This window comes from Spermophilus citellus (assembly GCF_964194105.1).
Source record: "Spermophilus citellus genome assembly, chromosome: 2".
Classification (NCBI taxonomy): Eukaryota; Metazoa; Chordata; class Mammalia; order Rodentia; family Sciuridae; genus Spermophilus; species Spermophilus citellus.
In genome coordinates this window covers 53,947,293-54,181,646 of record NC_138183.1, presented here as the reverse complement: position 1 = coordinate 54,181,646, position 234,354 = coordinate 53,947,293, and the positions used below count along the sequence as shown (strand labels likewise).

Here is a 234,354-nt window from a genome sequence, read left to right as displayed (position 1 = left end):
TCAATCTGCCTACCCTTGTCTGAGAGGGAAGCCTAACACAGTGGTTAGCATGAACAATGATTTCCTAAATCTCTGTAGTTAGCCAAATGAGAAATGGAGCTGAGATTAGAATATTATTGCAGGGAGGGAGATGGGATATGCTTCACTAAGAACTAGTTGATTACAAACAACAGAAAGGAATATTGCCTGACTGAAGCAAAGGGGATTTATAAGAAGGATATCAGGAACTCTAAAAGTTGACAGAGCATTGGAGACTCAAGGCTACTGAGAGAATAGCAACCATAACTATTGAACAATTTGCTCAGATGGAGAGAAGCCCAGCCAGTTTCATTCTGGACTGCTTTATTGATTTTTTAAAAAATAACCTTTACTTTTTATTTACTTGTTTTTTTAAATTTAGTGCTGAGGCTCGAACCCAGTGCCTTACCCAGCTAGGCAAGCGCTCTACCAATTAGCTACAACCCCAGCCCCGGGTTAGCTTTTAAAAGTTCATTAGGCTTTTCAAATTGCAATTGGTCTATGACAAGTGGGTATCTCTTATCTGCTAAGAGTTAAAAAAGTAAAGATAATACCATGTACTGGAAGAGGTAAGAATCTAACTATATACAAATTCTACAATACACATTAGACTGAGAACAGAGCACATGTGCACAAAAGTGCAATTTGGGGGCTCCAAAAGTGAAGACTAATGGGGAAAGATTTCAAAGCAAAGGTACTGGCGGTGGGTATTAGAGATGACAGGATTTTGCTAGGGAAGTTGGAAGCATTTCAAACTGGGATGTAAGTAATGAGCATAGCCCAGATGTAAAAGGCTGTGAGTCACTCATTTAGCTAAATCCCCTCCTCTTCCTCTGTGACTGGGTTAATAGGGTTTAGCTAAATGAAAAGAAAGCTTTTGAAGAAAGAGGCCCCTGTGCTTTAGAGGAAGGTGGCCTATGTTGGAAACAAAGAAAGGAGAGATCACTAGGAGAAAGACCTACATATGCTACCTCAAAAAGAAAAAAATAATATACCACTCCCTATGTATGTGTTGGAGGGGGGTGATTGGTGATAAACCTGGAAGAAGAGAAACTAAGGTGTTCTTTCCTTTGGCTTCTCACCTCTAGTAAAGGGCTTATTATTATTATCCCTGCCCATGCTGGATAGGAGTCAGTGCACCTGGTAGCATCCAAAGGCACAAAAAGTTAAGTGCCACTCACATCCAGAATAACTTTGGTTCCTGCACAATTCAAATTTAAATACAGGATAATCTGATGAAGATTTCTGAACATCAGATTCAATGTGGTAGGAGGACAACATTGGTGACACTGATGTATTGTGCATCCCCTATCCATTGCTTCATTCAAATCTATATTTATTAACACTGACTAGAGACTCTGTCCTGAGGTGAGACTAGAGGCTAGAGTATAAAAAAGGAAGGATGAATAAGTCACCTTCTTGTACTGCCTTTCTTTTCTCATCTGGAAGATAGCTTGGGATGTAATACCTTTGCTTCGCTGCTTCCTATGCTTGTGAAGCCTATACACAAGTCTGGAGCAGTTTGCCCTGTACCAGTCAGATGGGTGGGCCTGATGGGCAGAAAAACTAATGCTTTTCTTCTACCTCCTTGGAACTAGGAGTCATCTGAAAGGCACCAGAGATACAGCAGCTCTGTGCAAACTAGTGGTCTGGTATTTGCCAGGAGATTTGGCATAATGCAAGGAGAAATAGTGCATGAATGATGTGATGGAATTATAGCTGACCATAAATTTACTTCCCATTATTGAGATGGTGCTTTGTAGGGGTTTCATTTAATTGGGACTTTCTTTAGCAGATCTAGGTTTATTTACCCTTTTACACTGATTTTATCACAGGAGATTATAGGGCAATATGTTGAATCACAACAAATTTTGTCAAAGTTCTTCCTTATTGACCTTTGATTTCCCTTTCCCTGCAGTATGCTTCTGGATTTCTCTGAAGTCTCTGTTGCAGACTGTTTGTAACCAAAGAGGGCACCTGTATTTGGAATTTTTTAGTGCCTGCTGCATTTGTTCCTCTGTATTCCAGTCACAATAAATGTCCATAGAAAGGGTTTTCTGAATTATTGGCCTGGAAACTCCCTGTTGTGGCTCAAAGTCCAGTCTTGCTCTACCATCCCCCAACACCTCCTACTATGATGCCTGCTAGTAAGAAAAGCCCAAAAAATCTCTTCAAAGGTAATATCTGAAAGATTTTTTTTTTGGTATAAATTGCAGCTTCAATAAATACTGAATTTAGGTGAGATCTAGGAGATACCCAGCAGAATTAACAGTGGTTACAAAAGGATTCAAAGCTCTTTAAGTAGTTCTTTCTCCTAAGGTAGTTCCTTTGAAGTTTAGCAGCATAAGCCTTCTAAGTTGATGAATGAAGAACCAGGGAAAGGGAAAGACCAGCTTTTGTTTAATTTAGGTTTAATCAGGTATTAAAAGTTCTGAGGAGACTCTTCAGGTCTCTATTTCACACCTTTCATACTCAGAAATAAGAGCGCACAATCCCATGCTCTCCACTTTGTAGATTAATTGTTCTAACTCTTGGCAACTTCAATCAAGGCCCATTCTTATATGAAAATGCTCTGCTGTTCAGAGCTGAGACTATGTGGTAAAATCTAACTATAAAATCTTTCTTCTTTTGTATAAGTAATAGGAAAACATTTTGGAAATTGGAAAATTGGAGAAAAATCTCATTTCTATCAACCCCAGCCCCAGTGGATTAAAATTACTCAGGTTTATTTCTCATTCATGTTAATGTCCATTTAATGTTAACTTGGAACTTTGCCCTCATTTGTCCTCACTCTGAATCCTGATTGACAAACTACAACCATCTAAAATGTTGTTGCAGAGGGGAAAGAGGGCTTTGTGTATCTTATACTGATGGTTAAATTCTCTGCCAAGAGCAATAGTCTTTTTCTTTCCTTACCCACTAACCAGAATTTGTCATAGTGCCTCACTTAAGGGGTTTGGAAAGTGCACTGAAAGGTGTATGCACATAAGAACTAACACTGCTGGCCTACCTTTCTGCTTTTCTCTGCAAACTGGGCACATTAGCTCTGCGTTAATATCCACCACTCTCTGTTTGACTTTGCCTTTATGTGTTTTGTCTCTCACTAGCAAGGACTATAATTGAAGAATAGAATCCCTTTGCACCAGGTGTTCATCCTGAGTCCAAGTAGCAATGGTTAGAAGGGTGGGGTTGGTGGGTGAAAGAGGGAAAGGTATTTCTAGGAATCCCATTCTGCTATGCTTCTTTACTCATCCTTGGCAATTACTCTCATTTTGGCTTCTGTCACTCTGGCTTCTCTTCCTATCACTTTGGTCCCCACGTGGAGACAATGTTCAAGTTCTTCTCATAAGCTCTTAAGTACTAGAAAAAGTAGAGGAAATAGATAATTTCCAGAGCGTGGAAGGTATCTGATGAGGCTCTGCTCCCTTCACCTAATTCCATCAGTTTCCCTTAGTCCAGCCATGTATACTTAATTCCATATTTAGTATTTGACAATTTAGTATGATTTTTTTGAGATTTTTTTTACATTAAAGATTATTTCAAATTGGAAACCCTAAATCCATTACCATAATTGCATCAAGGCCAAGTTCACACTTTGGGCCTTTTCATTTCTGTAAACAGAAGATTAAATGCTATTATTGTAATAACGCCTCAATTCTATTTGCCCGTTCAGCTTTAAGTGTTTTTCTTCTTAAGTCGTTAACTTGTATCAGACCAGATAAAAAAAAGCGTTGGTGGTTTTCCCTAAGGTAATATAGGTTTAAGAGATATTGAAACCAGGGCAGATAAGTGTTTTCTGCGACAAACCAACCAGGGGCAAGGCATAAAAGGAGCAATGACTTATTCATTACTCCAGATAGACCGCCTCTCCTCCTTTTCAGGCTGCTGAAAGGCCGGGCTCAAAGGGCAGGCAGGCTGTCTGCAGGCAGCGCCGCTGCGGCTACCTGGAACCCCAGCAAGTCACCAGAGTCCTGCTAGTGCCTGGACTGCGGAGCTGCAGCAGCCGGTCGGCAGTTCGCCCGGGGCACTAAGGAACACCCCAGTTCCCTGGGGGAGTACGCCCTCAGCCGCCAGACCACCGAGTAGGTGCCAAGGAATCAGTAGTCCGCAGCGGCCATCAGCGCCCAGGTACCGTGTGCCGCAACACCTGCCTGGCCAGCCCCGCGCCTGGGGCGGGGCTTCCCGCGTCCCCTTTAAGAGGCCGCATCACCCGCCCCTGACGTCAGGGTGTCTCTCCGCACGAGCCCGCGTCCCGCTCCGCTCCGCGCCCCCTCGCCCACAGCCCCGGCGGCTGCACGACGAGCGGCGGCCTGGCGACGGTGCCGCCCCGCTGGGTCCACCGGTCCCGCTCCATCGCCGTCTCGTTTCCGCACCCGCAGCTGCCCCGCCGGCGCGACCTCTTGCACCATGTCGGTGGCCGGGCTTAAGAAGCAATTCCACAAAGCCACTCAGGTAAGGCGCATGACAGGTGCGTCGAGGAGCGGTCCCTGACTGAGCCGCGAGGGGCGCTTGGGAGCTTGGGGACCCCAGCCCAGTGCTGAGTCCGCGTTGGCCGCGCCCCGAATCTCCCGCCTTTCTCGCGGCGGCTGCGGGACGGTTGATGCGGGAAGCCGACCCCCCCACCCACTGACCCCGCCTCGGTGCGGCGCTGTAGGCGCCCGCGGGTCCTTGGCGTCCCGCCTAGTCTTCCTGCACGCCGCCCCCGCACCGCCACTCGCCCGTGCTGCAGGGAGGGAACTGCAGCTGCACCGGAGCGGCGCTCAGGTGCCCCGGCGCCGCGGCGGGGATTATGTAAAGTCGCTCCTTCCCCAGTGACCTTGCGGTGTCTGTGCGCCCGACTGCCCTGCGATGTGCTGGCACGAGTGGTTGTCCGCACCAGGAGTGGCTACGGAGGTGCCCGCGGGATGCGCTCTTCTGAATACCTCCCCCGCCCGCCTCCTCAGGCTCCAGGGGAATGGAGGATGGGGGCTTTCTTCAGTGAAGCATTCATTAACTTTTCCGTGGAGAACTCCCTCATAAAACTTCTTTGAGGCCTTGACTTGACCAACACTGTACGTGTCTTGTAACATTTCCCATGAATTTTGCTGTCATGGCATAACCTAATTGCTGAAACTTAAAATCAAATATTTTGAAGTATTTTTAGTGAGCCTTTTACATCACAGGTATGTCCATTTTCCCTTAATAAGTTTCCATCATAGTTTAACTTATTTAATTCAAACTCTAGTAATTTAAATCATATTGGGCCCAGGTGAAGAATCTCACAGAAGGAAAAATAAGTGAATACTTACATGATGTGACCTATTTTTTTTTTTTAAATAATGTATAGGATTACCCTTTAAAAAAAATTTCTTCTGAAACAGAGTCAAGTTTAAGGAATCTTTAAGGACTTTTTTGATTTACCTGTAAATTTTTTCCATGCTTTAAAGGCGTTTTCATAGTAAATTAATAGTAAATTTCTCAGGAGTAGTGACATTTTTCCCAGGCTGCCATAATAGCAGTGTATGTAGGAACTACCTACAGAAAAGGTGAGGATTGTGTTTTGTAGAGCATTTGTCAAGTTAGGATGACAGATGCAACATGAAATTCATCTGGTGTGTGTGTGTGTGTGTGTGTTTACATGCAAGGTGTCATCTCTATTATCACTGCCTTTATAAATATAATTGCCTTTATAAAATTAGCTTTGTCAGTTTTAGGAAGTCAGGAAAATTCTTATTTTTGCTTTTCTAAGGAAGCTTTCTGTGACCTCTCTGCCAGAAATGTTTGTAAGCTTAAGTGCATTGATAATTTAGATAGGAAGGCATCTAAGCTTTATATTTTAACTTCCTTCAGATTTACAGGACTGGCATATGTGCTGCTCCTGTTATCCTTTCAGCAAGACTTCTTTGATGTTACTAACGTTTTATGAATTTCAGGTACTTATCACCTCTCTCAGTCAGACCTCAACAAGGCTTCATTTTTTTTTTTTTTTTTTTTGCTAAAAGGCAATTAGAAATCCTGGCTTTGGAGTGGATAAGGCTAAGATTTGGTATCCCAACTCTGTTGCCTCTGATCTTGAATGAGTTAACTTCTGAATCTGTCCTTCCTAAAATGAAGATAATAGTCATTGCTCAGGGTTGATATGAGTATAAATGAATTTGTAGAACATACACACACACAGTCACACACACACAGACAGAAAGTGCCTAATAAACAATAGCTGTTAACCTTGAGGATAATTTCTTTAGTATAAAATACTGTCCCTTATACCAGTAATGAGACATGAGGAAATTATTGAAGCTATAACTTTTAGCTTTATTACCTTACAAAATAATGACATAAGTCCTCATTTCAGCCAAATCGTGAGGTCGTGTGTCACGCTAAAATTTGGGATAAAAAAGTTGGATTACAGTATGTATGAACTTTTACATGGTTGGAGGAGGTCTGCTTGTGGTAAGATTAGCATTTTATCATACTGAATCCAAATGAGGAACTACTGCATTATTTTCTTTTGCTGAAAAGTCTTTTATTTCAAAATTGAAGCAACATAGTCTCTTGTTCATAGCTTAATGTAGAACTGTAGAAAACTTAAGGCAGAGATTACTCTTTTCATACATGTATGTGTATTTTGGAGGGTATGTAAAGGGAGTGTTAATGTCTGTATGTGACAAAGATATTAGGGAAACAGTCGTGTCTTATTTTTGTAAGACATTTTTCCCATATAGGTTCATGAACCTGATCTTATCTACCAAGGAAGCTTTAGACCTAGAATTATTTTGAGAACTGGCATGCTGAATTATGTAACCTGTGTGTATAAATAGAAGGCAAACATTTTTAATTTTTACAGAACTGAGATTTTTGCTTATGCTAATGAGGGTAGTATTTGTATTAATAAAGCAGTGTACTTTTAGTGTTTGAAATATTAATTTGGAATTTTTTTACTAAAATGTGTCATAACTATGGTCTTGTATTAGAACTGATTATTTCTGTCTTGTTGTCAATAGTCATTTTAATACCTTTGCCATTTGGAGATGAAAAAATGCTTTTGCAATAAACTATTTCTGCATGAGGATATACTAAAATAGCAAAAAATCACCATCTTTTAATATGCCTTATTAAGTTCTCATAAATATATAATTAATTAAACTAACTTTTAAAGCTATATAATAGAGCAAATCAGCATCTGTTAGTCTGTTCATTCATTTTGAGATTTTGTTTTATCAAGAGTAATGTCAGGTTTTTTCTGTGTGTTTTAAACCTGTAGCAGTTTAGGGGGAAAATAACCTCAGTTAACTTGCTGCTTTTACAAAACCTGTACTTTTTCCCCCTTATTTTTTAACTTCATTATACCATGTATTTTATGTGTATGTATCTGTGCATGTATCTTACTTTATAGTAACATAGGAAATTCTGTTATAGAGTAAAAAAGTATTTGTTCATTGTATTAGTTTGCTAGAGTACCACACACTGAGTGGCTTAAATAATAGAAATGTACCACCTCATACTTCTTGACTGAGGGATGCTAGATGTCTGAGATCAAGGTGTGGGTAAGGCCACACTCCCTATGAAAGCACTAGGCAGGATCTGCTGCAGGCCTATTTTATAACTTCTAGAGCTATATTTAAGGCAGTCTTTGGCCTTCTCTATATTGTAGATACATCACCTTGATCTTGCCTTCATGTACATATGGCATTCTCTCTATATCTATGTCTTACTTTACATATTTTATAAGAACAATCATATTGGATTGGGGGCCCACTGTCCTCCATATAACTCATCTTAACTTCAGTAATTATATCCACAGTGTCCTTACTTCTAAATAAGGTCACTTTCTGAGGTGCTGGGTTAAGACTTTAACATATACATGTTTTGAGAGACATAATTCAATTCATTACATTTTTTGCACTAATGGGTTCATTGCAGAATCTACATGTTGCATTTGATTCAACATTTAGAAGGATGAGTCAGTCTATAAATATTACATAACTTTACTATGTTGAATGCAGTATACTTTATTTTTAAAAATTAGTTTGGTAGGAATATTGCTATGGTTTGCATTTGTCCCCATCCCAAATTTTTATTTTGAACCTTTATTGCTAATGAGGTAGTATTAAGAGGTGGGGGCTTTAGGAGGTGATTCATTACTGAGGGCTCTGCCCTCATGAGTGGAACTAGTTGAAGGGAGTGCCCCATCCCATTTTGCCATGTGAGGGTATAGCAACAAGGTGCCATCTTTGAAACAGGGTGAGTCTTCACTAGACATGAAGTCAGCTGGTGCCTAGATCTTGGACTTTTCAGACTCCAAAACTGTGGGAAATAAATTTCTATTATCTTTAAATTATCCATCCTAAGGTATTTAGTTATAGTAGTCTGAACTAAGGCAGAAATATACCTATTGTCTTAGTACATTTTCTGTTGTTATAACAGAATACCTGAGACTAGGATGTTAATGAAGAGGTTTATTTTGGCTCATGATTCTGGAGGCTAGGAAATCCAAGATTGGGCGGTCACTTATGCTGAGGGCCATTCAGCTTAGAATGGCATGTGTGTGGTGTGTGTAAGAGGCATAGTACAAGAAGTGGTCTTGCTTTTTAACAGTTCACAGTCTCGAAACTATCCTGTCTCTGGAGAGTGAAAACTCCTGTGAGGAAGATATTAATCCAAGTGGTTTTGGGGCTCCAAAACCACTAGGCTCTACTTCCAACACTGCTGTCTTGAAAAAAATAAGCTTTCAACAAGTGAACTTTGAGGGGACGCCCTGAAACCATAGCACCTATTGTAGGCTGTATCTCTTGACTTTTTAAAATGATAAAACTCATTTGGATAGGTTGTATATTATGATACAGTTTGTTATGCGTTTATTATCAGACTCAGATTCTACACCTGGGAAACTTTAATTACATTTATGTTTTTTGCCTTTGTGTTTTAACTAATTTCTTCATGCTTTCATTACTTTTAAAATGCTGTATTTTTTCTAGATTCTCTGCTCAGGAGAATATTATATAAATCTATTCATGCATTTGTTGGTTATTAAAGAATTTAATGAAATATATAATTAATTAGTTGTGATTGAATCAAGTTCTCAATTCCTTAACTGTTTGTTCTAAGCACTAAAATATCCTGTGCCTTTAAAATCTTAAAGTGTGGCTTCTTGCTGGACAGATCTTAAGCCTGTTTCCTTTGCCAGGTCTGACAGTAGGCTTCAGGGCCCTATATATTTTCTGAAATTATATGCCACATTTTATCTATGCATTTTTCTGAGGGAGAGGGTCTGTAGTGTATCACCAGGTTCTTAAAGGAATTTCTAATCACTGCTGTCCTTTATCAAGTAAAAATGTAGTGCAAGCAATTGATGATGTAGTCTAGAGGGAATAGAGTGCTTCTTACAACAACTGTCACTCCAGCCATTCTGTTACTAAGCTCGAGAATGTCTCATCAAAATGCAGCCTTCCCTGAACTATATTTAGGGGCAATCAAATATTTAAAAACCTCTCCAGAGGTGTAAGGATTGAATGAGAATGCTTGTGAGAGTATCGTGTGTGTACAACAAGAATAGATTGAACCATGTTAAAAAAAAAGTTGTTAATATGCTAGCTCACTAATACACTTGGCAGTGGACTGGGGGTGTGTGAAAGTAAGCGAGTGACAGAAAATAATTTCCCTCGAAACTGAGATTCTTCTTGACTGAAGGTTTGGTGGTTGTTATATTTTTGCAAACTTCCCCCTTGCTGCTCCAGTGATTCTTTAAAGTTTTAAATTGTTTTGATGAATTTTGGTTTTAATCTAGTTGGAACATTTTAAGACATCTTCCAATTTAGTTAGAGGTGTCATTGAAAATGGCAAGATGTGGTTGGGGGAAAATGGTGACGGTTTTGAAGACAAATGTCATGGAGGGAGGGAGGGACTTAATATTCAGGGGAAGGGACCTGAATCTTACAGAGCACATTCTATTCTTTTAAACCTCTTGTATGGCATATAGAGTCCCATATAGAGAATCCTAGAGGTAGCCTGAGGAAGTAGACTGAGATGGATAATGAAAATTGGGCAAGGAAGTGGTGTTAAAGGACTGATTAAAGGGAATGCAAGTAGGCAAGATACTGGGTGGGTAAGAAATCTGAATTTCCTAGAGCTTCCCCTTTTTAAGTTTTTTCTTCTATTTTTTTTTGAATCCTTCGCATCCTTGTTCTTTGCTCTTTTATAAGGTGGTCAGTCAGGTATGTCCACTGGAGGGTATATAGGACAGGCTCAGGAAAACAAAGGTCCTTATACTCTCAGGTCCTAGAAAGACAGAATCACTGTATCCTGGAAAGGGGGAAGCACAAGGTGAGCAGCAGGGGAGCAGGTTATCTAAGCAATGGGGAGCTAAGAGTGAAGGAAGACTCCTGGGCAAATGTCTTTAATGGGGATCATGGTGGCATAGACAAGAAAAGGCAGGAGGGAATTTCTTTTTTTTCCACAAAGCATTGACTAAAAGGCACTCTGCCACTGATCTGCATCCCCCAGCGCCCCCCCCCCCCCGCCTTTTTTTTTTTTTTTTTTTTTTTTGGTCTGGAGACAGGGCTCTGCTAAATTGCTGAGGCTGGCTTTGAACTTGCGATCCTCCTAAGTCACTGGAATTACAGGTGTGTGTCTCTGTACTCAGCACAGGAGGGAATTTCTTTGGTATGTTTGTTATGAGGTCCGGGAGGGTGGGAGGGAAACTAGTGGAAGGGGTCAACTTTATCACATTTGTGCACCTGGTCACCTGGATAGGTGCTTACAGCTTATTATATGTTTGGGGATGTTGAGGTAGCAGAAGAAAAAAAATAAAAGTTTTAAAAGTCCATAGCACAGACCTTGTCAATGTTTTGTTTGTTTGTTTAGTTTTTCTATGTTTCCCTAATGATTTTGAGAGCTAAATACCTCAGGGGATTTATGTGGTCTTTATGATAAAGCCTAAGAAAAGAGCTATATTGCTGTTTAAAAATGTCATAGTGGTGAGACCCAGTCAAATCATCTTGCAGACTATCAATAAATTCTTAGTTAGGATACTAAATCATTAGATGATGTCCAGTGGTTCAGGAAACAACATTTTACATTTAGTATACCTTCTAAATTCCAAACATGGTGTAGTTTTTCTGCCCCATCTCAGATTGCATGTGGCCTACATGAGTGTGGAGATGCAGCCTGTGATACTTCAGGAGAACCCATAGCTTTTAGCAGGTTTGCTTAATGTTCTGAGACCTCTGAAAGATTTTGAGGCAATATGTTCAGACCTCTTTTGAATTGTGATATATGAAAGAAATAGAGATATCTTTTTTTTTTTTTTATAATTTATATTGAACTTTCCCTTGCTGGCAGCTTTCCCATAGATCCTAGCTGGAGCAGTTTTAGGTGGCTAAGAAGTATCTCAGTATCAGGTATAATGCTTATTAGTGCTTGTAGCAAGTAGTCTGTTTATAATTTAAAGTGAAATGTACAAGAAATGTCCACAGTGAACATCACAGTGAAAGACAAGAATGGGAATCATAGGCAGTTATGTCCCTTAGAGTGCTGCCACTCTGTTCCATACACATTGTGAAGTCCCCAACCCCTAATGCAGATGAAGTTCCTTGATTTGATCCTCACTCTGCAATCCGGGTAGAACTCTTGTTCTTATATTTGGCCAAATCTAATGAAAGTGACAGATTGTGGGCTCTTTTGGATCTACATAACATTTGCATTCAACTTTTTATTTATTTAAGAATTGGTTTACAGTTAAGGCTTCTGACTACTTAAAGTTTAAGGCTGACGTGGGCAATACAATTCTCTCAAAAAGGCTTATGAACTGTTTTCTTCTTGTCAGTACTATTAACCAATTATCACAGTGGAAATTGTTTTTTGGATCTAGTTTTCAACCAATAGACTTGGCTGTGTTAATGTAAACTTTGTACAACTTAGTTGTAGTTAGTGAAACTTCTTGGTTTAAACAAAAAGTCTTAATGGAACTTTGTTGCTCAAAGAAAGCCCTTTTCATTCTTAATTATTATTATTTGTGTCCAGGATCTAAGATGAATCTGGATGGGTTCTGCTGCCTTTAATACTTAGTTTTCAGAGTTGCTGAATGGAAAGAATATGCTGGGAAAGCATGGGAGATTTTCATGGATCAGGTCTGGAAGCATGTATAGGCAGAATGCTAAGACCCTCAATGACTCTCGTTTTTTTTACAGGCCCTGCCTTTTGAGTGTGGGTGCAACCTTCATTATGAAAAGATGTCATTCCTGAGATTGTTATTTTACAAGGAAAAAGAGAGATTATATAGTTGTATGAGTTATTTAAAAGCAGGGGATTTTCTCTGGCTGATAGCAGAGGAGGAAGTAAGAGAGGGTGAAAGAATGACTGGTCATGCTGTGGTTGCCTTACAGAAGGAGGGGACTGTAGGAGCAGAGAGCTGCTCTTGGATAAAGGGAAGTAGCTTTCAAAAGACTGGATTCTGCCAACAACCTGAATGGAAAAGGATGCTTCCCTAGTGCCTCTAGACAGCAGCCCACTCCAGCCAACACCATGATTTTGGTGCTATGAAAACCTTAACATAGAGCCTTGTTGAGCTGGCCCAAACTTCTGATTTGTAGAACTGTGAGCTAATAAATGAGTATTGTTTTAAGCTGATAATTATGTGATAATTTGTTATGCAGCAGCAAAAAATAGTCACTTCTGTTTATGTTTCATTGGTTGGGACTTGTAACATGGCCACTGTCTGTCTTTCATAAGTACAAAGGAATAAGGTGGAAGAAGTTCAGCAGTGTGCTCAGAACAATAGAAGTGGGTTTTGGTGTACACGTGTACATACATATGCAACATGAACATGTACACATATGAACCTTAAGTCCATTTTGCTGGATCAACTTTTTGTATAAGGTTCAGTGTTCCATTTATATTTTTAAATACATTTTATATACCTTATAGGTTTTTTAAAAAAAAATATGTAGATGCTTGTGTTTGGTGAAACACAAGTATATTCTGTGTTCCCTGATCAGTTTAAATTTTTTTTTTTTGTAATTGTAAATGGACGGAAAGCCTTTATTTTATTTGTTTTTTTTTTAATGTGGTGCTGAGGATGGAACCCAGTGCCTCATGCATGCTAGGCAAGCACTGTACTGCTGAGCTACAGCCTCAGCCCCCCTGATCAGTTTTAAACAGTGGCACTACTGAGTTCTTTTTGAGAAGCCCCTTAGCTTGGTGGACTGGCAGACAATGACAACCTCATTACCTTGGAATGGAGATACTGAGGAAACGCAAAGAGGTTTTTTGAATTATTAGTCTTCAACAGTACACAAGGAATTTTTACCAGGGAGGGTAGAGTGGTTGTTCACTGTACCTCTGGTTTTGTGCTTGAGGAAGGCTGATGCCAACAAAGACACATGAAATACCCTTGTTCCAGTCTTCCAGAAGGCTGCATGGCAGTTTGAAGTTGCTCATGACATTGTTGTTGAGGATTACAAATCTGTGCAGCACACATGAACAGTGCAAGTTGTGTAATCAGAAAGGGTGACTGCAGTATTGAGCTCTGTAGCCTGTGGGTGTTATTGCCATGCTCTTTGACATGATTTGCGGCCCAATAGCTCTGAACAGTTTTCTGGGTGCAAATGGTGGAGATAATTCTGAAAGAATGAGTTCTGGCACCTTCAGATGTCACTGTTGAACAACTCAGCCAGGAAGAGAATAGTCAAGCATGGTCTGTGTAATAAATAACCTTAAGATGAAGTATCCTGTAGGAATTGATTACAGAGTGGGTACCCTTGTCATTCTCTGCATATACTACTCACTGAGGTGACCTTGGTATGCCACTTCTCTTGAGTACATGCCCTGTGCATTGGCTCGATGGCCATATTTATACCACTTTTAACTGCTTAAGTGGCTGCATCTGGGCAAGAGAGTCCTACAAGGTCAAGCCCTTTGCTGTGGCCATCCCCCATCCTTGTACACCAGCTGAAGGAAGTTTTTTTGGTAGATGTTCATCATCAATAGTGTCATCAAGATTTTACTCATGAAAGTTAATATCCTTTTATCCAGAGATCCAGTTCTCTTCCCTACACTCAGCCGCACACTGGGTTGTCTCCAGGTTCACTTTTTAATTAAGTTTAACAAGTATAAAATGGTTTTCCATTAAGCTCTTTTCCATTCATGTCATCCAATATGCTCTATCTTTAGGCCCTTTGAAGGTCACAAATCTAAAATATTTTATATGGTCATTCTATTCACATTAAACCCAGTCCAAATTTTCCATAGAGATATGGTGCTTATTGTCCATTTCATCTCCAAAATTCTTTTTTAAAAGAAATTTGTAGCTCTTTCACTTCGCTCCCGGCAGAGAAGCTGAATGTGTAATCAGCAGTGGATTGTAAGTACCTGAGGCAAAGAAAGCTCAGTGCGCCCCGCCTTTTTTTTTTTTTTTGAATATTTACTATACAGGGAGAGTTAGTGGATTGGGATTGTTGGCGGGGCTGTGGTTTCGGGGCCGAAAATCCACTCCGCGGGAGCCGCCATTTGCTTTCTGCTTGCTGTCTTGATGGCTCTGTCTACATTGTACAGCAGCCGCATCTAGAGGCTGGAACTGGGCTGCGTGCCGAGCCCTGTCCTCCGAAGGCTGGACCATGGCCTCAAGTGCGTCGGTCGCCTGTTCCCTGCTGCACCTTGGGGCAGAGCCTGCTCTGGAGTCGTTCGGCATCCCCCTGCAAGGGGACCCATGCTCCGGAGGAGGGGACCGGAGAGCCGCTGCAGTAGCCGCTTGGGCCCCAGGAGCCGGGCACCAGGCCGAGGAGCGGCGGAGGCCACGGCGGTGCTGCTAAGTTTGCGGACAAGCGCGGCGCCCGTGAGCGCGGCCCAGAGGTGGAGGCGACGGCAGCAGGGTTTCATTTCTAGAAAACTGGAGTGGAAACAGAAGCAGCAGTTTGTATAATCCCAAGATCTTGCTTATGCCAGGAAGCTGTAAGGGTAACATGAATATCATTGAGGAGGTCTAACATGACGGCAGGCACGGAGAGATCAAGTCTCTGACCTCTTCAACTGTGCGGGCATAGGGAGCTGTAAATTATCTAAAGGCTGTCTGCTCAGGATCACTAGGCAATGCTGAGCTGATGTGGATCTGGGGCGTACACTTTGGGCCCCTCAGAAAACACACACTGAGCACGGATCAGCTACATTCAAGCTCCGGTTCACCTGCTTCTCGTGATTCAGCACTAACGATCCCGCTGAAATAACTGGTCGGCCCTTCTGAACTTAGAGGTAAAAGCCAACTGAGCCTTCATAGGCAGTGGCCACAGGACTGAAACGGGGATTGGGAGAGATAGTCAGGACCCACCCGTTGCATTGGTCACCCGGCATAGGGAACGAACGGTCACCATTTGCATGGGATACCACCTTGGAAGAGAACTGACGTCATGGGCGGAGGAGAGAACTGCATTGAAACCAGCGAGACAGGTGTGTAATCCCCTAGTCATCTCTCTCCACACAGCGGGGGAAACCTTAAGGACCCCTACCAGCTCTCCTGTGAGCGCGATAGCCAGACCGAGGGAATCAGGAGTGGTGCGGGACTCGCGGCGCGAAACTCCCGGCTACCGCTCCCACCAGTGCTGACAGCTGAGGTCTCTTGCACCAGCTACCGGGGGCGTGGCTACCGGAGGGTAAGCAAATTCTCTGGGGGTTCTCAGCCGCAAGCTCTACAAATTTAGGGTCTGAGGGAGGCAAATAGGGAGAGGGAGCCCAGGTGTTCATGAAAACAGGGCTCCCAGGAACAGCAGACCTGGTGTGTAGCCAGTATTGTGGTGAACGTCACAGGCGAGCATGGCCTGGATTGAGGAACCACAAAAGAAGGCCCTAGGCACTCAGGATTGGAGACCGCCCAGCCTGGGAGGAAGAGCTGCTGCACAGCGATCGGTTTCCACCTATTGGGAGGAGAAGCTTGACCCAGTGGGCACAGCTCCACCTACTGGAAGAGAAGTTAATCGAACTCTTGGACTACATTTACTATTATTATTATTATCATTTTTTTCTCTTTTTCTTTTTTTTCCTATTTCTTTCATTTTCAATTTTTGTTGTTGTTGTTCTTTAATTTTTTTTAATGTTTTTAATTTTTTTGTTTTAAATTTTTTTTATTATTATTTTTTTATTTTCATTTTAATTTTTTTATTATCATTATTATTTTTGTAAAAAAATTTTATACTTTTCTTTCTTTATTTTCTAATTTTTGTTTGTTCGTTTGTTTTTGTTTCTTTTGTCTTTTCATTTCTTTTCAATTTTCTTATTCCCCCTTCCTTGAATTCTACCTGCCTACTCTCAATTCTCTTTAGTGACTTCTTCCCTGTCCTTCTAATATCCTTCCTCCCAAGCATCAAATAAATTTATTAGAGTAAACAGTAACTCAGCACTCAAACAGAACAAGAAGTAACATGACCAGCATAAAAAAGCAAGGAAGAAAAGGACTACAAACAATGAAGGACAGCCTAAATATTCAGGAGGACCTAGAGTCAACAGAAAAATGGTCACATAAAGAACTCAAGGAATACCTTAGACAGATGGAATGGAACCTTAAAGAGGATACGAGACAGCAAATCCAAACAGTGATAGAACACATTGAAAATGAATTACATAAACAGATAAAAGAAGAAGTTAAGCATCTTTATCAGGAGATAGAGATTATAAAAAAAAAATCAAACAATAATTCTAGAAATGAAGGAAACGATAAACCAAATTAAAAACTCAATCGAGAGTATCACTAACAGAATGGAACAAGTAGAAACCAGAACGTCAGATAATGAAGACAAAATATATCATATTGAAAAGAGCCTCGCCAACTCAGAAAGGCTGGTTAAAAATCACGAGAAAAACATCCAAGAGATATGGGATAACATAAAAAAGCCAAATCTACGAGTCATCGGGATAGAGGAAGGTACAGAGATTCAAACCAGGGGAATGAGTAACCTGCTGAATGAAATAATTACAGAAAACTTTCCAGAAATAAAAAAGGAAACAGATATACAAATTGAAGATGCATACAGGACACCGAGCACACAAAATCACAGTAGACCAACGCCAAGACACATTGTTATGAAGATATCCAATATACAGAACAAAGAGAAAATATTAAAAGCTACAAGAGAAAGGAGGCAGATCACATTCAGGGGTAAACCAATAAGGTTAACAATGGATTTTTCATCAGAGATGCTTAAAGCGAGAAGATCCTGGAACAATGTATTTCAAACACTGAAAGACAATGGATGCCAACCAAGAATTCTGTATCCAGCAAAATTAAGCTTCAGGTACGACAACAAAATAAAAATCTTTCATGATAAACAAAAGCGAAAAGAATTTGCAGCCAGAAAACCAGCATTGCAAAGCATTTTGAGCAAAACATTACACGAGGAAGAAATGAAAAACAATAACCAAAACCATCAGTGGGAAGTGCCTCTATAAAGTCAGGGGGCGGGGGGGAAGCTAACCTTGGAGAAACAAACTAAAAGAAGAAAAATAATCAAACATGGCTGGAAGTACAAACCATACATCAATAGTAACTCTAAACGTTAATGGCTTAAACTCTCCAATAAAGCGACATAGGCTGGTAACATGGGTTAAAAAAACAAATCCAACAATATGCTGCCTCCAGGAGACACATCTGATTGGAAAAGACATACACAGGCTGAAGGTGAAAGGATGGGAAAAAATATACCACGCACACGGTCCTCATAAGCAAGCAGGGGTGGCCATCCTCACATCGAATAAAATCGACTTCAAGACTAAATTAATCAAAAGGGATAAGGAAGGACATTATATACTGTTAAAAGGAACCATTCACCAACAAGACATAACAATTATCAATACTTATGCACCAAATAATGGTGCTGCGACGTTCATAAAAGAAATTCTCAAGTTCAAGAATCAAATAGACCACAACACAATAATTATGGGTGACTTCAACACACCTCTCTCACCATTGGACAGATCTTCCAAACAAAAGTTGAATAAAGAAACTATAGAACTCAATATCACAATCAACAACCTAGACTTAACTGACATATATAGAATATATCAACCAACATCAAGTGGCTATACTTTTTTCTCAGCAGCACATGGATCCTTCTCAAAAATAGACCATATATTATGCCATAGGGCATCCCTCAGTAAATATACAGGGGTGGAGATAATACCTTGCATTTTATCTGATCATAATGGAATGAAACTGGAAATCAATGATAAAAGAAGGAAGGAAAAAATCCTACATCACATGGAAAATGAACAATATGTTACTGAATGATCAATGGGTTACAGAAGACATAAAGGAAGAAATCAAAAAATTCTTAGAGATAAATGAAAATACAGTCACAACATATCGGAATCTATGGGACACAATGAAAGCAGTTTTAAGAGGGAAATTCATCGCCTGGAGGTCATTCCTCAAAAAAAGGAAAAACCAACAAATAAATGAGCTCACACTTCATCTCAAAGCCCTAGAAAAGAAAGAGCAAAACAACAGCAAATGTAGCAGAAGGCAAGAAATAATTAAAATCAGAGCAGAAATCAACGAAATTGAAACAAAAGAAACTATTGAAAAAATTAACAAAACAAAAAGTTGGTTCTTTGAAAAAATAAATAAGATCGACAGACCCCTAGCCATGCTAACAAAGAGAAGAAGAGAGAGAACTCAAATTACTAACATACGGGATGAAAAAGGCAATATCACAACAGATGCTACAGAAATACAGAAGACGATTAGAAATTATTTTGAAAACCTATATTCCAATAAAATAGAAGATAGTGAAGACATTGATAAATTCCTTAAGTCATATGATTTGCCCAGACCGAGTCAGGAGGATACTCACAACTTAAACAGACCAATATCAATAGATGAAATAGAAGAAGCAATTAAAAGTCTTCCAACCAAGAAAAGCCCAGGACCGGACGGGTATACAGCAGAGTTTTACAAAACCTTTAAAGTAGAATTAATACCAATACTTTTCAAGTTATTTCAGGAAATAGAAAAAGAGGGAGCTCTGCCAAATTCATTCTATGAGGCCAACATCACCCTGATCCCGAAACCAGACAAAGACACCTCAAAGAAAGAAAACTACAGACCAATATCTCTGATGAACCTAGATGCAAAAATCCCCAATAAAATTCTGGTGAATTGGATACAAAGGCACATCTAAAAAATTGTACACCATGATCAAGTAGGATTCATCCCTGGGATGCAAGGATGGTTCAATATACGGAAATCAATAAATGTCATTCACCACATCAATAGACTTAAAGATAACCATATGATCATCTCAATAGATGCAGAAAAAGCATTCGACAAAGTACAGCATTTCTTTATGTTCAAAACATTAGAAAAACTAGGGATAACAGGAACTTACCTCGACATTGTAAAAGCTATCTATGCCAAGCCTCAGGCTAGCATCATTCTCAATGGAGAAAAATTGAAGGCATTCCCCCTAAAATCTGGAACAAGACAGGGATGCCCTCTATCACCACTTCTATTTAATATAGTTCTCGAAACACTGGCCAGAGCAATTAGACAGACAAAAGAAATTAAAGGCATAAAAATAGGAAAAGAAGAACTTAAATTATCACTATTTGCAAACAATATGATTCTATACCTAGAAGACCCAAAAGGGTCTACAAAAAAACTACTAGAACTAATAAATGAATTCAGCAAAGTGGCAGGATATAAAATCAACACGCATAAATCAAAGGCATTTCTGTATATCAGCGACAAAACTTCTGAAATGGAAATGAGGAAAAACGCTCCATTCACAATATCCTCAAAAAAAAAAATACTTGGGAATCAACCTAACAAAAGAGGTGAAAGATTTATACAACGAAAACTACAAAACCCTAAAAAGAGAAGTAGAAGAAGATCTTAGAAGATGGAAAAATATACCCTGTTCATGGATAGGCAGAACTAACATCATCAAAATGGCGATATTACCAAAAGTTCTCTATAGGTTTAATGCAATGCCAATCAAAATCCCAACGGCATTTCTTGTAGAAATAGATAAAGCAATCATGAAATTCATATGGAAAAAATAAAAGACCCAGAATAGCAAAAGCAATTGTAAGCAGGAAGCGTGAATCGGGTGGTATAGCGATACCAGATTTCAAACTATATTACAGAGCAATAGTGACAAAGACAGCATGGCACTGGTACCAAAACAGGCGGGTGGACCAATGGTACAGAATAGAGGACACAGAGACTAATCCACAAAGCTACAGCTATCTTACATTTGATAAAGGAGCTAAAAGCATGCAATGGAGGAAGGGTAGCATCTTCAACAAATGGTGCTGGGAAAACTGGAAATCCATATGCAACAAAATGAAACTGAATCCCCTTCTCTCGCCATGCACAAAAGTTAACTCAAAGTGGATCAAGGAGCTTGATATCAAATCAGAGACTCTGCATCTGATAGAAGAAAAAGTTGGCTCCGATCTACATATTGTGGGGTCGGGCTCCAAATTCCTTAATAGGACACCCATAGCACAAGAGTTAATAACAAGAATTAACAAATGGGACTTACTTAAACTGAAAAGTTTTTTCTCAGCAAGAGAAACAATAAGAGAGGTAAATAGGGAGCCTACATCCTGGGAACAAATTTTTACTCCTCACACTTCAGATAGAGCCCTAATATCCAGAGTATACAAAGAACTCAAAAAATTAAACAATAAGAAAACAAATAACCCAATCAACAAATGGGCCAAGGACCTGAACAGACAATTCTCAGAGGAGGACATACAATCAATCAATAAGTACATGAAAAAATGCTCACCATCTCTAGCAGTCAGAGAAATGCAAATCAAAACCACCCTAAGATACCATCTCACTCCAGTAAGATTGGCAGCCATTATGAGGTCAAACAACAAGTGCTGGTGAGGATGTGGGGAAAAGGGTACTCTTGCACATTGCTGGTGGGGTTGCAAACTGGTGCGGCCAATTTGGAAAGCAGTATGGAGATTCCTGGGAAAGCTGGGAATGGAACCACCATTCGACCCAGCTATTGCCCTTCTTGGACTATTCCCTGAAGACCTTAAAAGAGCGTACTACAGGGATACTGCCACATGGATGTTCATAGCAGCACAATTCACAATTGCTAGACTGTGGAACCAACCCAGATGCCCTTCAATAGATGAATGGATAAAAAATGTGGCATTTATACACCATGGAATATTATGCAGCACTAAAAAATGACAAAATCATGGAATTTGCAGGGAAATGGATGGCACTAGAGCAGATTATGCTTAGTGAAGCTAGCCAATCCCTAAAAAACAAATACCAAATGTCTTCTTTGATATAATGAGAACAACTAAGAACAGAGCAGGGAGGAAGAGCAGGAAGAAAAGATTAACATTAATCAGAGACATGAGATGGGAGGGAAAGGGAGAGAAGAGCGAAATTGCTTGGAAATGAAGGGAGACCCTCATTGTTACACAAAATTTCACATAAGAGGTTGTGAGGGGAACGGGAAAATAAACAAAGAGAGAAATGAATTACAGTAGATGGGGTAGAGAGAGAAGATGGGAGGGGAGGGGAGGGGGGATAGTAGGGGATAGGAAAGGTAGCAGAATACAACAGTCATTCTCTTGTTCTTAAATGGGAGTCTTCTGGGTATTGTAATGTCTAGCTTCTTTTCAAAAGACCTATTGGCATTGCCTATCAGCAAAGAAGAGTGAAGTGAAGACACTTTTAAAAAGTAGATAGATATTCCCAGTGATCCCTTTTGAAGGTGAATGTAGAGTATTCTTAGTAGCCTCTGTGGGCTTCTATTTAGAAAATTCAAAGTTTAGGGAGCTATGAATAGAAAAATACTACCCTTTCTCTGCACCTCAAACAAAATGGAAAATCACTCCTATGAAACACAGCCACTTTCAGCTTCCATCCAGAGAGGACACATCTGGCAACATCACCCAGAACACTGAGGTTGCTGCTTGCTGGGCAAAATTGTGCCTTTATGGATGGTTTGGCTTTTTTCAGGGCCTTAATGGCTTCAATGACAAGTACTTTGAACTCCAAGACAAATAATCCATGAAGTTGTTTCTGGAGTAAAGCTTATTTTTCCAGTTTCTGGAGAATCTCTTGAAATTTCTGGAGCCAATATTCACTTGTAAGTCAAGAAAGAGTTGGAGACTCTATTTTGAGAATTTTGTTTTTCTGAATAGTAATTTGCTGGAAGCTTATATTAAAAGGATGCTTTATTTTCTACAAAATTTAAGGTTTTGACCCTTTTAAAGTATTGGAAAATAATCCAGTGTTTAACATAATCACCAGGTAAGAGTGATTTCTGAATTGAGGTAGAGGTGGCATAATAGAACATTGTTGCCTACAGACTCTGCATTGTGTGCTTCTTAGATGGCTCCTATGACAAAGGGAGGGTTGTGTGGGATGCTTCTCTTTTTATTGGCATTGCTGGTGGGAGGTGAGGTGTTAGTTAGATTTGTGAGTTTCTTTTAACAGGTTATTTAAGTATGCTTTTATGAGCTACTTTATAAATTGTTTTGATTTTAAAACTCTCCTTAGGAAAGGTGGAGTTGTAAATGTATTGTTGTTTTACTCTCCTCTTGCTCTTAAGAAGACTGTTGTAATCATAAAGTCCATCTTGATTTGTGGCAAGCATACTGACTGGGAAAACATATGATTGTGTTTCTGTGGATTAAACTCCTTCATCTTTTTTGCATTATAATTTTAAATATGTTTCACCTTTTTCTCATGCATCATTTGGCAGGGGCTCAGACCCCAGCCCATAGTCTCTGCTAGTAGCTTAAAATCATGTCAGCTGATGCAGTGACATCCCAACTGAGCAGTACATCATCATACTCGGTTCCTGCCATTTGGGAGGCTGGGGAGGGGCACAGACACTACACAAACAAACCCCCAGCTCCTCGGCTTCAAGCAATGCTCTCCAAAGAGTCTTCTATAATAGATAGAGTATGGAGAAGATATATGAACAGAGGCCAAATAGGTTTGTGAAATACCAGAGTAGATAAAGTTGAGTACATTTCTATACTTCAGGATTTTCAGAAGCCCAAACATAAAATGTTCAGAATTCTTGAAACAGGATATAATTATGTATAGTTTCCCAAATGAAATTGTTTGGTAAATCCTTTTTAGACTGACTCTCCTTCTCTTTTTTCCTCTTCTTTTTCATTCATTTTCCCTTCCTAATTCATCCTTTTAAAAAACTTTCATAATAGATTTATTATAGATCACCTATACATCAAATGAATAGTGATTCTCCCTGAAAAGTTTCTAAAGCTTGGTTTTTATATTCGTTTCTTTAAGTGGGAGCATTACCTTTATTTTGAAACAGTTTTAGGGTCTTTTTTGTTTTTGTTTTTTTTTTTGTTGTTTTTGGTGCAGAGGTTAAACCCAAGACCTTGCATGCTAAGTATGCATTCTGCTATCCCTAGTCCCACTGTTAGGGTCTTCTGAGCAATCTGTCCTGCCAAAAAGAAGTTCCTTATTTAATATGTCAAATAATGAGGCCATTGTGATTTCACTCTCCCCAGTGGCTGCTATGATATATGCTTCTCTGACATTCATCTCACATAGGAAACTCATATTAACCATTCCCTCTTTATTGATGAATGTGGAGCAACACCATATTATCTTATGGGGCGTATATGGTTAATTATTGCCATAGTACCTATCTAGGGAGAAGCCTTGTTAATATTAAATCATCCCTATGGGAAAAGAGAAGCTGAGGAAGTTGGCTGAAGTTCCTGCAGAAGTGATAGAATTGTGAGAGTCTGGAAAGATCTTATACATTCTTCTTGGGCCCAAAGATTACCAGCAGTGCCTGATGTTCCTATGGCAGCTGTGAGGAACAGGAAGGGAAAGAAGTGCTTTGCAGGAGGGTAGTGGAGTGCTTGATGGTGTCCCCCAGTGCTACATGTGGCAAGGAATTTAGGTTGTGTTTCCCTGCCAGACAAACCAATCACAAACAGAAATTTGTGTCCTCATATTAGAATTTAGTATGTAGTAGTATCCTTTAGCCCTTAACTGCTGGGTTGGTTCAGGTTCACTTTGCCATGGTTTGTGATTGCATGTTAATTTTGTGGCCATTAGATTAAATGTCTATTTCCTGAAGGCAGGGATCAAGTCTGTACCTACTTTTGGGTCTGATGACTAAGAATAAGTGACACATACATAGTGCCGACCATTTAGCTTGATCCTTGTAATAACCTATTTACCAATGAGGAAGGCAGAGAAGTTAAGAGCCTCATTCAAAGTACCATAGCAGTTTGTTACTGTGTTAACAGAGGCAGAATTTGACACTGGCAGTGGATGCTGGGATAGGCTTTAAGTGAATCATTTAATCATTAACTCAGTCAATGTAACAAAATTGAAAGTCCAGTAGTGTATTTGTGGCGATTTGGTATATGATAAAGGCAACATTTCAGATCAGTGGAGGAAAGAATGGATTATTCAGTAAATGGTGTGTGGACAGTTAGCTGTCTGTTGGGAAATAAAACTGGATCTTTTATCATACCTTTTACCAAAACATATTTTATGGGTTGTAAAAATATGAAAATAAAAGGTTATAAGGTAGTCAAAGGAAAATATGGGTTCTCTTGAGCTGTAGAAATACTTTCTGAACTTGACTTCAGGTATAGGGACTCTAGAATATAGGTGAACGATCTTTGATACTTAAAAATGAAGAACTGCTGGCCAGCCAGAACATCCTAAAGGTGCTGGAAATGACTAATGGAACTTAGGGCTTTGCCACATAGAACTGAAAAATAATACATAAAAAATCCCATGTGTTCTATGTCCTGCAGGTCCTTCCTCTCTGGGTGGGCCATGTGTGTAGATTCCGTTTAAGTCACCTCTAGGCTTTCATCACAAGTAGAATACCTAGATGTGTGTGCACAGACATTCCAAATATGTTGCTGTGTTAATAATGCAGCGTTATCTGTTAACACGTTGGCATTCTGTGAGGCAATTAAAGTGATGTATCTATATCCCTGTAAAAACCTTTGCTAGATAAATTTGGGTCAGGGGACAGATTTTAGCAAGGCATTTGTAAAGTGAACCTGGATGTAATATTGTGAGTGTGGCCTGTATCTGTTCATGAGCATAAGTGACACTGTGTATCTTTATTTTTTTCCTCATAGGAACAGTTATCTTGCTTATGAAGTACAAAAATTAAGATGTTTTATTGTCCTTTCATGTTTACATTTCTTATTTTTATTTTTTTGCAGTGCATGGATTTTGAACCCAGGGACTTGCTCATGTTGGCAAAGCACTTTACACTGAGCTAAACCCCCAGCACCAGTATTTACATTCTCATAAAACTTATTTTTGCTCCTAAAAGTGCTGTTCTCACTTTTGGACTTCTTAGTCACTGCATTAGAAGTGTTTGAAATATTCAGGACACTGAGCAGCAGTTTCAACACAAAGAAGGAAGCAAGGTGCAGGAGCATGTTCATTAAAATTGCATGAATGCTGGAGTTTATTCCATGGCACAAAGTCTTCCTCGATGAACTAGATCAATGTTTAATAGAAACACAGCCTTTTCAGCATCTCTGTTCTTAAACCCTTTTGTTTTTAATTAAATGTCCTATGCTCTTCAGCCTTAAAAGAGAAACAAAGACAAAGGAGGAGGGGAAAAAAAAAAGAAACCTGAAAGCATCAATGATAGTATAATGTTGAAGGAAGAATTTCACATCACCCACCTCCACACATACCTCCCTTCAATATTAAGCTGCACAGCTGGCTCAGGTTGCCATCTTTTCTCATCAGCTCTTCAGAGAACAGTTTAATAAAGTACTAATTATGGAGCAGCCCTACACGCACTGTAGACAGGGTGATCTAGCTGCATAATTGTGCTAAGGATATATGTACTGGATGTGATTTCTATTCTGTTTTGAGGTATTTGTTTGTTCTGTATTACTAGGGGAATACTGATTTCTGAACTACAAAGAGCATTTTAATATTCAACACATTATCTGGTTCTATGAATATTTAGCACTATTTTGGATTTTGTGGAGAATGGACTTTAAGACTAGTTTCATGGTAATCCCCAATGTGGGGACTCATTTGGGATTTAAAACAACCTCTTGGCCTAGTATTCTAGATGAGGAGATTTTTGGAAGGCTGAAGAGAAGGAAGAAAGGGATAAAGTTTATGTAGATGTGAAATGTCAAGTGAGTTTGGAGTTTACGGTTTGGTGATTGTAGCAAGAATTGGAACTTTAGTAGGTAGTGGAGCTCTATAAATTTTGAGGTTATTTTCCCTATATTATTAACTCTGTGACAATTACTGCGATCCACCCACTTAGTCCAGGTGGCCTCAGCGTTTCTAACCCTTGTGCACTTGTGCTGCCCAAGTTTTTCCTTGGGACGCCTCCTGTTCTCTCATGTCTCCTTATTGCACAGCTCGGGTCTTGTTGGGGCTGGGTGAGCATGTCAGGCACAGGTTCATCTCTCTGGGCTTGTTGGAGCTCACATTGTCTTATGTAAGTAATGTTTTATTTTTTAATCAGGAGAGGTCTGTTGCCAAAAGGACATACAGCAAAATGGAGAAAGGTGGAAAAAATAAACATGGGGCTCAATGTTCAGAGATATTTTTAGACTTACAAGCAGCTTGCTGCTTTCCATGAAATAGCTGAGTATAATTAATGACTCACATTTCCCATTTTGGTGTTTTTCCTCTAAAGGGTGAAATACTGGTTTCAGCTGCGTGTGTGTATTTGTGTGTGTTTCTCCAGGTTCACAGGAGTGTGTTTGTTTTGTTCAGTGGCCATGTGGATGGCATTCCCTTTGTCTTTGTAAAATGTCGTCTTTAGTCATTATGGAAATCAAATAATCTTCCCAAGTACGCTTCAGAAAAGGTGAAGTTACATGTTAAAACAAACTATGACAGTAACTTAATTTCCGTATTTTCCGGGGATGAAGGAGGAAATCAGTGAGTGGTTAAATGAGATTGTAAATTTTCAGTCCCATGGAATGCTTAAGTGGAGCCAGAAGTAATTTTTAGGTCATTTTGAGTTGCTACACTTTATCAGGCTACTGATTAGATCCCCTCTGGGAACTTGGAATGTGGCCATTAGAGAATCTCAGTGGTGGGAAATCTTCATCTGCCTTCCTCTGTAGTGGATTCGATTCTATCAAATCATGAGAAGTAATTATATTCCTAGTGGTTATAAAAGAGAAATGATCAAATTTGGGAGAAATCTTACAAATCATTCACATCTGTAACCACTGTTCTTAAGGGCATTACAGAAGTCTGGCATAAGGTAATAAACAACTTTTCCTCCCCAAAGTGCTTTTCCTACCACTTGAAAACCACATGGGCACTCTTTATAAAACGTCTAGAGAATGATCAATTCTATTTATTGGATAGATAGATTTAAAATAGGAACAGTGTCAGTCAGACATTCCTCTTGTTTGTTTCCCTTTGAACTCAAGGCAGAATCCTATTGGGTCCCCAGTTCCTCACAGAAGTGATCTTAATTCATGGGACCGTACCCCAGCTGGGGCATTTGGGCTCCCATCCCTCATGCTTTTCATATTTTGTTTGCAATATCTTTGATTTTTAGCTCAGTGTGAGATCTAACAAGCCAGCCCTGTCCTCTGTCCCTTCTGACTGAGGTCTGTCTTGTTTACAGGCTGCTTGGGAACATACAGGCTATTAGAGGTGGTCCTGTACCTGATGGGCCTGCCTCTCCAACGATTCTGCATCATATGCAGGGTTATTTTTTACTTTAGCTTGTTTACCTCAAAATCCCAGTCAGTGGAGCACAATTTTAATTGCTATTGTCTAAAATTTTGTTTTACTTAGAAAATCGATATTAGATCGTAGCTAAAGTCAGTACCTTTTAATGGCTGTGTGATCATGAAACATAGACAGAACTTTTTCTTACTCGGTACATTTTAGCCAGAACATTTTTGTAAGATGTTTGCTTCTTATTTTGCAAGTGTTTTATAGCACATTCTAAATACAGAGTCTGCCAGACACCTTACCTTCTCCAATAGTCTCCTGGACATGGTCATAGTAAATCATGCCTTCCAGGTGAGACTGATCCCTACAGTGAGGAGCGGCCAGGTTCCCTCTAGGCCTAGCAGGGAAAAAAATCTTCTGAATTATTGATTTGCAAGAGAAGGGCTAAAGTAAATGTTAACAAGATAGTTGGTTGTCACTTTTTCTCTTTATTGTTCTGTTTTTGAGGATAATGGGGTGGAAAAAAAGGTAGGGAACACCTGTACCAAAATGGAAAAGTTTCTTTGTAAAAATAACAAAACATTTAAAAAAAAGTTTCAGCTAACGACAGGATGGTTAAAAGAAGTACTATTAAGAAAAAGCCACCTTAAATCCCCTGCAAAGTGCATCCAGATCTTCCTCTGTATAGTACTTTTTAAAGAGAGAGTTTTTTTGGGGGTGGGGGGTAATGTGTTTTTATTGTATTCTTTAGTTATAAAGAGCTCAACTTAGAGGAGCCTGGCCCCACTAAGGGAGCAATGCTGTGTGTGCCTGTGTGGCATGCTATGTTACTCTGAGCATGTGCCATCAAGTCTCCAGGCCTCTGCTCAGGGAGGCCAGCTTAAGTCAGGAATGGCAGGTTTTGATTTGTTTATAATAAATCTCTACTTACGTTTTTTTAAAAAAGAAAACCCTTTAAACATGAATTGAATTTATTTTGTCTCATTCATTACCCAGAGACATTTGACACCTGTGTTCTGAGCAACATTATTGTCAAGAATCGAAAGGTAGAAGCAGCTTTCAGTGTCCACAGATGAATGGATAGACTGTGGTGTACACACACAGTGGAATATTATTCAGCCTTAAAAAGCGGGGAGATCTTTTCACATGCTACAGCATGGATGATCTGTGAAGAGATTATGCTCAGTTAAACAAACCCATCCTAAAAACACAAATACAGTGTGATTCCACTCATGAGGTACCCATTTATAAAGATAGGAAGCAGAACAGTGGCTGTAAGAAGAGCATGAGGGCACTTTGCTGTTTAATGGGTACAGAGTTCCAGCTGGAGAAGCTAAAAGTTTTAGAGATGGGTGTTGGTGATGCTTGCATAAAACATGAGTGTACTTTTTGCCAATGACCTGTATACACTTGCAGATTTTATGCTATGTATATTTTACTACAGTTTTAAAGACATACAAAAGTAGACCAATCTCAGAGTGAGTCTGATTTTTTAAAAAAAATTTAATGTATTTAAAATATTTTGGGCTGGGGTTGAAGTCTGGTGGCAGGGCGCTAGCCTAGCACATGTGAGACACTGGGTTTGATCCTCAGCACCACATAAAAATAAATGAATAAAATAAGGGGATTGTGTCCATGTACAACTAAAAAATATATCTAAAAGTGTTTTTAAAATTGGCAATTTTTATTCTGGGTAAAATATACACAATGTAGAATTTACCATTTTATCATTTATAAGTGTGATTTGGCATTTATATTTCTGGATCTTTTTCATCATCTGAGACTAACTCTGTACCCATTAAACATGAACTCCCTTCTCTTCTACTCCCTAGCCTTTGTTAGCTTCTTTTCTATTTTGGCTGCCTCATAGAAGTGGAATTGTACAGTATTTGTTCTTTCATGTCTGGCTTACTTCACCTAGCATTTTTTAAAGGTTTATATGTACCATAGCATGGATCAGAATCTCATTCCTTTTTATGACTGAATATATTCTGTTGTATGGATGTATACCACATTTTATCTATTTACCTTTGATTGGATATGTGGATGATCTCTACCTTTTGACAATTAGGAATAATGTTATTAGGAACAATAATGTACAAATATCTGTTTAGACCTTTGCTTTTGATTGTTTTGGGAATGAAGTTGCTTGATTGCATGGTAATTCTTTTTTCATTTTATTATTATATGTATTAAAACATTGAGGATATAAATTAGTGGACTTCACTGAAGCACTCCATACATGCATATATCATGCTTTAATCATGCATTTCCTCCCTTCTCCTACTCTTTGTTGTTGTATCCCCTACCCCTTTTCCCCATGATGCCCTTCCCTAGACTCTAGTAGTCTGTTACTTTCAGGTCATCTTTGTTAATTTTTTTTTTCAATTTCCACATGAGACAAAACATGTGATACTTGTCTTTTCTTTGTCTGGCTTATTTTACTTAACACCATGTCTTCCCCTTTCATTCATTTTCCTTCTAATGGCAGGATTTCATTCTTCTTTATGTCTGAATAATACTCCAATGTATATAGATACCATATTTTCTTTATTCATCTGTTGAGGGGCACCTGGGCTGATTCTGCATCTTGGCTATTGTGAATAGTGCTGCAGTAAACATAGACATGCTGTTATCTCTTTTGTGCTGGTTTGATTTCCTTTGGATATATACCAAGGAGTGGGATAGCTGGATCATATGGTAGTTCTATTTTTAGCGTTTTTGAAGACCCTTCATTCTGTTCTCCATAGTAGCTGTACTCATTTATATTCCTTTCAACAGTGTAGAAGGGTTCCTTTGTTCTCCACAACCTCTCCATCGTTTGTCATTTTTTGGTTTTGTTTTTAATAACTATTATAACTAGGGTGAGATGGGAGCTCAGTGTAGTTTTTGATTTTCATTTTTCGGATGGCTAAAGATTTTGAGCATTTTTTTCCTATTTGGTGGCCACTTGTACTTCCTCTTGTGTAAAGTATCTATTCAGATCATAAAACCATTTATTGACTGGATGATTTGTTTTCGTTGTGAAGTTTTGTGTGTTCTTTATATATTCTTGATATTAATCTTTTGTCAGATGAAGAGCTGGTAGAGATTTTCTCTCATCTTATAGGTTGTCCTGTTGGTTGTTCCATTTTCTGTGTAAAGGTTTTCTTTTTTTTTTTTTTTTTTTTTTAATGCCTTCAGCCTGTAGCTCTTTCCCCTTGTTTATTCTGATTGTGGACACAGTTGGTCCTTTAATGGTGTTCCCGAGATCATATATGTTCTGTTCCTTCTTTTTTTTCTTTATTGTAGTCTGAATGTGCTATTTGATCAGACTTGTTTTCAAACTCTTAATATTATTTCTTCTTCTTTTTTTTTTAATTATTTTATTGTTGGTTGTTCAAAACATTACATAGTTCTTAATATACCATATTTCACAGATTGATTCAAGTGGGTTATGAACTCCCATTTTTACCCCGTATACAGATTGCTGTGTCACATCAGTTACATTTCCATTGATTTACAAATTGCTTTTCTAGTGACTGATGTATTCTGCTGTCTATCCCATTCTCCACTGTCCCCTCACCCCTCCCCTCCCCTCCCCTCCCCTACTCTCTCTCCATCCCCTCTACTATAAATCGTTTCTTCCACTTATATAATTTTTCTCCTACTCCTCCTTTCCTCTTATATGTAATTGTGTATAACCCTGAGGCTCACCTTCCAGTTCCATGCAATTTCCCTTAACTCTCACTTTCCCTCCCGCCTATCATCCCTGTTTAATGTTATTCTTCTTCTCCAGCTCTTCGTCTCTACCCTGTCCTTGGTTACTCCCCTTATATCAAAGAAGACATTTGACATTTGTTTTTTAAGGATTGGCTAGCTTCACTTAGCATAATCTGCTCTAATGCCATCCATTTCCCTCCAAATTCTATGATTTTGTCATTTCTTATTGCAGAGTAATACTCCATTGTGTATAAATGCCACATTTTTTTAATCCATTCATCTATTGAAGGGCTTCTAGGTTGGTTCCACAATCTTGCTATCGTGAATTGTGCTGCTATGAACATCGATATAGCAGTGTCCCTGTAGCATGCTCTTGTTAGGTCTTTAGGGAATAGACCGAGGAGGGGAATAGCTGGGTCAAATGGTGGTTCCATTCCCAACTTTCCAAGAAATCTCCATACTGCTTTCCAAATTGGCTGCACCATTTTGCAGTCCCACCAACAATGAACAAGTGTACCCATTTCCCTGCATCCTCGCCAGCACTTGTTGTTGTTGGATTTCTTAATGGCTGCCAATCTTACTGGAGTGAGATGGTATCTTAGGGTGGTTTTGATTTGCATTTCTCTGACTGCTAGAGATGGTGAGCATTTTTTCATGTACTTGTTGATTGATTGTATGTCCTCCTCTGAGAAGTGTCTGTTCAGGTCCTTGGCCCATTTGTTGATTGGGTTATTTGTTATCTTATTATCTAATTTTTTGAGTTCTTTGTATACTCTGGATATTAGGGCTCTATCTGAAGTGTGTGGGGTAAAGATTTGTTCCCAGGATGTAGGCTCCCTGTTTATCTCTCTTATTGTTTCTTTTGTTGAGAGAAAACTTCTTAGTTTGAGTAAGTCCCATTTGTTGATTCTGGTTGTTAACTCTTGCGCTATGGGTGTCCTATTGAGGAATTTGGGGCCTGACCCCACAGTATGTAGATCATAGCCGACTTTTTCTTCTATCAGACGCCGTGTCTCTGATTTAATATCGAGCTCCTTGATCCATTTTGAGTTAACTTTTGTGCATGGCGAGAGAAAGGGATTCAGTTTCATTTTGATGCAAATGGATTTCCAGTTTTCCCAGCACCATTTGTTGAAGATGCTATCCTTCCTCCATTGCATGCTTTTAGCCCCTTTATCAAATATAAGATAGTTGTAGTTTTGCGGATTGGTTACTGTGTCTTCTATTCTGTACCATTGGTCCACTCGCCTGTTTTGGTACCAGTACCATGCTGTTTTTGTTACTATTGCTCTGTAGTATAGTTTGAAGTCTGGTATCGCTATACCGCCTGATTCACACTTCCTGCTTAGCATTGTTTTTGCTATTCTGGGTCTTTTATTATTCCATATGAATTTCCTGATTGTTTTATCTATTTCTACAAGAAATGCTGTTGGGATTTTGATTGGGATAGCATTGAACTTATAGAGAACTTTTGGTAATATCGCCATTTTGATGATGTTAGTTCTGCCTATCCATGAGCAGGGTATATTTTTCCATCTTCTGAGGTCTTCTTCTATGTCTCTTTTTAGGGTTCTGTAGTTTTCATTGTATAGGTCTTTCACCTCTTTTGTTAGATTGATTCCCAGGTATTTTATTTTTTGGGGGGATATTGTGAATGGAGTAGTTGTCCTCATTTCTGTTTCAGAGGATTTGTCGCTGATATACAGGAATGCCTTTGATTTATGCGTGTTGATTTTATATCCCGCCACTTTGCTGAATTCATTTATTAACTCTAATAGTTTCTTTGTAGACCCTTTTGGGTCTGTTAGGTATAGAATCATATCGTCTGCAAATAGTGATAATTTAAGTTCTTCTTTTCCTATTTTTATGCCTTTAATTTCTTTCGTCTGTCTAATTGCTCTGGCCAGTGTTTCGAGGACTATGTTGAACAGAAGTGGTGAGAGAGGGCATCCCTGTCTTGTACCAGATCTTAGAGGGAATGCCTTCAATTTTTCTCCATTCAGGATGATGCTGGCCTGTGGCTTATCATAGATTGCTTTAACAATGTTGAGGAATGATCCTGTTATCCCTAATTTTTCTAGAGTTTTGAACATAAAGGGATGCTGTACTTTGTCGAATGCCTTTTCTGCATCTATCGAGATGATCATATGGTTCTTATTTTTAAGTCTATTGATGTGGTGAATAACATTTATTGATTTCCGTATATTGAACCAGCCTTGCATCCCAGGGATGAATCCTACTTGATCATGGTGTATAATTTTTTTGATATGTTTTTGAATCCGATTCACCAGAATTTTATTGAGGATTTTTGCATCTAGGTTCATTAGAGATATTGGTCTGTAGTTTTCTTTCTTTGAAGTGTCTTTGTCTGGTTTAGGAATCAGGGTGATGTTGGCCTCGTAGAATGTATTTGGAAGTTCTCCCTCTTTTTCTATTTCCTGAAATAACTTGAAAAGTATTGGTGTTAGTTCCTCTTTAAAGGTTTTGTAAAATTCTGCTGTATACCCATCCGGTCCTGGGCTTTTCTTAGTTGGTAGTCTTTTGATGGTTTCTTCTATTTCCTCTATTGTTATTGGTCTGTTTAGGTTGTCTATATCTTCCTGACTCAATCTGGGCAGATCATATGACTTAAGAAATTTATCGATGCCTTCACTATCTTCTATTTTATTGGAGTATAAGGATTCAAAGTAATTTCTGATTATCTTCTGTATTTCTGAAGTGTCTGTTGTGATATTGCCTTTTTCATCCCGTATGCTAGTAATTTGGGTTCTCTCTCTTCTTCTCTTCGTTAGCATGGCTAAGGGTCTGTCAATTTTATTTATTTTTTCAAAGAACCAACTTTTGGTTTTGTCAATTTTTTCAATTGTTTCTTTTGTTTCAATTTCATTAATTTCAGCTCTGATTTTAATTATTTCTTGCCTTCTACTTCTTTTGCTGTTATTTTGCTCTTCTTTTTCTAGGATTTTGAGATGAAGTATGAGATCATTTATTTGTTGGTTTTTTCTTTTTTTAAGGAATGAACTACAAGCAATGAATTTTCCTCTTAAAACTGCTTTCAATGTGTCCCATAGATTCCGATATGTTGTGTCAGTGTTTTCATTTATCTCTAAGAATTTTTTAATTTCCTCCTTGATGTCTTCTATGACCCATTGGTCATTCAGTAACCTATTGTTCATTCTCCACGTGGTGCATGATTTTTCCTTCCTTCTTTTATCGTTGATTTTCAGTTTCATTCCATTATGATCAGATAGGATGCATGGTATTATTTCTACTCCTTTATATTGTCTAAGAGTTGCCCTGTGACATAATATATGATCTATTTTTGTGAAGGATCCATGTGCTGCTGAGAAAAATGTGTAACTACTTGATGTTGGGTGGTATATTCTATATATGTCAATTAAGTCTAGGTTGTTAATTGTGTTGTTGAGTTCTATAGTTTCCTTATTTAACTTTTGTTTGGAAGATCTGTCCAGTGGTGAGAGAGGTGTGTTGAAGTCTCCCATGATTATTGTATGGTGGTCTATTAGACTCTTGTACTTGAGAAGAGTTTGCTTGATGAACGTAGGTGCACCATTGTTTGGGGCATATATATTTATGATTGTTATGTCTTGTTGGTGTATGGTTCCCTTGAGCAGTATGCAGTGTCCCTCTTTATCCTTTTTGATTAATTTTGGCTTGAAATCTATTTTGTTTGATATGAGTATGGACACTCCTGCTTGTTTCCGCAGTCCATATGAGTGGAATGATTTTTCCCAGCCTTTCACCTTCAGTCTATGTATATCTTTTCCTATCAAATGCGTCTCCTGTAGGCAACATATTGTTGGATCTTGTTTTGTGATCCATTCGACTAGCCTGTGTCTCTTAATTGGTGAGTTTAAGCCATTAACATTTAGGGTTATTATTGAGATTAGGTTTGTTCCTCCAGTCATATTTGTTTATTTATGTTACTAAACCTGATTAGTTTTCCTCTTTGGTTACTTTCCCCCCTTTACTGTCCTATCTCCCACTGATGGTTTTCAATGTTATTTTCAGTTTCCTCTTCCTGTATTGTTTTGCCAAGGATTTTTTGAAGAGATGGTTTTCTAGCTGCGAATTCTTTTAACTTTTGTTTATCGTGAAAGGTTTTAATTTCATCTTCCATCCTGAAGCTTAATTTCGCCGGATACACGATTCTTGGTTGGAGCCCATTTTCTTTCAGTGTTTGAAATATGTTATTCCAGGATCTTCTAGCTTTCAGAGTCTGTGTTGAGAGATCAGCTGTTATCCTGATTGGTTTGCCCCTAAATGTAATCTGCTTTCTTTCTCTTGTAGCTTTTAAAATTCTCTCCTTATTCTGTATGTTGGGCATCTTCATTATAATGTGTCTAGGTGTGGATCTCTTATGATTTTGCACTTTAGGCGTCCTGTAGGCTTCTAGGATATGGGATTCTGTTTCATTCTTCAAGTCTGGGAAGTTTTCTCGTATTATTTCATTGAATAGATTGTTCATTCCTCTGGTTTGGAGCTCTGTGCCCTCCTGTATCCCAATGACTCTTAAGTTTGGCCTTTTAATGTTATCCCATATCTCTTGGATGTTCTGCTCATGGTTTCTTAGCAGTCTTGCTGAACTGTCTATGTTCTTCTCAAGTTGAAATACTTTGTCTTCATTGTCTGATGTTCTATCTTCTAAGTGATCTATTCTGCTGGTAGTATTGTCAATTGAGGTTTTAAGTTGGTTTATTGCTTCCTGCATTTCTAGGATTTCTATTTGTTTGTTCTTTATTACTTCTAGCTCCCTGTGAAATTGATCTTTTACTTCCTGGATTTGTTTCTGTAGTTCCTTGTCAATGTGATCTTTCATTGTCTGATTTTGCTGTCTCATGTCTTCCTTGAGAGTCCAGATCATCTGAAGCATGCATATCCTGAACTCTTTATCTGACATTCCATCTGTTGCAGCTATTACCTCTTCTAGGGTTGAGTTGACCTGCATTGCTTGTGGTCCTTTCTTTCCTTGTCTTTTCATGTTGCTTTCGTTTCTTTCTGCTTGGTGAAACTGTTGTGTTTTTGAAATTTTTCCTCCTGTTTATTTTTGTTGCTCTTGTATATTTGGGATATCTCTCTTGTAGGGCGGGTAGTGGCTGTGATCCTCCTCTAATCACGGTGATCTATATACTACGCTGGTTGGTCGTAGGTCTGCCCGCCCTGCGGGCACGGGTGGCTGCTTTACTCTGCCCCCACTCCAATTGCGGTGACGTTCCTACCACGTCCTCGGATCGTTGGTCCTGATCCGGACGTGGGCAGCAGCTCTTCTCCACCCCTACTCCAATTGATGTGACGTGTCTACCACGCTGGTCAGCCTCTAAGCCTGTTCCGCCGGTGGGTCTCAGATCTGCCCACCCTGCGGGCCTGGGCTGCAGTTCTGCTCAACCCCCACTCCCAGTGGGGGTACCTAACTGCCTCTCCAACGGGTCTCTGGGCTCCTTCTGGATGCTGGCGGCGGCTCTGTTCAACCCCCACTCCAACCAGTGTGACGTGACTGCCTCGATGCTACTCGTCCACTACACTGGCCGGCTGCCGAGCCTGTCCTGCCAGTGGGACGCAGGACTGCCTACCTTGCAGGGTCAGACGGCAGCTCTTCACGGCCTCTACTCCAAGTGGGTTGACTTGGCTACCCTGCCGTCGGGTCGCTGGTCCTGTTCCAGGCGTGGGCGGCTACTCTCCTCGGCCCCAGCTGCAGTTGGGGTGTCGCGATACCACACCGGCGGGACCCTTAGCCTGCTCTGGGCACAGGAGGCAGCTCCACTCTGCCCTCCAGGCCCCCGCAGTACCCAGCAGGACCCGGACCAAGAAGCAGTCCCTGTAGGATCCCCAACCCTGAGCCAGAGCCGCTTCGGGAGCCAGGAACCGGTCTCTCCGATCCCCGCCACTTTCTGCTAGGAGCAGGCTCCTCAGGGCTACCGCCGCGGGTTCCCCAATCCCAGGCCAAAGCCGCCCCGGGAGCCCAAGCCTGGCCGCACCAGACTCTCCCTGCTAGGTGCCCAAGCCTGGCCGCACCAAACTCTCCCTGCTCGGTGTACGCTCCCCTTGGAGCAGAGTCTAAGACGCACTTCCCGCGGGCTCTCCAGCTCCGGGTCAAAACTGTTCCAGGAGACAGAGACCCGCTGCCTCTCGTCGCAAGTTTCACTTGTGGCTGGCCTCAGCTCGCGGTCCCCACAGGCTCCGCGGCCCTGGGCTCAAGCAGCCACGAGGGCCAGAACCCAGCCTCTCCGATCCCTGCCACACTCTGCTCGGAGCAGGGTCGACAGAGGTACCCCAGCCTCAGGCCCAGGCGGCCCCCGCCCGGGCCTGGCAGCTCCAACCTCTCCCAGCTCAGTGTACGCTCAGACAGGGGCAGGGTCAAAGACACAGTCGCCGCGGGTTCTGTAGCCCCGGGCCAAGAAGGATCTCCCGCCCTGGGCCAAAGCAACCCGGGGAACTAGAATCTGGCCGCTCAAAGCCCGGCGCCCGCCTTGCCAGGGGTGAGGCCTGAAGAGTATTCTCCTCAGAGTTTCCAATCCCGAGCCTGAGCGATCTGTCTGCGCGACGCAGGCAAATACCAGCCTGGAATCACCTGTTCTGTAGTTGAATGAGCTGAGATCAGTAGAAAACAGGGATGATTGCGTCAGCTCTCCATGATGGCGGCTGCATTTCTCCTGCGTGTTCCGACCGGTGTTGGGAAACGAACTGGACCGATTCTCTCCTGTATTTCAAAGCTGGAATTCAGCACTCAGCGCGGCTAGTGTGCCACTGGCAGGAGCCTGCAGAATCCGCTTCGCTGTAATCCCTCTCTGGTAACTCGCGGCTAATTAACTCGGGCGCGTCCCAGACTCCATCCACGGGGCGGTCCGCCCACCAAGTACTGCTTCGCTCCGTGTGGAGAAATCGCCTGCTACCAAGCCCCTGCAGCCGAATCCCGCGCGCTGGAATTCTGACCTCTAGATTCTGGAGCACTTCAATTTCACTGGGGATTCCCACCAAGGTAGCCTTCAGCCATTTCACCTCGTGTTTCTCCCACACAGTGGCGCAGCGTACTGGTCTGCTGTACTCCCTTGGCCGCCATCTTCTCTTATTTCTTCTTCTAGATCCATTCTGTTGGTGAGGCTTTCAACTGAGTGAGTTTTCTTTTTAATTCTGACTCATTGATTTTATTTTTAATTTCCAAGATTTCTGTTTGATTCTTTTTCAAAGGCTCTATCTTCTTATTGAATTACTCACTCATATCCTGCATTGCCTTCCTTAATTAAGCTCCTTTTTTTTTATTCTCTGGAATTTCATTGAGCCTTCTAGAAATCATTTTCTGTCATTTTATCCACTTTGATATCTTTGGAATCCATAAATTGATGAACTTTAGGAGGTGACATTTTTACCTAGCTTTTTCATATTTCTTGTGTTTCTATGTTGAGACTTGTCCATCTTTTGCTTTTTGGTAGCCTTCATAGTATGTGGCTTTCTTCTGCCAGTGTGACTTGGAGTATTGATTTCTTGTGTAATGTAGAGTTTATTTCCTGCTGGACTCCTTGGTTTAATCTCCCTGTAGCTTCTTTGGTTCTAATTTGTTCTAATTAGAGATTGGGATTGGAGTTCCTTATTGGGATTGGAGTGCCCCACTGTCTCTGTAAATCTGGAAAGAATGGGGACACTTTGGTACTTCAGGATGATGTGTAGGAAACAGTATGTAGGGTGTGCCTTCTGTGGTTACTCCTACCATTTCCACAGGCACTGTTGATAGTAGCTTCTGATGCTGGTTGCTCCAGTCATTTTGAAGGGCCTGAAGCTTTTGTCTTCTGATTGGAGACAGGTGGAAATCTAGGTACTTTGTGGGGAGGGACAGGGACTAGAGTCATAACTTCCCCTCTGTAGGACTCCCATTTAGACCCACCAGCCTTGCTGCTCTGACTTGATGCAGCTGTCATCACTGTAGAGGGCCTGTGTAGATGTGGTGTCATTACCATTATGTTCTTCCTCTCTGCTGCTGCTGAGGGCTTATCTTCCCAGAAGCAGAGCCTCAGAATTCCTCAGTCTGTGCCACCTTGGGACTAGTTGACAGCTGAGAGCCTGTGTTTCCCCTTTAAGGGTGGCAAATATGCAAGCCTGGAAGAATCCCCAGAATGTCTCTGAGGGTGATTGGGAGCCCTTGAACTAGAGTTCTGTACTGGAGCATCAGTTGCAGGAGGCAAATGATTTGTAGTCTCAATCCCTGCACCTTCAGACCCGGCCTCCAAATGAAACCACATGTGACTGGTGTCACTTCACATCACAGAAGACCCGGCCTCCAAATGAAACCACATGTGACTGGTGTCACTTCACATCACAGAAGGCAGGATCATTAAACTACTGATGTGCCTTCCACTCCAATCCATTGCAGCTTATGCTTCCTGCAGTCTAAACCCCTCAGTGAGTTTGTGTAAGAGATACACCCAAGACTCACCTGTCTCATGTGGCTGCCTTCTAAGTAGCTGTACAGCAGGATTTCCATAGGGACCCTGAGACATCATTTGGCCAGGTTTTCTGATCCTCAGAGCAGTGTAGTCCCTAACAATAGGACACTTTCCAAGATGGCACGTGGTTGTATCCTGCTCCGTGTTTGCTCAGAGGTGCACTAGATTTCTTCTCTAAGGCCAGTTTGTTGTCTAGATTCCAGATCACTTATTTGTTTAGGATATTTGTCTTTGGGGTACACCCTTCTGTGACTTCTTCTTTTTTATCCTCTTGGAAGGGATAGTCCTGACTGAGGTGCTAGGAGCTGGGGTATTTTGCTTCTCTTGCTTTGTTATTCTCTCTAGTCTCTGGAATCCACCAGGTTTCCTTCTGTGTGTCATCTGTTTTCAGTGTTATGCTACCCATAGCCACTCATGTTTAGGAGCAGTTACTCACCTGTTGCTTTGTTTCTATCCTATGAAGGAAAAAAAATAGTGCTGGGGGTGTCAGCCATCTTGAATTTCCCCTCATTTTTTACTTTTTTTAAAGCTTCTCATTACAGTGGGATGAGGCTTTCTTGGTCCTGTGCATGATGAAAAGTTATTGTTTGGAAGGGATCAACTGCTCCAGTGCCTTCATTTTATAGATGAGAAACTTGGATCTCAGAAGTGAGGTGATTTATGCCCTCATTGGTGTGAGCAGTGCCCACACTGGGCTTACCCAGTTTTCTGTAGAAAACACTGTGTGATATGCAGTGTATAGTGCAGGTGCAGGAAGAATTCTTCCTGGGCTCCACTGTGGATCCACTACTTGCTTGTCAAGTTAACCACAGGTTAACTTCTTTAACCTGCTTCTCCATCTGTAAAATGAGAATATCACTATCCTGTGGGGTTGTTAGGAAGGTGAATTGAACTTATCCATATCTGACACCTTCCATAGTATTTTCTCATACAATAAATAAAGAAAGAATGTTATTTTTATTATTATATTATTGTTGCTTTTCCTGGTATGTGCTGCAAACAGGACGTGGGGACAAATCTTGGAATTTTGAGGCTCAGTGGCAATCTCTTGTTAGCTCCCTATTCTGAACTACATGTTCCACTTATCCCTATGAACCAGCTGTGGCACAAGAGTCAGTGAATGCCTGTCTTACTGTGGTGGTTGTGAAGGAAGAGAGTGAAACATCCAGCATAGGGGTCAGTTTTAGAGGGTAAGGGGAAGTTGCTGTAGGGAGGAGACTAGGCATCTACAAAGGTACAGTGTTCTTGATCAGTGCCAAGAACAGAAATGAGGGACTCTGGTCTCTAGCTGCATGTGTGGGGATGTTCTGCATCTGAGGAAAAGGTCAGCTGTCTTCTCTAGGTCAGTTGTCCCCAGAAGCCAGTCAGGGGTCTGGAGGTAGAGCTTGGCTTAGTTTGAGGTAGAGACAGAAGTATCAGTATTATTTTACAAGGACTCTTTTTTTTCTTTTTCTGACTCCAGATGGTAAACCTCCCTTAGCTGCTGAATCACTATCTTGTTGGCTCTTTCCTAGTTGCTCTTACCAGCTTCTGGAAGAAGACTTCTTCCTGTTGACATTTCCAGGAAGGCCGTGTGTGCTCAGGAAAATTCATCTAGCAAATGTGCTGAGCAATGTGCTGAATGGGGTAGCAGGCTGGAGATAAGAGCGGGGTGAAATGATCCTGGCCTGGAGGGGCTCAGCATCCTTCAGTATGCAGTCTTGTACCTGAGAGCTAGAAAGAACTAGGCAGAGGTGTCAGCCTAGGCAGCTCCTCAGTGAGCAGTCATACTGTTTGTTATTTAAATGTGTGTGCTTGTGTTGCATGTAATGCACATGTTCATATATAAATGAAAAGTATGATACACTGCATATCATACATATGATACACTGGAATTAGTTCCATCAAAGTCAGTACATTTTTATCTGCTTTATCTATGCTTGATCACACACTTTTATTAATGACTTCTTATTTTATATATGTAGTGAAATTCAGTCCAACTCAACCATGACTACTCATTAGCTTCACTTGGGTGAGTCTTTTTCAAACAAAACAAAACAAAACAAAACAAAACAAAACAAACCCCACTAGATCCCACTCCTCCCCAGACCAAGTAACTTAGAAATTTCTCAACTGATGTCAACATGCAGCCTGAGCCTAAATCTATTGCCTGTCCTTTGCTTGAGTAGCATCTGCTTTCTGTTGTGATTGGTGTCAACTCTGCCAATCTTTGTTCCTGTATCAGTTTGGTGTCTTCTCCATCCTGAAAGGTTTGAACTAGGAAATAAAAAGCTAAAGCAATTTTAAAAGCTTTTATCAGATTTAATTGGTGTTCTCTGGTGAAGTGAAAGCTTGATATCCTCCCCAGATCTGAGCTGCCTAACATTTTCTGTTTGACATTTTCCCCAGCTCCTATATGGGAGTGAAGGAGGAATTTAGTGTCAGGCATTTCCCACTCATGTCCTAGAATGCAGGAAACCACCACAACAGATGAATAAAATTAAATAAAATTAAATAAAATTTCCAAATTCAAGCTGTATTTTGAATAGCTCTTTTTTTTTTTGTCAAGGCAGGCCCTTGTCTAGTGGTGAAATGATGATTTAGAAGCAGAGGGTCAGCCGTTGAGAAGGGGCCTCCTGTGATTTCCTATGAGTTTAGGTGAAAGATGGAAACACCCCACAAATAATGATTCAAAGAGCATGTTCTCCAGTGGGAGCCCCTTTTCTCCTTGCAGGGGCTGCTGGAGAGAAAGGCTGTGTGTCCACGCAAGGAGTACTTTATGATGGTTCCTAAAATGATGGCATAGTAACAGTTAAATCACAGTAAGGTTTTTCTAAAGTATTATTTTTTACAGGCTCACTGTTTTATTGTGCATGTAGATATTTACATCACATGCTCATAGAACAATAATTGTAGTTTTGACTTGTTTCTTCAAATTTTGAGCAGCTATAACTTCCAGCAGGCTCCAAGAGCTTGTCTTCTGTGTTTGTTTCATCTATGGCAGAATTGCCTAGGTTGAAACTAAATGAAAATAATCTGTGATGACAACCTGATCAAACTCATGAACCAAATGCATTTCATTTCATGATTTATTGAAGATTTTCATCCCAAATACTGGTGCCCATGCTGGAATATGAGGATATGAAATGTTCATTATCTTGGAGAAGTTCAGGATTTTTCTTTCCTTTTATCTCTTCTGTTGAAATTAAAATGGAATCTTTATTTTTGGGAGGCCAGTTTGTATTTGCATGTAAACAACTGAGAAAGTTAAGTATTTGGGAATAAAATCTTTTTTTTTTTTGAATTTGGAATTTGTAGGCTGTCCCCTTTAGGGTCAAATGTTATTGTAAAGGCCTATTTTTTTTTTTTTAGTTGTAGGTGAAAATAATACCTTTATTTTTTATGTGGTGCTGAGGGTCAAACCCAGTGCCTCACACTTGCAAAGCAAGTGTTCTACCACTGAGCTACAACCACAGCCCTGCAGAGACCTATTAATGGAAATTCTGATGAATAAAATTAACAGATTTGATTCTTTCTCACCCAGATAAGTTGGAAGCAACAAGTATTTTGATTTTGACTCAAGTGAAGTGACAATTTGTTGATTCATGAAGTACAGTGATATTTTAAGCTGCTTTGACATTCTCTAAGCAGAGTGTTGTTAGGAACAGAGCCCTGAAATTTGAGAGAATTGCAAATGCTTTTGATTTTTTTTAACTATCTCCCCTTACATTATTGTTTCAAGAAAGCCAATGAAATTATTCTTCAAGGCTCAAAGCAAGGAGTTGTCAATGGGATTTGAGGTTGAAATTAGATGGAGAAAAACATGATTTTTAGTAACAAATGGAAATATGACTTAATCAATCCTTTTTAGTTTTGGTGAATGTGGACATAAAATTCCACGTAGATGGCTGCATGGCTCTTTAGGTAAGTATGTTTTTGAGGAAATGGAGGAGATATAATAGCTTGCTGAAGATCACAGTTTGTAAGAGGGAGTATTAGAGCTCGAACCTAGGTAGTCAGGGTTGTTCAATGCAAGCATCAGATAAGCAAAGGCTGAAATTTTCCTGGGATGTCTCCAAAGAGAGTTGGGACTGAAGAGGAGGAAAGAACAAAGATGCTCAGCCTGTTCAAGAAGATCATCAAAGGCTGTTTGGTTTATTGTCTGTGTACCCATAAAACTCTGGCAAGTGCAGAGGCTGTAAATCAGATGCCTGTGTAAGCTGAGCAGGTAGAGAGAAGTCTGCCAGACAAGATGGGCTGTGGAGAGCTGGGGACCTTGATGGGTGACCTCTGCCAGCTGGAGCCAGTGGGAAGAGGAGCCCAGGGTGGATGATGTTTAGTAAAGGCCTGAAAATACCTGTGTGTCCTAAATGGATCTTCAGGTCTTATCAGGTCTGTGAATACCTAATGGGCAACCTCTGAACATATCCTTGATATGAGTTTGGGGAGAATTATTGAGAATTATTGGGCCCTGAAAAAATATTGTAAATCACATTACAGAGCCACTGTGGAGCAGAGGCTGCCTCAGAGAAGGGCCTAAGGTCATCTCTGATGAGGCACATTGATGAGCAGGGTGGGGTTGGATGTTCTTGGAAGCCCCAGCAAGATGCACCATACCTATGTTCTCATGGAATCATTTTTGTGGCTTGTGAGAGCTCCAGACATATGATTGGCCACTGTCAAAGGCACTTTCTAAGGCAGATGAATTGCTGAAGTATTGATTGGCTACATTAGGGCAGAGTCCTTGATACCACCAACTTGTGTTTCCCTAACTTGGTCAGTCTATTAAATATCACCTGTATATAATTTTAACTCTGTGGGCCTGAGTTTGAATTGAGGACCAGCCTTATTCTAGCTGTGCAATTGTGGGCAAGTTGTACCTTGTCCTAATTTGTCTTCCTCAGGGTATTGCAAGGATTAAACACCAAAATGAATGCAGGTTAAGAGTCTGGTATATAACAAATGACAGCTTCCTTTCTTTTCCTCATTTTAATTGATTGCTTAATTGTAAGGAAGTGATAACAAATGAGCTTTGTGGAGATCAGTGCTGTGTGTAAGCATAGGGCTCAGATTCCTTTCATGTATTTAATGAACAATATTAAATAAGCACCTGCTCTAGGGCATTAGGGTATTGAAGACCTGTTTCTGTTCTCAAAGAATTTATGGGTTAGTGCCAGAATCATGAAAAAGCCGATATCTAAATGTTAACTTGGTTTAGGTGGTTAATACTTGTGGAATGAATGACTATTTAATGTAGGTGAGTGCTTACTGTAATAGGAAATTCATATTTTAAACAGGGTGTAAATAGCACAGTAATTGAATGATGTTTAGATTATTTTGTTGTTGTGTGGAACAAAAATTTTCAAAGGAAAGCCTAAGAAGTGTAAATTTTCTAAGTTTTTTTTTCTTAAAGCTTAAGTTATCTTCTATAAGTTAATTTTTGCTGACTCACAGGCAGAATAAAAATAGGAGAGTGCCCCCTCAAAGTGAGATTTTCCCTTTTGTTGTAAGAATACCTTTTTTAATATTTATTTTTTAGTTGTATTTGGACACAATACCTTTATTCTATTTATTTATTTTTATGTGGTACTGAGGTTCGAATCCAGGGCCTCACACTTACTAAGTGAGTGCTCCACCACTGAGCCACAACCCCAGCCCTGTAGGGATACTTTTTAATGAATATATTATACTTATTTTATTTTTATGTTGTAGACTCTCTATACTAACTCTAATACAGTTAAAAAATTATTGCCTGAATAAAGAGAAGAAAGATGTCAAAGCTAGTGTGTTAACAAGGCTCTCATTACTTTCTAGTGAAGGTTCTTTTTTGAATTTGGAATTAAAATTGTATTTTCTCTGTTTCTGTAAGATTTATTTGACAAATTTAAATTCCTGAAAGATGTAAAAAATCTCTTTAATTTTTGATGTTCATATAATAACCTTGAAAATTAGGAAAATATAAGTATTTCATTTCATAAAAATTAACAGTTCTTTTGCTGTAAGAAAATGTTTTCATCAGCTTTTTCATCACTTTGACCATAAGACCTGACAATAATGGTGTAGAGGAAGAAAAGCTTATTTGGGATCATGGTTTCAGAGGTCTCAGTTCATAGGTAGTCTGACCATGAACAAAATGTAAACCTCAAAGGTACGCCCCCAGTGACCTACCTCTTCAGCCACTCTCCACCTGCCTACAGTTACCACCCAGGTAATCCGTAGCAGTGCATTAATCAGTTGATTGGTTACAACTCTCACAATCCAATCATTCCACCTCCAAACAATTCCTTTGTTGTCTCACACTTGAGCTTTTGGGGGATACCTCATATCTAAACCATAATAGGAAATATATAGGTAGAGTAATGCTATCTGATTTTAAGACTGTCCTGTAACATTTAAATGCATCATTCTTTTTTTAAACAAGTCTCTTAAATCTTGTTTATGAAAGTAATGTCCCTTTTCATGGGATAAACATGGGTACACAATAGACACATAGTACATTTTGGTTTATTTTTTCATCTTTTTGATGAGATTGTTCATGGAAAATAAAATTTATTCTATATTCTGCAGGGAAACAAGTATTCTGTTCTCTTCAGAGCACTACAATTTAATAGAAAGTGAAGCTCATGTAGAGCTTTATTGGCTTCAGTTCCTTCTGGCTATAGCATAATTCTCAACCTGAGTTATATTGTCATTGTGGTAGTGTGTTTAATCTGAGTGTGAATCAAGCATGTACATGTCTGAGACTCCATGGCTGGTAACAGGAGCTCCTCATTATTAACTTTATGATCTCACAGTGACTTTGACTCAGATTTCAGTGGATCCCTGAGACATGCACTAAGCTTTTATTGCTTTTCAGAAGGTGCTGGTTATCTTTGGCCACTGAAATTCTCCTCCTCTGCAAACTGGGCTTATCCTCACTAAACCCCATGGGGAAGGCCCATTGCTGTGATCTCCATCTTCAGTGCCACAAAAGTAGGCATTAGGAATTGCCCTGCAGAATTTGCCCACTGCTTTGTCTTTTGTGTCTGGCAAGGAATGTCTTGAAAACATGCCTTTGTCAATGCTCTTCTCTTACTACAAAGCAACATACTGCTTTGTGGTTCTTTAAGCTCTTTTGCATCTTTTCTCACAAAGGAAACAACTCTATAAATAGTCAGTAGCTAACAGTATTAGATTGGGTTGTACATCTGAGGACATTCTCAGAGGGAGCAGGTGCCTGGTGGAAAGTCTCTCAGCAGCTGAGCAGGCATAGAACGTATCTGGAACCTGTCTGGGTGTGGAAAGTCTGGCTTCCCAGAGTAGCATTACCTCTTTCCAGGTCTGTGCTTTGGAAAACAGGGAGGAAAAAATCCTTCCCAGGAGTGTCCTAGGTGAGGCTTATGGGTAGTAGCTCTGCTCAGTACTTAGCACTTAGGATTTGTTACAATCCTGATATGTGGTACAACCTTTGGGTGTGGGATGACCCATAGCTAGGAATGTAGACTGTCAGGCTCCACCTCAGACATCAAGAATCATTATCTGCTCTTCAACAAAATGCACAGGTGAGTCTTACATACAGTAAAATTTTCAAAGCACAGTTCTAGAATTATAGAGAACAAGCAATCCTAGAGAATGAGGTAAATAAGTATTCTGTTCTCTTGAGGAGAGAAAGGGAAGCCGGTGTGTGTACACGAGAATGACTAAGAAAATGTATTTTGTTTGTGTGTATATTTGTAAGTAGGCAAGTATGTTCTTATTTTTCTGAAATTTTATTGAGACATAATTCACACACCATATAATTCACACTTAGTTTGCTTTTAAATAGTACCCTATTTCCTGGCTTTAAATGTATTCACGGACTTGTACAACCATGACCACAGTCAGTTTTAGAATTGTTCAGTTACATGCAAAGAAACTCCATACATATTAGCAGCCATATGTCATTCCCCCCGCAACCCTCCCCACTTCTAGAAGCTCTTGACCATCATGGATGTACTTCTGCTTCTGTGAATTGGCAATTAAATGTCTATTCTGGACATTTCTTTTATGAATGAGATCACACTGTATGTGGTCTTTTCTGTCAGAATTTTTCACTTAGCATAACATCTTCAAGGTCCATACTTGTTTTAGTCAATTTTTTCTCTGCTGCAACCAAAAGACCTGACAAAAACAATTTTAGAGGAGGAATAGTTTTATTTGGAGGCTCATGGTTTAAAGGAATCAGTCCATAGACAGCCTGAGGTGAGGCAGAACATCACGGTGGAAGAATGTGGCAGAGCAAGGTGAATGGGAACATGCTACCAGGAAGCAGAGAGAGAGGTTCTCTCATGAACAAAATATAAACTCTGGGCATGCCCCTATGGACCCACCCCCTCCAACCACACCCTGCCTGTCTACAGTTACCACCCAGGAGGTTAACACATTGATTAGTTAAGGCTATGCTAACCCAGTAATTTCACCTCCAAACTTTCTCTCATTTCTCACACATGAGCTTTTGGGGGCACCTAATATTTAAACCATAACAGTTCTGTAGCATGTATCAGTGCTTTGTTTCTTTTCCCTGCAGGCATTTTACTTGCCTTATGCTTATTTTGAGCAGGAATAAAGAAAATTTTGTCCTTTTTCTTAGCTTCGATGAAATTGAGGCTGTCTTTCATTGTATGGTAATATTAAATGAGAGAAGTTGCTATTCTAATGCCACATGCTTTAGGCTCTTGAGAGCTGTGTCCCAGTGAAGGAGTAATGGCAATATTAAATGCATTTAATTGAAGAAATAAAACATTGCTATTTTCCATTTTCTTTGCATGAAAAGTTTCAGCAACTTCATTTTAACCACTTTTTGCATAAAAACAGTGGTGTGCCATCCAAGCTCTGGCTGACAACTATGTCTGCCTTTACCAAATATCCAGCTTATGTTGCTGAAAATTTAAATGAAAAAATATTCTGTTTAGATAAATAACAACAATGGTTATATTTTTGGCAACAAACCACAAATCCCTCCCCCAGCAGTCTGTTCCCTGCAGTTCTGAATATTTGTTAATTTAATTTGTTAGTGCTGCCCCAGAGAAAGGCAGCTTCCTTTGCTTTGCTGAGCTCTCAGATTTTTATTTGTCAAATAAAGAACAAATTAGTTTTCTTCTAGATATGTAAGTCCTTTTTAAAACAAAACAAAACAAACAAACAACAACAAAAAAACAAATCTGACCTGCTGAATACCTTACTGATTAGAGAAAATCTTGGCTTGTTTCTTGGGGTTCCCAATGGTCACTTTGTAATGCATGTAATGTGAGATGAGCAGGAAAAAAGTGGTCAGTTAGCAGATGTTTTCCTGTGCACAGAAGTGTTTTTTTTTTTTTTTTTTTTTTTTTTTTTTTTTTTTTTTTAGCATTTCATTGCTTTGATGGCGTTGACATGGTCATTCGGAAATTCTTATTTTGGTTTTTGCAACATGAAAAGCTTTCCTTTTCCCTTTTCCCTCCTTGCCAACTAAGCTCATCTTAATGGTACTAAATTGCTGGCGCCTTATTTGGCAGGCTGCCTGGTAAATCAAATGAATGACGACAATACTGGAGATCTGTGTGGTCACTTTCTAAAGGGTTTTGTGCTTCTTTTACACTCTTGTCTCCTTCTCCCTCTTTGGTGGGCAGACTTGGTTATTTGACTCTTTTTTGAGAAAGCTCTGGGCAAAATGCCATTTATCTATCTTTTCAACCTTAGGGGACATGCTTTCTTAACAGATTTCTTTGGGTTGTAAGGTTCTTTCTGTGACCTGATTACTATATTTTTAGGTGCTGCAAAGTGCTGATCATTTGTAGCAAATCTCATGCTTTTCTCAGAGTCCTGACAAAGTTGCTGTTGTGTGTGTGTGTGTATGTGTGTGAGAGAGAGAGGGGGGGGGGAGGGAGAGAGGAGAAATGCATGGTTTCTGAAAAGAGAAAATAATTAAAATTCTTGCCCCTTTTAGATTTGGAAATTTGACTGGGCTAGTAAGATCTCTCTGTTGGAGGAAATGGGAAAGATTGGATTGAGCCCTTATGTCAGGGAAATTGACTTGGCAGGATTTCAGAGAGCAGGAGAGGCTGGCCCACTAAAGATCTGTGTCAGAATCTTTAGTGGTTCTGGAATTGGGACAGGATAGCTGTTTTCCATAATAAGGCAAACTCTGGGGGAAAAGGGCAGGCAGCCAGCATGCAGTGAGAATCTCCAATGTATCAGAGAGTATTACATTAGCACCATGCACATTTTTGCATAGAGTAGCAACCTTACAGATTGTGTTTGTTGTTGTTATTACCACCACTGCTTTGTAAATGGAGAAGCTGAGGTTCAAGGAGATTAGGGAAGTTTCCTAAAATTTAGCGGGAAAGTAGGCTGTGGAATTTGCTGTCCCCAAAGTTGATATTGTTTCGTATGAAGTGAAGTTGTTCTTTGCTGTTTTTGCTCATATGGGGCAGTTGTTACAACAGGAATGTGGCTGGTGGAAACACAAAAAGACATGGGCAAAATTACAAGGTCTCTTAACACACTAAACTTTTCCTAATAAAGGTGATTCCACAATAGCATTTTCCAACATCCACGGATGCACAGAGGTGTCCAGTACCACCTATCAGTATGAGCACCCCATCAAGTCCATCTGAGGATGTCCTAACCTCCCTCCTCTATGTCCCTCTGTCCTTGGCCCTCCCTACTACTATAGACACTAGTTGTGTGCCACCTGCTTTCAGCTGCTAAGGGACCACCAGTGAACTACTACTGAGTGGTTATTGAGGGGTTTGGAAAATCAAAGGTCTACCTCCTGGCGAGGATCTCCAGAAGCCTAGGCTATGAACCTGCGTAGGTGTGTTTTCCATGAAGTGTTTACTAGGACCTTTTAGCAATTCACAAATAAAACCAAATGATGGACCATGTGTATTTTCTACAAATAATTTGATCCTTTAAAAATATATAATATTTTAATCTATCAGTTTTCCCTTATTTTTAATTTTCCCCTATTAATTCATGTTTATTGTAAAAAAATTAAAAGTTAAATAAGTGCTGGGGTTGTGGCTCAGTGGCAGAGCACTTGCCTTGCACATATGAGTCACTGGGTTTGATCCTCAGTACCACATAAATAAAATAAAGATTGTGTCCATGTATAACTAAAAAGAAAATTTAGAAAAAGTTGAAAAAATTTTAATGCTAACCATTATAACTAACTTAGTCATAATGGCAGTATAATTATTTAAATCAGTTGATAATTTGTTCTAGTAACTTAAAAAATAGTTTTGTATCATTGATTTATTGTATGAAAAGTTGTAGATCTATATATAAGAAATTTAATATTAGTGCTCAGTAGTAGGTATTTATGAGAATAATCCAGAGAGTTATTTATGGGAATCATGATTCTGAGGAAGCTGGCCTTCTGCTTTCTCCAGGTCTCCCTGCTTAGGAGGCTCTCAGTAATGGAGAGTTGCCCATTGTTATGTTTAGCCTACATCAACCTTATGTGTTATGGAAAATATTATTGAAGCTATTTTGTGTATACTGGATCACACATTGGATAAACTCTTAGATTTCAGGGAAAAGGATAAACTAGGAAGCTTGTAGATTTTTATTAAAACAAACACAAAAAGGGACAGGGGTAGGGGGAATAGCTCAATGGAAGAGCATGTACTTAGCATGTGCCAAGCCCTGGATTCAGTTCTTAGTGTCAAAACAACACCAGCAACAAAATAAACAGAACAAGAGCTACCAAGGTAGCAAAGACTATGATGTGATGCACAGTGAGTCAGGGACCATCTATCATAAAAGTGGCAGCTGCATTTTGTTACATTGAGGACAAACACAGCATATGGGTAGAACTTCCAACTCCAGCTCATTGGTTGTAGCAGCACTTTAAAACATTGGAACCAACAAGGAGAAATTTGCCAGAACTAATTCTATATGCACTGAACTGATGAAATAAACTGTTGTATTTTTTTATGGAGGTGTTTTGTTTTATTTTTATGAAATGATACAAGAGGGAGAAGGGAGATGTCTGCACGTAATAGAACAAATTAATAATGAGATTGTCTTTATGAAATCACAAAGAAGAATAAGTAGTTACAGCTTTATCAAAAATTATTTTCTCCTTTATTCTTAAAAAACAAGAAGGTATCAGTGTACAGAATCATCATTGATATAGTAAAGTTCTTTGATATTTTTACTAATATAGCCTGTAGAGTATTACATTCTAATGTTTTTGATTTTTATTTTCCAGAGATTGGTAAAATTAGTTTATATACTTATTTTAAACTTAATTTCCAAATATATAATACAGTTAGGCTAGTGTAAAAGGTTAAATGGTGATGTCTGTTCTGCTCCTTCCCCTACCTTGTCTTCTTCCCTGGAGGTAACCAGTGTTACTGTCACATGTTTCCAAAGTCTTTGAAAAATGCTCCCCCTCCTCTCCTTTCTTACACCAGCAGTGATGATCGAATATGATATTCCATGTCCGCCTGTTTTTTTTTTCACGTCATGCACTGTATAGACCCTTCTGTTTCAGCGCTCGAAAAACTTCCTCAACGTTTCATGGTTGGATAATGGTCTTGTGAATTAATATGTCATGATTTACTTAACAAATATACTACTGGTAGATGTTTTATTTAATATGTTTCCATTTTAATCTTTTGACTAATGCTATAGTATATAAAACTATACACATAGTAGATTTGTTTAGAAAGAAGTGGAAACCAATAGCTTCAAAGAGGGTTCCAGAGTTGCCCCTGGAGTTTTCGTCTCTGTTCCCCAGATTAATGCTCCTTTCCTCATCAGGAAAATAGACATTGTTGGAGTAGAAGGAAGATGGGATTTCATGGCTAAATAAATTGGTGAAATGCAGTGTTCTTGATTTATCTCTCGGGCTGTCATAAAATAATTAGAATATTAAAGACTTAAAGTATTAACGTGGTGTACTGGGGCTACACTACACCAACACACCAATATGCTGTCAGATTTGACTTGTCAGACCTGCTTGGGCATCACATTTTCAAGGTGCCTCACTGGCATGACAGTTCTGGGAAGAGCTGACCTTTGTGATTCTTCCTTTCTCCTGGAAACTAGCTAAACCTTTGATTTTTCAGCTGACAAATGTCCGGCCTTTGGAGGCATGTTCCTGTTGTCTGCAGCCTATTCACTCACTCTAGTGTGAGAAATGGCCTATTAGGAAGGCTGCATATCACAACCATGTTCTGCAAGCATGAGAGAATGTGGGATCTGATATTTTGGGTAGACCCTGGTGGGAGCTAAAATAGCAACTTGTAAAAAGAATGTTGTGATAATTTGGGGCAAAATTAAAAAAGTCATTTTGGTGGTTTGGAGACTAGCATGGAGAAGAGGAGAGGGGTGAGACTTCCTGAAGTAAACAGTATTCCAGGAGAAATTTGCAGTTTGTGGTTCTCTTGTGGAATCTGGAGCAGAAAGTGGTTGTTTGTTTGTTTACTTACTGTTTTGCAATAGGGCCCTGATTCTCAGTAGGGATGATTTTGGCAATGTCTACAGACACTTTTGGTTATCATGACTGCAAAGGTGCTATTGACATCTGATAGGCAGAGAACAAGGGTAGTTCTAAGCAGTCTTTCAGTGTACAGAACAGAACACCCCTATAAAGCTTTATTCAGCCTAAGGCATCAGCTATAGCCCCAGTACATCCTGCTCTAATAGGATATTACTAGAGGTGAGGACTAGGAAATGGTCATCTTTTCTCCATGCATTCAAGGTGGCAGAAATAGGTCATGTGCTGCAGACATTATGTAGAATTGATAGGATAGATTCATGACTCCTAATTCATAGTTGAATTTATAAATTCAAATTTATAAAGCTCTGAGTAGGTAAAGTTTCTACATACAGGAATCTTTGTTGATAGGTAGGTATTTATAGTCTTGATTTACCGGATTTTGTGTAAATGTTTATATGTTTGATTTTAGGGTGTTAGCCTAGACCTAGTGAGGGATTTTATATAGCATGGTCAATACACTGTTATCATTGTTGAAAAATCTGAAAAATTCTGGCGGTTTTCGTGTTTTGTGGTACTCAGGAATCAAAAACAGGGCCTCACTCATGTTCTTTTTTTGTGTTCCAGAGGTTTCAGAGAAGTGATTATGGATTTATATATTGATTTTCATTCTTGCTTCATTGGGTTTCTATTAAGATATTCAGAACTTTTATTAATATGTATTAGTTTTTTAAGCTCCCAAAACAATTTAGGAATTGTTTTGGGAATCTAACACAGAAAGGTAATAATATTGTCAACACCTGTGCAGTGTATTTGTGTGCCAGACACTGTGCTTGGTATTTTACAGGTGTTAACTGACCTTTAAACTTCTGTTATACTTACAAGTTCGCAAATTGTGGAAGAGCAATTTGCCCAAAATCTGAGATCGATTAAATGGCAACTAAGGTTTGAACTCTGGCATAGAGAAGAAAACCATCTGGATCTGAGTGGCTAGAGAGAGCTGCCTTTGTTCTTGAGTGTATTTCCTTATAGTTTTCATTTTTTTGAACCTCCTTCATGTTGGAAGAGTATTTCCCTTATTATGTTACATATTTTTCCAAAATCTCACTGTTAAATTGCTGCTTAAAAAATTACAAGAATAGTTGAATGAACCAGAATTTATTTCATTCATCTATTGGCATTTAGATTATTTCCAAATTTTTTCATAATAGAACATTGGCATGAACACATTTATATATAAATATTTGTCCTCTGATTGTTCATTTTTATTTTTTTTCAGTGCTGGGGATAGAACCTAGGGCTATGTATATATTAGTAAGCTCTCTACCCCTGAGCTATACCCCCAACTCTAGGGAGTATTTTTAAAGGGAATCAGAGTATATAACTTTTTATTGACTCTTCATATACACTACAAAATGTATTGGTTATTTTCCCACTAGCAAGCATGGGATGTTAAAAAATTTCGATTTTTGAGTCTGTGATGTAGTCTCTTGATGTTTTCTGGGAAATTAAACAGATGGCTGGACATTTTTTTAATTGGTCAGGAAACTAAGAGTTAAACATTATAAAAAAAAATTAGGGTAAGAGTACCCAAATTGAGTAGTCGGAACAATCTATTTATTTATTTACTTATTTATTTACTTATTTATTTATTTACTTATTTATTTATTTACTTATTTATTTATTTTTATGTGGTGCTTAGGATCAAACCCAGGGTTTTTCACACACTAGGTGAGCACTCTACTGATGAGCCACAACCCCAGCCCATGGAACAATTTATTTTTTAAAAGTTTAAATTAAGAAAATAAATTTTAGAGCCATTTTCTGTACATCTTAATCCATGAAGTTAAATTGAGGCTTCATTTCACATTTTAAAGAGCTAGCAGATATACAGCATTAGAGGTTACTTTTGCCAGAATCTTATTGGCATGTGATTAGTGCATGCCTAAAATAGCCATTCAGTGAATATTTATGAAGTATCTTTTATTTACCACACACTATATTGTTTATTGCAGATCTAATAAGGAATAAATTTATAAAAACAATAATTGGAAATGTTTGTATGGTTCTTAAGTGCCAGGCACTGTTTTAACTTTATATATGTTGCTCATTTAACCACCCACAGCCCTGTGGGTGGACACATTATTGTCTCCAGGTAACTGATGAGATTGAAGCACTGAGAAGCTAAGTGATATGCTCATGGACATCTAACCACTAAGTGGCAGAGCCAGGTTCTAAGTCAATTCCTGATTCCACACGGAATGTTGCCAAGAAGTTTTAGAAATACAATCAGATAAAAAAAAAGCGGGGGGATTAAGATCATTGCTCTTTAACTTTAGACAAGTATTGATGCCTGAAGGATGTTTAAAGTGACTTGAGATTAAATCTACCTAAAACTGGCCAATAGCTAGGAGGGCACTGGACCTATCAGGTGTGTATACTTTCTCTGATTCTGTGATAAATCATAGAGGATTAAAGCTATTATGTGCGTGATTCAGGACAAAAAACAAATTTTACTTTATTCCTTTATTTGGGGCATAGGTAGGATGAGTTTTGAACTGGAATTATGCCAGTAATTGCCCCAGTTTTCTACTTTATTTTCTACTCTGCTCTGCTCTCCAACCTCTATAATGTTTACACTTTGGTTTTCCATAGCCCTTGTCTCTCTAGAGCCATGGAATGTGGCATCTTTCAATTTTTCGAAAACGTAAATTTTGGTCAAACTAGGACGAGGCTATTTCTCTATTTGTCATTTTGGCATTTTCTGCAACCTTTTAATGAATATGCATTATGAATTGATTTGAAAGTTTATTATTTAGGGATTATTTATTAGCCTGGTTACTCGCCAGAGTGACACATTTAAAAAAAAAGTTTGTCCACCCATCTGCTTCTTCCCATAATGCCCCCAAACAGTCATCAACTGGCTGAATTAGAATATGCAAATAAGCCATCTGCAGTGTCCAAAAGGGAGGATTGCTTCCAGTTCTTAGGCAGAAATTTGCCAGGGCTGGGTTGTAATTTCAGTAGCATTCCTAAAAAGGGATGCTCCCTTTAGAAGTTTGAAATGCTCCCTGGTAACTGGGACACTGGAATTGGGTGCCTAGGTCACTTGTGAGTAAAAACCTCCTGTTTTCAGATCCAGCCCCACCTGTGAGCTATCTAAGTTCCATCAGAGGTGTCCTCAACTTTATTCTTTTTATCCTCTACAAGACAAAAAGGTGATACCAGGTGTTTCAGTCAGCTTTTCTTGATGCTGTGGCTAAAGGACCCAACCAGAACAACTATAGAGGAGGAGAGGTTTATTTGAGGCTCACAGTTTCAGACTTAGTCTATAGTAAAGCTGGCTTCATTTCTCAGGGATTGAGGTGAGGCTGAACATCATTGGCGGGAGAGTATGGCAGGGAGAAGATCACATCATGGTCATCAGGAAGCAGAGAGAGACAGAGACAGACATAGACACACACACCACTCACCAGATACAAATATATACCCAAAGCTATGCCCCAATTTCTACCTCCTCCATCCAGACCCTACCACTTTAGCTATCACTCAGTTAATCACTATCAGGGGATTAAATCATTAATTGGGTTAAGACTCTTACAAGCCAGTCATTTCTCCTCTGAACCTTCTTGCACTGTCTGACAGGTGAGCTTATGGGGGACATTTCATATCCAGACCATAATACCAGGTAAAAAGTTGTCAAAGAATATTAATTGGGATTGGGCAATTAATATTAATTGGGATTATTGTTTTCTGATGCAATCCTGGACCTGTCCTATTCCCTGAGACAGTGAACTAGCAGGGAGTCCCAATATTCTGAATTTTGAAATGAGGGAGGTGAGAGGCAGCCTTGATAAGTGAAGAATAATGGATCCCCGAGTCTCACCTGCTGGGCACTCATTTAGCTGGGTATTTGCTTGTGACATGATAACGAAGACTTGAAAACTATGACATTCGTGGCTTTGGTTTCTTAGAATCTAAGAACTTTACTTACTACAATATAGCAGAGTGAAATTATACTTGTTCTTTTTCAATTCTTCCCTTTATTTTGAGTAATTTAAAAAATAATCCGTCCTTTCATTCTAGCTTGCTACTGTTCCAGGTGTGAAATACAGCATTTGTTTTCTGGCCCTTCCATCTGAGTGGGCCTATCAGTCATAGGGGTGAGGAATGAGAGGGTTCTTTGGTGGGGTTTCTTTGTTAGGTCCCCAGATTTGAAAGCTGTGTCTTGTCAGTGAGACCGTGGATCTGAGCAAGATTCTAGGATCCTGCATAGACAAGAGACCCACTAATTTTAGGAAATGTATTGAAGAGAATTTACCTCTAGAAGTCGGAGAGAATGTAGGAAATTCAGAGGAGAATGATGTGCTGGAAGGTAAGCCATGGAGATATTTCAAGAAAATGTAATCAGAATATGAGAGAACAATGTATTTTTGTTTGTTTTTACTTTTCATTTAGAAATAATTTCAAAGGTACACAAAAGGAGTACAAAGAATATCTATGCATTCTTTCCTCAGACTTACCTGTTGTTGTGTTTAACCTCTTTGCTTTATTATTTCCTACAGACACACATGTATAGATATGCACACACACAGTATTTTGGGAATTGTTTTGAGGATATATTAATATATCATAGCTCTTTACCTCCATATTATTAAGTATTTATTTCCTAAGAATTGAGATATCCTCTTATAGAACCACAGCACTATTTCAACTCCAGTAAATTACATTGATATAATTTTTAAATATAAATCAATTCTCACATTCATATGATAACTTGACCAGTTGACCCAGTGATGTCTTTTATTACACTTTCTCCATAAGTACAGACTATGGCAGGTGGTTTTATATCATTGATGAGTTTCTTTTAAACTGAATCAGTTGCACAGCCTCACTTTACTTTTTATGACATTGATAATTTTTAAGAATTCATTCTTCCCATTAAGACCTACAGTGGTCTTCCATTGGGGTTGTTTGATATTTCCTCATGATTGATATAGGTTATGTATTCTCAGTTGGAATATTGTAGAGCTGACATTGTGTCCTTCTCAGGGTCTCACATCTGCAGGTAAGGAAGCCTGATTGATGGGGATGCCTTTGATCATGCCATCAGAATGCTGTTCAGTGTCTCTACCATTTAATTGTTATTATTTTTTCTTCACTTGCAAGTCTATGGGAGATGCTTTAAAATAATGCAGATAACCCTGCTTCTCATCAAAATAAGTACAAGGTTTAACATCTATTGATGATTTTTACTAGGTCCAGTATTTGCTGTGATGGGTACAATCAGGGTTTTCTATCTCAGTACACCTTCCATGTGCACAGCTGCCCTCAGTGTTCTGTAAGCAAGAGAGTCCTTCATTCATATTTTTTTGGTTATTAATGGCATGGACTCATGAACTCCCATCTCCTGTTGGTTTGCGATTCATTGCTGTACTCATTTGTGCCATGTAGCCTGTTCTCATGCCCACCCCCAGATAACTTGTTAGTTTTTTGAGAACTCTCTGGTATAGCAAGATGTTCAGGCTCATCTTGTATATACTTTCCCCTGGCCCTGGAATCAGCCCTTTCTTTGAGGAGCCTAGATTCCTTTTAGTGGAGAAAAGGTGAGGACTGGAAACTTTTGTATTTGAAGGGATTCTCCCTGCTCTATGAAGTAAGAGACCAGACTTGAGAAACCCTCCATTTTTTGGTTGGTGTTTAATCAAATAGAAACCTTGATGTAATGAGGAAGAGCAATTTTGATTTGCAGTTGTTCAATTAAGCATATATATTCAGAGGATGCCTGAGATGAAGATTGCTTTTGTATTTAATGTCTTTGTAAGCCATGGTTAGTGGTGGTCCGACAGGTTGTGTTCCCTCCCCTCTAGTCATCCTCCTTGGGAAGGGCCTGGCATGCACTTTAATAAACATGCATGTTCTGGTGCTCTCTTGGGTTTTCACTTGTGTTGTCACCCAGTTCTTTAGCTCCACTTTAACACTGTTCCCCATGTGTGAATGGGGGAGAGGAGGAGGTTCTGGCTCTTAGCAGGAACAGCCTGCCAGGGCACTTCAGTCTGCAAGCGGTTGAAGCAGGACTGCATCCTAGCTCTTGTGTCTCTCAGCTCAGTACTCCTTCACCATGGTCTTGGGCACTTGAAGACTGAGGAGTGCAAGCGAGCTTCTAGAAGCAGCTTAGGTTCAGAAATTGGGAGTAGGAGGTGGGGTAGACGTCTTTATTCTAAATCAGGTTCCTATGTGGAACTTCACTTATTAAGGGTACACTTTTTTAAAGTGAGAGATGAGGTCACTCTGTATCCTCATGAGGAACCTGCCCCAGGAAGTCTGTCCTAAGCTGTAGGGTCACCCCAAGGGAGTAAAGGAAAATCCGCGTAGTGGCATCAGCTTAACTGCCTACAGTCAGTGGAGCAGGGCAGAAAGCTGTTCTCTTCTCCTTTGTTTTAGATTTCCTCATTGGATCTCCTTCACCTGAGCTAATGGACCATCTTGTGGGGGTGGAAAGGTGTCATCTTGGCTCTCTGGTTATGGTTCACAGAGGGGGCTCTGCCACAGCACACAGCAGATGGAGCCTGCGGGAGCCTGTGTTTGTGTGCTCGGCAGGTGCAGGTCTGGGATGGTTTCTGACTTCTACTTGGCACCTGTTCTTCTTTGCCTCCGTATGTCAAGGGAATCTCAGTCCATGTTAGGATTTTCAGATTGCTCTGGCCTGAGCCCATGTTTGGGAATGGACAGTGCTGTAGAGGGTGAGCTTTGTGAGGGGCAGTTGGGGAGATAGCTTGAGGTTATAGAAACTCGAGGGTGCCCCTTGCAGAAGCCCCTCTGAACTTCACACAGGCCTTAGTGAGTCATGTTCTCCTCTCTCATATTTTCTGCTTCATGTTTGTGTTTGCTGTTTTATTAAGGGCTTCATGCTCATGCATTTTTCAAATTGTAGTATTATTTTTTTTTCCATTTGTTTCTTAAAAGTAAAATAATGTCCAGCTAGTGCAGTTACTTTAAGGCATGTACAACTAACCTCTACTAATAACACAAAAGCAATTACCTAAGAATTCTTTGTGGTCCCTGGATATCCTGGAATTAAACACAAAATATTATATTCTGCATGAATGTGTTTTTATGAGGAAAGGCTTCCACAGCCTTCTGCAAATTCTTGTTGACAGGCATTTGACAACCTTTCAACTGCAGCATGGCCGCCAGTACGTCTTCTTCACCTTTCTTTGAACGACTGGCTTTGCCTTCCACATTTCTCCCTCATGGGTTTCTGAGCCCTTTAATTTGTGGAAGAGTCAAGGGAAAGGAGGACTTGAAAAAATGACCTTTTATTACTTTAGAATTCTGGGGCTGCCCTCCCTCTCCAGCCTGCTTCCCTGGGCCAGGATGATCTGCTTTAACTTCCACTGTGTGTCAGATCCTGGATTATGTGCTGTATGTACCTTCTCCTCATCTAATTCTCAGGACTTCCCTGCAGTGTAGGTATTAAAAGTTAAATAACATGTTCAAGCTATTAAATAGAAGAATAGGAACTACCAATATAATCAGCCAGATTCCAAAACCAGCCTGTATTCTTGCAGTGCACTCAAGGAAGAAAAGGATCATCTGTCATGTTTCTTAGCACTCACCACAGAGACATCCTTCTGTCTTGCTCATGCTACAGAGCTTCACATCACCCATAGCATAGGTAGTGACCCTGGCTGCTCTCAGCTCACCTTCCTGTGAGAGGCAGACAATCAGTTTGCACTTTGGGGAAAAATGGTGTAGTTCAGAAGGTCCTTGATCCACAACAGTGTTGCGGGTCATTCCTGTCCCTGATCAGAGCTCTTCTGGGCTGAGATTCTGAAACTCTGGCCTTCTCACCTAAAGTGATCTCAGTTGGGGAAAGAAAAGTAATAAGGGAAGTTTTAGCAAGCAGATTCTGTTATCTGACTTTAAAAGTTCGAAATAATACTGTCATCATAATTACAAGGGGTTTTAGATTTCACACTGCCATGAAAATTTTTATTTTTATTTGAGAGTATAATTTGCATGTAATGCTATGAGTATCAACAATTAAAAAACTGGAGTGCCTGTGCTCTGATGAGAAGGTATTTATTATTCTACCATGTCCCTTCATCCCTCTGTGATAATGTGCAAACAAAGGGTAAAACCTAGGTAAACCTTCTGAGATGGATGTTCCAGAGGCATTAGCAGGAAAGATACCTAGGGTCCAGGGTGGCTGTGTGGCTCTTTATACACAAACTGCAAGGATTGTTGATTTTTACAGCTCTGGTGACTCAGTAATGTCATAGTGATATGGGTGATTTGGCTTTAGACTCCCCTGCTGTATTTTGACCTCTTCACATCTCAACATTTCTTTCTTGTTCTGTTGTACAGGGTGGTTTTGAAGAGGAATGTATAAGAAACTTAAAAGAGTTCTGAGTTGATTTTGGTCAAAAGAGTGATGTTCCTTTGAGTTGGTATTTTGCACTATAAAGCACAAATCACTGAACATTAGAGATGTGACTGTGTGTACACAGCAAACTTACCCTCTCCTCAGACTCAGTTTCTTCTTTTGAGCATGATTCTGTCATTCAAACCAATATATTTATTTAAAGTGGAGCCAAAATAGATCAAGTATTTAACATTGTTACTAGCACATGGACATTTTACAAATATGTAACTCTTCTAACCCCTTCACCTCCTGAAATGCTCCCCCAAACTGAATAGAATTTTTTGATAGAAACAGAGTAGCCTCATTGTTTTTCAAATGAGGTTCCAAACTTAAATGCAGCTCTAGTTCTGGAGACAACCCAGTGTGTATATCCACATTTATCTATTGATGTAAATATGTGTAACTCTGGGTCCCACCTAATGCAATGCAGCATGCTTTGGTGACTTAAGACATTTTTTAAAAAATATTTTTTAGTTGTCAGTGGACCTTTATTTATTTATATGCGGTGCTGAGAATTGAACCCAGTGCCTCACACATGCTAGGCAAGTGCTCTACCACTGAGCCACCACCCAGCCCCTTAAGACATTTTGACTGATGTGAAGGTCTTAAGGTGAGACATGACACAGTAACAACATATATCTGTAGCTGGAAGCTTTAGTAGCTTGGAAGTTTGTTTTTGTTTTTTGTTTTTGCTATAAGGGGTAGCTCTCCTCTCTCCCTTCCCTACCGGTTTCCTTCTCCCACCTTCTTTTTTTCCTCCCCTTCTCTCTCTCTCTCTCTCTCTCTCTCTCCCCCCCTCCCCCCCCCCTTTGGGTGGTATTGGGGATTGAACCCCAGGGTGCTTTACCAACAGAGCTATATACCCAACCCCCCACCCCTCAAATTGCAATTTTTTTTTTTTTTTTGGTTACCAGGAATTGAGCCCAGGGATATTTAACCACTGAGATACATCCCCAGCCTTTTTATTTTATTTTTAGTTTTGATAAACCTTTATTTTATTTATTTAGTTTTATGTGGTGCTGAGGCTCAAACCTAGGGTCTCACACATGCTAGGCAAGTGCTCTACTGCTGAGCCACAACCCCAGCCCATCTCCAGCCTTTTTATTGTTTATTTTGAGACAGTCTGGCTAAATTGCTGAAGGCCCTGCTAAGTTGCTGAAGCTGGCTTTGAACTTGTGATCCTCCTGTCTCAGCCTTCCAAATTACTGGGATTACAGGTGCGAACCACCATGCCCAGCTCTATCCCCAATTGAGAAGTCTTTCATTCACAAATTTCTAATATTACCTTTCATTTCATAATACTTTTCCTTTTTGAGACACAATTTTGCTAAAGTTCTTAGGACCTTGCTAAATTGCCAAGATTGGACTCAAACTCACAGTACTCTTGCCTTAGCCTCCTGAGTTGCTGGGATTATAGGCATGTGCCACTATACCCAGCTTTCCTTTCCCGCTCAGCTTTAATTTTAAGCTAAAAGTTCTGGTTAGAATTGTCCAGCTCAACAGAGAATTGTATAATGGGCTCTAACTATTGAAGGGTGAAATCCTGCCAGCTGCCTTTTTATAGATCTTCAGAGTGAAGCAGGCTTTGTATAGGTTGCCAGCTAAGAATCGATCTCAGATCCAATTCCATAAGAGAAGCTTTAATATTTTTAGAAGAAACATTCACCCTAGCACAACATATGGTGGTGTGTAATACCAGCTGTTTGTAAAAATCCATGTTTTAATTATTTCTAGAAAATTAAATTGCCCTTTTTCCCCTGATGCTTTCTGTCCATCAAACTGTATGAAGCTGCTTCAAAGTTCTGAATGTGGCCTTTGTTGAGGACTCAGAGATGAATTGGGACATTGACCTTTAGATGTGATGATTGAATGGAGACCTGGGTTGTAGCTCCGGTTCTGCCTTTTATGACAGGTGTGATCTAGGTCTAGTCATAAGGCTTTTCTGGGCCTCATGTTGTGCGGTTAGTAAGCCAAGGGGTCGTATGATATCTATAATCCCATTGTTTTAATTGCAGTGAAGTGTTGTTATAGCTTTGTTATAGAAATGAAATACATGTTTGAAATCTTTTTCCTGAAGTTGTGCTGTCATCTCTGTTAGAGCCATGCCACTTAGTGGTTCTGAAGGATAGTTTGGGTACAGTGATACTTACAGATCCAAAATACTCGTTTTTGGCAGTCTAACACTACATCCTGCCCTGTTTAGTAGGTCCTATTATTTTATATCCAAAGAGCCTTTTTGGTTCACCTTAAGCCTATTTCTTTCCTGTCTGTCTGTGTTTCATTTTCACCGATCGTCTTCTGAAAGATCTACCTTCTGTATTTGCTTGTGTCCAGGTGTCTTAGTCCCCTGAAGTCCTATAATTTTGTTCTGACTACTGATTTAGACTTTTAGGTGCTTCCTTGAATATTTCTTTCTGTAGAGATTCTCCCTTTGTTAGTCTGCTGTTTAAGATGTGGTCCCAGGCAACCTGCTGTGGAGTCACCTGGATGTGCTGAAGAGAAGAGTGGATTTCAAGTTCTTATCCTGTTCTACTGGAGCCAAGTCTCTTGGGGGCAGGCATAAAAATCCTCATTTTTGACAGCCTTCCCAAATGACTTTCAAATTTAAACTGGCCTCAGCATCCTTGTCTTTGGGAATTGGGATTATGCCTTTGATCATGTTTGCTGGATCTAACACATAATTGAAGTTAAGTGTATTTTTTTTTTTGGTAATAAATGAATTAGTGCATTACTGGGTGGATTTGTGGTAATTAATTGGAAAGCTGTAAAATATATTTACCAGCCTTTTTTAAAATGAAGCCTCTGAAATATTTAATGAATGAATAATGCTGATAACAAGATGGTGGAAGTCTTTCATTCACAATTTTCTAATATTACCTTTCATTTCATAATACTTTTCCAAAACAGTATGTCCCTGTAAGACTATCATTATTATTGTTCTTGCTGCTGCTGCTGCTGTTCTTTATTTTGTGGTCTGGGGCTTCATCCCAGGACCTTGTGCATACTTGGCAAGCAATCTCCCAGCCCTGTGTTAGACTATTGATGAGTATGTATTGGACACTTCAGAAAGTAGCACGGGTTGTAAGACCTTGAGTTCACACACATTTGTCCTTGTGAGAAGCTCTCAGGAGAGCACCTCACAGGGTTTCAGTGTCAGAAGGACCACAAAGTGGACTGGAAGAGAAGGGCAGACCGGTGGGTAAAAAGAAAAAGACACATGCTTTGACTCCTTGCCTTTTCTTGTTAAGACCTTTGTTATAGTTACATTATTGTAGTGGGGCTAGAAACTAGTAAAGGTCAAAGATGCACTGATTAAAGACATTAATGCTTATTAACATTCTCTGGAGCTGAAATATTCTTTAGTTTATTGTATTTGGTACCAAGACCTTCCAAATTCCATTTGCAGATTGGGAGTGTGAAGTCCCATCTATGCCTGCTGCTTTGTGGGCATGGTGGGGCTGGACAAGTGATGAGTTTTTGGTCACAGCTTTTTCTTCTGTAGACTATAGAGGATTAGGACACTTTTAGAAACACTTGGGCACTTAGCATATAGATCCAATCAGAATGATGAGAAGGAAAGATAAGTACCAGCTAATTTAATACATGATCCTTGATTGCATTAGATAGTGTCCAGAGCCTGCCTGTGTATGTTTATTGTTTGAGACTCAGTTTTGATTTATGGCATAGAGGTGGTGTTTCTGTGGAGGGACTGAGAAGAAGAATTGAACTAATCTTTGTCCTTCACCTTTATTCTTCTGGTAATAAAACAAGCCCAAGAATGTGAAACATGCAAACTTAATAGGTAATGATGTACACATAGCAGATTATTCACTGTTCTCACATTTATTTTTAAGTAATTCATTTTTTGGCACAGCACAGAAATCAACACTGGCAGTTGTCATGGAACTGGTGAAACTACAGGTAGCCCAACCTTCAGATACAAATAATGTTTCTAAAATTCAAGTTCCAGCTATGCCCAGCACCATTCTATAGCAAGTCAAACAGCCGAATCTGTCTTCAATAAATATTAAAAGGGGGAAGGAATAGAGACAGGAAAATAAATTTTAAAAAATTAGTTTGTAAAAGATAAGAGAAAAATGAAGGGATTTTAGTAATTCATTCTTCAGAGAGTAGGTAGTATCTAGCTCTTTCCCCGCTAGAATTCATGATAAACCTCTTCACACAATCACAATTGTTGGTATTCCTAATACATATTGTTTTTTAATCTTCTGGAGATCTATTTTCTGAACTCTGAAATCAGATTTTTATACAGAAATGTGACCGTGGTGGCCTTTTCCAGCTCTAATAGATTGGGTCAAAGGCTTTATTTTCCAAGTGGCTCATCACTTTAATTAAGGTCAAACTTTACTTTTAATATCTTGGCTTTCTTTATATCTGTAATAGGTTCCTGATTTCTTTTTTTTTCTAATTTATTTTCCTTTCTCTATTCCTCCCCCCTTTTAAATATTTATTGACAACAGGTTCTGCTGTTTGACTTGCTGTAGAATGGTGATGGGCATCAGCTGGAACTTGGATTTTAGAAACATTATTTGTATCTAAAGGTTGGGCTATCTGTAGTTTCACCAATTCCATGACATTTGCCTGTGTGGATTTCTGTGCTGAGTCGTCCCCTGCACTCAGTTGAGGGATTGTGCTCAGGTTTCAGTGCTATGACTGCCTGCAGGGACAGTAGTGCCTATTCACAGGAATGGTGAGAATCAGGAGTCTGGACCCTCAGCTACAATTCTTTCTGGTTTTGTGCTGGATGGCTTCTGTGACCTAGAGTATGTCACTGCCCCCTTCCTTAAACTCCTCAGTGTGACAGTGTGAGTGTTATAGTAGGTGAGCATTGAAACAGATCCTTCAGTGCTCAGTGTGGGTGCTTCAAGTCACTGAAGTATCTTCTACATTGTGAAAGAAATCATGCTAGCTATAGTTTGAGTGTAACATGAAGTTTTATTCTAATTCAATAAAAACGTCTCATTCAGTTGTGGCGTAGAATAGATCCACATTGAACACATAAGGAAATATGGCGATTTGGGGAAAACATTAGAATATAACATTTCTGTATATTTTTTAAGCTTAGAAAGTTGTATTTTTAATTAGTTTTATTTGTAAGTAATATACATCTTACTATCAGTGGCCTGCTTACTGAAGTTTTCTTTATTGATTGGAGTTTATATTCAGTTAGGAGACTACAGTAATAGATTATATGCCTTTTTTTTTTAATCCAAAAGAATGTGTTTAATTAGGACATTCCAGTTTCTGATTGCTAGGGAACAGGATCTTCTCCCTTTCCTTGGGAAAGATGATGACATTCAATAATTCTGTGGGTGTGTCCAGTTCAGCAAGCTTTTATTTGATTGTTGCATACCTTGCTGCTGAAAGAGGAGTGGGTTTTCAGAATGGGTTTATTGCTTTCACAGTGTATAGTTAAAACATCAGCCTAGTGTTTTGATACTCGCTCTTGTTCATATTTTCATGGTCATGTTAGCATAGGATGGATTTGGTAAAGCTTGGCCTTTGTAAATGTCCCTGCTGCTGTCTCTCTTGGTGTCCTTTTCTGGATTTTGTTATAATGTAAGCTCACCAAATAAGACTTCTGGCAGTTCTATAGATGGGAAATGTGAAGGCTTCATTTTTAGTCACTAGCTTCTGTCCTAGAGAAAGCAAATCCCAGCACACTGGATAGTCACATCAGCTGGGTTGGATAACAGGGTTACAAGTCAGCACTTTAAATGGGTTAAGTGACTAGAGTTAAATGTTTGGAGTACAAACCCTGGGTGTAGTATGAAGTTCCAAGGGACCCTAAAACATTTTTCATTCTCTCTACTTTTCATTATCCTTAACATCATCTATGCTTTTTTCACAGTCTACAGCTGTGGGAGACTCGCTTTGAAAAGTGGAGAGTTGGCTTATTGATGGCTTGAGGCTGCTTCTGGCTTACATGCTTATGTTTATATTTTTGAAATCGACCTGAAAAATATCAATATTTTGTTATAGTTTTGAAATTAATCTGATAATTCTTTTGTGGGCATGTTGAAATCTTAATTTTCTTGGCATAAGCATTTTCTTTTTAGGGCTGAGCTTCTTTTCAGGGTTGTTTCTAGGACGCTTTCAGTACAGCTTGAAGGCTTTCTTAACAATTTGTGACATTATTTGCTCTCTAGATTTAGGGGGAAAATTTAGTGAAAGGGTTAATGTGACACTAACAAGTGACTGTTTCCAGTGAAAGAAGCAGGAAAAATGACTTTGCACACTCTGTCAAGCCACAGAGTTTGAGCACCAGTTAAATGCTAGGTACTTCTTTGGCTTTGGGAACTACAGGATCAAACAAATAGGTATGCTTCTGGCTTATGGAGCTTGCAGCAGGGGTCCTGATAGGGAAGGATCAGCATCTTTATGCTATGGTATGGTGACAGCTTCTGAGGGGGAGACAGAGTGTCCTGTGCACATATTTATATGAATGCATATAATTGGAATAAAGTGGAAAAAGAAAGGGGTGGTCTCCAGAGGTCTGGGTTTGAATTGCTCCATCTGTAGGAACTTGATTTTATGCAGAGTAATGTGCTTAAAAAATGGGTCTAGCTGGATTCTCAACTGAGTTCTACAAGACCTTCAAAGAAGAATTAACACCAATACTCCTCAAATTATTCCATTAAATAGAAAAGGAGGGAACTGTTCCAAGCTTATTCTATCAGGCTAGTATCATCTGATACAAAAACCAGACAAAGATACATCAAGAAAAGAAAAATTCAGATCAATATCCTTGATGAACATAGATGCAAAAATTCTCAATAAAATTCTGGCAAATTGAACTCAAAAACATATTTAAAAGATAGTACACCATAATTAAGTGGGTTCATCCCAGGGATGCAAGGTTGGTTCAACATATGGAAATCAATAAATGTAATGCATCACATCAGTAGACTTAAAGATAAGAATAATATGATCATCCCAGTCGATGCAGAAAAAGCATTTGACAAAATACAGCACTCCTTCCTGTTCCAAACACTAGTAATAACACTAGGGATAACAGGAATATACCTCAACATTGTAAAAGCTATCTGTGCTAAACCCAAGACTGCCAACACTCCAAATGGAGAAAAATTGAAAGCATTCCCTCTAAAAACTGGACATGATAGGCATGCCTTCTTTTGCCACTTCTATTTAACATAGTCCTTGAAAGTCTAGCCAGAGCAATTAGACACATGAAAGAAATTAAAGGGATACGAATAGGAAAAGAAGAACTCTAACTCTCATTATTTGCCAATGATATGATTCTATACTTAAAGGATGCAGAAAATTCCACCAGAAATCTTCTAGAACTAATAATAGAATTAAGCAAAGTAGCAGGATATAAAATCAACACCTATAAATCAAATGCATTTCTATTTAGTGATTAATCCTCTGAAATAGAAATTTAGAAAACTACCTCTTCACAACAGTCCCCCCTCTGCAAAAAAATAATAAAATAAAATACTTGAGAATCAACCTAACAAAAAAGGTAAAAGATCTCTACAATGAAAGCTACAGAACAATAAAAAATTAAAGAATACCTTAGAAGATGGAAAGATCTCCCTTTTTCTTGGATAGGCAGAATTAATATTGTGAAAATGGCCATAGTACCAAAAGTATTATACAAATTTAATGCAATTCCAAGTAAAATCCAAATGACATTCCTCATAGAAATAGAAAAAATAATCATGAAATTCATTTGGAAAAATAAGAGACCCAGAATGGCCAAAGCAATCCTTAGCAAGAAGATTGAAGCAGGAGGCATCACAATACCTTATTAAATTATACTACAGAGCTGTAGTAAAAAAAAAAAAAACAGCATGGTATTGGTATCAAAATAGACAGTAGACCAGTGGTACATAACAGAAGAATAATATAGTTATACTAGACAAAGGTTCCAAAAATATACATTCAAGAAAAGATAGCCATTTCAACAAATGATACTGGGAAAACTGGAAATCCATAGGTAGCAAAATGAAGTCAAACGCCTATTTCTCACTCTGCACAAAATTCAAAGTGGATCAAAGACTTAAGCATTAGAGACCCTGAGCCTAATAGAAGAAAAAGTAGGCCCAAGTCTACATCATGTTGGCTTAGGCCCCTGACTTCCTCAACAAGACTCCTAAAGTGCAAGAAGTAAAATCAAGAGTCAATAAATGGAATGAATTCAAACTAAAAATCTTCTTCTGAGCAAGGAAACAAGCAATAATGTGAAGAGAGCTTATAGAATGGGAGACAATCTTTACCACATGCACATCAGATAGAGCACTAATCTCCATGATATCTAAAGAACTCAAAAAACTTAACATCAAAATAATAATAATAATAACAACAACAACAAAAACAACAACAACCCAATCAATAAATGGGCTAAGGAAATGAGCAGACACTTCACAGAAGATATATATAATCAATCAACAAATATATGATAAAATTTTCAACATCTCTAGCAATTAGAGAAATGCAAATCAAAGTTTTCTAACATTTCATCTCACTTCAGATTGGCAATTATCAATAACACAAGCAGCAATAAATGTTAGTGAGGATGTGGAGGAAAAGGCACACTCATACATTACTGGTGGGGCTGCAAATTGGTGCAATCACTCTGGAAAGCAGTATGGATAAAAAGGCACACTCATACATTACTGGTGGGGCTGCAGATTGGTGCAATCACTCTGGAAAGCAGTTTTCCTTAGAAAACTTGGTATGGAACCATGATTTGACCCAGCTATCTCTCTCCTCAGTCTATACCCCAAAGACTTAAAAATAGCATACTATAGGAGCACAGCCACATCAATGTTTATAACAGCATGATTCACAATAGCTAAACTGTGGAACCAACTAGATGCCCTTCTGTAGAAGAATGGACAAAGTAACTTGGTATATATGCACAATGAAATATTACTCAGCCTTAAAGAAGAATGAAATTATGGCATTTGCAGGTAAATGGATGGAGTTGAAGAATATCATGCTAAGTGAAGTAAGCCAATCCCCAAAACCAAAGGCCAAATATTTTCTCTGATAAGTGGATGCTGATCCATAATGGGGGTGAGCAAGGGAAGAATGGAAGAGCTTTTGATTGGGCAGAGGGGAGTGAGAAGAGGGCGGGGTATGGGGGTGGGTAAGATGGTGGAATGGGATGGATATTATTACCTTATGTATGTGTGTGATTGCACAAATGGTGTGATTCTGCATTGTGTACAACCAGAGAAATGAAGAGTTGTGCTCCATTTGTGTACAATGAGTTGAAACGCTCTTTGCTCTCATGTATAGCTAATTAGAACAAATTAAAAAAAATGGGCTTAGCCACCTGTGTTCTGGGGGCAGGGAGTGCACATTTCCTGCCTCTCAGAGCATCCACAGGCTGGGAGGGCAGGTGCATGCTGAGAAGGATACAGGGTACTCTGAGTATATGTGGTAGAAGAATCTGGTAAATGTGTGTTAGCTCCTTGAGATGTCTCTTGGAAATTAGCTGTGCTGCCCCTGGGTGCTTAGGAATAAGGGAGAAAAGCAAGTGGACTACTGAAGACTCTCCAAGGAATTCCTGGTTGCTCTGGTGTCAAGGGATATTATTGAAAAGTTTGGAAGAATGAAAGCCACACAATGGCAGTTGCTATTTTCTCTAGCTGTCATTTATCAGCCAGATAATGACATTAAGTAACCAGGGTGTCAATGAATTAGACTACATGTAGGCACGTGACTTACCAAGGCAGGCATAGCAACACTGAAGCTTTGCTTCTTTGGCACAGGTTTGGTTATCTTGCCCCTTACTTCCTTTGTGAGTTTTTATGAAGTTATCAGTTTGCTATGGTGTGGGGTTCCTATGTGTATACATACATGTGCAAATGCCCATGTATGGCGTATTAATGATGGTCTTTAAAAAATTATAGTTCCTTAGAAGTATCTAGCAAGACAGCCATGGAGGGAAAAAATCTTAGCTCATTTTTATTACAATACTTCTAGATGCCCACACAGCACTTGCCACTGTCAGCATGGAAGTGTTCATGAGCAACATTGATCTATGTGAAATCCACAGCATTTTATCCCACACCTAAACTCCTATCCTTATAAATACCATTATATTGCCTTTTCAGCTGACTATTCATTGTGTGAGGAAACCTTATTATACAGCATTCAGGACACACAGCCTGACATATCCTGACTCATTATTCCTTTCTCTATGCTAATCATAACTGCAAAATGACCTTTTTCACTACTGGAATCATGCCACAGTTTAGATATTTTGATAATATTAAAGAAAAGTAGACATCAGGGTCTTTTTAAGTCCATGAAGATTATTTTCTAGTTGTTGAAGTTTTACTAGCCATAGAGTTAATGATCTTTGTCATACATCAAGGCAAATATTTAACCTATACTGGGCAAGAATTTAAAGTAGACAGTTAATTCAAATAGTTTCTTTTGTGTCCACTGAATTGACTCTAGTTACCTTATTCTTAACACAGTCTTTAAAACCAAAATCAAAACCAAAGTTAAGGCCAGTTGTCTCCTTTTCTTTTTTCTAACAATTGCCTGCATTGTTTTTTCTGGATGGTTTTTTTAGTGTTTTTAATTTTGTTCTAATCCTTCTTGTTGTTGGACACTAGAACAGAATGGAGGTGTTCAGTTCCTTTATGCTTATGAATGTGTTGATATTGGTAAATATTTCCCCTGTTTCTCTTGTAGTATAATACCTGTCCTAACCTGCTAATTACCTGGAAGTTTCAGACCAGAATAAAAAAATATGAACTAAATACATGGAGAATTTGTTGCTAAAATGGTCTCTTTTGTAGTAGGCTTGTTTCCTGAGAACCGAAATTGTTGGGTGGAATATGGAGTAAAGTAAAGAATTTTGGTTTGATAGCTTTTGGACATGAGAGTTAACATTTATGTAATGTTATGCTATATTTTTTGCCTAACAGTTAAGACCTTATCAGCCACTTATTTATTAATGACAATTACTACTTAAGTCAGTGTAGCTGGTTGATGGAAACTGGTTGGGATATGGCTGTGAGAGTCAGGCCCAGGCAGACAGTTCTCTGGTCCCTCACCTTGCGTAACAGTTGCTTTGAGACTCTGGGACCTCCCATAAAGCCTCTGCTTATAGCTGCCTTATAGCACCTGTACTGTATATTATCTATGGATGTGTCTGTTTCTAACTCAGTTGGGAAGTCAGCAAGTACTGTAACATCTTTGAATGGATAAATTGATAACAAAGACAAATTCCACATTGGCCTTTGTCCACAGGATTAAAACAACAACAACAACAACTGGAAAAAGCATTCCTTTTGGACATACAAGTTTGGATTGAGTCTGGTCTCATTTTTTTACTACCTGTGTGCCTTCAGGCAAGTGTCCTGTCCTTTCTGAGCTGTATCTTCGTCAGTTAGGATAATAAAATCAGAAGCTATTACTGTGTGTTCAAAACAACCCGAGTCATTATTTCTAATAAACTAGATCAACTGTAAAATTTTTACTCCTTCATCAAGCTTACCTTTTGATCCTAAAACATTGATTTCATAGGCCTGATTTTTTTTCAAGATGTCCCACGAGGCCCTTAGAATTTTCTCATTTCTCAGCACATTTTTCAGCTCAGTATCAAAAAACTCCTTATGCTATTGGATGTTCATTTTCAAATTCTTCCATTATGCAAACATTTATTATCATTGTTTTTTTTTTTTCCTGCATTCTGGTCCTGAACTGGGAGCTACAGATATGTAAATCAGCAGAACACATGAGGTCCCTCTCCAAATGAAGCCTCTTAATTATAGTAGAGACACAGAAGTCAGCAAATAAATGAAAATGAAGTCAGTTGTGAAGAATGTCTTACAGAAAGCCAGATGATGAGATGGAGAATAGTTGGAGGTGATGGAAAACTGTTTTTGACAGGGTGGTGAGAGAATGTCCCTTGGCAAAGTGATATGTAAGCTGAGATGTAAAGATTAGATAGAAATACCACACCCATCTTCTCTGTGGGCTTGGGAGATGTTCAGGATAAGGCCCTCTGCTGTGTGGGCTCAGCCTGAACCACCAGCCTCCATGTGGCCACAGCACCTGCCTTTAAGCCAAGATCAACATGGAGGTGGACCTCCCTTCAGCCAAGTTGCCACTCTCTCCAGGTGGAGCTGTTGTGCTAGATGCCCCTCCCCAACACCCTGTAGGCTCCCACCTCTAGACTCCGAGGTCTGACTTCTCTCCATTTCCCTGGTTCTTTTTTCTTTTTTGAAAATATTTTTAGTTGTAGATGGATACAATACCTTTATTTAATTTATTTTTTATGTGATGTTGAGGATTAGACCCAGTGCTTCACACGTGCTGGGCAAGCGCTCCACTACTGAGCCACAACCCCAGCTCTCCCTGGTTCTTAATGGACATCAAAATCCCTGGGGTTTTGTCAGAACCATGTTGTTGGACCCACTTCCATGGTTTCTGATTCAAGTAAGCTTGAGGATTTTCATTTCTAGCAAGTTCCCAGTTGATGTTGAAGCTGCTGGTCTAATAACCGTGTTTTGACAGCCACCAGTGGCTTTGCCCTTAGACAAATAGGTTTATGTCTATCATCTATTTTATCTCCCTATAAAATAAATATGGGAGAGCAGAAAATTACAGAGTTTACTGTATGGCATGTGTAACGTAAATGCTGTACATGTGTTATATCATTAATATTTAGAGTATCCTTTGAGGTAAATATTAATATTTTTCTTTGTGTTACCAATTAGGAGATGGAGAGATAGATAAGTGACTTCAAGATCACATAGTTAGGAAATAGTGAAGCTGAGCTTTGAACAGGGACAGTCTAGTTGCAGAGTCCATCTCCTTAAACAATAGGCTAAGCTAAAGTAGCAGTACTAGTATACCTCCTAGGGCTTTTAAAATTAAGATTATATGAGATAAGCACTGGGCTGGCACATGTATTTTTTTAAGGTCTCCTTTTCTTAGATTAGCCTCCACTGTTATATGTGGAATATCTATCTCAGTTATTAAACCTCATGGTACTTTAAAACACTGATTAGGAAGTGAGTTTTGGTCAAGTAGGCCTCTATCAAGTATAATTTATTTGATAGTTGCTTTATGATAGTAGATTGAATGGCCAGTAATCAGTGAGTTGGGAGGCTGAGGCAGGAGGATTTCAAGTTTAAGGCCAGCTTCAGCAACTTAATAACATAATAAAAAAACAAAAAGGGCTAGAGATATAAGTTCAGTGGTAGAGTGCCTGTGGGTACAATCTCCGTACCAGGAAGCAGGGTGAAGTATGTTGATTGAATATCTGAATTCTGAATTGTAAGAATTGAAGTGAAAGCCTCGTCATTTTCTCTTGTGACATCTAATATTTAATTAAGCAGCAGTGTCTTAGAAAATATGCAAAAATCTTGACCTGTTTAAAAAAAATGCTAAAATGGGCTTCATCAAAATTTAAAACTTTTCTTCTTTGAAAGATACATCTGAAGAAAAAAGGCAGGCCATACATACAACATAAAAAATATTTATAAAATTAATCTGATATTAAGCTTGCGTTCAGAATATATAGAGGACTCTTAAAACACATTTAGTAAGACAGCCCAATTAAAATAGGACAAAAGATTTGAAGGGACACTTCATAACAGAACATACATAAGTGACCAATAAGCACATGAAGAGATGTTAACCATTACTAGATGTCAGGAAAATGCATATTCAAGCCACAGTGAAATACTACTACATTTCCATTTGATAGTGAAAGTTAAAAAGATGAACAGTATTAAGTGTTGGTGACAATGGTGAGCAGCTGTAGCCCTTGGATGATGATGGTTGGAATGCAGATTGGAAAACAGTAAGGTACTGTTTATAAGATGAACATAAATTTTCCATGTAAACTTAGCAATCCAACTCCATGGTTTTTGTTGAAGAGAGATAACCTGTCCATACAGACTTTTATGTAGAAGTGCATATCAGTGTTATTCATAATAGTTCCAGCTGGACATAACCTGATCATGGTATATCCATGTTATGAATATTGTTTAATACTAAAAAGAACAAAACACTAACATGTGAAAATATCTGTTGAATTTTAAGAAAACTTAAAAAAGTTATGCTGCACGAAAGAGGTCAAACTTCAAAGACCAAATGCTGTCTGAATCATTTCAATGAAATTCTGTAATTTTTAAAACTAGTGGTAGGAAGAAGATCAGGGATTTCCTGGACTGGGAGTTTGGCTGACAGTGTAACTATAGAGGAGTACCAGGAAACTTTCCAGTGATGGTGTTGTTGTATCTCAAATGTAGTGGTGGTAACAAGATTGTATCAATTACAAAACTTAAACTTTACAGTTAAAATAAATGACTCAAAACTTATTATCTTAATTGCACTTAGGTTGTGAAAATATAAATTATACCCTAATAAAGTAAAAACTTCTAAAAATATATAGCCTCTTTGTGGTTATCTCATTTGCTTCTACTAATGAAGCATTCTGTGGTGTTTCTCAATTAAATATGATAAAGGATTACTTTTCTAAGCATTTTTATACTCTTATTTATTTACTAGTCATTATGTGGCTAGAGAGTTTGGAAAGAGGTTACATTTTTCTTCTCTGTTTTATAATAAATCCTATTTACCCAATCTGTATACTCTTTTTCCTTTTCCAAGAGAATTATTTCTGCCTGTCACCAAAAGACTGAACAGATTTATAGAGTACATTTCCTGAAAGCTTTATAATGTTAAAGAAAATCAACATTTGTTTTTATTTTAAAGGATCTCTCTCATGTGCTGATCCTTAGACCAGCCTGTGAAATAGGACTGTGGTGCCCGTCATGCATGGCTGTTGAGAAGACAAATTGAAATGATCTGTGTCGGACAGGACGCAGCCATGCTATGTCCAGTGTGGTGCTCTGTTGGCTAGTGGCTTTGCTGGGCTTCTCCTATGGTTTTCTCAGCACCCCAAGGACAAAGAGTGCTTTGAAATGTTTACTTGAAAAGTTTTATTTACTGTGGCTATTTTATTTTTTCTTTTATATACTATTGCTGTGTCTTTAAAATGAAAGTTCTGTTATGCAAACATGCAGATAATTTTTAACACATCATTGAGGACTCATTAGAATATTGTTTTCCTTTCAGTATTTTGCCTCTTATAATTGATAGTATTTTAATTTTTTTAGAAATGATTTCTAAGGAAGAATGTAAATAAAGGAAAGCTTCCTTTTAGAGGTTTATCTAAATATGCACAAATTCTAAGTAAAAGCCTACATTTAAATTTAGATATGTAATTATAGAATCTTATAAAAATTACAAATTGAAAAATATTTTTGTTTTTTACCTGGAGGAGATTGTTTAAAAAATGTTATTAAGCTTCTATAAGGGAATCTTTTTTTAAGTTGGCTGCTGATTATTTTATCAGTTTTCCAATATTAATAACTCTGTGCTAGATTTGAATGAGTATTACATTTTAACTTTCTAATTCCCACTGGTGTGTCCAAGAAAATAGCTTTTCCAGTCCCTGTGAACATAAACTCAATCATCATTTCCACAGTGCTTCTGAAGTATGTTTGCTTATGGTAGCAGGTAAGGGAAAAGATGCATCAATCAGGTCAAACCAAACATGCTTTGAATTTAGTTTCTTGTTTTCTAATGATCTGAAGTTACAAACTGCATCTCTAAGTTGACTTGTAAAAGAAACTTAGTTTTTTAAAATAGGGAATATTCTCTAATAAGCAATATATTTTTGTTTCTCCTATGTGCAAAACACTCTGCTAGATGCTGTGAAGTAAGATTAACAGTTGGTACTTAGCAAGTTCTCATTATATATCAGATGCTATGCTTAATGCTACATGTGGTTGATTTCATTTAAGGCTACCATAGCTCTATGAGAGAGGCCTTGTTTGTTGCACATACCCATATACACACATTTTAACATTTGAACAAACTGCTGATTTAGGAAGATGAAAGTGGTAGAGCTGGGATTCACATTTAGACCATAGAGGTGTTGTTCTTACCTCTCACAATTAACACTCCTCATCTGTATAGAATAAGCATAACAGAATGGTTGGTGGCAAAGGTTAAGTTAAGTGATGTTATAAAGCCTTTGGCACCATGTAGAAACTGTTAATAATAGTAATTAGTGTGGCTATCCTTGGGGAGGGATTGCAAAGATGAAATATTGCATATAAAGCATTTAGCACAGAGTAGAGAATACAGAGTGTGGCATTTTAGCACTCGAAGAGGCATCTTTTAAAATTAGACCTTGAAAATTGACTTCTTACATAGATCAGTACTTGGAAAAAAGAGCATGATCAAGATGAGGAGAAGGCAAGCTCAGTGATATTGAGATGGGGTTAAGGACTAAGTAGTCGGCTTAGCTACATTAAGATGCACAGGAAGTTGGAAACTGGGTTTGAAAGGAATTTGGGGCACATCTTTACATATCTGGAGTGCCAGGCAGTTTGGTTTTGTTCTTATGGAAAGTAAGTATGCTGATCTTTAACTCACTCAGTGATACAGTGTTAGCTTTTTAGCATAGGTAGATTAATTCTTTAGAAACTTGAGAGAGAGTGTTCCCTTGGAATATTTTATTGTTGCCATTATTATTGAGTAAATTCATGTCCCAAAATGTACTGAGATATAGTGCCTCAGAAAGTTGCTTAGAAAAATAAGTCATAGTCTTCTTTCAGATAGCTTCTCAGGATTTAAAATTTTTGTGTTGACAGATTTCGGATATTATCTTAAGTCTGTCTTTTGGTAAAGGTGGAATGTTCAGAGGAGTTTCCTGTGATGCATGATGAAAGCAACTTCTGGAAAGGGCTGGCAGTGTAGTTTGCATCCTACACCCAGAAGCAAAGTGCTATAGAATTTTCATCACATCAGTCCAGTTTTTCCAAAATCACTGCAGTGAGATCTAGATGCAAAGAGCACATCTCTGTCAAGGATTTTGATTTACTGAGTATAATCGTGCTTCCTGATATTATATGTTAGCATATGTGTAAGAATAAATATGTTGGGCTGGGGCTGTAGCTCAGTGGTGGAGCACCTGCTTAGCATGTGTGAGGTACTAGGTTTGATCCTTAGCACTGCATAAAAAAATTAAAGGTACTGTGTCCATCTGCAACTTTAAAAAAAGAAGAAAAATGTAAGGCTTTTATTCCATTTTTGCTTAACTCAAGCATTCATGAGGCTCTATCGTATACATTTTTTTCAAAGACACTGTTACAAACTATGTTTTGGATTAAACTCACTTTCCCTCATAAATATTGCATCCTGATTCAATCAAAATGTTTTTATTTTCAGTACAATTTAAATGAAAAAGTAATAATTGTATGGTAAGTTACCAAGTGTATGATATTTGAAAGGGCAGTGGGAAATGCCATGAAAGTCACTTTTTCTACTTCAATTGAAAAATAAATTAGTCTACCAAATGGTATTTAACTAAGTTGGCTTGACTGGACATCACTCAAACGATGCAATGCAGGCAATCTTTCTTCTCTCCCTCTCTGCCTCTCTCCCTCTCTCCCTCCCTCCCTTCCTTTCTTCCTTTTTTCCTTCCCTCCCTCTATTCCTCCCTAGGGTGTTTTGTTACTAGCTATATTCCAGCCCTTTTAAAAATCTGGGACACTTCATGAACTTGAGTGTCTCCTTGCACAGTGGCCATGCTCATCTTTTATGTCATTCTAATTTTAGTATAAGTGCTGTCAAAGTAAGCACTAAATTTTTCTTTTAATAAAAACATATATAAATCATCATTTTGAGGATGGGGAAAATAGTCAGTGGTATGAGTGTTAATATTCTTTTTCTCAGGGAAGTCATAATACATTTTCTTGCTATGCCTGGATATTAGATAAACATTTCAAACCAATTTGTTATACATCTGTTGCAACAGAAATTGAGAAATCATAGTTAATAGTTTTGACAGGTTTGTTGTACCAAAATGGTATTTAATATGTCCTGATGTTCTATATAGAAAAATGTAGAATAGTGCTCATGATTTAATATAAAATAAAAATCTTCATAACCACCAGTTTTTATTTAATATTCCATACATCTCTAATATACTGACAAGGACATTTTCCCTGGAGAGAGTAAAGTTGATATCATACCAACTCTGATAAGAAGTTAAACTAAAAACAACAGTTGACGATGTTATTTTCATTTATATTCTCAACTTAGTTACAGAATTTTTCAGGTGTTATATATTAATACATAATAAGTACAGTGTGATCAGTTCCAGGATTTTACTTAGACTAGGAATAAATGACATCTTGTGACAATTTGAAATGTACAGTGGAAAATGGCCCACATTTTCCTCAGACCTTAATAATCACGTTGCTCTTACAGATTGGTTGAAGAGTATTGGAGGTGAGATTCACTTGATGTTTTCATGGCGAATGAACCGAAGCATATTTTTGTAAAATCACAAGTAAATGGCAACATGAAGGATAAAGAAGTCCTGAATCCATGGAAGATTCTCTCTTGTTTGGAAATATTATTGATATGTTAGATTCCTTATGGTGCTTCTTTCTTTTAGAGTGTTTGAGTCTTACACTCCCGTGTTAGGGGTGTCCATTACAGAGTCCCTTCTCTGGTCACCCTGATGTCCTAGTTATAGAACCATGACTTCCCTCAGGCCTGAATTCCGACACCTGTAACTGACCTCAGACATTTTCTCTGGTTCACCCCTTTTCTGTGTGCATGTGCCCATGCGTGCATGCGTGCATTTGTGCATGTGTTGTGTAAGTGTATGAGAAGGAAGTAGAACATGCATTCTGTTTCTTGACTTTGCTTCTTGATGCTTCTTTTAACTGTTCTTAATCACTGTAACATAATATCTGGCAGGATAAGCCCCTTCTAACTTTGGCTTTATTTTCTTCAAATACTGTCTCAGCTATTAATTCCCCCTCCCATATACATTTTTAGAATTAACTTTCAAGCACCATCAAATTCCTGATGGGATATTATAGGAAATGCTCTGGAGATATAAATTAATTTTAGGGAGCATTGGCATCTTTAAAATGTTAATTTATTCTGTCCATAAGCATCTTCTCTATTTATTCAGGGATTTTAAAATGTCCTTTAAGATTTTAAGTTTCCATTGAGAATTTTGTGTAGTCTTCAACAGGTTAATTCCTAGATACATTTTTTTTCCATGCCTGAAGGATTATTTTTTGTTTTTATTTTTGCTTAGTGCCATATTTTCCTGATTGGTTATTATAATACAGAAAAACTGTATTGATTTGATGTATATTGGTTGCGTCCCTGATAACTTGGCTAAACTCTCCTATTAATGTTCTCTGTTACCTTATTGGCTGGATTTCTTTGTTTGATTTCTAGCAGTCTGTGGGTAATGAATTCTTTCAGCTTTTATTTTCTTAAAGAAGTCTTCATTTTGCCATAGTATTCGAGGATTTACTGCTGGGTAAATAATTCTAGGGTGATTGTTTTTCCTATCAGCACTTTAAAGGTGCCATTTTGATATTTCCAGCATTCTTTCATTTTATTATTTCACTTGTTTTAAATTTCTAAGAATGTTTTCTCACTCATTACTTCCATAGTTTTATCCAATCTCTTTTTTTAAAAAACTAATCATTTTTTGAACCTTTATTTTATTTTTATGTGGTGCTGAGGATCGAACCCAGTGCCTCATATATGCTAGGTGAGCACTCTTCCTCTGAGCTGCAATCCGAGTCCCCAGTTTTATCCAGTCTTAAATGGTGTGAGGTAGTGATCCCTTCCTCCTGCCCTGAAATCCTGCCTGAGGCTATTCTAAACTATTAGTCTGTCTAAACTCTACTTGGTGGTTTAGTAATCAATTCAGTTAATTGGTTTTCCTGTTCTCTGATATCTACCTTTGTTTTTATTCCCTGAATTCTCATTTCTAATTCTTCTCTTGGTGAGTATTTACTTAAGTTAATGGCTTATTATTTTGGTCATTATTTGCTGGGAAACATTTAAATTCTTAGGTTTTAGATGCATCTCATAAAGTTTGGCATTCCTTCTCATCATGCTTTAAGGATTTTGTAGTTTCTCTTATTATTTCTTCTGTAAGTCATTGTTGGGCATTATTTTTACATAGTACATATCTAGTTTTTTAGATTTCAGATTATAGAATATCTTCTATTTACCTTTTATTATTTGTTCCTGCATTTATTATATTGAAATAAGAACATAATCTGATTCATGTTTTAAATAACTTTTGAGATTTCCCTTTGGGTCTGTGAATGACCAGGTTCATGAATGCTAAGAATAAAAATAGGTTGTTTTTCTAAAATTCTAAAGAAATCATTTGAAGTACATCACTATAAGTAGGATATTTACATCCTAATTTCTGAGAGGAGTGTCTTCATATTATATCCAATAAAACATTTATTTAAATCTTGTGTTTCTATGGGGAGCATAGTAAATTATCCAGTGAAAATAGTTTATTTATTCTAGTAGACCTGTTATTTATTTTTACATTTTGTGGTGACATTTTTAGGTATACATCCCTCTGTGAGTGTTGTATTTTTGTTTCAGACACAGTTCCTTTTACAAGTACATAAATTCTGTTTGTTCTTTTTTTCTTACCTGGGGAAGTGAACCCAGGGGTGCTCTACTATTGAGCTACATCTCTACCCCTTTCCATTTTATATTTTAGACAGGTTCTTGCTAAGTTTCTGAGGCTGGCCTCAAACTTGTGATCCTTCTTCCACAGCCTCCTGAGTTGCTGGAATAACAGGCATGTGCCATTGTGCCTGGCCCATCTGTTCCTGATGATGTTTTTGGTTTTACATTCTATTGTCTGATAGTAAAATTGCCTCACTGGCTTTCTTTGATGAGTTTCTTACAAAATATCTTTCATGCTTTCATGTTGACTGTTTGAGTCATGATTTTTTAAGAAATCCTAGGATTGAGGAGTGGCTCAATAATAGAGTGCTTTCCTTGTATACATGAGGCCTTAGTTTCAATCCCCAATAACATAAAAAAAATAGATAGATAAATAAATAAAATAAGATTCAATTTGAGAAATCTATTGGTAGTACGTTTCATTCATTTACTTTAATTGTGATTTCTGTTCTACCAGGCTTGTTTTTGCCATATGATTTTATGTTTTCTAATTACTATACCATGTTTTATTCCTTGCTTGCTTTGATTTCTTCCTTTCTCCCTTCCTGTGGAAACTCTTTAAATCAGATGTTATTCTTTGTTTTCCTCAGTTCTGGAAAAATTTGGGGGATTATTTGTTCAGTCCTTTTTTTTTTTTTTAATCCATGTGTTTTTCTTTATTCTTTTGAGACTCCCTTGTCCCACTCTTCTAGCCTCCACATCTCCTACCTTGAATCTCCTTCTCCCTCTTCTGGGCACTCTCTGGAACCTTCGTCTACCTCCATGCTCCAACACTAGCTAGGCTGTTGGAGCTGCCTTCTCTCACCAGTGCTGTTTGTGCTCCTCAGAGGCCTCAGGCTTCTCTGAACTCCTGTTTAATCCCCTAGAACCTTGACCTGCTGCTGCGGTTTGAATGTGTCTCCTCCTAGATACGAGTTTTGCCAATGTGATCGTATTAAGAGGTGGGCCTTTAAGGGGTGATGAGGCTGTGAAGGCCCCTCTTTTCATGAACAGGGTTAAGACTTTTATAAGACAGACTTCTGGCAGGTGGTGGCAGCACATGATAATCCCAGAGACTTGGGAGGCTGAGGCAGGAGAATTGTTAAATTTGAAGCTAACCTGGGCTACACAGTGAAGCCCTAGCTCAAAAAAATGAAGTGAATATAAAAAGGGCTGGGGATGTAGCTCAGTGGTAAAGTGCCCCAACGTCAATCTCCAGTATGAACGAATGAACAGATGAGTGAATACATACTTATATACATAAGTAAGATGGACTTTGAGCTTGTTCTTCTCTGTTTTCCACCTTCTACTGGGCAAGGATGCAGAGTTCCCTCCCCTCGCCCCAGGATGCAGCATTCACCAAATGAACCTACTGGTGCCTTGAATTTGGACTTCTCAACTAGAACTGTGAAAAAATAAATTTGTGATCCATATAACTTACCTAGTCTCTTGTATTCTGGACTCATATACCTTTCTTTGGTTATTATGTCTGCCTGGGACTAGAAAACTTTGATAGAAAAAAAAATACAAGAAAATCCGGTTGATTTTCATTATCTGTCATTATAGGATAGTTCATTACAGATCAAGGAACAGAGATATAGAGTATGAAGATCTACGAAAGACATCAGAGAACAGAATCCATTGTGTTAAAAATGGATTGTGTTAAAAATAGTAAAAATAAGAATACATCCTGACCATGTGGAGAGCTGTGCTGGAGAAACATGTTTTCATATTATTTTCTCACTGGTGGCTGAGATTGAGAACCACTTAGCCTTTCTCTAAGAGAGAAATAAGGCCTTCTCTGGAGCAAACCTGTGTGATTATATGAGAAAATTAACTTGAAGTAAGTTAGGTGTCTCAGGTGGGAAGAAAGGACATTCTCAGTCACCGAGTTCTTTCTGTGTCTCGCCCTCCAGGGTGGGCACCATCCGTGGTATTCTCACTGAGTTCCTGAGGTGTAGGTAGCCACCGTGCTCATTTCCCAGCAGGACTAGAGAGAGGCTGACTGAAGGTGGCAGCAGCAAGGTGCAGCCCCTCGCCAGCTTCTGGATGCGCCAGGCCATGATTGCAGGAGTCATGCTGTTGGAGAGGGCACACTCCCTGGGCCATGCTGAGTGACAGGGCTTGAGGAAAGACCCATGTGCTGAAATGACCTTTGCTCAGAGGAACTTAACTAGGGGAAGCCTGAAGGGTGCTAGCAGTTCATTTCAAGGGTGGTTGAATTGGGTTGTCTTACAAAAGAAGACAACAGATAACTTCCTTTGTGAATATTCATGGGACATTCACAGGAGGCTGACACGGAGGGCTCATGATGATCTGGATTCAAATGGGTAAAAAAGATCAAATTTATAACAAGGAAATGACTAGAAAGATTTTTTTTAACGTTGAGAAAAGTCGTGCAGTATTTTTCCATGGCAGCCTTCTGTCATTATTTATTTCGCATTTTAAGCTTTGACTTTACTCCGGATTCTAATTAGCAGCTAGCTTCTAGAGAGTGTCATACTAAGGAGAGATTCACAGGCTGCAGAAGGGCCAAGGATTGAGAGTCAAATGAGAATCCTCTTCCTAGTCAGAGGAGGAAAATGTTAATACTTCCCTGGATGCTACTTGCTGACCTCTGCTGTGCTGCTGAAGAATGAGCGACCCTTTATCTATCTCATGCTTATGTATTTTTTTAATATGTCTTTATTATAACATGTTACTATTATGGGTTTCTGCGCTGTTGCTGCTGAATAACTGCACTCCTAGAGAGAAGGGGTCTGCTGTAGTTTTCCCTTGTATTCAGTGAAGCTTTGTTAACCAAATGAATGGATCAGTCCTCATTGAAAATATAGCAGTAGATATGAATCTGCCTCTTGGCTAGACAACTGAGGCTTGATTTATTTATAGAACCCTGTCCCTGAGCCAGCATGCCTGTCAGTAAGGCTAATCCGAAAGCATAGCTTAGGGCTTGGAATGGATAGAATTTAATGATGAAAGTAATAGGTGTCATAAGAAGACATTGTGAAAGAGAAATGTATGAAAATAAAGATGTAGGTAAAATTAATTTAATCATCACTGTATTAACCAGTAGCTAGTGTGAACAAGAAATAGTATACTGAAGGGAACAATAATATATTATTATGTGACAAAAGTATGATACTCTACTGCAGGAGATTAGACTGCAGTGTATAGAGGAAGTGAGGTAATGGTAAAAAAGAAAAGTAACACAGACATTTTCCATCTAAATTCTTACCTTACTGACCATCATGATGCTCATGGAGGTTGTGATAGGAGCTCTGTGGGAAGATTAAATAGGTCCTGGAAGAAAAAAAACATGTACTTGGTTCAATGTTCTTCAGATATTCATATATCTCACTGTTCTGTGCTGTTCTGTGAAAAATCCCTCACCAGAGGGAGGTGATGAGGAGGAGTTGGATAGGCATACATTTTCCTTTCCCTCTAGAAATGGTTTGTACACCCAAGAGGTGTCAAGCCAGGGTCCATGATTGGAAAAGTGAAAAGTGATAATCCAGCATGTCAGAAGACTGTAATTTCTTTTGAAATTTCATTATCTTGTCTGTCTTAATTCACACAGCACTTGCTGTCTCAAGGAGCTGTGGAAGGATGGCCACTGAGCTTTACTGCAGGCTTTCCCCTGCTTCCCTACACTTGACCCCTAGTGACATGATCAGGTGTTTTACTGTTTCCTCTGGGCTGCCTCCCTAATCTTACAGCTTGGGAGGTACTGATATGCACCGAGTCCATTCTACTAAAATATACAACATCGACTTACTATTTCACACTATATTTTATGTACCTTGTAAGTTGAGTCTGAATAGCCAGAATTACTTCAAGGTATTTATTTATTTATTTAAATGTATCACTTTAAAATATAAGTGTTTTGAACCTGTGCCTGCAGCATTTTTTTTTTCTTTGTTTTACACTTGGGCTAAGGTAGTTGCTGTCCTTTCTTCTGGGCCTCCTCTGGTTTTCTAGCCCCATGTTTTGTTTTTGAGTGCTTTGAACTTATGTGATGAGTATAGTCTGTGGTCACCACTCCATCCCATGTGCTTGCCTTCAGCCAGAACCCCTCCTAAGTCAGTCCCAGCCTGCTGTATCTGGGGAAGAGGGCAGAGGTGGACCCAGGCTGCCTTTCATAGGGATGTGCATTTCTTGACCTGGAAGAAAAATGTTTTTAAAGCCCAACCTGGCCATTTTAAGTCAGGATTAAACACTTGGTGGTTGGCTCATCTCTTAAATTCTGTGTTGGTGTCTTGAAATCTTTTATGGAGAGAAGTATGGGTATGTGCTGGTTTCCAGTAAGATGCTTTTATTCAAATACAGTTTTGGTTTAGCGGCCATATGCCTGTGTGTGCTCTGACCAGGTCTGAAAGTGTGCATGTCCAACATGTGAAACTGCAAATTGGTTTGTAGTATTTTCAGATACTCAGTTATAAGCTCAGCTTAATTCAGCAGCAATGAAAAATTATATTAATACTTTATAAAGTTCAGCAGTGGCTTTGAGGTAATATTTACCTTAATTTATGAGCAGATGAACTGCTTCATACTAATTCTAATGATGATAATTTAATGGTAATTTTGTTCCGTTTATGATCAGTGCTTATATCATAACTTAAGGTGAGAAAATGAAATGGGAAATGTCTGTGGCTAAGATAATAAAAAAAGTCTCAAAAATAAGTTTGAATTATTTGAATAAATGGTTCTTCTGTCCCACCCAAAAGCTTCAGTTGCATTATTTTTATGGTCATTAACTGCAATTCCTTTTCTAATTCTTTTTTTAAATAAAGAGCTATTATTTTAAAAAATTATTTTCCCATTTTTTTGAGGGGTATTCTAGTTGTATGGATGGTGGCCTTTGTTGTTACATACATACATGCATTAACTATAATTTCTTTTAATGTGATATCTGCTGGAATACAGTGCCAGCTGAACTAAAAATTTCTGTGATTTGTCTTCAGTTAAAAAATAGAATGCAAAATAAAAACTCATTGTGATGATATTTCAAAGAGAAAATTTAAGAAACTCTGATTAAAAAGAGGGTGAGGGGTTGGAGGAGAAATGTGGTTAAAGTGCAAAGCCACACTCTTTCCCTCCCTTTCCTGTTGCTCTTGCCCAGAGTGCAAAGTGGTTGTAGAACTGAGAAGTGCGGTTTCACTTTTTGGAGTAAGGAGCTAAAACTGTTTAGAAATCTTTGATGGGCTTTCTAAAAATAATTTATTACTTAGGCAGTACTGTTTTCCATATCAATTTCATGAATTTTTTTTATTGGAGCATTCTAAAAATTATTTTCATGGACTGGTTTATAATAAGAAAGTTAATCATATAGTTACATTAGAGGACATGTTAATCTTCTGTACTATGTAATATTCTTCAGATAATTGACTGACATGTCATAATGTCAGTTGAGTGACTACTGGCCTTATGAAATGTCCTGTTGGTTGAAAATTAAAGTTTTTCACTAACGGCAGATATTGAGAATTCCATAAATTAAAAAAGGAGATAATTCTATAACATTGCTTTGTAGATTGCAGTGGCAAGGATAACCTTGCCTCTGATGTATTGGTAAAAATTATGTGTTGTATTTGCAACATAAATATCACAGGTAGTCAATAACAGATAATAAATTGTTGAATTATATACCTGTGATTGGTATCTTTTATCATAGTTATATCCATGCTATTAGTCATGAAAAGTAATAACTTCTAGTGTTAGCTATTTAAATTATGTTCAGCTCTCTTGAGAAACATATTTGAACATATTTTATGCTTGCTGAAAAAGATTTTTCAATGGATTTTTTTTTCTTTGCTTGAAGAATATGTTGGATCACTGATAAGTTAAATAGTACACAATTTAGTTAAGGAAAATAGAAGTAAAAACCAAATATGTCCTTCTTTTAACTTCTTATGGTAAAGACTGAAAAACTCAATTCATTTAATGACTTTCAAGAAAAGAAAAAAATATTGAGTGGTACATAAATGTTTGAAGTCTAAAGTAACCAAAGCACTCTCTGATATTAAAGACAGTTGGCTTCTGTGGTTGCTTTGGATTCTGATGTCAGCCCCTGTGATTACTTGACCTTTAGGTGAGTCTGTTTTTTCATTTATGAATTAGGATCAGTAGTAAAAATACCTGCCTCCAAAGGCAGTTATGAAGAAGACAAGATGGGATAATGTGTTTGAATGAGCTTTGTAAACATGGTAGACATGTATACAATCGGTTAACATTCTTGGCAATCATTAAGTAATTTGGGGCTAGTTACTTAATTATGTTTGGACTGTTAAAGAGGGATAACAATAGTTGCTCTCACATAGGGTAATCATGAGGATTAAATGAACTAAAATATGCAAAGCCCTTGAAACAGTATCTGACCCATACAGGTAACTTTGGCTGTCATTTTAGTGACCACTCTTAGAGAAGAGGAGGTTGACCCAACCTCTCCGTTAACCTGGTGGAAGGTTTTCATGGTACTCATTCTACAGTGTTTTGAATATTAAGATTCCATTGGGATTTTGATGGCTTAATAAAAATTGTATGTTCTTAAACAGCTGTTGTGGATGAGTGTCTAGAATTGGATTACGTGATTGCAAGTAGGAAGTAAAAGGCAAGCAGGCACTCCCTGTTCACTCGTGTTTAAGGCTGAATTGTTGGAAATGCCTCTTTCTGGTATTCAGGCTTTATATTCTCTGTTTGTAGATACTCTATTTAATGAACACTGATTAAGATACTGTCTTTTTGACAGTCATGCAAAATTATTAATTAAAAATATGTGTCTGGAATGTCTGCTGCTGTCACCTCAGATGCTGAAAGGAGAAACCGCTTTTATTCTCTGTGAGGTCTGTGTAGTGTCAGCACCAGTTTTCTCTAAGTGCTTTTTCCTTTTACAGAAAAAAGTAAAATTCAGATCTATTTTGCTTAGATAACTAAAGCAAACAAAATAGCTGTTTGATACCCCATATTAGTAGTGAATTATAATATTTCCATTTGTTTGATTTCTTGTAGTGACATTTTATATGCCCTCTCTTTGGGGACTAAAAGCTGGTGAAAATATCATCTGAATTTCACTAGGTCATTGCATTGGGTGTGTAAAAATAGACTTAGAATAGGAATTAATAAGATCAGTAACAAATAATATTGCTTATTAAACGTCTGCTATATATGCCATTCATACTGCTAGGCGTATGTAATTCGACTCATTCATGAACATCGAGATGTTCACATAGTGGTTTTTTAACTTGAACTGAGTATTTATTTGAAGGTGGCTTTAAGTGACATTTGTAAAGCAAGTGTTTTTGCAGTGTACTTATTAGTTGGGATGCTGTGGGAAATGATGGGAAGGATGTGCTAGAGTTCTTCCAAGCTATCGCCAGAGATTACCACCACTTGGCCTGTCAAATACCAGAGCATCCACCATGGGAAACGAGTCCTTTGGGTCAAGTTGTTCATCTTTAGGAATCCATGGAGTTGTCCCTGGAGGGGTAATGGATTAAATCACTGAACACCTAAATTAAAATTCAGTTGGGAAATTATTTTCCTCTGAGCAAGAAAGGAGCTGAAGTGGGTGTTGGCCTCCTTGTATGATTTTTCACAGTGGACTGGCCTCGTATGACCCAGGGTCCTCATCATGGTATGTCCTAGAGAAAAGAGGAGTTAATGTGTTGGTGAGATTAGGTCTTGAGATATTTTCAGGCTGCTTGTGGAAAACTATTAGTGGGAGAAATAGAAAAGGGTAATGGAGGTATTAATTAGATAGTCTTGCATTATAACTCTACCTGCTGTTAGCTTTGTGGACAACTTTTTTTCTCTGAGTGACAGTTGCCTCATTCATTACAACTATGGCTATGATAAGATTTAATGAGAGGATGTGTAGAAAATGCCCTTCACAAGAGTGAAATTGCTGTGGAGATGTAGTTTCTTTGGTCAGGGCTCCGTTGAATTTGTTCAGTGATACATTTCACTGTAATAATGTGGTTTTCAGAAATGAGAAGATGAGCAGCCTTGGCCCGCACCTCTGGCAGCTTCTCTGGGTGGGATGCATTCACTTTTCCACATATGGTGGCTCCCAGCTGTCTGAATCTTACCTCTTCATTTGCTTTTGTTATCTAACTGAGCCTGTAGACATTTATTGTTTTGTCAGTAAATGAGATTTTTCATTAAAAAAAAAAGCATGCAGCACTGGGCACGCAATAGAGCTCTTTAAATATTTCCTTCCTTTTTTCTTTCCTGTCAATGCCACTGATGATGTAGTAAAGGGAAAGTTTAAATCCAGGAGATTTCAGACCCGAAATATCAAACAAAATAGCTGTTTGATACCCCATTTTTGTCTCTGATGGCCATGTGACCAGAGAGAACCACTTAATTCCTGAATCTCACTGTTTTCCTAGGGACATTTCAGGGTTTGGATTAGCTCATTCTCAGGATTTCTTCTCGTGATGAACTTGTTTGAAAAGTGATTAAGTACCACACTTGAAAATATTTCATTTGTGAGATATTACAAATAAAATAGTCAAGTATGGATTATAAAAGCAATCTTCAAAGTTATAGGTTTTTTATAATCTGATAAACTGAAGAGTTTCTTTTATTCCTGTGCTGTTGAAATTTTTGTTGTTATTAGGATAAAGTTCCTAGGGCAGGCCTCAATGTAGCAGCTCTATGAAACTGAGAGGGAGACTCATAGGATGGATGACAGCCTGAGGATGGAAAGATATTTTGACAAAAATGGAGCAATGCGCCATAATTGAACAAATATCAGTGGGCAAGGCTGTAATTTAGGTTTGAAATCAGTGGTACCAGTAAAGGTAGGGAAGGAAAAAATCTTAAGAGTAGGTAGAAAAAAAGAGCTAGGCTTTTAGTTGCAATGTTTACTCTCAATGTGTGTTCAGAGCCATCACCGTGTCACATATAGAAAATATTAGGACTTCCCCTTATTTAGATAAGCAACTTTTCAAAGTAAGTTTTTTGTTGACTTTCCTAGCAGGACGATTGTACATGAATAAAAACAACACTGGAGGCATTGGGGGTGCAAAATTAACTTAAAAACTTAATAGGTGTGATTAAAAGTTTTGGAGACTGCTGGATTGGAAGTTCTGTTGTCAAAGAGGTAGCATGATATAGTGGAAAGTATAAACTTTGCAGTCAGACAGTTCTGAATATAAATTTGGCTTTAACACTTAATGATTATCTAACACACCTTTTTGAGTCTTTGTTTTCATTAAATGTGGGGTTGGTGTTGTGATATTTCTCTCATGGGTTTGTTGGGATTATTACATTGAGATGACTTTCCTATTGGCTTTGGTTAATTTCTGGTTTGATTCCACTATGGTTAGAGTATAAACTCTGTGTCATTTTATTCTTTTAAATTGCTGAGGTTTGCTTATAGCTAGGTTGTGATGTATTTTGGTGACTATTCCATGATCCCTGATGAGAATGTGCATTCTGTTATAGGGTGATGTGCTCTATAGATGTTAAGTAGACCCAGATGGTTGATGTGCTTTACATGTCTTTCATCTCCTTGATGATTTCTATCTTGTAGTTCTATCAGTTGCTGACAGTGGGATGATTAGCCTCCTTGTATGATTTTTTTCACAGTGGACTGGCCTATTATGACCCAGAGTACTCAGCATGGTATGCCTAGAGAAAAGATGAGTTAATCTGTGGGTGAGATTAGGTCTTGAGATATTTGCAGGCTGCTTGTGGAAAATGAATGGTTGCCTGTCTTTATTCTTTCTAAAGATACAACAAATGCAAAGAGGCTGTAGGGGAGAATATTTGGCTTCAGGCAGTAGAATGTGTTCTGATCCTATGACTTCCCATAAATTTAGTAACACAGTATGTCACCGTGACTTCTTGGGGTTTTGGGAAATTATTATTACTCCTTGGGTATGTATTCTTTCATCTTCCTCACAACTACCAAGCAAGTATGGACACCAGACCTCCAGTTTGGTCTCAGGGTGCATTCATTGGGCTGGGACTCTGAAATTTAGCTTCTCTTTCACTCAGATACAGATCTAAGTGTTTGACCTTCTTTTTTGGCATGTTAACAACCTGATTTCACATTTTGTAGTGACACATATAAAGTTATATGCTTTCTGTTCTTTGGCCAAATCTCTTCTTAATAAACCCCTTGGGGAAAATATTTTCTAGTGGAAAAGAAAGGAGTTCCCTGTTAAGTGACCAAAAAAAAAAAAAAAAAAAAAAAGATCGCTGTAGGCTATATGTCTTAACAAAGCTACATGTCTTTACCCCTCATATTATGGAGAAAGTTATCACATTTTGGGGCTTCCCCCCCCCTTATAGACTAGTTCTCTTTAGGAAAAACTGTTAATAGCTAGGATTCTGTTGGTGTCAAAAAAATACATAAATGTGATCTTCTCTTCAAGATCAGTATTTAGTAATAACTGGAACAAAGAGCCATTCTATTTTAGATGTCTCTTTTAAATAGCATATTGCTGGCATTAGAAAACCACTCAGATTTGATCTCAGCTGTTAATTTGAGTATAGAACAGAACACTGTGATGATTGTATGTTGTTATTCATATCCTATATCTATAGTTTTTTCTTCCATTTTTAATTAACTTTTCTTCTATTTATTTATTTTGCTGCTTTAATCTCTTTTTATTCAAAAAATTTTCATTATTTTCCTTCTACTGGTTTGGACATTATACATTCCATCTGTTAGAATTAAATTTTAACACATACACTGATTTAATATCACAAAAATATATCTATATTTTCATAATTTTGTGAATCAAAGGACTATTAATTTGTTTGGGAATGAAATAAATCAAAAGACACGACCAACTCAGGGTTCTGAAATCTAGATGTGTTATTGTTCTGTGATGCTAATCTGATATTTCATAGCTACTTGCTAATTATATTCTTATTAATGGCTCTTATTAATGATCCATCCTGTAGATGTCAAAACTGAGGTGAATCCGGTGTTCCACAATGTAATCCAGGTATCACTACTGTAGCTTTACTGTGTGTGGCTCTGTAATTACAGTGAAGTTACTGCTAGTGACTGAACTTGAGTTAGGAACTAAAATCATAGCAAAAAAAAAAAAAAAAAAGGTAAAAATGAACCTCTTAAGATGAAATTGAAGAATATCTATTGGAATAACTAAAGAACTTGCTGCTTCATTAGTGAAATTATTATTACTTCTTGGGTATGGAGAGGGACACTTTTCTAATCATTATCTCTTGATTATTTTACCACCAGTGTCAGTTTAAATTTAAAAAATGCTGAGGGAGAAAAATAGTGAATCAGAGAAAAAAGTTTAAAAAAAATTGTGCTTTATAAATGGTCTTTAATTTTTTTTTCTTAACACAAGCTTTCATTGAGTGTAGCTAAATTAAATTACTAGCTGTAAAGGCACAGCTGTTAGGTTTACTATTAGGCTTAAATCTCTGATTAAAATATGGAAATTATTTTTCCTAATTTCCTTTGGGTAAAAGTGCATTACCATGAATATATTAACAAAGTGTGCTTCCCATTATTATTTCTCTTAATATATATAACATCCAGATATATGTTGATGAGAAAGTCAAGCCAGGGTAGTTGTAATGTGGACACTGGATCAGACTTCTGGAATCTTCAGTTCTTAACTTGTTTTGAATTATTCACTTTGAGATATACTCACAGTTTTACATCTCTTTGACTTAGTTTGTTGCTTTTCAGAAATGAAGGCATAAATCTTGATTTCACATGGTTGTGAGAAAGTTAAGAAATTTTGAAAAAGACAAAAGTTTTGCATTTAAATATATTATATGTTAAAATGTATTAATGTTCAACTAGGAAAATGATATTGTCTCTCTGATTGACAGAAATACACAATTGTATAGAAAATTCAGGAGTGCTTTTTGTAAGAAATCAGAATATTTTCCAAACACTTATACAAATAATGTTTCTTTCTTACCTCCTCTTCTTTTTTCCCCCTTTAATTTCCTTAGCTGTAAAAGAGCATAGTGACATTTCATTTATTTAAAACATAGTGCAAGGTTTCAGAAGATTTCCTTGGCTTGAAAAAAATGTGTTTTTTTTTTTTTTGCTTCAATTGTATTTTAAAGAAAATGACAGTTTTTACATGACTTTTTTTCATAGGAAAGGCAGCAGCATACAACAGGCACTAGTATGGCAGTATGTATAAACGTGGCTGTATAACCAATGTGATCCTACAATCTGTACACATGGTAAAAATAAGAATTCATACCCCATTTGAATCAAATGTATGATATACGATATGTCAAGGTCATTGTAATGTTTTGAGCAACCAATTTAAAAAAAGATGTCAAATACAAAAATTCCAGTAGCATAAAAAACTTCCAGGTGTGCTTCTTACCCAGATTCATCACGGTTTCACTGTTTGCTTTCATTGGCTTTATTATTAGCTCTTCTCTCTTTACATACATATTTTTCCCTGAATCATTTGAGGGTCATAGACTAACCTGAAACTGTTTCAGTGGATATATCATAGGAACTAGAATGTTTTCTTATATAACTTCTGTGGTAAAAATCAATGAATTTAAAATTAGTTCAGTCTGAATTTGAATTTTGTTTATTGTCCCAATAATGACGTTTATATAGAATTTCTCCCTTTGGGTCCAGGACCTATCTATATTATGTTGTATTTAATTTTCATATCTCTTTTGTTTCTTTTAATCTGAATCCAGTCTTCATCCTTACTTTTCTCTTTCATGACCTTAGTGTTTTTGAGGACAACAGGCAAATTTACCATATACAACATATATTCACAGATTTCTCTAAAGTTGTATTTGTTTGCTTAGTTATTAACTTACTCATTTACATTTGTTACAGACTCAGCATTTCTTATTCAGTGGATTATAAACCATTATCATTAATATTTATTTTAATGTACAAACTTCCAAACTTGGCCAGTGGGATCCTCCCCAAGGTGGCTCCTTCTTTGACATGCCACTGTCAGTCTTTCCGCATTGCCTTTCTTTCAGGCACATTATTATATTCCGGGCTTCTCTTTCTGCTGTGTTCCTAGAAGCAGTTGGGTTCTGCAAGGAACTCTGGTTCTTTTTAGTCAGGAATGGTATTTAGATCATGGTGCTGGGGTGCCCTTTGCTATCAGACTGCCATAACTTTTAGACCCTCTTTGAGGTTAAAGCCAGGGAAAAAGAAAAAAGTACACAAATAAATACATGTCCATTCATTTTTCCATTGATCTATCCATCTGTTCAAAGTGTGGCTTCTTCCTAACACCTTTAGTTTCAGTTCCATTCCACAGGGTTCACACTAGTATATCTCCTTTCCATGTTTGTAACTAAACTTACCATCTGTGAGAAGGTGGCCTTTATTATTGTCAGTATACTTACTTACTTGTTCAATTAAACAAACATATTTTTAGAATTTCTTGCCTGTACTACTGTGAAAAGAAACCTACTAACTACAGTTCAATATTGTTTATGGTTCTTTTTATCTAATACTGAGAGTACAGTCCAAAGTACCACATCAAATGATTTGGGTTAGTTCCTTTTATCCATCTCTTTGATGTGATTATGTTCTTTATCTGCAATAGTTAGGTTCTTATGTTTATGTTATATTCTTTTTATTTTATTTCATTTATTTATTTATTTTAGTCATTGATGAACTTTTATTTTTTTAAATTTATTTGTGGTGCTGAGAATCAAACCCAGGGCCACACATTCAAGGCAAGCACTCTTCCACGGAGCCACATACAGCCCTATGTTGTATTCTGTTGTAGCACCCTTCCACCCATGCTTGCTGATTTTACTTATTGGTTATATAAAGTAATGTGTTTTCAAGACTAAGATGTACCCAGAAATGCCATGACTCCAGTTCTTCCTACCCAGTTTTCACCTTAGTTCTTGTTATTAGTTTCTGATTTATCCTCCTTATATTCTTTTGCAAAAATAAACCCATTGTATGAATACAAAAATTTTTCTTATATTTAATTAGCTTTTATTTTATTATGTGTTAACTTGAACATATTTTTTCACATGATTAAATACCATTTTCAGATCTTTTTGTAAATTATATTTTTCCCATTCTTTCATACATAATGGTAACATGAAGTGTGTGTGTATGTGTATGTGTGAGAGTGAGTGAATGAGCACATGTGCAAGAGTGCTTTGCCTTTTTTCCCATTTGACAGTATATTCTGGGTGTTTACATGTCAGTTCACAGAGATTGACCTCGTTTTTTTAATAGTTTCCTAGTATTGGACATCAGGTAGCTTATGTAGCCATCAGCATTTAGATTGTTTCCAGTATTTTGCAACTAAAAATGTTGCTGCAGTGGATAAACTTGTGTATGTGTGTACACACACACACACATACACACACACACACACACACACACTCCCATACATTCATAATGTTAGAAGTGTATATTTAGGGAAAATTCCTAGAAGTGGGATCACTAGGTCAAAAGGTAAACAGAAAAGTGAATTTGATAGATATTGTCATATTCCTGTCCATACAGACTGTACCAACTTCAGTTCTCATCAGTAAGGTAATGAGAAGACCCATTTCTTCATAGCATTCTTAATAAACTGTGTTATTAAATGTTTTAAGTTTTACTAATCTGAAAGATGAGAATGATATTGTGATATAGTTTTAATTTGCTTTTATTTTATTATGTGTTAATGTGAACATATTTTCATATGATTGAATACCATTTTTAGATCCTTTTTGTAAATTGTCTGTCTGTGCCTTTTGGTTGTTTTTTTGAATTTTTAAAATCTCTTTCCCCTCCATTTGAAACATTCTTGATATGTTAGTGATAATAGCTCTTTAGCTGTGATATGTAGTACAAATTTTTTCTCATGGTTTTTTATTTGTCCTTTATTGATGAGGACATAATTCATATATCATAAAATCCATCTATTGAAAGGGTACAATTCTGTTATTGTTTTTTAATTAAATTCACAAAGTAATGCAACCATCACCACCATCCAGTTCAGAACATTTTATTACCATAAATAGAAACCTTAGGCCCACTGGTGGCCATTCTCCCTACCCTTTAAATAGCCTGTCAGTCACTAATCTTTCTGATTGTATGGATTTACCTATTTTTTGTGCCTGGATTCTTTTAATTAGCATAATGTTTTCAAGGTTCATCTATGTTATAGACATACTAGTACATCATTCCTTTTTGTGGCAGAATAATATTCCATTGTATGGATACAAAACATTTTCTCATCTGTGAACAGACATTTGGATTGTTTCTACTTTTTTGGGTATCACCAGTGATGCCTCTATGAACAATTGTGTATGTGTTTTTGTGTAGACAAAAATTTTCATTTCTATTGTGTTTACGTGAGGAGAAACAGCCAAGTCACACTGTAAATTTGTGTCTAACCTTTTGAGGCTCTGCCAGAATATTTTTCAAAAACTTGTTAAGTAAGATTCTTTGAAGTACCAAGATTTTGAATTATGATGAAGTACAACTTACTAGGGTGTTTTTGTAGTGGTGATGGTGGTTTGGTGTCATATGCAAATGTTGTTGTTTAATTCAAGTTGACAAAGATTTATGTCTATATTTTCTTATAGTTTTATAGTTTTATATTTGGGTCTTTCATCTGTTTTGAGATAAATTTTGTATAAGGTATGAAGTAGCTTCGGTCTTTCATCAGTTATCCCATCACCATTTGCTGAAATTATCATATACATTTGTTGCTAAAAGAAAATTATTCGTAAATGTATGGGTTTGCCATTTGTCTTTTGAATTTGCTTCTAATTTTATAACTTTGACCAGTAAAGATTTCCTTATACATGAACAAATCTGTCAGTCTCTCTTATTTGGATTCTGAGTCAAAGGAATTCTTTTCCTATACTTAGAATTCATACATGTTTTTCTTTAATAAGAGTATCTCCCCCGCCCCCCATCAATGTCTATTGAATCAGAACCATTTATTTTTTAAATTTTATTTTTTCAGTTCTGGGTATCGAACCCAGGGCCTCGCACAAGATAAAAAAATGCTCTACTACTGAGGTACAAACCTAGCCTTTGAACCATTTATTAAATGTCCATTTTGTTCAGTGATTTTATGTACTATTTAGATGATACACAGTTTTCATGTAAGTCTATTTCTGGATATTTCTAGTTTGTTCCGTTGATCTGTTTATGTACCAATACCATACTTTATTATTTTTTTGTGGTACTGATAATTGAACCCAGGGCCACTCACACACTAAGGGAGCATGCTTTCACTGAGCTACATCCCCAGATCCCTATACTTTTAAGTTGAAATTTTAATTTTGTACAAGTTCAGACTGTCATATAGTTGTGAGAAATAATAGAGATTCCTGTGTCCTTTGTCCAGTTTTCCCTTATGGTAGCATCTTGTAAAACTGTAGTATAATATCAAAACCAGGATGTTAACATTTACAAAAATCAGATTATTTTCCATTTTCTTGAACTCATTGTATTTTTTTCTGTGTGTGTTTTATGCCATTGTATAACGTGTATGTTCCTGTGTTCACCACCACAGTCAGCATGCAGCACAGTTTTATCACACAGGGGTACTCACGTTGCCTTTTTATAACCACACCTACCTCCTCTCTCACCCTCTCTGCCAGCCACTAATTTGTTCTCCATTTCTGTAGTTTTGTTGTAAGGGTCTGGCGAAACGTCGGAGAAAGAGACCACGAGACTAGCTTCATGCAATGGCAAGGGGGATTTATTGGATCCATTCCAGCGCGCTGGGACTCTGTGCTCACTCAAGAAGGGAGAGCAGCCCAGAGCCCAGAGCAGAGGTCAAGCAGAGCTTAAGTACACTTTTTGGAGAGGGTGGGGGGCTTTGCATACATCAGAACAAATCATCATGAGGCGCGGGAAAATTGAACAACAACTCTGATACATGATTAGTCCATTCATTGGCGGGAACAGGCTGGGCAGGGGTGATTGGTCACTTCTAAACTGGGTACACATTCAAACTGATTGGTTCGGGCCCTGTGACGAACTGCACAGGGCCCTAGGCTGAATGGCCAGTAGGGCGTTGTCTTAACTATCTCAGGAATCTGGGTGTAACAGAGGAACTTAATAGTACCTAATCTTTTACATTTCAATTCAAGGTTTCCAGCTTAGAAACTTTACCCTTTCATTGTCACTTTAATAGTATTATAAAAGGCAAATTATAGTATGTAACCTTTGGGGATTGGCTTTCCCCTCCTTTTCTCAGCATAATGTGTTAGAAAATTCATACAAGTTGTTGTATTGTACATTCCTGATTAAGTCCCAAGCTTGTCTACTTGCTACTGATAATTGAAATCTTGTCATAACAGAAGCAGATCAAAAAGTAACCTCATAAATACTATTTCACATATGTTCATCGTGTGTGTGAATTTGTTTAACCATTCACCTATTGAAGGACAGTGGGAATATTTCTAGTTTTTTTACTTATAAATCTGCTATGATAATTTATATACAAGATTTTTCTAGAATAAATGCCCATGAGAGTGATTGCTGAGTTGGGTGATAATTGCATGTTTTGTTTGTATAAGAAACTGAGAAACTGTTTTAATTATAGAAGCTTTTTAGTATGTTTTCATATCTGGTGGACTAATATCCCCTGATTGCTTTTGTTTTTAGGTATTTTTCAAGCTTGAATGGGGAGAAACAATAGCATTATACCAACATGTTTTTGTCTAATTTACACTGTTTATTAAATTACAAATAGATCATCAAATAGTATTTTCTCTGCTTTTCTAACTTCTACTATGACTAGGTTTAGTGTGATTTACCTTGGCAAATTATCATTTTAGTATGCTGCACATTTTGTACCTTTTCTGAATTTTCCATTTGTTTATTTATTTATTTACATGCGTGACAATAGTCGAATGCATTACACTTATTATTACCCATTTACAGCACAATTTTTTGTAACTCCGTATATAAAGTACTTTCACGCCAAATTATGCCATTATACATGTACTCTTTTTTTGCATTACAATTGTTAATACACATATATACCACAATTTATCATATCTCTGTTTGTTATAAGGTATGTTGACACCAAATTCAAATCTTCATACATGTATTTTGTATAATGATGACCATCACCTTCCACTCTCCTTGCTATTCCCCTTCCCCCTCCCTTTCCCTCCCACCCCTCTTCCCTATCTAGAAATAATCTTCCTCCCATACTGTCCCTCTCTACCCCACTTTGAGTCACCCCACTTATATTAGAGAAAATTTTTAAGAAAACAATGTTATAGAGTTATTTCTCTTCTGTTCCTTTTTAAATCTATTTGAAACAGTGGAATTTTCATATATATTAATGATTCTCAAACTTCAGTGGGTGACAGAATCACCTCCTTGTTAAAACACAGATGACTAGGCCCCACCCATAGAGATTCCAACTCAGCAGGCCTGGGAGGGGACTAATTGCATTTCTACAATTCCAGGCCAGGCTGAGGCATTGGTCTGAGGACCACACTTGAAAAAAATCAATGGTCTGTATTAATGAAATGGAGCACAAGTTATCTCAGGGAATATTGCTGGGCATTATGATTGGTATTCTACTGATGTTTATAAGATGGGAGTGATCATTTCTGTTGCAACACAAGATAAGTAAGTTTGATATTTAAGTCATAGATCTGAAAGGAGATGGAAAACTCCAGTTTTAAATCTTCTATTTATTGAACCCTTCATTTATTCATCAGATTCCTTATCTTCAACTATATTTTCAAGGCAGGGAAAGGGAGTATCTTATTTAGAAAAACTTTTATCTTATTTTCTAAGATCCTATATTCGATTAACAAAAAGCCCTTGACTTCAGAATTCATTGAATAACATTTGCATCTCTGTGTCTCTGTTCTTTACATAATTAACTGTAGTGAAACTGAGAGTTAAAGCTGAAATTTAGTTTTATAAACTTAATAATGGCCTTTATAGCTGCCAATTACAACTTGGTTGCCTTGAAATAATAAAACTTTTGGTTGAATTAGTATTTTTTTAGGTGTTTATCTTGTCTCATGACAATCGTGTTACTTCATCACAGATTGTATGCATATCTTGACTGAATTGAAACTATATCAGTAAATTAATCCTGTTTATTATGGAATTGACAGGGAGTTGCCTAGTGACTAATGTTGGAGCCTCATATGTCACATGAGACTTTATTGGAAACTGACCTTGGCAACCTGATGTTTTATTTTGACCTAAATCTACTGCAGTATGTGAGATAAATACTTTTATTTAAAGATCTTGAAAATGTGTATGCTAAATTTGCCCATTATGTAGTTAATTAAGGTGATACATATATTGAAGTTTGTGGTTTGGCAATAGTTAAAATTGAGAACAGCGAAGGAAGATTTGAAAATCTTGGTTTCCAAGCAACTGAACACTTGTCATCAGATGTGTGTACCACTTGCTTAATGTTAAGATGCCTGAGATATAAATAATTGATTGAGCAAGGACTACAACAGCATAGGCAGCCGAATTCTAAGCTCCTTGACCTAAGCTCATTATGATCAGATTAGTGAATAGGGTGACTGAATTCATCAAGAAAAGGAGCCCCTATGCATATCTGTCATGTATACATTCCAAACATTCCTTCATTAACACAAAAGATCTGGGGGGACACCTCACATCCAAACCTAATGATGCCTCTTTTAATTCTTTTGCATTTAAGGCTTTGTGCTGGCTGTTTTAGGATGCCTTCCTTGATTTGTGTTCCCCACCCACCTACTACCATCTGTATCATGTCAGCAAAGCTGACTCTTCTCTCCTTGTCCACTTATTGAAGTCATCATTTAGGTTCTTAGAGTGGGGGGTCTGTATTTATTTCTGTTTCTTATCATTTTTGACCTTACCCTTCTTGCTCTTTATCTTAATTCCAGATATTAATTCCTGATCTGGCATCTCCCTGTTATTTTTTAAATTTCTTTCCTTTCCCACCTACTTTATTATGAAAGCACTTAAGCATAGATTATGGGAAGAATTATTTTTGCCAAAACTTGAGTAAGTATGTCACAAACGTCCTTACACTTTCTGCCTTAATACATAATTGTGCACCTCTAAAAGTCCCGTTTTTCTACACAGCCTCAATGTGATTTTCACAACTCAGCTTTGTCCTCTTAAAACAAGAATGATGATACCATCTTCATCAGGTAATTAAACTTGTGGCTAAAAAGAGACCAAGGCCAGTCTGCATGAGAACCTTTCAGAGAAGTCTCCCTGTTTTTTGCAGTTACTCTTTCAGACTTAGGAATTTCTGCAGGGGCAAATAAGGTCTTCTGTCCTCAGAGCACCCACAGATTCTGATTTGTTCTGTGTGAAAATTTTTAAAACAAACATAAATTTGTGCCAACCTTATAACCCATTCATTGCTTTCCCCTTTTCTGCCCAGTCTCATGTTCACATTCCCATGCAATTTTATTTTTAACTTATGTTTGATCTTTGTAATAAGACATGGATTGTATAATTTTTGTAGTGATGTACTTTGACACTACAGGGGTGATAGTTGAATATTAATTTTATACTGAATGCTTTGAGATATCAACTGGAAGCTTTTAGTATTTTATAATCTTCTACTAAGCACGTATTTTGAGGGTCAGAGCTTTTCTCTTAATGTGTTAAATGATAAGTTATTATTTCACACAATTCATAACAAATCTTTTAGCTATCCATCTATCTATAAGCCTCAGAGGTGACTACATTAAAATGGGAAAACTAGGTAGAAGTTTATGAAAGGTACTGTAAATCAGTTTTAGTGAAAGGGTAAAGTTTCTAAGCTGGAAACCTTGAATTGAAATGTAAAAGATTAGGTACTATTAAGTTACTCTGTTACACCCAGATTCCTGAGATAGTTAAGACAACGCCCTACTGGCCATTCAGCCTAGGGCCCAGTGCAGTTTGTCACAGGGCCCGAACCAATCAGTTTGAATGTGTACCCAGTTTAGAAGTGACCAATCACCCCTGCCCAGCCTGTTCCCGCCAATGGATGGACTAATCATGTATCAGAGTTGTTGTTCAATTTTCCCGCGCCTCATGATGATTTGTTCTGAGCCCCCCACCCTCCCCAAAAAGTATACTTAAGCTCTGCTTGACCTCTGCTCTGGGCTCTGGGCTGCTCTCCCTTCTTGAGTGAGCACGGAGCCCCAGCGCGCTGGAACGGATCCAATAAATCCCCCTTGCCATTGCATGAAGCTAGTCTCGTGGTCTCTTTCTCCGACGTTTCGCCGGACCCTTACATTAGGAAATGTATTACTCATAAGCATTTGGTTGGGGGAAAGATAAGTGGAAAATAAATGTCTTATAGTCAATCTGAGGATTGGTAGTGGCACTTTTTAGTATTACCAATCAATGCTGGTATTTTTGTTATTGTTCCTTTCTTTTTCTGTGACCTCATCATGTTGTCTTTTATCTACTGCTAAAATAGAACCACATTACTAAGTCTGCTGAAGGGTTTCCTATGACATAGTCATATGTGACCAGTAAGTATTTCGACTCCAAATTAAGAAAACATGAAGTCAAATGAGATACAAGATCTATTCCTCCTTTGCAAAACCCATTTAGTTTGGATTCATTCTAAGAGGTAATATTTTAACTAGAGTCTCCAGCACTTGCTTATCTATTTCTAATTGGCAAGCTGGCATGATACATGTGTATTCATATATTTCAATCTCCTAAACCTTTTGTGTTACTAAAACCAATCAAAACTCTCATATGATCAGGATTCTGCTAGGATGTATAAAGCCAGAAGAGTGTTGCCTCGTTGTTTACAACAGTAAAAACCCCAGATAGTCTACAAAATTGCAACTTTTCTGGAATGCTCAAAGAACTTAGGTTGCAGGACAGTCAACTAACCTGTAATCTAAGGAGAAATAAGAGCCTCCAAGTAGACAGGATGATATACGTACCTGGAGCAGAAGCTGGATGTCATATAAACTGGTAAGAAAAAAATTCAGCTACATTTAAAGTAATGAAAGCTGAGTGACAACATGGAAAGAGCAGTGTGAGAATTCAGTCATGGGTGTGCAGGCCACAGACTCTACCAGGGGCTCTAGGGAGTGAGCTGGTGGCAAGGCAAGTGACTGAAGAATGCCTTTCTTGTGAACAGAAACCACTGTAAGAAAGGCAGGAAGCCATTCTGGGACTGCCCCACCCCATTCCATCTTTGGAACAAAAGCCTTAGGTTCCCAGGGGAAGGGCAGGCAACTATAGGCTTGGGGCACAGGGAAGACCAACTTCAGCAGGGGGAAGGAATAGGCAAGTCCCTCTATCTCTGGAGGAGGATGTATTACCAACCCTGACTATTAGAGCTCCCTAATATTGGTCAAGATCACTGGGAAGGGCCCACCCCCAACCCTTCACACACAAATCCCCTGTAAGACTGAGTTGAACCAGGATAAGAAAATACCTTCTGTACACATACTGGGTTAGCAAGCATGGAGTGACAGTAGGGACTGTCTACTGCTAGGTGATGGGAAAGAACATGGAGAGAGGCACTTCGTGAGGTACAGGCATAAAGGGATAGAACAGAAGTTGAGGAAAACACTCTGGCAAGCCAGTCCAACTCTAAGCATGGGGTAACATTGAAGCCATATAAAAACCTGGGCTGAGCAGAGGGTAATACCCATAGCAACGATAAATCCCAATTTGAACTCTCAACTTCCAACTAGATTCAGTCAATTCCATAGAGAAGATGAGCAGAAGAAGACACGTGTTCATTTTTAGGCACTAATACTACTTATGTCAGTATGCACAGGATGTCTGGCTTTCAGCCCCAAATTACCAAGACATCCAAAGAAGCAAAAAAACACCATACATACAAGAAGCAAAGCAGTCAATAAAACCAGACTCAGAGGTGATCCAGATGTCAGAACGAGAAGAGAACTTTAAATAACTGTGATCCATATGTTAAAGGTTCTAGTGGGAAAGGGGATAATATTTTTGAACAGATGGGGAATTTCAGTAGAGAAGTGAAAATTATAGAAAGAAAGAAATTGAAAATGCTAGGAATGAAAAATAGTAACAGAGAAGAATGATGTCTTTGACAGACAAGGAAATAATAAGAGCACATGAACACAAATAAAAAAACTTTTCCATGTTGAAACACCATGGAAAAAATAGGGGGTACCAAAAACAGAAATATTAGAACCTCTAGGAACCTTGAGAAAATATCAAATATTTCATATATATATTATATACTGTAACATATAAATAATATAACTTATAATATATATAACATATATATATATAAATTAGAATCCCAGGATGAGAAGAAATAAAAGATACAGAAAATATTTAAAAAGATAATGGCAAAGAATTTTCCAGAATTAATATAATCAAGTAACAGATCAAAAATCAGTAGACAGCGAATAGGATGAATAGAACGCAAATACCATATTAAAACTAAAAAAACAAACAACCCTCCCCCCACCAAAAAAAACAAAAACAAATTTAAAAAACTCAGAAAACCTCAAAGGCAGCCAGAGGAAACAAAGACATTGTAAAAAGAAAGAATCAAAGCAGATTTCTCATCATAATTTAGGCAAGCCAGAAATGCAAAACATAAATTGAAAATCCTTTGTCCAGCAAAAACATTTTCTAAAATGAAAGAAATAAAAAAAGCAATTCAAAGTCCTTATTATTCTTCATTTCACTGATGACATTAAATGTCTATGGAAATGAAGGTGAGAGCCACGTTGAACTTTACTATTGTGACAAACCAACTATTGTGTCTCAACTCCTGGTTGCCTGTGACTTTTTGAGATTTGTCTGATCTTAGTTCACTGTTGTAGCTTTGATTGTTTTAAGGTAAAGTGCTCGGTATCTGTGATAGTTCTCAAGAGAAAAGGAACCAGTAGGATGGCTAGGGGAGTGTGTATAGATACCAGGAAATTTATTTAAAGAAGTTGGCTCATGTGATAGTGGGGACTGACAAGTCCAAACTCCATGGGGACTGGTCAGGATGGAATCTCTGATGCTGCAGTCTTGAGACAGAATTTCTTCAGGAAACCAGTAGTGTGCCTTTAAGTTCTTTCAGTTTATTCTATGAGCCCTATCCACATTACTAAGAATAATATCCTTGACTTAAAGTCAACTGCATGTGTTATTATCCACACCTTCACAGCAATATCTGTGTGCATGCTTGATTGAATAACTGGTACTATCGCCTAGTCAAGAGGACACCCTAGTCAAGAGGACATGAAAAGCTAACCGTCACAGGAGCCATTCATTACTGGACATGTGGGAAGATTGAAAACAGACTCTTAGCAAAATGGTGGAATCACAGTGGTGAACTACATCATGATCATTTGTATTTTTAGAGAGGCAGAGAGAATGATCTGAGACCAAAGATGCACATTAAATAAACTTTCTGCCTCAAGACCATTGTTGTGCTGAAAGCCTCATAATTTTTTTATCCTTATTGAACTAGAGAGAAACAAAGATGTGAATCTTAAGGATTTATATGGAAAGGTCTAAAGGGCTACTTATTTGTAAGAACTGAAGACAATGACTAGTATTCAAACTTATTAAGCCTTTAAGTGTGCTTTCTCATGTAATGTTTGCTTTTCATTAATTTAATGTCTAGAACCACTTAAATATATTTTGAATGATTTTAGTCCAAGAACTGTCCTGTCATTAACTATGTTGATATAAGACATTGAGAGCTTGAACTTCACTATGACACCATCTGTGAGTTAACAAGTATTCTGGGATTTCATGGGGAAAAGGGCCTTAAAAGTCATTGTAGTACAGTATTGTTGCATGTGTTGGAGGGAGATTAGGCTAAACGATGACACTGAGGCTCTATTTGAATATATGCATGTAACAGGGTACATAGTTTAAAAAATAGACTTTCAAAGCACAGTAAAAAAAAATTTAAATTATAAACAAAATTATAGATGTAAGAAAGTAGTTAAGAGTGTGTGTGCTTTCTCGCATAGATCTGAACTCACAATGATAAAAATGAGTTTTTAAAAAGAGAACTGTTGGAAGTCATGTCCTTGTAGAATATAATGGTATTTCTCAGTTCTGATGATAATAAAGCCTAAATATTCTCATAAATGAGGATTTTTATTTTTCCTGAAACCATTATTATACTGAATATGTCTTATAATTACTTGTTAAACTAGAGAGAAGAATGTGACTTTTAAGGATTTGTGTGGAAAGCGTCTCCAAGACCACTAATTATCTGGGATCTATAATTTAGAAAGTAACAATATTTGCGACTATTTCAAAGATTGCTGCCTAAAGCCAGTTTTGTTATGTAATAGAATTCATTTGAGAGGTGATTGATAGTGTCTCTATAATTTTAATGTATTTAAAGGACACAGATCAGATGTATTACATAGTTCAGCATGGGAGCAGCAGATTTTCTGTCAGGTTAGAGTTAGTTTTCTGCTCCCTGAACTCACCAAATTCATCTGTTCCAGTCTCAATCTACTTGTGAATTCAAATACTCCTGAACATGTTTTGAACTTGTTACAGTGACTATAGATGCCTGTCTTATGTAAATGTTACCAAGATCATTTGTATTATTTGTCTTTCTACTATTAAGGTAGTACTGTATTAGTCAGCTTTGTATCATAATAATGAACTAACTGAGGCGATTAACTTAGAAAGATAAAAGGCATTTTTGGCCCTTGATTCTTGAGGTTCCAGTCCAAGATCGAGCAGCCCCATTGTTTTAAGCCTTTGGGGAGGACAGTATGTATCAGCAAGAGCATTGTGGCAGAGCAAAACTTCTCATCTCCTGAACCAGGAAGAAGAGAGAGGCAGGGAGAAACAGGAGTCCTAAAATCTCCTTTGAGAGCATGCTCATAGTGACCTGAGGACCTCTCACTGAGCCCCACCTTACAAATGTTCCACCACTTCCCAAAGCAATACCCTGGGGACAAAGCCTTCAATACACAGGTTTTGTGTATTGGGGGACATTCAAAATCCAACCAATAGAGTGTTACCAAAATTATTTAGTTCTATTGAGCTTGGTTTTATGGAAGACTCTGCAGCACAAGAGGTCAGCATTTTTTTCATTGAAATTTTCAATCAGTAAAATTGCCTTTAGAAAACATGTTTTTTAGTTATAGATGGACACAGTGACTTTATTTTATTTATTTTTATGTGGTGCTGAGGATTGAACCCAGTGCCTCATGTGCTAGGTTAGTGCTCTAAGGCTCAGGCACAACCCGAGCCCCTAACATTGTCTTTCAATGTGATTTTCTATTGTATTTAGTATTATATATGGATTGCTTTAATTGACTGTTGAAAATATCACATCAGGATAGAAATTGGGTGAAAGTATAATATTGGTTATAAGAGGAGAAGTAACATTTTCTTTAAAAGGGGAAATGTATAAATTATCAGTAGAAGAGAAAAGAAGGTAAAATCCACTGTTTAAAAAATAGCAGAGATCATAAGTACACTCAATGCTCAGATCTAGTTTCTAATAACATTCTCCAGTAAAGGGAGCCAGGGCACCTTGGGGAAATGGCTGATTCTAGGACTGGGAACAGGAATCATGCAAGCTGAGTCAGCATTTTGTAGTGCTGGAACTTACGAAGTCACTCAGAAACAAAACATTTTCATGGGAATGTGTCAGGGGATGCAAGACCAAACTTAAAGAGCTCAAACATCTGATGTGTGTGGCAAAAACTTGCCCCCAAAATGTGGGCTCTCTCTCCTCATTGTTGCTGAGAAGAAGTTTTTTAGTTTGACTACATCCCAATTATTAATTCTTGATTTTATTTCTTGCACTTTAGGAGTCTTGTTAAGGAAGTCAGTGCCTAAACTGACATGATGAAGGTTTGGGCCTACTTTTCCTCTGTTATTCACAGGTCTCTGGTCTGATTCTAGTTCCTTGGTCCACTTTGAGTTGAGTTTTGTACATGATGAGAGATAGGGTTTTATTTTCACTTTGCTGCATATGGATTTCCAGTTCTCCCAGCACCATTTATTGAAAAGGCTCTTTTCTCCAGTGTATGTTTTTGGCACCTATGTCTGATATGAGATAACTGTATTTATGTGGGTTTATCTTCATGTCTTCTATTCTGTACCATTGGTCTACAAGTCTGTTTTGGTGCCAATCCCATGCTATTTTTGTTACTAGGCTTTGTAGTATAGTTTAAGGTGTTGTGATGCCTCCTGCTTCACTCCTTTTTGCTAAGGATTGCTTTGACTATTCTGGGTCTCTTATTTTTCCAAATGAATTTCATGATTGCCTTTTCTTAAGGAATGATGTTGGGATTTTGATTGGAATGCATTGAATCTATATAGCGCTTTGCATAATATCACCATTTTGACAATATTAACTTTGCCTATCCAAGAGCATGCACATCAGATAAGAACTTAAAAAACTTGACACCAAAAAACAAACAACTTGATTAATAAATGAGCTAAGGAGCTGAACAGACACTTCTCAGAAGAAGATAGACATTTGATCAACAAATATATGAAAAAATGTTCAATATCTGTAGTAATTAGAGAAATTCAAATAAAAATTAAGATTTTATCTCATGCCAGTCAGAATGACAGTTATAAAGACTACACACAACAATAAATGTTGGCGAGGATGTAGGGGAAAGGGCACACTCATACATTGCTGTTGGGACCGCAAATTGGTGCGACCATTCTGGAAAGCAGTATGGAGATTCCTTAGAAAACTTGGAATGGAACCACCATTTGACCCAGTTATCCTACTACTCAATCTATGCCCAAAGGATTTAAAATCAGCATATTATAGTAACACAATCACATCAATGTTTATAGCAGGTTGATTCATAATAGCTAAACTGTGGAAGCAACCTAGATACCCTTCAATAGATGAATGGATAAAGAAACTGTGGTGTGAGTGTGTGTGTATAATATATATATATATTATACACACACAATGGAATTTTACTCAGCATTAAATGAAAACAAAATTATGGCATTTGCAGGTAAATGAATGGAGTTGGAGAATATCATACTAAGCAAAGTAAACCAATTCCAAAAAATTAGGACAAATGTTCTCTCTGATAAGTGGATGCTGATCCATAGTGGGGGGGGGCATGGGAATAAGGGAGGAACTGTGATTGGGCAAAGGGGAGGCAGGTGAGGGAAGGGGGTTTGGGGGCAGGGAAGTTGGTGGAATGAGATGGACATCATTGCCCTAGGTACATGTATGACTGCACATATGGTGCTCTGCTACATCATGTACAACCAGAGAAATGAAAAGTTGTGCTGCAGTTATATACAATGAAACAAAATGCATTCTGCTTTCATATATACCTAATTAAAATAAATTAATTCATTAATAATGAAAGAGCTCAAACAGAATAATTTGAGCAACAAAATAAATGAAATAGTATCATATCAAAACTTTCAAATAAATATCCATGAGCCCATGCCAATATAAGTAAATGATTGAATGCTTTAGTAAATGGAGAAGAGACAAGTTTTCTGTGCAGAATAATTCTAAGTAACCCATGCACTCTTTCCTAAAAGAAAAGGAGTATGACTCTGTATGTGTTTGGTGTGTGCTGCTCATAGAGACTTCTGTCAATGAGTACAGCATGGAGAAAGAGGCAGGGGACAGGAAAGAGTAGCTTCCTGGTGAGAAGCCTGGAAAGCACTGCCCAGCCAGGTGATCCAGGTCCACATCAATAGTGATAAATTGTGTTAGCATTTTTGAACTTTTAGACTACTAAACCCACAATCTCTAATCAAGAGGAAAACAGAAGGCAAACTCCAATGATAACATATAATACAACTGACCAGTGAACCTTTAATTGTGAAGGTCATTAAAACAAAAGTGAGAAACAGTCACAGCCAAGAGGAGACTAAGGAGATATGATAAATAAATATAACATGGTGTCCTAATGGGATCCTGGAACAGAAAAAAAATGGGTTAAAAAAGGAAGCAAATACAGATAAGTTACACGGTAGCTAAAAATGTCTCAATATTGGCTCACTAATTGCACCAAATGTGCTATGCTAATGAAAAATAGGATCAAAACATTCTGGAGCTCACTGCACTGGCCCCTCCAGTGGAGTGTTCGTACCATGGTCTAGGAGGCCCTGCCTGGTCTGGCCACTTCTCTCTAATTCCATTTCTTAGGCACTGCCTCCCTAGCACTGCTCCAGCCACACTGGGTTTGCCGCTGTTCATTAACTTGTCCAGGCTGTTCCTGCTTTTCCTTTGCTGCTTCCTCTGACAGGAGCTCCACAGGTATTGCTCAGCTCACTCCAGGCTTTTGGCAAATACCACCTCATTAGAAGGGTCTTTTCCTAACCATTCTGCTTAAAATGGAATCTCTACAGTCTACAACCACCAAGCCTGTATTCTTTCTCTTTATAGTAGTATTTTCTGAAATCATTTATATGTATTTTTACTTTTCTATCCATCTCACTAGAAATTAGGTTCCACGAGATGAGGGACTTTGTTAGTTCTGTTTATTCTTAACATCTGTAGCAACTCCTGTCACATGGCAGGCAGGCGCTCAGTACACATCATTATAATTATTCAGTTCTGCTTCCTTCCTTTATTCTACATGCTTACAGCCCATTCTCTTTGCCTCTCAAAAAGTTGTGCTCTGTTATGCATTAGCATTTGTATGTGTGAGACTTTGTTTCCCTTCTAGACTGCTAACACGGAAGCAGTTGTGCTTCTTTGATTTATCTGTGTACCCCACAGTGTCTAGCTCACTGCCTGGCAGGAAATTACATAATGGAATTTATGGGATAAATATTTGTGCCTGCTTTGCATCTGTCCTTTAACTGCTGTCAGCATTCCCTAGTGAGAGGCCTCAGGCACTGCATAAAATGCTGGATGCCTCAGACTTTGTTCAAGGGACTCCTCCAGGACTTACCTCCCTATCTCCATCGTCCCTTGATTCTGACTTGCTTGACTTTATCTTGGTTTCCTCTGTGTCACATGTCCTCTTCACAATTTTGTTTTTCTGTTAAATATCTTCCAAGTCCCTGGCCTAGAAACTTTGCAGGATGCCCCCTCACTTGCCCAGTAATTGTGGTTATGAAGCACCAAGCTCCTGTGGCGAGTCAAGCCTAAACAGATGTTAGCACAGCTGTCGAGGGACGGAGTGTAACCTCAGGAATGTACACTGTGGCTTGCATGAGGCAGGCTGCCTAACAGCACCCTGATGTTCTCCTCCACCTTTCCTAGCTCTTCACGTTTACTAGGAATAACGGGCAAATTGCCAGGTACTGTGGGCATTTAGATAAATAAATACAATACAAAGACGTTGACGAACTCATACTATGAGCAAATGGTCCTTCTAATGTAGATTTTGCCTGAATTAATTGTAGACATAGTGATTAGCAAGAAGTAAACAGACATCTGCATCCCAACCTCTCAAAACCTGACTCAGTACCCCACACCTGACTCCAACAGCAGTGACAAATTTTACATTTTTAAATTAGCCCCTTCTATGGAGAAGGGGGTATTCTTTGTAGAGTGGAGACTTTGAAAACCTTGTGTGACCAGAGACTTAGCAAACTAGTTACAGTTAATGATCAGTGCATTCTTGGTGGATGTAGCATGCTCCATGTTTTCTGCCATCTAATGTTTATTGTTTTGCTTTCACTTTATGCTAAGGGGTGACAAGTTCTTTTGAGGTTTCTGAACGAAAAGTGACCAACAGATTAAGATTCCTGCACACTTACCTTCCCTACTTTAAGATGAATTTTGATAGGGAGATTCATTCCAGAATTTCAGTGAATTTGATACTGTGTTTTTTCATAATCTTAGGACCCAGACATTTTCGAGAACATTTATGAACACAAGAAGTGCCCCTTCAACCAAGAGGCCCTGTAGTTAATGCTATCCCTGTGTTTTAAGAATGCTATTAGGACTGCAAGGTGCCAGGGTTGGTTCATAATAATTTTTGCAATTGTAGAAAGCAGCTCCAGTATAACACAACTGCATTTTTTTTTTAAAACTGGGAATTACCCTTGTGCAAGAGGCGGAATTCTGTTCAGCTCATTCCTTTCCTAGGTAATTTCTATATTGGGATAATTACTTATTTCCAATTTATAATCTTAGTTCTAATTCCCTAGGAACTAGAATCTTTTTATAAAATACAGAAATGGCAAATTTGACCTTTAAAAGAGCTTTTCCTCTCCTTATATCTTTAGCAGAGAAACAAACCTCCATTTCTTTTGGTATCTCATTTCTTCAGTTCTCATTTAGTTAATGAGAGAACTGTTTTCTCCAATACCTCTGGTAGAATGGAAATGGAACTTGAAGAGTCCGCTTAAAGTCCCTCTTCACTGAGACAAAATCGAAGCTGTTTGGATAGGGAAGTCAGCATCTCCCTTTCTTTCCAGATATTAGAATTAATCAGCCTTTGATTATTTTCTAGGTTTTATGAATATCTTTATTTAGTTCAAAGGGACAAGACTTTAAACTCCTTGGAAGTTCCTACCATTTTATGACAAATTGATTAGATTTATTATCTGCATTCACTGGGTGCTGATGCAGTGACTTTCTGATGAAGAAGTATGATTTGGGGCTGTGGAATCATGCTTAGTGAGTGAGGATGATCTGTTGGGGTTCTGGGAAGATGCCCAATTCCTCATTCAGTGATGATGAGCACCTGCCTGTGCCAGGTATATTTTGGATCCTCAGCCACGGTTAAGAACCCCACCCCCTAATATCATGGGACTTCTGTACCAGAGAAAGTTAGGCCTGGGAGAATACCTTATATTTCTTCATGTGGCCTGAGACTCGCACTGTTTCTCTCTTTACCAGTTTTGCATGGGATGTTAGTTATTCTAGTGGACACACTCCATTAAATAGAGGCAGAGAATGTGAAGGTGTTTTTAAGTGGAATCATGTCCAGATACTTTTTGATTTTCTTTATTCCCTTCTCTAGGAATTGCTTTATAGCTTCTTGCCACACCTTTGACCCTTATCTTTAAGACCTAAATTGCCCTTTAAATTCCATTCAGTCCATTTGTATTCTGCTTATCATTTCAGAAAACACTGCTGCTAATACCAATAAAATATTGTTTACCCCTTTAAATTTGTTGAACAAATAATAGAAAATTGGATATTAATATATTGCTTAGAAAATGTACTTAGTTTCATTTTGTTGCATATGGATTTCCAGTTTTCCCAACACCATTTGTTGAAGATGCTATCCTTCCTCCATTGCATGCTTTTAGCCCCTTTATCAAATATAAGATAGTTGTAACTTTGTGGATTAGTCTCTGTGTCCTCTATTCTGTACCATTGGTCCACCCGCCTGTTTTGGTACCAGTACCATGCTGTTTTTGTCACTATTGCTCTGTAATATAGTTTGAAATCGGGTATCGCTATGCCGCCTGATTCACACTTCCTGCTTAGAATTGCTTTTGCTATTCTGGGTCTTTTATTTTTCCATATGAATTTCATGATTGCTTTATCTATTTCTACAAGAAATGCCGTTGGGATTTTGATTGGCATTGCATTAAACCTATAGAGAACTTTTGGTAATATCGCCATTTTGATAATGTTAGTTCTGCCTATCCATGAACAGGGTATATTTTTCCATCTTCTAAGATCTTCTTCTACTTCTCTCTTTAGGGTTCTGTAGTTTTCATTGTATAAATCTTTCACCTCTTTTGTTAGGTTGATTCCCAAGTATCTTATTTTCTTTGAGGATATTGTGAATGGAGTGTTTTTCCTCATTTCCGTTTCAGAAGTTTTGTTGCTGATATACAGAAATGCCTTTGATTTATGCGTGTTGATTTTATATCCTGCCACTTTGCTGAATTCACTTATTAGTTCTAGTAGTTTCTTTGTAGACCCTTTTGGGTCTTCTAGGTATAGAATCATGTCATATGCAAATAGTGATAATTTAAGTTCTTCTTTTCCTATTTTTATGCCTTTAAATGAAACTGAATCCCTTTCTCTCGCCATGCACAAAAGTTAACTCAAAACGGATCAAGGAGCTTGATATCAAATCAGAGACTCTGCGTCTGATAGAAGAAAAAGTTGGCTCCCATCTACATATTGTGGGGTCGGGCTCCAAATTCCTTAATAGGACACCCATAGCACAAGAGTTAATAACAAGAATCAACAAATGGGACTTACTTAAACTAAAAAGTTTTTTCTCAGCAAGAGAAACAATAAGAGAGGTAAACAGGGAGCCTACATCGTGGGAACAAATTTTTACTCCTCACACTTCAGATAGAGCCCTAATATCCAGAGTATACAAAGAACTCAAAAAATTAGACAATAAGATAACAAATAACCCAATCAACAAATGGGCCAAGGACCTGAACAGACACTTCTCAGAGGAGGATATACAATCAATCAACAAGTACATGAAAAAATGCTCACCATCTCTAGCAGTCAGAGAAATACAAATCAAAACCACCCTAAGATACCATCTCATTCCAGTAAGATTGGCAGCCACTATAAAGTCAAACAACAACAAGTGCTGGCGAGGATGTGGAGAAAAGGGTACACTTGTACATTGCTGGTGGGACTGCAAATTGGTGCGGCCAATTTGGAAAGCAGTTTGGAGATTCCTGGGAAAGCTGGGAATGGAACCACCATTTGACCCTGCTATTCCCCTTCTCGGACTATTCCCTGAAGACCTTGAAAGAGCATGCTACAGGGATACTGCCACATCGATGTTCATAGCAGCACAATTCACAATAGCTAGACTGTGGAACCAACCCAGATGCCCTTCAATAGATGAATGGATAAAAAAATGTGGCATCTATACACAATGGAGTACTATGCAGCAATAAAAATGACAAAATCATAGAATTTGCAGGGAAATGGATGGCACTAGAGCAGATTATGCTTAGTGAAGCTAGCCAATCCCTAAAAAACAAATACCAAATGTCTTCTTTGATATAATGAGAGCAACTATGAACAGAGCAGGGAGGAAGAGCAGGAAGAAAAGATTAACATTAAACAGAGACATGAGATGGGAGGGAAAGGGAGAGAAAAGGGAAATTGCATGGAAATGAAGGGAGACCCTCATTGCTATACAAAATTACATATAAGAGGTTGTGAGGGGAATGGGAAAATAAACAAGGAGAGAAATGAATTACAGTAGATGGGGTAGAGAGAGAAGATGGGATGGGAGGGGAGGGGGGATAGTAGGGGATAGGAAAGGTAGCAGAATACAACAATTCCTAATAGGGCATTATGTAAAATTGTGGATGTGTAACCGATGTGATTCTGCAATCTGCATTTGGGGTAAAATTGGGAGTTCATAACCCTCTTCAATCTAATGTATGAAATATGATATGTCAAGAGCTTTGTAATGTTGTGAACAACCAATAAAAAAAAAAGAAAATGTACTTAGAACATTGTTTAATAAATTTTAGTTTTTGAGAGTAGTTTACAGATGAGTCCCTTTATTATAATTGGTTTTTCAGGGTTTATCACATTTTAAGTCTCTTCTTCAGTTTATTTGCATGTGACCTCCTATTCATGAACAGAAATACATAGTTTATTGAATCTATGAAATATGACTGATTTTAAAATCTACAAATAAACTGAGTTTCTTTATCGTTAATTTAATATTCCTTCTCTTGACAAAAAACAATGGGATTTGCAGTTAGAGAAGATTTTACACTAACAGAATTGGAATTTTATTAAAAAATACAAACTTGTGCTAGTACAGTCTGGATTGTTATTTAGACTTCCCTCTTTCTGGAATATCACATTTCACATTGTCATTACTTGATTTAAACTTTCAAATTAATGGTTTTGTATGCTTTTGGCAGTTGTTATAAAGTGCTACCTCTTCCACATAAACAGCCTGATGTTATTTGCGGGTTTGTCCTGAAGAGCTATTTATTTCAGTCATTGAAGAATGGAGGAATAGAACCTAATTTGATAATATTTATCAAAATTACAAAAGTAGTCTTTTTTTGAGAATTCATTTATGAGGTATACTTATATGTAAACTAACCTATGTTCAAAGTTAATATATACAACATTTTTGAAATGGCAAAACATTGGAAAGAGACCAAGTATATGCATATTAATAGGGTACAGATTGGTGGTGCATTTATTCAATGTAACACTGCAGATGTTAAGAATGCAGAGTGGGTTTGCTATGTATTTATGTGGAGAAAAGCAAGGTATAAACACACTTATGTTAGCTTTTGTGTAAGAAGAGGGGTGGCACATTTTGGTATTTTAATTTGTTGCCTAAAGAAACCCTTGAAGGATATACAAGAAACTGAAAATGTGATTGCTTATAAATATTACATGGAGAAAGTAGGGCAATTGGAAGCAGAGAAAAATGAGAAACATTTTTTACTACGTACTTTTTAATACTGTTTAGTTTCTTTCAGCCGTGCTGTTTGTATTGCCCTTTGAAAATAAAAAAAAGGGCTTTTTATGGATTGGGAATTTTCATGTATACTAATATTGATCATGGGTTTTTGGAAATTTACTGGGTATTTTTTAGCAATAAAAGGTGATATTTGGTGTCCTTCTTTTGAGGGATTTGGGTGGTGGCGATATTTTCTCATTGGCAAACACTAGAGCATATCTTCTGGCACAGAAATCCTGCCAGCAGGAAGCATGATGGATGCTCTTTCAGTTATATTAGATAGACTAGGAAATGGAGAGGTGAACTGAAATACATGGTTTCTGCTTTCCAGGAGTTGCCATTACTTCTGTCTAAAATGGGGGTGGAGAAAGTAATTTTGTTTGCAAAACTGAATGGTGTAAAATGCTCTACAAACACACAGATGCCCACACAAAAATAAATGGAAGGTTGCTTTGTACTTTACCATTTTTTACAAAGGCCTTTCTACAGACATATGAAAAGATAGCAGTATTTTCACCTGCAAATTTGTAATTTTCTCTCTAGTTAATATTATTTTGTAAGAACAGAATTGGAGTTACTAAGAACTTCAGTTCTCATCTGGGTAAACCAAACAGGGAGTAGAGTGCCTGGCAAAGGCACTGTTGGGAGAGGGGTCTCATTTTGCTGTCAGAAACTGTACGTACATCAATATAGTTAGAATAATAAATATTTGTATCTTGGATAGAAGTTTCCTGGTAATAATTTCTGTTAGTAGAAGAGTTTATTGATGAAATCTAGGAAATTTATTTATGCAAGTTTATATGAAATACTTGCTAGATTTTATTTTCCTACGTTCTTTTGTACCTTTGAGTATTTTTCAAGATTTTCATTGGCAATAGTTTTTTTTTTTTTTTCTGGTTGGAAACTTCCATTTATTCAGAAGGGAAAAATCCTGCTAAGAAAATTGGAGATGGAAGCATGTCGTGGAGTATACCAAGAGTCTAATTTTGATTGCCTGATTTTTGTTTGTTCGTTTAATACTAGCAAGAAAGTGTTAGTTCTTTTTCCTGGAGAGATGTTTCAGTTGTTCTATTCTAAAAGCAACTATTGCTTGTTTAAATACTCAGATCACTGGGTTTTCTATATGCAAGGTATGGTGTGCCTGTAACAGCTAATAGTATTAACTGTCATTCATCCTTCAGAATTTAATTTATTAAATGTCATCTCCTACCCACTCTCCCCAGTCCATCAATTGAGATAGTAGAGTTGAAAGCAAACATTTGAGGGTCTGAATGTTGTAAGTACGGGACAGCTGGCAGTGGAATGTGGACCTCCGGATGAAGTGAGAGAAGCCATCATTTTCTCTTGATCACTATGTCCCAGTGACATGGGAAAGGTGATTTTCTTAAGGTGTTGCTGTTAACTATTAACATAATCGGGTTACATACCAAACTTCATAGAGCCTACTAAGATCTTTGTAACTGAGTGTTTATAAACTGGACTTTGTGGTTTTTGTTTTTGTTTTTTTGGTAAGGAACAGAATGGAGGAGGCATCACCATTCTTTGGTGATTATCTTCTTACATTGTAACCACAGGTTTGAATTTTAAAGAAACCTAGTAAAAATTATGAAATTTCATAAGATGAATAAATAATTAAGAAAGAATAGAAAAGAAGCCAGAGATTGCTGTCAGGGAAAGAGGCACTGTGAAGATTATTAAAAGGGAATATGAGGGAACAAAATAATTTCAGATCTCACTCCTAGCTGTTCTTTTTGTGGCTCAGTGGGTACAAATTGTGGAGTGTTCAGTGGTTACCTCTTAGCTCAACATTTTGGGAAGATGTTTTCATTTTCTTAAACTGAAACGCAATCCCTCTGTCTCCTTCAGATGACAGGCACATGGTGAAGGATAGGAGAGGAACTCTGGGCTCCTGCAAACTTGTCCCTGCATGACACACAATAGATTAGATGCCTGAGGTGTTGGCAAATATTGGAGATATTTATTTCCAAGAGGTTAGAAACTTTACCTAGCTCCTCTCCTCTGTGCACATAAGGAGTAATTGGATTATTTTCACTGAGTCAATAGGTTTTTGGTGTCACATAATCTCAGGGCAACAAATGTGACTGCTTAGATCTCGATGCACTCCCGCAGATGGCAACTTTCAGGAGGTGACCAGGAGGTATTGAACTCCCTATGAGCTCGCCTGGGGACTTCTGACCTTCTCTATAAAAAGCCCTTGCTGTATTGATGCTCCCGGTGGTGGTGGTGGGTCGAATGGCAGTTACATAATCACAGTCCCTTTTTCTGTCAGGGTGGCCATTATGCAGACAGCTAGCGCTGGATTTCTTCTTGGCAGGAATAAGCAAAGAAAAATCTGTTCACTTTTTTTTTTAATGGAAACATCATGAAAAAAAGCTTATTGTCTCTGAAATTAGAGAATGGAATTTTATCTGAAGGAATTTGTGGGGAACATTGGGGTTCTGCGATCTGACCTTAGTGAGTAATAGAGACCTTTTTGTACTGATACTGCATTTTTAAAAGACATTTGACATAGTGGGGAGAGAAGATACTAGGCCAGAAGAAGGTAGGCCTGCTACTCCTAATTCAGGCTGTGTTGTTGTATAAGTTTTTCTACAGTCTGATACAGACCACATGCCTTCCCTGAGCTTCTCCTTTCTGATCCCTTCAGTGAAGTTCTTCTATAATAACCAAGTTCCTTCCAGTTTTGAAACCTGGTGTTTTAATTAGGGAGCCGCTTGAGGGCTCAGGAAGACCCACGTTACTGACATTTAGGACTTTTTTTTAAATAGGAGGACATCTTTTAAAAGTATCTTTATAACTGAGAGAAGAATATTTTCAATGCAAATTACAGTTAAATTTTCTTTTCTTTTTTTATTGGTTGTTCAAAACATTACAAAGCTCTTGACATATCATATTTCATACATTAGATTCAAGTGGGTTATGCACTCCCATTTTTTACCCCAAATGCAGATTGCAGAATCACATCGGTTACACATCCACATTTTTACATAATGCCCTATTAGTAACTGTTGTATTCTGCTACCTTTCCTATCCTCTACATAAAAGAGGTTGTGAGGGGAATGGGAAAATAAACAAGGAGAGAAATGAATTACAGTAGATGGGGTAGGTAGAGGATTGAATTTTCTAATTATGCTTTCACTTTTATGTTTGTGCCCTGAAGCAAATTGACTGTAAAGAAAACAGTTTTATAAACAAAACCAAAGAGAAAGAATATTTGCATATTTTGCAGCAGAAAAATTATCACTTTACTCTTCAGGGTTTTGGGTCCTCCCTCCTGTTTCTGGTTTTTCTTACCCCAACATGTTTTGTGTGGATGCTAAAACTAAACATGACTTGCACATACCTTGGCACTGGATCTCTGTCATCCTCCTCCTTCCTTCTTTTTTGTGGACTTGTATTCATTGAAGGGTAGTTTGGGGCAGACTGGACACATGGAAGGCTTCATGCCTCTGGCAGACAAGGGATGTGCTCTTTGTGGGGGGATGTATGAAATCCAGTGTTGGAATCTTGATGCTGTCAGATGCTGTCATTTCCTTTTTAGGGATTAGCCCCCTCACACCAGAGGTCCTAGAAAGGCTATGTGGGATGTGGAAGCCCAGGGCTGAGCAGATACTGCTAACAACAAACGTTGTGCTCTTTTCCATATTCCAAAACCACCTTTACAATTTGACCTTGGATTCACCTTCCAATGAAAAAGGTCTAATCCAAATAATAATAGCTCTTGTGTTCACAGTATGACTCAGGAATACAAAGCTATATGTCTAACCATCTAGATCAACACCACTTCTAGAAACATTGTTTGAAATCTCCTAGTGCTCAATTCTGTTAGTGACTTTGTCAAGGAACCCTACCTGTGGATTTCTGAGCTTGGAATGGACCAAGGGAATATTTAAACTGCTATAGTATTTTATACAGAAACTGCTAGAATTATAACCCCAGGACTCCTGTCTTCAGCTTGGGTTGCTTCCCCTACATTCTTCTCCTCTTCTCATTTGCTCTGTTGTCACAGTGTTGCTTGAAAGGTATTATTAAAATCAGGTTGGTGTTGAAAAGCCAAGATCTAGAATGTGCCGTAAGGATTTAAAAGACATTCTCTCTCTGATTTCCCTCTTTCTGTACACTTTCTCTTATTTACCCCAAATCTTGTCCCACAGCTGGTCTTCTAGGATTTTGCTGGCCTTAAATATACTTTTTAAAAACTTTGTTGCCTTAAATATACCCGATAGGGTATTCCCATAGAAGACCCTGCTAATATTGCAAGAATTCAAAGTTGACTATTATGTACTTTTGTAGAAATAACACTAGATAGGAAGAATCTACAGACTTGGGTCCAAGTTGGATACAGCGAGTAATTTGTGACATTGGTCAATGTCTTCATCCCTCCAGGCCTCAGCTGTCTTGTTCAAAACATGGTGCCTTCTGACTCTGAAGTTCATAGAATGACCCATGGCACATTGTCAGTGATGAGTGCTCTTACTGTTATCTTTGTATGTGGGTAGCTTTACAGATAGCTGTTAAATTCTGGATTATATAAAGATAGACTTATAGGCAGAAGGATGAATAGATGGATGAATATCTGAAATGTTTTAGTGAATGAGAAGGAACCAGGAAGAAATCCCTGGGAAGTATGTTTAAATTTGCATGAACATGTTTATATTGGAATAGTTCTAAACCCCAGGCTTCGGGTAAACTAGGAAAATAAGACACAGTATGAAGAAATAAAACTTAATTTGCTGAAATTGATGAGTAATAAACAATTTCAAAAGAAGAAAAAGAAATAAAGAATTAAACTAGGTAAAATGATGTTAGCTTAGCTACTTAACAAACTCCTTGTCTTTGTTTCTGCATAATTAAAGGAATTGGACTAAATTCTACTATATATCCTCTTCCATGTAGGTTACAAGTATAGTAGAGATGTTTCAGACCTTGACAGGAAGTGAGAAATTTAGTAATTTTTTTTCCTTTTAGTTTTTGATCTTTTCCTAGAGGTATAGTGTATGCAATTTACTAAAACTCAAATATAGAAGGACATGGGGAGAAAAAGCCAAAATTCTTGGAAATATTTCCATATATATATAACTATGATTGACTCACTGTCAATCATTTGGTAAAGGTACTATTAGATTTGTGTATAAGCAGCAGAAACTGTTTCATAACATTCAAGGTGAATGAAATAAGCTGTTACCCTTATTTCTCCAAACTAAATTTAAACCAAGTGAAATACAGAGTTGCTAGATTGACAGGAATTTCAATATCACCTTCCAGGTATGTCCTTTCCTGTACCCAGCTTCCCAGCTCCCCTCTTCAACCACTACCACCAAGTTTACACAGCCTAGAAAGGACTCTCTCTGAGGTCTGCTTTCAAGTAGGGAAGAGCCTTAGTATTTGTCTGTCTTCTGTGTTGTCCTTTCTCTGTAGCCTCACTGTCATGGCATGTGGAATTGTTTGGGTATGAGGTATACCCCCAAAGCTTCTGTTAATGCAGGAATATTCAGAGGTAGAATTATCAGATTATGAGAGCTTAACCTGATTGGTCCATCCTGGTTTGAATGGACTAACAGGTGGTAGCTGTAGGTAGGCGGGCATCACTGGAAGTAGGTAGATCATTGGGCGTGCCCTGGAAGGGTTGTTCTTCCTGAGGCCCCTTCCTTTCTCTCTTAGTTCTGCTTTCCGGTGCTTCCAGGAGCTAAGCAGCTTTCCTCTGCTGGGCTTTTCCCCCATGATATATTGTCTCACCTTAGGCCTAGAGCAGTGGAGTTGGCCATGTGTGGACTGAGACCTATAAAACCATGAACCCCAAATGAATTTTTCCTCTCTAAATTGTTCTCGTTGGGTATTTGGTCACAGCAGTGCAAAAGTTGACTAAAACAAGGTCCCACTGTTGAACACTGGCCCCACGTGGCTGTTCAGCAGTGCTTGCCTGTGGTACTGCAAAGCCTCATGAGCTTGAGACCATATGGCTTTTTGAACAAGGGCACCTCTGTTAGTTCAGTGCTTTATCTATTTTCTCTGTCACATGGTTTGTCATTGATGACATGTGTCATTTAACTGGTCACCTAATGGTGAATATGTAGGTCATTTCCAGTGTTTATTATAAATAGTGTCATGATGAACATTTTGTAAATGTTCTTTGAATGTCTTATTTCTTTATACCCAGGTGGCATGTTGCTGTATCAAAAGATAGAACTGTTAAATTTTGACCCATATTGCAAATTTGTGTGCTAGAAGAGATGTTCCAGTTTATATTCCCGAGAGAGCATCCAAGTGCCCTTCCTTGTCACTCTTGCTGATGATCTCTGTGGGAGAGGAAAATAGTTTGGGCTACCACGATCTCAGAAGAGCAACATATGGCCATACACATGGAAAAATTATCTCTGGAGAACTTGAGTTCCTCTTGTGTTCTGGATCCATCTGCTAGGGATTTATTATTTTGCATGTTTTATTTTTTTTCCCAAACTTTGTGTCGAGTTGGTCATGTCAACCCATTTGGATTCAGAGACTGAGCCGTATGTCATATACTATCTCATGGTATTTGAAGGAATGACCAGATTTTTCTCAGTCTTTCAAGATTTCTAATCTTTTTGCTGTGTTTTCCCACATATGTGTGATTTACCTAGTAGCATAATTAATTCAGGATTTTCAGCTAAAATTTCCTAAAGCAATACTCTAGGGTTCATTTGTGAGATGAAAAGTGATCAGAACTCCAGAGAAGTAAAGAGATGTCTCCTTGGCACCTTTGTTCTATGGTTTCCTTATATACATTGTTAGGTTAGCTAGTACTGATTTCTGAATCTGTCTCAGCTACCTTTCTGAAGATAACCAATTATTGTCCACCTTTTGTTCTTTAGCCAGACTCTTTTATTGCTATTCTGATTTTTTGCAGGATTTCTCTTTATTTAACTCTCTTTTTTAGAAATATTTCTATATTCTTTGTTTGTGATTGATTTAAAGAGTCTTCTAAAAATTGCAAAAGCCTGTGTTAAAATCCTATTGGCAGTAAGGCCACATGATTTCTGATATATTAAATCAAAGTCTGAGGACTTCAGCATACGGTGTAGAGAAAGCTATACAAGTAGTTTTTCATACAAGAATCATATCAAACAATAGCAGATGAATGCATCTCTAAGGTTAAAGAGATGGATAGAGCTTTCAGCTGTGTCTTGTCATGCTACATGGAGTGTGTCTACCCTTGGGCAAGTCATTTCATATTGGGCCTTAGTCCCAGTTGGTAAAAGTTCCAAGCTGTCACTTTCCATTATTCCATAACCTCTCAGAAGTGGGCCCACAACCAAAGAGAGGGAGGCACTGAAAATGGAGTCACAAATCTAGCAAAGACTCCCTCTGGTGTCTGAATTAAACCTCTGTATACAGGTGAAATCTATACACAATGTTCCCAGAGGGATAAGACAGAAAATTTGAGAAGCTTTTGCAATAAAACACCTAGAAATTCTGGGTAAAACAAACAAAAACAAAACACACATGTGCTTTCATGCATTTCAGAGCTGCTTGGAAAGCAATATCAAGAGCTATAATAGAGAGGGAGCCAAGACCTGAGCTTCTGTAAGAATGAGGGTAGGCGACAGGCGGTGGAGAGTAAGTGTAGGACTTGGATTACCATGGATGATTTGGGTCTCTTTTAGGGGAGAAGTTGGAAGAGAGTCACCCTCTCATAAAGTCAGGACACTAAAACAATATCTTTAAAAATTGCACATTGTATGTGTTTAGAAAATTCAAAGTAAAATAACCAATAACAAAATGTGAAAGCCTAAAAACAAAATATTACCTAAAACATAATAGAATTAAGACTGTACTAATGCTTAGCAGTTTCCTAGGGCTGCTGTGATAAATTGCTGCAAATTTGGTGGCTTAAAACAATGGAGATTTATTCCCTCACAGTTCTGCAGCCCAGCAGTCTGAAGTCAAGGAGTTTTCAGAGTTTTCATCCCTGAGGACACCAGAGGAGAATCTGTTCCTTGGCTTTCTCTTAGCATTTGGTTTTGCTGGCAATCCTTACTATTCTTGGTTGAGAAGCACCACTGACTTCAACCTCCATCCTTATAGGGAGTTCTTATTGTGTATCTATCTCTGTTTCTTTTCTCTTTCTCATAGGTTGATCAGTCATATTTGATTACGGGCCAACCTCATGTAGTATAACCTTATCTTGACTACATCTGCACAGGATTACCAATGTGACCTTGTTCCCAAAATAGATTATAATCACCAGAGGGTTAGGACTTCAACATATATGTTTTGTGGACACAGTTGAGCCCGTACTATGTAATCAACAAAAATTAGTGGGTTAACTTGACTAATTAGAAAGTTTTGATTTGGCTTAGAAAGCAAGAACCTCCTCTGTACTGTGTGTGAGAGATACATCCAACAGTGCAGTGCTTCAGAAAGGTTGAGAATCAGTGCATCAGCAGTGGTGTGCAAGGTAGATATAAAAAGGAAGGGTTTTGAAACAACTATAAAACAAGATTAAATTGAGAGTAGGAGGCAAAAAGCAAAGAAAAAGGTGATCTTTTTTTTCTTTTATAGAAGAATGCCATCTAGTTAATATATAAGGAATGATAAAATTAGAAAATCACCGTTTTGCAGTCCCCAATTGTGGTGGTGGTGGTGATTCTAGCAAAGGGCCTCTCAGAATGATAAAGGTATTAAAATATTTTCATAGTGTCAAAGTGTCACTCCAAAAAATTGCTGTTAAATGAAAAGATGAAAATGTCTTTATAATGGAGGAATCTGGTGGCTACCTCCTTAACCAAATGATCAGTTGAGCATGAGTAATAATGGGATAGCCTGGTATGATGCCTTCATTCAGGTTGTACTCACCATAATTTATGAGTCAGTCTTCTAAAAATAATGAACTTTGATTTCACTCAGTCTTTTTTTAACTTTTGAAAAAAGTTTATTCATTCATGCAAAGACAATATTGGCAATAGGTTATAGGAACATATTCTAAGTTTAAAATTAATCTTCTCTTTTGAAAGTTTCAGAAGTTTGCCTCTTCTTTCTAACCATACTCACTCCAACAAAATAGTGGACAAATAAAAGTTTATTTCCTTACTTTTCCTTACATTCATATTGGGACAATTAGAATTGGTTCTTCAAAATTTAGGTATCATTTATAATCAAGAGATTTAATCACAGAAGGACACATGCAAGAATATGACAGCACCAAAAAAAAAAAAAGTAGTCTTTATCTCTAACTTTTGAGATCTCAGATAATACAGGCATAGAGAAGCAAATCAAGTTACACCATCAGGAGGAGCCTGTAGTGTGGAACACTGCCTAAACTGCTGGAGAATTCTCCAAGATATTGGCCTGGTCTCTTCAAAAGCTAATGTCATGGAAGGAGAAGGAAGGGGGCGGGGATGGGGGATGTGTTTCAGGATTAAAAGTTAGCTGTAACAACCAAATGTTGTGTGTGAACCATCACTGGATTCTCATTTGAAAAATGAGTTTAAAAGACAGGATGAACCAGATATTAAATGATATTAGGAAGTTATTATAATTTTTTAGGTGGGGACTGGTACAGGTATTGGTATTAAGTGGTTATTTGAAATAATGTGCCTTAGGAGAAGATTTAGTATAATATTTGCAGGTAAAGTGTTATAAATAATTTGCCATAAAATTACTAAGTAAAAAGATACATGTGTGTACACACACATATGACACAAATACATAAATTTTTTATTTTTTAGATATTTAGGGATATGGCTAAAAATCCTTGCAGTGTTCTTTTCACTATTTTTATAACAAAATGTCATGGTTATATCAAATTGAAGTTACTTTGGTTCTGCAATAATGATTTATTATCAAGGAAGCTCTAATACAATATGCTATCTTAGGTGTAAGTTGACATACACAGTTACATCTATCAGTGCTAAGTGCATTTGACCAAATTCAGCCTCAATTCCTTATAAAAATTCCTAATAGAAATTGATCAGTGCTTCCTTCATCTGCCTTAACCTCACAAGCCAGATCACACCTCAGCACTGAAATATTCCCCTTAGGGTCAGGGATGCAAGACCCTCTGACCTTTGTTGTGGAGGTTCTCTGTTACCAAGGCAGTTCAGCAAGGAAAAGAGTACAGTATAGACATTGGGAGAAAGACAGTGAAATCATTGTTATGAGCATACATTTTAACCTTTAGAGGATCAACTGAAAGACATGAAAACAATAAGCACATTTATGTTTTAACACACAGAACCATTAACATAAAGAAATAGGCTATACAGAAACAAACAACCACCAGTTAGAATAGTGGAAGAAAAGACTCCATTTGAGGTAGAATGTTTTTAAAAAATAAATGCCCAGGTATAATTAGGAACAATTTTTCCTTTAAGAATAAAAACAATGTAAGTACATATAGAAAACATTCTGTTTTGAAGGGAGAAGAACAGTATGATAAAGGAGTCAGTCTTCTAAGACTAAGTTAAACTAAAATGTGATAATTGAAAAAAAAGAAAGATACTGTTTTTAACAAGATAAGCTTATAATAAATTGTGTGCAAAGTAGTTAAATATAGCTAAGGGAAGTATAAAGAATGATGATGGGAAAGACTAGTCTTAATGTATATTAAAACACATGTGAAACCTTTAATGCTTAAAATACTGTTACTTCATTAAAAAAAAAACAGATCAATGCTCTAGAATAATTAGTCCATAGACCCTAATGCATATGTGAATTTAATATAAGGTATATGTGGATTTCGAATCAGTGAAGACAAATAGATGCTTCAGTAAATGATATCAGAACAAATGAGTAGTTGTCATGGATAAAAAGTAGGTAATATCTTACACCAGGATAAAAGGTTTATCTTCTAATTAATGAAGACTTCTAGGTCCTAGAAGGAACCAAGAAAGAAAGTAAATAATTTGGTTTGGTGAAAGCTTTTCTAATTATGACCCAGGGAATGTAAAAGAAAGAAATTATATATATATAAAATAAATCACAATTGTACTGCATAAAGCTCCTGTGGAAAAGATTTTAGAAGATGGAAAAGTAAAGAGAATAGCATAGTAAACCCTCATGTTCTCATCACCAGTTTTCAACCATTATCACCTCATGGCTGAACTTTATTTTGAAGTTTGTCATATAATCTTATCTAAAAAAATCTCTTTGTACATGTGTGTGTATAAAAAACATTTTCCTTAACACATTAAAAACCATTATTACAACTAGAAAATAATTCCCTAATATTCATGCTTATTTTTAAGGCACAGGAAAATGAATCTGCTGGCGAATAACATCCACATAGACATACATGCATACACAAGGCACATCCTGCACTTTTACAGATTTTTAAAATAAAAAGAGAGGAATATGCTGCAGAAATTCCTATTAAACTAAATTTAGGTACATTCCCCCAGTGTGCAGTGTTCCTAATGCTCTGAATCTGTTAATGCCTCACTGTCAGCTGGCTGTATCCCTTGATTATCCTTTTGTTAATCCAGGATCTTGCTCTGACCTGAATGTTGCCCGTTCTTTAGCTTTCTCTTAGAAGTAAGTCACTGAGGACTGTGGCAGATGACATAGCAGCCTGCTAAACCCTGCAAGGTGTGTACCTTTCTGACCTGGGCAGGTGCCCCAGGGTCTTTAAGGAAGAGTCAGCCCTGATGAAATGTGAAGGTAGTAAGCTGGCTGCCTCCAGAATTTCCCACCTTTCCACAAATGAAAATGGCCGCCTTCTATGGGCAGGGAATGATTTAAGGTCATTTATAGCTTAAAGAACAATAATAAAATATTTTTTGAACAATCAGCCGAAGTGAATCACTTTTCATAAAGATGCTGTGAGAGCAACTAATTATGAGACTGACCATATTTTAATGATATGATCATTAATTTTGCTTTTAATATGACTGTATTTAGAAAAAAACTTGTGGCAGTTTTGTTCAATTTGTTTTAAAAATAATAAAAAGATTTTTGGAGATCTAGAGCTGAAGACTGATCAAAACAACATTAAAAGTCTTAGTAAGCAGTATCAAAGTAATATATCTGTATATCTGTAGTAAGAGGTGTCACAGTAACATATTTTAATTAAAACTTAGAACTGTGTCATTTGAGAGATTACATCTTTTATTCTGTTGTAGCTGAGGGACTTGCCCAAGACTGCCCAGCAGGGCCTGGACCCTGTTGCCCCGATCCTGACACCTGTGTTCTTTCCATGTGGCCTTGCTTCCTCCTTTCATACCTCTGAAAAGGTTTTTCTCATTCCCTTAGATTATGCATTGGCTATTAACCAGGCATGAAAGGCATGGATACACTTTTTGCTCTTAATTTAAACTCCCTTTCTCCCATTGCTTATGATGCTAGCTCCTGTTCATGAACTTTGCACCAGCCTTTCAGCTCAGCCAGATGCCTTGGGAGCAATTGCTATTCCTAAAGAAATCCATAGTTCACTTTTATTTTCCTCCGATCTTTTTCTTACCCTGGTAAACTTTTTTGGTCATTTATCTCAGTCATAAAGATGAATGGATGAAGTACCTTAATTTTTTCTGCGTTACATGATGTACACTATGTTGTCATTCTTGTTTCTTTTGTATCAATGTACATTTTGTTTATGAAGGAAGAGTTGAATCTTTTTTTTTTTTACTCTCTCAGCTTTTAATGTCTCATAGTTGGATAGTGAAGGGTCTTGGATCTTCCTTGGATTTACTTCTTTCCTGATTTTTAAGACTTTATTGTCATGAGAGAATAAAGGGCGATGGAAACAACTAACGATATTTCTTTAACCCAATAGAAGATAGTAAAACCTAAGAGATGCTGGGAAAGACTGTGCACCCCATAGTACTCAGCCAAAGAGGAACCTGGAAAGGACCTTACACACCAGGGGATAAAATGCTGATTGTAACTGCTCTGGGGGTGCCTGCTTACCCATGTAACCAATATTGCAGGATCATCAGTAAAGTCTCACTATTTTTTGCTCAAAAAACAAAAAAGACTATTTTATGCCATTAAAATGAATAATGGCACTTAAAAAATAGAATCCTGTTTTTTCATATAGAAGAACCTTAATTAAGAGCCAGGGAAGGCTAGAGAAAGCTGCTGTAGGATTTTGCCTCAACAATAGAGTATTAAGAGGAAATTCAAGCAGTTTGCTTTGTAGGAGAATTGCAGCAGCATCTGAGGGTGGGAAGGATCTTTTAGACAATATTGATGAATACAGACTTGACATAGAAAGCCCCTATACTGCTAAGAGGTAGTTGGCTAACCCCTACTTGACCCACATTGGAGACCAGAAATTTAGGAGAGCAGCCTAGAGCTTTCAAAAGAATTTGTACTTTTGAATCTGGCCAGTCTTGTATCCTGGGTTCAACATGCTCTGTGACCTTGGGCAAGTCCCTCAATTCTTTGATCCTCCATTTCCTTATCATGATTTCATTAGGCTGTTAGAATGATGTGAGATAGCAACAACTGGTGTTCTCAGCCAGTCCATCACGTTACTTGACACTCTGAAGTTGAGATGAAATTTGTCTTCTATGAGTTCTCACTCTTGCTTCTGAATCTGCCTCTTGGGGCCACACACAGCATGTTTGCAATCTCACTAACTACCCTCCTGAGGCATTTAATTTTAGGTTTTATCTCTCTGTGGGCAGTCTATTATCCTTTGTGTGCTTGAAAGCTATGTATTTGAAGGACAAATGCGGACACAACAGTGGTAAGTAGAAGGCACCTTACAGCATTCTGTACCATCTGTCTGTCTTACAAAACAATCACATTTGTGAACTTGGTATTATTACTCAAATTAAATTTAAATGTTTTACTTCAGTCTTCAATTAACATGAGAAATTCTTTATTTGGGGATGAAAAAGTGTTGTTTCAGTAAAGGAGAATGAAACTTATGAGTGACACCAGCCATTTATTTACTTTACAACTGTTAGAGTTTACCCTTAATTCCTTATCTCTAAGATATGAAAATCTTTCTATGAGCTTGTTTACTTGCTAGTGATGATCAGAACTCTCTCCTAACAGAAGCAGGTCACAAGGTAACCTCTTGAGCATGTAGTATCTTACACACATCCATCGTGTGTTTTATTCTTCATATCCTCCCCAAATGCAAGGACCTGGGTTTTTTTCATACTCACCTCTTGGACACATGCAGATTTTATGCATGATGTTTCTGTTGTATTAAATAGAGTGTACACAGATAATTCAGCAAATCCTTATCTTTCAGCATGTCTATTATGAGTGGTCTGTGCTTTGTTGCTGCCCTCAGGCCTCTGGGATGGGAGGGACAGTCTATACCAGGTCTGAACTGTTCTCATGCTCTTGGTTTCTTTCTTCCCTCAGGGTCCCAGTGCTCTCCCATTTCTGTGCCTGCTTCTTGATATTTTTACTGCCACCCTCACTCCATGCTGCTTCCCCTCCCCAATTTTTCTACAATCACCTGTATTTGGTTTGGTTTTCATAGACAGTTATGCTGAATTTTGCTTCAGCTTAACTGATGAGCACATTTTGTGTGTTTTATTTACTGAGCTAGACTCTTGATCTCTCCTTCATGTTAGATGTGTCTGTTTAGAGAAACCACCTTGGGAAATTCAGGGGTTCAACTGTAGCACAATTCCAGTCTGAAAATATTCTAATCTCAGCTTTTAAAACATGTAAAATTTGAGGGTGGAACCATGAGAGCTTGATTTTCTTAGAAATTCAACAACAAATATATAGGTAGCAAATATGTATTCGATTATGTTACATTCTACTCACAAATTAAACTATCTTTCACCCTAGGCATGTGGTTAGGTCTCCAGCGGCTTACAGACTAGTTAGCACCCTGTGCCAAGATACTGCCCTTTCTTGTGCTTTGAGTTTGCTTTGTGAAGGAGGTCCACTCCTGGAATCTGTTTAAAATGTGCTATTTAAGTTCTGCCTGGCCCCATTTAAGAAATTAGGCTATGCAAATCCAACCTTATCACAAGATTCAGGTTTAAGGAAATTTGAAGTGCATTTGAGATTCCTTTTTACCACAGGTCTTAGTTTTTACTGGAACTAAAATAACGAATTTTAATGTTTTACATTTGAGGTGAAAAGAATTCCATTTCTAGCATCAATGTATTTTACCTTTAATTCTGGGTCCTAAGTGACCATATTTTTTTTTCTCTATGTTCAGTAGTTTCTCCCATGATTATTTTATTATTTAATTTAAAAATCATTTGGGGCTGGGGATGTGGCTCAAGCGGTAGTGCGCTTGCCTGGCATGCGTGCGGCCCGGGTTCGATCCTCAGCACCACATACCAACAAAGATGTTGTGTCCGCTGAGAACTAAAAATAAATATTAAAAAAATTATCTCTCTCTCTCTCTCTCTCTCTCTCTCTCTCCCTCTCCTCTCTCACAATCTCTCTTAAAAAATTAAAAAAAAAATCATTTAATTTGCTTCACTGGGAACTGAATGCAGGGCATTGTGCATGCCGGGCAAATGTTGGATCACTGGGCTACACTCCCCCCACCTAGTGATTCTTACTCCCGTGAAAACATTTTATTTGTTTCTAATGTAGGTAAAGTGTTTAATCCAGAGGTTCTCCTGATACAAAAAGTTCTTAAAGTCATGTGTGATGGAATGTTTTCCAGGGCTTGTTCATTTGTGGCCCATGAGGCATGCATTAGACCTGGAAGAGTCCAATTTTTTCACTTGCACCTATTTATAAGAGAGGGCACTCCTTTATCATTACCTGTCATGGTCTGAGTGGACTAGCTCCAGAACAGATTGTCTGTTAATATTTCTGTGACCATTTTTATCTGGTGACAGTACTGTCTGGAAAACAAGAACTTTTTTGGAAACCTTGACATTTTCCTTGACTAAGGAGATTCACAAAGTTCAAAAAATAAGCAATCATCTAATGTGCATAGTTAGAAACTGTTATCTATTTTCGTTCAAATACACTTTCTTCAGGAAACCATTATCCATGCTCTTTCACCAGGCTGGACTGCATGCTGAGATTCTCTTCAAATATTTTATCATTAGACAGTGAAACCATTTTTGGTCCATGCAAGAATGTAAAACAGAAGTCATACATATTCCTAATTCCAGTTGCAAGAACAGTTTCTTGTGTGTCATGTCCATGAAATAAAGATGCGTGGTCCACATGCAGAGCCATACACAGGTGTATGATTCTACTCAGCAGAGAGAAGGGGTGGGGCTAATTGACATGTAGATGGACCATGTGTCATTAGCTTCTTTTTCTCCACAGTATTTAGTAGGACCCCAGACAGCACCATAAGGAGCTTATGACTGAAAATGGAAATCACATGTGAATCAGTACATGTTACATGTAAAGAGAAAAGGCTTTTTTTGTTATGTATGTTTAGCAAAACTGACATTCATTTAAAAAATGTTGAGTTTCTAGTATGTTCTAGGCACTGTGGAAGAGTTCTACAGATATGAAGAATGAAAATATAGATCTTGTTTTCAAGTAGCTTACAGTTTCTTAAGGGAGAAATATATACCAGTGATAACAGAGCAAAGGCAATACTAATAGAAGTACGGTAGGTACACTGTGCTTTGAGACCTTGGAGGAAGGAGCGGAGTCCTTGGGGTGGGAGTACAGTTGTCTGGGAAGGACCTCTATGTTGAGGAGTTTGAATTTCATGCTAAAGTCAATTAGGGAACTGTTAAGGATCTTAATTCTCAGAATGACATGGTCAGATTTGCCTTGTGGGAAATTTATTTGTGTGTACTAGGATTTAGGAATTGAGGTTATGGTGATTCTGGAACAAATTAAACATAATTACCATATGATCCAGAGGATTTACTTCTGGATATACAACCAGGAAAAAAAAAGTAAGAACTTAAAACAGCTGATGAAAGACCAAAAGGTAGAAACAATTCATATGGTCATTGGCAGATGAATGGAAAAATAAAATATGGTATGTGTGTGGTTGAGTGCATGCATGTACAATGGACTAGTAGTCAGCCTTGAAAGGAAATAAATTTTGATAAATCCTGCCGTTTACATGAACCTTGAAGACATAGCAAATAAAATAAATCATTCTTCATCCTTGAAGCATGATGATAATAGCACCACTTAATAAAACAGGGCAGTTGTTCTGAGTAATATTTTGTCCAGTTCATTTTGAGGATGCCTGAAACACAATAACTTTTCAGTGTCAGTGTCTGCTGATTTTTTGCAATTACTGCTATTGTTGCTACTGTTTGTTTGAAGCAATAACATAAGGATATGGCATAATAATATTGTTTCCTTGACTTTGATAGGATTTCTTATATTTAACATCTGTAGTACAAATTGACATACAATAGCTGTACAGTAAAAGTTTTGACATGTGTATACCTCCCTGAAACCATCACTGCAAGCCAGAAAGTGGACATACCCATCCTTCTGTTTCAAATGTCCATTTGAAAGATTTTTCAAATCCCTTGGCAATTTTTTTTCTTCTGTCCCTGGCTCCCTCTCCTTAGGCAGCAACTGGTATTCTTACTTTTCTGTGTAGATTAGTTTGAATTTCCGGAGTTTTTTGTAAATATAATTACATAGTATTATATAATTTTGGGTCTCACATTTAAGTCAGTAAGTATTTAGAGGTTTATGCGTGTTTATGTGTATATGAATAGTTCATACCTTTATATTGCCAAGTATGGATACACCACAACTTGTTGTTTATCCTTATGCAGCCATTGATGTATTTTTAGGGTTTCCAGTTTGGTATGATTACAAACTTTTTGTTTTTTTTTTTTAATGCACATATGCTTTCTTTTCTTATGGGTCTATCTAGGATTGGAATAGCTAGATCATATAGTAAATTCATGATTAATATTTCAAGAAAATACCAGCATAATTTTACAAGGTGGGTTGTTCCATCTCACATCCCAGTAGTGGTGAGTGAGAATCTCTGTTGCTCCACACCCTCATCAACACTTTGGTATGTCAGGTGAATTTTAGCCACTCCAATAAGCTGTATAGTGATAGTTAGCTGTACTTTAAATTTTTATTCCTAATGGCTAATTGTGTTGCACATGTTTTCATGTGTTTATTTGCCGTTCTCTATATTGTCTTTGATGGTGTTTCTGTTTGGATGTGTTGCCCATTTCTTTTTTCTTTTTTTTTAAATTTTTTTTATTGGTTGTTAACAACATTACAAAGCTCTTGACATATCATATTTCATACATTAGATTGAAGTGGGTTATGAACTCCCAAGTTTTACCCCAAATGCAGATTACAGAATCACGTCAGTTACACATCCACAGTTTTACATAATGCCCTATTAGTAACTGTTGTATTCTGCTACCTTTCCTATCCCCTACTATCCCCCCTCCCCTTCCCTCACATCTTCTCTCTCTACCCCATCAACTGTAATTCATTTCTCTCCTTGTTTATTTTCCCATTCCTTTCACAACCTCTTATATGTAATTTTGTATAGCAATGAGGGTCTCCCTTCATTTCCATGCAATTTCCCTTTTCTCTCCCTTTCCCTCCCATCTCATGTCTCTGTTTAATGTTAATCTTTTCTTCCTGCTCTTCCTCCCTGCTCTGTTCATAGTTGCTCTCATTATATCAAAGAAGACATTTGGTATTTGTTTTTTAGGGATTGGCTAGCTTCACTAAGCATAATCTGCTCTAGTGCCATCCATTTCCCTGCAAATTCTATGATTTTGTCATTTTTTATTGCTGCATAGTACTCCATTGTGTATAGATGCCACATTTTTTTATCCATTCATCTATTGAAGGGCATCTGGGTTGGTTCCACAGTCTAGCTATTGTGAATTGTGCTGCTATGAACATCAATGTGGCAGTATCCCTGTAGTATGCTCTTTTAAGGTCTTCAGGGAATAGTCCGAGAAGGGCAATAGCTGGGTCAAATGGTGGTTCCATTCCCAGCTTTCCCAGGAATCTCCAAACTGCTTTCCAAATTGGCCTCACCAATTTGCAGTCCCACCAGCAGTGTACAAGTGTACCCTTTTCCCCACATCCTTGCCAGCACTTGTTGTTGTTTGACTTCATAGTGGCTGCCAATCTTACTGGAGTGAGATGGTATCTTAGGGTGGTTTTGATTTGCATTTCTCTGACTGCTAGAGATGGTGAGCATTTTTTCATGTACTTGTTGATTGATTGTATATCCTCCTCTGAGAAGTGTCTGTTCAGGTCCTTGGCCCATTTGTTGATTGGGTTATTTGTTATCTTATTGTCTAATTTTTTGAGTTCTTTATATACTCTGGATATTCTTTATTGGGTTCTTTTCTTAGTATTGAGAGCTGCTTCTGTCACATGGATCCAAGTCCTTTATCAGATATCTGCTTTGTGAGTATTTCCTCCCAGTTTATGGCTTGACTTTTCATTCTTTTAACAGTGTCTTCTAGTAATTAGAAGATTTTAATTTTGATGATTATCTAATAAGCCTATTGTTTTTTGTGCTTTTAGTGTCATATCTGAAAAAATCCTTACCTAATCCAAGGCTATAGAGATGTTTCCTATGTTTCCTTTTAGAAATTTTAGATATTTGAGTTAGATCTATGATCAGTTTAATTTTTGTATACTGTAGAAGTATGGATTGAAGGTTTTTTCCATATAAACATCCATTTATTATACATTATTTGTTGAAAACTCTTGTTTGTTCTTCACTAAATTGTTCTTTCACCTTTGTAAAACTTATTTCTCCTCTGTGTCCATGTTTATTTCTGGAGTCTCTATTCTGTTGCACTGATCTGTTTGTCTATTCTGATGCCAGCAAGACTTTGTCTTGTTATAGAGGCTTTATGACAAGTCCTCAAGCCCCATATGTTAGCCCTCCAACTTTATTTTTCTAAGTTGTTTTGGTTGTCTGTGTCCTTCATATTTCCATATGGGATCAGCCTGGTTTTGTTCGTACACATTCACCACTCCCCAGGTAGGATTTTGATTGGCATTGTATTAATCTGTAGATCAAAGTGAAATGACAGAGTAGAGCTCCCCATTTGTTTAGATCTTTTACAACTTCTCTGCCCAGTATTGGTTTCACACATATAGATCTTATACATCTTTTTATTAGGTTTATCCCTAAATATTTTATATTTTGATGCTATTTTGAACATTACTTTTATGCTAATTTATGATTATACATTACCAGTATTTGAAAATATAGTTTATATGAACTTATAGCCTGCAGCCTCAATCAACTCCTTATTGCAGTAGCTTTTTGTAAATCACATTAGGTTTTTATTTATTTTTCCCATGTTTTTACTGCTGTATTATAGTCATACGTAATGGTAGGATTTGTTGTTATGTATTTGTACGTGAATACCATATAGCTATATAATTTGGCCAAAATCATTCTCCAGTATTTACTTTGCCCCTTTCTTCCTTCCTTCCCCTGATCCCTTTCCTCTACTCTACTGATCCCTTTCCTCTACTCTACTGATCCCTCTTCAATTTTTGTAAGACTCTCCCACCTTACCTTATTTTTCCTGTTTTCTTTATAGCTTTCACATGTGAGAGAAAACATAAAACCCTTGGCTTTCGGAGTTTGGCTTATTTTGTTTAATATGATGTTCTCAAGTTCTGTCTATTTTCCTGCAAATGAAATAATTTCATTTTTTTTAACTGAATAAAACTTCATTATGTAAATATGCTACATTTTCTTTATCTATTCACCCATTGATAGACAACTAGGCTGGTTCCATAGTTTGACTGTTGTGATTGTGCTGCCGTAAACATGGGTACACATGAAGACTTTAATTATTTAGTATGAAGACTTTAATTATTTAGAATAGATATTAAGGAATGGTTTAGCTGGATCACATGGTGGCTCCATTCCTAGTCTTTGGAGGAACCTCCATACTAATTTCCATCGTGGTTGTACTAATTTACAGTTCCACTAACAGTATGAAAGTGTTCCTTTCTACAACCTCTTAAGTATTTATTATTATTTGTATTTTTGATTGCTGCCATTCTGTCTGAAGTGAGATGAAATCTCAGTTAAGTTTTAATTCACATTTCTCTAATTGCAATGATGTTGAGCGTGTAGAAGTTGTTTTTTTTTTTAACTTGTGAATTGATCTTATTATTTGTGTCATTCTGAATTAGTATTAATTGGTCAGTTTTCTTCAATATGGATCATATGTTGGAGTGTTGACCCTACATTTTCTTCTTGGAGTTGCATAATTTCCTGTATAATTCCTAGGTCTTTGATTGATTTTTAAGTTGATTTTTTTTGTGTGGGGTGAGGAATCCTCTCATTCGTTTACTTATGGATAACCACTTTTCCTAGCACTTTTTGTTGAAAGTCTGTCTTTTCTCCAATGTGTATTTTTTGGCACCTTTGACTGTATCTGAGTGGGTGACTACTTTAGATTTTATATATAATTATGTCATTATTTTGGATGCCTTTTATTTATTTTTAACACTTTGTTTTCTGCCTGTGTATCCATCTGTGGGTATTACTATTCATTATAACCTCTATTACAGTGTTGAGTAGAAATGATTAAGTGTGAACATTGTTGTGCATATTGTTGATTTGTGCTGATGATGAGGGGCATTCATTCCTTTACTATTAAGGATGACGTTAACTGTAGGCTTTTCTTGCATGTCTTTTTTAACATATGGGGCATTCCTTTTGGTTCTGAGAGTTTGAGTCAGAAGTAGATGTTGGATTTTGTTGAATTCTTTCTATACATTTGTTGAGGTAATCATATGGATTTCCCATTTTAGTTTCTTAATACAGTAATTGATTTTTTTAATATTAAAAATATTCCTAGACAAACTCCACTTACTATTCTTTAGAATTTTTAAAATTTGTAGTGCTATCAACTCCCTCATTTCTAATAGTACTATATTGTTAATTTCTGTCTTTCTTTGCTCCTGATAAAAATACCTAGGAATTTATTGATGTTGATTCTCTTAAAGAGCCTGCTTTCTCTATCATTTTTCTCCTTTAAATTCATTGTTTTGCTTTGAATTTTATTTCTTCTGCTTACTTTGGGTTTATTTTGATTTTCTTTAATTTCTTAAGGTAGAAGGCCCAAGTCATTTTTTTGGTACCTTTCTTTGCCTGTAACATATTTGTCTAGTGCTGTAATTTTCTTCATAACAACACTACTTTAGTGTCATCTCACAAGTCCTGTGTTGTACTTTTATTCAGTTCAGATTATTTTCTAATTTCCCTTTGATTGCCAGTGTGGCAATTAGAAGTAGATTATTTACTTACTTCATAAGAATTTTGGATTTTTCTAAGAATTTTTCTGTTCTTGATTTCAAATTTGATTTCATATGGCTGGAGAAGACACCTCATATGACTTGAATCCCTTTAAATGTATTGAGATAAATTTTATGGCTGAGATTATTCTATAACTTGGTAAATATCCCATGTATACTTGAGAAAAAAGTGTATTTTGTTGTTGGTTGAAGTGTTCTATATATGATGATAAAGTCAGTTTGGTTGATAAAATTCATTTTTCTCTGTTTAATTTTTTTTATATTCTCAATTGCTATCTTAAATGTCTCTGATTTTTTTATCCCTCATTTTCTCTTGGTGTTAATACTGTCCTATGTCTTGTTTTATCTGTAAAATTATAGTTATCAATCTAGATAATATTATAGGTTTCTATCTATTCGTTCTTTATCTCTATTTATCTTTTTAAGCATATGGAGTATAATTATAATTTCTTTACTCTCCTTGTGAATTGATCTTATTATTTGTGTCATTCTGAATTAGTATTAATTGGTCAGTTTTCTTCAATATGGATCATAGTCTTTATTTTTTGCTTCTTTGTATCCCTAATAATCCTTTTTTGCATCGTGTTATGAATTTTCCCTGAATGTTGGGTATTTTTATATTCTTATAAAAATTTTGAACTTTGGGTTGCTTGAAATGGTGTATACCTGTAATCCCAGCCACTCAGGAGGCTGAGGCAGGAGGATCACAAGTTTGAGGCCAACTTGAGCATCTTAGTGAGACCTTATCTCAAAATAAGAAATAAAAAGGATTGGAACTGTAGCTTAGTGATGGAGCACACTTGGGTTAAATCCCCAATACTGAAAAAAAAATTCTGAACTTTCTTTTTGAACAGAGCAAAATTACTTGGAAATAGTTTTGTCCTTTTAGATCTTGCTTTTAATATTTACTGGGGAGACCAGAGCAATGTTTAGATATAGCCAAAGTGCATTGCTTTGTACTTCCAAGACTTCTTGAGTTCTCTACTAAATTCCATATCAATTATGAGCTTTCCCAACATATCTGGTGGGAGTAGGTATTATTTCTGGCTCCACATAAGTGCTAGGCATGGTTCCCTCTAATCTTGTTAGATGATTCTTCCTGCCATGTTGGTTACTTTCCTCACATGGATGTGCTTTGCTGAATAGTCAAGAGACTCTCTAGAGATCTTCAAGATGTTCTTCCTGTGCATTGTGACTCTGCCCTACAAATTCTCGTTGTCTTGGTCTTCTTAAACTGTGATCTCTAAGGCTTTACCAGTGTCCTTGTATTGTGGCCTGGAAAAACCTTTCAGAGCACTAAGTTGGGACAGTGTAGAGATAATCTCATTTGTTTCCTGTCAATCAGGGTTCACTATTTATTTGCTTGATACTCAGTCTTAAAATGATTGTTTCTCATATGCACGCACATGCTGATTGTCTTTGGGAAGGAGTACACACACACACACACACACACACACACACACACACACACGCTGATTGTCTTTGGGAAGGGGGATAAATCCGGTCTATTTTACTCTGCCTTGCCTTGGAGCTGCAGTCTGATGACTTGCTTTGAAATTGGTAGAACCTGTTAGCTAAGTGATCTGCAGAATCTTCTATTGTGGTACAGTGGAAATGGTGATATAAGGCTGAGGGTTTCATTCTGTTACTACCAATCACCAGCTATGTAAAATGTCTCAAGGGACAGACTTATGGAGTCTCTAATTAGAAAGAACCTTTTGGGTCATGTGGCTCAGCCTCCAACTCTGAATAAAACTCTTTCTGCATATTCTTTCCTGTATTGTTGTATTAGGCAACTCCCCTTTGAAGAACACATTTCATATTTTAGACATTTCTCACTATTAGGAATTTTTTATATATTAGCTGGAATAAATCTTCCATTCAGATTGTTTAGTGAAGTCATGTGTAGTTAGTCTAATCTCCTCTCCATACCATAGCCCCACTTATATTTGAGGACTTATTGCTCCCTTCCTTCCAAGTCTCTGTCCAGAATTATAACCTCTGGTCTCTGTAAGTCTCAATTGTTTCCTGTTTCTGCCTTCTTTATGGAGCTAGAAACCATGCTAGATACTAAGGATGCAGAAGAGAATATGCCATCTCTCCTTTCCAGAAACTCATAGGCAAACATAGGGAAGAGAAGAGATAAAGAGATTAAAAATACAGCACAGAGATAAAGATGCTAACAGAAGTGTGTGGGGTGTGCTGGGCCCTTCACAGGATTTTGGAGATCAGCTTAATGAAGGCACGCAAAGTGTACTCTGTAGAGACTATAAACATGTCTGGTATTATTAGTGGTAATAGTCAAAGATGTGTCCACAGTTGATCCATTCCCTTTATTTTCCCTGAATCATGTTATGCTTCTGACCTTTTCAGTTTTAACGTTCTGCTGGAAATCTCTGGTTTCCACATAATTAATGATTTTTAGTGTATGATGGTGCCCACAGGGGTGGAAGCATACACTAAGTTCATTTTTCCTCCTGCTTGTTGCAAGTCATTTTTTTTCTTGGCTCATGAGAAAGGCAACTTGTACTCTGTGAATCTTCATGTGAATTGGAATCTTGTGAGCTAGGGGCACTGTAAAGCTCTACTGATGTTTTATTGCTTAACACTTTACAACTCCAGATGGCAGTAGTAATACTTTAGCATTTGCCATATGGAGAAATAGAAAACAACTTTTAGAGGTAAGCCACAGCAAATTCAGATCTCATAGTTTTGTAGCACCAGATCCAACTGTGCCTCTCTTGTAGGATTTTGGAGCTTCTAACTATGATTTTTTTAAGCATCTCATTACATTGCCAACAATACCACAAATTAAATTAAGAGGAAGAACTTATACATTTTTTTTTAAGAGAGAGTGAGAGAGAGGAGAGAGAGAGAGAGAGAGAGAGAGAGAGAGAAATTTTAATATTTATTTTTTAGTTCTCGGCGGACACAACATCTTTGTTGGTATGTGGTGCTGAGGATCGAACCCTGGCCGCACGCATGACAGGCGAGCGCGCTACCACTTGAGCCACACCCCCAGCCCAAAGAACTTATACATTGATATGACATGTTGCTGAGGTTGGACCTGGGAGGGCACACAGTGTGGCAGCATTTCTTATATTCAGGGAATGTGTTAAGAATGTGGTTCCAAACCCTACCTTCAAATGTCATCAGAAGTTCAGGAAAGTGTAGGAGGCAGTGGCCTTTTAGTTAGTCTCTAGATGGCTTTGCTGCAACTGGTGGTGGGGACTGATCCTGTGAAATGGGAGTACCATATTCCCTTCTTCTGTCTGTGGCTCTGTATTTTTTCTGCCACCCTTCATTCTACTAACTTATAAGGGTATATTTTTATCAGAAATTTAAATCCTGAGTGTCAAAAAAAGTGAGACATTTCTCATCGCAGAGTCTTCAGTATAGCCTGTCTCATTTGGTCACTATAACCATGGAACCTTGAATGTGTTACTTTGAAGCTCACTGAGTGTAATTGAGATAGCACAGTCAACCAGGTTGAAACAGGTTAAAATCAAATTCCTTCCCACAATCGTAGCTAATGTTCATCGTCTCAGAGCAGATATTATGCCAAATATTACTTCCTTCCAAAGTGGTTAAGCTAAGTAAGACCCTAACCTTTAAAACTTAAAGAACTGTGTATGTGGGTTTACTGTTTCTAGCCTGTTCATAGGAACTGTTTCAAAACCTTATTCCAGTCAATGTTTTCATGATCTGATGAGCTTATAAACATGAAGGTGAAATGGATTCTTACTTAAAATATAAAGTTAAGCTTTTGGAGTCAGACGCATCATGTCTTGCTCAGCACATTTTTAATACCCTTGTGCTTGTTGAGGTTTAAAGGATTTAGTACTATGTGAAGAATCCATCCTGCATTTGACTGTATCTTACCTGAATATGCTATAAGTTGTATATCTTTTTAAAATTATACATAGTCATTCTGTATGTTTAAGTACATTTATCCATTGTGTATGTCTTTTTTAGTATGTAGAATTTCTTTTTACTTTCATTTACAAAATTTCCAATATATTTTTGATATGTTGATTATCCTTTTTGTAAAGTATAGTAGGCCAAAAAAAACCCCCACAAAAACATCAATGTCAATTGTAGGAGTATTTGTAGATTTTCAATAAAAGGAAAGATGTTTCAATTTGTTGGGATTGGTTTTAAAATTTTAATTTTAGCAGACTCTCCTCCACATACAGAAATATTACTTCAATACTTAACACATAATGCAGCAAAGAGATTACCCTGCCAGTGAATTAACTGCATGATCTTCTACCTCTTCAAAGATAGGAAAGAATAGAAGAAATAAGAAATTTACTTTCTAGTATGCTTTTGATACTTTAAGTTAAATGAGATCTGAGCAAATGTGAGAAATAAGAATTAGCACTTAGTGTTCTAAATTTAACTCTAAAAGAGTTACATAATCTTGGAGATTAAAAATGCACAGCTCTGGTAGTTCTTGATTTATGAATTGTAGTATGCATTTCTGCTATGACCTCTTCACAGGTGAATCACTGAAATTTGATCAATGTAGACAGTTAGTGTTTGCTTCAGTAGTCACTAAAATATCTTCCAGAAGGAAAGCTTTAATAGACGGAAAGGCAGTGTGTTGTGCAGCAGTGTGCACCTGGTGGCAAATAAGATATGAGTCACCCTATTGGAAGATTAGATTGGTAACAAAATGTGCTTGGTACTTCTGGCCATACCCGCTCTGCTTTCTGAACCTTCCTTCTCTTGTGTGGCTCATTTTTCCAGTTGCTTGCCTCACAGTCTCTGTACAACCTTCTGAGACTGGCAGTTTGGTAAAACTGACTGCTTGGTGTTTGATTCTGATTTGGGTTCCGGATGCAGGCCGTCTCAGCCCCTTATCTGGATTAGGAAATTAGTATGGAAGTGGCCACACTACAGGTTTCCATGGAACTTTACCATTTCAGGATTTCTTTAAGGATTACAAAAGAAATACGTACTCATTCTGGAAAGTAGAAGCAAACAAAAAATTAAATAGTTTATAATTCTTTTAATGGAGTTAGGTTTGATATTTTTGAGGAATTATTTATCTCATCTCTATACATACTATTAACAGTTAGAATCATACAGTTTTAAGGCTAATTTCTTTTTACTTTATGATTTAATGATATGTATTTCTATCATTTTTCTTCTTTTTTATTACTATTTTTTTTTTTATCCTAGCAAGGCACACTTTACTTCTGCAAAAGGGTGTGCTACCCAACAAAGTCTGGCAATCAAGCACACTTGGATGGGCAGTCCACCTGTTTTTATCCCTAATGCAGCACTGTCTCTTGTTCTGATAGGAGGAGATGGGGGTCTCAATCTATGTGACTGGCTGATTTTAAAATTGTGGAGGGCAAAGGCAAGGGCTATAGTTAAAAAGACTATGATTGAATCTTACAATCCAGTTAAGGCTACATATTATAGTCTGTAACTGGACCACTCTATTTTCTATTTCTCACAAGTCTCCCTTCCTTTTCTTTTTATACCTTTTGTCTCATTTTCATTTTTGTTCTTGTACCCTTTGGTATTGCCATCCATCTTAAACATATTAACTTTTTAAGATCGGAATTGTCCATAGTATGACTTCTCTTTTTAGCAGTTTGGATAGCCATTCCAGTGATTAGGAGCACTTGGTGAGGTCCTTCAACTTGGTTGAACCTAGTCTTCTTTCAGGTTTTGATTAAAACCAAGTAGCCAGGCTGGAAATGATGACTTGTGAACTCCAGAGGAGGAGTCTAAGCAACAGAGCATAATAATCATACCAGCAAAACCAACAACAAAAACAGACACAGATCAAGTCCATGTATACAAGAGGTTAAGAAAATTTATAGATCTCCAATTGACTCAGAACAAAGTTGTGACTCTGACAGAGCTTTTTGTGATATTTATCAGGCACCCCTTTATAAAGACCCTTCCTTTATAACCTCTTCGTTTTATTTATTTCCAGAGGAATAACACAAATATGCATCTCAAGTTACATTAAAAGAACCATTTTCTTTCCGTTTAAATGTCCATGTTTGTGCTTTAGTTATACTCTCCTGCCAGGTGTTTAAAATTGAGATGGTCAAAATTGACCTTTTTCTTGTGTGCAGTTAAGAATCATCTGAGATTTGTCAGGGATCACTCTTGGGAACTTGTAAAAAATCTCTTGGCTCTTTAGCCTTCCTCTACTAGTGATGCCATCTGCCAGAATGGGTCAGGATTTTGCTGATCACATATGGAAGCATCAAGGACATTTGCCTCTCCCTATTTACAGAATGTGCATTGGTTGGTTTCCTGTTCTTTAGGGTCCTCATGATCCCGCTGATCAAGAGGAGGTCAGGTGACTCACTGGAGTTGCAGGGCTCCTAGAGGGTCCCATCATTCCCTGAATCCTAACTGACCTTAGAGGGCAAGGGAAAAAATATTGACTGATTTTTCCTTGTCCCTTTTACTTGCTTGATTGTGTTCTCCAAATTTTTATTTTAAACATCTAGAAGGTCAGTTTCACCAGTCTTGAAGTAGGAGTACTGAGTTTTAACTTTAATGTTTATAATTACTTGGGGTCCATATTAGTACTGGAAGCTGGCATTATATTCTATCTGTGCCATAGATGATGGCTTATTTCAAATTAACTCAGGTTGTTCTGTTAGGGTATTGCAGAAACATGGCTTCTGACAGGAAGCAGTTAAGAAATTTTACAAGGAAAATACAAAATGAAATTAACAAGGGCAAAAACATACTCAGTTTGCATAATGGCTATGAACTAAGAAATATAATTTATATAATCCTAAACCTTTATTTAGTTATGTGTTTTATACCCTGTTTATTTTGAGATCACATTAATCTTTACAACAATAAACCTGTCTCTTGAACATAAATTTAAATGTGCTTAATTCTGGCCTACTTTGGAGCCATCCTTACATGAAATAAGGTAAGAGGCAATCATAACTTAGGTGAGTCTGGGTTCTTGAAAATTCTTAAACTACTTTATTTCTAAAGCTGATTTTTGCCTCTTTCTTAAATATGATTTTACAAAGTTATTACATATTTTTTACTGAATCTATCTGAATATCAGTTAACATAATACAACATCATGTCTGAAACATTAATCAAACAGAAAGGCTAAGAGAGTTCATAACTTAAATCATATTTTTCTATTTACCTTCCAAAAGTACATTTAAATTTGAGAAAAGGTACATAAAATTTTATATATATGGATATATAAAAACTTATTGATAACAAATTACATTTACTCAGTTGCAAAACGTTAAATGACATAAATACTAACCAGATTGGTTATTTCTATATAAATCTGAAGAAGAATATTGCTATAGACAGTTTTAGTTTGGATAATACCAGCTTGGTAAAATTCTGTCCTAAGTTTTACATTTTAAAAGTCTTGTGCACTTAAAGAACATGAAGACATCTAAAATGCAGGGCAGTTAGTAAAGGTTAGAGTCACAGTTATACAGATGTCATTATTAACTAAGTTTTACTTTTACATTAAAATTTAGACAAGGATTCATGTGTTGTTGAGAAGAAAGTGCATTCGCTTGTTGAGGGATGGAATATTCTAGATGTCTGTTAAGTCCAAATTATTGATTGTATTATTGAGTTCTATAGTTTCTTTGTTTAGTTTTTGTTTGAAAGATCTATCCAGTGGTGAGAGAGATGTATTAAAGTCACCCAGTATTATTGTGTTGTAGTCTATTTAGTTCTTGTATTTGAGAAGGATTTGTTTGACACATATAAATGTCCCATTGTTTGGGGCATAGAAATTTATGATTATTATATTTTGTTGATATAGGAATCCTTTCAGCAGTATGAAATGTCCTTCTTTATCCCTTTTCACTAGCTTTGGTTTGAAGTCCACTTTATCTGATATGAGGATGGAAACCTCTGCTTATTTACATGGTCTATTTGAGTGGTACATTTTTTCCTACCCTTTCACCTTCAGTCTGTGAATGTCTTTTCCTGTGAGATGAGTCTCTTGAAGACAACATATTGTTGGGTATTTTTTTAAATCCAATCTGTCAGTTTATGTCTTTTAATTGATGAATTTAGGCCAATCACATTCAGAGTTATTATTGAAATATGATTTGTATTCTTGGACATTTTGTTTTATTTTTGGTTTTAAACTTGACTTAGTTTCTCCTTTGATTGGCCTTTCCTTTAGTGTAGTTCCTCTCTTTGCTGATTTTCATTATTGTTTTTCATTTCCTCATCTTATAATATTTTGCTGAGGATGCTCTGTAGTGTAGGATTTCTCATTGTAGATTCTTTAGTTCTTCTTAAAAGTTTTTAAAATCAAATATGAAGCTTAATTTTGCTGGATATAAGATTCTTGGTTGACATCCATTTTCTTTCAGAGCTTGGTATATGTCATACCAGGATCTCCTGCCTTTGAGGGTCTAGGTTTCTATACATGAGTAAATCCTCTGAAAGAGAAATTAGGAAAACTACCCCATTCATCACAATAGCCTCAAAAAAAAAAAAAAAGAAAGAAAACAAAACAAAAACAAAACAAAAAAACTTGAGAACCAACTTAACAAAAGAGGTGAAAGACCTCTACAATGAAAAGTACAGAACACTAAAGAAAGAAATTGAAGAAGACCTTAGAAGATATGATCTCCCATCCTCTGGAGAGGCAAAATTAATATTGTGAAAATGGCTGTATTACCCAAAGTGCTATACAGATTCAACATGATTTCAATTAAAATCCCGATGTCATTCCTTATAGAAATAGAAAAAGCAATCATGAAATGCATTTGGAAAAATAAGAGACCCAGAATAGCCAAAGCAATCCTTAGCAAGAAGAGTGAAGCAGGAGGTATCACAATACCAGACCTTAAACTATACCCCAATGCTATAATAACAAAAAAGTCATGGTATTGGCACCAAAATAGATATGTAGACCAATGGTACAGAATAGAAGACACAAAGACAAACCTACATAAATACAGTTATCTTATACTAGACAAAGGCGACAAAAACATACATTGGAGAAAAGATAGCCTCTTCAACAAATCATGCTGGAAGAACTGGAATTCCATATGAAGCAAAACTGAAAATAAAATCTTATCTCTCACCATGCACAAAACTCAACTCAAAGTTGATTAAGGACCTAGGCATTAGTCCAGAGACCCTGTGCCTAATAGAGAAAAAAGTAGGCTCAAATCTTCATCATGTCAGATTAGGCCCCGACTTCCTTAACAAGACTCCTAAAGCACAAGAAATAAAATGAAGAATTAATAAATGGAATGGATTCAAACTAAAAAGCTTCTTCTCAGCAAAAGAAAAAATCACTGAGGTGGAGAGCGAGCCTACATTTTGTGAGCAAATTTTTGCCACACACATCAGATAGAGCACTAATCTCCAGGATATATAAATAACTCAAAAAACTTAACACCAAAAAAACAACCCAAACAATAAATGGGCTAAGGAGATGAACAGACAACTCTCAGAAGAAGATATACATTTTATCAACAATTATACGAGAAAATATTCAACATCTCTAATAATTAGAGGAATGCAAATCAAAACTACTCTAAGATTTCATCTCACACCAGTCAGAATGGCACAGCTATCAAGAATAAATGTTGGCGAGGATGTGAGGAAATAAGGCACACTCATACATTGGTTGCACCAATTTGCAGTCCCACTAGCAATCTGGAAAGCAGGATGGAGATTCCTTAGAAAATTTGGAATGGAACCACCATTTGAACCAGTTATCCCACTCTGTATGTGTTTCTAATCACTGGTGTGGTCAATTGGTCACTTGGCTACCTCAATCGTGGAGGATATAGATGTGGAATCAACGCACGGACACCGGAAGCTTAGTGAGAAAGCTGGCTGATGAGAAACCGCAGTGGATGTTCAGCAAGCTCCTGTTTATTTTTGGAATGCATACAGCTGTTATAGGGTTCAGGTAGGATGTGCCCGCCAATCACACATAAACACCTTAATATCTATAAGCCAATCATCTTTTGCCTAATGTAACTGCACTATGAGGAAGCACTAAATATTGCTGTCGTGATGGAAGGCAGTCTGGAAGGGTCTTTGTCCATAAGGGAGGGGGCTATGAGTTGGGGGGCTACATGCCGTGAAGCACTTGACTCTCGGTTTCCTGACCTGGTAGTCTGGTACCTTGGCAACGCTGACCACAAGTACTGAGGATGTGGTTTCACAGACGGCTTGCAAGAGCAGAGCACCCTGTCCTGCAGGTGTGCCTGTCAGGCCTGTACAAGGTTAGGTTTCCCTAGCACTCTGAGCTGCTCATAGCTACTAGCTGTGAACCAAAAGTTATTCCAACACCACTCCTTGGTCTAAAAAAAGTTAAAGGTAGCATACTGTAATGATGCAGCCACATCAATGTTCATACCAGTGCAATTCACAGTAGCTAAGCTGCGGAAGCAACCTAGATGCCCTTCAATTGATGAATGGATTAAGAAACTGTGATATATATATATATATATATATATATATATATATATATATATATACACACACACACACACACACACACACACACACACACACATATACATACATATATACACACACATACATACAATGGTGCATTTCTCAGCATCAAAAGAGAATAAAATTATAGCATTTGCAGAAGCTGGAGAATATCATGCTAAGCAAAGTAAACCAGTCCCTCAAAACCAATCCCAAAAAACCAAAGGCCGAATGTTCTCCCTGATAAGTGGATGCTGATCCATAACTGGGGAGGGGGGCATGGGAAAAATGGAGGAACTTTGATTGGGCAAAGGGGAGGGAGGAGTATGGAGGGTGTATGGGGGCAGGAAAGATGGTGGAATGAGATGGACATCATTACCCTAGGTACATGTATGACTGCACATATGGAGTGATGCTGCATCATGTACAATCAGAAAAATGAAAAGTTGTGCTGCAGTTGTGTACAATTAATCAAAATGCATGCTCCTGTCATATATACCTAAATAAAATAAATAGATAAATAAAACAATTTAGACAGGCTCAAACCATTCTCAGATGTATATATAACAGTTGTTTATTTAACCAGTATGAAATTATCATTTAGAAGACTTTAAAACATTTAAAAACCTTAATCCCTTTAAGATTTAGTTTCCTTAAGTAATAAAACCTAACAGACATAAGAAATTATCATAAGAGCAGATCAATGGTTTAAGGAGCCATGTTCTTTCTAAACATAAAGAATTATTAGCACCTTAACTGTTAACTTTAGGAAATAAACCTTGAATAACTTTAACTGACTATGCTGATTAGAGCTGACTAAATCACACACGGAAACTTTTTGAGATTTACCTTCCACAAATCTTTTGGAACTTACATGGACATTCTACAACTTGTTTATTCCACCATAAAAAAGACTGTCTCATCTGGAAACATTTCTTTTTCCTTCAATTTTCCATTTTGAAATATATTTCTACACCCATAACTTTCTTATGTCTCTCTTTTTCCAGTTGCTGACTCTTAAATTTACATTCTAAAATAATCATTATGAAATTTCGGAATTTAGAAAAAAATATTTCTTTTGATAAGTTTTTACAGCACTTTAATTGAAACATAGCTGAACCTTTTTTATTCTTTGCATATAGAATTACCTGTTAGAATTTTAACTCTTAGTAACCTTGCTTTTGGGTTAAGACCCAGAAACAAGCATCTCACTGTTTTCCCTCATTTATAAATTTATAAAACACTTTTAATATACTCAAATATATGTTACCTTTATGGAATTCAAAAAGCCGAGAATACCTGAATTTATACTTAGTTGATGTGTTAGTATTTTAACTTTTCTAATTAATCACATGTCTGTTCTAATAAACACATTTGTAAAGATTAATCCCATTTTCATTAAAACTAATTTACTATGCATGTTACCAATGAAAACCAAAGTATTAAACAAGTCTAGTTAACACTTTGTCAGTTATTCTTGCCATAGAAAAATCTTTAGAAGCAATGGTCATTACACTTTAAACATTTTATAGAAAGCAACACTTTGATTGGCTGACTTCCTAGAAAAATGCATGCGTTAATAATTTCAAAGGCATCTTTGCCCTTACCAATTTAAATTGACCCTTTTGGTTAAAGTTTTACTTAAGTCACATGAACTGAAGGCATTTGGATTCATTCTTTAAATTTATGAGTACTCATTCATCTGTAAACCAGTTTCGATACCATGTACATGATAAAGGCAGAATCACGTGTAGAGATATGACATACAATACTCTGGTATGCACTAGTATATGTAAAAAAAAAAAAAAACAGGAAACTAAGATTTGGTAGCTCTTTATCAGCTGTTAAATGCCTACAGGTAAGAGGCAAAAGAACTATCAATTTTAACCCTTTAGAAATTGAAATAGAGCCTGTCACAGATTTTTACATTATGACTCAGACATGGGAAGGGCCTGTGCTTTCCATTTTCCTTCCCTGTTCCTATGCCTACAAGTTTTCCTGGAGATTTCTTATATACCCCAAACTCCCTGTGTGCTCAGTGAGTCAAAATAAAACAACAGTATTTTTATTTTTGGTTTATTTTTCCCTTTTTTCCTAGGACTGTCTTCCTATAGTTTAACATGAGGGCCAGAGGTATTTGGGGATATTTCGATGTCTTTACCCTGCCAGCCTCCTCTTTTTCTAGATTATTTTATTTAAAGGCTCAATTTCCACTCTGGATGTTTTTTGCTCTTCCCCTTCCCTCTGTTCTGGGTGTGATCTTATATTTCCGAATACTTGCTCCCCTAAACCCTTTTTGAGGTTTATTTCACTTATGTCTCAGTCACACTCACAAAATCTCCAGGATGTCCTAACCACCAAGGAAGCACTTCTTTCTTGAGAATAAATTTTTTTATCTTGGTCCATGCATGGAGTTGCCTGGTTGTTGTGTTGCTTGCTTGGGCCCTTCACCCTGCCCCCCCCCCCCCAATTGCTGATGTACTTTCAATGTGGGGTCCATTGTCAGCCTTAGGAGTCACAGATTTCCTTCCCTACTCTGAGGCTGCCACATCAAGTCAGCATGATGGTCTTCTGTGAGGAGGGAGACTCCATGATCCCTGAGACAATACATGTTGTTCCATGTTGGGCACCAAATTTCTTAGAAATACCTGTGTGCTGCAAGAAATCAAATTAGCTTGGTAAAGGCAAACTGTACTTCTGCAGAGGGCATGTTACCAAACAGTCTGGCAAACAAGCACCTCCATGGTTTTAAGTGTTGTTTTTTTTTTTTTTTTTTTTTTTTTTTTGTTGTTGTTGTTTTCATTTAGACGGATATACCATATTTTACTTAACCAATCTGTTGTTGTTTTCTTAATTTGTTGGGAAAGTTTCTCTTAAATGTCCCATTACATTTCTAGCTACACTTGTATTTTTGAAATACATGTTCCTCAATATGTTTTTGTACCTTTGACTACGCTGGTGGTTAATTTTAGGTATCACCTCACTATGTTAAGGGATAATCTTATAGCAGGTGAAACATTATTTCCATTAAATCTTTGGAGTTGTTTCTGGTAGAGATTTGGCATTTGCACTAGTAGATTGTTCATAGGGACCTTCCTTATGCAATCTGGGCCCAAACCATCTAATTTCTGAGGATCCAGATAGAAAAAAAGACAGAATAAAGATGAGTTTGTGTTTTCTCTTTTCTGGAGTTGAGGCACCCATTTTCTCTTGTCCTTGGACGTCTGAGCTCCAGATTCTTGGGTCTTTGGTCTCTGAGATTTGCACCAGATATCCCTTGGGTTCTCAGGCCTTTGGTCTTAGAGTAAGAGTACACCATCATCCTATCATTTTCTGAAGCCTTTGGACTTGGATTGGACATATTACCAACTTTCCTGGTTCTTCTGCTTCTAAACAGTGCATCATGGGACTTCTCTGTCTCCAGTGCCCTTAATAAATTCTCTATTGTATATTCTATTGTTTTTTTTCTCTTTGAGAACTTCAACTAATAGAACAACTAATAGGAAAAATAGAACAGTGAGGCAGGGACAGCTTTGGAGAGTAGTGCAGCGAGGTCTGTATGAGGATGTCAGTGGCAATGCGGGTGCCTTCAGTCTGCGTCATCCCAGATGATGTCTTACCAGGCAGACAATGAAGCTGCAAGCTGATTAAGAACCTAATGCCCTTCATTATTCATTTATACATTAGTAATTACTATTAACTATTAATAAAACATTAATAATGTATATAATGTATAATAAATAACAATATTATTATAATTATAGCCAATATTTACAGGATTAACTGAGTTCCATGCACTAGTCAAAGCACTTTCACACACTTTTGCTTGTTTAATCTTTATAGCCATCTTATGGAATGCCTGGATCCCCAAACACAGCAATATAAGGGATATTTCAGATTGCTAAATCACAACTCACCCCTAACTAGACAAGATTAATCAAATTTTTATATTCTCTAAAAGTCTGTACTATGAAAATTGATGATATTTTGAGTAGAGATGGAGATCAGCACCACAGAAATAAGAAGACCTTTCTGCACTGAGCATCTTTGATGCACTAATTGCTGCATCAGTGAACTCAACAAGGGAGGAAAATAGAGGTGGAAAGCAGATAAAGCACTAGAAATATAAATTTCTCACTAGTAGTTATTTTTAAATGCCCTGATTACAAAAGGGCAAGATTTTCTCAACCTTTAAAAAAGGAAAAAAACAAAGTTCTGATGAAGTGATGGCCTGGTTGTGTTCTTAGTGCCATTCTTAACCCTGGTCCAGTGGTGTGTAACTGAAGACTCATGTGATTTTAATAACAATAGCTAAGTATGTTCTCTCACCTAGTTTCCATGTCCACTCAGAAGCTTAGTCTATGGACTTTATTTTGTAGATGAGGAATCTCAGAGCATTGAGAAAGTGGAACACCTGCCCAAGGCAACATAACCAGGAAGTGGCAGGATTGATACACAGGAAGTGTGGCTTTGGGACTTCTTCTCTTTATTTAAATTAACCTCATTCTGGTCTGTGTCTTCAGGAGAAGCAAATGTGATTATGAAAATATTCTAAATTAGCTTTATTAATTTCCATTTTTGGCACAAAATATCAGTTTTTCATATATGCAACACCAACTTATAGGTTCTAAAATGTTTGTGTCTTTTATTTTCTCTGTGCTGACAAAAGCTTGTTGGAGATGGTTTTAACATCCCATTATTCAAGAGACAACATTTTCTGCATGCAATTACAAACATTCATTTTCTCTTGAAAATATTCATTGTATAATTGTAATCTGACCATTTGGCTATGGGGTGTGCAGTGAAATGTTGGTTTACCAAAATTCTTCTGTTTGTCAAATGGCTAATTACTATTTATACACCTTGGGTTCACTTACTATCATTGTCTAATAGGGATGCTACATATTTTCTTTATAAACTAGCCATTTTCTTCTGCCAGTAATTCATGACCATATCTGACTACAACAACTAGGACTAGTAGGCTGTGACAGGGGACATGCATAGCCAGGTGCTGGAAATAGAATAACTGGTTCTTAGTTTACTACCTCAGCTTCCCTGATGTATTGTGCCCCTTTCTTTCACAAATGTCTTTTATCTAAATCATCAGTGCCAGATAATTTTGCTTCAATTGTAAAAGATAAATAACACTCTACAGTCAAAGCACTTCAAAGTGCACTCAAAAAACAAAAAAAAAACCAATGTTTTTTAGGATGCTAACACACGCTTATTTCATTGTAGCAAACAAATGTGTTTTTTTAAATATTTCATTTGTGTTATTTCTGCAGCAAAGTTTTCATATTGCCCCTCCAGAATATCACCTCGTGTAATTATTATTTTTTTAATTCATGTTCAGAGACCCTTGTAATTTCTTGTGCCCACTCTTTTTACCAAGTTTTGATATTTTATGTTTTCAACAAAATATTTGAATTAATAAATTCTTTGGTTGTTTTATGCAATTGGCATCATATTATTTTGCCTTCAGTACTGCTTGCAAGTTTAGTCACTCATTTTTGAGAATTTAACCAATGATTCTCTGATTCTTTTATACATCAACTTTAAATTCATAATGATTCACTGGCATATCTGGTTGAACAGAGATGAAAGAGGTGGGAATGTCTCATAAACTCCCAAATAATGTACATGAGGGATTTTCTTTGCTTGACCTTTAATAGATAAAAGCTTTGGACAAGTAATATCTGTGTTTTCCTTTATCACTCTCTCTCATTACTTCCTTTTTGCACCGCCCTCTTTTAACTCTATTTGCCTGAGGATTCCTAGTAGCCACAGGACTCTTCTCAAAAACTTTTTTCCTGGGTTTTCATGTCTCCCAAAATAAATCGATTTCTTTCAGCATGTTAAATATGTCTTGCCACTGCTTCCTGGTCCTTATTGTTTTTGATGTGAAGTCTGCTATTAATCTTATTGGGAGTCCATTGTAACACAATGAATAAACAATTTTCTCTTGATTTCCCAGAGATTCTCTTTATATTTGGCTCTCAACATTTTGATGGTATTAGGTGTGGTTCTCTCTGAGTTCACTGAGTTTCTTGGAAGTGTAGATTAGTGTTTCTAATAACCTTGGAAAGTTTTTAGCCATTATTACTTTATTCTGCTCCTTTCGTCTCATATTTTCCTTATGAATTTCTCGGTGTTCTTGATGGTGTGCCATATTTCTGAGATTCTGTTTATTTTTTCTTTACTCTTTTTTTCTATTATTTGGTTTGCTTAATCTCCACTCATATATTATCAAATAGGTTGATTCTTTCTTCTACCATTGCAAATCATTACTAAGCCCTTCTAGTTAGTGATTGTTTAATTTCACTTATCATACTTTTTAACTTCAGAATTTTCATTTTTAAAAATGTCTTTTATTCATATTCTCTTTGATAAAATAATCTATAAGCATGATTTTCCTTATTTCTTTTAACATATGTATACTGGCTACTTTCATGTCTTTGTCTAAGTCCATCATCTGGGCCCTGTAAAAGTAGTGTCTAGTACCTGTTTTTTTTTTTCTCTCTGTGTATGGATCATATTTTCCTGGGATGGGAGTGTGTGTGTGTGTGTGTGTGTGTGTATTTTTTGAATGTGTCATAATTTTTTTTTGTTGAAAATGGCACATTAAGATAACACAACATTTCTGGATACTGATTCCTTCTTGTGGAAGAAGTTTATTGAAGTTGTTTGATAATTTGTTTGGTAACTTGACTGAACTAATTCTTTGAAGTCTATTTTCTTCACAGTGTGTATATCCTCTGATGTTCACTAGTCAAATTTTCTTTTTCTTCTATGTCTGTATTAGCTTGGTTTCCTAGGAGTCCCATCCCCCACCATGTTTACCTAAACCTTTATTAATCCAATTTCTGCATAAGCTGCCCTGGGCAGTTGGGTATGTGTGTGTGGTTTCCATATTAGGAAAATCTATGGTTTGTGCTGAGTTCATCCAGGTTCTAGTAGCTCAAGAGGTTCTCTCTCTGGTTTCTCCTAAGAAAGTGCAGTGTGGACTTACAGTCTTAAAGACCATGAAAGATAAATGTGATTTTATTTTTAAGCTTGACTTCCCAGGGGTTACCCCTGAGCTAAAGTAACTTAATGTTTATTTGATCAAAGGCTGTGCTTATACCTCTTGAGTCAGTAAGACTTTTTCATTTTTCTGATGGTTCTGTACTTGACTTAAGGCATTTTTTTTCAGGTCTCCTCTATATTCCACTCTGATTATTCCTGATTAAAAATAAAAGTGATGTGTGCCTGGGTCATGTGCTTATTAGTCTTTTGGGCCCCTAGAGGTGAGTGTGACCTCAGAAACACTCTTTGGATGTCTTGCACATTCTGTTAAATTATGGTTGTTTCACAATTTTACTTTTTGCTACTAATATGCAGCTAGCTAATTGCTTGCCACCACAATCTCCATTGTTTTTGATAATGCCCCTAGGCATGATCTTCCCCCTTTGCATTCTAAATAAAGTCAGTCCCCTCAGGCAGTAGTGAGCTCTCCATCTTTAGGGCCAGTCTCTCATCCTTGACAGAACCTCTATCACTAAACCATTTGAAAATAGGAATAGTAGCCTGCTTCTCCTAGGAATGACCCTTTAATATGAAGACAGTGAGAGGAGGAAGATGGAGTCCTTTTAGCAGCACCTGCTAGGAATTACTCTTCTGCTTTGCATGATTGAGGTTAGGGGCCAATAAGGGACACTGGCAGCTTCAAATGAAGCTGGAAAAGGATATTTCACCTTCAGATGAAACCATAGCCCTTACACTAGGAGTTGGGAGGGCAGGAGTCCCTCTGTACTTGGCCATATCTGCCCACAGTGGAGCTTCCTTTACACACAACTGGGGAAAAGGCTAGGAGCAAGTCACAGCCTCCATGGGACTTCATTCTTATCAAGATTTAGTATGTTTTATTGAAGAGAAGTTTCTCCATTTGCTGTGGGCTTTTAGGAAGTTTTCTATGGACTTGAAATTTTTTTTTTAGTTTATTTTCAATAAACCTTACCAGCTAAATAAATGGTGGTGGTGCCAGAGGGGGTGTCTACTGATTTCACTGCCACTCTGGAAGGTCCCTCTTTTTTCCTTTATTTCCAAAACTTTTCTCCAAGTGAAGTGACATTTAGCTCACCTGGAGGACTAATCTTTCTTTGTCATTGAATATCTTTGTGTTCCTTGTGTATAGTACTAGGAATGCTGCTTAATTGTGAACTCTCAATAAGTGTATGTGAATGAATGAGTAGATGAATAAACAGGTTGATACCATATTTTCCAAGTCATGTGTTAAGTTTTTACCCAAAGGGATTGATACAACAGTATAGGGTTTTTTGTGGCTATGGGGACAATAGGTCTACATTCTGCTGAACCAGCCCAGTCATAGCTAGCCAGAATTGTCAAAAACAAAGAGAATTTGAAGAACTGCTACATGGTACATGAGTAAGAGAAGACAGCCCAGTAGCAGAAAAAACAATAGTAGCAATAAAAAAAAATAGATACATGATGTGCAAAGGCATCCGTAGAATAGGAATAACAGGGGGTTAGTTAACATGAAAAGTTGTTGAACCTGTCAAGAGTATGACATTCATAATATGATGCAATATAACCCATATTTGCAAAAACAAGGCTAACATAACAAAGTATTGGGGAAAATATGGAGGAACAGGAAATTTCCTGCCCATGGTGCCATAAATTGGTAGAACTACTTTGGAGAGTGATATTACAATATCTAAATAAGTCAAAGATACTATACATAGAACTTATGTCAGTAATTTTACTTCAAGGCACAAATTCTGGGGGATATTCTCACTTGTACAGCGGGAAACACAGAGGCATGCTTGTTGCTGAATGTTTTTGAAAAACATAAAATACCCCTAATATATATCAGTGATGAAATGGAGAAACAAATTTTGATGTATTCTTTTAATGGATAACTATATAGTAGTTAAAATATATGACCTACTTCTACTTATAGCACAATTATAAGTTAGATATGTAATAAGTTACTGGAAGGCATGTACAGTATAACATATCATTTAACAAACAGATAATAAATCCTTGTTTATCCTGGATACTATAGCACAGGTATTAACAGATTGTGGCCTGAGGGCCAAATCTGATCCATGGGCTGTTTTCAAGAGCCACAAAAAAGAATGATATTTACGTTTTTAAAGTATTGTAAAAACAACAACAAAATAACATGTGACACAGACTGTATCTGACCCTCAAATCCTAAATGTTTCTGTTTGTCCCTTTACTAAACAAATTTGCAGGCCCCTACTGTACAGGTGGGCTTGTGCCCACAGCTACATGACCTCAGTCTGGGCTTGGTGGACAGCTCCTGTGTCCCACCTCCAGCCTTTCTTCTTCAGGAGTTTGTCCTGTGCCTTGGAACTTCAGCTATTCTTGGGTGCATCCTGAAATGTCAGGAGTTAAAAAAAACCTCAAAGCAATCTTTAGCCAGAGGCAACGTGAATCAGCTGATGAAGATTGCCATAACTTCCTGTTCATCCAAAAGCCCATGCTGAGGTGTGTCCATGTGGTGCTTTACAGGGACCCCAGCAACACTGAGCCACATGGCCTAAAGTGGTGGTAACCAGCTACAGAACACACCCTACCTTGGCCTTACCTGTCCTGCCCTGCCTTTCCTTTGCTTGCTCACACCTCAGTCCCAATAATCTGCTGTCTCTTCATATGTGTCCCAAGTTCTGCTTTAGAGAACACCAGAATAAGGCAGATATGTGGGCAGGAAAAGAACAAGATTGCCTATGGGAAGAAGATTGGTTATCCCAGAGCAGACAGGCAGAATAAAAGGGACCTTAGTTGAATTTATTACCTGCTATTTCTTTATTTGAAAATATTGTAACTAATATGGCAAACGGTTAGCTTTTTAAAACTTAATTTGGTTTTTCTTCAAGAACCTGATGCTAATTTTGCTTAAGCTCTGGTTTCTACCTTGGCATGGTTATCATATCTTGAACAAAATTAATTTAAGAATCAAAGAAAGTTGGCTGTATTTAACTGGTAGAAGAGATGATGAACCATATAGTAATTAAATTGAAAGGGGCTTTCCTCCATTTTCATGTGCACTTCTTAGTATAGCTTTCTCTTCCAGTAGTAGTATGTATCTAAAACTTTCTGCTCTACTGAAGAGATTCCTCTGAGATGTAAACAAGTAGAACAGGCTCTGTCTAAGTTGGGAAATATTATGTAAGAGTGGATGGTAATTCACTCGAGAGAAACACAGTTTGTAGAAAACTATAAAATAGCTTATTGGGAAAATTTCTCTTAGGTTCCAGAAAATTAAATCCCAGTAGGAGATTTTATATGCTATGTAAGGAGGAGAACCAAAACCAAAAGGAAAAAAAAAATAGGAAAACAAAAGAAACCAAAACAAAAGGATAACATTTTTAAAAATGTGTTTCCTGAGGTTGCTTAGAGAACAGGATGTTTTTATTAGCAAATTTGGGGCTTGAGGTATGCAGGGCTTCTTACAGAGAGAAGCCATATGTTCTTTTGTGCATGCCAGCCTTGTGACAGTCACGACTCTGAGGTCCTGCAAATGAAAGCAAAATTCGGCAGAGCCCTTATGACAGGAATGGGAGCTCCTCTCAACACAGCACCCTTCTGTGATGCTGGGCTCTCATTTGGCCAAGTGGCTTTGCACTAAATATATCTCAAATGAAGCGTTTACATCATAAATCCTGCTATGTTTCTTCCTGCTATGGTCTGCATGTATGCCCCCAAAAGCTCTAACTCTAGTGCATATTTGGAGATGTGGTCTTTGGTAGGTAATTAGAATTAGATGACATATTGAGAATTGGTTCTTATGATAGAATTAGTAACCTTAGAAGAAGGTAGAGCATTCTTCACACAAGCATGAAGGAAAGGTCACGTGAGAGGGTGGAGTGAACAGGCAGCTCTCTGCAATAAGAGAGTCCTCACAGAGACCCAATGTGCCAGCACCTTGATCTTGGACTTCCAGCCTCCAGAATTTTGAGAAAATACATTTTCATTATTTAAGTCACCCGGACTATGATATTATGTTTTGACAGACTGAAGTAATATACTGCCTCATTGCTCTTAGGATAAAGGGCTTTATTTAGTCTGAAAGAACTTGCACGATCTGGCTCCTGTCAGCATCTCCAGCTGCATCTTGATGACTTTCTCCCTCCCCTCTCTGAGCATCTTCTGTGCAGGCTTCTTAGAGGAACTGTGCTCCCCTGATAATCCCTAGGGTCTTTGCACATCTTCCTCACAGTGTCTTCAGTGCCTGACACATACAAGGCATCCAGTAAACACTTCAAATGAGTAAATGGCAGAGATGAGAAGGTAGCTGCATTCTAATATGATGGTGGTTGAGGAGATGGTGTGATGGGGGAGCAAGTGTTAAAAAAAAAAAAAGTCAACACATCTTCATGTATATCCACAAGGCACTAACTTAAAAAATATAAATAGAAGAAAGATCAGTGGGGTAGAGGGAAGGGAATGGAGGTGAGAAGGAAAGAGGAAGGACTTACCAAGGGGAGGGGGGGGGAAGGTAACACATTGCTTTGTCTGACTGTTAAGCGATTTCTGCTCTTACCCTGATTTTTCTGCCTTGTTTTCATCATATGCTTATCAAGAGTCATGCCTACATATTTCCTTTTTAAAAGAACCTTTTTAAGGGACTGGGGTTGTGGCTCAGTGGTACAGCGCTCACCTAGCACATGCATAGTGCTGGGTTTGATCCTCAGCACCACATATAATAAATAAAATAAAGATATTGTGTCCAACTACAACTAAAATAATATTTTTAAAAAAGAACCTATTTAAGAAAATACTGTTGGAGTATGTGACCAGAATTTCTACTAATTACCCTGTTTTCTGTAACCACCTCTTGTCCTCCTGCTTTGCCACTGGCAGATGGGTGTTTGGTGGGGAAGAGAAATACTTTAATGCAGGGATTATTCAGGGAGTGACTTCTAAGGGGTTTGAGTAGAAAAATTTGGAAGTGGAAGAAAATCTGATGCAGAGTTTGGCGTCCTGTTGCACTGCCTTCTTGTCTGCTCCTACACTGCAGACCATGTGCCAGAGGTCCACTGGGTTCTGGGAATCAGAGAACAAGATCAAATCACTGCCTTCTAACTGGTTGTATAGTACACACATGTAATCCCAGCAACTTGGGAGGCTGAGGTTGGAGGATCATAAGTTCAAGGCCAGCCTCAGTAACCTAGTGAGGCCCTAAACAATTGAGTGAGACCCTAACTCAAAATAAAAAATAAAAAGGGCTGGGGATGTGGCTCAGTGGTAAAGTGTACCTGGGTTAAATATCCGGTACAAAAACAAAACAAAACAAAACAAAAAAACAGTCCCTGCGTTCAAGAAACTCCAGAAAGACATTCAAACAAACCATGATGATAAATACAGTCTAACAAATACTGTAAGCCTACCATAGTTAGGTTCAGAGGCTGTGGAAGCACAGAGAGGTTTGGAAATCTTCAAAGGCAGGATAGGGTTGACATAGTAACAATAATAGTGTGTAGACAAAGGGAGGGGGCTTTAGAGTTATTATTATTGAAGGACAGTAAAACCAAACTGATATTAATTCTTATCAAAATGTTTGCCAACAATTTTTAGCAACATAAACAGTATGGAACAGTTTAAAACTTTAAAGAAATTTTGCACAATAAATTTGCATATTGATTATAGTCAACCAAGATAGTTAATCTTTTTCTAGGAAGGAGATAGATATTTACTGGGTGTGGAATCAGGGCCCAACTTTTAGTGCTAACAAAGTCCCTGGTACATTAATTTGTGTTCTGTTTTATTGATTTCATCAATCAAAAATTATTTGTTGTCTTTAAAAAAAATATATTATTTGCTCCCAAATAACCTTGATGTGAAAGGAAAAACCCCTAAATATCATAGCATTCTCTTTTCAAACCCTGCATCATTTTTTTTCTTTTTTCCTCTCTCTCCTAATTTCCTACCTTTGTTGAAATCCAAGTAATATCGAAGAAGGTAGAACTTGTATCATCATTTTTCAAAGAGAAAGAACCAGCTGGATAGGGATGTGGGTATACAGAGAGGGAGAGAGTTCCATGTCACAGAATTAGCTCATGCAGTTGTGGGCATTAACCAGTCTAAATTTGTAGGGAACACCAGCAGGCGCAGGAACTCAGGCAGGAGTGGATGTGACAGTTTTGAGGCATATACTTTTTTCTCCCTCGGAGTAACCTCAAGGTTTTTTCTTAAAGCTTTTCCTTCGATTGAATGAGACTCACCCTCATTATTAAGGATAATCTCTTTTACTTAAACTCAACTGATTGTGGATTTTAACCATAGCTATAAAACATCTCCACAGCAACACCTGCTTAGTGTTTGATTGAATAAGTGGGTACTGTCACCTACTGACTGTCACAGAAATAGGCATCCAATTTTAGTTGTAAGGTGTTTTAGAACTTTTTTCTTTTTTTTTCCAGTGCTACCATATCTGGTCCCATTTCATGGTTGAGGAAAAAGGCCCAGGGATGTTTATAGATTGTTCTACAAAACTGGCTAGTAGAAAAGGGCTTCCTAGGAAGTTTCTCTTAACAATGAAAGCCCAGATCACCTCCTTCTTTGCTTTATCAACTCACTTATCAAGCAATAGGCTCTAGATCTGAAATCTCAATTATAAGCACCCTTTTTCTCTTCAGGAATTCTGTTTGTTTTTTTTTTTTAATTCAAGGGAGTTTGTGACAACTTTCAATAAAATTTTTTAAAAACTAGTACATGATATAATTTCTGCCTAGAGTCTTGGAGTACATTTTTAACAGATATTTTCACCTGTAGTATCTTATTGCAGTGGACTATGAAAATGAAAAAAAAAATTATTCCTACTTCCCGAGAGGAGAAACATTACAGAAATATCATCTGCTCTAGTCAACTCCCCTTTCCAATTACCCTTTATCTGATGAGGAACCAAAAGTCTGAATATTGTACACACTCAAAAATTTTTCTACAAGACAAAAACAATAAGATCACTTGAAAATGATAGTACTTATATGGTATCAGTCCAGTGGGGTGCCAAGAACTCTGAATGATACCTATAAAATAAAACTTACCAACTTCCTTTGAGGGGTATCTGTAAGTAATTAGCTCCATGGTTGTTGGGAAATTTCACTTTGGGGAGGTGGGGATTAGAAGGTTATTGCCTTTAACCCCATTGAGCCACACAAAGAACAATTAGAGTTACATACAAATTGATTTCTGCATTTTCTGTATGGTATTTGACAAGGAACAAGGTAGGGTGTGAACTGGGAAACAGGCCAAGCACTTAGCTCACTTGAACTCATTTTAAACTTTTTAGCTCTAGATATTGGAAGATAACCAATCTTTATCCTGTTCAGTTTTGGGGGGAGAAAATCACTGGTTTTCATATCAGAGAAACTTTTCTAATTTTCTTCAATGTATAAATACTGCTTGGTACTGGGAAATGGTCAGAATTAATTCAATTTAGAAAGACAAAAATGCCTTTGCTCATTTTCTAAGAAAATCTTTAATTTCTGGATAGGAAAAAATAAATTTTTCAAAATCCATTTTCAAAACATCCTGGCATTTAAGCATTCCAATATAATGACAGCTGAGAAACACTAGTGTGAAATTCGTCTCTCATCAACTGAGGCCCCCTTCTCTTTCATATGTGGAGTACCACCATCTGGAAAATTGAGATCTATATGTAGTTAGCCCAAATGAATGTGGAATGGTTACAATGAAGATATTGGAAGATAGACATTTTTTAGGCTTGACTATAAATAAAATATTATATGTCATAGCTTATTGAATTTTCTAATTTTTTGCTTATTTATGATAAAGAGATACTATATTTAGAGGGAAGGTTACACACTTATAAAGGAGAAACAGAACCAATGCTAACTCATAATTAAACACATTCCTTTAATTTACATGCAATTTTTATCTTAGAATACTTTATTGATAATTGTTTTTTTCTGCTGTGCATTGTAATCACTGTTAGATACTGCGATGCCAGACATTTTCAAAACACATGCAAAGTCATTCCTGCTTTAGTATTTTATAATTCAGCTGAGCAAAATTCTTCAGCAATTTTGCTCCTGAAGTATTTAGTTCAAGGTAGTCTGATAGATAATGAGTTTCATTAAGAGTGCATAGGAAGTTTGATAACTTCTAGGTGGGCTGGGCACTCACAGATGATGGAAAAGGTGATATCTAGACATGTAAGACAATTGGTAGGATTCAAAGCATACAAAAAGGAAATAGGTCCAAGTATAAAGTGGTGGAAATAAATACAGTGCATTTGGTAGATGGTAAGGAAACCTGGATTTGTGTGATGAACTGTGTGAGATAAAACTGAGCAGAGGGCTGGGGATGTGGCTCAAGTGGTAGCGCGCTCGCCTGGCATGCGTGCGGCCCGGGTTCGATCCTCAGCACCACATACAAACAAAGATGTTGTGTCTGCCGATAACTAAGAAAAAATAAATAAATATTAAAAAATCTGTCTTTCTCTCTCTCTCTCTGTCCCCCTCTCTCTCACTCTCTCTTTAAAAAAAAAAAACTGAGCAGAAACAGGGAAGTTCAGAGGTAAATAACTTTACAGATTTGGGAGTGTGGGAGTGAATTTGGTAAAGTCTATTGAATTTCACTGATGATGTCATTTTCAAGGAGATCTTAGTTGGAGATACTACAGTTGGTTCTTAAAAGGGTTTAGTAAAGGTAATACAATGCTGAGGAGAATCAGAGCTGCAGCTAGAGTACAGAGTGTCTTCTGCCTGGAGGTGACAGATAACTCGGGGGTGGATGAGTCATTGCTGGAAAGCAGTGCAGCATCCTTGAGGCTGGGAACAGTGGTCACTTATTTAAGATGTGTCTTGATGTTGGCTCTCTTTGACATTTTTCTTACTTTGTATGTAGAGGAAAAATAGCATGAGGCAACAACTATTGCAGACTTGAAATGAAGACTATTGATGGTCAGCTGATTGTATTATTCATTTTCTCTTTTGAAAGACTATCCCAGCTATGGCACCTTTCAGTCACCATAATGGCAATATTCACAAAACTACATTGCTGTTCGGTTTCATAAATCTTTTCTGAGTACCTCTTGTGAGGAATACAATGAAGAATAAGATTTTAGGTTTGGTTGGAAGACAGTGTAAGGGAAATGTAATGGCAGATAAAAACCTAAAGCTTTTAATGTTGTATTAAAGGTGCCATTGAACATCTTGAATCCTCAATTTTGGAGGTATTTTAGGTGGTACAGGAGGATTTGTAGATGATTCTGAGAGACCTATGGGTTCATTTCTACTGTTTTGCTTTATCCAAATGCTTTGCCTGAAGTTTGTTCAAATAGGTGATCAATTTATCAAATGGCAAGCACTTAAGGACTACTAGATGATTCACAATATATTCAGTACTGTGGAATCCTAGGTTTAGAAACCATCTCACTGGAAAATAATAGAACAAAATAAATAGTATCAGGTAAGAAAAAGAAAACTGTGGTCCTCTATATGGATTCAGGAACCCTGTATTCCTCACATGGATTCTTATGCATAAAACAAAAGAAAGTTTTGAAATGTATTAAAAGAAAAGGAGGACAAGATCTTTGCCATACTCCTAAGGAATGAGTCAGTTGTTATTTAGCTCAATGTTTTATTCAGTGCCTTGATATATTTAGATCCTTTGTGACTTGGAAAAATAGCCCAGATAACAAAGTAAATGTAATTTTGAGTAATACCTTTTTCCCCTTAGGAACATAATTAGATAAGGATTTTTGTATCAACCAACCAGTCATGCCAGATCAGTATCTAACTGCTAGCATCGTTCACCTTGTTTAGTGAACTGTTTCTCTCAGAGCAAATGGCAGCTTTTGTAGAGAAGAGAAATGATGTTATATTCTCATTCTCACTGTTGTGCTCCCTTTTCTTTCTCTGTTCCTCTCTTCCCACACAGTTTTTTTTTTTGTTTGTAAATTTTTTGTGCATGCATTTGTAAGCTAAAGCGTTAAAGCCTGTGGACTGATGAATTTGCCTCAGTGTGTTTCCAGTTGTCAGTTCTAACCTAATGTCCACTGTGATCCCAGTTTCTCATTTGATACAGTGAGCCAGCTACTGTGGTGCTGAGTTTGTGATGGATGCAGAAAGAAGGGAATTAAAATTATTCTCCTTTGAGCACTGTGGTACTGAAACTATGACACAGACCCTTGGGATTTGGATGAGGGCCATGTTTCATTCCCTAGGACTGGTCAAAATGTGATTATACCAAGATTACCAGGATTCTCTAATATTTCTATACATGGTGGCATTTCTCAGCTGGCTGATTTTTTTGTGTACCTTTTGCAAATAAAGTTAAATGTCTGATCCACAAGTCATGTGAGGTATCTAATTGTAATAATTCTCTTTGACGAAAGTAGAACTTTAGGATATAGTGAGTTTCCTGATCATGGAGACAGTTCTATAAAATGGAGATGACAATTGAAATTGTGTAGCAAATATTTATTTATTGTGAAAGTTCAACAAGATTTGATTTTCACGGCCCAAATTTAATAGTAAACCATGTACTTCAAGAACAAGATGAAAACTCAAATTGACTTCCATGCATATATGAATTTGTTGGGATGAACCCAACTATTATTCATAACTATAAAGCTCTAACAAAAAAAGAATAAGATGAAGAATAATGTGAATTGAAACTGTTTTCATTGAGCAGATGTGAGAGAGGAAATTAGTGTGGCACAGTAAAAATTTGATCATAGGGAAATTTTGGTATTAATGACCTTTAAGGCCTCTCTCTTCTATTCCTAACTTTCTATAACTTGAACATGAACTTGTAGATCAAGTTCTGGCACTTGGAATTCCACTGGCAGATTCTAAACTGGATTCTAGTTCAGAACCTCTTCCATCTCTCCCTTCCATTTTATGTTTGGCAAAAATCCTTTAGGATGCAGGTAAAAAAAAAAAAAAAAAAAAAAAAAAAAAAAAAAAAAAACTAGCTGCTGAGCTAGATACCATTAGTAAGATCGATGCCAGACAAATCCTGGATCTGTGAAGACTTCTTAAAGAATTGGTAATCAGCTTATTCAGGGCACAGGGGAAGAGGCTGATGTTGAATACAGAAAGTAAGGCAGGGAATCTGTATCTGCCCATCTGGTGTTCTGATTGAACAACAGGCAGAGAAGGACAGCACCAAGGACAGCTCTTCAATGCTCTGATGTGAATCTGAAAAATCCTGCGAGTTGATGTGGAAAAACTAAGGTTCAGGTCCTGGTTCCACCTCTGCCTAGCTAAAAATGTCTATAACTGGCAAGTAATTTAATTTATGCAATCCTCAGTTTGCATAAGTTTATTCTACATAGTTCTTGGGGAACACATTAAATGGTAAATTACAAATGAAAGTATGTGTCAGTGATACAACTTAAAGATATTAATATTGTTTTCATTAACCTTTCAGTTTGAATCATAGACCTTTACCTAACCTAAGATTGAATTGTGTTGGAGAAGAAACTAGCATTTTTCCTTAAGTGTGAAATGACAGTTAAATAAACTGATAGAAAACCCAAAATACCCCAAACAACTACCAACTTTATTGGTGAGAGAAGAGAGCTACGATTTGCTCTATACATTGTGGGTTCAGATATAGGTTCTTTTGGTTATTATGCCACATAATTTCCATAACAACTCCATGTGCATAGCAGAGTAGAGGACTCAGTTCCCATGCTCAGCCCCTGCACTTTATTCCTTCTGTTATTATTAGGGGTAGGGGAGGGGAAGGGATGGCATCTGATATTCAGAGTGATAGAAATCCAAGTCTCAGCTTTCCCAAAAGTAGTTTATTCTGAAGGTTTTCCTATGGCAGAAAGAATGTGAGAAGGGTAGAGAGAAAGTGAGGGTAAGAAAGACACCTCCAGCTCCAACAATAATTTATCAGAGCTTCCTTGGCAGGAGCTGGAGCTAGATATCAGAGGCCTCTTTAGAAAGAGATGAGCCAAGCTTACTAGGATAACCCAAGTTGCTGCTGACATCACTGTTCCTTAGTCATGGTGGGGATCCCCCACAGTGACTCTCAGCCCAAGAGCCAGTGAAGGAAATTAAGAACATAATTGGTTATCAGTATGAGATAGCTATGTAATATAGTGACGTCTTAGGGAAATACTTCTAACTACCTTTACACTTAGGGTATTTTAAGGGAAAATGAAGTCCTGTGTAATCAGTATTCAACTTTCTTTCCTATCTTCAGTGAAATCAGAGTATTTTTTATTATCCTTAATCTGAATAATTATTTCAGAAAATATCAGCTTATTTTTTATGAACATGAATTACATGTGGAAATGATAATGTGCATGTGTTAATTTATAAATATAAAATGTATGATAATAGGAAGTGATTGGTTGCAAAGAAATACCTTTATTATATCTTTCCATATAGTTTGCCTTCTTTATGTGAGGATGTGTAGAGAGCTACAGGGAGCTGTGAAAGATAGGTATTCAAATCCTTTTATCTGAAGATCAACTAGACTGATTTCTTTTTTTTGTTTAATAGTTTGATAGATACTTGTGATTATCTGTTCAATAGCCCACTGAGGAATAAGTTGAAGGAGTAGCAATTTTCTACCTAGGTAGCATTTAGAGCCATTATTGGAGGGAAATGACTATTATACGATACTGCTCCTTAGAACTTCTATAAGGAAAATGTTAGTGATTAGGTATATTTGTATGATGATTTATGTAGCAGAAAGAGAACCAGCATTGAAATAGGAAGATAGAAGTTTAAAATCATGCTTCAATACCCACAGAAGGTTGCTTTTAAACCCTCTGAACCACAGTTTCTTACTATGAAAATGGGACTATCCACCTAATTCTGAAAATGATTGTGAGAGTGCATTAAATGATGTTTCTTTTATTTTTTTTAAATTTTTTGAACCTTTGATGACAAAATGGTGTTTCTGAAAGTGCTTAATTACATCTTTGTAAAAGAAACTATATTAATTTTCTTGTTTTTCCCCCTGCAGAAAGTGAGTGAGAAGGTTGGAGGAGCTGAAGGAACCAAACTAGATGATGACTTCAAAGAGATGGAGAGGGTAAGTCCCCACCACCATGAGTTTCCTTTGCCATAAGTTTTCCACCATTAGAGGGCCAGGGGGAGCTGCTCTCTACTGATATCTGAGAACACATTTCATTGTTTTCAAAGATATTGTCCTTTTTAAGTGTATTCCAAAATAGGAGATTTTAAGTATCCTATCATCCCTCAGCGCTATGCTCAGTGAAAAGTGGAGTGTCATCATGCTCTACTCCTAGTAGGTCCTATCATCTCTTTTCTACATAAGGATTATGTGGAGCTGATGGTTGAATGAGGGTAAGGTGGGAAGAAAAGTGGAGAAGGTGGAGAAAGATGTCCCAAATGTTTTTGGGAGTAGCTGAAGGCTGAGTCACTTTCTGACTGTAGAGGACTTTCTGACAGGATGGTGCCATCCAGATCCAGCAGGGTAGTATGGAGAGAATGCAGTTTTGGAGCATATCTGCCTTGGCTCCAACTCCATTTCCACCGCTTGTTGCAAAGTACATTTATTGCTCAGAGTGTGTATATATATAACATGAGAATACTTATACCCACTTGGAAAATTTTTATTAAGGATTAAGACTAATATAATTAATTTAGGGTTCTGCCTAAAAGATCACAGGTTCTCAATAAATGAAGGTAGAGGTAATGAATAAAATGTCTCATTTCATTTTTCCTGAGGTATAAGCCATATTTTCTCTTTCACTTTGAGGCTGTTCATAGCAAGTGATATTTAGGCTTATGATGAAGAGTGTGTATTTAATTGTGCAAATATCTTGGGTTTTCAATTGTTGATGGTGAGGGATCTGGGAGTACTTGATAAAGACTATCCCAAGCCTGTATAATACCTGGAAACTACATTTAAGCATTATTAAGAATTTTGTTTCTGTACATTTTTATAAAGAAAGCATTTTTTCTTTATATTCTGATTTGCCTATATCAGAAATATTTTAGAGGCCTGAGAGATAGATTTAACTTTTTTTTTCATTTTGTCCACATCATTTCCAGTGACTGTCTCAATTTTGCTATTTTTGTTTGTAAAGTCTTTTTTTAATATTTAATTGATTTTATTATTTTAAATACATGACTGTGGAATGCATTACAATTCTTATTACACATATAGAGCACAATTTTTCATGTCTCTGTTTGTATATAAAATACATTCACACCAATTCATGTCTCTGTACATGTACTTTGGATAATGGTGTCCATCACATTCCACCATCATTGCTAACCCCCTGCCCCCTCCCTTCCCCTCCCACCCCTCTGCCCTATCTAGATTTTGTCTATTTCTTCCATGCTCCCCCTCCCTACCCCAGTATGGGTCAGTCACCTTATATCAGAGAAAACATTTGGCATTTGTTTTTTTGGAATTGGTTAACTTTACTTAGCGTTATTTTCTCCAACACCATCCATTTACCTGCAAATGCCATGATTTTATTCTCTTTTATTGCTGAATAATATTCCATTGTGTATATATACCACATTTTTAAAATCCATTCATCTATTGAAGGACATCTAGGTTGGTTCCACAGTTAAGCTATTGTAAATTGTGCTGCTATAAACGTTGATGTGGCTGTGTCCCTGTAGTATGCTGTTGTTTTTTTTCAAATTCCATTAAGAGGTTAACTCATTGTTTTTAATTTGGTTATCAGAAGAACATACAAGTCATTATTCATTACTAGATGCTGGGGGAAAATTTTACATTGAAGGACTATCAGGCTTATTGGTGCAATAAAGATTTACAATAAACACATCTTTAATTTTTTTCTCATTTAATCTCTATTGTAAGAAGCCTCATTTTTTTTATTAGTTGCTCAAGACAATACAATAATCTTGACATATCATACATTTGATTCAAATGGGTTATGCTGTTGTTAAGTCCTTTGGGTATAGACCAAGGAGTGGGTTAGTTGAGTTAAATGGTGGCTCCTTTCCCACTTTTCCAAGGAATACTGGAAAATACTGCTTTCCATATTGGCTATACTAATTTGCAGTCCCACCAGCAATGTATGAGTATGCCTTTTTCCCCATATCCTCACCAACACTTATTGTTTGTCTTCATAATAGCTGCTATTCTGACTTTAGTGATATCTTAGAGTAATTTTGATTTTCATTTTTCTAATTGCTAGAAATGATGAACATTTTTTCATATATTTGTTAATTGATTGTATATCCTCTTCTGAGAAGTGTCTGTTCAGGTCCTTGGTCCCATTTATGGATTGAGTTTTTTTTTTTGTTTGTTTTGTTTTGTTTTGTTGTTGTTGGTTTTTTTTTTTTTTTTTTTTGGTGCTTAGCTTTTTGAGTTCTTTATACACCCCAGAGATTAGTGCTCTATCTGATGTGTGAGGGGTAAAAATTTGCTCCCAAGATATAGGCTCTCTGTTCACCTCACAGATTGTTTCTTTTGCTGAGAAGAAACTTTTGAGTTTGAGACCATTTCATTTATTGATTCTTGGTTTTAATTCTTGCGCTATATGAGTCTTATTAAGGAAGTTGGGGCCTAATCCCTCATAATGGAGATTAGGGCCTACTTTTTCTTCTATTAGACGCAGAGACTGGTTTAATTCCTAGGTCCTTGATCCATTTTTGAGTTGAGTTTTGTGCATGGTGAGAGATAGGGGTTTAATTTCATTTTGTTGTATATGGATTTCCAGTTTTCCCAGCACCATTTGTTGAAGAGGCTATCTTTTCTCCAGTGAATGTTTTTGGTGCCTTTGTCATATTAATATAAGATAGTTGTAATTTTATGGGTTAGTCTCTGTGTCCTCTATTCCGTACCATTGGTCTACCAGCCTGTTTTGGTGTCAATACCATGCTGTTTTTGTTACTATTGCTTTGTAGTATAATTTAAGGTCTGGTATAGTGATGCCACCTGCTTCACTCTTCCTGCTAAGGATTCCTTTAGCTATTCTGGGACTCTTATTTTTCCAGATGAATTTTGTGATTGCTTTTTCTATTTCTATGAGGAATGCCATTGGGATTTTAATCAGAATTGCATTAAATCTGTATAGTGCTTTTGGAAGTATGGTCATTTTGATAATATTAATTCTGCCTCTCCGAGAGCAAGGTACATCTTTCTGTCTTCTAAGATCTTCTTTGATTTCTTTCTTCAGGGTTCTGTAGTTTTCATTGTATAGCTCTTTCACCTTTTTGGTTAAATTGATTTCCCAAGTATTTTATTTATTTATTTGTTTATTTATTTATTTATTTATTTTTGAGTCTATTGTAAATGGGGTAGTTTTCCTCATTTCCCTTTCTGAGGATTTGTCACTGATATACAGAAATGCCTTTGATTTATGGGTATTGTTTTTATATCCTGCTACTTTGCTGAATTCATTCATTAGTTCTAGAAATTTTCTGGTGGAGCTTTTAAGGTCTTCCAGGTATAGAATCATATCATCAGCAAATAGTACTAATTTAAGTTCTTCTTTTCCTATACATATCCCTTTAATTTCTTTTGTCTGTCTAATTGCTCTGGCCAGTGGTTCAAGAACTATGTTAAATAGGAGTGGTGGAAGAGAGCATCCCTGTCTTGTTCCAGTTTTTAGAGGGAATTCCTTCAATTTTTCTTCGTTTAGAATGATGTTAGCCTGGGTCTTAGTGTAGATAGCCTTTGCGATGTTCCCAGCACTGATAAAACAAACAAACAAACAAAAACCTACTTAAGGTACCGAGACTTCAGCTGTTTGTAAAGTCTTTTTCATTTTTTCTCCTGATAAGTTCATTGATGAACTCAACAAATACTTGCTTTATGCCTCCAGTGATCCAGGAATGTAGGATACACACAGGATTCCTGAGTGTGTGAAATTCATAGTCTAGTGGAGAATGCCTTCTATACTTTGGACACATGTGACCAGTATGGAAGGCTAACAAAACCTGATGCTGCAGATGCCTGGCACAGGAGAAACCCACCCACACAGGGTGGGCAGGGAAGATCGTCAAGCTGTTTACATCAAAGGGTGGAGGCTAAATAAGAGTTAGCAGAGTCTAGTGTGTTTCTAGGAAAGGAAAAAAAGATGCGAGTAGATAACACAAGAAAACATTTGAGTTCCTAATATATAAATAATAAGTTGTTAATCAGCAGGGACTAAAATGTCTGTGTTGGTCCCTTTTATTCATCTTATTAATACCACCTATCTTCAGCCAAAGCTGTCAACCACTGATATTTATAGTTCTGGGAATAGTATTCTGCCCGTCCTTCTACAGCATCTAAGTCTCTAAACACTGACACACATGTCTTGACTCCTCCACTCCTAATAGTGGAGTTCTTACCCCTTCTAGGAACAGCCACAGGGCTGTGTTAGGCCCAGCCTTGCTCTGTGCCCAGTCTTGCTTAGTCCTCCTTTTATCCATTATTCTCTTCCTGAGTACCACATGGCCAGGGCTGTGCCATTATGACAGATTAGGCAGGGATTTAGAAGTTTGAAACAGTACCAAGTGTTAGAAGTTGGTCTTGATTTCAGCATCTTGCAGGACTAAAGCAAATAAGTTATGTAGCTCACTGTCTATGTGAAGACAAAATTTTTGTTTTTTCAGTGAGTCTAAAAAGAAAAGCAAATCTGAAGAATAGAGTTTATCACCAAGCAATTCATTAGACCTTTGGAGACTTATTTTGCTGTGAAACCTATGTCAGTCTTACAAGCTAATTAAAATAAAAGGGAATCTTACAAGTATTTTATTTAGGCAAGTACAGATGTCCCTAGAGGATGAAGAGGAAATGTAGGACTTCATTTCTCTTATTAAGGAAGTTGGGGCCTAATCTCACATGATCGATTATATAAAGTTTCTGAAGGTTTTATTTGTAAAATCCAGAGTTCCTGCAACAAAATAAACTTCTAATTATTTAAAGGACCTACTAATGATTTTGCATTTATGGTTTTACCTAAGTAAATTCAGAGATTTAGATTTCAGTTCAGTGTCGAAATTATTTTATTTCATCTTATTTCATACATCCTTTGTCTCATCTGTGACTTGCAAATTTTGGACTCTACCCATAATTGATTTACTTAAGCTATAAGATTTTCACTAATTGAAAAGTACTTGCTTTGGATTTAGAATCTCAGATGTTTTCTTTCTGGTTAATTTGTCTATTATAATATTTTAGCTCAATGTTCCCAAGCCTTCAGAAGAATTGTCTACCCACAATTGGTTTTCTGATCATCAAACAATTGAGGTAGAGAGCCCTTTGTTCAGCTGTATTCTCAGATGTGCAATTAGACAACAAAACGAAATAAATTAGAGGTCTGCATTAGGCAGCGCTGCTACTGGGAGAGAGAGGTAGATATTCCTGGAGGTTGTTTCTTTAATTGCTGCCCCACACTTTCCTGCTAAGATGCAGTCAGATCCCCTCATGTCTCCCAGCCTTCCAGCCTAACCCTCCCAGAGCTGATTTGGGGGAGCCTGTGGCTATGTTGCTCTGCAGGAACCCTTTCCATAATGATCTCTCTCCTCCTCTTAAGTACCTTGAATGAAATTGTTTCTGTTTTAGGCTTAAATGTTATCTGTTGCTTACAAGCTTCATTAAACACAGGCAAAATTCATTACTATGGTGCAGACACTGGGTGGGTTGGTTCCTTGAAAAGCTATAGATTTTTTAAAAATGAAACTTCTAGAATTTGAGGGCTCTCTGATTCCTTCTCAGATTTTATTAGTTACTGTAATGATTCTGTGTTTTTTTTTTTTGTTGTTGTTGTTGTTGTTGTGTTGTTATGTTCATTAATTCACTTGGAAAATCTGTAAATGATAATGTGTCAGGCATTATACTGGGTACCAAATACAGAGATGAGGCTCAGTCACTGCTTGAAAGAGGCTGCCAATTTTGAGGGGGAAAAAAAAAGACACATAAATTTGTAGCAAATAGGACATAGTTCTTAGTGCCATGGGGAAAATCTCTGTAGATCTAGGATAGATGCCTAACTTAATTGGATAGATCAGTGGAAGCTTCCTAGAGGAGAGACTACCTGAATTTTTCTCTTGTCTCTGAAAGTATGGATAATGCAGAATTCCTAGCCAAGGGATTTGTTGTTATTTATTGTTATTTTTTGTAATGGAAATTCTCTATATTTTAACTAGAAGAGGTTCTAGGGTTATAAACATGTTTCTAGGCCCTTTAGTAAACAGAATTCTTCTTAAGGGGCAGCCTCAAGTTTTAATAAAAGCAGGCTGTTGAGAAAGAACAAGAAGGACTGTCCTTGCAAGTGAGAGTGAGAAGGTGATGATTGCTGGTAGAGTGGGATGAGGGGAAAGGCTGATAGGACAGTGTCTTTGAGTTGGAGAGGGGTTGAACCCCAAGTGGGAAAACTGGGATTAATGGGTAGAAACCATGGGTAGACAGATTCTGGCTCAATATAGAAAGAACTTTTGGCTATCAGAGGTGTTAAAAAAAAAAGACCCCAGAAATTACTGAATTCCCTATCACTGCCCACATTGAAACAGGCTAAACCCATAGTTCCCAGATGTCTTGTGAAGAACGCTAGTCATCTCTTGAGTTTCATAGCAAGTAATGCGTTACTAACAAGATCTCTTTTTAATGATGTCTCTCTTACTTAGATTCCAGAGATGTCTCTGGAATGGGAGCAAAGGAATAAAAGTGCAGCCAACATGTTTAGAGTAGCACACATCTCTGAGTGGGCAAATGGGTGCCCACCATGCCAATTATGTATCCTTCATGGAGTGTGGTGACAAAGATGTGGCTCATGGGACTGAGATACTCAACTGCTGATATAAAGCTGTGAGAGGGACGGGAGTCCCACAGATGATGATCTTCAATGGCTTCTTTCTGCCTGGCCTGAAATTTCATGAAGACAAGCTTCCTTTTGACTATGTGTTTATAGTATATTTCCAGACTATTTGTATTAAAGGCAGTGCTCAAGTAGATTAGCAAAATAATGGTAAGAATGATAATGGTCAATGATAGAATAATCTCGACCTAATACTTTCTTTTCTTTTTTTTTTTTCACCATCCTTCTAGTAACCACACCTTTGCTAATATTATATTTTGAAAACACTACCAAACTTTCTGAATACATAGGATATCTTCCTTTAAGCAAGGCAGTCTGGGGATAGGCACAACTAATTCTTGGGTTGTAGGAAATGATTAAAAGCCTCACTGTTGGATCAGTCTGGATCTTCCTGCCAACCTTTCCCAGGTGCTGTTTTATTCATGTCTCTGTGACTTGCTTATTCAATTATTCTCATTCCATGGTTCTCAAGTAAGTATGTATACATTCCTAATAGTTGCATTTTCTTAACTTTGGTGATAGAAAACTTAAGAATTTGAAAATATTTTAACGTTCCATGTGACATTTTAACTTCTTTCATGTAACCACCATTCATTACCCCATATCCAAGTGGGTGCTTAATTTACCTATTTATTATCGATTGCCAAACCCACAAACTACCTGTGCTCCATTTAAGACGTCTAACATTCTCTTAAACTCTGCTTTGCTTCCCTGTGGCAGCATCTGGTACGACTTGGCTTAAGACAGTAGGAAATCATGTCTTCCAGTACTTTTGTTGCTCCATAAAGAATGCCACATTGTTCATGTGTGCACCCTCTAAGTCCAGGAAGCATTGACTTATGTTTTCTCTAGGAAAGAAAGGTAACGTTCAGGCGGCCCTGGACCAGTAACCCCACTCTGGTCAAGTCAGTGCCTTCAGGTATCTGGTATCTTGTCTCTGCAGACTGAGACAGCTGGTGAAACGATCAACTTCATTCATGGATTCAGTATGGCATACTTAGTGAAACTGGCACTGTAGATCGGGGATGAGCAAGTTGTTTTGGGCTTTTGGGGGCCGAGGGCCTCTGAGGTCTCTTTTGCAATTCCTCATCAGTGCTTTGAAGCACAAAAGCAATCATCAAGAGTGTTTAAATGAATGAGTGTGATTATATTCTCATAAAGCTTTGTCTGAGGACATTAAATGTGAATTTATAGAATCATGAGCAATATAGTAGTCTTATTTTAATTTCTTTTTCCATTTAAAAAATGTAAGAATAAGTAGTGACCTGCCTCTTCTGATTCATTGACTACAGTTTGCCAAACTCTGACTTAGCATGAAGACAAAACTATTATAGTAAGTAAAGAAAGTTGACAGCTATTTTTGTCCCTCTCTGAAGTTGTAAATTGTAAGACTAGATAGTAGAGAAAGGACCTCCTAACTCTAAAATATTCGCAGTTGCTAAAATCTTGGCATTGAGAAAATTGAAGGAAAATACCCAGAATGTATGCCCATGATTTTACCTTTAGGAAAAAACCTTATTTCACTCAAAGGTTTTTATTTCCTAAAAGCATGCCTATATTTACATATCTTTATGTTTTCACCTCCTTTAAAGAGCCTTACCCTACCATCCTCCTTACTAGTCCCAGGCAAGAATAGTTAGCTCAGGAGCTCACAAAAATGGAAGTTGCTGTAATTTAGGATGATCAAAGCTTATTTTTAAGTAATTGGAAAATTGAGGAATTGAAGAAATAAAGAACTATATGTCATAATTTCAAAGTTACACTGTGTTTTTCTTAAGTGAAAATAAATTCTTGCTTATAATAGATGATGTAAGGGTACATCTTCTTCATGTTCATTTTATCAGTTATGATAATAAGAGAATATGTTCTTGCCTGTTAAGGTATAGCTTTCCTAGCCAGTACCTTGCAAGGCACGTTTAGGATTGTGATCCATGGCTTGTCTGTGGCCAATACAGTATAACCTAGCAAAAATCCTGAACGTTATTATTGAGGACAGAGATGGAGAGAGATGAGAAGTTAGTCAGCCTCCTCCTGACAGATGACTCTGGAATAGAAAATGGTCATGAGACAATTCAGCTCTAGTACTCTTTCTTAGAAACCTAATCCATGACCTTGAGTTTGCTTCCCATAATAACACTAGCTGTGTGACCCTAGGGAGCTCCTTCCCTTTTCTAGGCCGTAAGACTCTCACTTTTGAAAAATCAAGGCTTTGGACTAATCGTGCTTCTGGTCTCTTCTTCTTATGGTTATTAACTTAATTGAGTGATTATCTGTCAGAGTACATAAAGATCAAGGGCCCATGAATGGATTTGCTAAAAGCTGTTCCCTGTTGGTGTATGTCGTGAAAAGAAAATACACAAATAATTCTGTTGGATAAAGTTTTTTTCCCCAAAGATAGACTTACAAAGAAGCCCATTTTATGCTCTGATCAACAGTGTTTGGATAGAGCTGGTTCTGTATGATACCTGGATTAGGTAACCAGAGATGTTGAAGGAGTCAGCCTTAGTGGACAACAGGACCTGTAATGGTCCTGGGAGACTTTGGTCAAGTCATCAGTGACACTGGAATACTTTTTATTCCCAAGTCTTTTTAAGGTTGAATCCACTCTAGGTACCCAAAATGGTACTCTAATATTGGTATCTCCAAGATCCCTGTGCCTCTGGGACCACTGGCTTTAACCAAGTGAATGGCCTCTCTTTAGAGAGCCTTAGTAGTTAAGCTCCATATTTGCAAAGCTTGGTAGGGCTAGGGGTTCCCCCATTTGAATGACAACTACTTTTCACAGCCTTCCTTGCTGAATCTCCTGTGGACAATGTGAGGTGTGTGCTGTTGGCACCAGCTTCTGCAGAGGCACCTTTGGAACTGAGAATTTGTAGCTCAGCAGCTCAGCATGGGAGAGCTCTCCTTCTGTAGGGCTCAGGGTGGAATAATTTTTGTGATTGGAGCTTTATAGAATTTGAGGACGTTCAAAATGAAACAGAAGATGGGATGGCAGCTGCTTTCCTCCTGACCTTTTTGGTTGACTGCTGTCAGGTTCTTTGTCCATGTGGGGGAGGGTACAAACTCCTTCTCAACTCTGACTTGGTATCTCTCCTCAGGCTGGGGCATGCCCCTGCTGCCTGTCCTCTAAGGAAGATATAGGGTAGTGTTTAGGAACATAGTCTCTGGAGCAGGTGTCCTAGGCTCTATTTCCTCATCCATGTAACAATATTTAAATCCCTTAGACTGGTTTCTGACAAATAGAAAACATCTTGTGATAGTAATTGTTATTATTATTATTAAGGACAGATAAGGAAGAAAGTTAGAAATAATTGGTCTCCTAGCAGCAGAAGACATCAGGGTCATCTGAAAGTTCCAGTCTTCTGGCACTCCTTCTTAGAAACCTTGATTTTTGGAACTGTTTTCCTTCTTATCATAGCCAGAGGATTTCTGGATATATCCAACATCTTCTTCCTTAATGCCTGTTATATAGTTAGCAGGTGATCTGCATTTGTCTTCCTACCACTCATGTTCTCTGAAGCCTCTGCATGTTTGTTCTGCATATACCCTTTGGATTCATTGTCCTGACCCTAAACCATTCCATGACTTGAGGACATAGATACTGACTGACGTTTTACTAATACTACCAGGACCTCCATGTGTGGTAGCAGAAGGCATGCAGTGCATAACTCCAAGGGCTACTGTTCTTTTTAGAACTAATCTCCGAACTATATGTTCCATCCCAAAACATCTTAAAAATTTGAGTCAATCACTCAGAATAGCCAAAGAAATCCATAGCAAGAAAAGTAAAGCAAGAGGCATCACAACACCAGACCTTAAATTTTACTGCAGATTGTTCAGGTCCTTGGCCCATTTGTTGATTGGGTGGGAGGGAATGGGAGGGAGAAGGGGAATTGCATGGAAGATGGAAGGAGACCCTCATCGTTATACAAAATACATGTATGATGATGTGAGGGGGAAAAAAAAGAAATGTGTCACATTAGATTGGGTAGAGAAAAATGATGGGAGGAGAGGGGTGGGGAAGGGGGGTTAAGAAGGGCAGCAGAATAAAATAGACACTAGTATTGCTGTATGTGTATACGTGTCTGTATAACCAATGTGATTCTGCAACCTGTACTCTCTGAAAAATGAGAAATTATACCCCATTTGATTCAAATGTATGATATGTCAAGATCATTGTACTGTCATGTGCAACTAATAAAAAATAAAAAAAATAAATAAACAAATAAAAAATAAAAATACACGGTAGACTAGTAGAGTGCAACTGAGATGGACCTTAAGTCCTTCTTGTCAATGAATATTCACAATTATCTGTAAAGCCTAATAAGTTATTTTCCCTTTTTTCTACTATATATCTGTATGATGCTGGATTTCCTTGATATATTTCAGCACAAACCAATACATTGCAACAGACTGAATGTGGAAGCTGCTAGAAGATTCCAGCTGACTCCCATTAAGGAAGACATTTAAAAGATTTGTAAAACTGCCACTTTTTTATTCACAATATCTTTTCTGAAAATATAGATTGTTTTAAAAAGTGTTACTTATGCTTACATTCACTGTCTATATTATTGTTATTTCAAAATAAATTAACAAAAAAACTCAAAAAAAAGAAAGTAGAGATTATCATGCTAAGTGAAATAAGCCAATCCCCCCAAAACAGAGGCTGAATATTCTCTCTGATATGTGGATGATAACTCACAATAGGGGTGGGAGTTAGGGAATAATTGAAGTACTTTGGATTAGACAAAGGAGAATTAAGAGAGGGAATGGGAATAGGAAAGATAGTAGAATGAGTCAGACATTACTTTCCTATGTGTGTATGTGATTACATGACCTATGTACTTCTACAAGTACAACCAGAAGAAAGAGAAATTATATTCCATGTATGTATAATATTTCAAAATACATTCTATTGTCATGTATAACTAATGAGAATAAATTTTAAAGAAGTTGAGTCAATCAAAAGGACTTGGTACAAGACTCATTTGCAAGCTGGTAAATCTGAAATAGTATGCTTTTAAAGATAGTTTTATACCATGATTCCTTGACAAAATAAATTTGTTTCCTCTGTTTATCCCTGTAACAGTGCACACACAGAGTTATGTGACTGTCATGGAATGGGAGATTATTAAGCATTGAAAACTGAACTGCAAGATGAAATCTATTAATAGGTAGATTATGGAATACAAGGAGGTTTACACCATGCAAGGCTGATTTTATATGTGTATACAATAAACATGGAAGCTTTTTAGATTTGAGGGAGGAGCCCTTGATCTTCAATAAACAGATGAAAAAATTTTCATGCACTTAATATCCAAATTTCACTATTAAAATTGCCTCCTATGCCTGATACATATGCCATATAGTACATGCATGTACCTGGAACACATGGATGCATTTATTTCCATCAGTCATTTTCCCTGTAGTGTGAATGAGTGTACCATACGTGTTGACAAGAAAGGATTTGGTGGAGCAAGGTGGAGGGGATCTGGTTGCATTGAGTAGTTTCCATCATCTCTTCCCATGGGAAGACGGGCCTGACAGGGAGGGCTTAGTGAACAGCAAGTGCTGACCACGCAGAATTTTTTTGAGATAGACTCTAACATCACAGTTTTTATTTAGAGTTTACCTTATGTTCAAGGATTGGTCAAATATGTTAACTGAAGATTTTTGTATCCTTAGGATGTTCTCAGAAGTTAAATAAAATCTTTCCTTCTCACACTTGAGTAAGCAGAGTTGATACTGCATTCTTTTCTCTTTTTCTGTCATTTATTTATTTATTTAGTTGGTAGCAGCAGTTGAAACCAGGGACACTTAACCATAGAGCCATATCCCAGGCTTTTTAATTTTTATTTTTTATTTTAAAACAGAGTTAAGTTGTTAAGTTGCTTAGGGCCTCACTAAATTGCTGAGGCTGACTTTGAACTTGTGATCCTCCTGCCTCAGCCTCCCAAGCCCCTAGGATTACAGGCAGGCCCCATCACACCTGGCACATTATTTTTTCTTTTGAGCAGTGAAATCTGCCACCATACGTGGCTCTTCATAGACATCCATTAAATGCCTCTGGAAAAAAATATGATTCACTGTCTCAATTTTATTTTTGCCAGAAGATAATGAAGCATATTTTGAAACAAATTTTAGGCAATTACTAACTTCCTCCTTGAATAAATTTGTTTTTCAGATCTTGATAGACAGTCATTATTCCTTTTAGCATTTCCCCACAGTCCCTCACCTTCTACTGCTGGACTTGATATTACTCTGTTGTCCCAATAGTGGTTTTCTATAGACTTAACAAAAACACTAATGATTTCTGTCATTCAGGATGTGTATTTTCTCATTTCAGAAAGTGGATGTCACCAGCAGGGCTGTGATGGAAATAATGACTAAAACAATTGAATACCTTCAACCTAATCCAGGTAAGGGATTGTCTTACCTGTATTTAGCATGCCTCCCAATTAATCTTTAGCTTCTCTTTGATAGACATTTTCAGTTTGGTGGGGTTCTTCCTCAGTCTGCTTCTCTGGAGGTTCAGTGCCATCACATATAGCGCTTCAACTGGGGGAGGGTGACTTTTTAAATTTTTTTTTTTAGAGAGAGAGAGAGAGAATTTTTTAATATTTATTTTTTTAGTTTTTGGCAGACACAACATCTTTGTTTGTATGTGGTGCTGAGGATTGAACCCAGGGCCGCGCGCATGCCAGGCAAGCGCACTACCGCTTGAGCCACATCCCCAGCCCAGGAGGGTGATTTTTTAAAGCTCACTTTGCAGTAACCAGAGGATCTGTGATATTTTATCCAACCATGGTGTATTTAACAAATGGTGTGCATGGACAGCTTGATTGACATATAATGTCATGTCTCATGCTCTTATCACTTGACCTTTAATTTGCAAGAGATGGTAAGGAATAAAATGTGTGTATTTTTAAGATAAGATATAATCCCAGAAGATGTGAAAAAAGTTGGAAGGTGAATACTTGGGTGAAATACAAAGGGTATTTGTTCTTCTGGCATCAGAGGGTTGTCTTTGATTCTGATTCTTTTAACCTTAGAGGAAAGAATTGTAATAGAAATAATGCAGCTATACTTTGAAAAGAGAACCAGATAGAACTGGCTCTTTCAATAGGCTTAAGGTGTAGCAAAGTAGAACAACCTATATCATAAGCCTCCTCATTATACTTTCTCTATATCTGTTCCTGACCACAGGGTGTAAAACTCAAAGCAGGGCCAAATATACGGATATTTGGAAGCATTTGTTTTTGAGACTAGTTTTTTTGGGAGTTTTAGGTTGGACTGCCATGTCCCTGGTGGTTCTTGGAAAGATGGTGCAGGCGACTGTCTCAGCCCCGGTGGGTTTAGATACAGAGCCTAAGTGGGCAAGAAACAAGGAAAGTGGAGTGTTTGAGATCAAATGAAGTCCCAGTGCTCCTAGTAAGGCTGCTACTCTCTCCTGCCACCACCCCCCGCCAGCCCCCGTGTTGCAGCTTTCAATCACATTTTGTTTACCTATGGCAGCACAGCTGCTATTTTGAAGATGAACAAACTATGTGGGAATAACATTCTGTTTTCTTTTTCCTTCTTAAAACATGCTAGAGATGAGATAATGTGAGGGTGGAAAATATAGAACAAAATATGGGAAAGGATGGGAACCAGGAATTTAATTGATAGCAGACCAAAGAAGTTTTCAAATGGTTATTAGCAAGTTAGATAAAAAAATAACAAAATACAAGCCCCTAATTTTTACCCAAAGCCTTCTTCATAATCTTTTTATTCCACAGAAATATAAAGATAGACCTTAGCTGTATGCTTAGGCCATAATATTTAGACAACAGTAATTGGTCAAATTTTGAAAAGAGAACTACTTATCCTGCTTCACCCCAGGAAATAATTGTTTTGGGCAAGAAACTTTTCTCTTTATTTTTGCATAGGATATTAAAGTACCCTATGATTTCCTGAGATTCACACATGAATTATGCTAGTAATTCAGAGTTTGGGGCTAAATATAGGGGACAGGGAGAGGAAATATAATGTTTATTGAGCAATAATGCATTTTCAGCACAGTGCTAGTTACAGTCACGGTCTCATCTTTTAAAGTGAACATTTTCTTAATATAAAAATGAAATATAACTGAACAATTTATAGTGTAAAGAATGGACTAAAAATTCACTGTGTTAACAAATCCTCTTTGGGAACCTTTTTCCTGAGTGTAGTAGAATTATACTGTGTCATGGATAGGTGTAGGGAGTTGAATAGTATGTTCTCCTGCACACCCCCCACCCCATTCAGGTCTACTCAGAACTTCAGAAAGTGACCTCATTTGGAAATAGGATCTTTGAAAATATAATTAGTTAAGAATCTTTAGATGAACTCCCTCTGAATTTACAGTGGACCCTAAATCTAAGAACTGGTGCCCTTGTAAGAGAAGGAGAGAGAGGACACCGAGAGACTCAGAAGACAACTATGGGAGGAATGAGAGCAGAGGTGGGAGTTGTGACACCTTGGCATAAGCCACAGAATGTCAGGAGCCACCACAGGTGGGAAGAGGCAAGGAAGGATTTCTCCCACAGAGCATCTGCGAGAAACCAACCTTGCTGACACTTTAGTTTCAGATTTCCTGACCTGTGAGAGAATAAAGTCTGTTGTCTAAGCCATCCAGTTTGTAGTAATATGAAATGGCAGCCTGATAAAGCAAATGCTATGCACAGCTTCATTCTATGCACAGAAATATCAAGGGCCAGAGAAATTAAGAAACTGTTGCAGTCACATATCCAAGAAGGGATGAAGCTGGGCCTCTTAAGTCCACATGATTTCTGTTAACGCCCTCCTGCCCCTTAGAAGAATGAGTTCCATTTCATTTATATTTAAAGGGTTCTTTACTTTCAGAGTAGATATACTGAAAATTCAGAAAGGAAACATTCTGAGATTGAGGCTTATTTTTTATTTTGATTAAAAATGGTTAAAGGAGGATGTAATTGAGGGAGATATGTATTTTTAGAAATGAACATGCTAATTAATTGCCAATATATGGTTTTATGTCTCTTTGAGAATTGAATGGTTATCTACTGTCCAGAAGAACAATTAAGGCCATCACCAAGCAGTCTCAGTTTGGTTTCAGAAAAGCATTTATTTATGGGAAAGTCACATATACAAATAAATAAGTGTCACTCCTAAGCATTCAGAAGCAAATGAAATTTCATATAGTCATTCCTCAGAATTTGAACAATCTGTGTTTAATGGTTTATGAGATAGAAATAAAATTTATCCATGTTTGGGGTTTAGATTCTCCTTGAATTCTTGCCTTAGGAGCAGACACAGCATAGAACTCCTGGAAGGTACACTGGTTATTCAGAACCCAGGTGTCCTTTTGGAGCTGGCACAGGAGTCTGGCCAACACTTGGAGGCACTCAGTCTTTGGGTACAGTAGAACATAAATAATATTCCAGATTCATGCCTTGGGCTAAGTATTTTAACTGCCCTGCTCTTAGGGACCAGAGCTGGGTCAGTAAGTCTGGATAGCTGGGTTCTGGTTCTGAATAAGCAAGACCGGGCTTGGTTCAGGACTGGAGCTGATGCCAAGTGACAAATTGACATGGGTAGCCAGTACAAGCAGTAGAAATTAATGCTTTAAGGGTACTTTGAGAGTGCCCTGAAATAGAGGTACTCTCAAAGGTGCTTGCTGGGTTTCAGATCTTGTGGTTGTGGAGCTTACATAGCTTTTATGTTCTCAAAACTTAAGTTCTGTTGAAATGATGACCAAGGAGGTGCTGATTAATTTTTAGGAATTCATGGATATGCTCTGTGAAAGTCCCACATTTGTACTTGCCCACCTCCACAGTGACATTTTAAAAAGGTAAATCTGATCATATGACTATCTTTCATAAAACCCTCAATGGCTTTTCATGCTTTTAGGATTAAGTTTCAAATTTTCACCATGGCTTAAAGGGTCCTGCCTTCCTCCTCATCAGCCCTTTCCCCTCCACCTTGCTAAGCTAACAGCTCTTTGAGGTCCAGGTATACAAGGCATGCAGAAGCCTTCCTTGGCCATGTCATTGTTCTGTTCCTCTTGTAAGTTCAGCTGCTTTTCAGCAGTGGCACATGTCATCCTTATTGAAATTATGTAACATGTTTGTTTTTTCCCTCTCTGTGAGGTCAATATCATGCCTGTTTGATTCACCGCTATATCCCAAGCCCCCAGTCCAGTTCAGGCAGCCAGCAAGCTCATGGCTATTTGAATAAATGAATTAGGAAGCACAGTTAACAGTCAGTAGCTAATATAATACAACTGCTCTACAAAGGAGAGGAGGTAAAAGCTTTTCTCTTCCCAAACCATTGGAACCACACATACAACAGGCATTTATCACATGCATATTCTTCTAGTGGGCCAATTCTAGATGTTTCTGGGATAAAATAAGACCCATATCAGGTCCATCTCTCTGGTACTTGACAGTGTAACAGTGTAGTTGACACAAACTCTGAGGAGGGTGGAACACGGGGCTTCATAGCTAATTCCTTGTGGAAATTTCAGCTGATTGATGAGGCGAGGAAAAGTGGGACACAGGCAATTAATAGGCCAGCAGTTCTGCCCTGTGAAGCAGAGCTTTCAAGGGTGTGAAACGGATCTGTAAGGTCTTCCAGCTGGGACTGTGACATTCAGACAGGAGTAGCATAACCAGTGCCAATTTCTAAGCTGACTGGATAAGGTATTTTTAGAAAATATTTTTAAAATTTATTTTTGACTGATGCATAGAAATAAAATTTATCCATGTTCGGGGGCACCATGTAATGTTTCTATATATGTATACATTGCATAGTGTTTCATACTTATCTCTTCAAACATTGGCCATTTCTTTATGGCAACAATATTCAAAATCCTCTAGTTTTATGAACTATACAATACTACTTGTTATGTGTAGCCATCCCACTGTGCAGTAGCACTCCAGAACTTCTTACTCCTGTCTCATTGTAGCTTTGCACCCATTGATCCATCCCTCCCCATCCATACCCCACCTGACTGTACCCTTCTTCTGGTAACCACCATTCTATTCTCAACTTCTGTGAGGTCAGCTTTTGCAGATTGTACATATGAGTGAGACCATGTGGTATTTGTGTTTCTGTGCCTGAATTAATTCACTTAAACATAATGATCTCCAGTTCCATTCATGTTGTTGCAAATGTCAGGACTTTATTCATTTTATGACTGAGTAGTTCCATTGTGTATCTGTACCACATTTTTTTTTTTATTCATCCATCCCTTGATAGATACTTATTTAGTTGTTCCCATCTCCTGGCTCTTGTGAGTAGTGCTGCAGTGAGCGTGGGAGTGCCAGTGTCTCCCTGACAGGGACTGATTTCATTTCCCTTGAGTATATAGCTAGTAATGGGATTGCTGGGTGATAGGTACTTCTGTTTTTAATTTTTTGAGACTTTGAGGAACCTCTATACTGGTTCACATAATGGTTGTACCAGTTAACTTTATCTTCACCAGTGTGCAAGAGCCCCCTTTGTAGATAAGAAGTAATTTGAACATGAAAAGTACTAGTACAAATTCTTGCTCTAAGAGAAAATATCATTGCACAAAATATAAATGTTTTTTATTTAAGTGTTCTGATGCCTTGTGGGGAAGAAAAAGGCACTAAATAGGCATTGTCAGTTTATATAATGCAGACCACGTATGTAATTACAAATTTTCTAAGAGCTACATCAAGAGAGTAAAATAAAAGGTGAAATTAATGACATTTTATTTAACCAAACATGTAAAATACTGATATAGACAATTATAAAGCATTTTACATTCTTTTTTTTCCTGTCATACCAAGTCTTTGAAATTCAGTGTGTATTTTATACTTCCTGCACATCTCAGTTTGGACTAGCCACATTTTAAGTGCTCCAAAGCTCTGTGTGGACAGTGGTTTCTGTAACAGATAGCGTAGTGTCAGAGAATTGTATATTCAACCAGTTTAAAATTTGAAATATACACTACATAGTTTCATAAATGTTTAATGTGTTCGTAGTTAATAAATGTTTAATGCTTGCCACCTTGGTTTATGCATTAGTATATTTTATTTTCAATAGAAAAATGAAGTGTTTAGGATCAAGCTGAAGACCATTAAGTTATTGTACTTTAAACATCCGAAAATTCATTTCATGGTAATATTGTGGAGATTCTCCCTCAAACAGAATCACAGATTGGAGTGTGAATCCTTTCCTGCTGTAGCATACTTTGTTAAGGTAGAGACTTTTTCACTTAACACTGAGAAATTATTCTGACCCTAATGTCATAAACCAATACAGGTTTCTAGGCTGCTGAGGAAAAAATGTAGTTTGAACATAAAAATATTATGTGTAGTAGAGATTTTCTCTACATAAATTCTAGTCCCTTAAATGCCTTAGAGGTCTTTTTCCAGTGTATCCAAAATTCAGGTATTAAATTTGGGTCATTAGATTTCTATTCAGTATTTTTAAATAATAATCTCAAATCTCATTTGTGGAATGTTGCCTTTGGGGGGAAAAAGTTAGCTGCATTGGATCTAAAACATCTCATTTGTCCCTGGAAAGATATTACATCAAAATTACACTTCTTTCCCACAGGCTGCCCTTTTAATCATCTTCTTCCAAACATGAATAAATATAATGATTATAAGATATTTTGGTGGTGGCGGAACTGAAAGTTAATGCACAGATCACCTGGCCTTTGTTTACCGAATCTTTGTTCCCACAGCACTGTATTTTCTGTATTTCCTGGAGGACAGGCCTGAGCATTTTCATCCAGTGTCTTTAAGAGCTCTTGGGATTGTACTTGACACGTGGTTTGCCCTCGGTATGTCTGCCACACAGGTGTCTGATGAATCTGCAGCATTCACCCCTCATTTGAAGAATGAGGAATGTACTGTCTGGTAGCCAGTACCTTTTACCTTTCCAAATCCTGACACTGAAAAATTTCCAAATGAATAAAGGACTGGTTACAAAAGCAATTGTGAGGAAAATGTTAAACTTCAAAGGAATAGGGTCTCACAAGGATAACATATTAAAGAGGAAAATGTAAGTAAAGCAATAGGCAGTATAATCCATATACTGTATGTATTGAAAAGGCTGGCATGGTTTCCTATTTTTACTACATCTTTGGGAAAAATATGGAAAGTTAGTAGGTTCCTAATATACTTGAGACTTTAAGTAATTCATAATTTTAAGTCGGCTGGAACTGATGGTGGATTAATGATACTCATTCCCTATGTCTCTAAAGAATACAAAAGCCAGACATTATTTAAAATAGGGTTGCTATTGTCATCATTATTACACTGGTGCTGGGATTGAGCCCAGGCCTCAGGAATGCTCAGCATGTGCCCAGTGCTGTACCATAGCTGAGGAGCCCTGCACCTTCTGCCTCTCCAGGCTCCTTCTCCCTCCTGTTCACCCTGCTGCAGCTTCACTGGCCTTATGGTTTCTTCATTGCCTCAAGCTCTTCCCTGGACCAGGAATTTGTGGTAGCAGTTCCCGCTTCCTGGAGTGCCCCACATGCTCCTTTTTGACCTCTGTCATCTTACTCATCCTTCCTCAGTTCAAATTATCCTCTCCACTGAGAGACATCTGCTGCGCCCTCCTTCTGCACAGCCCCTGCAGCTTTGCCTCCTCACCACACATTTCTATCACATAAGCCCCTTCCACACATCTCTCAAGTGATTTCACAGAGTAAAACTGAAAGCACTTACTGTTGGTGACAGGGCCTTGGTGGTCCCACCTCGTTTTCTGCATTTCAGACAATCTTCATCATGCTCCCTCTTTGCCAGCCTTGCCAGGTTTCTCAAATGCAGGCGCATTCTCACTCATGTGGGCCTCGTCAGTCCTTTGGCCTGAGTCCTCCCTCTCCATGTCTTCTCAGACTCTAGACTCATGTCTCTGCTCAAATGTTACCTTGCATGGCTTTCTTGTACAGCTCTTTTAAAATATCAATCCTTTCACTCCCTAAGCCCTTTTCTTGTTTTATTTTTCTTTGTAGCACTTATCTTTAGTACATTTACTGTGTGTTTCATTGTTAAAATACTGCTTGTCTCTGTCACCAAAATGCAAGTGGTGTAGAATCCTGAGTGTAGGATTGTTGTTGATACACTGAAAGGATCCTGATTTCTTTTCATAACTGTACTTGGAGTGTTTACTTTGTATGTCATTTTATTTGTTCAATATACTACCATATTCCTTTACTCTCCTAGCCATTTCCATACATTCAAGATGTAAATCATATCTTGTCACTCCTGCTTACAACTCTCAAGTGTTTTCTACCGAAGGAAGAATAGACTGAGAATTGACACCCAGTCTTGTACCTGTCTCAGGTATACTCTTGCACAGGGTTAGGGCTAGGGTTAGCTCTCAAGATAGCTTCTGCTTCTCATCACTCAACCTGCAGTCAGATGCCTTCTCCTGGTGTGGTCCTTTCCTGGCCATCCTATTTAAAATAGCCTGTTCCTACGTCTTTCATTATTTATCCCTTTTGTTATTTTCTATCCCAATTGAATTTATACTCCAGCTTATCTTTTTGTTTATTGTCTGTCCATCACCCCCATTTCCCATCCAGAATATAATCTCCACAAAGGTAGGAACTTGTCTGTCTTGTTTGTTAAAAAGATATATCCCTCATATATACACAATGCCCTCCATAAATATTTTGTGAATGAACCTCTCTTTATGTCATAACTCATCAAAGGACTATGTCTGTTTTGCTTATTTTATATACTGTGCCTAGCAATTAGATAATTTGATGAATAACTGATTCAGATCACATTAAGTCTATTTAAACTCCACCCTGTAGGAGCCGCAAACCTTTCTGGTAGAATCTTGGTCTGCAGGCTTGTGCAGGCCAGAATCAGCTTTTAGTTTGTCTTTATAATATCTCCTTCATGTCACAATTGATATGTTTCACAAGTAATTGCTTTGGGAAAATGCATATGTGCACACTATCATGGGTGAGATTATTGGACCGAAGCTAGTGACAAAACATTTGTTTTTGTAGACCTAGATAATAGTTGTTCTTGTTTGAAATGAAAAAAATTAAGCTGCAAAATAGATTAATTTTCCCAAAATAATTCAATAGAAAAACCAGAATTCTTAGATATAGTTGTCTTTAAATTTCATTTTGTTTTCACTGTCTTTTTTTTTTTAAGAGAGAGTGAGAGAGGAGAAGAGAGAATTTTTTAATATTTATTTTTCAGTGGGCACAACATCTTTATTTTTATGTGATGCTGAGGATCAAACCCAGTGCCCCGCGCATGCCAGGCAAGAGCATTACTGCTTGAGCCACATCCCCAGCCCTCCACTGTCTTTTATGTTGCAGAATATGAAGATACCTTCAGTCTTGGTATGTGGCAGATACACTCTTAGGTTGACCCCCATTACCTCACACCCATGTAACCCATATCCTTTGAGTGGGTGGAGCCTGTGATTTGCTTTTAACCCTAAGTATGGCAGAAGTCAAGGGACCACCCATTCATCACTCCCTTGATTAGCTAACATTATATGGCAGAGTAGATGGGCTGTTTCTTCCATGATTATCTTCCATTGTGAGTCTGTTTTAGCCCACTAGAGTGAGAGAGAGTCTCCTTTACTGACCTAGAAGAAGCAACCACCATATTATGACTGCCTAAGGAGAGAGAACCAACTGAGGTGGTCCCTTGAACCACAAGATGGCCACTACCTGGCAGCAAGTAAGAAGCTAGGGACCTGTCACACAGACACAAGGAAGCATATTCACGCAACAAGTTGAAAGAGCCCAGAAGCAGCTTCTAACCCACTCAGGCTTTCAGATGACAGCCTGGCTGACACCTTATTTGTCCTACTGTGAGAGCTTAAGCAGAGGACTTCCAATTTATAGAAACTGAGATAAACTGTTGTTTGAAGCTAAACCAATACAGTGTGGCTATAGTGCATTTGTTTCCCAAGCAGAGCATGGGAAACAGAGTTGTTTTCCATGTGAGGCATATCTTCTCCTGTTAATTTTGGCTCACTGGATACCATGCAGTGAAGTAGGACATAGATTAGGAGAGCTTGTCACTGTCTCTTCAGCTCAGGAGGAAGTCTCCTGCACATGTTAAGGAGTGGTTGGGTAATCCAGTCCATGTTGAAACTAAAGGTATCTTCTAGTTCTGAACCATGATAGTAAACAACACTTCTCATAGTGCCTGTCACTTTGTAGAAGCTCAAGAAATGTTACTCTCCTACCCTTCCCAGAGACTTTCAGCTCTACCTGAGAGCATCTCAGATGTGTCCTCAGCCATTTCTCAGGCAAGATGTCTAGGGAAAAGTCCTCTGTGCAGCCTTTCCCATGACAGTGTCATATGTCCTTACTCTAAAAACTTGAAGAGTCAAAGGCTCATCATGTTAATATACTGATGCTTGTGTATTTTTCAAATTACACAAACTTTTTTGTGCTCCTGGGGTGCCGTTGTCTGCTTTCCCAGGGCTTGCTGTGAGATCTGCACTGGCACCTTGTAATACCCTGTCCTGAGATGGGAGATATTTGCTGTCCAATGTCACGAGTTTTTACAGCTGCTGACTACCACAGCACAATGTCTTAAAAATACCTCCCTGCTGCTTCCCCCTCAGGGGCATAAAAGAATTCTGTCACCTCAAAGAGAGGCGTTACATAAATGCCATTATTTGGGTTGCAAGCATAATGATCCCGTGCTGGAGTTACCTGTTTGTGAAAGACAACAGCAGATCTTCCTCTTCCCTTTCCTCAATCCCTTATAATACTTAATTTCAAACACAACCGAATTACCACCTAAATTTTGCGGGTTCTTTAGTAATTGTTAGTGTGCAAGATAGAGAAGCACATTGCTTACAGTGCCTGGAGCATCAGAAGGCCACATTTCAGACTTACAGATGTTCTGAGGTTTCATTCAGGAAAATTAGGCTGTTATACACAATCATCACATTGCCAGCATGAAAGATGCTGAGCTCCTTGCTACATACATTTTACTGCAAGTACTAAGCCCACAATTTAATGTAGCATGATTTGGGGATTTATACTCTCACTCTAATATTATTCTCTCAATTACACTTTACAAATTTACAATAATTGAGAATTAATTTTTTTAATTTTTTTGTGGTAAAATACATAAAATTTATTGTCTTAACCATTTTAAGTGAACAATTCAGTGATAAGAAATACGTTCATAATGCCATACTATCATATCACCAACCATATCCGAGCTCTTTTCATCTGTAAAAGTGAAATACTATTGTCATTAAATAATATCTCCCTGTTTCCTCCTTTGTCCCAGACCCTAGCACCTGCCATTCCATTTTCTGTTACCAATTTTGACTACTCTAAATATTCAAGTGAAATCATACAGTACTTGTCCTTTTGTGACCAGCTCATTTCACTTGGCACAATATCCTTATGGTTTATTCATATCATAGCATATGTCAGACTTCCTTTCCTTTTCCCTTTCTTTAAAAGGCTGAATAATATTCCATCAGATATTTGTACATGCTGCGTTTTGTATATCTGCTCGTCTTTTAGATGAACACTTGGATTCCTTCCCCATCTTAGCTCTTGTGAACAATGCAGCGGTGAACACATGCACAAGTATCTCTTGAGACCTTGCTTTCCAGTCTTTTAGATATACACCAAGAAACAGAATTGCTGGATCATGGCAACTTTATTTTAATGTTTTGAGGAACATGGCACTGTTTGGCATGGTGGTCCTACCATCTCCTGTCCTAACAGTGTGTAAGGACTGTAGTTACTCTGTATCCTTACGGACACTTTTTCTCTCTTTTTGGCAGTAGTCATCCAAGTGGAGTGTAAGATGGTATGTCACTGAAGTTTGACTAGCAGTATCCCGATGATGTTGAGCAGTTTTTCATGTGCTTATTGGCCATTTTAAAGTTTCTTTGGAAAAATGACTGTTCAAGTCCTTGACCCATTTTTAAATTGGGTTGTTGGGTTTTTATTGAAGTTTAGGAAACATCTGTATATTCTTAATATCAATCCCTATCAGATAATATTTCCAAATGTTATCTCCATTTCCTTGGGTTCCTGTTTTAGTGTTTGTAGTGGGTTCTGATGCACAAAATTTAAAAAATTTTCATGAAATCCAGTTTTTTTCTTTCTTGGCTTGTGCCTTTGCTATCATATCCAATAAATAATTGTCAAGTCTAATGTTATAAAGTTTTTGCTATGTTTTTCCCTAAAGGTTTTATAATTTTAGGTGTTGCATTTGGGTTTTTGATCCATTTGGATTTAATTTTTATATATTATATTAGAAGACAGTCTAAATTCTCTCTGTGTGTGTGTTTTTTTAATGGATATATCCAATTTACCCAGCACTATTTGTTGAAAAGATTGTCCTTTTCCTTGAATGGTATTGGTATCTTATTACAAATGTTTGAGGGCCAGGCACAGTGGCAAACATCTATAATTCCAGTGGTTTGGGAGACTGAAGCAGGAGGATTGCAAATTCAAGGCCAGCCTTAGTAACTCAGCAAGGGACCTAAGGACTTAGTGTCTCAAAATGAAAAAGAAAAAGGGCTGGAGATGTGGCTCAGTGGTTAAGCATCCTTGGGTTCAATCCCTGGTACCAAAACAAAAGATTAAAGAAAGAAAGAAAGAAAAAAAGTGATCATATCATGAGGTGACACCCGCTGATATTTGAATTGTAGTTCTCCCTCAGGAGATTAGTTCCCGCAGGAGAAGGTTGTTAGAAAATAGCAAGCCTGCCTGCTACCTGGGTTCTTATTTCCTATCTTGCTCACGTGACCCTTCTGCTATTTCTCTTTCAACTTGTCTGCCATGTTGTGATAAGTCAGGGTCCTCTCACCAGAATTCTAGTGTCCTGTTATTTGGACTTTTCAGCCGCTAGAAATCATGAATAAATAAACCCTATAAATAATAAATAAATCCTATTTTGTTATATATTGCCCAGTATTAAGTGTTCTGTTGTAGCAACACAGATGGTCTAAGACATGTCCCATTTTGATCATTGTCTCTTTGCAGTGAATTTTGAAATCAGAAAGTATGAGCCTCTATTTCTGTTCTTTTTCCAGATTGCTTTTGCTATTTGGGGTCCCTTGAGATTTATCATGAATTTTAGGTTGAGTTTTTGTATTTCTGCAAAAAACAACACTGAGATTTTGTTCTTAATTACATTAAATTGGTAAATTGCTTTGAGTACTATTGAGCTGAGCAATGTTATCTTCCAATCCATGAATATAAGAGTGTATTTGTATTTATTTATGTTTTCTTTAGTTTCTTTCAGCAATGTTTTATACTTTTTATTATCTTTTACCTCTTTGGTTAATTCCTAAGTATCTTAACTCTTTTTGATGCTGTTATAGATGAAGTCCTTTTAAGTTCCTTTCAAAATGTTCATGGTCATTATAAAGCAACACAACTGATTTTTATGTGTTGACTTTGCATACTTCTACTTGGCTAAACTTTGCTAAATTCATTTACTAGATCTAATAGATTTTTGTTGAAATCTTAATAGGGTTTTCTGCATAAAGATCATATCATCTACAAAGAGGTAATTTTACTTTTTCATTTCCAATTTGAATTCCTCTTGCCTCATTGTTCCAGCTATGATGTCTACACTGTGTCAAATAGAAGTGGTGAAAGTAGGCATCCTTACCTTGCTCCTAATCTTGGAGGAAAAGCTTTCAGTCTTTTGTCATTGACTATGATTTTTTACTGTGTGATTTTCACATATTTTTTATTATGTGGAGATAATTTTCTTGTATTCCTAGTTAAGTATTTTTTTAAACACAAACAAATGTTGTATTTGTCAAATGCACTTTTTACATCCATTGAGATGCTCAGATAGTTCTTTTAGCTTCATTTTGTTAGTATGGTGTGTTACATTGGTCAGTTTTATGTGCTGAACAATCTTTGCATTCCAGGGATGAGTTCTACTTGATTATGGTGTAAAATTCTTTTAGTATGCTGCTAATTAAGTTTGCAAATATTTTGTTGAGAATTTTTACATTTATTTTCATAAGGATATTGATCTGTAGATTTATTTGTATGGTTTTGATATCAGTGTAATGCTTTCCTCATAGAATGAATTAGGAAGTGCTTCTTCCTCTTCAATATTTTTGGAAAGTTTGAGAAGAATTGGTGTTAGTTCTTCAAATGTGTGGTAAAATTAAGTCTGTGAAGTCGTCAGACACTGGACTTTTAAGTTTGTCAGGAAAGAATTATTGGTAAGGTTCCCATTTTCTGATTTTAGTAATTTTAATTTTTCTTTTTCTTTTTTTTTTTTTTTTTTGGCAGGGGGAGGGATACTAGGGATTGCACACAGCAGTACTTAATTACTGAGCCATATCCCCAGCCCTTTTTATTTTATTTTTTTATTTTAAGACAAGATCTCCCTTAAGTTGTCTGGGGCCTCACTAAATATCTGAGGCTGGCTTTGGACTTGCTATCCTCCTGCCTCAGCCTCCTGAGCCTTGGGATTGTAGCTGTGAGCCACTGTGCCCGGCAAGTTTTCTTTTTCTTTTTTTCTTCTTCTTCTTTATTTATTTATTAGCCCATCTAGCTAGATGTTTATCAGTTTTGTTATCTTTCCATGAACCAACTTGTCTTTTGACAGGTGATAAGGAGGTAAGTAGATTATTAGTTATTGTTGGCTATTCCAGTGAGGTAGCTATCAACTTATTTTCTCCAGCCAAAAGTGGGACAGAAGAGAATTAAAACCTTTGTGTAGTACCTACCTTGCTACATCATCTCATTCACAATCACAACATTTTTTTCTCCTTTGTTGCTCTTTTTTTAAAAATTTCTTTTTTACTTTTTATTTATATATGACAGTAGAATGCAGTACAATTCTTATTATACATATACAGCACAATTTTTTATATCTCCTGTTGTATACACAGTATATTCACACCAATTCGTGTCTTCATACCTGTACTTTGGATAATAATGATCCTTACATTCCACCATCATTAATAACCCCTTGCCCCCTCCCTTCCCCTCTCACCCCTCTACCTTATCTAGAGTTCCTCTATTCCTCATATGCTCCCTCTCCCTATCCCACTATGAATCAGCCTCCTTAAATCAAAGAAAACATTCAGCATTTGTTTTTTGGGGGGATTGTCTAACTTCAGTTTGCATTATCTTCTCTAACTCTATCCATTTACCCGCAAATGACATGATTTTATTCTCTTTTATTTTTTTATTTTTTTTTCCCTTCTTTTTTTTTATTGGTTGTTCACAACATTACAAAGCTCTTGACATATCATATTTCATACATTAGATTGAAGTGGGTTATGAACCCCCAATTTTACCCCAAATGCAGATTGCAGAATCACGTCGGTTACACATCCACAATTTTACATAATGCCCTATTAGGAATTGTTGTATTCTGCTACCTTTCCTATCCCCTACTATCCCCCCTCCCCTTCCCTCACATCTTCTCTCTCTACCCCATCTACTGTAATTCATTTCTCTCCTTGTTTATTTTCCCATTCCCCTCACAACCTCTTATATGTAATTTTGTATAGCAATGAGGGTCTCCCTTCATTTCCATGCAATTTCCCTTTCCTCTCCCTTTCCCTCCCATCTCATGTCTCTGTTTAATGTTAATCTGTTCTTCCTGCTCTTCCTCCCTGCTCTGTTCATAGTTGCTCTCATTATATCAAAGAAGACATTTGGTATTTGTTTTTTAGGGATTGGCTAGCTTCACTAAGCATAATCTGCTCTAGTGCCATCCATTTCCCTGCAAATTCCATGATTTTGTCATTTTTTATTGCTGCATAGTACTCCATTGTGTATAGATGCCACATTTTTTTATCCATTCATCTATTGAAGGGCATCTGGGTTGGTTCCACAGTCTTGCTATTGTGAATTGTGCTGCTATGAACATCGATGTGGCAGTATCCCTGTAGCATGCTCTTTTAAGGTCTTCAGGGAATAGTCCGAGAAGGGCAATAGCAGGGTCAAATGGTGGTTCCATTCCCAGCTTTCCCAGGAATCTCCAAACTGCTTTCCAAATTGGCCGCACCAATTTGCAGTCCCACCAGCAATGTACAAGTGTACCCTTTTCTCCACATCCTCGCCAGCACTTGTTGTTGTTTGACTTCATAGTGGCTGCCAATCTTACTGGAGTGAGATGGTATCTTAGGGTGGTTTTGATTTGCATTTCTCTGACTGCTAGAGATGGAGAGCATTTTTTCATGTACTTGTTGATTGATTGTATATCCTCCTCTGAGAAGTGTCTGTTCAGGTCCTTGGCCCATTTGTTGATTGGGTTATTTGTTATCTTATTGTCTAATTTTTTGAGTTCTTTGTATACTCTGGATATTAGGGCTCTATCTGAAGTGTGAGACGTAAAAATTTGTTCCCAGGATGTAGGCTCCCTGTTTACCTCTCTTATTGTTTCTCTTGCTGAGAAAAAAACTTTTTAGTTTAAGTAAGTCCCATTTGTTGATTCTTGTTATTAACTCTTGTGCTATGGGTGTCCTATTAAGGAATTTGGAGCCCGACCCCACAATATGTAGATCGGAGCCAACTTTTTCTTCTATCAGACACAGAGTCTCTGATTTGATATCAAGCTCCTTGATCCATTTTGAGTTAACTTTTGTGCATGGCGAGAGAAAGGGATTCAGTTTCATTTTGTTGCATATGGATTTCCTGTTTTCCCAACACCATTTGTTGAAGATGCTATCCTTCCTCCATTGCATGCTCTTAGCCCCTTTATCAAATATAAGATAGTTGTAACTTTGTGGATTAGTCTCTGTGTCCTCTATTCTATACCATTGGTCCACTCGCCTGTTTTGGTACCAGTACCATGCTGTTTTTGTCACTATTGCTCTGTAGTATAGTTTGAAATCTGGTAACGCTATACTGCCTGATTCACACTTCCTGCTTAGAATTGCTTTTGCTATTCTGGGTCTTTTATTTTTTCATATGAATTTCATGATTGCTTTATCTATTTCTACAAGAAATGCCATTGGGATTTTGATTGGCATTGCATTAAACCTATAGAGAACTTTTGGTAATATCGCCATTTTGATAATGTTAGTTCTGCCTATCCATGAACAGGGTATATTTTTCCATCTTCTAAGATCTTCTTCTACTTCTCTCTTTAGGGTTCTGTAGTTTTCATTGTATAATTCTTTCACCTCTTTTGTTAGGTTGATTCCCAATTATTATTTTCTTTGAGGATATTGTGAATGGAGTGTTTTTCCTCATTTCCGTTTCAGAAGTTTTGTTGCTGATATACAGAAATGCCTTTGATTTATGTGTGTTGATTTTATATCCTGCCACTTTGCTGAATTCATTTATTAGTTCTAGTAGTTTCTTTGTAGACCCTTTTGGGTCTTCTAGGTATAGAATCATGTCATCTGCAAATAGTGATAATTGAAGTTCTTCTTTTCCTATTTTTATGCCTTTAATTTCTTTCGTCTAATTGCTCTGGCCAGTGTTTCGAGAAGTATATTGAATAGAATTGGTGATAGAGGGCATCCCTGTCTTGTTCCAGATTTTATAGGGAATGCCTTCAATTTTTCTCCATTCAGAATGATGCTAGCCTGAGGCTTAGCATAGATAGCTTTTACAATGTCAAGGTAAGTTCCTGTTATCCCTAGTTTTTCTAATGTTTTGAACATAAAGGGATGCTGTACTTTGTTGAATGCTTTCTCTGCGTCTATCGAGATGATCATATGGTTCTTATCTTTAAGTCTATTGATGTGGTGAATAACATTTATTGATTTCCATATATTGAACCATCCTTGGATCCCAGGGATGAATCCTACTTGATCATGGTGCACAATTTTTTTGATGTGCCTTTGTATCCGATTCGCCAGAATTTTATTGAGGATTTTTGCATCTAGGTTCATTAGAGATATTTGTCTGTAGTTTTCTTTCTTTGAGGTGTCTTTGTCTGGTTTCGGAATCAGGGTGATATTGGCCTCACAGAATGAATTTGGAAGAGCTCCCTCTTTTTCTATTTCCTGAAATAACTTGAAAAGTATTGGTATTAATTCTTCTTTAAAGGTTTTGTAAAACTCCGCTCTATACCCATCCGGTCCTGGGCTTTTCTTGGTTGGTAGTCTTTTGATGGCTTCTTCAATTTCATCCATTGATATTGGTCTGTTCAAATTGTGTGTATCCTCCTGACTCAGTCTGGGCAAATCATATGACTTAAGAAATTTATGGATGTCTTCACTATCTTCTATTTTATTGGAATATAGGTTTTCAAAATAATTTCTAATTGTCTTCTGTATTTCTGTTGTGTCTGTTGTGATATTGCCTTTTTCATCCCGTATGTTAGTAATTTGAGTTCTCTCTCTTCTTCTCTTCGTTAGCATGGCTAAAGGTCTGTTGATCTTATTTATTTTTTCGAAGAACCAACTTTTAGTTTTGTTAATTTTTTTCAATAGTTTCTTTTGTTTCAATTTCATTGATTTCCGCTCTGATTTTAATTAATTCTTGCCTTCTGCTACATTTGCTGTTGTTTTGCTCTTCCTTTTCTAGGGCTTTGAGATGAAGTGTGAACTCATTTATTTGTTGGTTTTTTCTTTTTTTGAGGAATGACCACCAGGCGATGAATTTCCCTCTTAAAACTGCTTTCATTGTGTCCCATAGATTCCGATATGTTGTGTCTGTATTTACATTTATCTCTAAGAATTTTTTGATTTCCTCCTTTATGTCTTCTGTAACCCATTGATCATTCATTAACATATTGTTCATTTTCCATGTGATGTAGGATTTTTCCTTCCTTCTTTTATCATTGATTTCCAGTTTCATTCCATTATGATCCGATAAAATGCATGGTATTATCTCCACCCCTTTATATTTACTGAGGGTTGCCCTATGGCATAATATATGGTCTATTTTTGAGAAGGATCCATGTGCTACTGAGAAAAAAGTATATCCATTTGATGATGGTTGATATATTCTATATATGTCAGTTAAGTCTAGGTTATTGATTATGATATTGAGTTCTATAGTTTCTTTATTCAAATTTTGTTTGGAGGATCTGTCCAGTGGTGAGAGAGGTGTGTTGAAGTCACCCATAATTATTGTGTTGCGATCTATTTGATTCTTGAACTTAAGGAGAATTTGTTTTATGAATGTCGCAGCACCATTATTTGGTGCATAAATATTGATAATTGTTATGTCTTGTTGGTGAATGGTTCCTTTTAACAGTATATAATGTCCTTCTTTATCCCTTTTGATTAACTTAGTCTTGAAGTCGATTTTATTCTATATGAGGATGGCCACCCCTGCTTGCTTACGAGGACCGTGTGCGTGGTATATTTTTTCCCATCCTTTCACCTTCAGCCTGTGTATATCTTTTCCAATCAGATGTGTCTCCTGGGGGCAGCATATTGTTGGATTTTTTTTTTTAATCCATGGTACCAGCCTATGTTGCTTTATTGGAGAGTTTAAGCCAGAGTTACTATTGATATATGGTTTGTACTTCTATCCATGTTTGATTATTTATCCTTTTTTAAAAAAAATTTTAGTTTGTTTCTTCATGATTATCTTTCCCCCCGCCCTCTGTCTTTACTGAGGCACTTCCCACTGATGGTTTTGGTTATTGTTTTTCATTTCTTCCTCGTGTAGTGTTTTGCTCAAAATGCTTTGCAGTGCTGGTTTTCTGGCTGCAAATTCTTTTAACTTTTGTTTATCATGAAAGATTTTTATTTTGTTGTCATACCTGAAGCTTAATTTTGCTGGATACAGAATTCTTGGTTGGCATCCATTGTCTTTCAGTGTTTGAAATACATTGTTCCATGACCACCTTGCTTTCAGCGTCTGTGATAAAAAATCCTTTGTTAACCTTATTGGTTTACCCCTGAATGTAATCTGTCTCCTTTCTCTTGTAGCTTTTAATATTTTCTCTTTGTTCTGTATATTGGATATCTTCATAACAATGTGTCTTGGCGTTGGTCTCCGTGATTTTGTGTGCTCGGTGTCCTGTATGCATCTTCATTTTGTATATCTGTTTCCTTTTTTATTTCTGGAAAGTTTTCTGTAATTATTTCATTCAGCAGATTACTCATTCCCTTGGTTTGAATCTCTGTACCTTCTTCTCTCCCGATGACTCGTAAGTTTGGTTTTTTTGTGTTATCCCATAACTCTTGGATGTTTTTCTTGTGATTTTTTACCAGCCTATCTGAGTTGGCTAGACTCTTTTCAATATGATATATTTTGTCTTCATTATCTGACGTTCTGGCTTCTACTTGCTCCACTCTGTTAGTGATACTCTCAATTGAGTTTTTAATTTGGTTTATTGTTTCCTTCATTTCTAGAATTATTGTTTGATTATTTTTTATAATCTCTATCTCCTGATAAAGATGCTTAACTTCTTCTTTTAGCTGTTTATGTAATTCATTCTCAATGTGTTCTTTCGCTGCTTGAATTTGCTGTCTTGTATCCTCTTTAAGGTTCCATTCCATCTGTCTAAGGTGTTCCTTGAGTTCTTTATATGACCATTTTTCTGGTGACTCTAGGTCCTCCTGAATATTTAGGCTGTCCTGCATTGTTTGTACTCCTTTTCTTCCTTGATTTTTGAAGCTGCTCATGTTACTTCTTGTTCTGTTTGAGTGCTGAGTTACTGTTTACTCCTGTAAATTTATTTGATGCTTGGGAGGAAAGGTATTAGAAGGGAAGAGAAGAAGTCACTAAAGAGAATGAGAGTAAGCAGGTAGAATTCAAGGAAGCAGGGATAAGATAATTGAAAAGAAATGAAAAGACAAAAGAAGAAAAAATAGGAAATAAAAAAAGAAAAAAAATTTTTAAAAAATAATAAAAAAATTAAAATTAAAATTAGAAGAAAAAAAAATTTAAAAAACTGTAAAAAAATTTAAAAAACAACAAGAAAGAAAAATGAAAATGAAAGAAAAACCCAAATCAAAAAAAAAGAGAAAAGAAAAAAAAGAAAAAAAAACTAATAAATGCAGTCTTAGAGTTTGATTAACTTCTCTTCCAGTAGGTGGCGCTGTGCCCATCAGGTCAAGTTTCTCCTGTCAATACGCGGGAACCAATCACTGTGCAGCAGCTCCTCCCAGACTGGGCGAGTCTCCAATCCTGAGTGCCTAGGGCCTCCTCTTGTGTCTAGTCACTTCCCACTTTTCCTCTAGCCAGGCCCCTCTCACGGGTGCCGCTCACCACAATACTGGCTACACGCCAGGTCTGCTGCTCCCGGGAGCCCTGTTTTCTTGAATGACTGGGCACATTCTTCCAGTTTGCCATTCCCTCAGACCCTAAGTTTGTAGAGCTTGGGGCTGAGAATCCTCAGCGAATTTTACTTGCCCTCCGGTAGCCACGCCCCCGGTAGCTGGTGCAAGAGACCTCAGCTGTCAGCCCTGGTGGAAGTGGTGGTCCCGCGCCACCTCTGATTCCCTCGTGCTGGCTATCGCGCTCACGGGAGAGCTGGGAGGGGCCCTTACGGGAGAGCTGGGAGGGGCCCTTAAGGTTTCCCTGATGTGTGGAGAGGGAAGGCTAGGGAATTACACACCTGTAGCCGCAGGTTTCAATGAAGTTATCTCCTCCGCCGCAGTCTGATGACGTCAGTTCTCTGCCATGGTGGTATCTCTTGCAAATGGCGACAGTTCGTTTCCCTTTGCTGGGCGACCTTTGCTGGGCGACCAATGCAACGGGTGGGTCCTTACTGTCTCTCCCAAGCCCCGTTTCAAACCTGTGGCCACTACCTATGAAGGCTCGGTAGGCATTTACCTCCATAGGATCAGAAGGGCTGACCAGTTGTTTCAGCTGGATGGATTAGTGCTGAGTCACAGCTGTTTGTCTGCGGGAAGCAGGCGAACGGGAGCTTGAATTCAGCCGATCCGGGCTCAGTGTGTGTTCTGAGAGGCCCAGACTGTTCGCCCCAGATCCACGTCAGCTCAGCATTGCCTAGTGATCGTGGGAGGGGTCTCTGGCCTGGAGAGGCGTTTCCCCTCTACCTTTGCTGCTGTGATATATTTATTCTCTTTTATTGATGAGTAATATTCCATTGTGTATATATGCCACAATTTTTGGAATCCATTCATCTATTGAAGGGCATCTAGGTTGGTTACATAGTTTAGCTATTGTAAATTGTGTTGTGTCCCTGTAGTAGGCTGTTTTTAAGTCCTTTGTATATAGACTGAGGAGAGGGATAGCTGGGTCAAATGGTGGTTCCATTCTCAATTTTCCAAGAAATCTCCATACTGCTTTCCATAATGGCTTCACCAATTTGTAGTCCCGCCAGCAATGAATGAGTGTACCTTTTTCCCCACATCCTCGCCAACACTTATTGTTGTTTATCTTCATAATAGCTGCCATTCTGACTGGAGATCATCATAACATTTAAACCCAGTTCTATATTATTCCCTTGATATAATGTATACTTGCATTATTTAGCAGAAAATGATTATAGATTGTGTCACTGGAGAAAGCAGTTCTAATTTTATTTTAATCTTCAAAAGGAGGCTCTGTTTCAAAATTTATATGTCAATTTGATCCTCTACATTTTAATAGTGCTTGTTCACAGTGCTATTTGTCTTTAGGAATTAAATATCTCTAATGAAATCTGACAGTTTCTAGAAGAAGGAAGAATAAGCTACTTTATTGTTTTCTTTGACATATCCACTGGAGCTTTTAAAAAAATTTCTTTCTTTTGCTCAGACCTGTACAGAGAAACTGTATCATTAGAAAATGATCTGGCTGTGGTGTACATTGATGTGGGGAAAAAAATTTAAAGACAGGTTTTAAAAAATAGTTCTTTAGAGTTTTAAAGTGATAACTGTTTCACTCTAGGTAATGGTTTTGTAAAGGATTGTGTTTTGGGGGTTTTGAAATTTTACATTTAAATTCTGTGCATCGAGATAGATATATGTATTCATTTGCAAATATTGTAGTCCAGTTGTCTTAGAAGATTTTCATGGAAAGAATCAGAAATTTTTGGATCCGAAAGGCACTGTAATGTGTGGGGTAAGCTATTCTTGTGTTGAGTGAAGAAACAGAGGTCTGAGGTTAGGCAGGTCACCAGAGGTCATAAAGGTTTCAGAAAGACCTCCAACCTCTTAATGCATGCCCACTTCCTGAATGATCACACTTCCTCACCTCTGTATTTTAAAACATTTAATGCATGTAAGTAGAGCTAAAGCTTTGCATTCTGCTACTGCTCCATCCTAATTTGACCTAATTTAGAGAAGATCTAATAAAGCAGTGAGAGCCAGTGCAGCATTCTGGGAAGACCTAACTATGATTCAAGGTCTGGCTCTGAGGCTTTGTTGCTGCATTTCCTTGGGCAATGACATTATTTTTATGTGCTTCATTTTCCTTTCCTGTAAAAGGGAGAAACAAAACTTGTTGTGTCATTGCTAGGATTAAAGAGATGATGTGGGAACTACAGAGAGTAGATACTTCTGAAGTGATAGCTGTAAATGAAATGTGGTCATGATCTTCAGTTTCTCCAAGGTATTTGGGGGGATTTTTCCAAGTTTTTAGACCAGATGGTAGCATTTATGAATATTAGAATAAAATCATTCAGCATTTTTCCTGCTAAGGAACTCTGCTCTTGGAGCAATGAAGCTTGGCTTCTGTAATGTAAATAAAGGTGACAAAAGAATTAAGTCCCTTTAAGCAATAAAAGGCCCCACAGAACTTGTTCCAGTTCTCTGGTGCTTCTGTGGTAAGTGCTAAATCCATCAGGTTTCCTCACAGACCATGAAGATGTGACTCAGTACTGTGGCCACCTGCTCTGCCTGAATGTATCTGCTGTGTTCATCAACATGAGCCAAGGGTCGGGTGGATTTTCTTCTCCCTGTTGTAATGTACAGATATCCTTTCAATATGTTTTCTTCTTTGAAATTTCACAGTTGAAGAGGGAAGGAAACCGTACTTGAGAGCATAACACAGCAGTATAAAGTAGGTTGTAATTTTCTCTTAAATTTATAAATGGTCTCTCTCCTAATACTTCTGTCATAATCATTTGTGGTGGGAAGGAAGATGGGGTGCAGAAGGGCAGACTCACCCTCTTCCCTGCTCCTTCCAGCATTAGCACTCATTTGCACAACCCCTATCCCCTCCCCCCTCCACATTCCACCCTGGCCTTGGATTTGTGCTGGACCTCTCCATTCAGGCTTCCTATTCCATGGAGACTGCTGGTTTCCAGAGCTACAGAACTTCAATTCATTATAAACTTTGATTTTGAATTATTTGTAAATAAAACTTAAAATAAAAAAGGTGACATGAGAACCCCCTATTTTTTCCTTAGGAATAGGAGCAATTCAACTCTGGCATCATTGCCCTTGGGACCAAACCCCCTTAGAAAACATCACTTGTGCTTGGTCCTCTGAGGCTTTTTTAAAAAAAGCAAATATCAATGTGTTTCCAACAAATGTATATAAAACTTCAACACTGACTTATTTATGAGTGTGCTGTACCCTATTTTAGAGACACAATAGATAGAACCGCTAGCAAGAAGTACCTGTTCAGAGATAATCAGGAACATGGTATTCAACAAGGAACATCTCAATAGTGTATGTATATGAGTGTTATGTTATTTTTGATACTTCTTCATGTGTTTGAACTATTTCATCTTTTTTAAGCAAATAGTATAGCCAGCACAGATGAGAATTGGAGAACATTAAAATTCTCTAGCTGGAAGGTTAATCACTGCTCAGTGCTTTAATGGTGCTAATAGTTTAACAATCTCTCTAGAAGAAAAACTTTAGTTTGTGGCAGTTGCCAGTATTTGTGTTACAAGGTCTCCTATGGCTGTTTTTAAACTGCCAACAAGGTATCACTAAAGGTAGACATGGAAAAACACACTGTCATTTGTCTCCCTAATGCACTGCTGGCTGAATCCAGAAATACCATAGCCACAGAAAAGTAGTCCCCACAGGGAAGTAGGCAGCAGATGCCCAGAGAATACCTTGAGATTGAGGCAAGGAGAACTTCAGAGCAGGAAGGATGTTAGGGACCTGTGTCTTTTGTATCTGTGAAAACCTTAGATCACACATTCATTCATTGATCACATTCTTATGTTCTTATGGAAATAAAGCTTCCATAAAAAATTTATTATCCAAGAAATAAATAAATCACTTAGAAATCAATATTTTTTTTTATTTTATAGGCTTCTTTCGAAGTAATTTTTTTAGTGGCTGAATCTAAGAATAGCAACCCCAGATGGAATCTTTAAGAGATAGAACTTTAGAAATCCATGTAAAGTGAAAATTATAATAAATGGTTTATCACAAATGTAGCAATTCAGCAAGTTCATAAAAATTACTTTTATATCAAGTTTGCTAAAATAATCATGTAGAAGATAGTATAGTGGCTTGAATAGTATTCCTCCTAAATTCATGTCTCAGAACCTCAGAGTGTGACCTTTGTTCCCTTGTGTTGTCATAGATGACTGGCTTAAACAATAGAAAAAAAATGTTTTCTCATAGTCTTGAGGCTGAGCAGTCCAAGTTGAAAGTGCTGGCCATTTGTTTTTTGATGGGGGCTTTCCTCCTGGCCTGCAGACATTCACCTTCTCACCAAGCCCCCGTGTAGCCTTCTTATAAGTCTTCTTATAAGGAATCTCTTCTTAGTTTTCTCATACGTTTTACAAGGAATAAATCCTAAAATCTATTTTATACTTAATTTTCTATATTCTTTTTATTTGAAACACAGAAATTAAAGTTGGTGCATGTTGCTGTTTAAGAACTCATGTGTTTTGATCCTGTTTCTAGAGTTCGTCTTTCTCCTTTGTGTTTACTGAACAAACACTGTTCTTTAAAATACCCAGAATAGAGTACACATAACTGAATTATAATAGCTATTAGATTAGGATCCCAACCTTATGACTTCATTTAATCTTAGTTAATTTCTAAAACCCCTGTTTACAAATACATGAATTTTGAGGGAACACAATCCAACCCATAGCAGCCTTCTTACCTTTTTTACATTAGTCACTTACCAGCTTCATTCTGTTGTCCCAGATTGAGCTCTCTTGTCCCTCTCCTCAGTGTTACACCACAGGCAACATCAGATGTTTACTCCTAAAGCCATGTTTATTCTGCTGTGTAAACTTTCCTCTTGTCAATGAAAATCTTGGGGTACCGCATCTGTTCATCTCAGTATCCTCATTGTTCACCTACTTCCATACCACACAGACTTTGTTGTGATGGTTGTAACTTGTTTTAATGAGTATTTCTGTTAAGTGCCAAGCTCAGCCAGGAAGTTCCCTACAGACATCATTTCCGGTCTTCACATTAAGGAAGCTTTGACTTTTTCCACTTGGGGATAAATAAAGTCTTCAGATTCTTCAATTATTTGCCACATTTATCTTTTTTTTTATTGGTTGTTCAAAACATTACAAAGCTCATGATATATCATCTTTCATACATTTGACTCAAATTGGGTTATGAACTCCCATTTTTACCCCAAATACAAATTGCAGAATCACATCGGTTACACACTCACATTTTTACATAATGGCATATTAGTGACTGTTGTATTCTGCTACCTTTCCTATCCCCTACTATCCCCCCTCCCCTCCCCACCCATCATCCCTCTCTACCTCATCTGCTGTTGTTCAATTCTCTCCCTTGTTTTCCCCCCTTTCCCCTCACATCCTCTTCTATGTAATTTTGTGTAACATTGAGGGTCTCCTACCATTTCCATATGTTTTCCCTTCTCTCTCCCTCCACTCGTCTTTGTTTAATGTTAATCTTTTCCTCCTGCTCTTCCTCCCTGTTCTGTTCTTAGTTGCTCTCTTTATATCAAAGAAGACATTTGGCATTTGTTTTTTAAGGATTGGCTAGCTTTGCTTAGCATAATCTGCTCTAATGCCATCCATTTCCCTGCAAATTCTATGATTTTGTCATTTTTTATTGCTGCATAGTACTCCATTGTGTATAGATGCCACATTTTTTTTATCCATTCATCTATTGAAGGGCATCTCGGTTGGTTCCACAGTCTAGCTATTGTGAATTGTGCCGCTATGATCATTGATGTGCCACATTTATCTTAAGGCAGTGTTCTAAGCCATGGGCATACATTAGCAAATGAAACAAAGCCCCTTCCCCAGTGGAGTGAGGTTGATACAGAATAAAAATTTAGTGTTAGGTGGTTCTCAGTGCAATGAAGAAAAATGAAGAGTAAGGAAAATAGAAAGTAACTGAGTCTAGGAAGATGCTGTTCTTGGTGTGTTCAGGAAGTAGTAAAGAGCCATAGCAGGAGGGGCATGTCCATGGGGTCAGAGCCCATAGGACTTCAGAATCATTGTTGGGACTGGGCCTTCTACCCTGAATGACATGAGAACACATTAAAAGGTTTTGGGGAAGAGTGACACCTGAATGACATGAGAATACATTAAAGGGTTTGTGGAAGAGTGACATGATTTACACTGAATGGGAGCACCCTGACTCTCATATGGAGGATAGATTCTAGGGGGCAAGAATAGAAGCAGGGGGCATATGTTAATGATTAAGGCTGAAGATGACATGGCTTGGACCAGTGTTAGCAGGGCAGTACACAGATCAAAAGTATGTTACTCAGTTGCATAGTATAAACTGATGATCTGCACAAAGGCAACCAGCTCAGGCTGAATACTCAGGATCCCAGAAGCTCTTCCTGATGCCAGCTTCCCAGGCTTCCAACACCAGACACTTTTGTCTGTCTTATAAGTTCACTTAAATAGAACCCTAAGCACATCAGGTTCTCCTGTGATTTACCTTTTTCTGTTTGACTTTGCACTTTTTATTGTGTGTAGTTATCCTTTCCTTTCTCATCTCTGAATGTTCCCTCATGAAAAAACGCACTGTTTATTGTCCATTTTGTCAACAGCAAAATAAAGGTGTTTTCATCCTCTGGCTACTTTAAATAGTCCCTTTTTTTGTACAGTGTGTTTTATACATGTACACACCTCTGGTGGATGTATACCTAGAGGTGGAACTATAGCTTGCAGGATAGAAGCCAGTTCAGATCAAATCATGCTGCTAAGTGATTGTCCAAAATATTCTACCAGTTTGTCTTTCTACCTGTTGTTCCTGAGAGTTTTGGTGGCTCTGCGCCCTCTAAACACTTGATGTCTTTTTCTGGTGCCTTGTTCCTTTTCTCCGGATGCTGAGAATGGCCTTTTCCCAACTCTGCCTTTATAGTGGACTCTTTCAGAAAACACAGATCAGATCAGATCAGTGTCACCTGTTTCATTAGCTTTCCCCACCCTTACTCTTCTAGGGGAGCTGGTTGATGTCTTCTCTGTGTGAATTTATAACCTCCCCCAAAGCATGGCCCTACCTTTTACCTGGTGCTCGGGAGTGAGTTTTCTGGGTCTCCAGTGGATGACAGCTCCTTGGGGTCAGAGGCGGGGCCCTTCTTGCAGCAGTCTCCAGAGCAATCTTCTTCACATAGCAGGTGTTATTAAATACTAATTTTATTATATTCCATGGAAAATCCTTTAAAAACATATTTTTGGTAAATAACAACTCAGCCAGGCACTGATGTTTTAGATTTTTTTTTTTTTGTATAAAAGGTAGTAATTTAGTTTCCAGTGTAACATACTTTTTTTTTTTTTTTTTTTAGTTTTTGGTGGATACAACATCTTTATTTATTTTTTAATTTTTATGTGGTGCTGAGGATCGAACCCAGCATCCCGCATATGCCAGGCAAGTGCACTACCGCTTGAGCCACATCCCCAGCCCCAACTTATTATTTTTTAATTGGATCTTTTAAAAAATCATTTTAGCTAGAGCCCTTCATTTAGCTTAGGAACCCTCTCTGGTTAGGGGAAATGAGAGTCTGTTCCCTAATTCAAGGAGATTGTGAGATCAATTTCTGTCATTCTCACATAAAGCAGAATTTCATGGTATGATTTAAAGATGAAGCGTTTCAAAAATCCAGGTTGCTCAGGGAAGAGTAGTGTGGTTAAGTGCCAAGTCGTGGCTCTTAGACCACCTGAGATATAGGACTCCACCCTTCTGTACCAATGGAGAAATGGAGAAGCCTGGCCATCTTGGGACTCATACTGTTTAATGCATGTAGGGGAAGACAGGCAGGCCAGTTGCCCAAAGCCTGACCCATACTCCAGCCAGCCCATCAGACAGAGTTGGAGTGATAAGACTTGACCAGCAGCCAGCCCATCAGACAGAGTTGGAATGATAAGACTTGACCAGCAGCCACTAGCTCCATTTCAGAGCACAGAGCAAGGTCAGGATGCTTTTGAACAAGGAGGGAGGCGTTCTTTAATGATTAGAAAAATTGATGTGTACAGAAGAATTTTATGAGAAGATTAATATTTTTAAATGAAATGACTTGGCTCACAATGGGAAACTTCATGGACAAACTGTAACCCATTCTCTCCTCTTCATCTGTCTCTGGCTCCTTTAGCCAATGACAGCCTTCAAAGTGTCATAGTTGCCACATTACTTTTGCCTCCCAGCCCTTGCACAACCTCCCTTTGGTCCATGGAAATAGGAACTCTCAGAAATGTGGTTCCCTGCACGACCAAGATGTCCTTGGAACATTGCAGCACATGCTGCCTGAGGAGAGCCTGGTTCTCTGTTTATTTTTGAGTACTGGTGACAGCCTTATGAATGAGATAATTTTCAGGGATACATAGCTAACAACAGGATTTATAGGCTGAATTTCTACCTATGTCTGCATGTGTTCAAAACTAATGCTTAATTTAACACACTCTGCTTCTTTCCATGAAAGACAAGACCTAATAGTGATTTATTTCCCTGTTCATTAATTTATACAAATAAATAAAAATCTTAAAAACTAAGAGTTAGCAGAGATACTGGATGTTCAGCTAGTTGCTGCATTGGACAGGTAGCTTTAGTCCACTGACTCACGTGGACACTGCTTTTAGGTCAGAGGAAAATAGCTTAGGCAAGGCATGTGGAGCTGCTGTCTAACTCCCAGCAGAGGCTGGACTTCCCTTTGGCTGTTCCCAGAATTAGAAAGATGGTCAGGGTGCTGCAGATTATGCTTCAGAGTTGGGTGTTGATGAAGATTGAGGCTTAGCTGCCCTCATTTGTCTTCCTTAAAAGATAGCATAGATTTTGAGCATAGTTTCAAAATAGAAACTGTCCTGTTTATCTAAGTAGAGCCCTTTTTGGTTATCCCATTTTCACTTCCTGCTGTTTCAGTCCAATCCAAAAATTTCCTTCCAGAATTCACTGTAGACATCAAACCCTCTCTCCTGATGGTGCTTCCTGATAAGATTCCACCTGTCAATCCTTATTAACTTTTCTCTTCCCAGACAATTGTCTTTATACCAGTGAGTATATGTTTTCATCAAACCTTTTGATTGAAAGGTCCCTGAGGTTGGGGCAGTGGCCATAGGCAGAATACTGTTTATCTACTTCAATCACTAGATGAGGATTTGTTTCATTTGTCTATCTGTCTATCGATTCAACTATTTGTCAGTACTGGGGATTGAACCCAGGGACACTCATGGACCACTGAGCTGCATCACCAGCCCTTTTTATTTTTTTATTTTGAGAGAGTATCTTACTGAGTTGCAAGGCTGGCCTCAAAGTTGGAATCTTCCTGCCTCAGCCTCACAGTTGGCTAGGATTACAGGTGTGTGCTATCACGGCCAGCTGAGGACTTGACTTTTCTTTCTTTCTTTTTTTTTTTTTTTTTTAAGCTTAGTTCTGACAACTATCTCCCCAACCCTCTTTAATTGAGGACTTGTTTTAAACATCCTTTTTCCCTATGGGAAAATTATATGGAAATATTTTAAATTTAGTTCTTTAGAATAGAAGTAATACACAAACATTAAAAAGCAAGTAGTTTACAAACATTTTATAAAACATAGTAGTCCTCCCAGGATTGCAGCCCTTCTCCATTTCTGCTTCACAAAGCAACAGTTTGAAGGCTCTTTTGGCCATTTCTTTGTTTGTTTGGTTTTTTTTTTTTTTTTGCTTGTTTGTTTGTTTGTTTTCAATCCTAAAACAATATATTTATGTTGATCCTGCTTAGTTTTCCAGTTTTAGATGTTTTCCATTTGATTCCCAATTTGGAAGATTGGAATCACTTGTTTTTTTCCTACCTCCCTATTTTTCACATACCTCTGTTCTCTCATTTTTCTGGTATGTTTGTAGCATAATTTTTGTTACATCAGTATTTAATTTTTTTGTCCTTATAAACTTTATACAAAGCTGAGCCATGTAGAATAATATAATAGTATTTTCTTTCTCATGTATCTTTTTGGTTTTCATGGAGCTAATCTTTGTCTTATTTTTAAATTTTCAGAACATTTTGTGTACCTTTCACTGATTCTTTCCCAAGCTGTGCCTCACATATGAATTTCCTCACAAAATATGGTGAAACCCATCAGGTGTTCATTATCTTTGAAACATCTGATGCTGTACTTTGGATTGACTACTCCCTTAGTTTGAGTTCCTCAGAAGCAAGACACAAGACAAGGATTTAGCACAAGTACTGGTTTTCAAGGTGATTTCAGCAAACCCTGTGAGAGGAGCAGGGAAGAAGAGGAACCCAGTAAAGGGGACATTATAAATCATGGTATGATGGCAGGCAACTGCAGCATGATCCCAGTGGGAGCATAGGAGCAAAGAAAACTTCAGAATTAATCCTGTGGATCCACAGAGATTGTTGCACCTTCGCAGCTCATGGCTCTCAGAGCTGCACACATTTGGTTATGTTGGTCTAGTTGCCTGTGGTGCCTGAAATATTGGGACTATCTTTTTCTTAATCTTTTTTTTTCTGTGGGGGAGGGTGTACTGGGATTGAACTCAATCACTCAGCCACATCCCCAACCCCATTTTGTATTTTATTTAGAAACACAGTCTCACTGAGTTGCTTAGTGCCTCACCATTGCTGAGGCTGGCTTTGATCTTGTGATCCTCCTGCCTCAGACTCCTGAATGCCTGGGATTACAGCCATGTGCCACCGCACCTGCTCTAGGACTGTCTTTATCTCCCTTTGCAGTCATGTTGGAATTCCCTCTGCCTGCTTCTTTACATTGGGTTCCTGTTTATTTCCTAGGTCTCCTACCTATCCCTTTTCATGATTTATAATTTCATTTTAGTGGAACTCTTCCATTAGTCTGGGAAGGGGAAAAATTTGTGACCTTCCTTTTGTGTGTTTGAAAATGTCACTGTTTGACCTTTATTTGTTGTTGATAATTCCAATATAGACTAGTATAATTTTCCTTATTTTCTCTAAGAAATTTGGAGGTATTGTTTCATTGTTTTCTAAGAAAACTTCTGTTGCTCATGCTGGTGTGGTCTCTGGTGAGGGCAGTAGATTAGAGCACATCATCTTAGGAGCATGTGTAGAAAGAAATGGTTACCTCTCAAGTCAGAGCAGGAGGAGACATGTACACATACACTCCCAGTGACCAAGAGTCTTCCACTAGACCCCCCTCCCAAAGGTTCCAACACCTCCACATAATGCCAGCCTGGGGACCAAGCCCTTAATATATGGACATTGAGGGATACTACCCACACTCTGAACACATCAATTGGTGAGTCCTACAGTGCACATAGTGACTGCCACAGAATCCTAGCTCACAGGGTCAGGGGTTTTCTTTCTTAAAAAAAAAAATCTGTTGAATTGCCATACCTTTTATTTCTCAACCAAAGAAACAAGGTTCTAATTCCCATTGTTGTGCTTCAGGGGGTGGTCAGCATGTGAGCGGTCCATTTATGCAAACCACTACTCTGCTCTGTCTTTTCTAGGATGGTCTTCTCATTCATTTCTTCATGCCTTCAGCAGATGTGTTGAACATCTCCAGTGTGCACATCTTTGAGTTGACCCTAACTGGGAGATACACAGACCAATATGCCAGGGTCCTACTCTCATGGCCCAGGGGAGAGATTGCAATTAGGATAGGAAACCACTTTTTCAGTAAACCCAAATGAACTAAGATAGTGATGGTGGGAAAGTAAAGGTTTGGCATATTCAGAGAGAATATAACCATTTGTAAGAAAACCAAGTGATGAAGCAGGGGAAGATATTTTGGAGAATAGCCAGGCCCCTTTGGAGAAAAGGGATTTAGGTCTCCAGGGTCACAATACAACTTGGACAAACAATCCAGGCTGAGGTCCCATTACAGGAATTTTAATGTCTTATATTTGTATTTTCCAGGCTCATACTCAGCTTCCTTTAGAAAATCATTTGAAATGATTGTTAACACTTATATATATATATGGTAATTTCAAGATCTGATGTTATTTTTCAAGAACAGAGAGTTTTTACCAAACCAAGGTTCTTAAAAAAAATTTAATGAGTTTGTGAATGAACTTAAAAGCCAACCTCTTCAAATGTGGGCTAATAGGTTTTTTTTAGATCATTTGAATAAATAGATAAAATAATAAAATATGGCTTTATTCTTCCCTGTTGTAAAGATGTGGAATGTATCAAAGATGTTTTTAAGTAATTAGTAAGAGAACAGGGCTATTCATAATTCAGCAACAGTCAAAATGAGGAATTTTAAAATCAGCTACAATATATTAAACTGTTTAAAATTGCTTACCAAAGACAGTTTTTAACAGAAGAAGGTATAACACTAACCAATACCCAGCTTTCATAAACAGAATATATCTGTGGAATGTAAAATGTTAGAAACAGAATTTGAAGGCTTACCTTACCCACCAGGGGTGGTTTCACTACTCTCTGTCTTTGGTCTCTGTTCCATGTGTTCATTCTGTGTGCCTTATTATCAGGTGTTGGCTTCTTTCTTTTATTTGTACGGATGTTACTACTTCTTCATTTTCCCCATCCCCTTGTGTGTATCAGCCAGTATAATATTTATCCTATCAGACTACTGCCTGTCTGCCCAACTCCTCAGTGTGCGGTGAACACGGTGAGGGCAGGCATTGTGATTTTCCTGGGTCTCAGCCGGGGCTGATTGCAGACACAGCTCTGCAATTCCACTTTAATGACAGTTTCCTCTAGTAAACGGGTGATTATGAGACAGTTTTAATTTTAAAAATTCAACATATCTGATACACTTTTCTTTGGAAAGTGGAGGTAAATAAAAGGTGAATTTTACATTTTTACAGTCACCTCCAGCTTTGCGTGTGTCGTTGGTCAGCCTGTACTCTCTATGGTTCTACGCTCAGTGAGTTGTTCTTCTCAGAATCCTTTGCAGTGTCCCACCCCACAAGTTGGACAGTGCCATGTTCCTATAACTCATAGCAGTCCCCCATCATGGCACTTAGTATGTACATGTCACAATAATTACTTTTAAAATAGACTTTACCCTCAGGTCCTTATAAACTGTGACAGCTGTGGCCTTAATTATCTCACTCATCATAAAGTCCCTGGGCAGGCTTGGGAAATCCTCCCCTGATAACTCTCTTATCTCCAGTTTGTATCATTGAGGCCCAGAGTTTAAATAAGAGTCTATTTGAACTAGATCAGCCACTGAATGCCAGAAGTACCTTTAGATGTGGTTCTGACAGGGGTTTCCCTGCAACTGGGATCTTGGGCACAATCCTGGGTTAATGTGCAATCCAAGCTCTAACAATGAGCCTAAGGAACCCAGGCATTCTAGAATAAATTAAACCATAGCTTTAATATCTTGGTAATAAAGCCATTTCTTCTACTAAGATTGAAACTGCTTTCCAGGCATCTTCTTTTATAAAAATAAAAGCCAAATAAATAATTGAAATGCTATCTTTGAGGCATTAAACTAATTTTCAGATGTAACTATGTGCAAAAGAAGTAATTAATTCTTAATGAGCACACTATGTTTCTTCTTCATGAAACTGTTTATGGTCATAATCTTAATTAAGAGAGTGTTTTGAACATACTTCTATTTTATAGATGATGTCATTGAAACACGGCATAAAGGCTCACCCTTCAATAATTTACCATTGATTTTGGACTTTATTCCATAGACTTCTAGAATTGAGATATAAAACTGGAATAAAGTTAGAGATCATCACATAATTCAGGATTTTCCAAAATGGTCTCTCTGGAGCCACCAAGTGCCACAGACTCTCAGCTGGAGCCACCAGAATAAAGAGGGGACAGGGAGGGACAGATGGGGATAGGATCTGAGCCTCTACTATTGCTTCTTGAGAATAGCTTTGCCTTTTCTTTATAATTCCTCATAGGATTTTAAGGGAAAAGAGAGAGCTTAGTGATTATATATCAACACATGTCTATATTCATTTGCATATATATGTTATATTGATATCTTTCTATCTCTATTTATCTATGTCTCTATCCATATGTATATCTATGTCTATCTATACATCAACACCCACATATTTCAAGTAAAGCCCAAACCATGAAGGATAAAGGTACGGTTTTTGATCATTAAGCCGATTATAGGCTGGTCTGAGGTCTGCTTCCTCATCTGTCCCTGTTTCCACTGTGCCACATTGCTGACTTCAAAAGCCTGTTCTCTCTTTGCCTTCAGCATCCAGAGCTAAGCTCAGCATGATCAACACCATGTCAAAAATCCGTGGCCAGGAGAAGGGGCCAGGCTATCCTCAGGCAGAGGCGCTACTTGCAGAGGCCATGCTCAAGTTTGGAAGGGAGCTTGGAGATGATTGCAACTTTGGTAAGGAGTGCCATGCTTTTTCACAGTGTACTTACTCTGGTTAGCCTTAGGGGCTGTATTGCTGGTAAGAAACTCTGTAGGCAGTTAGTCAAGCTATTTTTTGTTCTAGATCTTACATATATGAAACAATTTTTTTTAAATTTTCACCTTTTTTTAAGGTGATTTGTCTTTTTTTGGTTAGTTTGTTTTTCTTTTCTGTGATTGGATCCAGTCCTTACAACAGACTTCTAGAATTGAATCTCTTCCTTTGGTTGACATACCCAGGTGCCTCTGTACTTTCTATTGGGTGTGTCTGGGAGGAACTGAGAATTGAGATAGAGGAAACAGTCACAGCACAAAGCAACATCCTGCCATTTGGGCTTTCTCTTAGATCTCACCTCCTTTGTATATGTACCTAATCCCACTTCCCCAAGTGAGACAGGGTTTATTCCTTCACTACCCACATTTTCTAGTACTCAACGATGACACTAAACACCTCTTGTCTTCACCCCCTTGTGATGTGGGATATGTCCTTCTTGACATGATGATTGTTCTTCCTGATTGAACCTGCTTTTCATTCCTAGAATTTGCTTCTTCTAAATACATTGGTCTGAAACTGGTCCTCTATCAACAAGAGCTGGTACTTCCAGCAGAGGGCAGAGAGCCTCACAAATTACTTTTTAAAAGTAAAGTAAAATGTTACATTCTTGATAAGGGTTATTCCCCATTAGCATGGGGCTTTGAGTCTGGTTCTCAAAATGAACATCCTAAGTGGAAAAGACATTACACATTCCCTCTGGTCTTCGTCATCTTTAGGATGTGTAATCCTGAATTTTCATCTGTGAATGCCCTATTTTTGCAAGTGTAGCTCATCTTTGTTCTTTGAGTTAGAAGAACTTCCTTCTCTCCTTCCAGGTCCAGCACTTGGTGACGTAGGGGAGGCCATGCGGGAACTTTCAGAAGTGAAAGACTCTTTGGACATGGAAGTGAAGCAGAACTTCATTGACCCCCTTCAGAATCTTCATGACAAAGATTTAAGGGAAATTCAGGTATGTGCAACTAGTCCTGTAGAAGTTGTCCAGATGCTCATTTCCTTTAGAAAACATTTTTGAAGTTAATATTTATGTTGACAGAACTGGGCACATGAAATTCAAAACAACAGGGCAAGACAAGAGAAATTAGAAGTGTAATACCTTTCTGCCTACTGTTGTGATGTGCCACTCTTGTGTATTACATGTGACTTCTTTATGTTCAATTTCCACATTAGTTTTTTCAAACATTTTTCCCTCTGGAAGCATAATGGACTCAACCTGAGAAGACATAATTTTATCAGTTGGAATGATTTGCCAGACTGATGTCACTCCCCAAATGTAGTTGGACTATATGTTAGTTTAAGTAAATATTCTTTCACTTTTAAATGTATTTTTTAAAATTTTTATAAAAAATATGATTGGGATTGATCAGGAGTAGCCAATAATCCTCTTTCTGAAACTTATAGAACCATTGAGCTATTTCTAATAAATTCAACGGGCTTTGTCTCTGACTGGGTATATGTTTGCTCATTCAATCACTGAACCTAAAACTGAACAATTAATATTTGTTGAACCTGATGTAGCTTAAATTTTGTTGACTATCAAGTGGACTTCAATAGCTTGAACTCGGGTTCTCTGGTTCTCCCTGTTCTAGCGTAAGTCTCCTTTAGCCCTACTACTCATTCAGGGTCACCCAGTAAATGGTGGACTGGCACTCTGCATCCAAACTGTAACTGATCCCATGCTCTACCCCACAGCTGGCTCAAAGTTCAGATGTTTTAAAACAATGTCTGTTCCAGAGGAACAGATATCATTTAGTTTGGATCAGCCATGGACTGGGGGCAGGATATGAAGTGGGAGGGAAGGATATTTTTCATCCTTCTTTTTTTCTCAGTTCTTTGTCACTCCAAGCTCTTTTTTCTTTTCTTTTCCTTCCACTGCAGACATATCAAAGAAAAAGGGAAAGTCCAGCATTTTCTTCCAGTCATTAGTAGTAGAAGACTGCAGCTCTCAGGATGGGGAAAGTACCTTTTGACTTTGGAAAGCAACTTGCCCACCTGGCCACTAACAGTGCTGGGCAGAGGCTGGGCAGCCTGACTTGGGGTAGTACAAGGAAGAATTGAAGCTCATTGTGGAGCATTAGATGAAATCCTTCCGAGTGAGGCTTTCTGATTGAGTTGTATCACCTGTTAGGAGGAGGCTGAGGCTAAATCAGGACATCCCCAAAAGCTGCTACAATCAACTGGAACAAGGTTAAGATAGAGATTCCCAGGCCCAGCCCTGGATGTTTTGATTTAGGTGATTAGGAATTATTTATTTTATTGATGAACAATTTAGGTGATTCTAACAGACTGAATGATTACAAAATCAAGAATTCCATTCCTTTGCACATTATTTCAGGGAAAGTGTTTTTGCCCTGCCTTTTCCTGAGATACAGTTTCTCTTGAAGATGGAGACTTGTGGGCTGAGTATATCTTTTTAGTATGTGTAGGATATGCACACATATTCCCTTATCATTGTGAGGGAAAGGCAAAGTCCAAAAATAAAGGACAATGTAATTTCCCACAATGTCTTTCTCATTCTTAATTAGTTTTGAAGATATTTCTCCACATTTGGAAATATTTGCCTCCTTAATGTGTATTTTTTTTGTTTCTCTGGCAGTGTGCCATTTTGAAATGTAGCCTGTCTTATTTTGGAGGCTGATAGGCATGACGTATAAGTGAGCTGCAAGTGGACCTTTTCTGTAAGTCCTTTCATAGCATATTCATGCCCTTGACTTTTTCAGCATCATCTAAAGAAGTTGGAAGGTCGACGCCTGGACTTTGATTATAAGAAGAAACGACAAGGCAAGATTCCAGATGAAGAGCTCCGTCAAGCTCTGGAGAAATTTGATGAGTCTAAAGAAATTGCTGAGTCAAGCATGTTCAATCTTTTGGAGATGGATGTAAGTGACTCTTCTGTGGTTTTTAATTTAATCTTATCATTGAGGCTGTAGATTAATGTGTTAAAGAGTCTGATATTAAAAATGTTAAGATTGGTGAGAACACATAGATGCTTATTTCTTTTAAATAATTTTAAGTGATAAAGTATACAGAGAAGTAGTATTTTCCTGCACTGTTATAGTTTGATTTACCTAGATTTTTTTTTCCTGATGAGGAATCTTAAAACATTACTAGTAGTGCAGAGAGAAAAAGAATGTTGGTAATGATTCATGAATAAGTCCAATATTTGAAAAAATACTTTGTTAATACAAAGTATATTGATTTGAGATTATGAAATAAATTTAGAATTGAGCATCCAACATAGATTAAGACATTCTGCATTTTGAAGTAAAGTTGACATTGTCTTTGAAAAGGTAATTTTTATTGAGAATGATGATCGTAGTATAGGTATTACACTTGGGATATAGATGAGATGGTTTAAAAGCATACCCAGGGTGCTAAATTATTGTTTATTGCTATAGACATTACATTCTGTTAAATTCTTTTAGCTTTGAAATTACAATGAAAGATCATCCTTCCTCATTTCACTTATGCAATAAGACCTGTTACACCAGCTTTCCTGTCCTTGTTCATCTCTACCTCCTACCCTATAAGCTGCTCAGCAACTTTTGCCAAAATGTTCATAGATATTATGTATTTATTACTTAGGTTAGGGTCTCCAGAGAAATAAAACCAATAGGATATAGATAAAGATACAGAAGAGGGAATTTATCAGGGAAATTGGCACATGAAATTATAGTCTCAGAAGTCCCACAATATGCCATCCAAAAGCTGGAGAACCAGGGAAGCCAGTAACATGGCTCAGTCAAGCCTGAAGTTCTGAGAACCAGTGGAGTTAATGTGTAATTATCAGTCTGAGGGTAGAGGCCCAGAACCAGACAGAGGTGGAGAGCTAGTGGTGCAAGTCTTGGAAACCAAGTCTGAAGGCTGAAGAACTGGGAGCTCTGATATCCAAGGGCAGGAACAGATGCCTAGTTTCAGGAGCTAGTAAATATTTTCCTTTCTTATACAGTGTTACTCTGTTTGGACCCTTAGCCAAGTTGATGGTGCCTGTCCACATTGGATAAGGGCACATCTTCCTTACACATTCTGCTGATTCAAATGCTAATCCCTTCTGGAAATACCTTGACAAATATACCCAGAAATAGTGCTTTGCTTGCTATCTGGGTCTCCTTTAATCCAGTTGAGTTGACACCTAAAATTAACCATTACATCACTTAACTGCTTTCCTCCTGTGGCAGGGAAGGCATATTGAACAAATCTGGTCTTTTTCACCATCCGGAAGTGGTATAGGTTTGTGTTCATGTGAAGTAACTTTTATCCACCTAAATACTCAGGAGAAATAACATAGGAAACCTAAATCTCAGGGATCTTTCCCTATACCTCAAATTCTGGGTAACATCACCTCTGTTCACTAGGAGGCTACTTCTCAGGTCACAACACAACGGGAGATTCAAAATGAAGAATAACTAAGGGGCTGGGGATGTGGCTCAAGCGGTAGCGCGCTTGCCTGGCATGCATGCGACCCGGGTTTGATCCTCAGCACCACATACAAACAAAGATGTTGTGTCTGCCGAAAACTAAAATAAATAAATAAATAAATATTAAAAAACTCTCTCTGTCTCCCTCTCTCCCTCTCTCTCTCTCTCTCTCTCTCTCTCTCTCTCTCTCTCTCTCTCTCTCAAAAATATATTTTTTAAAAAAGAATAACTAAGGATACTAAGAATATTAGAGCTAGAAAGAACTCAAGATGTCACATAATCAAACCCCTTTGCACTACAAATGAAGCTCTGAGAGGACCAAAGGTTTTCCATCAGACTATATTACCTCCATGGTGCCTATGTGAGCAATCAATATTCACATTTTTATTACAACACTGATATTAACTTAGCATAAAAAGTATAGGGAACAAAGAGTCCTTTAGTCAGTGGATCTTTTTCCTTTAAGAAATCAATAAAGGAAGCCACATCATTATCAGAAGGTGGTATCTAGACATCAGACTGTTTAATAGAGTGATGTCATCTTCACGGGGTTTCTTACTTATGCTGCTCTTCCTGGTACTGATATATGTGGTTCTGAGAACAAGGATGCTTTCTTATCTGTAAGGAATTTGGAGCCTGCAGAACATCTGTCTTAGCCTGGCCTGCCACACAGTCATCAGCATTGCCAGGCACAGTCGTATGTGTGGGGCAGTAAGTAGTAGGAGCTTCAGGACAGTAACCTGGTAACTGAGGCATGATTTCCCCTCTATCTGAAGATTGAACAGGTGAGCCAGCTCTCTGCGCTTGTGCAAGCCCAGCTGGAGTACCACAAGCAGGCAGTGCAGATCCTGCAGCAGGTCACAGTCAGACTGGAGGAAAGGTGGGTAACACTTCCTTGCATTTCTCATTCACATTTCCTTGATATAAAATGATGTAAAGAAACCGAAATAATAGAATACATTTGGAGACAAAACTTTTGCCAAAATTTTTGTTGATCCTACATAGACGTCTTGTGGATTAGTTGTCTGTGCTTCATTTTACTTTGTTCTTTTGGATCTAGGCTTGGGTTTATGATAGGTTGGATTCTATACTGACTGTCACAGATGGACACCTGGATACTGTTGGTGATGATGGATGCAGTTTGTGAGCAGATGTTCAGCAAGAGACTTAATGCATATAATTATTCTTAAAACATCCTTGTAGTCTAAGTAACAGTTGATCAAACTGAGGATTAGGGAGCCCATGGCCACACTCAGTGGTGGATTTGGGGCTCACTGGCAAGTACAACCTATTTGAATACCTGCATCTTTTCATATCAGGTTTCTTTGAATGATAATAAAGTCCTAACAGAATAATAAAGTCCTAACTCTCTCACTAACAGAGAAAGCCATTTTCATATACCTATTCTACTTCCATAGATGCACTTCAAAGAGACCTATAGTAGTTCTCTGTGCAAATGAGCTTTCTGGATTTGGGGACACAGCCTGCAGAGCTACATGCAGTGACTCTACACTGTCTTACAAATGCTGCTTATCTGACTTACATTGGGATTATAGTCAATAAACCCAAAGTATAGAAAGCATTTAATATACCTAAGTTATGGAACAACATAGCTTAACACACAGTGCACTTTAGAATAGGGATTGTTTATATTTGTGATTATATTGCTCACTGGGATTTTTGGCTCCCCTCTCCTGACTCCTGCCCTCAGCATTGTGAGAAAATATTGTATTGCATGTTGCTAACCCAGAAAAGATCAAAATTTGAAGTGTGGTTTCTATTCCATCTGCATCCCTTTGGCACCTTCAAAAATCAAAAAATTATTGAGTCAAACCATTGCAACTATATACATGTGTTATTTTACTTAGCCAGATGAAGCAGGATAATCTTGCTAAAAAAAATATATATATATATATATACACACACACACATACATACATACACATACATACATACACATACATACACATACCTTAAAAGATCATCCAGCAGCCTTTACTCTCAGATTATGGCCAGATTAGACTCACATAGCTGAACAGATAGATGGCTTAGTGCACAGTAAATACACCATTGGTATTGTGCTGCACTGTTGGAAATGTCACCTGTTTGCATCTGGCTAGGCTCTTCCTCTCCTCAGTATCTTCTTCTGTGCTTTGATCATGCAGCTTCCTTTGGTACACTGTGCCTTGTGGGAATGTATGTATCGCTGAAGCCTCTAGAAAGAGTTAAAACTATACATGTCAGACTAGTAAAGAAGTAAGTGCCTTTGTGATACCTGTTGAACATAAAGGGACCAGTTTCCTTTCTTTCCTCTGAAATATGTTGAAAGTCGGTATCATTCTACAGTGACCATACCCTTAGCCCCTTCCATGCTTGCATATCTCTGGTGTTCTTTGCTTATCCAGTATCTGAAGCTGTGGAAAATACTTAGTGATATGCAGAATGTGTTATCAGCCGTACCTTTCCATTTTTCTCCTGCTTTCCCTCATTCCCTTTCCCCCACTATCTTAGACTGCTCACTCCTCTCAGTATTTCCTTCTTCCTTCCCTTTAAACCTGCTCTTGTTCTAGAGTAGCTTTCTTCCACAGTGTTCTTTTGGAAATAACTCCTAGGGATCTTTTGCATCTTTCCTGAAACTTCTCTACCTTTCCCAGGTGAGGAGGACTGCTCCCTACCCCCAGTCTCACCCCAAATTCCACAGCACTTTGTAGATCTCTCCTTGACAGCACTATTATAATTTGATAATCTGTTGTGCTGTTCCCTACAGAACATAAATTGCTTGAGGGCAAGAATTGTATCCTAATCGCCTCTGTGTTCCTGGCACTTCACACAGTGCATAGTGGAATAAATCACTGAATAAAGGAGGGAGGAAATGAGGGACTGATAGATGAATAAAGACAGTGAGGATAACACTGAAGGAGGACATCACCAAGAGCACAGGTGCACACACAGAAGGAAACTACGGCTCCTTTGATTTTCCACATTCTGTCATAGTAGACTGGCAAGTGGCCCAACATCTCCTTGATTTTGTTGCTTTCTGTTTTTGCTCCTGAATCAACCCAGCCTTTTTTTTTCTCTCTCCTCTTTCTCTTCTGTGCAGAATAAGACAAGCTTCATCTCAGCCTAGAAGAGAATATCAGCCTAAACCTCGAATGAGCCTGGAGTTTTCAACTGGAGACAGCACGCAGCCCAATGGAGGCCTCTCCCACACGGGCACTCCTAAGCCTGCAGGTAAGGAGCACAGATCACTGACCTCACTACCTAGGCTTTGGACACATGGCTAATATTTTTCCAGGATTTCAATCTGCATGAAAAATGTACGGGTAACACAAGTCTCATGGAGTGGTTTGCTGGGTAGAAACTGTTAAAGGAATCTTTTTTCCTTTTCTTTCCCTCCACCACTTTTCTGCAAAACTTCCTTTGCATGACCCTTTTCTCTTACTCAGCAGTACACACAGACTTCCTAGGAGACACATTTGATTGTGGGCCTCGTTTTGTGGTGGTCAAGTACCACAGTAAGGTGCTGGGCATGTCTTCTTTTTTCCCTGCCTTTTCCCTCCTGTGCATCCAACACATGAAAATGAAGCCCCTGGGCAGTGTGCACCCACATATACCCCACATCACCCAGAGACAGCAGCTCTAGGAACGTGTGGAGCTGGATTTCTTGAGTCACAGGAACATATGGTTCAATATATTTGCAGATGGATGTATTTTGAACCTCAGCACCTGCTAGGTTTTTTTTCCTACTCCCACCCTCTACCAGTTCGTGGTGCGGTGGTGACTGAGGTTGGTCTTACGAAAGCTAAGTTTTGTTTTCTCCAAGGAATATTGATGCACACCCAGTAACACATTCTCTCAGTTGTCACGATCACTCTCCACCCCCTATCCATAGGACAGACAAAGCCTGTGCTTGAAGCATTGCTAACTCCATGACACGGCTTGGTTAAAACATGGGAACTGTCTTTTACTAGATACAGAATTTTCGATATATGCAGCTTTATCCTATTTTCTATGCATCTTCATTGCTTGATGTTCTTTAGGAGAAAACTTTGGATAGATGTTCTTAGGGAGCTGAAAAGGAAAGGAGACAGAAACCCGCAGATGAATCTCAGCCTGTCCTTGCTTTCACCTCTGCAACTCTGAGCTGAGTTCCCTGTGTCAACAGCAGTGGCTTCTGGCTACCAGGACTAGTCATATAAATTATCTGTAACAGTGCTTCTACCCAGAAACCAGTAGTATATTTTGCTTTTCATTTTAATTTGGGGCTTTCTGTAAATAAAATATTAATTACCTTGTTTTTCTGCCAAGACAGCTAGTTTGTATGGGAGCTGTATGTACTTGGGTCCATATTCATAAGTATATGTGGGCTATATTAATATATTTGGTCATTTCGTGTATACACACACACACACACACACACACACACACACACACACACATACAGACATATACACACTGTGTGTGTGGTGCCAGGGCATTGTGCATGTGAAGCAAGCACTCTGCCAACTGACCTATATCCCCAGCCCCAGATAGATATATTTTAAGATATGATTCCAACCCTTATTATTTTACTTAAAGTGAAATACATTATTTTTATCTACTGTCATAGCTCTGAGCTTCAACATTTTACCAAGAATGAATTATATTTCTTTTAACATCATCTCATTTAGTAGACATATAATCATATGAAGTAAGTTCTATTGTTAATTACAATTTGGAAAAAATGAAACCAAAGGTGACCTTGTGCAAGGTCACACAGAGTAAGAACTTGAACCCAGTGTATTTTATTATTGTGCTTTCATCACATTACAGCAGTTTTACAGAGGTGAGTTTTTTTTTTTTTTTTTTTTTGGACGAATGAGAACTTAACTGTTATTCTGAGGATGCAAAGCATTGTACATGGAGTTAATTGTCCTATTTTGAATGTGCAGGGATTTTAAAGTGCTAATATAACAGGATTCTGGCCATGCTGTGTTACTAACCTAGATCTCATTATAAGCTCCCTAAGTCATAGAGTCTCCCATCTCTGGGTATTGTTGAGAAGGCAAACCTTAATGAATGCTGCTGTATGTATCACAAGAATAGATGTGGCCATTTTTTCATATTGAGAATAGAAACAGGAATATCCAACGACTTCCAAAGATTGAAGTAAGCATCTGAAAACTGTTAGGGTCAAGATGGCCCTAGAGCGATGCTGGAGTCTAGTAGCAAGAGGGAGCATTGGCAGGGAGAGGTATATGGGAAGGAAGAAGGGGAACAAGAAGCCAGTTGGATGTAGCAGGCAGTAGATACTGCAAGTTAAATATCCTTTGTGTTCTTCTCTCCTGTTCCTACTCCCAGGTGTCCCAATGGATCAGCCCTGCTGCCGAGCTCTGTATGACTTTGAACCTGAAAATGAAGGGGAGTTGGGTTTTAAAGAGGGTGACATCATCACACTCACCAACCAAATTGATGAGAACTGGTATGAGGGGATGCTTCATGGCCAGTCAGGCTTCTTCCCCATCAATTATGTAGAAATTCTGGTTGCCCTGCCCCATTAGAAAGTTATGCTGGCTGGCTCACCTTTTCTTGACCCAGATAGTTAAGTTTAACCACTGCTTTGATAATGCTGCTTTACAACACATCTTGAGTGCAGGCCGCAGTGGACCAAGTCATCATGCCCCACAAGTATCTTGGGTTGACTTGTGTGCTCCCACAGGAGCCTTGGTGACGGATGGTATCTTCCAAGCCTGGTGGGCATGGCATGTGCTTTTAAACACCATCTGAGACTAGCTGGTAGTCACAGAACTACTGTTTACCCAGTTCTCAGGAGGCTGTGGTTTCTTAGAATATGACTATGAGCCACATCACAAAATAAAACATCCTACTGAAGATATTGTCTATCACCTAGGGGCCATTCAGGCCTCAACCTCTTCATTCAAAGAGGAGAAAGTTCTTTATTTTTCACTTTGTCCCTTCCTAAATATATGAGGCATGGAATTGTCAAAAAAGCCTCCCTCACCAGCAAATTGTCTTCTGGTCTGAATGAATAAGTTTCCTGATGCCAGCAGTAGAAAAGTATTAATGGTGGGCTCAGAGCATTCCTCTGGAAACAGTCACCTTTTTCTCCCCATTGATGCCTATTTCTGAGATACAGCCTGTTTTCTTTATTCCCTGTTATTAAATCCAGTGGGCCAGGGGAGAGAGATACTCATTTATTTTGAATTGAGACAGCAATCGGCATATTGTAGAAAGGGCTGAAAAGAAGAAGTTCTCCATTATGAGGAATTGGGAAAAGATCTGGTTTTCAAGCTCAAATTTCTTGCTGTACAGAAGCCATGTACATATTTAGACCATATCTGGAGGGTACAGGGAAGGGGGAACAGTTATCGTCCCTTCAGTTTTATTCATGAATTATATGTTTCATTACATAAATTCTTTAGGCACAGAGATACAAGGAGAAAAATACTAGTAACCATTTCCCACAACTTCATAGACCAAGAAACAGTAAATGTCTTTCCTTTCCACTTTTACCTTGTGTTCCTTGAACATCATTTGTGTGTATTTGCCCTCAATGAGGACCAAATAAAGATGATTTTTGTGCTTAGCGGTTTAAGGTTTGTGACTGCATATGCAAAACCTCTCCCAATTCAGTCATCACATCTACATCTGTCCCTTCTATCCCATCTCCATCTGGTGTGTACAGTGCTGTGTGTAAACTTACCAGTGTTGTTTTTTTCCCCCTATATCAGTCATGAAAGTCCTCTTAGGTATCCAGAGTTCTATTTATCTAGCTGTACAGACTATTTCAGAGATTTAATGTGTTGCTTCCGATGTGCCACCTGCAGCAGTAGTGGATCATGTGGAGTGAAAGGCAAATCTTACTGCTTAATGTATAAACTCTCACCCGAGAAGCATTGCTGTTTCCAATAAATATTGCTGAAAACAAACACAGAGGCTCTGCTTTTTCATTTTGTGTCCATTTTGGGGGTCTGACAGTGGGTAGAAGAGGACTCACTTCAGTCTCCTCTGTCTCCTGTTGTACCCAGACCTGACTCCTACCACCTTTCTACCTCACTGTAAGTAGGAAGATTCCAGCAGCAAGAAGCCAGCTGGACATTGGTAACTTCCATTAACTCCAGGAAGGAGAAGAACTTGAGAGATGAGACAAGTGAAGAGGGGAGGTCTCCCATAAGATGCACCAGTGGCAACAGCAAGATAATAATACAACAAAGGGCAAATGAAATATATCACATCAACCAGTCTTTTTATTTCCTCTCATACATGAAGAGAAACAAATATATATTGAAAAACAGTTGGGTCAAAGTCCAGCATTCTAAAATAAAATAAAATAAAATAAAAAAATCCAGCATTCTTTTCTCTTGTTGTGTTGTGTGTAGCAGCACTGGGCGGGTGGCAACAGGGGAAGTTGCACACAGAATAGGTATTTCCAAAGCTTCCAAGAAAATAAACATGCTCTTTGTATATTAAGCACCCTTTAAATTATTTTATGCTCAGACTAGTAATCCAAATTTTCGAAACTAACATGAAGAGTTTTAATAACTTACATATGTGAACTAACCTAACAAAAACAATGTTTTCGCAAGCTACATGAGTTCTAGATTATTAAAGATTAATTCAGTTTTAAAAAATTACTAATGACATTGTTGTGAATGTAGAAATCCAGAAGAATCTCAAGATAAAATGTTAATAAATGATTTTTATAGGATTACTCTGTATAAGATGAAAATTTCAATTAAAAAATTTACAGAAGCATCAAAAGGTCAAACCTATAGATAGAAATCTAGCAAGATCTCTGCATATGAAATTATGAAATATGTTTTAGGAAAAATAGTCAGTGAAGAGGTATTCTGTGTTTCTGGATTGGAAAAGTCGGTTCAGTAAAGGTAAGATATTTCTCCAAATTGACCTGTTGAAATATTCAATGTGGTCTCAACCAAAATCTAAGAATGTTTCTTTGTATTCAATTTCAAGCCTTATAAAATTTACATGTAAAAGCAAAGGGATATTTTTTCTTGAAGGAAAAACTTGGAGGACTTACCCTATATAAATCTAAAACATCATAAAGTTTTAGTAATTAAGGTATATACTGTTAATACAAAAGTAGAAGCATAGATTGTCTCTTTCTGGATTCACTGTTCTGTATAGACTTTCAACCATATTTGAACCAATAAAGCATTCCATTATCTTTAATGTGATATAGTCATATCAGCTGTATCTGTTTAATGTTATTTTTGTGACCTAAAGGATAACTAACATCAAGACCTGACCAAATAGAGTAATATCATTATGAGTCAATGTCAATTGAAATAAAAGTGCCCTGACCATAGATTTCAGGATTCAAAAAACGTTTTTTTCAGGGAGTCTTCTGGAGATTATTACTAATACACTTAGCAGATTCATAACTGTTTGAATTTCTTATTTTTATTGAACTATGTAGTAAATAGTTTGTAATGAAATCATAAATATAGAAAAGAATAGACAACTCTGTGGACTATCAGTGGAAGTTAAACTTCTCCAAAATACTTGCCCTTCAAAGTAATCACAGAACAAACTTTCAGAAATGGAAGTAGAACTGAATTAAACTGAACCTAAAATGGTAAACAAGTTCAGTGGGACAATTGTCTCTCTATTTTTCAAATAGGTTTAATAGGTCTTAAAGAGAAAACTCTGGAAACATAGTCCTCCCTCCCACACTCAATTTATCTTCTTTGTAAATAAGTACACAATAAGAATATGACCAGGAATGGAAACTTTTGTGGGACTATGTATATGTGGTATATAACCTGGACCATCACTGCATATATTGCTTAGGAAATCGGTGTTTTCTCAGGCTGTTACTTCCAGGATAGCATCTAACATTCTGGATGAAACCATGTGGACACATTTTAAAACCCATTGTTTCACCAGCCAGGTTAACAACTGCTTAACATGCCCACTGCCCTTCATCCCCTGTGGATGGAGGGGAAGGACAGACTTTAAGATGAAGACAGAAGTGTGACACCTGCGCTAAGAACTCTGGGTGATGGCTGGGGGAGAAGATATGCAATACAACAAGGCCAATACCAGCTTTTTCTGGGCGCCACTGTTGAGACCTGTTCTGACTCCAGGTTAAAGGAGCTGTCAAATTGACCAGCAAAGCTATTTTTAAGGGCTCATTGAGTACTAACTACTTAAAGTTCAGGCCCTTGAATGTCACTCAGTGCAAATGAGTAGATGATGGTGGCCTTCCACTTAGAGAAGGCTACAATGCTTGACAAGTGAAATTGTCCACATTAAAAGCAAAAGCAAAGAGCTTCTCAAAGCCATTTGTTTAGAACAGAAGGTGGATACGATTCGCTGGAGTTTGGAAAACGTGAGAATCTATTTTTAAAAAGCTCTACCAGTGATTCTAATGTACATTTCTTATCCAAGCATCTGCCTTCATCAGAACTCGGGTAGATAAGAGATTAAGAAGGGACCTAGAATACCTCAAACTTCCTAAAAGTCGCACCTGGGGTTGATTTTACAAACTGAATTTCAAGGTTTTTGTTCTAGCTGCTCTGAATCAGAGTTGCCCACAGAGGGGCCTAGGAAATTATATTTACCATCAGAAAGGTTTAGGAAAAATCTTCAGTGCTGATGTGAATCGGTATTCTAAATAAGCAGAATCATGGGTCTTGTTAAAGCAGATGTCTGAGCCCCACCTCCAGAAACCAGTCCTAAGTCTGGAGCCAGAACCTGAGAATTCACATTTCTACCAAGCTCCATAGTGTTATTGCCCATCTCTGGACAACACTTGGAGTATCACTGTTCTACTAGATCAACTTCTTGTTTCCTGGTTTTTAATCCCTGCCTGTGGTGTTGAACATGATAAGGAAACATTGACACACTATTCACTATTATTATTTTCCCCAAATAATTGTTCATTGTGCTCTCACACACAATAGAATTTTCTATGTAGAATGACGAGTGGGGAAAATCCAGGCATATTCTGCAGACCTGAGAGGTGGCACTTCAGGCATGCTTTGGTAGCTGCTTCAACATGCTCTGGAGAGTCCCAGTCTACTTCCCAAATGACTCAGATTCCCAGGAGTTCGGGAAGTACTCCTCTAGATAAAAATGTTCTAAATAAGCAGGAAACTGCTCACTGACTTTTTCTTGTTATTTTTTTGCTTTAAGGTATTCATGTTTATTGATTCAATAACATTTGATATATGCTTTTCTACCCTTACTCTAGAGTGATTTTGCAAATTCAAGAACTCCAGTGATTTTTCTTTTTTTAGTTGAGGACAAAAGTCATCCTGATCTGAGTCTGTGCTGGAGTCCCTCTCTTCTCTCTTCCCTGCCATTCCTTGATGCCTCACTGCTAACTTCCTGTATCCTGAGAGGTCAGGAGAAAGGGTTGTCTATAGTAGACTCAAAAGCCCCACATGGGGCCACTGCCAGAGTTCTTGCTTTTCTTGTTTAGATCAGTGGGTCACATGCTTTAGTGCATATCAGAATCACAAAGGACACATGTTAAAATGCAGATTCTTGGGTCCTGACCACACCAGGAGTAAGGCCAGGGTTCTCATGTTTTACAGCTCCTGTCCCACCCTATGGTTCGTTTGCAGGTCCCGACAAAGCCACACTCTGAGAAACCCTGGTTCATACTTGGGAATATTGATTTGTGAGTATGTTGGAGGAGGATCAATTAATAGACATGGGCTGGCAAATGAGAAGAAAGAAGGAACCAGCTTCCTCTCAACTTGTAGTGCAAGTGATTTCCATGACAAGACAGTGAAAAGCACTGCAGAATGCACAAGTCAGCTCCTCATGCTGACAGCAACATAGGCTCTTCTCTTGTTTTTTTTGTTTAAGAATATCAGGGACCGTTGAGGTGGCACTGGCCTATAATCCCAGCGGCTCAGGAGGCTGAGGCAGGAGGATTGTGAATTCAAAGCCAGCCTCAGCAAAGGCAAGGCACTAAGCAACTCAGTGAGACCCTGTCTCTCAATAAAATTAAAATAGGGCTGGGGATGTGGCTCAGTTCATATTAGGGGTATCCCTAATACCCCCCCCCCAAAAAAAAAAATCAAGGATTTGAAATTGTTGCATAGGAAATAGCAATTGGGCGGAGGAAGATAGTTCATGAGTCTGGGGAAACCTGGATTGACTGACATAATGTATCCAAACACCAACATTTTAGTGCCATCTGATGATTATATATTTTATATCCTCCCCTCCTTTCTCTTATTTTCCTGTAAGTAGTTTCATGGAGCCTAGATTGCCCTCTGCTGGCCAAAAAAAAAAAAAAAAAAAAAAAGTAAAACTGACAAATTCCTCTGGTGGTTTTAAAATCCTCAAATGTAGGCAGAACTTAAGATCTCCCTTTTCCCTGTCATATGCTGCTGAAGCCCTTGATCCTTTAACAAGCCAATTTTATCAGGTCTGCCAATAAATCTTTCCCAGTTCAGCCTTGTATTCCTAACTCCCAACCCCAGTTCACTCTCCAGAAATCCACTCCCACATGTATAACTGGTACCTATTGGTGTGTATTAGTCTCTTCTTTCTTCAT

The 234,354-nt window shown here is 37.8% G+C and overlaps 1 protein-coding gene across 1 annotated transcript; it reads left to right on the top strand.

Annotated features, from left to right (window-relative positions):
- Positions 1-4,050: 4,050 nt before the first annotated feature.
- SH3GL2 (SH3 domain containing GRB2 like 2, endophilin A1) lies at positions 4,051-229,610 on the top strand. Its single transcript, XM_081278323.1, has 9 exons — positions 4,051-4,470; positions 170,061-170,129; positions 183,197-183,269; positions 218,178-218,321; positions 219,216-219,349; positions 221,118-221,276; positions 223,592-223,695; positions 225,916-226,046; positions 228,156-229,610. Exons 1-9 carry the CDS (start codon positions 4,426-4,428, stop codon positions 228,353-228,355), a joined length of 1,059 nt encoding a protein of 352 aa, XP_081134449.1. The 5' UTR covers positions 4,051-4,425; the 3' UTR covers positions 228,356-229,610.
- The last annotated feature ends 4,744 nt before the right edge of the window (positions 229,611-234,354 follow it).

Bases quoted from the DNA above. Each gene is read 5' to 3' on its own strand.
- SH3GL2 (XM_081278323.1), top strand. From the start codon at position 4,426: ATGTCGGTGGCCGGGCTTAAGAAGCAATTCCACAAAGCCACTCAG. The intron at 219,350-221,117 runs GTATGTGCAACT...TGACTTTTTCAG, and splicing joins AAGATTTAAGGGAAATTCAG to CATCATCTAAAGAAGTTGGA. The intron at 221,277-223,591 runs GTAAGTGACTCT...CTCTATCTGAAG, and splicing joins TCAATCTTTTGGAGATGGAT to ATTGAACAGGTGAGCCAGCT.